Source organism: Bombus affinis, chromosome 2 (genome assembly GCF_024516045.1).
Source record: "Bombus affinis isolate iyBomAffi1 chromosome 2, iyBomAffi1.2, whole genome shotgun sequence".
In the NCBI taxonomy this organism is placed as follows: domain Eukaryota; kingdom Metazoa; phylum Arthropoda; class Insecta; order Hymenoptera; family Apidae; genus Bombus; species Bombus affinis.
In genome coordinates, this window is record NC_066345.1 from 3,028,345 (window position 1) to 3,316,702 (window position 288,358).

The window sequence follows — 288,358 nt, forward strand, 5'->3', positions numbered from 1 at the left end:
CCTCCTAATTCCACAGCTCTCTTTTAGGGTCTCCTTTGCCCCCATCAAGTCTTTGTAGACCTGGATCCACTCCTTGTCTTGCCCTACTTTGACGAGGATGGCTTCGGGTCTGTTACGTATCCTCTTCGGTCCCTCCGGCCTCTTTGGCTTGTCCAATGCCGCCCTTCCTGCGTTCGCCTTACTGACCACCGTCGGGGTGTCCGTTCTTTTTCCTCTCCTTCCGCGGACAGGGATCCAGTCATCCTTTACATCGCTGTCCGTGTAGTCAGTAGTCGCTTTTGCCGAGCTGTTGCCGGCACAGGCTCCTGCGTAGGAGGCCTCCATGGTCGTTGGTCTCTTTCTCTTGGTGTCGCCCTTCCCCTCGACGGGCGATCTCTCCTTCCTTTTTCCTTCCTTCTCCTCACTCCTCCCCGAAGGGGTGGTCATCCTGGTGGCCGTGACTGTCCTAGCGTTCCTCTTGAGCCTCATCTCGTTCAACATCGAGTGGAGCTTGGACGCTTTTTTACTGATAGCGTCCCTCCTTTTCTTGATGTCGGTATCCTTTTTGCTCATGAGGTAGAGTCTGCTACCTATGTATTGGATTTCGCGGAAGACTTCTGTGATGATTTCCGTCATCGCCTTCCATTCGCTCATTTTGATGACGATACTGTCCTCGTCATTGCTTTCGGTCTCGGCCGTTGCTCTGTTCGCCATGGCCTTCCTCCTGAGACATTCCCTTGGTGCCGCCGCTTCGCTGCCGCTGTCCGACATTTCCGCCGGTGTGTCTAGCTCCGAGGTGCTGGCCGCTTCGTCCTTCGTTGCCATCGGCTGGCTCCTGGCCAGGCTTCTCGTTGTCTTGCACGCGCTCCCCTCCACTGGGGACTTTCTCAAATATCTGGTGATCTTGTCACCTTTCGGGATTTTTTCCTTGGCGAATCGGGTCGCCTTTTCGGTGGGTGGTGTCTTATCCTTGAGTGCCTGCATTGGCATCTCGACATCCTCGATGAATCCCGCGATGTCTTCATCAAATTCGAGGTATCTTCTTGTGCTTTTTTTGCACATCTTTTCCTCTGTGACATCTGCGGGTGTTTCTTGGTCCCCGGTCGTGTTTACCGAACGAGGGGAGGCCCTGGGATCGACCTTCCCCTCGCCGTTCGTCCAGTCGTTGGGTGACCGTCGGGTCGAGCCTGGGACGCTACTCGAATCCCCGACGGGGCCTGGAAGCTCCGAAACCCCCTGAGCCGTAAGTTTACTTACCTTGTAGTACTTGTCCATATTGTGTTTATGACTTTAATATACATATATATATATGTATGTTTGAGGTGTATCCTTCCGCGTGTATGCGATTCGTGTCCTAAATAACTTGCCGATGTCGTCGTAAGGTCGCCAGTCGTCTGTCTGATGACCGGATACTTAAACTCGCAGTGTCCCTATCACTGTTCGACGCGGGGAGTTTAGACTGGCCCTCCACGGGGGCGCTCTCCCACTCCTTGGTTACCCAGGTAGCCCGCACGGTGGCGCTTCGGTCTCGCGACCCAAGATGGCCTTCGCTCTGCCCCTAACCTCACTTTCCACACACAGCACTTTCAATCGTTTCTCTCGCTTTTATACCAGCGAGCTCCCCTATTTCTTGTATTCCCACTCATTCCGGAGCACTAGAAACTTCACTTTCGTGCACTTTTCCGCCCGAGTTCTTTAATTTACCCAGATATTTCGGTTATGCCTACGGAGCGACGTGCACGTGTCCGTTCTGCTTGCCGCCATCATCGAGCATGCAACACGGGATAATTGTCCAACTTACGACCTTAACAAGCCCGCTTGATTCCCTATAAGCGCTTGAAATTGATGCTTGTATTCTTTCCAGATTAACAAGCTTTGCCCCCCCCCCCTTAGATCGTGTTTTCTCAAACAGAAAATATTGGAAGCGTACTCGTTGGCAAAACAGTTCACGGATAGTTCGTCCTCTGCTTGTTATTTGTTACAATACCGTTAACAAATAAATTCATGAAACATAGTGGTATCGCATAAATTGAAAATAAAAGCTTTGCGTATACTTGGGAGTTGAACTTTGGCTATTATACGTGTGTTATATATATATAATACACAATTATATGTACATATATAGAAGATTGCTTAGAATTTGGAGCTTAATAACATATCTCAAAATCATTGACATTAAAGAAGGTGAACCTCACTTACCAAATTTCCTTCCGCCAAATGATACATAAAAATTGAAAAAAATAATATACATAGTTTTGACTTTCTTCCGCATTATAATTTCAATCACTCGATTTATTCGGCTAAAGATAATCAAGCAATAACCTTACTTTACACGTATTCTCATCTCGTGAAATAGGTCACATCAGGGATTTTCAAAAGTCGATGGAATATTAATAGCGATTAATTATTTATGCATGTATTCTGCACGGTTAAAGCAATCACCTAGTGAATTATCGAGTTCCAGGAATATCAATTAGTCTTGGAAAAAAGTTTTCCATTATGTACTTTTGCCCACGGCGTCGTTCCAACAAATGAATCCGAGTTCTGAATCGCTTTCTCTCATATCACGAATTTGTAACGGTGTATCTTCAAACTTTAAACGATTGTAATGAATGCCTTTGCGTACAAAGACTGATACCTGGTTTGACTAGAAGCTTCAGTTAATTAGTGCCCCAGTTGATTTGGATGTTCATTACAACGCCACTCCCCCCCCCCCCCTCCCAAAAGTGGCTTGGTGTCCATGCGGATTTCCTCCACGTAAAAAAAAAGAAAAAGAGAAAGGAAAAAAAAGAAAAAGAAAAAAAAACAGTTAATTTGGATGTTCACTACAACGCCACTTAAGAAGTGGCTTCGTGTCCGAGCGAATTTTCCCCACGTAAAAAAAAAAAGAAAAAGAAAAAGGAAAGAAAAAGAAAAAGAGAAAGGATAAAAAAAGAAAAAGAAAATGGGAAAAAAAAGAAAAAGGAAAAAAAAGAAAGAAAAGGAAGAAAAGAAAAAGGAAGAAAAAGAAAATGAAAAAAAAGTTAATTTGGATGTTATAAAATGTTATATAACCAAGAACTTATCTTCTACTTGGTAGTCGAATAAGAGAAGACCGAGCCATTGAATCGCTCAAATAGATTAGCTGATTCGCTTAACGTATTTTTACTTCCCATGACGTAAACAAGAGCAGAAAGTACACAAGTAATAATACAGAAATGTCGAATGTACAGAGGAATAGATTTCGTTAAATCATTAGCACGTAACATTTCCTTATAATTCTATTTGTGTATAGCAAAATAGCTTGTGTGCTTTCATGAATTATATTTGATATTTAGAAGCTTTCATGTAGGTAGATATATAACTCGTGTTAATTAGTAATTTAACAATACATCATGACAACATATCATTTTCGTTTCTTCGTTTATCTCGTTATGCGCGTAAACGAATGTGTAAATAAAGACATATAATCAACGATAACATGTAGTGGCAAGCATATTGGTGAAATGATTGTGGATGATTTCACTCGGTGTATCGGTAAATAAACTTTGATAGACATTGCCGATGAATTCGCTGTCGGTGAAATCGTGTCGATGAAATAATTGTCAGTGATTTAAAGATAACCCAATTTATTGATCTCTCCTTCATAGAGTTGTACGTCTCTCTATAAAACATATTCTACCTGGAAGGGCTGAAACATTTAGCTTAGTCGCACTAAACTGGACTGGACTGCAAGTAAGAAGATTGAAATGCAAAATTCACGTGTGAGCGCAACGGTTTAGATGGAAAGTTCGATAAGGCGATTATGTATATTAACCCGAAAAAAAGCTCATGGCTTTGCAACGCGTTACACGCAACACGGAATTTCCCTCGCTGAAATAATCCTATTACAACGATACGATTTTCCTTAACTGATCTCGCAATGTAATTCTCCCTCTACAACTTTTTATTAGGTTTGAAACACGAGAGTTTCGAAGCTCTGCAAAGTCTCGCGAATCTAGAAGTCGAGTTTCAACGTATCTTCGCTTCTTATTTTATAGCTGTTAATAGTTATTATCTCTCTCTGCACGTACATCAAACGAGTACTTATGTAAATCCAAAGGAAACGGAAACAACCGAGAATAATTGAGGATAATTCGAATACGTACCGATTAGTAAAGTGTTTGGCAAAGAAAAAAAAAGGAAAATTGTATCGGAGAAATAGGGGAAAAACGGTGGCGTACATCAAGCAATCTTTATGGCTGTAATACATTTATTATTCATTTATGTTCATTTTCTATCGCGTAACAGACGTTGAAATAACTGGCAGAACGAGCATATAAATCTTGTATCGCTCGACATGACTTCTCCCGATGGAAAAATATTCACCAGCCTGGGATCGTGCATCGCTAATTACTCCGTTACTTTTACATTTAGAACGCGTTTCCATCCATACAAAAAAGCAAGAAGGCAAACCCTATCGCACAGTCATGAAGAGATGCAAAAGCAAGAAACCAACCAACGACATGCCGATCGACATGGTGGAAGCAGTCCTACAGAGGCTATTCACCATGGGACACGGACTCTCCCATTACGAGGGCCGCGAAGAGGCAGAGACCGAAGAAGAGGAAGACATCAGCTTCAGCGTCGTCATCGGCGAAGGCGATGTCGTCGATGCCGCCGGAAGAATGAACACCAAGAAGGCTGCAGGAGTCGATGGAAGACTCCTGGACTGCTGGAAGCAGGAGCTGGAAGCAAGCTGGAACCAGACTGCTGGAAGACGGTCAGAGTAATACTGCTAAGGAAGCCGGGAGAGGATCCCGGTCTCCCTAACGCGTACCGGCCGATAAGCATACTCCCAGCCATGAGCAAGATCTGGGAAAAATGCTTTAACAAGATCATCGAGAGATGCATCGGAACGGACCCGTTCCATCGGAGGCAGTATGGGTTCAGAAAGAAGAATTAGCTTAGCGAATACCGATAAGAACAGGAAGAAGCTGAAACGGACACAGCGAACGGCCCTGTGCATACCGTACCGTCTCCCACGCTGCACTTTGCGTGTTGACCGGGAATCTCCCGATCTACATAAAGATAAAGATGCTCGGAGAGACTTACGAGAGGAACAAGATCCATAAGACCAGGATCGGCGCGGATGACGGCAACGAGCTGAAGGAGGAACTGGAGGCGCAAGGAAATTAATACCGAGTGCGCTGCTATTTACCAAAAAGAAGATGGACATCGATCATCACACCGTGCAGCTGTTAACCGGGCATGGGAGTGTGACGGCACTCGACAAGCCAAATACCACCACTCGACACTAAATACTGTCGGACGACGGCAGCGACATCTGCAGCTCCCAGTGACAATTACAGCGGACCAGGCCCAACTACTACAACTATCACGCACGTCCAATAAATATATAACGCACACACGCTCACCTCTACAGGAGTTTTGGTTTCTATAGGAAGAGGATTGGCAAGAGCAGCGACAGCAACTGTCTCGACTGTGCACACCCTAACGACGATGCAGAGCACGCCCTCTTCACGTGCCCGAAGTGAACGGACAGAAGGATTGAGCTGGAGAACGCTCTTGGCGACGTGGACAATCTGATCGCCACGGTGACCGCCAAGAACGAGAGCTGGGATAAATTCAGGCAATTTCGCAAGACCGTCATGTCTCACAGGAGGGTGACAGCGAAGGCCTTGAAGGAGGTAAGGAGGAGAACGAGAGCAACAACAACTACGCGGAGCAGTGAAGGCAGAGATACAAGACAACAAAGAACCACAGAAGGAGATCAGCCCAGTATTCTGAACTAGCTGAGAAGATGACGAGAGCAATACTGAATATACAGTATACTGAATATACAGAATAACTGCCCGACGAAGAAGATACAACGGGGCATGAAAGGACAACCCTGATGACTGCCGACAGGTTTTACCGGGGTTGTCTGTCCTCAAAGCAAAGGAAAAAGGAGGAGGGGTTTTTAGTGGGTATGGCAACAACATCCGCCCGAGTCCCACATAACCCAGTGATGCGGATCACTGGGTATGCGTAACAGCATTTTCCCCTCCTCACGCAAAAAAAAAAAAAAAAAAAAAAAAAAAAAAAAAAAAAAAAAAAAAACTATACACTCTATCAATTTTAAGTTAATAATTTCGTTATTATATAATTTTTCTTAGTCTAAACTGAATCCAGGAGGAAGAACTTTCATCCAATTACATACTTCATTAATTCATGAATTATATTCGTTACCGTACGTACAAAAAGAAAGTTGACTGATATAAAAATTCAAAGGATAGAACTTCTAAGCTCGCGATTGGAAACAGATTCAGTTCAATGGTTTAATTTGCCATTTAATTGAATTCTCTGGCAATTTCAGCGAACTGTGGGCTTTAAAAGTGTCCCGCATTCAAACGCAAGACTTCTCCTCCACCTTTCCCTTTCTTTCAATTCCAACCTCAAGTAATTGACCTATTAATTCGACGATATATTTACATGCTTGCAAGGGATTCAAACAACTTCGTTGCGTTAAATTCGCAATTATAACCAACACGAATGTCTCAATCAATGTGCAGCTCGAAACAAATAAAAGATAATTAACTTTTCAATATAACGATTGATATGTTTGATGAAGAAAAATTTATGAATTTTTAAAAACGTCTCCTAGTACATTTAGCATTGTTATAATAAAAACTTAGAACACATACGCACACATATACTATTCCATGAAATGATTTACACAGCTATGAGTCTAATCCTATCATGTTATAAAGGGATGAACGAACTTTTCCTAATAAATATAACTTTATACAAAATCTTGTTTAAAAAAATTAGTTTTTTATTCTCATTAAATTAATTTAATATCAGAATATATAATTTTAGTCGTTATCAAAATTTTATGTCAAATGCGTTCATAGATACATATATAAATAAATGTATAATCCTATGTATTTATTTCAACTGAATTCTTAACTTAAATATTTATTAACAATATTCTGACGAATATGCAATGAAAGATAAAAACAACTTTATTTTTCTTATAGAATGTCTCATGCTTCTTACTCATTTTATGTTTCTCGTTGTCAGTGCGTAACTACTTATCAGCCGCATGAATGCTAAGTTTTACTACTGAGAAACGAAGAGACATATAGATGCAAATATACGCTACCTCGTGTGAAAAAACATCAGATACATTAACCAGAAGGAATATCCGATACATATAAAATTCATAGCGTAGTTATTTATACATACGGAATATTTCTTTCTGTATGAAATATTCTTTCTTCTGAATTCTTATTATAAATGTATGTCCATTTCCTACCTTAAAATGTCTCTCCTTTGAAAAACTCCATTTAAATATAACGATTAACAAAATATTACCAATAAAAATATTAAAACGAGATGCTGAAAGAACCTTTTAACGAAGTACAAATGATTATTTCAACTTTAATTCTGTTAAATTTGAATTGAATCATTTATAAACCGAACAGGTGTATAAAATTTTATTGCGTAAAAATCGTGAAGCTGAAAATTAGGAACGAATAACGAATGAGTAACCTAGTTTCATTAAAAGGTACGTGTACGCCGATCCGCGTAACAACTTCGACACTCCAATTATTATAAAGCATGTACCCTTCAGAGATTTTTTGCGCGAACGCAAGATACCTTTTACACGTGCAACTGAATAAGTGGAACGTGATTTTCAATATTTCTTCTTGTAGAACTTGTAACAACGTAACTGTTTCACGAATATTTTCCCTGACACTTTTACAACGATGCGTAGAAATCTCCTTTTCTAATTAATAATTTCAGCATTTCTCTGAACAGTTTCGTTGCGATTAAAAAATATACAAAGCTTACGACGTGCTTGTTTAAAAATATTTATATGGAACAAGATTTCGAATTTGTCGCATCAATCGCGATCTCAGCAGGTGTAAATTAATTCGTTCTAATGAACGAATAAATTAAACGGCTCGTGACAAAAATTATCCCTGTCCATGTTTGTTTTTCTAAAACTAATTCAAGGCGAGTTAAATGAATCGCTGTGTACCCTATTCGCGCAGCATGTGTTTTAACGACCAGCATGCAAGCGTTAACGGTGTACTTTAGTTTCTCATGGTTGTGTTAAGCTGGTTGCTCTTAGAATGAGCATATACTTACAAAAGGAGGTGAACAGAAGATAGCCTGGCACCATTTTGGCTCCGAATGGTAGCAGACGCAGAGGCTGCAAACCGAAGGTCCCGGCACATACATCAGTCCATGTGAGATAACTTCTCCTTCGAAATCAATACAGTTTTCTCCTAAAGCCACTGAAAACGATTACCAGCGTCAATATCTTTGCCACTCGACAATTTTTCGTACTTCGCCTCATATATTCTCCATGTTAGACATACCATAAAATATTTCGTGCAATCGCGTATTCCTGTCTAATGTCAGGAATTCTCTTTCCATAGATCTGCGTTTCCCATATTAAATATTTTGCTTATCAGTAAACATTCTTACAATTTGTGATTAATACTGTACGTACAAGAACGTTAAGTTTTTGACGTTGTAATATTTCACATGAAATAATAATGGCTGTATATCGACTAACTTATTAATTAATTAAATTCGTGTATATCAAGTTTCCTATCATTTAATACTTTCGTGTAACTACAGAGATTTGATACTATGAAATGAAATATAAAACTTGGTAAAAAGACGCGCTTCGTTAGGAAATGAGGGTAATGATGCAAATATTTTTTGTAGCCATTATATAGAATTTCGATGGTATAATTAATCAGTATCAACTTACCAGCCCCTGACGGGAAGAAAGTGACAAAAATAACCTGCAAGCAGATGAGCATTGCAAGTATTTTCGAGTACGAGTTCTTCATGGTTGTAAAAGATCAGGGGATGTTGTCGCTCTAGAATAGGGGAAAATCAGCTGTTTAAATAACTGTTGTGTGGGCACTGGAGTGCGTAGACCAGAAATATCTGCGACAAAAATCAGAATGCATTTGTTTTCACATGATTGGATCAATTTTGTGTAGGACTAAGCTGACTGAACCTAACACGGGATAATTGTCCAACTTACGACCTTAACAAGCCCGCTTGATTCCCTATAAGCGCTTGAAATTGATGCTTGTATTCTTTCGAGATTATCAAGCTTTGCCCCCCCCCTTAGATCGTGTTTTCTCAAACAGAAAATATTGGAAGCGTACTCGTTGGCAAAACAGTTCACGGATAGTTCGTCCTCTGCTTGGTATTTGTTTCAATACCGTTAACAAATAAATTCATGAAACATAGTGGTATCGCATAAATTGAAAATAAAAGCTTTGCGTATACTTGGGAGTTGAACTTTGGCTATTATACGTATGTTATATATGTCGGGTCGGCGTTAACATTTGAGTTAGGGTTGAGGGCGTGAAACGAATCCCTATTGGCGCTAGACGTGATCATTATGCAATAAAGGAGATATTTACTAGTGCAAATATGACTATGATGGAATTGGACAAGTAATCGGATAATTAGGTACTCGAGAAGCTAATGACAATGATCCTAGGCTCACTAACGAATCCGCGGTCAAGGGGATGACGGACTCTACTTTTCCTCAGCGTCTAAGTTGTACTCAATATTAATGCACGAGGCAATCACTACGTATCTGAGAGTTACTTGAATCGTCTTTGAGATCGTACCGGAGAGTGGTTCTCCATCACGGTAACGCTGTCGAGGAAAACTATGATGGGTGTGCCCAAGGGCACGAAATCATCGGATTCGTGGAGAAAAGCCTTCATTCGGAAAGTGAGGGAAATTGGCGTTACTGTTAATTGGTCAATTTCCATGTTGGTGGTTAGGGAAGGGTGCTAGCCGCCCTTAAGAGAAAGTTCGAGAAGAGGAAGCGTCGTTGGTGAGAAAAATAGATTTCTCCTATTTTCTCGTAGTTGGGACGAGGACTGTTTGTCGGTTTGAAGGACTTTAGTTAAACAGACCTTAAGATTTATAGCAGGTCCTCGGGCTAGCTGAACATGTACTGTGGAGACGCGTCGACATCTGGTAATCATCTTACTCAAAGAATAGAGTCTGCGTGTGGCGAGCCACGGGACAGAAATCGTTGAAATGCTTACCGTCGTGCCCCGTCCTAAGTATTTCTTTTAAGGAGAGCTATAGGGTTACTTCATGCCTTTGTTAGACAAAACGTTCATCCCTTGACCGCGACTACGTTCGGCGACTGGTTGTCGCCTCGAGCCCGAGCTCACTATCATAAATCTCAAATAAGTACAGTCGAATCGAATGACAACAGTTTCTTAATTCGGCTATGGTGAAAACCAAATTACAATACTAGGGGTCTTCCCAAAGTTCCGAAGGGAAGGTTCCAGTATTCTTTCATCTCCGACATATATATATAATACACAATTATATGTACATATATAGAAGATTGCTTAGAATTTGGAGCTTAATAACATATCTCAAAATCATTGACATTAAAGAAGGTGAACCTTACTTGAACGATGAAACGTTTGATCAGATAATGTTCTTCGTTCGATACTAAAGGAAATTGAGAAGAAACATCGAAAATTCGTTAATAAAACGAATTTCTTTGTTTCTGTGAGATAATAAACTTGATATACGTATTGGTTTTTAAAATCAATATATCTAACCAATGGGCACACTTTTAACAAGGGTGATGGAACATACCAAAAATCTTTCAAGATGGTCTTGGCAACGGAAGAGTCGAAAATATGACAATTATAAATGAAAAATTCTAATATTTTACAGCTGACAACGATAAAGAACTCCAGATATTCTCCTAATTAATTTACAACAAATTCGCGTATATGATCGATAGCTGACGTCATTGTGCCCCACAGCCCTTGTAAAACGATAAGAATTTCCTGGAAAAACTTGTAGCCACGAAATGAAAAATATGATAAAACTTCTAACAAGAGTACTGAGACGAGCAACTTTGTACTTACCCTTTCGGAGTAGGGAACGTGATTAAACGTCCGCGAGTTCGAAACTTTTGTAAGTCACTGGCACGGCCGCTGCTTATGGTGGGAATGTAATAGATATGTCGGAGATGAAAGAACACCGGAGCCTCCCCTTTGGAGCGGTGGGAGGACCCCCTTAGCGCTGTAATCCAGATTTCATCATAGCCGCACTAAGAAACTGTTGTAATTCGATCCGACTGTACTTATTCGAAATTTATGATAGTGAGCTCGGGCTCGAGGTGACAACCGGTCGCCGAACGTAGTCGCGGTCAAGGGATGAACGTTTTATCTAACAGAGGCATGAAGTAACTCTATAGCTTTCCTTAAAAGAAATACTTGGGACGGGGCACGACGGTAAACATTTCAACGATTTCTGTCCCGTGGCTCGCCACACGCAGACTTTGTCCTTCGGGTAAGACGATTGCCAGATGCCAACGCATCTTCACAGTATATGTTTAGCTGGGCGAGGACCCGCTACGAATATTAAATTTCAATTACACAAAGTCTCTCAAATAGACAAATGGCCTGTGCCCCGACTACGGGAAGATAAGAGAAATCTATCCTTCCACGAACGACGCTTCTCGCTAGCAACTTTCCCCAAGGACAGCTAATATCTTTCTCTAACCACCAACATGGAAATTGACCAATTAACAGCAACGTCAATTTCCCTCACCCTTCGAGCGAAGACTTTTCTCCGCGAATCCGATGATCTCGTGCCCTTAGGCACACCCATCATAGTTTTCTTCGACAGCGTCACCGCGACGGAGAGTCACTCTCTAGTGCGATCTCATCAGTAATCGACCTGTCTTTCGTATACGAAATAATTGCCCCCGTGCTCTAACATATAGTGTAACTTAGACGCAAACGAAGGGTAAAGTCCAGTATCCGTTGACCGCGGAAACGTTGCCGGAGCCGAGACCATTGTCATAGTGCCGCGAATATCGAAACCTTGCGATTATCTATCGACGCTGTAAATCTCCCTAATTTGTGTCAATAAACTCAACCATTGTTACACCGCACCTATGGCTAATTCCAACGAAGATTCACCGAACACCCCCACCCCCAATCCTGACGTGCGTCCGACAGATATAAGTACAGAGCGCGTGAGCGAACTAAAAACGCGATATAGGGCTAAAGAGAGAGACCGTTCCGTCCTTCTCTAATGCCCGCGTACTTGTACCGGAAATATGTAACAACGGTAAACGAGCGCCGTCAGTGTCCACTAGTGTGCATGCCTGATTAAACAAGGACAGGAAATGCCTATATACAGCCTTCTCTTTCTATTTCCATGTCGCATCCATCTTACTATACAGTAGACAGGACTCGACTATTCCATCATTATATTCGCACCCTGCTTATGCGTGAACCAACATCGCCATGACAACAAATCGTTCGTCTCCTGTTTGATGCTCAGTTTTCAACGGAGTTGAAGGGAAACTTTATAAGAGAAAGGAAGTGACGGATTGTCTCAAAGTAATAAACGAAAATTCTCGTAACTATCGAAAAACGATAGTCAATACAAGGATATCATTATCACATTTAAAACTATCACAATGAACGGTGATTTATCGCTGCAAGGTACCACAAATAAGATATCTTATAATTTGCGAAAAGAGGTAAGGAATATTCTAGATTTTAGACTTTGGAACTTCCATGACAGTCATGAGTGTGTTTTGTCATTGATTTGCCATATTGCGTTTTTCACAATTGTTGTTCATTTTTTGTGATATTTTACACTCGCACATAGTATCTATGATTTTTTCTTTCGATAATTCTTATAATTATTGTCAATAATTAATTATTTATAACCATTTACGCTGTATTATATATCATTAAGATTTATCTTTGCACGTATCAAGATGGTAGATAACAAAATTATGTGTAACAAATTGATTAAACTCGCAATGTAACAGAAAATTGCATGAAAATCTTTATATTATTAATAATTATTGTTAATAATAAAAAAAATAAATGTCGCATTAGGAGGAGAGTCGTACTTCGGAACGTAATCGGAACATATTGTACCTTATATGTGATTATTTGGGACGCAATGGGTGAGTACATTGCAATTTAGATATCTTCTTAGTTGCAATTTTTTCGAATAATATCGGTGACCAATCGAAATAGAAATTAGTGCGGAAAGAGGGGAAGGAACCAAAATTTGAAAATCGACATCGGTAACTCAGTAGTTATAGAATAACTCAATCGATAACGTAGATTAACTAGTTATAAATGAAAATATATATAAATTCAAACTTTAAAAATTGGAAATTAAAAAGCAGAAGGCAAAATATTATCGCCGAGGATTTATATAATAATAAATAGACAGTACATTCTTTTTGTCTGTCTTACCTAGAAATAAAACAGTTAATTGATGATTATCGTATAGTGTGTACTCATAGCATAAAATTTGTTCAATGAATTAAAAATTATATTTTTTAGATATGTAGACATTAGCGATGTATTAATCCGGGAAGCTCGTCTACCTCGGAAATATCGAGTCTGCGACAACGTCGATTTGGAAATTATTCTTACAGAATATGAAAATTATTACAAGATGAAATTCCAAAAATATCCTATATTGTGCAAGAAAATAACTGAAAAGGAAATAAAGACGAGGGAAATGACAAATGCGAACAAAGTGTAAGAATTTAAATTATTTAACACTATTCAACGTTCTCAACGTATTCAACGTATCGATTACAATATCATTCAATCTTCGAAGAAGTAGTAAAACGTGTCAAATCTGTTAGCAAAGAAACGAGAAGTGAGTCTGTGAAAGGGAGGAATGTACAACAGAAGATGACGGGTGACGCTACGGATGATATTAATCTCGCAATGACAGTGACACCAATTTTCGCCAATGAAAGCGATGGAGCTTCATCAGAAGAGCTATTTAACGTCTCAATGGAACAATCCACGCAATCAAAGATATCGCAACGGGCTCGGAAGCTTTATATAGACAATCCGGAATTGCGGAAGATTGCTGAAGACATTTCATGCGTAAGTTATTTTCGATTAATATACGTATTGTAAAGCTTTTTAAAAATAAAATACCTATCGATAAACAATCCACTGTATATCAATGACGCAGGGATTTCAGTAAAGCTTTAAATAACGAATTACATAACACTTACGGAAATTAATACGGAGATTATGCGCCATTTCATCTTTGTATTGTCGCAGGAAATCATACTGACAAAATTAAATGTATATTGGGACAACATTGTAGGCCTAGAGGAATGTAAATCTGCTATTAAGGAGGCCATTGTGTATCCCCTTAAGTACCCTATCTTTTTTAATGGCCCATTTTCTCCCTGGAAAGGTATTCTGCTATACGGACCACCTGGTACAGGTAAGATACTCGTATTTCTTTCATTCCCGTACATGTTTACAATCAATTACGAAATAGGGAAGACGATGTTGGCGAAGGCAGTCGCAACAGAATGCCAATGCACCTTTTTTAACATAACGGCCAGCTCATTGGTGAGCAAATGGAGAGGCGATTCCGAGAAGTATATCCGTGTAAGTTGATTTCCTTTGTCTATGAAGAAGAGATTCTAGGTTTAAAAAGATTTGTTTTTATTTGTCGTCATTCATATATAAATAGAATAGTTGTTTGGAAAACGAAATGATATTACGTTCGTGATGAAACAATGAATTTAAGGAATTTTGAATATAATATTTAATAAATAATAAATACATTTGTTAAACTGAACAGGTTTTATTTGAACTTGCCTATAATTATTCGCCTACAATTATTTTTATCGACGAGATTGACTGGATAGGCACAAATAAAGGAGTAAACTGTACATTGTCTGAACCTGCAAAGAGATTCAGATCAGAACTTCTTTCTAGATTGGATGGATTAGTATCTAACGAAAATTCTAATGTAGTTCTTTTGGCTGCAACTAATTGCCCTTGGTATGTATATCACGCTATTTCAATGTTTTCTAAGTAGAAAATATCTTAATATCATAATTATTCATTATCTTAATCTTAATTATTGTGTTGTTCGGAATATTCCTTCGTTATTATTAATATAACAGAACAATAATATTTATTGTAAATATATTATTAGGGACATTGATGCAGCTTTACACAGACGCCTCGAAAAGAAAATATACGTATCATTACCAAATGAAGTTACTCGACTCGATATGTTCAAATTATACCTTAGCAACCAGTTATTAGAGAATATGGATATTGTAACCCACATAATAAAATCTACTGAAAAATATTCTTGCGCGGATATAAAATTGCTTTGTAAGCAAGCATGGCTGCTAGAAATAAGTCCAATGTGGGAAAAACTTGAAAAAAAAGAAACATCTGTTACGACTTTGAAATATGAATTAAAGAATTATGAAATAATAGCAAAATTGTTAAAAACAATGTCACCTACAGTCACGGATGTGGATAGATATAAAGCGCGGAATAAATATGTATGCCATAAGAACATATTTTAAAAAATATAAATGGTTATCATAATATATATCATTAATATAATTATCGTTCGAAAAATTGTTCGTGTGCGTGCATGTATGTGTGCGCACGCGCTATAAACAAGTTTGAAATGTTCGTTCTACATATATGTATACGTGGTATACGTATTCCCTTATAATATATAATATGTGTAATCTGAGTGGTAATATATCCACGTATTACATATGTGTTAGTGTATTTTATCGATAATCTGTCTTTTATTTCCTCTTATCTTATTAACGCATGTATGGGCGCGTATATGCGCCGGGCGAAAGCTATGGGTGTAGACTCAGAACACATATATGCGTTTTTTGCAAGTATTCCGCATGGCCTAAGGACAGATATACGCGTTTGTCGATTTTTCCGATCAAGTAGAAGTAATACTATTACATTTATGTGAGATAAATATGAATGTATTCCTTAGTAACGGCAGTAAGCAAATGCCAATAATGTCTCGTTATAATTGTCTACCTGTTTCGAGGACAGTCGCATCTAATTATCGAGAAGAAAATGTGTTGTTTGTGAGAAAAATAAGAGAATGCAGAAAATGCGATGTCGGATTATGTATCGATAATTGTCTTGAAATTTTTCTCATACAACTGAATTATTAGCCAAATTCTGTTGTAAATTCTAAATGTTTATTGTAAATTTCAATGTTTAAAATAAATAATCAATACTAAAAAATAACGCTCTTGAATTATTTAATCTCGTGCAAAAGAATTACTATAACTTATTACGCTTTGCGCTTTCAATAGTCAATCAACAGAGTTCAGTCTAACGAAGAAGTTCCCTCCTACGCTAACGAACTGTCCTGTTTTTGCGTCCAGGCTTTCAGGACATAAATTAAAATATCGCACATAAGCACAGCGTAACAGCGGCTTAAATTTAAGTTACAATAATAATCTTAAAAAAAAAAAAGAAAAAAAATGTAATAATGCATGGCTATGTCGTACCGTCGCGTATCGGTACTTTTGCCTGTACCACCCTACAATCAGAATTCAGCGTTTATTCTGGAAGAAAATCATGTAAAAAAAAAATATGTAAAAAATCTGGAATTAATAAACAAAGATTTAAAAAAATCAACAATTAAACAAGGGATTGAGATGACCAATCCCGCTCACGCTGCGAACTTCGAACGCGGAAGAGTCGAGCCGTGGCCATGATGGGTGATTCCAGGAATCGGTCGCGTATGGCAGGATCTGCCATGCTTTACCGATCCCAGCCGCGCCGATTTCCGTCAACAGGCACAGTAACGGAGATATTTGGAACAGAAGCAGCCGCATATTCGTCTATCTGAAATTAAAGAGATGATTTCATGTAGAAGATACAAATTCGTTCCCTGATATTGAAATGCCGAACACGAGGAAAATGAGACATGCAAATGACAAAGTCGATGATCAATAGGAAGATAACATAAACAATTGTAGATTACAAGGAAAATTTTGAAAAATGATACGTGTTCTAATAATAGAATATAAATAATAAAAAGGAGAATGTAATTGCCATTCTTCTATGTATTTTAATTTATGAGACGTAACTTCTGAATGACCTGTAATGCCCGTTTCCGCGGCATTATGCGCCGAGTTCCGGACTACGCGTAGACCCGGTAGCGCGATTGTTCACTCGATTACATTTACCATAGCGAAATCGAACTAGAATTCGACTCGACACGCGTACGCGCGCAACCACTGAAAGTTCAACGCACCAGTACCGTCAGACGATTCGAAACTTGTGAATCATCTGCTAACGATACGTATCCACCGTCAAAATTTTTCATTGCAATAATTTTTCATAACGTTGCAACGATCGCTATATTTTCAATATACATGTATGATCGTAATAAAGAGTGTTTACTCTTCTTAGACTGTTATTTGTACAACATTATACGGAAATGTATGTTTTACGTGATATGGCTTCTCTCGACGCGTGGATCCATTGGGAAAACTGCTATATTTATGGTAACTTAATCGTTACAATAACATGAGAACACGTAAAACCGACTCAAAGTTGTAAAAACATGCTTGATACAACTCAAGTGTATTATATACGTTTGAAGCATCACCGCCCATTACTACACCATCAACATCAATCATGTTCCACACCACGGTCATTCTTCTGCAAAAAACGTTAATTAAAAGAGAAAGAGAAAGAAGAATTACTGCACAAACTTCGACAACCATGGGACTTCCGTATACATATACAACAATGAGATCACCGTGAAATTGTCTTATCTTGTTCTTTTAATCGCGAAAAATCTGTCCGTAAGTTCGTGGACCGTGTCGAACAGAACGCTATATACGAGGTAGAACGGGTTTTTGTCCGACTGTTGCACGGTTAAGAGCACGACGAGCAACATTGTTCGTGGCGATAAAATGAAAGTAAAAAAATGCAACGAGGAAACAAAGGATAGAACGTCTAGACATAGCGGAACAAATCTTCGGCAGGAAGATCTTCTCCGTTAACATCGACTCCGCACAGTTACGCTCGCTGTTTTACAGTTAGCCTCGCGGACCTGTCTTAATTTGTAACTACGTTTCGGGACATCCTCAACACGTTCCCCAACGCGTAGGTTTCATACGACAAATTCAATGTCATAGTGGTTTAAGTCGTAATTCCGAATGTTTGAATTCATTTTTACTCTAAAACATATCTTCCCTTTGGTTTCAGAACCGATTAAGTCGTAACTTTATTCTCTACCATTTCTGTTTCCACGGTTTGAACAGATGTAATCTATTTTTACGGTAATAAACACAGAAGATTATTTGATGAAAACTGGCAATGGCCTAACTTACACCACTATGATTCTCAACCCTGTTTTCCAAATTGTGTTATATAATATTTTATGAAATGTTGGTGCCATACAGGATGAAACGATCTTAGGCGAATCAAACATCTTATTTTCCCTTACGCCATTCAAATTATAAAATATGCAAACTTTTTAACATTTAACTCCGCTGTCTCATTATGTCGATTCCGTCAACTGTACGTATGCTGATGAACAGTAGTTAATTGTCGGTTTCACGATGGGATTTCGAAGAGGAAATTGGATAACGGATAGGTGAGGGGCTCTGAAGTAGGATAAGAACGTAATTGTAACTCGACTTTTGATGATTTATTGCCTAGCTAGCGGGATCGAGAGCGTGACTGGTGATGTAACATACTGAGGAAAGTTAATTAAACTTAGCTTCATTACGTAGAGTAAATAAGATGTTTGATTGCAGCAGAAATTGTCACATATTTGATAAATGTTAGATTTCTATATATAAGAAAAATGTATAAAAGATATGTAAGAGTATAAGACTATTTCTAAGAAAGGTAAATTATGGGTTTTTCATCAAATGTTTGAATCAACTTTGTTAAAGCATTCCCTAATTTAACCATTTAGATGTTAACTATCGAGAAACCAGTCCAGTGTGTCGTATATCTCATCATTTACATAGGAACAAAATCTCCACGTTCAGGCTGTACAGTTAATTGAAATTAAAGGCAAACACTGTAACTCTGGCACAACTGTCCTTATTTTCGCAACTAATTACCATTTGTCCCATTTCATTAAAACTTTTTAACAGCCGGTAAATAAATTAATGGAATTTCCTCGGTTCAATTTATGAGTGATGAAAATCAAAATTACTTAAAAGTACCATTCCTCGATATCTCCAAAAATATGTCATTTCTAACCGTATAATAATCTATAAGCAGAGAAATGTCAATGAAAATTTAAGACGAAAAAGAGGTAAATTTACCTGAATTCCAGAGCGCGGCCGGCTTTCAAATGTCGTTGACTGTTCAGAGTTACCACGCTTACTACGGTCCGTGAACTACGGCTTGCCGGTTTACCCCGGCTTCGTATCTGCATACCGTGTGCTGTTGTCGCCGCTAAAACACGCTCACCCCTCTACTCGCGGACTTAACTACCGTTCTCAATTGGTCGCTGTTTTTAACTGTAGTTCTTGTTCCGAAAGATAGGTAAATGGCTTCCTCTATGATCTACGAGCCAACACAATCAAAGATGATCGTTTAAAGTAGCTTATAGGAACAGGCAGACTACGGGCACATTTACGCTCCGATCGTGTGTAGAACGCTAAAAGGTAGAATTCTGAAAACTGTAGAACAAACGAGCGATAGTATTGCTAAAAAGACAAGTTAAGAGTACATAAATATGTAGTAAGAGGAAAGAAAAGATCTTCAACTGACAAACAAGTAATTGTGTCTATCATCATTTCGTCAATGCGGTTAAGGATAGTTATATACATTTATACATTACATTCTAAGAGTTACAGTTGCATGAAACAAAGGAGAAAGTGATGGGAGCAACTTACCTGCTCATTTATCCTCTGCACGTTCGGAGATGCGCATTAACATTATCATAATCGCTCAGTTGAATTATGCTTGTATTAGTATGTTTTATCTTCTTCGTTAATACATAAGAAGTACTTCAATATCGAATCCAAATCTGTGAAATCTAAGTTATATATAAATATATATACTTTCAATGTGATTATCAATAGTTTAGTTTATTTAATTCAACATATGTATATTTTCATGAAAACAAAAGTACGTCAAATTTTAACGAGCAATAGCTTTCGTTTTACATCACTATACGGTAATTTGCAGGATGCAAAAAGAAAAATAGAGAGTCTGATCTGAAAATAGAATGATCTTGAATAAATTGTAAAGGACATAATAGCGCTGTCATGCGCTATGGTGCATAAACTAGGGTAGAATTAAAAGCGTAGTAGAATGTAGATCGTTAACAAATAAAAATTAATCTAGGTGTTATTAAAGAAATTTGTTTCACCTTTTAAACTTTTTGATGATTGGTTTACTTTGAATATTTTGCATATTTTTGCATATCATGAGCATTTGGTACATTTCCATACATTCAAATTTTCTATGAATATAAAATGATCCGCACTCTACTTCATAGTATACTCTATACGTTTAAAATGCTCCATTAGAAGCTTAAATCTATCAAAATACAGCTCCTAAGGAAATGTGAACTTTCACATGAACACATAATATCGATTTTCTGATTGAAACGTATAGACAGATATATACTAGCATAAGCCACCTTCGGCATTTGACTGCATGGTGCAGCACTACTCTCTCTGGGATATCCTAGCCACTTTCGGCATTTGGCCGTATGGTGCAGCACTAGCTCTGTAACATAGAAAACCATAGGCGTCAGTTCTTCTTATTTCCTCTCTCATATATGTTTACTTTAATGTCACTTATTCAGGCGCTTGATATATTGTCGGAATGAAATTTTAGTAATGTGCAAGTAATTGTGAGTAGATTAATAAAGTATAATAAGATATTAGATTCATGTACATAGTTTCAAGTGACATCAATCTTTATGTCTAGTATATACATGTGTATTGATCTATAAGTCAGTGTTAAAATAACAAACAAACCAGCAGAAGAAGGAAAGAAGATTTCCTTCGGTTTTGCAAAATCTATTAAGAAATCTATTAAGAAAAAATGCTATTCCACAAGAAAAAAAGAAAGTTGATTACATTGAATGCCTTAATGAAAAAGGTATTAAAGTAATAGGGTGAGTTCAAAAAGTAAAATTTATAATCAAGAAACATATAACCTCAACCTAACCTATAAAAATCACCAATAGCGGAATATATATATTTGAAAACAATTTTTTATTTCAATGAGGAAGAAAGAAAAGATGAATCTCTAATTATTCCATTACTAGGTTCAAAAACCTGGCATGATAGAATTGTTAATAAAATAGATGCAGACATTTTCCTTCCGAAGGCAGATAAGGAAAAGGTAGGAGACGCTAGTGTTAACGAGGCAAAATCAAAGCTATCTAATGGAAAAACATCGCCAATAATATCAATAAAGAAAGAGCCAGTTGAAGATAGTGAAAATAAAGTTGTTACTTTAGAAGAGCAAGCGGCGGAAGAAATCATTGAGGAACTTAAGTCAAAGAATGAACATGAAACTAAAACAAATGATTTAACTTTACCTTTAGTAGAAGATGAATCATTAAGAGGCAAAGAACAGGTACGTTATCAACATATTGATGTGCAATGCACAGATGTATTACATTTGCATATTATAAATATTGTTTTTTATTCTTCAGTCTACGTTACAAGATTATGAAAAAATTCCTATTGATGCTTTTGGTGTAGCAATGTTACAGGGAATGGGATGGCAACCAGGAAAGGGAATTGGTTGAAATGAAAAGTATGAATTTTATTCTAGATTAAATTAATTATATGTGTTTAATACATCACTTATTGGAAAGTAAACAGAGAACATCATTTTTTATTTCACAATCGTTTATTCTAACTATTACAGATTAGTAGCAGCTGTCATACCAGAATTACGACCAAAAGGTATGGGTCTTGGAGCAGACAAAGTAGCATTGCAGAAGAAAAATACAGATTCCAAAAAAGAAGAGGAAGAAGTTAAAATCGAGAAAGGAACATTTGTGAAAATTATAGCTGGAAAACAAGGTAATAATTATGGTCAAATAGAAGGATTCGATGATGATACAGGAAGGCTCATAATAAACCTAGCTCTTGGTGGAAATATAATATCTGTAAATGAATTTATGGTACAGCCAGTGACTAAATCAGAATATTCTAAGAACTCAAAAGTTCTAAGTTAGTATGAAGTGTTAGTTTTTCATTAAGGGACTTTTAAGAAAATAAATTTGAATTGACATACACATATAAAGACATAATCAGACATGTAGAAAAACTAATTCAAGAGTACCTGTAAGTGTGTTGTTGCATGCAATTTTTTAAAGGTCCCTTCTAATTTTATATAAAATATGATAAATGTAGATCGGTCCGTCGTGTCCAGTAGTTGGGTGACTAGTGGGTTGTGGTGGTTGTTGACTCTTGTGTCATATCTGCTTCTGGACTTGTGTATTTCATCTTTGACTGTAGGTATCTTGAGGTCACGGTGGATTGTTTCGTTGGTAAGATACCAGGGTGCATTTGATAGGGATCTTAGCGTTTTCGATTGGAAGCGTTGGAGTATTTCAATGTTGGAATTACTTGCTGTTCCCCATAGTTGGATTCCGTAGGTCCAGACAGGTTTTATTACGGCCTTGTAGAGGGTTATTTTGTTCTGTATGTTTAGCTTGGAGCGTCGGCCCGTGAGCCAATAGAATTTTCTTAGTTTTTCCTTTAGTTGCTTTGTTTTTTCTGAGATATGTTTTTTCCAAGTTAGCCTCCTGTCCAGGGTCATGCCCAGGTATCTTACGGAGTCCTTGCTTGGGATTATTGTGTTGTTAATGGTGACCTGGGGGCAGGTTTGTTTTCGGAGCGTGAAGGTTACATGAGAGGATTTTTTTCGTTTATTTTGAAGCCTCATTTTTCGAACCACTTTTCCATGGAGTCGAGACTTCGCTGGAGAGTGGATGAGGCAATTGCCGGGTCTGCGTGGGTAGCTAATAGTGCTGTGTCGTCGGCAAATGTTGCTATTGTTACCTCGTTTGATATAGGTAAGTCGGCAGTGTAGATGGAGAACAGTAGGGGTCCGAGGACACTACCTTGGGGTATGTCGGATTCTATTGGGAATGTTGCGGAAGTGGCGCCTAGGCATTTAACTATGAATTGTCTGTTGGTTAGGTAGGATTTTAAGATGGTGTAGTATGGGTGGGGTAGGATCTTTTTAAGCTTGTAGAGTAGCCCTTCATGCCATACTTTGTCGAATGCCTGTTGGATGTCTAGGAATACCGCTGAGCAGTATTTTTTCTTTTCAAGGGTTTGGCTGATCATGTGGGTTATGTGGTGGATTTGCTCTACTGTTGAGTGTTGTTTTCGGAAGCCGAATTGGTGATCTGGGAGTGTTTTCAATTCTTCTAGGAGTGGAAGGAGACGATTCGTGAGCATCCTCTCGAATAGTTTAGACAGTGTAGGTAAAAGACTGATTGGGCGATAGGAGCTGGTTTCATATATTGGTTTACCGGGTTTAGGGATGAGGGTGATCAGTGAGATTTTCCACGCCTGAGGAAAGTATTCAAGGCGGAAGATAGCGTTAAAGATTGATGCGATGAGTGCAATCCCTTTTATGGGAAGTTCCTTGATTGCTTTATTGTCTATTAGGTCGTGACCTGCTGCTTTCTTGGGGTTTAGGCGACTGATTGCTTCTATGATCTCTGAAGAAGTGAAGGGTTCAATAGGAGGGGACATTTGGAAGGGAGTGTGCAGATATTCGGTAACGTCCGCTGCAGCTATGGAGGAATGGGGTTGGAATACTTCAGTCAAGTGTTTGGCAAATAGGTTGGCTTTTTCTATAGGGCTACGCGCCCATCCACCCTGCGGACGGCGGATTGGAGGTATTATTTGTGGGAGGCGCGTGAGTTTCCTGGAGGCCTTCCATAGTGAGTAGTTGGAGTCGGCTGTGGGGGACAAGCTGACGAGATATTTGTGAAAACGGTCATTATTGTAGATTTTTATAGTTTTGGATAATTTTCTAGTTGCGTTGTTTAGTTTGCGTTTGTCCTCCGGTGTTCTATGGGTCTGCCATATCCTTCTTAGTCTACGTTTTTCTGCTATTTTTTTAAATATGTACTGGGGGTATTCGTGATTGCCGATGGAGGTTTTTGCCGGTGTGGAGAAGCGGATAGCGTTTATTATGCTCGTGTTTAAGTATTCCGTGGCTGCTTCGATTTCTTCATTGGTTTTTAGTGAAGTTGAGGCTGAAGTTGTGTGTGTAAAGACTTCTCTAAAGAGCTGCCAGTTGGTGTGTTGGTTATGTATGGAGCCATTAGGTGTATTCTCGATGATAGTTGAACTGACTGTTACTATCACGGGGGAATGATCAGAGGAGAGATCAGCCGAGGAATTGATTTGGACGTGTCTTGACGAGATATTTTTAGTTATGAGGAAATCAAGGAGATCGGGTATTTTGTTTGTGTCGGTGGGCCAGTGTGTAGGTTCGTATGTGGTAAGGTAGTTGAGGTTGTTGGTTATTACGCTGTTGAGGAGGTTTTTGCCTCTTACTGTAACCAGTCTGCTGCCCCATTGGGTGTGTTTGGCGTTGTAGTCTCCTCCAGCTATGAATCTATTGCCCAGGGTGTCCAGGAAGTCGTCAAAGTCTTCTTTGGCGATGGAGTGTCTGGGAGGGCAGTATACAGCTGAAGTGGTGATTGTACCATGACAGTCTTCTATTGCTACGTTTGTTGCTTGGAGGTAGTCTTTCTGGAATGGTGGAAGTTCGTAGTGCTTAATGTTTGATTCGATTATGATTCCGGTGCCGCCGTGGGCCTTTCCGCTGGGGTGTTGGGTGTGGTAGAAGTTGTAGCCGTGTATTTTGAGGTAGTTCTTATCGGTGAAGTGGGTTTCGGATATGAGCATCACATCGATTTGCTGTTGTTTTAAGAATAGTTCTAGTTCAAATTTGTGCTGAGCTAGACCGTTGGCGTTCCGCAGAGCTATGCGTCTTGGTTTTATTTTGCTTCTGTGCGTATGAATTTGTCCATGAAGAGTGTGAGTAGTGACAGCAAGTTGTTAATTTGCTCAGTTTGCTTCTCGATAAGTTTTTCGAGTCTGGTGAAGTTGTTTGTGTTTTGTGGGGTGGGAATTCTATTTTCTGTGTGTACACTGTGGGTTTTCGAGTTGTTTACGTTTCCTTGTGTTGCCTGCGCGTGGGATACTGATGGTGAGGTGAGTTTTTGGGGTCTAGGTTCTTGTATGGTTATGTCCTTGGGTCTCAGTTTTGGATACTTAATATTATGTAGTGTTTTATATGCTGAGCATCCTTTGTAGTTCGCAGGATGCTCTCCTTGACAGTGGATGCACTTAGCGGGGGTTTCGGGGGATTTAGTGTATTGGTCAGTGGGGTGATTACTTGCACATTTTACGCACCGGAAGTTATGGTTGCAGTATTTCTGCGTGTGGCCGTACCTTTGACACCTTTTACATTGTACTATTTCTTTCTTTACAAGAGGTGGTTCGAACTTAACTATGGAGTTCATCAGCCGGTTGACGTTGTAAATTTCTTTGTTGTTCCCTTTTTGTTTTAAATCTATGAAGAATAGTGATAGTGGGTATCTTGAAATTCTATGTTTAATGTTGCTTATGTTTGTTACCTCATGGCCAAGATTTTGAAGTTTGTACTTTAGTTCATCTAGGTCGACTGAGTGGTGGATGTTGCGTAGCACCACACGAAAAGGTCTTTCTTCTTTGAGCTGATATGTGTGGAATTTAGCGTTTAACGTTTTTAGCAACTTAGTTAACTTTCTACAGGCGTCTGGGTGGGTCAGCAGAATTTTCACGTGGTTGTTGTTAATTTTTAACTTGTAGTCCTCTTTGCTGATGTCTTTTTCAATGGTCCTTATCATTGACTGTATGTCGATTACGTCGTCAATGAATATTGGTGGAGGAGGGGGAATTCTTTGAGTATGGAGATTATTTACCTTCTCGGTTGTATTCATGGAGTTTTCCGTAGACTCCAGTATTGAGAATCTATTGAAGGTGGTCACCTGGCTGGCTGGTGGTTTAGTTTGACTCTTATTCACATTTGTCTTGCTTGGTTCCAGCTTGCGTTTTTTCGAGTGATGGTCGTTTACCAGGATAGATGTGTTGCCCCCTTGCCACGGGGGAGGAAAAACGGCGGTGTTATAATTTAGCTCCGGAGAGCCTGTTTGGAATGATAGAGCCATCATCGAGCTAGTTAATTCAGTGTGAAAGAACTAGTCGAGAGGCTGTTAACCCTTAGCTAGGTTTGTTGGATTTGCTTTCGACAGATGAGCGTCACGTGGAGTTTTGTGAATTTCACAGGGCACTGGACACACGTCTCGGCACTCAGCAGCAACTGGATGGTCACGTGCTGTTTTGTGGACTTCGCAGGGCACTGGACACACGTTTGCACGCCTCGGCACTCACCAGCAAACTGTTCATGGTAACGCTGTCGAGGAAAACTATGATGGGTGTGCCTAAGGGCCCGAAATCATCGGATTCGTGGAAAAAAGCCTTCGTTCGGAAAGTGAGGGAAATTGGCGTTACTGTTAATTGGTCAATTTCCATGTTGGTGGTTAGGGAAGGGTGCTAGCCGCCCTAGAACTATCGAAACTCGGCCACGAAGTCATCAATGTCAGCAACATAAGGCATAGAGTCTCGAAAAAACCGTTATCCCTATTTTTTATCGATTTAAAACAGAAACCCAACAATAAGGAAATCTACAACATCAGTCGCCTAATAAACGCTATAGTAAAATTCGAACCACCGCAAATCAAAAAGGAGATAGTGCAATGCAAGAGGTGCCAAAGATACGGGCACACGCAGAAATACTGCAACCATATCTTCCGCTGCGTCAAATGTGCAGGTACACACCCCACCGACCAGTGCAGTAAATCACCAGAAATCCCAGCGAAGTGCATCCACTGTCAAGGTGACCATCCTGCCAACTACAAAGGCTGCTCAGCCTACAAAACACTGTACTCAAACAAGTACCCCAAACTTAGAACAAAAGAGGTAACCTACCAAATACCCAGCTCACCGAAATTCATCTTTACCCCAATCTCCCCAACCAATCAAACACCCAGCCCTACCAAATTCACCACTCCCTCAACCTCCTATGCCCAAGCGGTACAAGGCACTCAAAATATACCAAATAGCCACAGGGATCCTCCTCAAAATAGTGCCCCCAAATCACCTGATACAGACAACGTCTCTAGGCTTGAAAAGCTAATAGAGAAACAATCAGAGCAAATTAACAACTTGCTGTCACTACTCACACTCTTCATGGACAAATTCATACGCACAGAAGCAAAATAAAACCAATGCGAATAGCTCTGCGGAACGCCAACGGTCTAGCTCAGCACAAATTTGAACTAGAACTATTCTTAAAACAACAGCAAATCGATGTGATGCTCATATCCGAAACCCACTTCACCGATAAAAACTACCTCAAAATACACGGCTACAACTTCTACCACACCCAACACCCCAGCGGAAAGGCCCACGGCGGCACCGGAATCATAATCGAATCAAACATTAAGCACTACGAACTTCCACCATTCCAGAAAGACTACCTCCAAGCAACAAACGTAGCAATAGAAGACTGTCATGGTACAATCACCACTTCAGCTGTATACTGCCCTCCCAGACACTCCATCGCCAAAGAAGACTTTGACGACTTCCTGGACACCCTGGGCAATAGATTCATAGCTGGAGGAGACTACAACGCCAAACACACCCAATGGGGCAGCAGACTGGTTACAGTAAGAGGCAAAAACCTCCTCAACAGCGTAATAACCAACAACCTCAACTACCTTACCACATACGAACCTACACACTGGCCCACCGACACAAACAAAATACCCGATCTCCTTGATTTCCTCATAACTAAAAATATCTCGTCAAGACACGTCCAAATCAATTCCTCGGCTGATCTCTCCTCTGATCATTCCCCCGCGATAGTAACAGTCAGTTCAACTATCATCGAGAATACACCTAATGGCTCCATACATAACCAACACACCAACTGGCAGCTCTTTAGAGAAGTCTTTACACACACAACTTCAGCCTCAACTTCACTAAAAACCAATGAAGAAATCGAAGCAGCCACGGAATACCTAAACACGAGCATAATAAACGCTATCCGCTTCTCCACACCGGCAAAAACGTCCATCGGCAATCACGAATACCCCCAGTACATATTTAAAAAAATAGCAGAAAAACGTAGACTAAGAAGGATATGGCAGACCCATAGAACACCGGAGGACAAACGCAAACTAAACAACGCAACTAGAAAATTATCCAAAACTATAAAAATCTACAATAATGACCGTTTTCACAAATATCTCGTCAGCTTGTCCCCCACAGCCGACTCCAACTACTCACTATGGAAGGCCTCCAGGAAACTCACGCGCCTCCCACAAATAATACCTCCAATCCGCCGTCCGCAGGGTGGATGGGCGCGTAGCCCTATAGAAAAAGCCAACCTATTTGCCAAACACTTGACTGAAGTATTCCAACCCCATTCCTCCATAGCTGCAGCGGACGTTACCGAATATCTGCACACTCCCTTCCAAATGTCCCCTCCTATTGAACCCTTCACTTCTTCAGAGATCATAGAAGCAATCAGTCGCCTAAACCCCAAGAAAGCAGCAGGTCACGACCTAATAGACAATAAAGCAATCAAGGAACTTCCCATAAAAGGGATTGCACTCATCGCATCAATCTTTAACGCTATCTTCCGCCTTGAATACTTTCCTCAGGCGTGGAAAATCTCACTGATCACCCTCATCCCTAAACCCGGTAAACCAATATATGAAACCAGCTCCTATCGCCCAATCAGTCTTTTACCTACACTGTCTAAACTATTCGAGAGGATGCTCACGAATCGTCTCCTTCCACTCCTAGAAGAATTGAAAACACTCCCAGATCACCAATTCGGCTTCCGAAAACAACACTCAACAGTAGAGCAAATCCACCGCATAACCCACATGATCAGCCAAACCCTTGAAAAGAAAAAATACTGCTCAGCGGTATTCCTAGACATCCAACAGGCATTCGACAAAGTATGGCATGAAGGCCTACTCTACAAGCTTAAAAAGATCCTACCCCACCCATACTACACCATCTTAAAATCCTACCTAACCAACAGACAATTCATAGTTAAATGCCTAGGCGCCACTTCCGCAACATTCCCAATAGAATCCGACATACCCCAAGGTAGTGTCCTCGGACCCCTACTGTTCTCCATCCACACTGCCGACTTACCTATATCAAACGAGGTAACAATAGCAACATTTGCCGACGACACAGCACTATTAGCTACCCACGCAGACCCGGCAATTGCCTCATCCACTCTCCAGCGAAGTCTCGACTCCATGGAAAAGTGGTTCGAAAAATGAGGCTTCAAAATAAACGAAAAAAATCCTCTCATGTAACCTTCACGCTCCGAAAACAAACCTGCCCCCAGGTCACCATTAACAACACAATAATCCCAAGCAAGGACTCCGTAAGATACCTGGGCATGACCCTGGACAGGAGACTAACTTGGAAAAAACATATCTCAGAAAAAACAAAGCAACTAAAGGAAAAACTAAGAAAATTCTATTGGCTCACGGGCCGACGCTCCAAGCTAAACATACAGAACAAAATAGCCCTCTAGAAGGCCGTAATAAAACCTGTCTGGACCTACGGAATCCAACTATGGGGAACAGCAAGTAATTCCAACATTGAAATACTCCAACGCTTCCAATCGAAAACGCTAAGATCCCTATCAAATGCACCCTGGTATCTTACCAACGAAACAATCCACCGTGACCTCAAGATACCTACAGTCAAAGATGAAATACACAAGTCCAGAAGCAGATATAACACAAGAGTCAACAACCACCACAACCCACTAGTCACCCAACTACTGGACACGACGGACCAGATCCGCAGACTAAAAAGAAAATACCCTCTAGATTAAATCCTTAGTTTCTACTAGAACCAACAATATAAAACTATTGTGATCCATGTCATTGTATCACGCCAAATTAAATTAATTACTGAAAATTCTCAACGAGAATTGATCGTAAATATTCTAATAAAAAAAAAATCTCTAAAAAATTCGATGAAAATTCTCATGAAACATCAATTGAAACAATTAAACGCAACAGAGAATGGGTATAATCATATAATTCCTCCCCATTTCAAAATTCATTAATATACATCGATTTTTGTTTTCATATTTGTTTTGTATGTGAAGAATACGTATTTATTGGCATAAAAATATTTTCTGTTTCAATTCCTGGTCATTTTAGATCGAAACTTCCAAATATCGTTGATTAAAAATTTTTTAATTTTTGAAATGAAAGGCACTAATTATAGGACAAAAAGTTGTTTCAATTATTTGAACATTCTGCTTCATTCCTACAATAACATATTTTATTTTAAATTAAAACAAGAATCAATACTATTGTGTATAAGTTTAATGGAGTGACACAGGTGATTTGTAGCTAACACTGTAGCTAACATAGTTTCTGCAATATACCCTTTAATCGAGTAGAAATAAGGGGATTTTAGAAATTTCTATTAACCGACAGTATTGTCAACAAGTTTTAACAATGACTGAAGGTTGCAAAATTAAATATAAAATGATTTATTAATAGCATATGCAGTGTTAAATTTGTAAATAAGCAGTTTATCTTTTAAGAATAACAAAGACACCAGAAAATAAAGATAATATTCTAATTATATTGCAAACTAACGAATAATGTAAAGAATTTATTTTTGTTATCTATATCACAGATTTTAGGTAAAATATTAATTTACTTATTACTAGGAGATTGAATTTGAAATATAATTATAATTTATAAGGGACACCTTTAAACTAGCAGATATTTTGTAGCAGTTCTCTAGCCTTTGTACAATATAACACAGTTCGGTTTAATTGAATTTAATCCCTTTGACCAGCCAGTTTCCAATTTCATTTATGGCATAATCTCCTGACAATTTCATACCCTTCAAAAGAAACACGATTTTCTATTATTGTTTTACAATCGCGGAATATGATCAGTGTTTCAATTAAGCTCCACTGTTTTAATTTCCCGTCTACGCACGATGTGGGTACACCGTTTTTTTTGTTTTTAGATACAAGTGACGAGAAATTATGAAATGATATTTTAAATTTAAACTGATTTCATTCATTGATTTATTGTAGCGACAATGGTAACTTGTTTAAATAAAGATTTTATAAATAAAATATTTAAGGTCTAAAATAATAAATAAACACATGTGAAAACATTAAAGCTGTTATCCTTATTCATGGTCTTGTTGGAACGTGTTTAACGAGCGTAACGTAGGCGTGAAAACGAAAACGTTGAGACTCTTGTGGCGTAAAAAGACTGAATTCCTCATAAAAATACAAGAAACGAGAGAAAACGTGCACATAGTTTATTCTCGACCTGGGATACATAAAACCAAAAAAAAAAAAAAGAAAAAGAAAAAGGAACAAAAATTTTTATTGGTTATTTACCGAAACTCATTGTATCATTTTTATTACTCTATATAAAACGTAGAATCATATACTGACGAATGCTATTTCGAATTTCTAACTTCAGAACGATAATTACATATTTGAAATTACCAATAAGTGGTAGTAGCATTAAAAATATGGAATATTCAACGAGATGAAATATAGGTAAGGTATTTAAAAGAAAAAAGATTGAAACGTTCGATGTAAAACGATGAAATTAAATGATTGGATTTGAAAACTTGATTCGGTTTAATAATTCGATGAAAAAAGTATTCATCCTATGAAAAAAGAATTCATGTTCCTGTCGATATATCAACGACGTGCGCCGTTACTTCCGACTGCTCTGCAATTCAAATGCAATACTCGAATATACATGGCGAAAGAAATGGAAATTGAGCAATTTAAGGGAACGAATTACTCTCGCGTCCACGTAACTTCAAAATGTTTCACGTGTCCGTGTTTGCGAAACGAAATTCGTCGTTGTCCAACTAACACGCTTGCAGATGCTACGTTCACTTTGTTGCATATAGGGCTTAAATATATGAACAAATAGAACGGCGCAACTGTCACTAGCGTAATTTTTAAAGTGAATTAATGCATAATCTCGTCATCTACGTTTGACCATGATTATGGCAGTGATCATTGTTATATACGAATCTTCGTGCAATATATGTGAAAATTCGTGGTTGTCCAATTAACACGCTTGCTGATGCTACGTTCACTTTGTTGCATATAGGGCTTAAATATATGAACAAATAGTACTGCGCAAGTGTCACTAGCGTAATCTTAACGTGTTAAAGTGAATCAATACATAACTTCGTCATCTACGCTTGACCATGACTACGGCAGTGGTCATTGATATATGTGAAGCTTCGTGGAGTAGATGTGAAAATTCGTCGTTGTCCGGTTAACACGCTTGCAGATGCTCCGTTCACTTTGTTCCATATAGGGCTCAAATATGTGAACAGATAGAATGGAGCAACTGTCATTAGCGTAATTTTAACGCGTTAAAATAAATTAATGTATAATTTCGTCATTTACGTTTGATCTACGTTTTTTCATCTACGTCATCTACGGCACCTACGCGAATCTTATTGATTACGTCTTTGGCAGTGTTCGTTGCTATAAATGAAACTTAATAGTTGTTGAAACCGCTCGAAAGTCGTGTTCCTAAATCATTCCCTCGTCTCGTATCGTGTTCATCAAATGGAAAAGGAGATTGTGTTTTAATGAAATCGCTTGTTACTATCAATCTTGCTGTGTCACTCGCATAGGAGAAGAAAGTGAGGAAGGAGAAAAAAATTAAGGTAAGGTCATCAATGAGCAAAATGTTTAATGTACATTAAAATTGAGTCCGCTGCAACCCTCGTGACTTTTAAAATTCCATACGTATATTGTTATACGTAACATTGCCATATTAAATATATTCGATCAAATATTCAATCTCGTTCCCTGAAAGCTGTTCCTGGATATCTGGTTGGATACTTTACGCACGGAAATACAGAGTGTGAACAGTAACAAACCCTCTATGTAGAGTTTTTGCTTTGCTCTTTTGAACAGGTAGATGACATTTTGCTTCGAAAAACGGATATATGTTCCACGGATATGCACATACAGAGTATGTGTATCGATATACACATTGATATACACCTTTGTACAGAGTGTCAAAAAAGTATTTATCGCGGTTTTTTTTCAAGCCATTCTACACCTTCGATTTGATGAAAATTGGTTAAATAAGTGTAGCGCAAAATTGATCTTGACCACAATTTTCAGTGTCAAATTGTTTTTCTATTGCATCATATAGTGCTCATTAGAAAGGAAAGTTCCGTTCTTTTAGAAAAAATGTTTGCAATTTCATTAATACTTAGACTGATTTTATTCATATTTTAAGGTCAAATATGGAATACAATAACATCAATACTAATATCTACTTTTTTGTGCGAATTACTTTATATTTCAATCTTCCTTGATATGCAGTGACAAGCAAAAGTGTAAACACAGCCCGTTGATTTTATGTAGAAAGCGAATGTCGAAGGTATAATGAGAAAAGAGCATTATTTGACCATTCCACAAAATAATTTACCTAAATAGTAGTTAATTCTATTGGATATAATAAACGTGAAGTAGTACTAGTGGACGAAATACTATGTTGAAACCTTGATTCGACGAGTATAATTAATGTGTAAAACTGTAAACGTGGTTTGAGATGTCCATTTTTGTAAAATGTTTTGTACATTATTAATGTTAATGAAAATTAACTATTACATTTCGTTAATAATAACTTGTAGTTACTGTTACCTAATCTTTACCGATCACTTGAAAAATTAGTTTTTTATATTTATGTGTTTACTTTTTTCGCTCGTCGCAGTACATGTTTAAGTCAGATATGAAATATCTGGCGTATTCCAGCGGCTTTAATTAAATCTAAGATGTTGATATCCTTAATATTGAGAATGTTGTTAGTAAAGTAACTATTTCTATCCAAAAACAAGATATCTTTGAGACAACGTGAATTTTCGTTCCAATTTTCTTAACTTACAAGTATAAAATTTTCATCGCATGATACAATCTATCCTACAAAGTTCTTGCACACGACGAAGCTGAGAACATAGATCTTCTTCAAATATTATTTTTCTCACTGCTTCGTGTGGAATTTCTACTCGACGAGATGTTATTAAACGCTTAAAAGCTTATTATTAAACGATAACATACTTTTTCCTACATGAATGAACATGAAAGACGTCGAGTGAGGAATTAGAACAATTGTGGATGGTTGGAAACTATTATGCTGCGATCTACCATTCGTTATTGCCTATACATACCACGGAACAAAGGATAATTATCACCGAATTCATCCAGAGCACATTTTCTAAGTTTTACTGTATATGATTACGCCCATTATATTATATTATGTTATTACGATGTTATCTAATTAATTGTTGTCTATTTGTTTTGATACTTATATTAACCATTATTTATAACATAATATACTAAATACAATTAGTATACACAATTAGTATAGGGATTAGTATAAGAAATTTTAAACAGCTTTTTTCAAAAGAACGAATCATTTACGATCCAGGGGTTTTCTGAAACTTTCGTTTCTCGTGATGAGTACTTTATGATGCAATAAAAAATTTTATCTGAAAATTATACTCAAGATCAATTTCATGATCCATTTTCTCTAACAGATCTCCATCTTCCACAGCTATAACAAATAATTTTTTGACACTCTATACATTTAACATCGATTATAATTCTGATAATTGAAACACCGAACATCAATGTGTTTATTCACTACGCCAACACAGATAACAATTAACATTGATATATAATATATATTTGACGATATATATCTGAAAGAATAGAAATTTCATTTAATCGAATATATGACCATACTCGGTTAAGTACCAACAACGACTATCTATCAACCTTATCTTACTTCCTCGAAGATATAGAAAGACTTTAAAAATTTCAGCCATGTGATTTGGTCCTTTAAAATTTAGAAGTAATATAACGATAAAAAACATAGGGTAATCTGAAAGAATTTTTCGCAGAATTTCCTTCCCCTTTGAATTGGCTTTTATACAGAACGACTTTAACCTTTTCAAGGAAATACCTATAGATTGTGACGATCTATGATTTTAAATAGAGAGGTATATCTGAAAAGAGGTGGATGTAAAACGTAGCGTATAAAACGTAGATCAAATCTTTATTCAAGGTGTGGCGGCACTCGACAAGCCGAAAAATCAGCAGTACCCCGGCAGCGACATCTACAGCCCCCAGTGACACTTACAGCGGAACAGGCCTACTATCTACCACAACTATAACTCACAACACGGCCACCTCAAAGGATTTTTCTCTTCGCAGAGAATCAGGTTTTCAAGAACGATCGAATATGTATGCACTTGATTTACACGTGAAGTTGTCATTAAAAATATTGTTGCGTTTAAAAAGATAAATATTGATTTAAATTTAATGAAATTGTTAGTCCAATTGTTTTAAGCTTAAAGATATGTAGGTGTCACATTTATATATTGAAAACCTGGGAGCGGCATTAATTAACAAACCTAGTCACGCGCACACGTACTTCAAAACCATGCTTGAAAATCGATATTCCCTGAAACAATGCATCGTTCTCCGCTACCAATTTATTTTCGCACGAAGAATCAGTCCATTCATCGTTGCCGCCACCATCGCTACTGTAATCTATATTACTCGAATAAATTCTATATCTTGATTGGAAAATCGCATATTTTAACGAACTTTCTGTGTTTTTTTTTTTTTTATGATTTTAATTGGCAATTTCCGAAATTGAACTATAGCTTGAGAATAAACCGATAATATTTGAGGGTATATATACATACATCATGTTTTTGATGGGTTTTGTAGTAAAATAATTGTAGAAAAAGCAAACTTTTTAAGAAAAAATTACCATATTCGAGTAATAAATTATAGAAAATTACCAATGTAATTTAAAACTTAAAAAGAAGAATCTATTACACGTAATAAAGCGAAAATTCAATAAAGTGATTACTAACCGTATTACCAGCGACAATCGTGTAACGGCGATTCGTAAATAAGTTAGTCGTCTATTTGGAGAAACGTCGCTGGCAATATCGTCACATTTTAATTACGTCAGCGCTATCAATTGGTCTTGGAAGAAAGTTTTCCATTATGTACTTTTGCCCACGGCGTCGTTCCAACAAATGAGTCCGAGTTTTGAATCGCTTTCTCTTATATCACGAATTTGTAACGGTGCTTCTTCAAACTTTAAACGATTGTAATGAATGCCTTTGCGTACAAAGACTGATACCTGGTTTGACTAGAAGCTTCAGCTAATTAGTGCCCCAGTTAATTTGGATGTTCACTACCACGCCACTTATGAAGTGGCTTCGTGTCCGAGCGGATTTCCTCCACGTAAAAAAAAAAGAAAAAGAAAAAGGAAAAAAAAAGAAAAAGAGATAGGAAAAGAAGAAAAAGAAAAAGGAAGAAAAATAGAAAAAGAGAAAGGAAAAAAAGAAAAAGAAAAAAAACAGTTAATTTGGATGTTCACTACCACGCCACTTAAGAAGTGGCTTCGTGTCCGAGCGAATTTTCCCCACGTAAAAAAGAAAAAAGAAAAAGAAAAAGGAAAAAAAATAGAAAAAGAGAAAGGAAAAAAAAGAAAAAGAAAAAAAACAGTTAATTTGGATGTTCACTACCACGCCACTTAAGAAGTGGCTTCGTGTCCGAGCGAATTTTCCCCACGTAAAAAAGAAAAAAGAAAAAGAAAAAGAAAAAAAAGAAAAAGAGAAAGGAAAAAAAAGAAAAAGAAAAAGGGAGAAAAAAAGAAATGAGGGTAATGATGCAAATATTTTTTGTAGCCATTATATAGAATTTCGATGGTATAATTAATCAGTATCAACTTACCAGCCCCTGACGGGACGATTGTGACGAAAATAGCTTGCACACAGATGAGGATTGCAAGTATTTTCGAGTCCTTCATGGTTGTAAAAAATCAGGTAATGTTGTCGCTGTAGAATATGGGAAAATCAGGCGTTTCAATATCAGTTGTGCGGGCACTGGAGTGCGTAGACCAGAAATATCTGCGACAAAAATCAGAATACATTTGTTTTCACATGATTGGATCAATTTTGTGTAGGACTAAGCTGACTGAACCTAACACGGGATAATTTTTTTTTTTTTGCGTGGGGAGGGGAAAATGCTATTACGCATGCCCAGTGACCCGCATCACTGGGTTATGTGGGAGTCGGTCGGATGTCGTTGCCATACCCAGTAAAAACCCCTCCTCCTTCTTCCTCCGCTTGGGGGGCAGACAACCCCGGTAAAACCTGTCGGCAGTCATCAGGGTTGTCCTTTCGTGCCCCGTAGTATCTGCTTCTTCGGGCAGTTACTGCTCATGTCGTCCTCTCAGCCAGTTCAGAATACTGGGCTGGTCTCCTTCTGCGGTTTTTCGTTGTTTCATGTTCTTGCCCTCATTGCCCCGCGTAGTTGTTGTTTCGCTCGTTCTCCTCCTTGCTTCCTCCCAGGCCCTCGCTGTCACCCTCCTGTGACACATGACGGTCTTGCAGAATTGCCTGAATTTATTCGAGCTCTCGTCCTTGGCGGTCGCCGTGGCGATCAGATTGCCCACGTCTATCTTCCCGCCCAGAGCGTTCTCCAGCTCGATCCTTCTATCCGTCCACTTCGGGCACGCGAAGAGGGCGTGCTCCGCATCGTCGTTCGGGTCTCCACAGTCGAGACAGTTGCTGTCGCTGTCCCTGCCAATCCTTTTCCTATAGACACCGAAGCTCCCATGCCCGGTTAGCAGCTGCATGGTGTGGTGATCGATGTCCATCTTCTTTTTGGTAAATAGCAGCGCACTCGGTATTAGCTTCTTTGTGATATTTTCTTTTTTGTAGTTGTTCCACTCCTTCTGCCAGTCCTCTTGGGCCTTCTTGCGAATCGCCTCCAGTTCCTCCTTCAGCTTGCAGTCGTCATCCGTGCCACTCCTGGACCCATGGATCTTGTTCCTCTCGTAGGTCTCTCCGAGCATCTTTATCTTTATGTAAATCGGGAGATTCCCGGTCAACACGCAAAGTGCCGCGTGGGAGACGGTACGGTATGCCGTCGTTGTTATGCACAGGGCCGTTCGTTGTGCACGTTTCAGCTTTTTCCTGTTCTTATCGGTATTCGCTGCTCTAGCCCACACCGGTGCTCCGTAAGTTACGATGGACTCCCACACATTGTAGTAGAGCCTACGAGCCAAGCTGGGCGGCCCGTTGATGTTGGGTAGAATTCCCCTAAGTGCTCCTATTAACTTGTCGGCTCTGTTACACACCATCTCGATATGCGCACCGAACCTCCGACTGGAGTCAATGACGACTCCGAGATACCTGATGCGATCGACCGTTTCGATGTCCGAGGAGCCCAACCTGAGTTTCACAACTCTCGGCACTCGCAAGCTTGTGATGAACATGACCTCCGTCTTTTCTCTCGCCAGGGTGAGCCCGACACTCGTGCACCAGTCGTTGGCGATCCTTAGCATCGTGTTGACCTTAGCGGAGGCCTCTTCGTTCCTCCCGACGGAGCATGTGATGGCCAGATCATCCGCGAAGGCGGTTGCTCTGACCATTGGCATGTTGTCGAGTCTCTCGAGCAACCGGTCGTATACCAAGTTCTACAGGAATGGTCCGAGGATGGATCCCTGCGGGACTCCCGCCGCCACCTCGTGCTCCACCGTGCCGTGCTGGTTGCTCACGATGATCCTCCTTCCGGATAGGTAACTGCCGATTAGCCTTTTGACCTTCCATGGCAGCTTCCTCTTGTCAAATTCCTCGTATATGCTCTTCCAGCTGAGCGAATTGAAGGCATTGCTAATATCTAGGGTGATCATCACGCATACTACCTTCTTCTGTCTGCAGATGTTGGCAAACTTCATCACCTGCGTGATGGTGTCTACCGTACTCCTCTTCTTTCTGAAGCCATATTGCCTCCGATGGAACGGGTCCATTCCGATGCATCTCTCGATGATCTTCTTAAAGTATTTTTCCCAGATCTTGCTCATGGTTGGGAGTATGCTTATCGGCCGGTACGCGTTAGGGAGACTGGGATCCTTACCCGGTTTCCTTAGCAGTATTACTCTGGCCGTCTTCCAGCAGACTGGGATCCTTCCTGATTCAGTGATGCCGTTGAACGCCCTTGTCACGAGCTCGCTCCTGCGACTCGCTACCAGCTTCGCGATCTCGCCCGGCACGCCATCGACTCCTGCAGCCTTCTTGGTGTTCATTCTTCCGGCGGCATCGACGACATCGCCTTCGCCGATGGCGACGCTGAGGCTAATATCTCCTTCTTCTTCGGTCTCTGCCTCTTCGCGGCCCTCATAATGGGGGGGTCCGTGTCCCAAGTTGAATAGCCTCTGTAGGACTGCCTTCACCATGTCGATCGGCATGTCGTTGGTTGGTCCCTTGCTTTTACATATCTTCATGACCGTGCGATAGGGTTTGCCCCAAGGGTCGCTCTCCAGTATCTTGCAGTATTCTGCCCAGGCTGTTTTTTTGCTGCGGGCGATCTCCTTTTTTAATTGTCTTCGGATCTCCTTGTAGGCGTTGACGAGGGGCTCGGTGTTGCCGGCGTTCTTCTTCCTTTCTCTCGTCACCTTCCTGAGCGCTTTGTGCGCCTGCGCTCTCAGTTCCGCGATCATCGGGTTCCACCAGTAGTTCGCGTACTTGCGGGTCGCCGCACAGTTCGACTTCCTTAGCATCCCTTCGCACGTACCTTCGATGCTCTTTTGCAGGGGCTCGGCCCCATCCTCTCCGATAGCCGCGTTGAGGTCTTCCTTCTTCAGTGTGTCGTCGAATCTGCTCAGGAACTCCTCCGGCGATATGTCCTTCGTCACGTACCTGTAGAACTTCGATACGGTTCGGGTCTTCCTCGCCTTAAACCTGTGGAGCACGTACAGATGGTCCGAGGCCGAGTATTTGTCCAAGACCGCGCTTCCGGCGTGTATCTCGCTGACCTTATTGGATACGCTTATTTGTCGGGGAAGCTCGTCTTCCCGTTCATGAAGAAGGTATACTTTTCCTTGAGCCTCAGTGGAAACACCCGGTGGCTGCTTAGTGCCTCCATTAAGACTCTCCATCTCTTGTCTGTGGTCGATCCTCCCCAACAGGTTGACTTTGCGTTGAAGTCTCCGGCCACGACGACCTTGTCGTGTCTTCTAGCAGCGCTCTTCGTCATAGTCGACAGCGTGTCTATGTATTCGGAGTATGCTAGCATATTTATGTTGGGCGAACAGTATCCGCTGAAGCAGAAGACGTCGCCGACGCGGACGCCCACTATCCCGTCGCTCTTGACCTCTGTTGTTTCATCAGGCAGTTTGCCGTTGAGGAGTGTGACCCATATCGAGGCGTCTCCTTTGGTGTCATTAAACCAGTGCGGTAGCTGCCTGTTCGGCTCGGAAATTATTATTATATCCGGCCTAAGTTCGATCGCGCATTGGTGCATCATGTCCTGCGCCAGCTTGCATCTGTTGAGGTTTATCTGCAGTATCCTCATTTATTCGCTTTCAACCGCCTTCTATACTCTGGACAAGCCAGGGATCCGGTTACGTGGTCAAATTTCACACCTTTCTCCTTGCTGCAGATGGAGCAGCAGGGTGCGTTGGCGCAGGCAGCTATCGTGTGGTCTTTGGCTCCGCACTTCCTGCAAATCTCCTTTCCAGGGCTTATCGCCGTGCATTTGTTCGCGATATGACCGAACATGTGACATCTGTAGCACTTTACTACATTGGGTAGTGCCTTTATCGAGGCTATCGTCAAGCCGGTTCTGATCTTCCGGCTCGCCCCCTCTTTGGCCAGGTAGGCTTTCGGCATCGTCACTATTGCCGATTGGGTGCCCCACGGCGCCATTTTTAGGGTCTTTACTTCGACCTCAGTGATGTCGCTTATGCCCAGATGCATTCCTATCACCCTGGCTAGTTCTTCCTTGCCTACGAGCGGGTCTATATCCCTGATCTCTACGGAGGTCTTGTCGCGCATTGGTAGCGCTCTCACCTTGCCTCTTAGCGCCGTGTTCATATCCGCCGCGGTCTTTTTGGCGTTGCTACCTGCTTTCAGCTCGATCAGAATGTCACCTGTTCTGGTCCTCCTAATTCCACAGCTCTCTTTTAGGGTCTCCTTTGCCCCCATCAAGTCTTTGTAGACCTGGATCCACTCCTTGTCTTGCCCTACTTTGACGAGGATGGCTTCGGGTCTGTTACGTATCCTCTTCGGTCCCTCCGGCCTCTTTGGCTTGTCCAATGCCGCCCTTCCTGCGTTCGCCTTACTGACCACCGTCGGGGTGTCCGTTCTTTTTCCTCTCCTTCCGCGGACAGGGATCCAGTCATCCTTTACATCGCTGTCCGTGTAGTCAGTAGTCGCTTTTGCCGAGCTGTTGCCGGCACAGGCTCCTGCGTAGGAGGCCTCCATGGTCGTTGGTCTCTTTCTCTTGGTGTCGCCCTTCCCCTCGACGGGCGATCTCTCCTTCCTTTTTCCTTCCTTCTCCTCACTCCTCCCCGAAGGGGTGGTCATCCTGGTGGCCGTGACTGTCCTAGCGTTCCTCTTGAGCCTCATCTCGTTCAACATCGAGTGGAGCTTGGACGCTTTTTTACTGATAGCGTCCCTCCTTTTCTTGATGTCGGTATCCTTTTTGCTCATGAGGTAGAGTCTGCTACCTATGTATTGGATTTCGCGGAAGACTTCTGTGATGATTTCCGTCATCGCCTTCCATTCGCTCATTTTGATGACGATACTGTCCTCGTCATTGCTTTCGGTCTCGGCCGTTGCTCTGTTCGCCATGGCCTTCCTCCTGAGACATTCCCTTGGTGCCGCCGCTTCGCTGCCGCTGTCCGACATTTCCGCCGGTGTGTCTAGCTCCGAGGTGCTGGCCGCTTCGTCCTTCGTTGCCATCGGCTGGCTCCTGGCCAGGCTTCTCGTTGTCTTGCACGCGCTCCCCTCCACTGGGGACTTTCTCAAATATCTGGTGATCTTGTCACCTTTCGGGATTTTTTCCTTGGCGAATCGGGTCGCCTTTTCGGTGGGTGGTGTCTTATCCTTGAGTGCCTGCATTGGCATCTCGACATCCTCGATGAATCCCGCGATGTCTTCATCAAATTCGAGGTATCTTCTTGTGCTTTTTTTGCACATCTTTTCCTCTGTGACATCTGCGGGTGTTTCTTGGTCCCCGGTCGTGTTTACCGAACGAGGGGAGGCCCTGGGATCGACCTTCCCCTCGCCGTTCGTCCAGTCGTTGGGTGACCGTCGGGTCGAGCCTGGGACGCTACTCGAATCCCCGACGGGGCCTGGAAGCTCCGAAACCCCCTGAGCCGTAAGTTTACTTACCTTGTAGTACTTGTCCATATTGTGTTTATGACTTTAATATACATATATATATATGTATGTTTGAGGTGTATCCTTCCGCGTGTATGCGATTCGTGTCCTAAATAACTTGCCGATGTCGTCGTAAGGTCGCCAGTCGTCTGTCTGATAACCGGATACTTAAACTCGCAGTGTCCCTATCACTGTTCGACGCGGGGAGTTTAGACTGGCCATCCACGGGGGCGCTCTCCCACTCCTTGGTTACCCAGGTAGCCCGCACGGTGGCGCTTCGGTCTCGCGACCCAAGATGGCCTTCGCTCTGCCCCTAACCTCACTTTCCACACACAGCACTTTCAATCGTTTCTCTCGCTTTTATACCAGCGAGCTCCCCTATTTCTTGTATTCCCACTCATTCCGGAGCACTAGAAACTTCACTTTCGTGCACTTTTCCGCCCGAGTTCTTTAATTTACCCAGATATTTCGGTTATGCCTACGGAGCGACGTGCACGTGTCCGTTCTGCTTGCCGCCATCATCGAGCATGCAACACGGGATAATTGTCCAACTTACGACCTTAACAAGCCCGCTTGATTCCCTATAAGCGCTTGAAATTGATGCTTGTATTCTTTCCAGATTAACAAGCTTTGCCCCCCCCCCCCCTTAGATCGTGTTTTCTCAAACAGAAAATATTGGAAGCGTACTCGTTGGCAAAACAGTTCACGGATAGTTCGTCCTCTGCTTGTTATTTGTTACAATACCGTTAACAAATAAATTCATGAAACATAGTGGTATCGCATAAATTGAAAATAAAAGCTTTGCGTATACTTGGGAGTTGAACTTTGGCTATTATACGTGTGTTATATATATATAATACACAATTATATGTACATATATAGAAGATTGCTTAGAATTTGGAGCTTAATAACATATCTCAAAATCATTGACATTAAAGAAGGTGAACCTCACTTACCAAATTTCCTTCCGCCAAATGATACATAAAAATTGAAAAAAATAATATACATAGTTTTGACTTTCTTCCGCATTATAATTTCAATCACTCGATTTATTCGGCTAAAGATAATCAAGCAATAACCTTACTTTACACGTATTCTCATCTCGTGAAATAGGTCACATCAGGGATTTTCAAAAGTCGATGGAATATTAATAGCGATTAATTATTTATGCATGTATTCTGCACGGTTAAAGCAATCACCTAGTGAATTATCGTGTTCCAGGAATATCAATTGGTCTTGGAAAAAAGTTTTCCATTATGTACTTTTGCCCACGGCGTCGTTCCAACAAATGAATCCGAGTTCTGAATCGCTTTCTCTCATATCACGAATTTGTAACGGTGTATCTTCAAACTTTAAACGATTGTAATGAATGCCTTTGCGTACAAAGACTGATACCTGGTTTGACTAGAAGCTTCAGTTAATTAGTGCCCCAGTTGATTTGGATGTTCACTACAACGCCACTCCCCCCCCCCTCCCAAAAGTGGCTTGGTGTCCATGCGGATTTCCTCCACGTAAAAAAAAAGAAAAAGAGAAAGGAAAAAAAAAGAAAAAGAAAAAAAAACAGTTAATTTGGATGTTCACTACAACGCCACTTAAGAAGTGGCTTCGTGTCCGAGCGAATTTTCCCCACGTAAAAAAAAAAAGAAAAAGAAAAAGGAAAGAAAAAGAAAAAGAGAAAGGATAAAAAAAGAAAAAGAAAATGGGAAAAAAAAGAAAAAGGAAAAAAAAGAAAAAGAGAAAGGAAAAAAAAGAAAGAAAAGGAAGAAAAGAAAAAGGAAGAAAAAGAAAATGAAAAAAAAGTTAATTTGGATGTTATAAAATGTTATATAACCAAGAACTTATCTTCTACTTGGACTTATGTTCTACTAGAACCTATCTACTACTAGTCGAATAAGAGAAGACCGAGCCATTGAATCGCTCAAATAGATTAGCTGATTCGCTTAACGTATTTTTACTTCCCATGACGTAAACAAGAGCAGAAAGTACACAAGTAATAATACAGAAATGTCGAATGTACAGAGGAATAGATTTCGTTAAATCATTAGCACGTAACATTTCCTTATAATTCTATTTGTGTATAGCAAAATAGCTTGTGTGCTTTCATGAATTATATTTGATATTTAGAAGCTTTCATGTAGGTAGATATATAACTCGTGTTAATTAGTAATTTAACAATACATCATGACAACATATCATTTTCGTTTCTTCGTTTATCTCGTTATGCGCGTAAACGAATGTGTAAATAAAGACATATAATCAACGATAACATGTAGTGGCAAGCATATTGGTGAAATGATTGTGGATGATTTCACTCGGTGTATCGGTAAATAAACTTTGATAGACATTGCCGATGAATTCGCTGTCGGTGAAATCGTGTCGATGAAATAATTGTCAGTGATTTAAAGATAACCCAATTTATTGATCTCTCCTTCATAGAGTTGTACGTCTCTCTATAAAACATATTCTACCTGGAAGGGCTGAAACATTTAGCTTAGTCGCACTAAACTGGACTGGACTGCAAGTAAGAAGATTGAAATGCAAAATTCACGTGTGAGCGCAACGGTTTAGATGGAAAGTTCGATAAGGCGATTATGTATATTAACCCGAAAAAAAGCTCATGGCTTTGCAACGCGTTACACGCAACACGGAATTTCCCTCGCTGAAATAATCCTATTACAACGATACGATTTTCCTTAACTGATCTCGCAATGTAATTCTCCCTCTACAACTTTTTATTAGGTTTGAAACACGAGAGTTTCGAAGCTCTGCAAAGTCTCGCGAATCTAGAAGTCGAGTTTCAACGTATCTTCGCTTCTTATTTTATAGCTGTTAATAGTTATTATCTCTCTCTGCACGTACATCAAACGAGTACTTATGTAAATCCAAAGGAAACGGAAACAACCGAGAATAATTGAGGATAATTCGAATACGTACCGATTAGTAAAGTGTTTGGCAAAGAAAAAAAAAGGAAAATTGTATCGGAGAAATAGGGGAAAAACGGTGGCGTACATCAAGCAATCTTTATGGCTGTAATACATTTATTATTCATTTATGTTCATTTTCTATCGCGTAACAGACGTTGAAATAACTGGCAGAACGAGCATATAAATCTTGTATCGCTCGACATGACTTCTCCCGATGGAAAAATATTCACCAGCCTGGGATCGTGCATCGCTAATTACTCCGTTACTTTTACATTTAGAACGCGTTTCCATCCATACAAAAAAGCAAGAAGGCAAACCCTATCGCACAGTCATGAAGAGATGCAAAAGCAAGAAACCAACCAACGACATGCCGATCGACATGGTGGAAGCAGTCCTACAGAGGCTATTCACCATGGGACACGGACTCTCCCATTACGAGGGCCGCGAAGAGGCAGAGACCGAAGAAGAGGAAGACATCAGCTTCAGCGTCGTCATCGGCGAAGGCGATGTCGTCGATGCCGCCGGAAGAATGAACACCAAGAAGGCTGCAGGAGTCGATGGAAGACTCCTGGACTGCTGGAAGCAGGAGCTGGAAGCAAGCTGGAACCAGACTGCTGGAAGACGGTCAGAGTAATACTGCTAAGGAAGCCGGGAGAGGATCCCGGTCTCCCTAACGCGTACCGGCCGATAAGCATACTCCCAGCCATGAGCAAGATCTGGGAAAAATGCTTTAACAAGATCATCGAGAGATGCATCGGAACGGACCCGTTCCATCGGAGGCAGTATGGGTTCAGAAAGAAGAATTAGCTTAGCGAATACCGATAAGAACAGGAAGAAGCTGAAACGGACACAGCGAACGGCCCTGTGCATACCGTACCGTCTCCCACGCTGCACTTTGCGTGTTGACCGGGAATCTCCCGATCTACATAAAGATAAAGATGCTCGGAGAGACTTACGAGAGGAACAAGATCCATAAGACCAGGATCGGCGCGGATGACGGCAACGAGCTGAAGGAGGAACTGGAGGCGCAAGGAAATTAATACCGAGTGCGCTGCTATTTACCAAAAAGAAGATGGACATCGATCATCACACCGTGCAGCTGTTAACCGGGCATGGGAGTGTGACGGCACTCGACAAGCCAAATACCACCACTCGACACTAAATACTGTCGGACGACGGCAGCGACATCTGCAGCTCCCAGTGACAATTACAGCGGACCAGGCCCAACTACTACAACTATCACGCACGTCCAATAAATATATAACGCACACACGCTCACCTCTACAGGAGTTTTGGTTTCTATAGGAAGAGGATTGGCAAGAGCAGCGACAGCAACTGTCTCGACTGTGCACACCCTAACGACGATGCAGAGCACGCCCTCTTCACGTGCCCGAAGTGAACGGACAGAAGGATTGAGCTGGAGAACGCTCTTGGCGACGTGGACAATCTGATCGCCACGGTGACCGCCAAGAACGAGAGCTGGGATAAATTCAGGCAATTTCGCAAGACCGTCATGTCTCACAGGAGGGTGACAGCGAAGGCCTTGAAGGAGGTAAGGAGGAGAACGAGAGCAACAACAACTACGCGGAGCAGTGAAGGCAGAGATACAAGACAACAAAGAACCACAGAAGGAGATCAGCCCAGTATTCTGAACTAGCTGAGAAGATGACGAGAGCAATACTGAATATACAGTATACTGAATATACAGAATAACTGCCCGACGAAGAAGATACAACGGGGCATGAAAGGACAACCCTGATGACTGCCGACAGGTTTTACCGGGGTTGTCTGTCCTCAAAGCAAAGGAAAAAGGAGGAGGGGTTTTTAGTGGGTATGGCAACAACATCCGCCCGAGTCCCACATAACCCAGTGATGCGGATCACTGGGTATGCGTAACAGCATTTTCCCCTCCTCACGCAAAAAAAAAAAAAAAAAAAAAAAACTATACACTCTATCAATTTTAAATTAATAATTTCGTTATTATATAATTTTTCTTAGTCTAAACTGAATCCAGGAGGAAGAACTTTCATCCAATTACATACTTCATTAATTCATGAATTATATTCGTTACCGTACGTACAAAAAGAAAGTTGACTGATATAAAAATTCAAAGGATAGAACTTCTAAGCTCGCGATTGGAAACAGATTCAGTTCAATGGTTTAATTTGCCATTTAATTGAATTCTCTGGCAATTTCAGCGAACTGTGGGCTTTAAAAGTGTCCCGCATTCAAACGCAAGACTTCTCCTCCACCTTTCCCTTTCTTTCAATTCCAACCTCAAGTAATTGACCTATTAATTCGACGATATATTTACATGCTTGCAAGGGATTCAAACAACTTCGTTGCGTTAAATTCGCAATTATAACCAACACGAATGTCTCAATCAATGTGCAGCTCGAAACAAATAAAAGATAATTAACTTTTCAATATAACGATTGATATGTTTGATGAAGAAAAATTTATGAATTTTTAAAAACGTCTCCTAGTACATTTAGCATTGTTATAATAAAAACTTAGAACACATACGCACACATATACTATTCCATGAAATGATTTACACAGCTATGAGTCTAATCCTATCATGTTATAAAGGGATGAACGAACTTTTCCTAATAAATATAACTTTATACAAAATCTTGTTTAAAAAAATTAGTTTTTTATTCTCATTAAATTAATTTAATATCAGAATATATAATTTTAGTCGTTATCAAAATTTTATGTCAAATGCGTTCATAGATACATATATAAATAAATGTATAATCCTATGTATTTATTTCAACTGAATTCTTAACTTAAATATTTATTAACAATATTCTGACGAATATGCAATGAAAGATAAAAACAACTTTATTTTTCTTATAGAATGTCTCATGCTTCTTACTCATTTTATGTTTCTCGTTGTCAGTGCGTAACTACTTATCAGCCGCATGAATGCTAAGTTTTACTACTGAGAAACGAAGAGACATATAGATGCAAATATACGCTACCTCGTGTGAAAAAACATCAGATACATTAACCAGAAGGAATATCCGATACATATAAAATTCATAGCGTAGTTATTTATACATACGGAATATTTCTTTCTGTATGAAATATTCTTTCTTCTGAATTCTTATTATAAATGTATGTCCATTTCCTACCTTAAAATGTCTCTCCTTTGAAAAACTCCATTTAAATATAACGATTAACAAAATATTACCAATAAAAATATTAAAACGAGATGCTGAAAGAACCTTTTAACGAAGTACAAATGATTATTTCAACTTTAATTCTGTTAAATTTGAATTGAATCATTTATAAACCGAACAGGTGTATAAAATTTTATTGCGTAAAAATCGTGAAGCTGAAAATTAGGAACGAATAACGAATGAGTAACCTAGTTTCATTAAAAGGTACGTGTACGCCGATCCGCGTAACAACTTCGACACTCCAATTATTATAAAGCATGTACCCTTCAGAGATTTTTTGCGCGAACGCAAGATACCTTTTACACGTGCAACTGAATAAGTGGAACGTGATTTTCAATATTTCTTCTTGTAGAACTTGTAACAACGTAACTGTTTCACGAATATTTTCCCTGACACTTTTACAACGATGCGTAGAAATCTCCTTTTCTAATTAATAATTTCAGCATTTCTCTGAACAGTTTCGTTGCGATTAAAAAATATACAAAGCTTACGACGTGCTTGTTTAAAAATATTTATATGGAACAAGATTTCGAATTTGTCGCATCAATCGCGATCTCAGCAGGTGTAAATTAATTCGTTCTAATGAACGAATAAATTAAACGGCTCGTGACAAAAATTATCCCTGTCCATGTTTGTTTTTCTAAAACTAATTCAAGGCGAGTTAAATGAATCGCTGTGTACCCTATTCGCGCAGCATGTGTTTTAACGACCAGCATGCAAGCGTTAACGGTGTACTTTAGTTTCTCATGGTTGTGTTAAGCTGGTTGCTCTTAGAATGAGCATATACTTACAAAAGGAGGTGAACAGAAGATAGCCTGGCACCATTTTGGCTCCGAATGGTAGCAGACGCAGAGGCTGCAAACCGAAGGTCCCGGCACATACATCAGTCCATGTGAGATAACTTCTCCTTCGAAATCAATACAGTTTTCTCCTAAAGCCACTGAAAACGATTACCAGCGTCAATATCTTTGCCACTCGACAATTTTTCGTACTTCGCCTCATATATTCTCCATGTTAGACATACCATAAAATATTTCGTGCAATCGCGTATTCCTGTCTAATGTCAGGAATTCTCTTTCCATAGATCTGCGTTTCCCATATTAAATATTTTGCTTATCAGTAAACATTCTTACAATTTGTGATTAATACTGTACGTACAAGAACGTTAAGTTTTTGACGTTGTAATATTTCACATGAAATAATAATGGCTGTATATCGACTAACTTATTAATTAATTAAATTCGTGTATATCAAGTTTCCTATCATTTAATACTTTCGTGTAACTACAGAGATTTGATACTATGAAATGAAATATAAAACTTGGTAAAAAGACGCGCTTCGTTAGGAAATGAGGGTAATGATGCAAATATTTTTTGTAGCCATTATATAGAATTTCGATGGTATAATTAATCAGTATCAACTTACCAGCCCCTGACGGGAAGAAAGTGACAAAAATAACCTGCAAGCAGATGAGCATTGCAAGTATTTTCGAGTACGAGTTCTTCATGGTTGTAAAAGATCAGGGGATGTTGTCGCTCTAGAATAGGGGAAAATCAGCTGTTTAAATAACTGTTGTGTGGGCACTGGAGTGCGTAGACCAGAAATATCTGCGACAAAAATCAGAATGCATTTGTTTTCACATGATTGGATCAATTTTGTGTAGGACTAAGCTGACTGAACCTAACACGGGATAATTGTCCAACTTACGACCTTAACAAGCCCGCTTGATTCCCTATAAGCGCTTGAAATTGATGCTTGTATTCTTTCGAGATTATCAAGCTTTGCCCCCCCCCTTAGATCGTGTTTTCTCAAACAGAAAATATTGGAAGCGTACTCGTTGGCAAAACAGTTCACGGATAGTTCGTCCTCTGCTTGGTATTTGTTTCAATACCGTTAACAAATAAATTCATGAAACATAGTGGTATCGCATAAATTGAAAATAAAAGCTTTGCGTATACTTGGGAGTTGAACTTTGGCTATTATACGTATGTTATATATGTCGGGTCGGCGTTAACATTTGAGTTAGGGTTGAGGGCGTGAAACGAATCCCTATTGGCGCTAGACGTGATCATTATGCAATAAAGGAGATATTTACTAGTGCAAATATGACTATGATGGAATTGGACAAGTAATCGGATAATTAGGTACTCGAGAAGCTAATGACAATGATCCTAGGCTCACTAACGAATCCGCGGTCAAGGGGATGACGGACTCTACTTTTCCTCAGCGTCTAAGTTGTACTCAATATTAATGCACGAGGCAATCACTACGTATCTGAGAGTTACTTGAATCGTCTTTGAGATCGTACCGGAGAGTGGTTCTCCATCACGGTAACGCTGTCGAGGAAAACTATGATGGGTGTGCCCAAGGGCACGAAATCATCGGATTCGTGGAGAAAAGCCTTCATTCGGAAAGTGAGGGAAATTGGCGTTACTGTTAATTGGTCAATTTCCATGTTGGTGGTTAGGGAAGGGTGCTAGCCGCCCTTAAGAGAAAGTTCGAGAAGAGGAAGCGTCGTTGGTGAGAAAAATAGATTTCTCCTATTTTCTCGTAGTTGGGACGAGGACTGTTTGTCGGTTTGAAGGACTTTAGTTAAACAGACCTTAAGATTTATAGCAGGTCCTCGGGCTAGCTGAACATGTACTGTGGAGACGCGTCGACATCTGGTAATCATCTTACTCAAAGAATAGAGTCTGCGTGTGGCGAGCCACGGGACAGAAATCGTTGAAATGCTTACCGTCGTGCCCCGTCCTAAGTATTTCTTTTAAGGAGAGCTATAGGGTTACTTCATGCCTTTGTTAGACAAAACGTTCATCCCTTGACCGCGACTACGTTCGGCGACTGGTTGTCGCCTCGAGCCCGAGCTCACTATCATAAATCTCAAATAAGTACAGTCGAATCGAATGACAACAGTTTCTTAATTCGGCTATGGTGAAAACCAAATTACAATACTAGGGGTCTTCCCAAAGTTCCGAAGGGAAGGTTCCAGTATTCTTTCATCTCCGACATATATATATAATACACAATTATATGTACATATATAGAAGATTGCTTAGAATTTGGAGCTTAATAACATATCTCAAAATCATTGACATTAAAGAAGGTGAACCTTACTTGAACGATGAAACGTTTGATCAGATAATGTTCTTCGTTCGATACTAAAGGAAATTGAGAAGAAACATCGAAAATTCGTTAATAAAACGAATTTCTTTGTTTCTGTGAGATAATAAACTTGATATACGTATTGGTTTTTAAAATCAATATATCTAACCAATGGGCACACTTTTAACAAGGGTGATGGAACATACCAAAAATCTTTCAAGATGGTCTTGGCAACGGAAGAGTCGAAAATATGACAATTATAAATGAAAAATTCTAATATTTTACAGCTGACAACGATAAAGAACTCCAGATATTCTCCTAATTAATTTACAACAAATTCGCGTATATGATCGATAGCTGACGTCATTGTGCCCCACAGCCCTTGTAAAACGATAAGAATTTCCTGGAAAAACTTGTAGCCACGAAATGAAAAATATGATAAAACTTCTAACAAGAGTACTGAGACGAGCAACTTTGTACTTACCCTTTCGGAGTAGGGAACGTGATTAAACGTCCGCGAGTTCGAAACTTTTGTAAGTCACTGGCACGGCCGCTGCTTATGGTGGGAATGTAATAGATATGTCGGAGATGAAAGAACACCGGAGCCTCCCCTTTGGAGCGATGGGAGGACCCCCTTAGCGCTGTAATCCAGATTTCATCATAGCCGCACTAAGAAACTGTTGTAATTCGATCCGACTGTACTTATTCGAAATTTATGATAGTGAGCTCGGGCTCGAGGTGACAACCGGTCGCCGAACGTAGTCGCGGTCAAGGGATGAACGTTTTATCTAACAGAGGCATGAAGTAACTCTATAGCTTTCCTTAAAAGAAATACTTGGGACGGGGCACGACGGTAAACATTTCAACGATTTCTGTCCCGTGGCTCGCCACACGCAGACTTTGTCCTTCGGGTAAGACGATTGCCAGATGCCAACGCATCTTCACAGTATATGTTTAGCTGGGCGAGGACCCGCTACGAATATTAAATTTCAATTACACAAAGTCTCTCAAATAGACAAATGGCCTGTGCCCCGACTACGGGAAGATAAGAGAAATCTATCCTTCCACGAACGACGCTTCTCGCTAGCAACTTTCCCCAAGGACAGCTAATATCTTTCTCTAACCACCAACATGGAAATTGACCAATTAACAGCAACGTCAATTTCCCTCACCCTTCGAGCGAAGACTTTTCTCCGCGAATCCGATGATCTCGTGCCCTTAGGCACACCCATCATAGTTTTCTTCGACAGCGTCACCGCGACGGAGAGTCACTCTCTAGTGCGATCTCATCAGTAATCGACCTGTCTTTCGTATACGAAATAATTGCCCCCGTGCTCTAACATATAGTGTAACTTAGACGCAAACGAAGGGTAAAGTCCAGTATCCGTTGACCGCGGAAACGTTGCCGGAGCCGAGACCATTGTCATAGTGCCGCGAATATCGAAACCTTGCGATTATCTATCGACGCTGTAAATCTCCCTAATTTGTGTCAATAAACTCAACCATTGTTACACCGCACCTATGGCTAATTCCAACGAAGATTCACCGAACACCCCCACCCCCAATCCTGACGTGCGTCCGACAGATATAAGTACAGAGCGCGTGAGCGAACTAAAAACGCGATATAGGGCTAAAGAGAGAGACCGTTCCGTCCTTCTCTAATGCCCGCGTACTTGTACCGGAAATATGTAACAACGGTAAACGAGCGCCGTCAGTGTCCACTAGTGTGCATGCCTGATTAAACAAGGACAGGAAATGCCTATATACAGCCTTCTCTTTCTATTTCCATGTCGCATCCATCTTACTATACAGTAGACAGGACTCGACTATTCCATCATTATATTCGCACCCTGCTTATGCGTGAACCAACATCGCCATGACAACAAATCGTTCGTCTCCTGTTTGATGCTCAGTTTTCAACGGAGTTGAAGGGAAACTTTATAAGAGAAAGGAAGTGACGGATTGTCTCAAAGTAATAAACGAAAATTCTCGTAACTATCGAAAAACGATAGTCAATACAAGGATATCATTATCACATTTAAAACTATCACAATGAACGGTGATTTATCGCTGCAAGGTACCACAAATAAGATATCTTATAATTTGCGAAAAGAGGTAAGGAATATTCTAGATTTTAGACTTTGGAACTTCCATGACAGTCATGAGTGTGTTTTGTCATTGATTTGCCATATTGCGTTTTTCACAATTGTTGTTCATTTTTTGTGATATTTTACACTCGCACATAGTATCTATGATTTTTTCTTTCGATAATTCTTATAATTATTGTCAATAATTAATTATTTATAACCATTTACGCTGTATTATATATCATTAAGATTTATCTTTGCACGTATCAAGATGGTAGATAACAAAATTATGTGTAACAAATTGATTAAACTCGCAATGTAACAGAAAATTGCATGAAAATCTTTATATTATTAATAATTATTGTTAATAATAAAAAAAATAAATGTCGCATTAGGAGGAGAGTCGTACTTCGGAACGTAATCGGAACATATTGTACCTTATATGTGATTATTTGGGACGCAATGGGTGAGTACATTGCAATTTAGATATCTTCTTAGTTGCAATTTTTTCGAATAATATCGGTGACCAATCGAAATAGAAATTAGTGCGGAAAGAGGGGAAGGAACCAAAATTTGAAAATCGACATCGGTAACTCAGTAGTTATAGAATAACTCAATCGATAACGTAGATTAACTAGTTATAAATGAAAATATATATAAATTCAAACTTTAAAAATTGGAAATTAAAAAGCAGAAGGCAAAATATTATCGCCGAGGATTTATATAATAATAAATAGACAGTACATTCTTTTTGTCTGTCTTACCTAGAAATAAAACAGTTAATTGATGATTATCGTATAGTGTGTACTCATAGCATAAAATTTGTTCAATGAATTAAAAATTATATTTTTTAGATATGTAGACATTAGCGATGTATTAATCCGGGAAGCTCGTCTACCTCGGAAATATCGAGTCTGCGACAACGTCGATTTGGAAATTATTCTTACAGAATATGAAAATTATTACAAGATGAAATTCCAAAAATATCCTATATTGTGCAAGAAAATAACTGAAAAGGAAATAAAGACGAGGGAAATGACAAATGCGAACAAAGTGTAAGAATTTAAATTATTTAACACTATTCAACGTTCTCAACGTATTCAACGTATCGATTACAATATCATTCAATCTTCGAAGAAGTAGTAAAACGTGTCAAATCTGTTAGCAAAGAAACGAGAAGTGAGTCTGTGAAAGGGAGGAATGTACAACAGAAGATGACGGGTGACGCTACGGATGATATTAATCTCGCAATGACAGTGACACCAATTTTCGCCAATGAAAGCGATGGAGCTTCATCAGAAGAGCTATTTAACGTCTCAATGGAACAATCCACGCAATCAAAGATATCGCAACGGGCTCGGAAGCTTTATATAGACAATCCGGAATTGCGGAAGATTGCTGAAGACATTTCATGCGTAAGTTATTTTCGATTAATATACGTATTGTAAAGCTTTTTAAAAATAAAATACCTATCGATAAACAATCCACTGTATATCAATGACGCAGGGATTTCAGTAAAGCTTTAAATAACGAATTACATAACACTTACGGAAATTAATACGGAGATTATGCGCCATTTCATCTTTGTATTGTCGCAGGAAATCATACTGACAAAATTAAATGTATATTGGGACAACATTGTAGGCCTAGAGGAATGTAAATCTGCTATTAAGGAGGCCATTGTGTATCCCCTTAAGTACCCTATCTTTTTTAATGGCCCATTTTCTCCCTGGAAAGGTATTCTGCTATACGGACCACCTGGTACAGGTAAGATACTCGTATTTCTTTCATTCCCGTACATGTTTACAATCAATTACGAAATAGGGAAGACGATGTTGGCGAAGGCAGTCGCAACAGAATGCCAATGCACCTTTTTTAACATAACGGCCAGCTCATTGGTGAGCAAATGGAGAGGCGATTCCGAGAAGTATATCCGTGTAAGTTGATTTCCTTTGTCTATGAAGAAGAGATTCTAGGTTTAAAAAGATTTGTTTTTATTTGTCGTCATTCATATATAAATAGAATAGTTGTTTGGAAAACGAAATGATATTACGTTCGTGATGAAACAATGAATTTAAGGAATTTTGAATATAATATTTAATAAATAATAAATACATTTGTTAAACTGAACAGGTTTTATTTGAACTTGCCTATAATTATTCGCCTACAATTATTTTTATCGACGAGATTGACTGGATAGGCACAAATAAAGGAGTAAACTGTACATTGTCTGAACCTGCAAAGAGATTCAGATCAGAACTTCTTTCTAGATTGGATGGATTAGTATCTAACGAAAATTCTAATGTAGTTCTTTTGGCTGCAACTAATTGCCCTTGGTATGTATATCACGCTATTTCAATGTTTTCTAAGTAGAAAATATCTTAATATCATAATTATTCATTATCTTAATCTTAATTATTGTGTTGTTCGGAATATTCCTTCGTTATTATTAATATAACAGAACAATAATATTTATTGTAAATATATTATTAGGGACATTGATGCAGCTTTACACAGACGCCTCGAAAAGAAAATATACGTATCATTACCAAATGAAGTTACTCGACTCGATATGTTCAAATTATACCTTAGCAACCAGTTATTAGAGAATATGGATATTGTAAACCACATAATAAAATCTACTGAAAAATATTCTTGCGCGGATATAAAATTGCTTTGTAAGCAAGCATGGCTGCTAGAAATAAGTCCAATGTGGGAAAAACTTGAAAAAAAAGAAACATCTGTTACGACTTTGAAATATGAATTAAAGAATTATGAAATAATAGCAAAATTGTTAAAAACAATGTCACCTACAGTCACGGATGTGGATAGATATAAAGCGTGGAATAAATATGTATGCCATAAGAACATATTTTAAAAAATATAAATGGTTATCATAATATATATCATTAATATAATTATCGTTCGAAAAATTGTTCGTGTGCGTGCATGTATGTGTGCGCACGCGCTATAAACAAGTATGAAATGTTCGTTCTACATATATGTATACGTGGTATACGTATTCCCTTATAATATATAATATGTGTAATCTGAGTGGTAATATATCCACGTATTACATATGTGTTAGTGTATTTTATCGATAATCTGTCTTTTATTTCCTCTTATCTTATTAACGCATGTATGGGCGCGTATATGCGCCGGGCGAAAGCTATGGGTGTAGACTCAGAACACATATATGCGTTTTTTGCAAGTATTCCGCATGGCCTAAGGACAGATATACGCGTTTGTCGATTTTTCCGATCAAGTAGAAGTAATACTATTACATTTATGTGAGATAAATATGAATGTATTCCTTAGTAACGGCAGTAAGCAAATGCCAATAATGTCTCGTTATAATTGTCTACCTGTTTCGAGGACAGTCGCATCTAATTATCGAGAAGAAAATGTGTTGTTTGTGAGAAAAATAAGAGAATGCAGAAAATGCGATGTCGGATTATGTATCGATAATTGTCTTGAAATTTTTCTCATACAACTGAATTATTAGCCAAATTCTGTTGTAAATTCTAAATGTTTATTGTAAATTTCAATGTTTAAAATAAATAATCAATACTAAAAAATAACGCTCTTGAATTATTTAATCTCGTGCAAAAGAATTACTATAACTTATTACGCTTTGCGCTTTCAATAGTCAATCAACAGAGTTCAGTCTAACGAAGAAGTTCCCTCCTACGCTAACGAACTGTCCTGTTTTTGCGTCCAGGCTTTCAGGACATAAATTAAAATATCGCACATAAGCACAGCGTAACAGCGGCTTAAATTTAAGTTACAATAATAATCTTAAAAAAAAAAAAGAAAAAAATGTAATAATGCATGGCTATGTCGTACCGTCGCGTATCGGTACTTTTGCCTGTACCACCCTAGAATCAGAATTCAGCGTTTATTCTGGAAGAAAATCATGTAAAAAAAAAATATGTAAAAAATCTGGAATTAATAAACAAAGATTTAAAAAAATCAACAATTAAACAAGGGATTGAGATGACCAATCCCGCTCACGCTGCGAACTTCGAACGCGGAAGAGTCGAGCCGTGGCCATGATGGGTGATTCCAGGAATCGGTCGCGTATGGCAGGATCTGCCATGCTTTACCGATCCCAGCCGCGCCGATTTCCGTCAACAGGCACAGTAACGGAGATATTTGGAACAGAAGCAGCCGCATATTCGTCTATCTGAAATTAAAGAGATGATTTCATGTAGAAGATACAAATTCGTTCCCTGATATTGAAATGCCGAACACGAGGAAAATGAGACATGCAAATGACAAAGTCGATGATCAATAGGAAGATAACATAAACAATTGTAGATTACAAGGAAAATTTTGAAAAATGATACGTGTTCTAATAATAGAATATAAATAATAAAAAGGAGAATGTAATTGCCATTCTTCTATGTATTTTAATTTATGAGACGTAACTTCTGAATGACCTGTAATGCCCGTTTCCGCGGCATTATGCGCCGAGTTCCGGACTACGCGTAGACCCGGTAGCGCGATTGTTCACTCGATTACATTTACCATAGCGAAATCGAACTAGAATTCGACTCGACACGCGTACGCGCGCAACCACTGAAAGTTCAACGCACCAGTACCGTCAGACGATTCGAAACTTGTGAATCATCTGCTAACGATACGTATCCACCGTCAAAATTTTTCATTGCAATAATTTTTCATAACGTTGCAACGATCGCTATATTTTCAATATACATGTATGATCGTAATAAAGAGTGTTTACTCTTCTTAGACTGTTATTTGTACAACATTATACGGAAATGTATGTTTTACGTGATATGGCTTCTCTCGACGCGTGGATCCATTGGGAAAACTGCTATATTTATGGTAACTTAATCGTTACAATAACATGAGAACACGTAAAACCGACTCAAAGTTGTAAAAACATGCTTGATACAACTCAAGTGTATTATATACGTTTGAAGCATCACCGCCCATTACTACACCATCAACATCAATCATGTTCTACACCACGGTCATTCTTCTGCAAAAAACGATAATTAAAAGAGAAAGAGAAAGAAGAATTACTGCACAAACTTCGACAACCATGGGACTTCCGTATACATATACAACAATGAGATCACCGTGAAATTGTCTTATCTTGTTCTTTTAATCGCGAAAAATCTGTCCGTAAGTTCGTGGACCGTGTCGAACAGAACGCTATATACGAGGTAGAACGGGTTTTTGTCCGACTGTTGCACGGTTAAGAGCACGACGAGCAACATTGTTCGTGGCGATATAATGAAAGTAAAAAAATGCAACGAGGAAACAAAGGATAGAACGTCTAGACATAGCGGAACAAATCTTCGGCAGGAAGATCTTCTCCGTTAACATCGACTCCGCACAGTTACGCTCGCTCTTTTACAGTTAGCCTCGCGGACCTGTCTTAATTTGTAACTACGTTTCGGGACATCCTCAACACGTTCCCCAACGCGTAGGTTTCATACGACAAATTCAATGTCATAGTGGTTTAAGTCGTAATTCCGAATGTTTGAATTCATTTTTACTCTAAAACATATCTTCCCTTTGGTTTCAGAACCGATTAAGTCGTAACTTTATTCTCTACCATTTCTGTTTCCACGGTTTGAACAGATGTAATCTATTTTTACGGTAATAAACACAGAAGATTATTTGATGAAAACTGGCAATGGCCTAACTTACACCACTATGATTCTCAACCCTGTTTTCCAAATTGTGTTATATAATATTTTATGAAATGTTGGTGCCATACAGGATGAAACGATCTTAGGCGAATCAAACATCTTATTTTCCCTTACGCCATTCAAATTATAAAATATGCAAACTTTTTAACATTTAACTCCGCTGTCTCATTATGTCGATTCCGTCAACTGTACGTATGCTGATGAACAGTAGTTAATTGTCGGTTTCACGATGGGATTTCGAAGAGGAAATTGGATAACGGATAGGTGAGGGGCTCTGAAGTAGGATAAGAACGTAATTGTAACTCGACTTTTGATGATTTATTGCCTAGCTAGCGGGATCGAGAGCGTGACTGGTGATGTAAGATACTGAGGAAAGTTAATTAAACTTAGCTTCATTACGTAGAGTAAATAAGATGTTTGATTGCAGTAGAAATTGTCACATATTTGATAAATGTTAGATTTCTATATATAAGAAAAATGTATAAAAGATATGTAAGAGTATAAGACTATTTCTAAGAAAGGTAAATTATGGGTTTTTCATCAAATGTTTGAATCAACTTTGTTAAAGCATTCCCTAATTTAACCATTTAGATGTTAACTATCGAGAAACCAGTCCAGTGTGTCGTATATCTCATCATTTACATAGGAACAAAATCTCCACGTTCAGGCTGTACAGTTAATTGAAATTAAAGGCAAACACTGTAACTCTGGCACAACTGTCCTTATTTTCGCAACTAATTACCATTTGTCCCATTTCATTAAAACTTTTTAACAGCCGGTAAATAAATTGATGGAATTTCCTCGGTTCAATTTATGAGTGATGAAAATCAAAATTACTTAAAAGTACCATTCCTCGATATCTCCAAAAATATGTCATTTCTAACCGTATAATAATCTATAAGCAGAGAAATGTCAATGAAAATTTAAGACGAAAAAGAGGTAAATTTACCTGAATTCCAGAGCGCGGCCGGCTTTCAAATGTCGTTGACTGTTCAGAGTTACCACGCTTACTACGGTCCGTGAACTACGGCTTGCCGGTTTACCCCGGCTTCGTATCTGCATACCGTGTGCTGTTGTCGCCGTTAAAACACGCTCACCCCTCTACTCGCGGACTTAACTACCGTTCTCAATTGGTCGCTGTTTTTAACTGTAGTTCTTGTTCCGAAAGATAGGTAAATGGCTTCCTCTATGATCTACGAGCCAACACAATCAAAGATGATCGTTTAAAGTAGCTTATAGGAACAGGCAGACTACGGGCACATTTACGCTCCGATCGTGTGTAGAACGCTAAAAGGTAGAATTCTGAAAACTGTAGAACAAACGAGCGATAGTATTGCTAAAAAGACAAGTTAAGAGTACATAAATATGTAGTAAGAGGAAAGAAAAGATCTTCAACTGACAAACAAGTAATTGTGTCTATCATCATTTCGTCAATGCGGTTAAGGATAGTTATATACATTTATACATTACATTCTAAGAGTTACAGTTGCATGAAACAAAGGAGAAAGTGATGGGAGCAACTTACCTGCTCATTTATCCTCTGCACGTTCGGAGATGCGCATTAACATTATCATAATCGCTCAGTTGAATTATGCTTGTATTAGTATGTTTTATCTTCTTCGTTAATACATAAGAAGTACTTCAATATCGAATCCAAATCTGTGAAATCTAAGTTATATATAAATATATATACTTTCAATGTGATTATCAATAGTTTAGTTTATTTAATTCAACATATGTATATTTTCATGAAAACAAAAGTACGTCAAATTTTAACGAGCAATAGCTTTCGTTTTACATCACTATACGGTAATTTGCAGGATGCAAAAAGAAAAATAGAGAGTCTGATCTGAAAATAGAATGATCTTGAATAAATTGTAAAGGACATAATAGCGCTGTCATGCGCTATGGTGCATAAACTAGGGTAGAATTAAAAGCGTAGTAGAATGTAGATCGTTAACAAATAAAAATTAATCTAGGTGTTATTAAAGAAATTTGTTTCACCTTTTAAACTTTTTGATGATTGGTTTACTTTGAATATTTTGCATATTTTTGCATATCATGAGCATTTTGTACATTTCCATACATTCAAATTTTCTATGAATATAAAATGATCCGCACTCTACTTCATAGTATACTCTATACGTTTAAAATGCTCCATTAGAAGCTTAAATCTATCAAAATACAGCTCCTAAGGAAATGTGAACTTTCACATGAACACATAATATCGATTTTCTGATTGAAACGTATAGACAGATATATACTAGCATAAGCCACCTTCGGCATTTGACTGCATGGTGCAGCACTACTCTCTCTGGGATATCCTAGCCACTTTCGGCATTTGGCCGTATGGTGCAGCACTAGCTCTGTAACATAGAAAACCATAGGCGTCAGTTCTTCTTATTTCCTCTCTCATATATGTTTACTTTAATGTCACTTATTCAGGCGCTTGATATATTGTCGGAATGAAATTTTAGTAATGTGCAAGTAATTGTGAGTAGATTAATAAAGTATAATAAGATATTAGATTCATGTACATAGTTTCAAGTGACATCAATCTTTATGTCTAGTATATACATGTGTATTGATCTATAAGTCAGTGTTAAAATAACAAACAAACCAGCAGAAGAAGGAAAGAAGATTTCCTTCGGTTTTGCAAAATCTATTAAGAAATCTATTAAGAAAAAATGCTATTCCACAAGAAAAAAAGAAAGTTGATTACATTGAATGCCTTAATGAAAAAGGTATTAAAGTAATAGGGTGAGTTCAAAAAGTAAAATTTATAATCAAGAAACATATAACCTCAACCTAACCTATAAAAATCACCAATAGCGGAATATATATATTTGAAAACAATTTTTTATTTCAATGAGGAAGAAAGAAAAGATGAATCTCTAATTATTCCATTACTAGGTTCAAAAACCTGGCATGATAGAATTGTTAATAAAATAGATGCAGACATTTTCCTTCCGAAGGCAGATAAGGAAAAGGTAGGAGACGCTAGTGTTAACGAGGCAAAATCAAAGCTATCTAATGGAAAAACATCGCCAATAATATCAATAAAGAAAGAGCCAGTTGAAGATAGTGAAAATAAAGTTGTTACTTTAGAAGAGCAAGCGGCGGAAGAAATCATTGAGGAACTTAAGTCAAAGAATGAACATGAAACTAAAACAAATGATTTAACTTTACCTTTAGTAGAAGATGAATCATTAAGAGGCAAAGAACAGGTACGTTATCAACATATTGATGTGCAATGCACAGATGTATTACATTTGCATATTATAAATATTGTTTTTTATTCTTCAGTCTACGTTACAAGATTATGAAAAAATTCCTATTGATGCTTTTGGTGTAGCAATGTTACAGGGAATGGGATGGCAACCAGGAAAGGGAATTGGTTGAAATGAAAAGTATGAATTTTATTCTAGATTAAATTAATTATATGTGTTTAATACATCACTTATTGGAAAGTAAACAGAGAACATCATTTTTTATTTCACAATCGTTTATTCTAACTATTACAGATTAGTAGCAGCTGTCATACCAGAATTACGACCAAAAGGTATGGGTCTTGGAGCAGACAAAGTAGCATTGCAGAAGAAAAATACAGATTCCAAAAAAGAAGAGGAAGAAGTTAAAATCGAGAAAGGAACATTTGTGAAAATTATAGCTGGAAAACAAGGTAATAATTATGGTCAAATAGAAGGATTCGATGATGATACAGGAAGGCTCATAATAAACCTAGCTCTTGGTGGAAATATAATATCTGTAAATGAATTTATGGTACAGCCAGTGACTAAATCAGAATATTCTAAGAACTCAAAAGTTCTAAGTTAGTATGAAGTGTTAGTTTTTCATTAAGGGACTTTTAAGAAAATAAATTTGAATTGACATACACATATAAAGACATAATCAGACATGTAGAAAAACTAATTCAAGAGTACCTGTAAGTGTGTTGTTGCATGCAATTTTTTAAAGGTCCCTTCTAATTTTATATAAAATATGATAAATGTAGATCGGTCCGTCGTGTCCAGTAGTTGGGTGACTAGTGGGTTGTGGTGGTTGTTGACTCTTGTGTCATATCTGCTTCTGGACTTGTGTATTTCATCTTTGACTGTAGGTATCTTGAGGTCACGGTGGATTGTTTCGTTGGTAAGATACCAGGGTGCATTTGATAGGGATCTTAGCGTTTTCGATTGGAAGCGTTGGAGTATTTCAATGTTGGAATTACTTGCTGTTCCCCATAGTTGGATTCCGTAGGTCCAGACAGGTTTTATTACGGCCTTGTAGAGGGTTATTTTGTTCTGTATGTTTAGCTTGGAGCGTCGGCCCGTGAGCCAATAGAATTTTCTTAGTTTTTCCTTTAGTTGCTTTGTTTTTTCTGAGATATGTTTTTTCCAAGTTAGCCTCCTGTCCAGGGTCATGCCCAGGTATCTTACGGAGTCCTTGCTTGGGATTATTGTGTTGTTAATGGTGACCTGGGGGCAGGTTTGTTTTCGGAGCGTGAAGGTTACATGAGAGGATTTTTTTCGTTTATTTTGAAGCCTCATTTTTCGAACCACTTTTCCATGGAGTCGAGACTTTGCTGGAGAGTGGATGAGGCAATTGCCAGGTCTGCGTGGGTAGCTAATAGTGCTGCGTCGTCGGCAAATGTTGCTATTGTTACCTCGTTTGATATAGGTAAGTCGGCAGTGTGGATGGAGAACAGTAGGGGTCCGAGGACACTACCTTGGGGTATGCCGGATTCTATTGGGAATGTTGCGGAAGTGGCGCCTAGGCATTTAACTATGAATTGTCTGTTGGTTAGGTAGGATTTTAAGATGGAATAGTATGGGTGGGGTAGGATCTTTTTAAGCTTGTAGAGTAGCCCTCCATGCCATACTTTGTCGAATGCCTGTTGGATGTCTAGGAATACCGCTGAGCAGTATTTTTTCTTTTCAAGGGTTTGGCTGATCATGTGGGTTATGCGGTGGATTTGCTCTACTGTTGAGTGTTGTTTTCGGAAGCCGAATTGATGATCTGGGAGTGTTTTCAATTCTTCTAGGAGTGGAAGGAGACGATTCGTGAGCATCCTCTCGAATAGTTTAGACAGTGTAGGTAAAAGACTGATTGGGCGATAGGAGCTGGTTTCATATATTGGTTTACCGGGTTTAGGGATGAGGGTGATCAGTGAGATTTTCCACGCCTGTGGAAAGTGTTCAAGGCGGAAGATAGCGTTAAAGATTGATGCGATGAGTGCAATTCCTTTTTATGGGAAGTTCCTTGATTGCTTTATTGTCTATTAGGTCGTGACCTGCTGCTTTCTTGGGGTTTAGGCGACTGATTGCTTCTATGATCTCTGAAGAAGTGAAGGGTTCAATAGGAGGGGACATTTGGAAGGGAGTGTGCAGATATTCGGTAACGTCCGCTGCAGCTATGGAGGAATGGGGTTGGAATACTTCAGTCAAGTGTTTGGCAAATAGGTTGGCTTTTTCTATAGGGCTACGCGCCCATCCACCCTGCGGACGGCGGATTGGAGGTATTATTTGTGGGAGGCGCGTGAGTTTCCTGGAGGCCTTCCATAGTGAGTAGTTGGAGTCGGCTGTGGGGGACAAGCTGACGAGATATTTGTGAAAACGGTCATTATTGTAGTTTTTTATAGTTTTGGATAATTTTCTAGTTGCGTTGTTTAGTTTGCGTTTGTCCTCCGGTGTTCTATGGGTCTGCCATATCCTTCTTAGTCTACGTTTTTCTGCTATTTTTTTTAATATGTACTGGGGGTATTCGTGATTGCCGATGGACGTTTTTGCCGGTGTGGAGAAGCGGATAGCGTTTATTATGCTCGTGTTTAAGTATTCCGTGGCTGCTTCGATTTCTTCATTGGTTTTTAGTGAAGTTGAGGCTGAAGTTGTGTGTGTAAAGACTTCTCTAAAGAGCTGCCAGTTGGTGTGTTGGTTATGTATGGAGCCATTAGGTGTATTCTCAATGATAGTTGAACTGACTGTTACTATCACGGGGGAATGATCAGAGGAGAGATCAGCCGAGGAATTGATTTGGACGTGTCTTGACGAGATATTTTTAGTTATGAGGAAATCAAGGAGATCGGGTATTTTGTTTGTGTCGGTGGGCCAGTGTGTAGGTTCGTATGTGGTAAGGTAGTTGAGGTTGTTGGTTATTACGCTGTTGAGGAGGTTTTTGCCTCTTACTGTAACCAGTCTGCTGCCCCATTGGGTGTGTTTGGCGTTGTAGTCTCCTCCAGCTATGAATCTATTGCCCAGGGTGTCCAGGAAGTCGTCAAAGTCTTCTTTGGCGATGGAGTGTCTGGGAGGGCAGTATACAGCTGAAGTGGTGATTGTACCATGACAGTCTTCTATTGCTACGTTTGTTGCTTGGAGGTAGTCTTTCTGGAATGGTGGAAGTTCGTAGTGCTTAATGTTTGATTCGATTATGATTCCGGTGCCGCCGTGGGCCTTTCCGCTGGGGTGTTGGGTGTGGTAGAAGTTGTAGCCGTGTATTTTGAGGTAGTTTTTATCGGTGAAGTGGGTTTCGGATATGAGCATCACATCGATTTGCTGTTGTTTTAAGAATAGTTCTAGTTCAAATTTGTGCTGAGCTAGACCGTTGGCGTTCCGCAGAGCTATGCGTCTTGGTTTTATTTTGCTTCTGTGCGTATGAATTTGTCCATGAAGAGTGTGAGTAGTGACAGCAAGTTGTTAATTTGCTCAGTTTGCTTCTCGATAAGTTTTTCGAGTCTGGTGAAGTTGTTTGTGTTTTGTGGGGTGGGAATTCTATTTTCTGTGTGTACACTGTGGGTTTTCGAGTTGTTTACGTTTCCTTGTGTTGCCTGCGCGTGGGATACTGATGGTGAGGTGAGTTTTTGGGGTCTAGGTTCTTGTATGGTTATGTCCTTGGGTCTCAGTTTTGGATACTTAATATTATGTAGTGTTTTATATGCTGAGCATCCTTTGTAGTTCGCAGGATGCTCTCCTTGACAGTGGATGCACTTAGCGGGGGTTTCGGGGGATTTAGTGTATTGGTCAGTGGGGTGATTACTTGCACATTTTACGCACCGGAAGTTATGGTTGCAGTATTTCTGCGTGTGGCCGTACCTTTGGCACCTTTTACATTGTACTATTTCTTTCTTTACAAGAGGTGGTTCGAACTTAACTATGGAGTTCATCAGCCGGTTGACGTTGTAAATTTCTTTGTTGTTCCCTTTTTGTTTTAAATCTATGAAGAATAGTGATAGTGGGTATCTTGAGATTCTATGTTTAATGTTGCTTATGTTTGTTACCTCATGGCCAAGATTTTGAAGTTTGTACTTTAGTTCATCTAGGTCGACTGAGTGGTGGATGTTGCGTAGCACCACACGAAAAGGTCTTTCTTCTTTGAGCTGATATGTGTGGAATTTAGCGTTTAACGTTTTTAGCAACTTAGTTAACTTTCTACAGGCGTCTGGGTGGGTCAGCAGAATTTTCACGTGGTTGTTGTTAATTTTTAACTTGTAGTCCTCTTTGCTGATGTCTTTTTCAATGGTCCTTATCATTGACTGTATGTCGATTACGTCGTCAATGAATATTGGTGGAGGAGGGGGAATTCTTTGAGTATGGAGATTATTTACCTTCTCGGTTGTATTCATGGAGTTTTCCGTAGACTCCAGTATTGAGAATCTATTGAAGGTGGTCACCTGGCTGGCTGGTGGTTTAGTTTGACTCTTATTCACATTTGTCTTGCTTGGTTCCAGCTTGCGTTTTTTCGAGTGATGGTCGTTTACCAGGATAGATGTGTTGCCCCCTTGCCACGGGGGAGGAAAAACGGCGGTGTTATAATTTAGCTCCGGAGAGCCTGTTTGGAATGATAGAGCCATCATCGAGCTAGTTAATTCAGTGTGAAAGAACTAGTCGAGAGGCTGTTAACCCTTAGCTAGGTTTGTTGGATTTGCTTTCGACAGATGAGCGTCACGTGGAGTTTTGTGAATTTCACAGGGCACTGGACACACGTCTCGGCACTCAGCAGCAACTGGATGGTCACGTGCTGTTTTGTGGACTTCGCAGGGCACTGGACACACGTTTGCACGCCTCGGCACTCACCAGCAAACTGTTCATGGTAACGCTGTCGAGGAAAACTATGATGGGTGTGCCTAAGGGCCCGAAATCATCGGATTCGTGGAAAAAAGCGTTCGTTCGGAAAGTGAGGGAAATTGGCGTTACTGTTAATTGGTCAATTTCCATGTTGGTGGTTAGGGAAGGGTGCTAGCCGCCCTAGAACTATCGAAACTCGGCCACGAAGTCATCAATGTCAGCAACATAAGGCATAGAGTCTCGAAAAAACCGTTATCCCTATTTTTTATCGATTTAAAACAGAAACCCAACAATAAGGAAATCTACAACATCAGTCGCCTAATGAACGCTATAGTAAAATTCGAACCACCGCAAATCAAAAAGGAGATAGTGCAATGCAAGAGGTGCCAAAGATACGGGCACACGCAGAAATACTGCAACCATATCTTCCGCTGCGTCAAATGTGCAGGTACACACCCCACCGACCAGTGCAGTAAATCACCGGAAATCCCAGCGAAGTGCATCCACTGTCAAGGTGACCATCCTGCCAACTACAAAGGCTGCTCAGCCTACAAAACACTGTACTCAAACAAGTACCCCAAACTTAGAACAAAAGAGGTAACCTACCAAATACCCAGCTCACCGAAATTCATCTTTACCCCAATCTCCCCAACCAATCAAACACCCAGCCCTACCAAATTCACCACTCCCTCAACCTCCTATGCCCAAGCGGTACAAGGCACTCAAAATATACCAAATAGCCACAGGGATCCTCCTCAAAATAGTGCCCCCAAATCACCTGATACAGACAACGTCTCTAGGCTTGAAAAGCTAATAGAGAAACAATCAGAGCAAATTAACAACTTGCTGTCACTACTCACACTCTTCATGGACAAATTCATACGCACAGAAGCAAAATAAAACCAAGACGCATAGCTCTGCGGAACGCCAACGGTCTAGCTCAGCACAAATTTGAACTAGAACTATTCTTAAAACAACAGCAAATCGATGTGATGCTCATATCCGAAACCCACTTCACCGATAAAAACTACCTCAAAATACACGGCTACAACTTCTACCACACCCAACACCCCAGCGGAAAGGCCCAAGGCGGCACCGGAATCATAATCGAATCAAACATTAAGCACTACGAACTTCCACCATTCCAGAAAGACTACCTCCAAGCAACAAACGTAGCAATAGAAGACTGTCATGGTACAATCACCACTTCAGCTGTATACTGCCCTCCCAGACACTCCATCGCCAAAGAAGACTTTGACGACTTCCTGGACACCCTGGGCAATAGATTCATAGCTGGAGGAGACTACAACGCCAAACACACCCAATGGGGCAGCAGACTGGTTACAGTAAGAGGCAAAAACCTCCTCAACAGCGTAATAACCAACAACCTCAACTACCTTACCACATACGAACCTACATACTGGCCCACCGACACAAACAAAATACCCGATCTCCTTGATTTCCTCATAACTAAAAATATCTCGTCAAGACACGTCCAAATCAATTCCTCGGCTGATCTCTCCTCTGATCATTCCCCCGTGATAGTAACAGTCAGTTCAACTATCATCGAGAATACACCTAATGGCTCCATACATAACCAACACACCAACTGGCAGCTCTTTAGAGAAGTCTTTACACACACAACTTTAGCCTCAACTTCACTAAAAACCAATGAAGAAATCGAAGCAGCCACGGAATACTTAAACACGAGCATAATAAACGCTATCCGCTTCTCCACACCGGCAAAAACGTCCATCGGCAATCACGAATACCCCCAGTACATATTAAAAAAAATAGCAGAAAAACGTAGACTAAGAAGGATATGGCAGACCCATAGAACACCGGAGGACAAACGCAAACTAAACAACGCAACTAGAAAATTATCCAAAACTATAAAAAACTACAATAATGACCGTTTTCACAAATATCTCGTCAGCTTGTCCCCCACAGCCGACTCCAACTACTCACTATGGAAGGCCTCCAGGAAACTCACGCGCCTCCCACAAATAATACCTCCAATCCGCCGTCCGCAGGGTGGATGGGCGCGTAGCCCTATAGAAAAAGCCAACCTATTTGCCAAACACTTGACTGAAGTATTCCAACCCCATTCCTCCATAGCTGCAGCGGACGTTACCGAATATCTGCACACTCCCTTCCAAATGTCCCCTCCTATTGAACCCTTCACTTCTTCAGAGATCATAGAAGCAATCAGTCGCCTAAACCCCAAGAAAGCAGCAGGTCACGACCTAATAGGCAATAAAGCAATCAAGGAACTTCCCATAAAAAGGAATTGCACTCATCGCATCAATCTTTAACGCTATCTTCCGCCTTGAACACTTTCCTCAGGCGTGGAAAATCTCACTGATCACCCTCATCCCTAAACCCGGTAAACCAATATATGAAACCAGCTCCTATCGCCCAATAAGTCTTTTACCTACACTGTTTAAACTATTCGAGAGGATGCTCACGAATCGTCTCCTTCCACTCCTAGAAGAATTGAAAACACTCCCAGATCACCAATTCGGCTTCCGAAAACAACACTCAACAGTAGAGCAAATCCACCGCATAACCCACATGATCAGCCAAACCCTTGAAAAGAAAAAATACTGCTCAGCGGTATTCCTAGACATCCAACAGGCATTCGACAAAGTATGGCATGAAGGGCTACTCTACAAGCTTAAAAAGATCCTACCCCACCCATACTATTCCATCTTAAAATCCTACCTAACCAACAGACAATTCATAGTTAAATGCCTAGGCGCCACTTCCGCAACATTCCCAATAGAATCCGGCATACCCCAAGGTAGTGTCCTCGGACCCCTACTGTTCTCCATCCACACTGCCGACTTACCTATATCAAACGAGGTAACAATAGCAACATTTGCCGACGACACAGCACTATTAGCTACCCACGCAGACCCGGCAATTGCCTCATCCACTCTCCAGCGAAGTCTCGACTCCATGGAAAAGTGGTTCGAAAAATGAGGCTTCAAAATAAACGAAAAAAATCCTCTCATGTAACCTTCACGCTCCGAAAACAAACCTGCCCCCAGGTCACCATTAACAACACAATAATCCCAAGCAAGGACTCCGTAAGATACCTGGGCATGACCCTGGACAGGAGGCTAACTTGGAAAAAACATATCTCAGAAAAAACAATGCAACTAAAGGAAAAACTAAGAAAATTCTATTGGCTCACGGGCTGACGCTCCAAGCTAAACATACAGAACAAAATAACCCTCTACAAGGCCGTAATAAAACCTGTCTGGACCTACGGAATCCAACTATGGGGAACAGCAAGTAATTCCAACATTGAAATACTCCAACGCTTCCAATCGAAAACGCTAAGATCCCTATCAAATGCACCCTGGTATCTTATCAACGAAACAATCCACCGTGACCTCAAGATACCTACAGTCAAAGATGAAATACACAAGTCCAGAAGCAGATATAACACAAAAGTCAACAACCACCACAACCCACTAGTCACCCAACTACTGGACACGACGGACCAGATCCGCAGACTAAAAAGAAAATACCCTCTAGATTAAATCCTTAGTTTCTACTAGAACCAACAATATAAAACTATTATGATCCATGTCATTGTATCACGCCAAATTAAATTAATTACTGAAAATTCTCAACGAGAATTGATCGTAAATATTCTAATAAAAAAAAAATCTCTAAAAAATTCGATGAAAATTCTCATGAAACATCAATTGAAACAATTAAACGCAACAGAGAATGGGTATAATCATATAATTCCTCCCCATTTCAAAATTCATTAATATACATCGATTTTTGTTTTCATATTTGTTTTATGCGTGAAGAATACGTATTTATTGGCATAAAAATATTTTCTGTTTCAATTCCTGGTCATTTTAGATCGAAACTTCCAAATATCGTTGATTAAAAATTTTTTAATTTTTAAAATGAAAGGCACTAATTATAGGACAAAAAGTTGTTTCAATTATTTGAACATTCTGCTTCATTCCTACAATAACATATTTTATTTTAAATTAAAACAAGAATCAATACTATTGTGTATAAGTTTAATGGAGTGACACAGGTGATTTGTAGCTAACACTGTAGCTAACATAGTTTCTGCAATATACCCTTTAATCGAGTAGAAATAAGGGGATTTTAGAAATTTCTATTAACCGACAGTATTGTCAACAAGTTTTAACAATGACTGAAGGTTGCAAAATTAAATATAAAATGATTTATTAATAGCATATGCAGTGTTAAATTTGTAAATAAGCAGTATATCTTTTAAGAATAACAAAGACACCAGAAAATAAAGATAATATTCTAATTATATTGCAAACTAACGAATAATGTAAAGAATTTATTTTTGTTATCTATATCACAGATTTTAGGTAAAATATTAATTTACTTATTACTAGGAGATTGAATTTGAAATATAATTATAATTTATAAGGGACACCTTTAAACTAGCAGATATTTGGTAGCAGTTCTCTAGCCTTTGTACAATATAACACAGTTCGGTTTAATTGAATTTAATCCCTTTGACCAGCCAGTTTCCAATTTCATTTATGGCATAATCTCCTGACAATTTCATACCCTTCAAAAGAAACACGATTTTCTATTATTGTTTTACAATCGCGGAATATGATCAGTGTTTCAATTAAGCTCCACTGTTTTAATTTCCCGTCTACGCACGATGTGGGTACACCGTTTTTTTTGTTGTTTTTAGATACAAGTGACGAGAAATTATGAAATGATATTTTAAATTTAAACTGATTTCATTCATTGATTTATTGTAGCGACAATGGTAACTTGTTTAAATAAAGATTTTATAAATAAAATATTTAAGGTCTAAAATAATAAATAAACACATGTGAAAACATTAAAGCTGTTATCCTTATTCATGGTCTTGTTGGAACGTGTTTAACGAGCGTAACGTAGGCGTGAAAACGAAAACGTTGAGACTCTTGTGGCGTAAAAAGACTGAATTCCTCATAAAAATACAAGAAACGAGAGAAAACGTGCACATAGTTTATTCTCGACCTGGGATACATAAAACCAAAAAAAAAAAGAAAAAGAAAAAGGAACAAAAATTTTTATTGGTTATTTACCGAAACTCATTGTATCATTTTTATTACTCTATATAAAACGTAGAATCATATACTGACGAATGCTATTTCGAATTTCTAACTTCAGAACGATAATTACATATTTGAAATTACTAATAAGTGGTAGTAGCATTAAAAATATGGAATATTCAACGAGATGAAATATAGGTAAGGTATTTAAAAGAAAAAAGATTGAAACGTTCGATGTAAAACGATGAAATTAAATGATTGGATTTGAAAACTTGATTCGGTTTAATAATTCGATGAAAAAAGTATTCATCCTATGAAAAAAGAATTCATGTTCCTGTCGATATATCAACGACGTGCGCCGTTACTTCCGACTGCTCTGCAATTCGAATGCAATACTCGAATATACATGGCGAAAGAAATGGAAATTGAGCAATTTAAGGGAACGAATTACTCTCGCGTCCACGTAACTTCAAAATGTTTCACGTGTCCGTGTTTGCGAAACGAAATTCGTCGTTGTCCAACTAACACGCTTGCAGATGCTACGTTCACTTTGTTGCATATAGGGCTTAAATATATGAACAAATAGAACGGCGCAACTGTCACTAGCGTAATTTTTAAAGTGAATTAATGCATAATCTCGTCATCTACGTTTGACCATGATTATGGCAGTGATCATTGTTATATACGAATCTTCGTGCAATATATGTGAAAATTCGTGGTTGTCCAACTAACACGCTTGCTGATGCTACGTTCACTTTGTTGCATATAGGGCTTAAATATATGAACAAATAGAACGGCGCAACTGTCACTAGCGTAATTTTTAAAGTGAATTAATGCATAATCTCGTCATCTACGTTTGACCATGATTATGGCAGTGATCATTGTTATATACGAATCTTCGTGCAATATATGTGAAAATTCGTGGTTGTCCAACTAACACGCTTGCTGATGCTACGTTCACTTTGTTGCATATAGGGCTTAAATATATGAACAAATAGTACTGCGCAAGTCTCACTAGCGTAATCTTAACGTGTTAAAGTGAATCAATACATAACTTCGTCATCTACGCTTGACCATGACTACGGCAGTGGTCATTGATATATGTGAAGCTTCGTGGAGTAGATGTGAAAATTCGTCGTTGTCCGGTTAACACGCTTGCAGATGCTCCGTTCACTTTGTTCCATATAGGGCTCAAATATGTGAACAAATAGAATGGAGCAACTGTCATTAGCGTAATTTTAACGCGTTAAAATAAATTAATGTATAATTTCGTCATTTACGTTTGATCTACGTTTTTTCATCTACGTCATCTACGGCACCTACGCGAATCTTATTGATTACGTCTTTGGCAGTGTTCGTTGCTATAAATGAAACTTAATAGTTGTTGAAACCGCTCGAAAGTCGTGTTCCTAAATCATTCCCTCGTCTCGTATCGTGTTCATCAAATGGAAAAGGAGATTGTGTTTTAATGAAATCGCTTGTTACTATCAATCTTGCTGTGTCACTCGCATAGGAGAAGAAAGTGAGGAAGGAGAAAAAAATTAAGGTAAGGTCATCAATGAGCAAAATGTTTAATGTACATTAAAATTGAGTCCGCTGCAACCCTCGTGACTTTTAAAATTCCATACGTATATTGTTATACGTAACATTGCCATATTAAATATATTCGATCAAATATTCAATCTCGTTCCCTGAAAGCTGTTCCTGGATATCTGGTTGGATACTTTACGCACGGAAATACAGAGTGTGAACAGTAACAAACCCTCTATGTAGTGTTTTTGCTTTGCTCTTTTGAACAGGTAGATGACATTTTGCTTCGAAAAACGGATATATGTTCCACGGATATGCACATACAGAGTATGTGTATCGATATACACATTGATATACACCTTTGTACAAAGTGTCAAAAAAGTATTTATCGCGGTTTTTTTTTCAAGCCATTCTACACCTTCGATTTGATGAAAATTGGTTAAATAAGTGTAGCGCAAAATTGATCTTGACCACAATTTTCAGTGTCAAATTGTTTTTCTATTGCATCATATAGTGCTCATTAGAAAGGAAAGTTCCGTTCTTTTAGAAAAAATGTTTGCAATTTCATTAATACTTAGACTGATTTTATTCATATTTTAAGGTCAAATATGGAATACAATAACATCAATACTAATATCTACTTTTTTGTGCGAATTACTTTATATTTCAATCTTCCTTGATATGCAGTGACAAGCAAAAGTGTAAACACAGCCCGTTGATTTTATGTAGAAAGCGAATGTCGAAGGTATAATGAGAAAAGAGCATTATTTGACCATTCCACAAAATAATTTACCTAAATAGTAGTTAATTCTATTGGATATAATAAACGTGAAGTAGTACTAGTGGACGAAATACTATGTTGAAACCTTGATTCGACGAGTATAATTAATGTGTAAAACTGTAAACGTGGTTTGAGATGTCCATTTTTGTAAAATGTTTTGTACATTATTAATGTTAATGAAAATTAACTATTACATTTCGTTAATAATAACTTGTAGTTACTGTTACCTAATCTTTACCGATCACTTGAAAAATTAGTTTTTTATATTTACGTGTTTACTTTTTTCGCTCGTCGCAGTACATGTTTAAGTCAGATATGAAATATCTGGCGTATTCCAGCGGCTTTAATTAAATCTAAGATGTTGATATCCTTAATATTGAGAATGTTGTTAGTAAAGTAACTATTTCTATCCAAAAACAAGATATCTTTGAGACAACGTGAATTTTCGTTCCAATTTTCTTAACTTACAAGTATAAAATTTTCATCGCATGATACAATCTATCCTACAAAGTTCTTGCACACGACGAAGCTGAGAACATAGATCTTCTTCAAATATTATTTTTCTCACTGCTTCGTGTGGAATTTCTACTCGACGAGATGTTATTAAACGCTTAAAAGCTTATTATTAAACGATAACATACTTTTTCCTACATGAATGAACATGAAAGACGTCGAGTGAGGAATTAGAACAATTGTGGATGGTTGGAAACTATTATGCTGCGATCTACCATTCGTTATTGCCTATACATACCACGGAACAAAGGATAATTATCACCGAATTCATCCAGAGCACATTTTCTAAGTTTTACTGTATATGATTACGCCCATTATATTATATTATGTTATTACGATGTTATCTAATTAATTGTTGTCTATTTGTTTTGATACTTATATTAACCATTATTTATAACATAATATACTAAATACAATTAGTATACACAATTAGTATAGGGATTAGTATAAGAAATTTTAAACAGCTTTTTTCAAAAGAACGAATCATTTACGATCCAGGGGTTTTCTGAAACTTTCGTTTCTCGTGATGAGTACTTTATGATGCAATAAAAAATTTTATCTGAAAATTATACTCAAGATCAATTTCATGATCCATTTTCTCTAACAGATCTCCATCTTCCACAGCTATAACAAATAATTTTTTGACACTCTATACATTTAACATCGATTATAATTCTGATAATTGAAACACCGAACATCAATGTGTTTATTCACTACGCCAACACAGATAACAATTAACATTGATATATAATATATATTTGACGATATATATCTGAAAGAATAGAAATTTCATTTAATCGACTATATGACCATACTCGGTTAAGTACCAACAACGACTATCTATCAACCTTATCTTACTTCCTCGAAGATATAGAAAGACTTTAAAAATTTCAGCCATGTGATTTGGTCCTTTAAAATTTAGAAGTAATATAACGATAAAAAACATAGGGTAATCTGAAAGAATTTTTCGCAGAATTTCCTTCCCCTTTGAATTGGCTTTTATACAGAACGACTTTAACCTTTTCAAGGAAATACCTATAGATTGTGACGATCTATGATTTTAAATAGAGAGGTATATCTGAAAAGAGGTGGATGTAAAACGTAGCGTATAAAACGTAGATCAAATCTTTATTCAAGGTGTGGCGGCACTCGACAAGCTGAAAAATCAGCAGTACCCCGGCAGCGACATCTACAGCCCCCAGTGACACTTACAGCGGAACAGGCCTACTATCTACCACAACTATAACTCACAACACGGCCACCTCAAAGGTTTTTTCTCTTCGCAGAGAATCAGGTTTTCAAGAACGATCGAATATGTATGCACTTGATTTACACGTGAAGTTGTCATTAAAAATATTGTTGCGTTTAAAAAGATAAATATTGATTTAAATTTAATGAAATTGTTAGTCCAATTGTTTTAAGCTTAAAGATATGTAGGTGTCACATTTATATATTGAAAACCTGGGAGCGGCATTAATTAACAAACCTAGTCACGCGCACACGTACTTCAAAACCATGCTTGAAAATCGATATTCCCTGAAACAATGCATCGTTCTCCGCTACCAATTTATTTTCGCACGAAGAATCAGTCCATTCATCGTTGCCGCCACCATCGCTACTGTAATCTATATTACTCGAATAAATTCTATATCTTGATTGGAAAATCGCATATTTTAACGAACTTTCTGTGTTTTTTTTTTTTTTATGATTTTAATTGGCAATTTCCGAAATTGAACTATAGCTTGAGAATAAACCGATAATATTTGAGGGTATATATACATACATCATGTTTTTGATGGGTTTTGTAGTAAAATAATTGTAGAAAAAGCAAACTTTTTAAGAAAAAATTACCATATTCGAGTAATAAATTATAGAAAATTACCAATGTAATTTAAAACTTAAAAAGAAGAATCTATTACACGTAATAAAGAGAAGGACTTGTTCACGAACGGTAATTCAACAAATACAGTCGTTGCAGAAACATAGTTTTACAAGGGAGAAGAATCTCTCTAGGAACTCGACGTTGTCACGTCAAGCGAAAATTCAATAAAGTGATTACTAACCGTATTACCAGCGACAATCGTGTAACGGCGATTCGTAAATAAGTTAGTCGTCTATTTGGAGAAACGTCGCTGGCAATATCGTCACATTTTAATTACGTCAGCGCTATCAATTGGTCTTGGAAGAAAGTTTTCCATTATGTACTTTTGCCCACGGCGTCGTTCCAACAAATGAGTCCGAGTTTTGAATCGCTTTCTCTTATATCACGAATTTGTAACGGTGCTTCTTCAAACTTTAAACGATTGTAATGAATGCCTTTGCGTACAAAGACTGATACCTGGTTTGACTAGAAGCTTCAGCTAATTAGTGCCCCAGTTAATTTGGATGTTCACTACCACGCCACTTATGAAGTGGCTTCGTGTCCGAGCGGATTTCCTCCACGTAAAAAAAAAAGAAAAAGAAAAAGGGAAAAAAAAAGAAAAAGAGATAGGAAAAGAAGAAAAAGAAAAAGGAAAAAAAATAGAAAAAGAGAAAGGAAAAAAAGAAAAAGAAAAAAAAACAGTTAATTTGGATGTTCACTACCACGCCACTTAAGAAGTGGCTTCGTGTCCGAGCGGATTTCCCCCACGTAAAAAAAACAAGAAAAAGAAAAGGAAAAAAAAAGAAAAAGAGAAAGGAAAAAAAAAGAAAAAGAAAAAGGGAAAAAAAGAAATGAGGGTAATGATGCAAATATTTTTTGTAGCCATTATATAGAATTTCGATGCTATAATTAATCAGTATCAACTTATCAGCCCCTGACGGGACGAAAGTGACGAAAATAGTTTGCAAACAGATGAGGATTGCAAGTATTTTCGAGTCCTTCATGGTTGTAAAAAATCAGGTAATGTTGTCGCTGTAGAATATGGGAAAATCAGGCGTTTCAATATCAGTTGTGCGGGCACTGGAGTGCGTAGACCAGAAATATGTGCGACAAAAATCAGAATACATTTGTTTTCACATGATTGGATCAATTTTGTGTAGGACTAAGCTGACTGAACCTAACACGGGATAATTGTCCAACTTACGACCTTAACAAGCCCGCTTGATTCCCTATAAGCGCTTGAAATTGATGCTTGTATTCTTTCGAGATTATCAAGCTTTGCCCCCCCCCCTTAGATCGTGTTTTCTCAAACAGAAAATATTGGAAGCGTACTCGTTGGCAAAACAGTTCACGGATAGTTCGTCCTCTGCTTGTTATTTGTTACAATACCGTTAACAAATAAATTCATGAAACATAGTGGTATCGCATAAATTGAAAATAAAAGCTTTGCGTATACTTGGGAGTTGAACTTTGGCTATTATACGTGTGTTATATATATATAATACACAATTATATGTACATATATAGAAGATTGCTTAGAATTTGGAGCTTAATAACATATCTCAAAATCATTGACATTAAAGAAGGTGAACCTCACTTACCAAATTTCCTTCCGCCAAATGATACATAAAAATTGAAAAAAATAATATACATAGTTTTGACTTTCTTCCGCATTATAATTTCAATCACTCGATATATTCGGCTAAAGATAATCAAGCAATAACCTTACTTTACACGTATTCTCATCTCGTGAAATAGGTCACATCAGGGATTTTCAAAAGTCGATGGAATATTAATAGCGATTAATTATTTATGCATGTATTCTGCACGGTTAAAGCAATCACCTAGTGAATTATCGAGTTCCAGGAATATCAATTAGTCTTGGAAAAAAGTTTTCCATTATGTACTTTTGCCCACGGCGTCGTTCCAACAAATGAATCCGAGTTCTGAATCGCTTTCTCTCATATCACGAATTTGTAACGGTGTATCTTCAAACTTTAAACGATTGTAATGAATGCCTTTGCGTACAAAGACTGATACCTGGTTTGACTAGAAGCTTCAGTTAATTAGTGCCCCAGTTGATTTGGATGTTCATTACAACGCCACTCCCCCCCCCCCCCCTCCCAAAAGTGGCTTGGTGTCCATGCGGATTTCCTCCACGTAAAAAAAAAGAAAAAGAGAAAGGAAAAAAAAGAAAAAGAAAAAAAAACAGTTAATTTGGATGTTCACTACAACGCCACTTAAGGAGTGGCTTCGTGTCCGAGCGAATATTCCCCACGTAAAAAAAAAAAGAAAAAGAAAAAGGAAAGAAAAAGAAAAAGAGAAAGGATAAAAAAAGAAAAAGAAAATGGGAAAAAAAAGAAAAAGGAAAAAAAAGAAAGAAAAGGAAGAAAAGAAAAAGGAAGAAAAAGAAAATGAAAAAAAAGTTAATTTGGATGTTATAAAATGTTATATAACCAAGAACTTATCTTCTACTTGGTAGTCGAATAAGAGAAGACCGAGCCATTGAATCGCTCAAATAGATTAGCTGATTCGCTTAACGTATTTTTACTTCCCATGACGTAAACAAGAGCAGAAAGTACACAAGTAATAATACAGAAATGTCGAATGTACAGAGGAATAGATTTCGTTAAATCATTAGCACGTAACATTTCCTTATAATTCTATTTGTGTATAGCAAAATAGCTTGTGTGCTTTCATGAATTATATTTGATATTTAGAAGCTTTCATGTAGGTAGATATATAACTCGTGTTAATTAGTAATTTAACAATACATCATGACAACATATCATTTTCGTTTCTTCGTTTATCTCGTTATGCGCGTAAACGAATGTGTAAATAAAGACATATAATCAACGATAACATGTAGTGGCAAGCATATTGGTGAAATGATTGTGGATGATTTCACTCGGTGTATCGGTAAATAAACTTTGATAGACATTGCCGATGAATTCGCTGTCGGTGAAATCGTGTCGATGAAATAATTGTCAGTGATTTAAAGATAACCCAATTTATTGATCTCTCCTTCATAGAGTTGTACGTCTCTCTATAAAACATATTCTACCTGGAAGGGCTGAAACATTTAGCTTAGTCGCACTAAACTGGACTGGACTGCAAGTAAGAAGATTGAAATGCAAAATTCACGTGTGAGCGCAACGGTTTAGATGGAAAGTTCGATAAGGCGATTATGTATATTAACCCGAAAAAAAGCTCATGGCTTTGCAACGCGTTACACGCAACACGGAATTTCCCTCGCTGAAATAATCCTATTACAACGATACGATTTTCCTTAACTGATCTCGCAATGTAATTCTCCCTCTACAACTTTTTATTAGGTTTGAAACACGAGAGTTTCGAAGCTCTGCAAAGTCTCGCGAATCTAGAAGTCGAGTTTCAACGTATCTTCGCTTCTTATTTTATAGCTGTTAATAGTTATTATCTCTCTCTGCACGTACATCAAACGAGTACTTATGTAAATCCAAAGGAAACGGAAACAACCGAGAATAATTGAGGATAATTCGAATACGTACCGATTAGTAAAGTGTTTGGCAAAGAAAAAAAAAGGAAAATTGTATCGGAGAAATAGGGGAAAAACGGTGGCGTACATCAAGCAATCTTTATGGCTGTAATACATTTATTATTCATTTATGTTCATTTTCTATCGCGTAACAGACGTTGAAATAACTGGCAGAACGAGCATATAAATCTTGTATCGCTCGACATGACTTCTCCCGATGGAAAAATATTCACCAGCCTGGGATCGTGCATCGCTAATTACTCCGTTACTTTTACATTTAGAACGCGTTTCCATCCATACAAAAAAGCAAGAAGGCAAACCCTATCGCACAGTCATGAAGAGATGCAAAAGCAAGAAACCAACCAACGACATGCCGATCGACATGGTGGAAGCAGTCCTACAGAGGCTATTCACCATGGGACACGGACTCTCCCATTACGAGGGCCGCGAAGAGGCAGAGACCGAAGAAGAGGAAGACATCAGCTTCAGCGTCGTCATCGGCGAAGGCGATGTCGTCGATGCCGCCGGAAGAATGAACACCAAGAAGGCTGCAGGAGTCGATGGAAGACTCCTGGACTGCTGGAAGCAGGAGCTGGAAGCAAGCTGGAACCAGACTGCTGGAAGACGGTCAGAGTAATACTGCTAAGGAAGCCGGGAGAGGATCCCGGTCTCCCTAACGCGTACCGGCCGATAAGCATACTCCCAGCCATGAGCAAGATCTGGGAAAAATGCTTTAACAAGATCATCGAGAGATGCATCGGAACGGACCCGTTCCATCGGAGGCAGTATGGGTTCAGAAAGAAGAATTAGCTTAGCGAATACCGATAAGAACAGGAAGAAGCTGAAACGGACACAGCGAACGGCCCTGTGCATACCGTACCGTCTCCCACGCTGCACTTTGCGTGTTGACCGGGAATCTCCCGATCTACATAAAGATAAAGATGCTCGGAGAGACTTACGAGAGGAACAAGATCCATAAGACCAGGATCGGCGCGGATGACGGCAACGAGCTGAAGGAGGAACTGGAGGCGCAAGGAAATTAATACCGAGTGCGCTGCTATTTACCAAAAAGAAGATGGACATCGATCATCACACCGTGCAGCTGTTAACCGGGCATGGGAGTGTGACGGCACTCGACAAGCCAAATACCACCACTCGACACTAAATACTGTCGGACGACGGCAGCGACATCTACAGCTCCCAGTGACAATTACAGCGGACCAGGCCCAACTACTACAACTATCACGCACGTCCAATAAATATATAACGCACACACGCTCACCTCTACAGGAGTTTTGGTTTCTATAGGAAGAGGATTGGCAAGAGCAGCGACAGCAACTGTCTCGACTGTGCACACCCTAACGACGATGCAGAGCACGCCCTCTTCACGTGCCCGAAGTGAACGGACAGAAGGATTGAGCTGGAGAACGCTCTTGGCGACGTGGACAATCTGATCGCCACGGTGACCGCCAAGAACGAGAGCTGGGATAAATTCAGGCAATTTCGCAAGACCGTCATGTCTCACAGGAGGGTGACAGCGAAGGCCTTGAAGGAGGTAAGGAGGAGAACGAGAGCAACAACAACTACGCGGAGCAGTGAAGGCAGAGATACAAGACAACAAAGAACCACAGAAGGAGATCAGCCCAGTATTCTGAACTAGCTGAGAAGATGACGAGAGCAATACTGAATATACAGTATACTGAATATACAGAATAACTGCCCGACGAAGAAGATACAACGGGGCATGAAAGGACAACCCTGATGACTGCCGACAGGTTTTACCGGGGTTGTCTGTCCTCAAAGCAAAGGAAAAAGGAGGAGGGGTTTTTAGTGGGTATGGCAACAACATCCGCCCGAGTCCCACATAACCCAGTGATGCGGATCACTGGGTATGCGTAACAGCATTTTCCCCTCCTCACGCAAAAAAAAAAAAAAAAAAAAAAAAAAACTATACACTCTATCAATTTTAAGTTAATAATTTCGTTATTATATAATTTTTCTTAGTCTAAACTGAATCCAGGAGGAAGAACTTTCATCCAATTACATACTTCATTAATTCATGAATTATATTCGTTACCGTACGTACAAAAAGAAAGTTGACTGATATAAAAATTCAAAGGATAGAACTTCTAAGCTCGCGATTGGAAACAGATTCAGTTCAATGGTTTAATTTGCCATTTAATTGAATTCTCTGGCAATTTCAGCGAACTGTGGGCTTTAAAAGTGTCCCGCATTCAAACGCAAGACTTCTCCTCCACCTTTCCCTTTCTTTCAATTCCAACCTCAAGTAATTGACCTATTAATTCGACGATATATTTACATGCTTGCAAGGGATTCAAACAACTTCGTTGCGTTAAATTCGCAATTATAACCAACACGAATGTCTCAATCAATGTGCAGCTCGAAACAAATAAAAGATAATTAACTTTTCAATATAACGATTGATATGTTTGATGAAGAAAAATTTACGAATTTTTAAAAACGTCTCCTAGTACATTTAGCATTGTTATAATAAAAACTTAGAACACATACGCACACATATACTATTCCATGAAATGATTTACACAGCTATGAGTCTAATCCTATCATGTTATAAAGGGATGAACGAACTTTTCCTAATAAATATAACTTTATACAAAATCTTGTTTAAAAAAATTAGTTTTTTATTCTCATTAAATTAATTTAATATCAGAATATATAATTTTAGTCGTTATCAAAATTTTATGTCAAATGCGTTCATAGATACATATATAAATAAATGTATAATCCTATGTATTTATTTCAACTGAATTCTTAACTTAAATATTTATTAACAATATTCTGACGAATATGCAATGAAAGATAAAAACAACTTTATTTTTCTTATAGAATGTCTCATGCTTCTTACTCATTTTATGTTTCTCGTTGTCAGTGCGTAACTACTTATCAGCCGCATGAATGCTAAGTTTTACTACTGAGAAACGAAGAGACATATAGATGCAAATATACGCTACCTCGTGTGAAAAAACATCAGATACATTAACCAGAAGGAATATCCGATACATATAAAATTCATAGCGTAGTTATTTATACATACGGAATATTTCTTTCTGTATGAAATATTCTTTCTTCTGAATTCTTATTATAAATGTATGTCCATTTCCTACCTTAAAATGTCTCTCCTTTGAAAAACTCCATTTAAATATAACGATTAACAAAATATTACCAATAAAAATATTAAAACGAGATGCTGAAAGAACCTTTTAACGAAGTACAAATGATTATTTCAACTTTAATTCTGTTAAATTTGAATTGAATCATTTATAAACCGAACAGGTGTATAAAATTTTATTGCGTAAAAATCGTGAAGCTGAAAATTAGGAACGAATAACGAATGAGTAACCTAGTTTCATTAAAAGGTACGTGTACGCCGATCCGCGTAACAACTTCGACACTCCAATTATTATAAAGCATGTACCCTTCAGAGATTTTTTGCGCGAACGCAAGATACCTTTTACACGTGCAACTGAATAAGTGGAACGTGATTTTCAATATTTCTTCTTGTAGAACTTGTAACAACGTAACTGTTTCACGAATATTTTCCCTGACACTTTTACAACGATGCGTAGAAATCTCCTTTTCTAATTAATAATTTCAGCATTTCTCTGAACAGTTTCGTTGCGATTAAAAAATATACAAAGCTTACGACGTGCTTGTTTAAAAATATTTATATGGAACAAGATTTCGAATTTGTCGCATCAATCGCGATCTCAGCAGGTGTAAATTAATTCGTTCTAATGAACGAATAAATTAAACGGCTCGTGACAAAAATTATCCCTGTCCATGTTTGTTTTTCTAAAACTAATTCAAGGCGAGTTAAATGAATCGCTGTGTACCCTATTCGCGCAGCATGTGTTTTAACGACCAGCATGCAAGCGTTAACGGTGTACTTTAGTTTCTCATGGTTGTGTTAAGCTGGTTGCTCTTAGAATGAGCATATACTTACAAAAGGAGGTGAACAGAAGATAGCCTGGCACCATTTTGGCTCCGAATGGTAGCAGACGCAGAGGCTGCAAACCGAAGGTCCCGGCACATACATCAGTCCATGTGAGATAACTTCTCCTTCGAAATCAATACAGTTTTCTCCTAAAGCCACTGAAAACGATTACCAGCGTCAATATCTTTGCCACTCGACAATTTTTCGTACTTCGCCTCATATATTCTCCATGTTAGACATACCATAAAATATTTCGTGCAATCGCGTATTCCTGTCTAATGTCAGGAATTCTCTTTCCATAGATCTGCGTTTCCCATATTAAATATTTTGCTTATCAGTAAACATTCTTACAATTTGTGATTAATACTGTACGTACAAGAACGTTAAGTTTTTGACGTTGTAATATTTCACATGAAATAATAATGGCTGTATATCGACTAACTTATTAATTAATTAAATTCGTGTATATCAAGTTTCCTATCATTTAATACTTTCGTGTAACTACAGAGATTTGATACTATGAAATGAAATATAAAACTTGGTAAAAAGACGCGCTTCGTTAGGAAATGAGGGTAATGATGCAAATATTTTTTGTAGCCATTATATAGAATTTCGATGGTATAATTAATCAGTATCAACTTACCAGCCCCTGACGGGAAGAAAGTGACAAAAATAACCTGCAAGCAGATGAGCATTGCAAGTATTTTCGAGTACGAGTTCTTCATGGTTGTAAAAGATCAGGGGATGTTGTCGCTCTAGAATAGGGGAAAATCAGCTGTTTAAATAACTGTTGTGTGGGCACTGGAGTGCGTAGACCAGAAATATCTGCGACAAAAATCAGAATGCATTTGTTTTCACATGATTGGATCAATTTTGTGTAGGACTAAGCTGACTGAACCTAACACGGGATAATTGTCCAACTTACGACCTTAACAAGCCCGCTTGATTCCCTATAAGCGCTTGAAATTGATGCTTGTATTCTTTCGAGATTATCAAGCTTTGCCCCCCCCCTTAGATCGTGTTTTCTCAAACAGAAAATATTGGAAGCGTACTCGTTGGCAAAACAGTTCACGGATAGTTCGTCCTCTGCTTGGTATTTGTTTCAATACCGTTAACAAATAAATTCATGAAACATAGTGGTATCGCATAAATTGAAAATAAAAGCTTTGCGTATACTTGGGAGTTGAACTTTGGCTATTATACGTATGTTATATATATATATAATACACAATTATATGTACATATATAGAAGATTGCTTAGAATTTGGAGCTTAATAACATATCTCAAAATCATTGACATTAAAGAAGGTGAACCTTACTTGAACGATGAAACGTTTGATCAGATAATGTTCTTCGTTCGATACTAAAGGAAATTGAGAAGAAACATCGAAAATTCGTTAATAAAACGAATTTCTTTGTTTCTGTGAGATAATAAACTTGATATACGTATTGGTTTTTAAAATCAATATATCTAACCAATGGGCACACTTTTAACAAGGGTGATGGAACATACCAAAAATCTTTCAAGATGGTCTTGGCAACGGAAGAGTCGAAAATATGACAATTATAAATGAAAAATTCTAATATTTTACAGCTGACAACGATAAAGAACTCCAGATATTCTCCTAATTAATTTACAACAAATTCGCGTATATGATCGATAGCTGACGTCATTGTGCCCCACAGCCCTTGTAAAACGATAAGAATTTCCTGGAAAAACTTGTAGCCACGAAATGAAAAATATGATAAAACTTCTAACAAGAGTACTGAGACGAGCAACTTTGTACTTACCCTTTCGGAGTAGGGAACGTGATTAAACGTCCGCGAGTTCGAAACTTTTGTAAGTCACTGGCACGGCCGCTGCTTATGGTGGGAATGTAATAGATATGTCGGAGATGAAAGAACACCGGAGCCTCCCCTTTGGAGCGGTGGGAGGACCCCCTTAGCGCTGTAATCCAGATTTCATCATAGCCGCACTAAGAAACTGTTGTAATTCGATCCGACTGTACTTATTCGAAATTTATGATAGTGAGCTCGGGCTCGAGGTGACAACCGGTCGCCGAACGTAGTCGCGGTCAAGGGATGAACGTTTTATCTAACAGAGGCATGAAGTAACTCTATAGCTTTCCTTAAAAGAAATACTTGGGACGGGGCACGACGGTAAACATTTCAACGATTTCTGTCCCGTGGCTCGCCACACGCAGACTTTGTCCTTCGGGTAAGACGATTGCCAGATGCCAACGCATCTTCACAGTATATGTTTAGCTGGGCGAGGACCCGCTACGAATATTAAATTTCAATTACACAAAGTCTCTCAAATAGACAAATGGCCTGTGCCCCGACTACGGGAAGATAAGAGAAATCTATCCTTCCACGAACGACGCTTCTCGCTAGCAACTTTCCCCAAGGACAGCTAATATCTTTCTCTAACCACCAACATGGAAATTGACCAATTAACAGCAACGTCAATTTCCCTCACCCTTCGAGCGAAGACTTTTCTCCGCGAATCCGATGATCTCGTGCCCTTAGGCACACCCATCATAGTTTTCTTCGACAGCGTCACCGCGACGGAGAGTCACTCTCTAGTGCGATCTCATCAGTAATCGACCTGTCTTTCGTATACGAAATAATTGCCCCCGTGCTCTAACATATAGTGTAACTTAGACGCAAACGAAGGGTAAAGTCCAGTATCCGTTGACCGCGGAAACGTTGCCGGAGCCGAGACCATTGTCATAGTGCCGCGAATATCGAAACCTTGCGATTATCTATCGACGCTGTAAATCTCCCTAATTTGTGTCAATAAACTCAACCATTGTTACACCGCACCTATGGCTAATTCCAACGAAGATTCACCGAACACCCCCACCCCCAATCCTGACGTGCGTCCGACATCAGAAGTGGGATTCGAATCGGTTATGACGGTGAACGGAATGAGGGCCATTTTGCGTGGCCTAGTGGAGGAGCTGAATTTGAAGCCGAGTGCGGAACCTACCAAAACTGTGCTACCGGATTTTAACCCCGACATCCCGGGCGCCGATCCAGTCGCATGGTGTACCACTGCTGGTCTGATTATGAAGGACCACCCCCTACAAGACCGTTCGCTAGCCACCGCTTTGAGCAGTGCTCTGAAGGGTTCCGCAGCAAATTGGTTTACGCAGGGAGTGTTCGAAGAAGGCCTCACTTGGCCAGCGTTTACGGAACTTTTTACGACGCGTTTTGGTGGCAAGGATACAGCAACCTCGACACTAATAAAGATACTTAACGAACAACCACAGAAGGGCGAAAACACGGCGGCTTTCGCCGCTCGCGTCCGTTCCCTCATAAAGATGAAGTGGCAACATATAACCTTGCCGGAATTATTCAATGCTATCGCCTTTTATCGAGTGAAGTCAGTCGACCGGCGTATCGAACGAGTGGCACTCGAGAAGGATATCCGGACCGAGGACCAATTTTTAAGCGAAATAAGAGTCTTCGCTCACGAGAAGAGGCCGGCGACAAGCAATACACCAACTAGCCCCGAAACCAAACGACACAAGCTGTCCGACCCCCAGAACAAGTGCCTCTACTGCGGTGCCTTTGGACATAAAATGACGGAGTGCCGCAAGAAGATGCGGGCCGAGAAACGGAAGATACGACGTCCAGAAGGAGGCCGACAAGCTACATCGTCCAAGCCGGTTTGCTTCAAGTGTCAAGCGGAAGGACACATCGCCTCTGACTACCCGCTGCGGAAGGAGAGAGGAGACAGCAACGGCCAGGAACGTCGAGTCGAATCCTGCGTGGTGGAGGCCCCAACCGGTAAATTAAGCCTCCAGGGTGAGTCGTTCCCATTTTGCTTCGATTCTGGGGCCGAATGCTCGTTAATTAAGGAGTCCGTTGCCCCGAAATTTCCCGGCATACGAACGGCCGACGTAGTAGTAATGCGAGGGATAGGGAATGCATGCGTTAAGAGTACGTCGCAGATTTTGTCCACCGTATGCATCAACGGTTTTGCGCTCGAGATAACTTTTCACGTCCTCCCCGATAGCCACTTAAAATACGATATCATGATTGGTCGCGAAATTTTGAGCCAAGGCTTCGACGTACATATTACGCGCGACAGTCTCAATATTTGCAAAACGAAAATAGTTAACGCCTGTAATAGGACCGTCGAAAACGAGATCGATCTCGGTGAAGTAGACACCGAGGTACTTGGTAACGATAAGGGCCGGTTAATTTCCATTCTCGAAAGGTTTAAAAACTCATTCATCACGGGTTTCCCACGTACTCGTGTAACTACGGACCAGCTAGAGATACGACTAATCGACCCTAACGTCACCGTCCAAAGAAGTCCTTACAGACTTAGCGAGGAAGAGCGGAAAACCGTGCGGGAGAGAATTAGCGAACTAATTAAAGCAAACATTATAAGACCTAGTAAGTCACCGTTCGCAAGTCCTATGTTGCTCGTGAAGAAGAAGGACGGCTCGGATAGACTGTGCGTAGACTTCCGAGCGCTAAATAAAAATACGGTTGCGGATCGGTATCCCCTACCCCTTATCGCAGACCAAATTGCGAGATTGCAGAACGCGAAATACTTCATTAGCCTCCAGGCTAATATCCATATGGCCAGCGGGTTCCACCAAATCCCCATACATCCCAATTCAACGGAGTATACCGCGTTCGTTACACCCGACGGACAATATGAGTATGTAACAATGCCGTTCGGATTGAAAAATGCACCGTCCGTTTTTCAGAGGGCCATCTTTAACGCCTTAGGCGACCTTGCGTATTCTTACGTCGTCGTTTATTTAGATGACGTCTTAGTTATTGCCGACTCGATAGATCAAGCTCTAGAAAGGTTGAACACCGTACTAGATACTCTTGTGAAAGCCGGATTTTCGTTCAACTTCGCGAAATGTTCTTTTCTGAAAACAACGGTACTTTACTTGGGATATATAATCCATAACGGAGAAGTTCGCCCCAACCCGGGTAAAATACACGCCTTAAGTTCCTTACCCGCGCCAACGACCGTCACTCAGCTCAGACAATTCATCGGGTTAGCTTCGTATTTCCGTAGGTTCGTCCCTAAATTCTCGCAGATGATGAAACCCCTGTATGCGCTCACCTCAGGTAGCAAAAACATAACATGGTCAGATAGGCACGAGAAAATCAGACAACAGGTAGTTTCCGTCCTGACCGACGCGCCGGTACTAATGATATTCGACCCTAATTACCCAATTGAGCTACATACCGACGCCAGCTCGGAGGGCTACGGAGCGATCTTGATGCATAAAGTCGAAGGTAAAAATAGAGTAATCGAGTACTACAGCAAAAGAACTACCCCCGCGGAATCTAGATATCATTCCTACGAACTAGAAACGTTAGCAGTCGTAAACGCCATCAAGCATTTCCGTCACTACCTACACGGACGAGAATTTCTTGTTGTTACGGATTGCAATTCGCTGAAAGCGTCAAGTAACAAAGCGCATTTGAACGATAGAGTCCACAGGTGGTGGGCTTACTTGCAGACTTTCACCTTCGACATTATGTACCGAGAAGGGAAGAGGATGTCCCACGTAGATTTCTTCTCGCGAAATCCCGTAGACTTAGGCCACCGTAAAATTGATAAAATTGCGGAGAAAGAAATCAACTTGGCCGAAATATCGGAAGACTGGCTACTGGCCGAACAGCGTCGCGACCCGCAAATTATAGAAACTACCCGCAAACTACGAAACGACGAGCTCGCGGAAGATATCGCGAATACCTATGAGTTGCGCTCAGGTATGCTCTATCGCAAAGTGCAGCGGAGGGGTAGAACCCTCTGCTTGCCCATCGTCCCGAGAGGCTTTAGATGGTCCGTTATCAACCATGTGCATCAGTCGATTATGCACTTGGGTTGGGATAAGACGCTCGAGAAGCTGTACGAGTATTACTGGTTCGAAGGAATGGCGAAGTATGTTCGCAAATTCGTAGAGAACTGTCATGCCTGTAGAGTTCGAAGGCAAGCTCGGGTAAGATCCAGGCCGAGCTACATCCTATACCTAAGACCAGCATACCTTGGCATACGGTCCACATGGACATAACGGGCAAGCTAAGCGGTAAAAAGGATTCCAAGGAATATGTCATTGTTTTAGTCGATGCTTTCACGAAGTTTGTACACTTACATCATACCCGTAAGATAGACTCCTTTAACACCATCGAAGCTCTCAAGTCCGCTATATTTTTATTCGGCAGTCCCTGCCGGATAACAGCAGATCAGGGTAGATGTTTTACGGGCAGGGAATTTCAGGAGTTCTGTGAAAGCAAACAAATTAAAGTCCACTTGATAGCGACCGGTGCTAGTAGAGCCAATGGGCAGGTAGAGCGTGTTATGAGTACGTTGAAAAATATGTTCACGGTAGTAGAGACGACCGGTCGATCATGGCAAGACGCGATTGGGGAGATACAATTGGCCCTGAATTGCACCACCAACCGCGTGACTAAAGCGAGCCCACTGGAACTACTAATCGGTAGGACAGCAAGACCGTACGACTTGTTGCTACCTGATAGCGTTGAAGAAAGAGAAATAGATATCTCCGATGTAAGACAACAGGCGACAAAAAATATAGCAATTTTTGCCAAACACGACAAAGAAAGATTCGATAACACCAAAGCTAAAGTGGTTAGGTTTAATGTCGGTGATTTCGTATTGCGCAAAATCGAGGAAAGAAACTAAACCAAGTTAGATCCAAAGTTTAGCGGCCCATTGATAATAGCAGAGATTTTGGAAGGGGATAGATATACTTTAAAGACATTAGATGGCAAACGATCGTATAAATACAGTCATGATAGATTAAGAAAAATGCCGAATAGTTGCGTTCCTGCTGAGTTGGACGTCTGTAGTGATGACAATGGCAGTGACAATGATGATATGACTACACCGATCTCAGAGGATCATTAACACTATGACTATGACATTTAACACAATGTTTCCACACACAAGCCTAGTGCGACCACACACTAGCATTCGATATTTCCATACAAGCCTAGTGCGACCACACACTAGCATTCGATATTTCCACACAAGCCTAGTGCGAATACACACTAGCATTCGGCATTCCCACATAAGCCTAGTGCGACCACACACTAGCATTCGATATTTCCACACAAGCCTAGTGCGAATACACACTAGCATTCGGCATTCCCACATAAGCCTAGTGATACCATACACGCCTATTACATCAATGCACTCGTGTTCAGTGTCTCCATACACTGCACTCGCATTCAGTGTCTCCATACACGCCTATTACATCAATGCACCTGCACCCAGTGTCTCCACACACGCCCAGTGCGGTAATATGATCCAACAAACTGAGACTCATCCGTGTACGAAATCGAAAATGATCTGTCATGTTATTACGGTCTGACCGGTAACTCACAAGATGCAACTGGCGCTTTGAATACCAATCATAATGCTACTGACTTTTGTGTTTTTTCTTCCCTACTTTATCATTGAACATCCAATCGAAATTTTTGTTGTTAACCTGGGCCCTTGACCTATTTGGACAGTTAGTTAAGCCATAAAGAAACCAGTACAATATAATTTAGCTAAACTATAAAGGAACAAAATACCAGTTATATCAAGTTTAATATTAGGAAAACCCAATATTTTAGATCCACCCGAGGACGTGTGATAGTCAGAATGGCCGTGTCGGAGATGAAAGAACACCGGAGCCTCCCCTTTGGAGCGGTGGGAGGACCCCCTTAGCGCTGTAATCCAGATTTCATCATAGCCGCACTAAGAAACTGTTGTAATTCGATCCGACTGTACTTATTCGAAATTTATGATAGTGAGCTCGGGCTCGAGGTGACAACCGGTCGCCGAACGTAGTCGCGGTCAAGGGATGAACGTTTTATCTAACAGAGGCATGAAGTAACTCTATAGCTTTCCTTAAAAGAAATACTTGGGACGGGGCACGACGGTAAACATTTCAACGATTTCTGTCCCGTGGCTCGCCACACGCAGACTTTGTCCTTCGGGTAAGACGATTGCCAGATGCCAACGCATCTTCACAGTATATGTTTAGCTGGGCGAGGACCCGCTACGAATATTAAATTTCAATTACACAAAGTCTCTCAAATAGACAAATGGCCTGTGCCCCGACTACGGGAAGATAAGAGAAATCTATCCTTCCACGAACGACGCTTCTCGCTAGCAACTTTCCCCAAGGACAGCTAATATCTTTCTCTAACCACCAACATGGAAATTGACCAATTAACAGCAACGTCAATTTCCCTCACCCTTCGAGCGAAGACTTTTCTCCGCGAATCCGATGATCTCGTGCCCTTAGGCACACCCATCATAGTTTTCTTCGACAGCGTCACCGCGACGGAGAGTCACTCTCTAGTGCGATCTCATCAGTAATCGACCTGTCTTTCGTATACGAAATAATTGCCCCCGTGCTCTAACATATAGTGTAACTTAGACGCAAACGAAGGGTAAAGTCCAGTATCCGTTGACCGCGGAAACGTTGCCGGAGCCGAGACCATTGTCATAGTGCCGCGAATATCGAAACCTTGCGATTATCTATCGACGCTGTAAATCTCCCTAATTTGTGTCAATAAACTCAACCATTGTTACACCGCACCTATGGCTAATTCCAACGAAGATTCACCGAACACCCCCACCCCCAATCCTGACGTGCGTCCGACAGATATAAGTACAGAGCGCGTGAGCGAACTAAAAACGCGATATAGGGCTAAAGAGAGAGACCGTTCCGTCCTTCTCTAATGCCCGCGTACTTGTACCGGAAATATGTAACAACGGTAAACGAGCGCCGTCAGTGTCCACTAGTGTGCATGCCTGATTAAACAAGGACAGGAAATGCCTATATACAGCCTTCTCTTTCTATTTCCATGTCGCATCCATCTTACTATACAGTAGACAGGACTCGACTATTCCATCATTATATTCGCACCCTGCTTATGTGTGAACCAACATCGCCATGACAACAAATCGTTCGTCTCCTGTTTGATGCTCAGTTTTCAACGGAGTTGAAGGGAAACTTTATAAGAGAAAGGAAGTGACGGATTGTCTCAAAGTAATAAACGAAAATTCTCGTAACTATCGAAAAACGATAGTCAATACAAGGATATCATTATCACATTTAAAACTATCACAATGAACGGTGATTTATCGCTGCAAGGTACCACAAATAAGATATCTTATAATTTGCGAAAAGAGGTAAGGAATATTCTAGATTTTAGACTTTGGAACTTCCATGACAGTCATGAGTATGTTTTGTCATTGATTTGCCATATTGCGTTTTTCACAATTGTTGTTCATTTTTTGTGATATTTTACACTCGCACATAGTATCTATGATTTTTTCTTTCGATAATTCTTATAATTATTGTCAATAATTAATTATTTATAACCATTTACGCTGTATCATATATCATTAAGATTTATCTTTGCACGTATCAAGATGGTAGATAACAAAATTATGTGTAACAAATTGATTAAACTCGCAATGTAACAGAAAATTGCATGAAAATCTTTATATTATTAATAATTATTGTTAATAATAAAAAAAATAAATGTCGCATTAGGAGGAGAGTCGTACTTCGGAACGTAATCGGAACATATTGTACCTTATATGTGATTATTTGGGACGCAATGGGTGAGTACATTGCAATTTAGATATCTTCTTAGTTGCAATTTTTTCGAATAATATCGGTGACCAATCGAAATAGAAATTAGTGCGGAAAGAGGGGAAGGAACCAAAATTTGAAAATCGACATCGGTAACTCAGTAGTTATAGAATAACTCAATCGATAACGTAGATTAACTAGTTATAAATGAAAATATATATAAATTCAAACTTTAAAAATTGGAAATTAAAAAGCAGAAGGCAAAATATTATCGCCGAGGATTTATATAATAATAAATAGACAGTACATTCTTTTTGTCTGTCTTACCTAGAAATAAAACAGTTAATTGATGATTATCGTATAGTGTGTACTCATAGCATAAAATTTGTTCAATGAATTAAAAATTATATTTTTTAGATATGTAGACATTAGCGATGTATTAATCCGGGAAGCTCGTCTACCTCGGAAATATCGAGTCTGCGACAACGTCGATTTGGAAATTATTCTTACAGAATATGAAAATTATTACAAGATGAAATTCCAAAAATATCCTATATTGTGCAAGAAAATAACTGAAAAGGAAATAAAGACGAGGGAAATGACAAATGCGAACAAAGTGTAAGAATTTAAATTATTTAACACTATTCAACGTTCTCAACGTATTCAACGTATCGATTACAATATCATTCAATCTTCGAAGAAGTAGTAAAACGTGTCAAATCTGTTAGCAAAGAAACGAGAAGTGAGTCTGTGAAAGGGAGGAATGTACAACAGAAGATGACGGGTGACGCTACGGATGATATTAATCTCGCAATGACAGTGACACCAATTTTCGCCAATGAAAGCGATGGAGCTTCATCAGAAGAGCTATTTAACGTCTCAATGGAACAATCCACGCAATCAAAGATATCGCAACGGGCTCGGAAGCTTTATATAGACAATCCGGAATTGCGGAAGATTGCTGAAGACATTTCATGCGTAAGTTATTTTCGATTAATATACGTATTGTAAAGCTTTTTAAAAATAAAATACCTATCGATAAACAATCCACTGTATATCAATGACGCAGGGATTTCAGTAAAGCTTTAAATAACGAATTACATAACACTTACGGAAATTAATACGGAGATTATGCGCCATTTCATCTTTGTATTGTCGCAGGAAATCATACTGACAAAATTAAATGTATATTGGGACAACATTGTAGGCCTAGAGGAATGTAAATCTGCTATTAAGGAGGCCATTGTGTATCCCCTTAAGTACCCTATCTTTTTTAATGGCCCATTTTCTCCCTGGAAAGGTATTCTGCTATACGGACCACCTGGTACAGGTAAGATACTCGTATTTCTTTCATTCCCGTACATGTTTACAATCAATTACGAAATAGGGAAGACGATGTTGGCGAAGGCAGTCGCAACAGAATGCCAATGCACCTTTTTTAACATAACGGCCAGCTCATTGGTGAGCAAATGGAGAGGCGATTCCGAGAAGTATATCCGTGTAAGTTGATTTCCTTTGTCTATGAAGAAGAGATTCTAGGTTTAAAAAGATTTGTTTTTATTTGTCGTCATTCATATATAAATAGAATAGTTGTTTGGAAAACGAAATGATATTACGTTCGTGATGAAACAATGAATTTAAGGAATTTTGAATATAATATTTAATAAATAATAAATACATTTGTTAAACTGAACAGGTTTTATTTGAACTTGCCTATAATTATTCGCCTACAATTATTTTTATCGACGAGATTGACTGGATAGGCACAAATAGAGGAGTAAACTGTACATTGTCTGAACCTGCAAAGAGATTCAGATCAGAACTTCTTTCTAGATTGGATGGATTAGTATCTAACGAAAATTCTAATGTAGTTCTTTTGGCTGCAACTAATTGCCCTTGGTATGTATATCACGCTATTTCAATGTTTTCTAAGTAGAAAATATCTTAATATCATAATCATTCATTATCTTAATCTTAATTATTGTGTTGTTCGGAATATTCCTTCGTTATTATTAATATAACAGAACAATAATATTTATTGTAAATATATTATTAGGGACATTGATGCAGCTTTACACAGACGCCTCGAAAAGAAAATATACGTATCATTACCAAATGAAGTTACTCGACTCGATATGTTCAAATTATACCTTAGCAACCAGTTATTAGAGAATATGGATATTGTAACCCACATAATAAAATCTACTGAAAAATATTCTTGCGCGGATATAAAATTGCTTTGTAAGCAAGCATGGCTGCTAGAAATAAGTCCAATGTGGGAAAAACTTGAAAAAAAAGAAACATCTGTTACGACTTTGAAATATGAATTAAAGAATTATGAAATAATAGCAAAATTGTTAAAAACAATGTCACCTACAGTCACGGATGTGGATAGATATAAAGCGCGGAATAAATATGTATGCCATAAGAACATATTTTAAAAAATATAAATGGTTATCATAATATATATCATTAATATAATTATCGTTCGAAAAATTGTTCGTGTGCGTGCATGTATGTGTGCGCACGCGCTATAAACAAGTTTGAAATGTTCGTTCTACATATATGTATACGTGGTATACGTATTCCCTTATAATATATAATATGTGTAATCTGAGTGGTAATATATCCACGTATTACATATGTGTTAGTGTATTTTATCGATAATCTGTCTTTTATTTCCTCTTATCTTATTAACGCATGTATGGGCGCGTATATGCGCCGGGCGAAAGCTATGGGTGTAGACTCAGAACACATATATGCGTTTTTTGCAAGTATTCCGCATGGCCTAAGGACAGATATACGCGTTTGTCGATTTTTCCGATCAAGTAGAAGTAATACTATTACATTTATGTGAGATAAATATGAATGTATTCCTTAGTAACGGCAGTAAGCAAATGCCAATAATGTCTCGTTATAATTGTCTACCTGTTTCGAGGACAGTCGCATCTAATTATCGAGAAGAAAATGTGTTGTTTGTGAGAAAAATAAGAGAATGCAGAAAATGCGATGTCGGATTATGTATCGATAATTGTCTTGAAATTTTTCTCATACAACTGAATTATTAGCCAAATTCTGTTGTAAATTCTAAATGTTTATTGTAAATTTCAATGTTTAAAATAAATAATCAATACTAAAAAATAACGCTCTTGAATTATTTAATCTCGTGCAAAAGAATTACTATAACTTATTACGCTTTGCGCTTTCAATAGTCAATCAACAGAGTTCAGTCTAACGAAGAAGTTCCCTCCTACGCTAACGAACTGTCCTGTTTTTGCGTCCAGGCTTTCAGGACATAAATTAAAATATCGCACATAAGCACAGCGTAACAGCGGCTTAAATTTAAGTTACAATAATAATCTTAAAAAAAAAAAAAGAAAAAAAATGTAATAATGCATGGCTATGTCGTACCGTCGCGTATCGGTACTTTTGCCTGTACCACCCTACAATCAGAATTCAGCGTTTATTCTGGACGAAAATCATGTAAAAAAAAAATATGTAAAAAATCTGGAATTAATAAACAAAGATTTAAAAAAATCAACAATTAAACAAGGGATTGAGATGACCAATCCCGCTCACGCTGCGAACTTCGAACGCGGAAGAGTCGAGCCGTGGCCATGATGGGTGATTCCAGGAATCGGTCGCGTATGGCAGGATCTGCCATGCTTTACCGATCCCAGCCGCGCCGATTTCCGTCAACAGGCACAGTAACGGAGATATTTGGAACAGAAGCAGCCGCATATTCGTCTATCTGAAATTAAAGAGATGATTTCATGTAGAAGATACAAATTCGTTCCCTGATATTGAAATGCCGAACACGAGGAAAATGAGACATGCAAATGACAAAGTCGATGATCAATAGGAAGATAACATAAACAATTGTAGATTACAAGGAAAATTTTGAAAAATGATACGTGTTCTAATAATAGAATATAAATAATAAAAAGGAGAATGTAATTGCCATTCTTCTATGTATTTTAATTTATGAGACGTAACTTCTGAATGACCTGTAATGCCCGTTTCCGCGGCATTATGCGCCGAGTTCCGGACTACGCGTAGACCCGGTAGCGCGATTGTTCACTCGATTACATTTACCATAGCGAAATCGAACTAGAATTCGACTCGACACGCGTACGCGCGCAACCACTGAAAGTTCAACGCACCAGTACCGTCAGACGATTCGAAACTTGTGAATCATCTGCTAACGATACGTATCCACCGTCAAAATTTTTCATTGCAATAATTTTTCATAACGTTGCAACGATCGCTATATTTTCAATATACATGTATGATCGTAATAAAGAGTGTTTACTCTTCTTAGACTGTTATTTGTACAACATTATACGGAAATGTATGTTTTACGTGATATGGCTTCTCTCGACGCGTGGATCCATTGGGAAAACTGCTATATTTATGGTAACTTAATCGTTACAATAACATGAGAACACGTAAAACCGACTCAAAGTTGTAAAAACATGCTTGATACAACTCAAGTGTATTATATACGTTTGAAGCATCACCGCCCATTACTACACCATCAACATCAATCATGTTCCACACCACGGTCATTCTTCTGCAAAAAACGTTAATTAAAAGAGAAAGAGAAAGAAGAATTACTGCACAAACTTCGACAACCATGGGACTTCCGTATACATATACAACAATGAGATCACCGTGAAATTGTCTTATCTTGTTCTTTTAATCGCGAAAAATCTGTCCGTAAGTTCGTGGACCGTGTCGAACAGAACGCTATATACGAGGTAGAACGGGTTTTTGTCCGACTGTTGCACGGTTAAGAGCACGACGAGCAACATTGTTCGTGGCGATAAAATGAAAGTAAAAAAATGCAACGAGGAAACAAAGGATAGAACGTCTAGACATAGCGGAACAAATCTTCGGCAGGAAGATCTTCTCCGTTAACATCGACTCCGCACAGTTACGCTCGCTCTTTTACAGTTAGCCTCGCGGACCTGTCTTAATTTGTAACTACGTTTCGGGACATCCTCAACACGTTCCCCAACGCGTAGGTTTCATACGACAAATTCAATGTCATAGTGGTTTAAGTCGTAATTCCGAATGTTTGAATTCATTTTTACTCTAAAACATATCTTCCCTTTGGTTTCAGAACCGATTAAGTCGTAACTTTATTCTCTACCATTTCTGTTTCCACGGTTTGAACAGATGTAATCTATTTTTACGGTAATAAACACAGAAGATTATTTGATGAAAACTGGCAATGGCCTAACTTACACCACTATGATTCTCAACCCTGTTTTCCAAATTGTGTTATATAATATTTTATGAAATGTTGGTGCCATACAGGATGAAACGATCTTAGGCGAATCAAACATCTTATTTTCCCTTACGCCATTCAAATTATAAAATATGCAAACTTTTTAACATTTAACTCCGCTGTCTCATTATGTCGATTCCGTCAACTGTACGTATGCTGATGAACAGTAGTTAATTGTCGGTTTCACGATGGGATTTCGAAGAGGAAATTGGATAACGGATAGGTGAGGGGCTCTGAAGTAGGATAAGAACGTAATTGTAACTCGACTTTTGATGATTTATTGCCTAGCTAGCGGGATCGAGAGCGTGACTGGTGATGTAACATACTGAGGAAAGTTAATTAAACTTAGCTTCATTACGTAGAGTAAATAAGATGTTTGATTGCAGCAGAAATTGTCACATATTTGATAAATGTTAGATTTCTATATATAAGAAAAATGTATAAAAGATATGTAAGAGTATAAGACTATTTCTAAGAAAGGTAAATTATGGGTTTTTCATCAAATGTTTGAATCAACTTTGTTAAAGCATTCCCTAATTTAACCATTTAGATGTTAACTATCGAGAAACCAGTCCAGTGTGTCGTATATCTCATCATTTACATAGGAACAAAATCTCCACGTTCAGGCTGTACAGTTAATTGAAATTAAAGGCAAACACTGTAACTCTGGCACAACTGTCCTTATTTTCGCAACTAATTACCATTTGTCCCATTTCATTAAAACTTTTTAACAGCCGGTAAATAAATTAATGGAATTTCCTCGGTTCAATTTATGAGTGATGAAAATCAAAATTACTTAAAAGTACCATTCCTCGATATCTCCAAAAATATGTCATTTCTAACCGTATAATAATCTATAAGCAGAGAAATGTCAATGAAAATTTAAGACGAAAAAGAGGTAAATTTACCTGAATTCCAGAGCGCGGCCGGCTTTCAAATGTCGTTGACTGTTCAGAGTTACCACGCTTACTACGGTCCGTGAACTACGGCTTGCCGGTTTACCCCGGCTTCGTATCTGCATACCGTGTGCTGTTGTCGCCGCTAAAACACGCTCACCCCTCTACTCGCGGACTTAACTACCGTTCTCAATTGGTCGCTGTTTTTAACTGTAGTTCTTGTTCCGAAAGATAGGTAAATGGCTTCCTCTATGATCTACGAGCCAACACAATCAAAGATGATCGTTTAAAGTAGCTTATAGGAACAGGCAGACTACGGGCACATTTACGCTCCGATCGTGTGTAGAACGCTAAAAGGTAGAATTCTGAAAACTGTAGAACAAACGAGCGATAGTATTGCTAAAAAGACAAGTTAAGAGTACATAAATATGTAGTAAGAGGAAAGAAAAGATCTTCAACTGACAAACAAGTAATTGTGTCTATCATCATTTCGTCAATGCGGTTAAGGATAGTTATATACATTTATACATTACATTCTAAGAGTTACAGTTGCATGAAACAAAGGAGAAAGTGATGGGAGCAACTTACCTGCTCATTTATCCTCTGCACGTTCGGAGATGCGCATTAACATTATCATAATCGCTCAGTTGAATTATGCTTGTATTAGTATGTTTTATCTTCTTCGTTAATACATAAGAAGTACTTCAATATCGAATCCAAATCTGTGAAATCTAAGTTATATATAAATATATATACTTTCAATGTGATTATCAATAGTTTAGTTTATTTAATTCAACATATGTATATTTTCATGAAAACAAAAGTACGTCAAATTTTAACGAGCAATAGCTTTCGTTTTACATCACTATACGGTAATTTGCAGGATGCAAAAAGAAAAATAGAGAGTCTGATCTGAAAATAGAATGATCTTGAATAAATTGTAAAGGACATAATAGCGCTGTCATGCGCTATGGTGCATAAACTAGGGTAGAATTAAAAGCGTAGTAGAATGTAGATCGTTAACAAATAAAAATTAATCTAGGTGTTATTAAAGAAATTTGTTTCACCTTTTAAACTTTTTGATGATTGGTTTACTTTGAATATTTTGCATATTTTTGCATATCATGAGCATTTGGTACATTTCCATACATTCAAATTTTCTATGAATATAAAATGATCCGCACTCTACTTCATAGTATACTCTATACGTTTAAAATGCTCCATTAGAAGCTTAAATCTATCAAAATACAGCTCCTAAGGAAATGTGAACTTTCACATGAACACATAATATCGATTTTCTGATTGAAACGTATAGACAGATATATACTAGCATAAGCCACCTTCGGCATTTGACTGCATGGTGCAGCACTACTCTCTCTGGGATATCCTAGCCACTTTCGGCATTTGGCCGTATGGTGCAGCACTAGCTCTGTAACATAGAAAACCATAGGCGTCAGTTCTTCTTATTTCCTCTCTCATATATGTTTACTTTAATGTCACTTATTCAGGCGCTTGATATATTGTCGGAATGAAATTTTAGTAATGTGCAAGTAATTGTGAGTAGATTAATAAAGTATAATAAGATATTAGATTCATGTACATAGTTTCAAGTGACATCAATCTTTATGTCTAGTATATACATGTGTATTGATCTATAAGTCAGTGTTAAAATAACAAACAAACCAGCAGAAGAAGGAAAGAAGATTTCCTTCGGTTTTGCAAAATCTATTAAGAAATCTATTAAGAAAAAATGCTATTCCACAAGAAAAAAAGAAAGTTGATTACATTGAATGCCTTAATGAAAAAGGTATTAAAGTAATAGGGTGAGTTCAAAAAGTAAAATTTATAATCAAGAAACATATAACCTCAACCTAACCTATAAAAATCACCAATAGCGGAATATATATATTTGAAAACAATTTTTTATTTCAATGAGGAAGAAAGAAAAGATGAATCTCTAATTATTCCATTACTAGGTTCAAAAACCTGGCATGATAGAATTGTTAATAAAATAGATGCAGACATTTTCCTTCCGAAGGCAGATAAGGAAAAGGTAGGAGACGCTAGTGTTAACGAGGCAAAATCAAAGCTATCTAATGGAAAAACATCGCCAATAATATCAATAAAGAAAGAGCCAGTTGAAGATAGTGAAAATAAAGTTGTTACTTTAGAAGAGCAAGCGGCGGAAGAAATCATTGAGGAACTTAAGTCAAAGAATGAACATGAAACTAAAACAAATGATTTAACTTTACCTTTAGTAGAAGATGAATCATTAAGAGGCAAAGAACAGGTACGTTATCAACATATTGATGTGCAATGCACAGATGTATTACATTTGCATATTATAAATATTGTTTTTTATTCTTCAGTCTACGTTACAAGATTATGAAAAAATTCCTATTGATGCTTTTGGTGTAGCAATGTTACAGGGAATGGGATGGCAACCAGGAAAGGGAATTGGTTGAAATGAAAAGTATGAATTTTATTCTAGATTAAATTAATTATATGTGTTTAATACATCACTTATTGGAAAGTAAACAGAGAACATCATTTTTTATTTCACAATCGTTTATTCTAACTATTACAGATTAGTAGCAGCTGTCATACCAGAATTACGACCAAAAGGTATGGGTCTTGGAGCAGACAAAGTAGCATTGCAGAAGAAAAATACAGATTCCAAAAAAGAAGAGGAAGAAGTTAAAATCGAGAAAGGAACATTTGTGAAAATTATAGCTGGAAAACAAGGTAATAATTATGGTCAAATAGAAGGATTCGATGATGATACAGGAAGGCTCATAATAAACCTAGCTCTTGGTGGAAATATAATATCTGTAAATGAATTTATGGTACAGCCAGTGACTAAATCAGAATATTCTAAGAACTCAAAAGTTCTAAGTTAGTATGAAGTGTTAGTTTTTCATTAAGGGACTTTTAAGAAAATAAATTTGAATTGACATACACATATAAAGACATAATCAGACATGTAGAAAAACTAATTCAAGAGTACCTGTAAGTGTGTTGTTGCATGCAATTTTTTAAAGGTCCCTTCTAATTTTATATAAAATATGATAAATGTAGATCGGTCCGTCGTGTCCAGTAGTTGGGTGACTAGTGGGTTGTGGTGGTTGTTGACTCTTGTGTCATATCTGCTTCTGGACTTGTGTATTTCATCTTTGACTGTAGGTATCTTGAGGTCACGGTGGATTGTTTCGTTGGTAAGATACCAGGGTGCATTTGATAGGGATCTTAGCGTTTTCGATTGGAAGCGTTGGAGTATTTCAATGTTGGAATTACTTGCTGTTCCCCATAGTTGGATTCCGTAGGTCCAGACAGGTTTTATTACGGCCTTGTAGAGGGTTATTTTGTTCTGTATGTTTAGCTTGGAGCGTCGGCCCGTGAGCCAATAGAATTTTCTTAGTTTTTCCTTTAGTTGCTTTGTTTTTTCTGAGATATGTTTTTTCCAAGTTAGCCTCCTGTCCAGGGTCATGCCCAGGTATCTTACGGAGTCCTTGCTTGGGATTATTGTGTTGTTAATGGTGACCTGGGGGCAGGTTTGTTTTCGGAGCGTGAAGGTTACATGAGAGGATTTTTTTCGTTTATTTTGAAGCCTCATTTTTCGAACCACTTTTCCATGGAGTCGAGACTTCGCTGGAGAGTGGATGAGGCAATTGCCGGGTCTGCGTGGGTAGCTAATAGTGCTGTGTCGTCGGCAAATGTTGCTATTGTTACCTCGTTTGATATAGGTAAGTCGGCAGTGTAGATGGAGAACAGTAGGGGTCCGAGGACACTACCTTGGGGTATGTCGGATTCTATTGGGAATGTTGCGGAAGTGGCGCCTAGGCATTTAACTATGAATTGTCTGTTGGTTAGGTAGGATTTTAAGATGGTGTAGTATGGGTGGGGTAGGATCTTTTTAAGCTTGTAGAGTAGCCCTTCATGCCATACTTTGTCGAATGCCTGTTGGATGTCTAGGAATACCGCTGAGCAGTATTTTTTCTTTTCAAGGGTTTGGCTGATCATGTGGGTTATGCGGTGGATTTGCTCTACTGTTGAGTGTTGTTTTCGGAAGCCGAATTGGTGATCTGGGAGTGTTTTCAATTCTTCTAGGAGTGGAAGGAGACGATTCGTGAGCATCCTCTCGAATAGTTTAGACAGTGTAGGTAAAAGACTGATTGGGTGATAGGAGCTGGTTTCATATATTGGTTTACCGGGTTTAGGGATGAGGGTGATCAGTGAGATTTTCCACGCCTGAGGAAAGTATTCAAGGCGGAAGATAGCGTTAAAGATTGATGCGATGAGTGCAATCCCTTTTATGGGAAGTTCCTTGATTGCTTTATTGTCTATTAGGTCGTGACCTGCTGCTTTCTTGGGGTTTAGGCGACTGATTGCTTCTATGATCTCTGAAGAAGTGAAGGGTTCAATAGGAGGGGACATTTGGAAGGGAGTGTGCAGATATTCGGTAACGTCCGCTGCAGCTATGGAGGAATGGGGTTGGAATACTTCAGTCAAGTGTTTGGCAAATAGGTTGGCTTTTTCTATAGGGCTACGCGCCCATCCACCCTGCGGACGGCGGATTGGAGGTATTATTTGTGGGAGGCGCGTGAGTTTCCTGGAGGCCTTCCATAGTGAGTAGTTGGAGTCGGCTGTGGGGGACGAGCTGACGAGATATTTGTGAAAACGGTCATTATTGTAGATTTTTATAGTTTTGGATAATTTTCTAGTTGCGTTGTTTAGTTTGCGTTTGTCCTCCGGTGTTCTATGGGTCTGCCATATCCTTCTTAGTCTACGTTTTTCTGCTATTTTTTTAATATGTACTGGGGGTATTCGTGATTGCCGATGGACGTTTTTGCCGGTGTGGAGAAGCGGATAGCGTTTATTATGCTCGTGTTTAAGTATTCCGTGGCTGCTTCGATTTCTTCATTGGTTTTTAGTGAAGTTGAGGCTGAAGTTGTGTGTGTAAAGACTTCTCTAAAGAGCTGCCAGTTGGTGTGTTGGTTATGTATGGAGCCATTAGGTGTATTCTCAATGATAGTTGAACTGACTGTTACTATCACGGGGGAATGATCAGAGGAGAGATCAGCCGAGGAATTGATTTGGACGTGTCTTGACGAGATATTTTTAGTTATGAGGAAATCAAGGAGATCGGGTATTTTGTTTGTGTCGGTGGGCCAGTGTGTAGGTTCGTATGTGGTAAGGTAGTTGAGGTTGTTGGTTATTACGCTGTTGAGGAGGTTTTTGCCTCTTACTGTAACCAGTCTGCTGCCCCATTGGGTGTGTTTGGCGTTGTAGTCTCCTCCAGCTATGAATCTGTTGCCCAGGGTGTCCAGGAAGTCGTCAAAGTCTTCTTTGGCGATGGAGTGTCTGGGAGGGCAGTATACAGCTGAAGTGGTGATTGTACCATGACAGTCTTCTATTGCTACGTTTGTTGCTTGGAGGTAGTCTTTCTGGAATGGTGGAAGTTCGTAGTGCTTAATGTTTGATTCGATTATGATTCCGGTGCCGCCGTGGGCCTTTCCGCTGGGGTGTTGGGTGTGGTAGAAGTTGTAGCCGTGTATTTTGAGGTAGTTTTTATCGGTGAAGTGGGTTTCGGATATGAGCATCACATCGATTTGCTGTTGTTTTAAGAATAGTTCTAGTTCAAATTTGTGCTGAGCTAGACCGTTGGCGTTCCGCAGAGCTATGCGTCTTGGTTTTATTTTGCTTCTGTGCGTATGAATTTGTCCATGAAGAGTGTGAGTAGTGACAGCAAGTTGTTAATTTGCTCTGATTGTTTCTCTATTAGCTTTTCAAGCCTAGAGACGTTGTCTGTATCAGGTGATTTGGGGGCACTATTTTGAGGAGGATCCCTGTGGCTATTTGGTATATTTTGAGTGCCTTGTACCGCTTGGGCATAGGAGGTTGAGGGAGTGGTGAATTTGGTAGGGCTGGGTGTTTGATTGGTTGGGGAGATTGGGGTAAAGATGAATTTCGGTGAGCTGGGTATTTGGTAGGTTACCTCTTTTGTTCTAAGTTTGGGGTACTTGTTTGAGTACAGTGTTTTGTAGGCTGAGCAGCCTTTGTAGTTGGCAGGATGGTCACCTTGACAGTGGATGCACTTCGCTGGGATTTCTGGTGATTTACTGCACTGGTCGGTGGGGTGTGTACCTGCACATTTGACGCAGCGGAAGATATGGTTGCAGTATTTCTGCGTGTGCCCGTATCTTTGGCACCTCTTGCATTGCACTATCTCCTTTTTGATTTGCGGTGGTTCGAATTTTACTATAGCGTTTATAAGAAAGGCACTAATTATAGGACAAAAAGTTGTTTCAATTATTTGAACATTCTGCTTCATTCCTACAATAACATATTTTATTTTAAATTAAAACAAGAATCAATACTATTGTGTATAAATTTAATGGAGTGACACAGGTGATTTGTAGCTAACACTGTAGCTAACATAGTTTCTGCAATATACCCTTTAATCGAGTAGAAATAAGGGGATTTTAGAAATTTCTATTAACCGACAGTATTGTCAACAAGTTTCAACAATGACTGAAGGTTGCAAAATTAAATATAAAATGATTTATTAATAGCATATGCAGTGTTAAATTTGTAAATAAGCAGTTTATCTTTTAAGAATAACAAAGACACCAGAAAATAAAGATAATATTCTAATTATATTGCAAACTAACGAATAATGTAAAGAATTTATTTTTGTTATCTATATCACAGATTTTAGGTAAAATATTAATTTACTTATTACTAGGAGATTGAATTTGAAATATAATTATAATTTATAAGGGACACCTTTAAACTAGCAGATATTTGGTAGCAGTTCTCTAGCCTTTGTACAATATAACACAGTTCGGTTTAATTGAATTTAATCCCTTTGACCAGCCAGTTTCCAATTTCATTTATGGCATAATCTCCTGACAATTTCATACCCTTCAAAAGAAACACGATTTTCTATTATTGTTTTACAATCGCGGAATATGATCAGTGTTTCAATTAAGCTCCACTGTTTTAATTTCCCGTCTACGCACGATGTGGGTACAGCGTTTTTTTTGTTTTTAGATACAAGTGACGAGAAATTATGAAATGATATTTTAAATTTAAACTGATTTCATTCATTGATTTATTGTAGCGACAATGGTAACTTGTTTAAATAAAGATTTTATAAATAAAATATTTAAGGTCTAAAATAATAAATAAACACATGTGAAAACATTAAAGCTGTTATCCTTATTCATGGTCTTGTTGGAACGTGTTTAACGAGCGTAACGTAGGCGTGAAAACGAAAACGTTGAGACTCTTGTGGCGTAAAAAGACTGAATTCCTCATAAAAATACAAGAAACGAGAGAAAACGTGCACATAGTTTATTCTCGACCTGGGATACATAAAACCAAAAAAAAAAAAAAGAAAAAGAAAAAGGAACAAAAATTTTTATTGGTTATTTACCGAAACTCATTGTATCATTTTTATTACTCTATATAAAACGTAGAATCATATACTGACGAATGCTATTTCGAATTTCTAACTTCAGAACGATAATTACATATTTGAAATTACCAATAAGTGGTAGTAGCATTAAAAATATGGAATATTCAACGAGATGAAATATAGGTAAGGTATTTAAAAGAAAAAAGATTGAAACGTTCGATGTAAAACGATGAAATTAAATGATTGGATTTGAAAACTTGATTCGGTTTAATAATTCGATGAAAAAAGTATTCATCCTATGAAAAAAGAATTCATGTTCCTGTCGATATATCAACGACGTGCGCCGTTACTTCCGACTGCTCTGCAATTCACATGCAATACTCGAATATACATGGCGAAAGAAATGGAAATTGAGCAATTTAAGGGAACGAATTACTCTCGCGTCCACGTAACTTCAAAATGTTTCACGTGTCCGTGTTTGCGAAACGAAATTCGTCGTTGTCCAACTAACACGCTTGCAGATGCTACGTTCACTTTGTTGCATATAGGGCTTAAATATATGAACAAATAGAACGGCGCAACTGTCACTAGCGTAATTTTTAAAGTGAATTAATGCATAATCTCGTCATCTACGTTTGACCATGATTATGGCAGTGATCATTGTTATATACGAATCTTCGTGCAATATATGTGAAAATTCGTGGTTGTCCAACTAACACGCTTGCTGATGCTACGTTCACTTTGTTGCATATAGGGCTTAAATATATGAACAAATAGTACTGCGCAAGTGTCACTAGCGTAATCTTAACGTGTTAAAGTGAATCAATACATAACTTCGTCATCTACGCTTGACCATGACTACGGCAGTGGTCATTGATATATGTGAAGCTTCGTGGAGTAGATGTGAAAATTCGTCGTTGTCCGGTTAACACGCTTGCAGATGCTCCGTTCACTTTGTTCCATATAGGGCTCAAATATGTGAACAGATAGAATGGAGCAACTGTCATTAGCGTAATTTTAACGCGTTAAAATAAATTAATGTATAATTTCGTCATTTACGTTTGATCTACGTTTTTTCATCTACGTCATCTACGGCACCTACGCGAATCTTATTGATTACGTCTTTGGCAGTGTTCGTTGCTATAAATGAAACTTAATAGTTGTTGAAACCGCTCGAAAGTCGTGTTCCTAAATCATTCCCTCGTCTCGTATCGTGTTCATCAAATGGAAAAGGAGATTGTGTTTTAATGAAATCGCTTGTTACTATCAATCTTGCTGTGTCACTCGCATAGGAGAAGAAAGTGAGGAAGGAGAAAAAAATTAAGGTAAGGTCATCAATGAGCAAAATGTTTAATGTACATTAAAATTGAGTCCGCTGCAACCCTCGTGACTTTTAAAATTCCATACGTATATTGTTATACGTAACATTGCCATATTAAATATATTCGATCAAATATTCAATCTCGTTCCCTGAAAGCTGTTCCTGGATATCTGGTTGGATACTTTACGCACGGAAATACAGAGTGTGAACAGTAACAAACCCTCTATGTAGAGTTTTTGCTTTGCTCTTTTGAACAGGTAGATGACATTTTGCTTCGAAAAACGGATATATGTTCCACGGATATGCACATACAGAGTATGTGTATCGATATACACATTGATATACACCTTTGTACAGAGTGTCAAAAAAGTATTTATCGCGGTTTTTTTTTCAAGCCATTCTACACCTTCGATTTGATGAAAATTGGTTAAATAAGTGTAGCGCAAAATTGATCTTGACCACAATTTTCAGTGTCAAATTGTTTTTCTATTGCATCATATAGTGCTCATTAGAAAGGAAAGTTCCGTTCTTTTAGAAAAAATGTTTGCAATTTCATTAATACTTAGACTGATTTTATTCATATTTTAAGGTCAAATATGGAATACAATAACATCAATACTAATATCTACTTTTTTGTGCGAATTACTTTATATTTCAATCTTCCTTGATATGCAGTGACAAGCAAAAGTGTAAACACAGCCCGTTGATTTTATGTAGAAAGCGAATGTCGAAGGTATAATGAGAAAAGAGCATTATTTGACCATTCCACAAAATAATTTACCTAAATAGTAGTTAATTCTATTGGATATAATAAACGTGAAGTAGTACTAGTGGACGAAATACTATGTTGAAACCTTGATTCGACGAGTATAATTAATGTGTAAAACTGTAAACGTGATTTGAGATGTCCATTTTTGTAAAATGTTTTGTACATTATTAATGTTAATGAAAATTAACTATTACATTTCGTTAATAATAACTTGTAGTTACTGTTACCTAATCTTTACCGATCACTTGAAAAATTAGTTTTTTATATTTATGTGTTTACTTTTTTCGCTCGTCGCAGTACATGTTTAAGTCAGATATGAAATATCTGGCGTATTCCAGCGGCTTTAATTAAATCTAAGATGTTGATATCCTTAATATTGAGAATGTTGTTAGTAAAGTAACTATTTCTATCCAAAAACAAGATATCTTTGAGACAATGTGAATTTTCGTTCCAATTTTCTTAACTTACAAGTATAAAATTTTCATCGCATGATACAATCTATCCTACAAAGTTCTTGCACACGACGAAGCTGAGAACATAGATCTTCTTCAAATATTATTTTTCTCACTGCTTCGTGTGGAATTTCTACTCGACGAGATGTTATTAAACGCTTAAAAGCTTATTATTAAACGATAACATACTTTTTCCTACATGAATGAACATGAAAGACGTCGAGTGAGGAATTAGAACAATTGTGGATGGTTGGAAACTATTATGCTGCGATCTACCATTCGTTTTTGCCTATACATACCACGGAACAAAGGATAATTATCACCGAATTCATCCAGAGCACATTTTCTAAGTTTTACTGTATATGATTACGCCCATTATATTATATTATGTTATTACGATGTTATCTAATTAATTGTTGTCTATTTGTTTTGATACTTATATTAATCATTATTTATAACATAATATACTAAATACAATTAGTATACACAATTAGTATAGGGATTAGTATAAGAAATTTTAAACAGCTTTTTTCAAAAGAACGAATCATTTACGATCCAGGGGTTTTCTGAAACTTTCGTTTCTCGTGATGAGTACTTTATGATGCAATAAAAAATTTTATCTGAAAATTATACTCAAGATCAATTTCATGATCCATTTTCTCTAACAGATCTCCATCTTCCACAGCTATAACAAATAATTTTTTGACACTCTATACATTTAACATCGATTATAATTCTGATAATTGAAACACCGAACATCAATGTGTTTATTCACTACGCCAACACAGATAACAATTAACACTGATATATAATATATATTTGACGATATATATCTGAAAGAATAGAAATTTCATTTAATCGACTATATGACCATACTCGGTTAAGTACCAACAACGACTATCTATCAACCTTATCTTACTTCCTCAAAGATATAGAAAGACTTTAAAAATTTCAGCCATGTGATTTGGTCCTTTAAAATTTAGAAGTAATATAACGATAAAAAACATAGGGTAATCTGAAAGAATTTTTCGCAGAATTTCCTTCCCCTTTGAATTGGCTTTTATACAGAACGACTTTAACCTTTTCAAGGAAATACCTATAGATTGTGACGATCTATGATTTTAAATAGAGAGGTATATCTGAAAAGAGGTGGATGTAAAACGTAGCGTATAAAACGTAGATCAAATCTTTATTCAAGGTGTGGCGGCACTCGACAAGCCGAAAAATCAGCAGTACCCCGGCAGCGACATCTACAGCCCCCAGTGACACTTACAGCGGAACAGGCCTACTATCTACCACAACTATAACTCACAACACGGCCACCACAAAGGATTTTTCTCTTCGCAGAGAATCAGGTTTTCAAGAACGATCGAATATGTATGCACTTGATTTACACGTGAAGTTGTCATTAAAAATATTGTTGCGTTTAAAAAGATAAATATTGATTTAAATTTAATGAAATTGTTAGTCCAATTGTTTTAAGCTTAAAGATATGTAGGTGTCACATTTATATATTGAAAACCTGGGAGCGGCATTAATTAACAAACCTAGTCACGCGCACACGTACTTCAAAACCATGCTTGAAAATCGATATTCCCTGAAACAATGCATCGTTCTCCGCTACCAATTTATTTTCGCACGAAGAATCAGTCCATTCATCGTTGCCGCCACCATCGCTACTGTAATCTATATTACTCGAATAAATTCTATATCTTGATTGGAAAATCGCATATTTTAACGAACTTTCTGTGTTTTTTTTTTTTATGATTTTAATTGGCAATTTCCGAAATTGAACTATAGCTTGAGAATAAACCGATAATATTTGAGGGTATATATACATACATCATGTTTTTGATGGGTTTTGTAGTAAAATAATTGTAGAAAAAGCAAACTTTTTAAGAAAAAATTACCATATTCGAGTAATAAATTATAGAAAATTACCAATGTAATTTAAAACTTAAAAAGAAGAATCTATTACACGTAATAAAGAGAAGGACTTGTTCACGAACGGTAATTCAACAAATACAGTCGTTGCAGAAACATAGTTTTACAAGGGAGAAGAATCTCTCTAGGAACTCGACGTTGTCACGTCAAGCGAAAATTCAATAAAGTGATTACTAACCGTATTACCAGCGACAATCGTGTAACGGCGATTCGTAAATAAGTTAGTCGTCTATTTGGAGAAACGTCGCTGGCAATATCGTCACATTTTAATTACGTCAGCGCTATCAATTGGTCTTGGAAGAAAGTTTTCCATTATGTACTTTTGCCCACGGCGTCGTTCCAACAAATGAGTCCGAGTTTTGAATCGCTTTCTCTTATATCACGAATTTGTAACGGTGCTTCTTCAAACTTTAAACGATTGTAATGAATGCCTTTGCGTACAAAGACTGATACCTGGTTTGACTAGAAGCTTCAGCTAATTAGTGCCCCAGTTAATTTGGATGTTCACTACCACGCCACTTATGAAGTGGCTTCGTGTCCGAGCGGATTTCCTCCACGTAAAAAAAAAAGAAAAAGAAAAAGGAAAAAAAAAAGAAAAAGAGATAGGAAAAAAGAAAAAGAAAAAGAAAAAAAAGAAAAAGAGAAAGGATAAAAAAAGAAAAAGAAAAAAAATAATTAATTTGGATGTTCACTACCACGCCACTAATGAAGTGTCTTCGTGTCCGAGCGAATTTTCCCCACGCAAAAAAAAAAGAAAAAGAAAAAGGAAAAAAAAAGAAAAAGAGAAAGGAAAAAAAAGAAAAAGAAAAAGGGAAAAAAATAGAAAAAGAGAAAGGAAAAAAGAGAAAAAGAAAAAAGACAGTTAATTTGGATGTTCACTACCACGCCACTTAAGAAGTGGCTTCGTGTCCGAGCGAATTTTCCCCACGTAAAAAAGAAAAAAGAAAAAGAAAAAGAAAAAGAAAAAAAAGAAAAAGAGAAAGGATAAAAAAAGAAAAAGAAAAAAAATAATTAATTTGGATGTTCACTACCACGCCACTAATGAAGTGTCTTCGTGTCCGAGCGAATTTTCCCCACGTAAAAAAAAAAAGAAAAAGAAAAAGGAAAAAAAAAGAAAAAGAGAAAGGAAAAAAAAAGAAAATGAAAAAGGAAAAAAAATAGAAAAAGAGAAAGGAAAAAAAAGAAAAAGAAAAAAAACAGTTAATTTGGATGTTCACTACCACGCCACTTAAGAAGTGGCTTCGTGTCCGAGCGAATTTTCCCCACGTAAAAAAGAAAAAAGAAAAAGAAAAAGAAAAAAAAGAAAAAGAGAAAGGAAAAAAAAGAAAAAGAAAAAGGGAGAAAAAAAGAAATGAGGGTAATGATGCAAATATTTTTTGTAGCCATTATATAGAATTTCGATGGTATAATTAATCAGTATCAACTTACCAGCCCCTGACGGGACGATAGTGACGAAAATAGTTTGCAAACAGATGAGGATTGCAAGTATTTTCGAGTCCTTCATGGTTGTAAAAAATCAGGTAATGTTGTCGCTGTAGAATATGGGAAAATCAGGCGTTTCAATATCAGTTGTGCGGGCACTGGAGTGCGTAGACCAGAAATATGTGCGACAAAAATCAGAATACATTTGTTTTCACATGATTGGATCAATTTTGTGTAGGACTAAGCTGACTGAACCTAACACGGGATAATTTTTTTTTTTTTTTTTTTGCGTGGGGAGGGGAAAATGCTATTACGCATGCCCAGTGACCCGCATCACTGGATTATGTGGGAGTCGGTCGGATGTCGTTGCCATACCCAGTAAAAACCCCTCCTCCTTCTTCCTCCGCTTGGGGGGCAGACAACCCCGGTAAAACCTGTCGGCAGTCATCAGGGTTGTCCTTTCGTGCCCCGTAGTATCTGCTTCTTCGGGCAGTTACTGCTCATGTCGTCCTCTCAGCCAGTTCAGAATACTGGGCTGGTCTCCTTCTGCGGTTTTTCGTTGTTTCATGTTCTTGCCCTCATTGCCCCGCGTAGTTGTTGTTTCGCTCGTTCTCCTCCTTGCTTCCTCCCAGGCCCTCGCTGTCACCCTCCTGTGACACATGACGGTCTTGCAGAATTGCCTGAATTTATTCGAGCTCTCGTCCTTGGCGGTCGCCGTGGCGATCAGATTGCCCACGTCTATCTTCCCGCCCAGAGCGTTCTCCAGCTCGATCCTTCTATCCGTCCACTTCGGGCACGCGAAGAGGGCGTGCTCCGCATCGTCGTTCGGGTCTCCACAGTCGAGACAGTTGCTGTCGCTGTCCCTGCCAATCCTTTTCCTATAGACACCGAAGCTCCCATGCCCGGTTAGCAGCTGCATGGTGTGGTGATCGATGTCCATCTTCTTTTTGGTAAATAGCAGCGCACTCGGTATTAGCTTCTTTGTGATATTTTCTTTTTTGTAGTTGTTCCACTCCTTCTGCCAGTCCTCTTGGGCCTTCTTGCGAATCGCCTCCAGTTCCTCCTTCAGCTTGCAGTCGTCATCCGTGCCACTCCTGGACCCATGGATCTTGTTCCTCTCGTAGGTCTCTCCGAGCATCTTTATCTTTATGTAAATCGGGAGATTCCCGGTCAACACGCAAAGTGCCGCGTGGGAGACGGTACGGTATGCCGTCGTTGTTATGCACAGGGCCGTTCGTTGTGCACGTTTCAGCTTTTTCCTGTTCTTATCGGTATTCGCTGCTCTAGCCCACACCGGTGCTCCGTAAGTTACGATGGACTCCCACACATTGTAGTAGAGCCTACGAGCCAAGCTGGGCGGCCCGTTGATGTTGGGTAGAATTCCCCTAAGTGCTCCTATTAACTTGTCGGCTCTGTTACACACCATCTCGATATGCGCACCGAACCTCCGACTGGAGTCAATGACGACTCCGAGATACCTGATGCGATCGACCGTTTCGATGTCCGAGGAGCCCAACCTGAGTTTCACCACTCTCGGCACTCGCAAGCTTGTGATGAACATGACCTCCGTCTTTTCTCTCGCCAGGGTGAGCCCGACACTCGTGCACCAGTCGTTGGCGATCCTTAGCATCGTGTTGACCTTAGCGGAGGCCTCTTCGTTCCTCCCGACGGAGCATGTGATGGCCAGATCATCCGCGAAGGCGGTTGCTCTGACCATTGGCATGTTGTCGAGTCTCTCGAGCAACCGGTCGTATACCAAGTTCTACAGGAATGGTCCGAGGATGGATCCCTGCGGGACTCCCGCCGCCACCTCGTGCTCCACCGTGCCGTGCTGGTTGCTCACGATGATCCTCCTTCCGGATAGGTAACTGCCGATTAGCCTTTTGACCTTCCATGGCAGCTTCCTCTTGTCAAATTCCTCGTATATGCTCTTCCAGCTGAGCGAATTGAAGGCATTGCTAATATCTAGGGTGATCATCACGCATACTACCTTCTTCTGTCTGCAGATGTTGGCAAACTTCATCACCTGCGTGATGGCGTCTACCGTACTCCTCTTCTTTCTGAAGCCATATTGCCTCCGATGGAACGGGTCCATTCCGATGCATCTCTCGATGATCTTCTTAAAGTATTTTTCCCAGATCTTGCTCATGGTTGGGAGTATGCTTATCGGCCGGTACGCGTTAGGGAGACTGGGATCCTTACCCGGTTTCCTTAGCAGTATTACTCTGGCCGTCTTCCAGCAGACTGGGATCCTTCCTGATTCAGTGATGCCGTTGAACGCCCTTGTCACGAGCTCGCTCCTGCGACTCGCTACCAGCTTCGCGATCTCGCCCGGCACGCCATCGACTCCTGCAGCCTTCTTGGTGTTCATTCTTCCGGCGGCATCGACGACATCGCCTTCGCCGATGGCGACGCTGAGGCTAATATCTCCTTCTTCTTCGGTCTCTGCCTCTTCGCGGCCCTCATAATGGGGGGGTCCGTGTCCCAAGTTGAATAGCCTCTGTAGGACTGCCTTCACCATGTCGATCGGCATGTCGTTGGTTGGTCCCTTGCTTTTACACATCTTCATGACCGTGCAATAGGGTTTGCCCCAAGGGTCGCTCTCCAGTATCTTGCAGTATTCTGCCCAGGCTGTTTTTTTGCTGCGGGCGATCTCCTTTTTTAATTGCCTTCGGATCTCCTTGTAGGCGTTGACAAGGGGCTCGGTGTTGCCGGCGTTCTTCTTCCTTTCTCTCGTCACCTTCCTGAGCGCTTTGTGCGCCTGCGCTCTCAGTTCCGCGATCATCGGGTTCCACCAGTAGTTCGCGTACTTGCGGGTCGCCGCACAGTTCGACTTCCTTAGCATCCCTTCGCACGTACCTTCGATGCTCTTTTGCAGGGGCTCGGCCCCATCCTCTCCGATAGCCGCGTTGAGGTCTTCCTTCTTCAGTGTGTCGTCGAATCTGCTCAGGAACTCCTCCGGCGATATGTCCTTGGTCACGTACCTGTAGAACTTCGATACGGTTCGGGTCTTCCTCGCCTTAAACCTGTGGAGCACGTACAGATGGTCCGAGGCCGAGTATTTGTCCAAGACCGCGCTTCCGGCGTGTATCTCGCTGACCTTATTGGATACGCTTATTATGTCGGGGAAGCTCGTCTTCCCGTTCATGAAGAAGGTATACTTTTCCTTGAGCCTCAGTGGAAACACCCGGTGGCTGCTTAGTGCCTCCATTAAGACTCTCCATCTCTTGTCTGTGGTCGATCCTCCCCAACAGGTTGACTTTGCGTTGAAGTCTCCGGCCACGACGACCTTGTCGTGTCTTCTAGCAGCGCTCTTCGTCATAGTCGACAGCGTGTCTATGTATTCGGAGTATGCTAGCATATTTATGTTGGGCGAACAGTATCCGCTGAAGCAGAAGACGTCGCCGACGCGGACGCCCACTATCCCGTCGCTCTTGACCTCTGTTGTTTCATCAGGCAGTTTGCCGTTGAGGAGTGTGACCCATATCGAGGCGTCTCCTTTGGTGTCATTAAACCAGTGCGGTAGCTGCCTGTTCGGCTCGGAAATTATTATTATATCCGGCCTAAGTTCGATCGCGCATTGGTGCATCATGTCCTGCGCCAGCTTGCATCTGTTGAGGTTTATCTGCAGTATCCTCATTTATTCGCTTTCAACCGCCTTCTATACTCTGGACAAGCCAGGGATCCGGTTACGTGGTCAAATTTCACACCTTTCTCCTTGATGCAGATGGAGCAGCAGGGTGCGTTGGCGCAGGCAGCTATCGTGTGGTCTTTGGCTCCGCACTTCCTGCAAATCTCCTTTCCAAGGCTTATCGCCGTGCATTTGTTCGCGATATGACCGAACATGTGACATCTGTAGCACTTTACTACATTGGGTAGTGCCTTTATCGAGGCTATCGTCAAGCCGGTTCTGATCTTCCGGCTCGCCCCCTCTTTGGCCAGGTAGGCTTTCGGCATCGTCACTATTGCCGATTGGGTGCCCCACGGCGCCATTTTTAGGGTCTTTACTTCGACCTCAGTGATGTCGCTTATGCCCAGATGCATTCCTATCACCCTGGCTAGTTCTTCCTTACCTACGAGCGGGTCTATATCCCTGATCTCTGAGCGCATTGGTAGCGCTCTCACCTTGCCTCTTAGCGCCGTGTTCATATCCGCCGCGGTCTTTTTAGCGTTGCTACCTGCTTTCAGCTCGATCAGAATGTCACCTGTTCTGGTCCTCCTAATTCCACAGCTCTCTTTTAGGGTCTCCTTTGCCCCCATCAAGTCTTTGTAGACCTGGATCCACTCCTTGTCTTGCCCTACTTTGACGAGGATGGCTTCGGGTCTGTTACGTATCCTCTTCGGTCCCTCCGGCCTCTTTGGCTTGTCCAATGCCGCCCTTCCTGCGTTCGCCTTACTGACCACCGTCGGGGTGTCCGTTCTTTTTCCTCTCCTTCCGCGGACAGGGATCCAGTCATCCTTTACATCGCTGTCCGTGTAGTCAGTAGTCGCTTTTGCCGAGCTGTTGCCGGCACAGGCTCCTGCGTAGGAGGCCTCCATGGTCGTTGGTCTCTTTCTTTTGGTGTCGCCCTTCCCCTCGACGGGCGATCTCTCCTTCCTTTTTCCTTCCTTCTCCTCACTCCTCCCCGAAGGGGTGGTCATCCTGGTGGCCGTGACTGTCCTAGCGTTCCTCTTGAGCCTCATCTCGTTCAACATCGAGTGGAGCTTGGACGCTTTTTTACTGATAGCGTCCCTCCTTTTCTTGATGTCGGTATCCTTTTTGCTCATGAGGTAGAGTCTGCTACCTATGTATTGGATTTCGCGGAAGACTTCTGTGATGATTTCCGTCATCGCCTTCCATTCGCTCATTTTGATGACGATACTGTCCTCGTCATTGCTTTCGGTCTCGGCCGTTGCTCTGTTCGCCATGGCCTTCCTCCTGAGACATTCCCTTGGTGCCGCCGCTTCGCTGCCGCTGTCCGACATTTCCGCCGGTGTGTCTAGCTCCGAGGTGCTGGCCGCTTCGTCCTTCGTTGCCATCGGCTGGCTCCTGGCCAGGCTTCTCGTTGTCTTGCACGCGCTCCCCTCCACTGGGGACTTTCTCAAATATCTGGTGATCTTGTCACCTTTCGGGATTTTTTCCTTGGCGAATCGGGTCGCCTTTTCGGTGGGTGGTGTCTTATCCTTGAGTGCCTGCATTGGCATCTCGACATCCTCGATGAATCCCGCGATGTCTTCATCAAATTCGAGGTATCTTCTTGTGCTTTTTTTGCACATCTTTTCCTCTGTGACATCTGCGGGTGTTTCTTGGTCCCCGGTCGTGTTTACCGAACGAGGGGAGGCCCTGGGATCGACCTTCCCCTCGCCGTTCGTCCAGTCGTTGGGTGACCGTCGGGTCGAGCCTGGGACGCTACTCGAATCCCCGACGGGGCCTGGAAGCTCCGAAACCCCCTGAGCCGTAAGTTTACTTACCTTGTAGTACTTGTCCATATTGTGTTTATGACTTTAATATACATATATATATATGTATGTTTGAGGTGTATCCTTCCGCGTGTATGCGATTCGTGTCCTAAATAACTTGCCGATGTCGTCGTAAGGTCGCCAGTCGTCTGTCTGATGACCGGATACTTAAACTCGCAGTGTCCCTATCACTGTTCGACGCGGGGAGTTTAGACTGGCCCTCCACGGGGGCGCTCTCCCACTCCTTGGTTACCCAGGTAGCCCGCACGGTGGCGCTTCGGTCTCGCGACCCAAGATGGCCTTCGCTCTGCCCCTAACCTCACTTTCCACACACAGCACTTTCAATCGTTTCTCTCGCTTTTATACCAGCGAGCTCCCCTATTTCTTGTATTCCCACTCATTCCGGAGCACTAGAAACTTCACTTTCGTGCACTTTTCCGCCCGAGTTCTTTAATTTACCCAGATATTTCGGTTATGCCTACGGAGCGACGTGCACGTGTCCGTTCTGCTTGCCGCCATCATCGAGCATGCAACACGGGATAATTGTCCAACTTACGACCTTAACAAGCCCGCTTGATTCCCTATAAGCGCTTGAAATTGATGCTTGTATTCTTTCCAGATTAACAAGCTTTGCCCCCCCCCCTTAGATCGTGTTTTCTCAAACAGAAAATATTGGAAGCGTACTCGTTGGCAAAACAGTTCACGGATAGTTCGTCCTCTGCTTGTTATTTGTTACAATACCGTTAACAAATAAATTCATGAAACATAGTGGTATCGCATAAATTGAAAATAAAAGCTTTGCGTATACTTGGGAGTTGAACTTTGGCTATTATACGTGTGTTATATATATATAATACACAATTATATGTACATATATAGAAGATTGCTTAGAATTTGGAGCTTAATAACATATCTCAAAATCATTGACATTAAAGAAGGTGAACCTCACTTACCAAATTTCCTTCCGCCAAATGATACATAAAAATTGAAAAAAATAATATACATAGTTTTGACTTTCTTCCGCATTATAATTTCAATCACTCGATTTATTCGGCTAAAGATAATCAAGCAATAACCTTACTTTACACGTATTCTCATCTCGTGAAATAGGTCACATCAGGGATTTTCAAAAGTCGATGGAATATTAATAGCGATTAATTATTTATGCATGTATTCTGCACGGTTAAAGCAATCACCTAGTGAATTATCGAGTTCCAGGAATATCAATTAGTCTTGGAAAAAAGTTTTCCATTATGCACTTTTGCCCACGGCGTCGTTCCAACAAATGAATCCGAGTTCTGAATCGCTTTCTCTCATATCACGAATTTGTAACGGTGTATCTTCAAATTTTAAACGATTGTAATGAATGCCTTTGCGTACAAAGACTGATACCTGGTTTGACTAGAAGCTTCAGTTAATTAGTGCCCCAGTTGATTTGGATGTTCAATACAACGCCACTCCCCCCCCCCCCCTCCCAAAAGTGGCTTGGTGTCCATGCGGATTTCCTCCACGTAAAAAAAAAAGAAAAAGAGAAAGGAAAAAAAAGAAAAAGAAAAAAAAACAGTTAATTTGGATGTTCACTACAACGCCACTTAAGGAGTGGCTTCGTGTCCGAGCGAATATTCCCCACGTAAAAAAAAAAAGAAAAAGAAAAAGGAAAGAAAAAGAAAAAGAGAAAGGATAAAAAAAGAAAAAGAAAATGGGAAAAAAAAGAAAAAGGAAAAAAAAGAAAGAAAAGGAAGAAAAGAAAAAGGAAGAAAAAGAAAATGAAAAAAAAGTTAATTTGGATGTTATAAAATGTTATATAACCAAGAACTTATCTTCTACTTGGTAGTCGAATAAGAGAAGACCGAGCCATTGAATCGCTCAAATAGATTAGCTGATTCGCTTAACGTATTTTTACTTCCCATGACGTAAACAAGAGCAGAAAGTACACAAGTAATAATACAGAAATGTCGAATGTACAGAGGAATAGATTTCGTTAAATCATTAGCACGTAACATTTCCTTATAATTCTATTTGTGTATAGCAAAATAGCTTGTGTGCTTTCATGAATTATATTTGATATTTAGAAGCTTTCATGTAGGTAGATATATAACTCGTGTTAATTAGTAATTTAACAATACATCATGACAACATATCATTTTCGTTTCTTCGTTTATCTCGTTATGCGCGTAAACGAATGTGTAAATAAAGACATATAATCAACGATAACATGTAGTGGCAAGCATATTGGTGAAATGATTGTGGATGATTTCACTCGGTGTATCGGTAAATAAACTTTGATAGACATTGCCGATGAATTCGCTGTCGGTGAAATCGTGTCGATGAAATAATTGTCAGTGATTTAAAGATAACCCAATTTATTGATCTCTCCTTCATAGAGTTGTACGTCTCTCTATAAAACATATTCTACCTGGAAGGGCTGAAACATTTAGCTTAGTCGCACTAAACTGGACTGGACTGCAAGTAAGAAGATTGAAATGCAAAATTCACGTGTGAGCGCAACGGTTTAGATGGAAAGTTCGATAAGGCGATTATGTATATTAACCCGAAAAAAAGCTCATGGCTTTGCAACGCGTTACACGCAACACGGAATTTCCCTCGCTGAAATAATCCTATTACAACGATACGATTTTCCTTAACTGATCTCGCAATGTAATTCTCCCTCTACAACTTTTTATTAGGTTTGAAACACGAGAGTTTCGAAGCTCTGCAAAGTCTCGCGAATCTAGAAGTCGAGTTTCAACGTATCTTCGCTTCTTATTTTATAGCTGTTAATAGTTATTATCTCTCTCTGCACGTACATCAAACGAGTACTTATGTAAATCCAAAGGAAACGGAAACAACCGAGAATAATTGAGGATAATTCGAATACGTACCGATTAGTAAAGTGTTTGGCAAAGAAAAAAAAAGGAAAATTGTATCGGAGAAATAGGGGAAAAACGGTGGCGTACATCAAGCAATCTTTATGGCTGTAATACATTTATTATTCATTTATGTTCATTTTCTATCGCGTAACAGACGTTGAAATAACTGGCAGAACGAGCATATAAATCTTGTATCGCTCGACATGACTTCTCCCGATGGAAAAATATTCACCAGCCTGGGATCGTGCATCGCTAATTACTCCGTTACTTTTACATTTGGAACGCGTTTCCATCCATACAAAAAAGCAAGAAGGCAAACCCTATCGCACAGTGATGAAGAGATGCAAAAGCAAGAAACCAACCAACGACATGCCGATCGACATGGTGGAAGCAGTCCTACAGAGGCTATTCACCATGGGACACGGACTCTCCCATTACGAGGGCCGCGAAGAGGCAGAGACCGAAGAAGAGGAAGACATCAGCTTCAGCGTCGTCATCGGCGAAGGCGATGTCGTCGATGCCGCCGGAAGAATGAACACCAAGAAGGCTGCAGGAGTCGATGGAAGACTCCTGGACTGCTGGAAGCAGGAGCTGGAAGCAAGCTGGAACCAGACTGCTGGAAGACGGTCAGAGTAATACTGCTAAGGAAGCCGGGAGAGGATCCCGGTCTCCCTAACGCGTACCGGCCGATAAGCATACTCCCAGCCATGAGCAAGATCTGGGAAAAATGCTTTAACAAGATCATCGAGAGATGCATCGGAACGGACCCGTTCCATCGGAGGCAGTATGGGTTCAGAAAGAAGAATTAGCTTAGCGAATACCGATAAGAACAGGAAGAAGCTGAAACGGACACAGCGAACGGCCCTGTGCATACCGTACCGTCTCCCACGCTGCACTTTGCGTGTTGACCGGGAATCTCCCGATCTACATAAAGATAAAGATGCTCGGAGAGACTTACGAGAGGAACAAGATCCATAAGACCAGGATCGGCGCGGATGACGGCAACGAGCTGAAGGAGGAACTGGAGGCGCAAGGAAATTAATACCGAGTGCGCTGCTATTTACCAAAAAGAAGATGGACATCGATCATCACACCGTGCAGCTGTTAACCGGGCATGGGAGTGTGACGGCACTCGACAAGCCAAATACCACCACTCGACACTAAATACTGTCGGACGACGGCAGCGACATCTGCAGCTCCCAGTGACAATTACAGCGGACCAGGCCCAACTACTACAACTATCACGCACGTCCAATAAATATATAACGCACACACGCTCACCTCTACAGGAGTTTTGGTTTCTATAGGAAGAGGATTGGCAAGAGCAGCGACAGCAACTGTCTCGACTGTGCACACCCTAACGACGATGCAGAGCACGCCCTCTTCACGTGCCCGAAGTGAACGGACAGAAGGATTGAGCTGGAGAACGCTCTTGGCGACGTGGACAATCTGATCGCCACGGTGACCGCCAAGAACGAGAGCTGGGATAAATTCAGGCAATTTCGCAAGACCGTCATGTCTCACAGGAGGGTGACAGCGAAGGCCTTGAAGGAGGTAAGGAGGAGAACGAGAGCAACAACAACTACGCGGAGCAGTGAAGGCAGAGATACAAGACAACAAAGAACCACAGAAGGAGATCAGCCCAGTATTCTGAACTAGCTGAGAAGATGACGAGAGCAATACTGAATATACAGTATACTGAATATACAGAATAACTGCCCGACGAAGAAGATACAACGGGGCATGAAAGGACAACCCTGATGACTGCCGACAGGTTTTACCGGGGTTGTCTGTCCTCAAAGCAAAGGAAAAAGGAGGAGGGGTTTTTAGTGGGTATGGCAACAACATCCGCCCGAGTCCCACATAACCCAGTGATGCGGATCACTGGGTATGCGTAACAGCATTTTCCCCTCCTCACGCAAAAAAAAAAAAAAAAAAAAAAACTATACACTCTATCAATTTTAAATTAATAATTTCGTTATTATATAATTTTTCTTAGTCTAAACTGAATCCAGGAGGAAGAACTTTCATCCAATTACATACTTCATTAATTCATGAATTATATTCGTTACCGTACGTACAAAAAGAAAGTTGACTGATATAAAAATTCAAAGGATAGAACTTCTAAGCTCGCGATTGGAAACAGATTCAGTTCAATGGTTTAATTTGCCATTTAATTGAATTCTCTGGCAATTTCAGCGAACTGTGGGCTTTAAAAGTGTCCCGCATTCAAACGCAAGACTTCTCCTCCACCTTTCCCTTTCTTTCAATTCCAACCTCAAGTAATTGACCTATTAATTCGACGATATATTTACATGCTTGCAAGGGATTCAAACAACTTCGTTGCGTTAAATTCGCAATTATAACCAACACGAATGTCTCAATCAATGTGCAGCTCGAAACAAATAAAAGATAATTAACTTTTCAATATAACGATTGATATGTTTGATGAAGAAAAATTTATGAATTTTTAAAAACGTCTCCTAGTACATTTAGCATTGTTATAATAAAAACTTAGAACACATACGCACACATATACTATTCCATGAAATGATTTACACAGCTATGAGTCTAATCCTATCATGTTATAAAGGGATGAACGAACTTTTCCTAATAAATATAACTTTATACAAAATCTTGTTTAAAAAAATTAGTTTTTTATTCTCATTAAATTAATTTAATATCAGAATATATAATTTTAGTCGTTATCAAAATTTTATGTCAAATGCGTTCATAGATACATATATAAATAAATGTATAATCCTATGTATTTATTTCAACTGAATTCTTAACTTAAATATTTATTAACAATATTCTGACGAATATGCAATGAAAGATAAAAACAACTTTATTTTTCTTATAGAATGTCTCATGCTTCTTACTCATTTTATGTTTCTCGTTGTCAGTGCGTAACTACTTATCAGCCGCATGAATGCTAAGTTTTACTACTGAGAAACGAAGAGACATATAGATGCAAATATACGCTACCTCGTGTGAAAAAACATCAGATACATTAACCAGAAGGAATATCCGATACATATAAAATTCATAGCGTAGTTATTTATACATACGGAATATTTCTTTCTGTATGAAATATTCTTTCTTCTGAATTCTTATTATAAATGTATGTCCATTTCCTACCTTAAAATGTCTCTCCTTTGAAAAACTCCATTTAAATATAACGATTAACAAAATATTACCAATAAAAATATTAAAACGAGATGCTGAAAGAACCTTTTAACGAAGTACAAATGATTATTTCAACTTTAATTCTGTTAAATTTGAATTGAATCATTTATAAACCGAACAGGTGTATAAAATTTTATTGCGTAAAAATCGTGAAGCTGAAAATTAGGAACGAATAACGAATGAGTAACCTAGTTTCATTAAAAGGTACGTGTACGCCGATCCGCGTAACAACTTCGACACTCCAATTATTATAAAGCATGTACCCTTCAGAGATTTTTTGCGCGAACGCAAGATACCTTTTACACGTGCAACTGAATAAGTGGAACGTGATTTTCAATATTTCTTCTTGTAGAACTTGTAACAACGTAACTGTTTCACGAATATTTTCCCTGACACTTTTACAACGATGCGTAGAAATCTCCTTTTCTAATTAATAATTTCAGCATTTCTCTGAACAGTTTCGTTGCGATTAAAAAATATACAAAGCTTACGACGTGCTTGTTTAAAAATATTTATATGGAACAAGATTTCGAATTTGTCGCATCAATCGCGATCTCAGCAGGTGTAAATTAATTCGTTCTAATGAACGAATAAATTAAACGGCTCGTGACAAAAATTATCCCTGTCCATGTTTGTTTTTCTAAAACTAATTCAAGGCGAGTTAAATGAATCGCTGTGTACCCTATTCGCGCAGCATGTGTTTTAACGACCAGCATGCAAGCGTTAACGGTGTACTTTAGTTTCTCATGGTTGTGTTAAGCTGGTTGCTCTTAGAATGAGCATATACTTACAAAAGGAGGTGAACAGAAGATAGCCTGGCACCATTTTGGCTCCGAATGGTAGCAGACGCAGAGGCTGCAAACCGAAGGTCCCGGCACATACATCAGTCCATGTGAGATAACTTCTCCTTCGAAATCAATACAGTTTTCTCCTAAAGCCACTGAAAACGATTACCAGCGTCAATATCTTTGCCACTCGACAATTTTTCGTACTTCGCCTCATATATTCTCCATGTTAGACATACCATAAAATATTTCGTGCAATCGCGTATTCCTGTCTAATGTCAGGAATTCTCTTTCCATAGATCTGCGTTTCCCATATTAAATATTTTGCTTATCAGTAAACATTCTTACAATTTGTGATTAATACTGTACGTACAAGAACGTTAAGTTTTTGACGTTGTAATATTTCACATGAAATAATAATGGCTGTATATCGACTAACTTATTAATTAATTAAATTCGTGTATATCAAGTTTCCTATCATTTAATACTTTCGTGTAACTACAGAGATTTGATACTATGAAATGAAATATAAAACTTGGTAAAAAGACGCGCTTCGTTAGGAAATGAGGGTAATGATGCAAATATTTTTTGTAGCCATTATATAGAATTTCGATGGTATAATTAATCAGTATCAACTTACCAGCCCCTGACGGGAAGAAAGTGACAAAAATAACCTGCAAGCAGATGAGCATTGCAAGTATTTTCGAGTACGAGTTCTTCATGGTTGTAAAAGATCAGGGGATGTTGTCGCTCTAGAATAGGGGAAAATCAGCTGTTTAAATAACTGTTGTGTGGGCACTGGAGTGCGTAGACCAGAAATATCTGCGACAAAAATCAGAATGCATTTGTTTTCACATGATTGGATCAATTTTGTGTAGGACTAAGCTGACTGAACCTAACACGGGATAATTGTCCAACTTACGACCTTAACAAGCCCGCTTGATTCCCTATAAGCGCTTGAAATTGATGCTTGTATTCTTTCGAGATTATCAAGCTTTGCCCCCCCCCTTAGATCGTGTTTTCTCAAACAGAAAATATTGGAAGCGTACTCGTTGGCAAAACAGTTCACGGATAGTTCGTCCTCTGCTTGGTATTTGTTTCAATACCGTTAACAAATAAATTCATGAAACATAGTGGTATCGCATAAATTGAAAATAAAAGCTTTGCGTATACTTGGGAGTTGAACTTTGGCTATTATACGTATGTTATATATGTCGGGTCGGCGTTAACATTTGAGTTAGGGTTGAGGGCGTGAAACGAATCCCTATTGGCGCTAGACGTGATCATTATGCAATAAAGGAGATATTTACTAGTGCAAATATGACTATGATGGAATTGGACAAGTAATCGGATAATTAGGTACTCGAGAAGCTAATGACAATGATCCTAGGCTCACTAACGAATCCGCGGTCAAGGGGATGACGGACTCTACTTTTCCTCAGCGTCTAAGTTGTACTCAATATTAATGCACGAGGCAATCACTACGTATCTGAGAGTTACTTGAATCGTCTTTGAGATCGTACCGGAGAGTGGTTCTCCATCACGGTAACGCTGTCGAGGAAAACTATGATGGGTGTGCCCAAGGGCACGAAATCATCGGATTCGTGGAGAAAAGCCTTCATTCGGAAAGTGAGGGAAATTGGCGTTACTGTTAATTGGTCAATTTCCATGTTGGTGGTTAGGGAAGGGTGCTAGCCGCCCTTAAGAGAAAGTTCGAGAAGAGGAAGCGTCGTTGGTGAGAAAAATAGATTTCTCCTATTTTCTCGTAGTTGGGACGAGGACTGTTTGTCGGTTTGAAGGACTTTAGTTAAACAGACCTTAAGATTTATAGCAGGTCCTCGGGCTAGCTGAACATGTACTGTGGAGACGCGTCGACATCTGGTAATCATCTTACTCAAAGAATAGAGTCTGCGTGTGGCGAGCCACGGGACAGAAATCGTTGAAATGCTTACCGTCGTGCCCCGTCCTAAGTATTTCTTTTAAGGAGAGCTATAGGGTTACTTCATGCCTTTGTTAGACAAAACGTTCATCCCTTGACCGCGACTACGTTCGGCGACTGGTTGTCGCCTCGAGCCCGAGCTCACTATCATAAATCTCAAATAAGTACAGTCGAATCGAATGACAACAGTTTCTTAATTCGGCTATGGTGAAAACCAAATTACAATACTAGGGGTCTTCCCAAAGTTCCGAAGGGAAGGTTCCAGTATTCTTTCATCTCCGACATATATATATAATACACAATTATATGTACATATATAGAAGATTGCTTAGAATTTGGAGCTTAATAACATATCTCAAAATCATTGACATTAAAGAAGGTGAACCTTACTTGAACGATGAAACGTTTGATCAGATAATGTTCTTCGTTCGATACTAAAGGAAATTGAGAAGAAACATCGAAAATTCGTTAATAAAACGAATTTCTTTGTTTCTGTGAGATAATAAACTTGATATACGTATTGGTTTTTAAAATCAATATATCTAACCAATGGGCACACTTTTAACAAGGGTGATGGAACATACCAAAAATCTTTCAAGATGGTCTTGGCAACGGAAGAGTCGAAAATATGACAATTATAAATGAAAAATTCTAATATTTTACAGCTGACAACGATAAAGAACTCCAGATATTCTCCTAATTAATTTACAACAAATTCGCGTATATGATCGATAGCTGACGTCATTGTGCCCCACAGCCCTTGTAAAACGATAAGAATTTCCTGGAAAAACTTGTAGCCACGAAATGAAAAATATGATAAAACTTCTAACAAGAGTACTGAGACGAGCAACTTTGTACTTACCCTTTCGGAGTAGGGAACGTGATTAAACGTCCGCGAGTTCGAAACTTTTGTAAGTCACTGGCACGGCCGCTGCTTATGGTGGGAATGTAATAGATATGTCGGAGATGAAAGAACACCGGAGCCTCCCCTTTGGAGCGATGGGAGGACCCCCTTAGCGCTGTAATCCAGATTTCATCATAGCCGCACTAAGAAACTGTTGTAATTCGATCCGACTGTACTTATTCGAAATTTATGATAGTGAGCTCGGGCTCGAGGTGACAACCGGTCGCCGAACGTAGTCGCGGTCAAGGGATGAACGTTTTATCTAACAGAGGCATGAAGTAACTCTATAGCTTTCCTTAAAAGAAATACTTGGGACGGGGCACGACGGTAAACATTTCAACGATTTCTGTCCCGTGGCTCGCCACACGCAGACTTTGTCCTTCGGGTAAGACGATTGCCAGATGCCAACGCATCTTCACAGTATATGTTTAGCTGGGCGAGGACCCGCTACGAATATTAAATTTCAATTACACAAAGTCTCTCAAATAGACAAATGGCCTGTGCCCCGACTACGGGAAGATAAGAGAAATCTATCCTTCCACGAACGACGCTTCTCGCTAGCAACTTTCCCCAAGGACAGCTAATATCTTTCTCTAACCACCAACATGGAAATTGACCAATTAACAGCAACGTCAATTTCCCTCACCCTTCGAGCGAAGACTTTTCTCCGCGAATCCGATGATCTCGTGCCCTTAGGCACACCCATCATAGTTTTCTTCGACAGCGTCACCGCGACGGAGAGTCACTCTCTAGTGCGATCTCATCAGTAATCGACCTGTCTTTCGTATACGAAATAATTGCCCCCGTGCTCTAACATATAGTGTAACTTAGACGCAAACGAAGGGTAAAGTCCAGTATCCGTTGACCGCGGAAACGTTGCCGGAGCCGAGACCATTGTCATAGTGCCGCGAATATCGAAACCTTGCGATTATCTATCGACGCTGTAAATCTCCCTAATTTGTGTCAATAAACTCAACCATTGTTACACCGCACCTATGGCTAATTCCAACGAAGATTCACCGAACACCCCCACCCCCAATCCTGACGTGCGTCCGACAGATATAAGTACAGAGCGCGTGAGCGAACTAAAAACGCGATATAGGGCTAAAGAGAGAGACCGTTCCGTCCTTCTCTAATGCCCGCGTACTTGTACCGGAAATATGTAACAACGGTAAACGAGCGCCGTCAGTGTCCACTAGTGTGCATGCCTGATTAAACAAGGACAGGAAATGCCTATATACAGCCTTCTCTTTCTATTTCCATGTCGCATCCATCTTACTATACAGTAGACAGGACTCGACTATTCCATCATTATATTCGCACCCTGCTTATGCGTGAACCAACATCGCCATGACAACAAATCGTTCGTCTCCTGTTTGATGCTCAGTTTTCAACGGAGTTGAAGGGAAACTTTATAAGAGAAAGGAAGTGACGGATTGTCTCAAAGTAATAAACGAAAATTCTCGTAACTATCGAAAAACGATAGTCAATACAAGGATATCATTATCACATTTAAAACTATCACAATGAACGGTGATTTATCGCTGCAAGGTACCACAAATAAGATATCTTATAATTTGCGAAAAGAGGTAAGGAATATTCTAGATTTTAGACTTTGGAACTTCCATGACAGTCATGAGTGTGTTTTGTCATTGATTTGCCATATTGCGTTTTTCACAATTGTTGTTCATTTTTTGTGATATTTTACACTCGCACATAGTATCTATGATTTTTTCTTTCGATAATTCTTATAATTATTGTCAATAATTAATTATTTATAACCATTTACGCTGTATTATATATCATTAAGATTTATCTTTGCACGTATCAAGATGGTAGATAACAAAATTATGTGTAACAAATTGATTAAACTCGCAATGTAACAGAAAATTGCATGAAAATCTTTATATTATTAATAATTATTGTTAATAATAAAAAAAATAAATGTCGCATTAGGAGGAGAGTCGTACTTCGGAACGTAATCGGAACATATTGTACCTTATATGTGATTATTTGGGACGCAATGGGTGAGTACATTGCAATTTAGATATCTTCTTAGTTGCAATTTTTTCGAATAATATCGGTGACCAATCGAAATAGAAATTAGTGCGGAAAGAGGGGAAGGAACCAAAATTTGAAAATCGACATCGGTAACTCAGTAGTTATAGAATAACTCAATCGATAACGTAGATTAACTAGTTATAAATGAAAATATATATAAATTCAAACTTTAAAAATTGGAAATTAAAAAGCAGAAGGCAAAATATTATCGCCGAGGATTTATATAATAATAAATAGACAGTACATTCTTTTTGTCTGTCTTACCTAGAAATAAAACAGTTAATTGATGATTATCGTATAGTGTGTACTCATAGCATAAAATTTGTTCAATGAATTAAAAATTATATTTTTTAGATATGTAGACATTAGCGATGTATTAATCCGGGAAGCTCGTCTACCTCGGAAATATCGAGTCTGCGACAACGTCGATTTGGAAATTATTCTTACAGAATATGAAAATTATTACAAGATGAAATTCCAAAAATATCCTATATTGTGCAAGAAAATAACTGAAAAGGAAATAAAGACGAGGGAAATGACAAATGCGAACAAAGTGTAAGAATTTAAATTATTTAACACTATTCAACGTTCTCAACGTATTCAACGTATCGATTACAATATCATTCAATCTTCGAAGAAGTAGTAAAACGTGTCAAATCTGTTAGCAAAGAAACGAGAAGTGAGTCTGTGAAAGGGAGGAATGTACAACAGAAGATGACGGGTGACGCTACGGATGATATTAATCTCGCAATGACAGTGACACCAATTTTCGCCAATGAAAGCGATGGAGCTTCATCAGAAGAGCTATTTAACGTCTCAATGGAACAATCCACGCAATCAAAGATATCGCAACGGGCTCGGAAGCTTTATATAGACAATCCGGAATTGCGGAAGATTGCTGAAGACATTTCATGCGTAAGTTATTTTCGATTAATATACGTATTGTAAAGCTTTTTAAAAATAAAATACCTATCGATAAACAATCCACTGTATATCAATGACGCAGGGATTTCAGTAAAGCTTTAAATAACGAATTACATAACACTTACGGAAATTAATACGGAGATTATGCGCCATTTCATCTTTGTATTGTCGCAGGAAATCATACTGACAAAATTAAATGTATATTGGGACAACATTGTAGGCCTAGAGGAATGTAAATCTGCTATTAAGGAGGCCATTGTGTATCCCCTTAAGTACCCTATCTTTTTTAATGGCCCATTTTCTCCCTGGAAAGGTATTCTGCTATACGGACCACCTGGTACAGGTAAGATACTCGTATTTCTTTCATTCCCGTACATGTTTACAATCAATTACGAAATAGGGAAGACGATGTTGGCGAAGGCAGTCGCAACAGAATGCCAATGCACCTTTTTTAACATAACGGCCAGCTCATTGGTGAGCAAATGGAGAGGCGATTCCGAGAAGTATATCCGTGTAAGTTGATTTCCTTTGTCTATGAAGAAGAGATTCTAGGTTTAAAAAGATTTGTTTTTATTTGTCGTCATTCATATATAAATAGAATAGTTGTTTGGAAAACGAAATGATATTACGTTCGTGATGAAACAATGAATTTAAGGAATTTTGAATATAATATTTAATAAATAATAAATACATTTGTTAAACTGAACAGGTTTTATTTGAACTTGCCTATAATTATTCGCCTACAATTATTTTTATCGACGAGATTGACTGGATAGGCACAAATAAAGGAGTAAACTGTACATTGTCTGAACCTGCAAAGAGATTCAGATCAGAACTTCTTTCTAGATTGGATGGATTAGTATCTAACGAAAATTCTAATGTAGTTCTTTTGGCTGCAACTAATTGCCCTTGGTATGTATATCACGCTATTTCAATGTTTTCTAAGTAGAAAATATCTTAATATCATAATTATTCATTATCTTAATCTTAATTATTGTGTTGTTCGGAATATTCCTTCGTTATTATTAATATAACAGAACAATAATATTTATTGTAAATATATTATTAGGGACATTGATGCAGCTTTACACAGACGCCTCGAAAAGAAAATATACGTATCATTACCAAATGAAGTTACTCGACTCGATATGTTCAAATTATACCTTAGCAACCAGTTATTAGAGAATATGGATATTGTAACCCACATAATAAAATCTACTGAAAAATATTCTTGCGCGGATATAAAATTGCTTTGTAAGCAAGCATGGCTGCTAGAAATAAGTCCAATGTGGGAAAAACTTGAAAAAAAAGAAACATCTGTTACGACTTTGAAATATGAATTAAAGAATTATGAAATAATAGCAAAATTGTTAAAAACAATGTCACCTACAGTCACGGATGTGGATAGATATAAAGCGCGGAATAAATATGTATGCCATAAGAACATATTTTAAAAAATATAAATGGTTATCATAATATATATCATTAATATAATTATCGTTCGAAAAATTGTTCGTGTGCGTGCATGTATGTGTGCGCACGCGCTATAAACAAGTTTGAAATGTTCGTTCTACATATATGTATACGTGGTATACGTATTCCCTTATAATATATAATATGTGTAATCTGAGTGGTAATATATCCACGTATTACATATGTGTTAGTGTATTTTATCGATAATCTGTCTTTTATTTCCTCTTATCTTATTAACGCATGTATGGGCGCGTATATGCGCCGGGCGAAAGCTATGGGTGTAGACTCAGAACACATATATGCGTTTTTTGCAAGTATTCCGCATGGCCTAAGGACAGATATACGCGTTTGTCGATTTTTCCGATCAAGTAGAAGTAATACTATTACATTTATGTGAGATAAATATGAATGTATTCCTTAGTAACGGCAGTAAGCAAATGCCAATAATGTCTCGTTATAATTGTCTACCTGTTTCGAGGACAGTCGCATCTAATTATCGAGAAGAAAATGTGTTGTTTGTGAGAAAAATAAGAGAATGCAGAAAATGCGATGTCGGATTATGTATCGATAATTGTCTTGAAATTTTTCTCATACAACTGAATTATTAGCCAAATTCTGTTGTAAATTCTAAATGTTTATTGTAAATTTCAATGTTTAAAATAAATAATCAATACTAAAAAATAACGCTCTTGAATTATTTAATCTCGTGCAAAAGAATTACTATAACTTATTACGCTTTGCGCTTTCAATAGTCAATCAACAGAGTTCAGTCTAACGAAGAAGTTCCCTCCTACGCTAACGAACTGTCCTGTTTTTGCGTCCAGGCTTTCAGGACATAAATTAAAATATCGCACATAAGCACAGCGTAACAGCGGCTTAAATTTAAGTTACAATAATAATCTTAAAAAAAAAAAAGAAAAAAAATGTAATAATGCATGGCTATGTCGTACCGTCGCGTATCGGTACTTTTGCCTGTACCACCCTACAATCAGAATTCAGCGTTTATTCTGGAAGAAAATCATGTAAAAAAAAAATATGTAAAAAATCTGGAATTAATAAACAAAGATTTAAAAAAATCAACAATTAAACAAGGGATTGAGATGACCAATCCCGCTCACGCTGCGAACTTCGAACGCGGAAGAGTCGAGCCGTGGCCATGATGGGTGATTCCAGGAATCGGTCGCGTATGGCAGGATCTGCCATGCTTTACCGATCCCAGCCGCGCCGATTTCCGTCAACAGGCACAGTAACGGAGATATTTGGAACAGAAGCAGCCGCATATTCGTCTATCTGAAATTAAAGAGATGATTTCATGTAGAAGATACAAATTCGTTCCCTGATATTGAAATGCCGAACACGAGGAAAATGAGACATGCAAATGACAAAGTCGATGATCAATAGGAAGATAACATAAACAATTGTAGATTACAAGGAAAATTTTGAAAAATGATACGTGTTCTAATAATAGAATATAAATAATAAAAAGGAGAATGTAATTGCCATTCTTCTATGTATTTTAATTTATGAGACGTAACTTCTGAATGACCTGTAATGCCCGTTTCCGCGGCATTATGCGCCGAGTTCCGGACTACGCGTAGACCCGGTAGCGCGATTGTTCACTCGATTACATTTACCATAGCGAAATCGAACTAGAATTCGACTCGACACGCGTACGCGCGCAACCACTGAAAGTTCAACGCACCAGTACCGTCAGACGATTCGAAACTTGTGAATCATCTGCTAACGATACGTATCCACCGTCAAAATTTTTCATTGCAATAATTTTTCATAACGTTGCAACGATCGCTATATTTTCAATATACATGTATGATCGTAATAAAGAGTGTTTACTCTTCTTAGACTGTTATTTGTACAACATTATACGGAAATGTATGTTTTACGTGATATGGCTTCTCTCGACGCGTGGATCCATTGGGAAAACTGCTATATTTATGGTAACTTAATCGTTACAATAACATGAGAACACGTAAAACCGACTCAAAGTTGTAAAAACATGCTTGATACAACTCAAGTGTATTATATACGTTTGAAGCATCACCGCCCATTACTACACCATCAACATCAATCATGTTCCACACCACGGTCATTCTTCTGCAAAAAACGTTAATTAAAAGAGAAAGAGAAAGAAGAATTACTGCACAAACTTCGACAACCATGGGACTTCCGTATACATATACAACAATGAGATCACCGTGAAATTGTCTTATCTTGTTCTTTTAATCGCGAAAAATCTGTCCGTAAGTTCGTGGACCGTGTCGAACAGAACGCTATATACGAGGTAGAACGGGTTTTTGTCCGACTGTTGCACGGTTAAGAGCACGACGAGCAACATTGTTCGTGGCGATAAAATGAAAGTAAAAAAATGCAACGAGGAAACAAAGGATAGAACGTCTAGACATAGCGGAACAAATCTTCGGCAGGAAGATCTTCTCCGTTAACATCGACTCCGCACAGTTACGCTCGCTCTTTTACAGTTAGCCTCGCGGACCTGTCTTAATTTGTAACTACGTTTCGGGACATCCTCAACACGTTCCCCAACGCGTAGGTTTCATACGACAAATTCAATGTCATAGTGGTTTAAGTCGTAATTCCGAATGTTTGAATTCATTTTTACTCTAAAACATATCTTCCCTTTGGTTTCAGAACCGATTAAGTCGTAACTTTATTCTCTACCATTTCTGTTTCCACGGTTTGAACAGATGTAATCTATTTTTACGGTAATAAACACAGAAGATTATTTGATGAAAACTGGCAATGGCCTAACTTACACCACTATGATTCTCAACCCTGTTTTCCAAATTGTGTTATATAATATTTTATGAAATGTTGGTGCCATACAGGATGAAACGATCTTAGGCGAATCAAACATCTTATTTTCCCTTACGCCATTCAAATTATAAACAATGCAAACTTTTTAACATTTAACTCCGCTGTCTCATTATGTCGATTCCGTCAACTGTACGTATGCTGATGAACAGTAGTTAATTGTCGGTTTCACGATGGGATTTCGAAGAGGAAATTGGATAACGGATAGGTGAGGGGCTCTGAAGTAGGATAAGAACGTAATTGTAACTCGACTTTTGATGATTTATTGCCTAGCTAGCGGGATCGAGAGCGTGACTGGTGATGTAAGATACTGAGGAAAGTTAATTAAACTTAGCTTCATTACGTAGAGTAAATAAGATGTTTGATTGCAGTAGAAATTGTCACATATTTGATAAATGTTAGATTTCTATATATAAGAAAAATGTATAAAAGATATGTAAGAGTATAAGACTATTTCTAAGAAAGGTAAATTATGGGTTTTTCATCAAATGTTTGAATCAACTTTGTTAAAGCATTCCCTAATTTAACCATTTAGATGTTAACTATCGAGAAACCAGTCCAGTGTGTCGTATATCTCATCATTTACATAGGAACAAAATCTCCACGTTCAGGCTGTACAGTTAATTGAAATTAAAGGCAAACACTGTAACTCTGGCACAACTGTCCTTATTTTCGCAACTAATTACCATTTGTCCCATTTCATTAAAACTTTTTAACAGCCGGTAAATAAATTGATGGAATTTCCTCGGTTCAATTTATGAGTGATGAAAATCAAAATTACTTAAAAGTACCATTCCTCGATATCTCCAAAAATATGTCATTTCTAACCGTATAATAATCTATAAGCAGAGAAATGTCAATGAAAATTTAAGACGAAAAAGAGGTAAATTTACCTGAATTCCAGAGCGCGGCCGGCTTTCAAATGTCGTTGACTGTTCAGAGTTACCACGCTTACTACGGTCCGTGAACTACGGCTTGCCGGTTTACCCCGGCTTCGTATCTGCATACCGTGTGCTGTTGTCGCCGCTAAAACACGCTCACCCCTCTACTCGCGGACTTAACTACCGTTCTCAATTGGTCGCTGTTTTTAACTGTAGTTCTTGTTCCGAAAGATAGGTAAATGGCTTCCTCTATGATCTACGAGCCAACACAATCAAAGATGATCGTTTAAAGTAGCTTATAGGAACAGGCAGACTACGGGCACATTTACGCTCCGATCGTGTGTAGAACGCTAAAAGGTAGAATTCTGAAAACTGTAGAACAAACGAGCGATAGTATTGCTAAAAAGACAAGTTAAGAGTACATAAATATGTAGTAAGAGGAAAGAAAAGATCTTCAACTGACAAACAAGTAATTGTGTCTATCATCATTTCGTCAATGCGGTTAAGGATAGTTATATACATTTATACATTACATTCTAAGAGTTACAGTTGCATGAAACAAAGGAGAAAGTGATGGGAGCAACTTACCTGCTCATTTATCCTCTGCACGTTCGGAGATGCGCATTAACATTATCATAATCGCTCAGTTGAATTATGCTTGTATTAGTATGTTTTATCTTCTTCGTTAATACATAAGAAGTACTTCAATATCGAATCCAAATCTGTGAAATCTAAGTTATATATAAATATATATACTTTCAATGTGATTATCAATAGTTTAGTTTATTTAATTCAACATATGTATATTTTCATGAAAACAAAAGTACGTCAAATTTTAACGAGCAATAGCTTTCGTTTTACATCACTATACGGTAATTTGCAGGATGCAAAAAGAAAAATAGAGAGTCTGATCTGAAAATAGAATGATCTTGAATAAATTGTAAAGGACATAATAGCGCTGTCATGCGCTATGGTGCATAAACTAGGGTAGAATTAAAAGCGTAGTAGAATGTAGATCGTTAACAAATAAAAATTAATCTAGGTGTTATTAAAGAAATTTGTTTCACCTTTTAAACTTTTTGATGATTGGTTTACTTTGAATATTTTGCATATTTTTGCATATCATGAGCATTTGGTACATTTCCATACATTCAAATTTTCTATGAATATAAAATGATCCGCACTCTACTTCATAGTATACTCTATACGTTTAAAATGCTCCATTAGAAGCTTAAATCTATCAAAATACAGCTCCTAAGGAAATGTGAACTTTCACATGAACACATAATATCGATTTTCTGATTGAAACGTATAGACAGATATATACTAGCATAAGCCACCTTCGGCATTTGACTGCATGGTGCAGCACTACTCTCTCTGGGATATCCTAGCCACTTTCGGCATTTGGCCGTATGGTGCAGCACTAGCTCTGTAACATAGAAAACCATAGGCGTCAGTTCTTCTTATTTCCTCTCTCATATATGTTTACTTTAATGTCACTTATTCAGGCGCTTGATATATTGTCGGAATGAAATTTTAGTAATGTGCAAGTAATTGTGAGTAGATTAATAAAGTATAATAAGATATTAGATTCATGTACATAGTTTCAAGTGACATCAATCTTTATGTCTAGTATATACATGTGTATTGATCTATAAGTCAGTGTTAAAATAACAAACAAACCAGCAGAAGAAGGAAAGAAGATTTCCTTCGGTTTTGCAAAATCTATTAAGAAATCTATTAAGAAAAAATGCTATTCCACAAAAAAAAAGAAAGTTGATTACATTGAATGCCTTAATGAAAAAGGTATTAAAGTAATAGGGTGAGTTCAAAAAGTAAAATTTATAATCAAGAAACATATAACCTCAACCTAACCTATAAAAATCACCAATAGCGGAATATATATATTTGAAAACAATTTTTTATTTCAATGAGGAAGAAAGAAAAGATGAATCTCTAATTATTCCATTACTAGGTTCAAAAACCTGGCATGATAGAATTGTTAATAAAATAGATGCAGACATTTTCCTTCCGAAGGCAGATAAGGAAAAGGTAGGAGACGCTAGTGTTAACGAGGCAAAATCAAAGCTATCTAATGGAAAAACATCGCCAATAATATCAATAAAGAAAGAGCCAGTTGAAGATAGTGAAAATAAAGTTGTTACTTTAGAAGAGCAAGCGGCGGAAGAAATCATTGAGGAACTTAAGTCAAAGAATGAACATGAAACTAAAACAAATGATTTAACTTTACCTTTAGTAGAAGATGAATCATTAAGAGGCAAAGAACAGGTACGTTATCAACATATTGATGTGCAATGCACAGATGTATTACATTTGCATATTATAAATATTGTTTTTTATTCTTCAGTCTACGTTAGAAGATTATGAAAAAATTCCTATTGATGCTTTTGGTGTAGCACTGTTACGGGGAATGGGATGGCAACCAGGAAAGGGAATTGGTTGAAATGAAAAGTATGAATTTTATTCTAGATTAAATTAATTATATGTGTTTAATACATCACTTATTGGAAAGTAAACAGAGAACATCATTTTTTATTTCACAATCGTTTATTCTAACTATTACAGATTAGTAGCAGCTGTCATACCAGAATTACGACCAAAAGGTATGGGTCTTGGAGCAGACAAAGTAGCATTGCAGAAGAAAAATACAGATTCCAAAAAAGAAGAGGAAGAAGTTAAAATCGAGAAAGGAACATTTGTGAAAATTATAGCTGGAAAACAAGGTAATAATTATGGTCAAATAGAAGGATTCGATGATGATGCAGGAAGGCTCATAATAAACCTAGCTCTTGGTGGAAATATAATATCTGTAAATGAATTTATGGTACAGCCAGTGACTAAATCAGAATATTCTAAGAACTCAAAAGTTCTAAGTTAGTATGAAGTGTTAGTTTTTCATTAAGGGACTTTTAAGAAAATAAATTTGAATTGACATACACATATAAAGACATAATCAGACATGTAGAAAAACTAATTCAAGAGTACCTGTAAGTGTGTTGTTGCATGCAATTTTTTAAAGGTCCCTTCTAATTTTATATAAAATATGATAAATGTAGATCGGTCCGTCGTGTCCAGTAGTTGGGTGACTAGTGGGTTGTGGTGGTTGTTGACTCTTGTGTTATATCTGCTTCTGGACTTGTGTATTTCATCTTTGACTGTAGGTATCTTGAGGTCACGGTGGATTGTTTCGTTGGTAAGATACCAGGGTGCATTTGATAGGGATCTTAGCGTTTTCGATTGGAAGCGTTGGAGTATTTCAATGTTGGAATTACTTGCTGTTCCCCATAGTTGGATTCCGTAGGTCCAGACAGGTTTTATTACGGCCTTGTAGAGGGTTATTTTGTTCTGTATGTTTAGCTTGGAGCGTCGGCCCGTGAGCCAATAGAATTTTCTTAGTTTTTCCTTTAGTTGTTTTGTTTTTTCTGAGATATGTTTTTTCCAAGTTAGCCTCCTGTCCAGGGTCATGCCCAGGTATCTTACGGAGTCCTTGCTTGGGATTATTGTGTTGTTAATGGTGACCTGGGGGCAGGTTTGTTTTCGGAGCGTGAAGGTTACATGAGAGGATTTTTTTCGTTTATTTTGAAGCCTCATTTCTCGAACCACTTTTCCATGGAGTCGAGACTTCGCTGGAGAGTGGATGAGGCAATTGCCGGGTCTGCGTGGGTAGCTAATAGTGCTGTGTCGTCGGCAAATGTTGCTATTGTTACCTCGTTTGATATAGGTAAGTCGGCAGTGTGGATGGAGAACAGTAGGGGTCCGAGGACACTACCTTGGGGTATGCCGGATTCTATTGGGAATGTTGCGGAAGTGGCGCCTAGGCATTTAACTATGAATTGTCTGTTGGTTAGGTAGGATTTTAAGATGGAATAGTATGGGTGGGGTAGGATCTTTTTAAGCTTGTAGAGTAGCCCTTCATGCCATATTTTGTCGAATGCCTGTTGGATGTCTAGGAATACCGCTGAGCAGTATTTTTTCTTTTCAAGGGTTTGGCTGATCATGTGGGTTATGCGGTGGATTTGCTCTACTGTTGAGTGTTGTTTTCGGAAGCCGAATTGGTGATCTGGGAGTGTTTTCAATTCTTCTAGGAGTGGAAGGAGACGATTCGTGAGCATCCTCTCGAATAGTTTAGACAGTGTAGGTAAAAGACTGATTGGGCGATAGGAGCTGGTTTCATATATTGGTTTACCGGGTTTAGGGATGAGGGTGATCAGTGAGATTTTCCACGCCTGAGGAAAGTATTCAAGGCGGAAGATAGCGTTAAAGATTGATGCGATGAGTGCAATCCCTTTTATGGGAAGTTCCTTGATTGCTTTATTGTCTATTATGTCGTGACCTGCTGCTTTCTTGGGGTTTAGGCGACTGATTGCTTCTATGATCTCTGAAGAAGTGAAGGGTTCAATAGGAGGGGACATTTGGAAGGGAGTGTGCAGATATTCGGTAACGTCCGCTGCAGCTATGGAGGAATGGGGTTGGAATACTTCAGTCAAGTGTTTGGCAAATAGGTTGGCTTTTTCTATAGGGCTACGCGCCCATCCACCCTGCGGACGGCGGATTGGAGGTATTATTTGTGGGAGGCGCGTGAGTTTCCTGGAGGCCTTCCATAGTGAGTAGTTGGAGTCGGCTGTGGGGGTCAAGCTGACGAGATATTTGTGAAAACGGTCATTATTGTAGTTTTTTATAGTTTTGGATAATTTTCTAGTTGCGTTGTTTAGTTTGCGTTTGTCCTCCGGTGTTCTATGGGTCTGCCATATCCTTCTTAGTCTACGTTTTTCTGCTATTTTTTTTAATATGTACTGGGGGTATTCGTGATTGCCGATGGACGTTTTTGCCGGTGTGGAGAAGCGGATAGCGTTTATTATGCTCGTGTTTAAGTATTCCGTGGCTGCTTCGATTTCTTCATTGGTTTTTAGTGAAGTTGAGGCTGAAGTTGTGTGTGTAAAGACTTCTCTAAAGAGCTGCCAGTTGGTGTGTTGGTTATGTATGGAGCCATTAGGTGTATTCTCGATGATAGTTGAACTGACTGTTACTATCACGGGGGAATGATCAGAGGAGAGATCAGCCGAGGAATTGATTTGGACGTGTCTTGACGAGATATTTTTAGTTATGAGGAAATCAAGGAGATCGGGTATTTTGTTTGTGTCGGTGGGCCAGTGTGTAGGTTCGTATGTGGTAAGGTAGTTGAGGTTGTTGGTTATTACGCTGTTGAGGAGGTTTTTGCCTCTTACTGTAACCAGTCTGCTGCCCCATTGGGTGTGTTTGGCGTTGTAGTCTCCTCCAGCTATGAATCTATTGCCCAGGGTGTCCAGGAAGTCGTCAAAGTCTTCTTTGGCGATGGAGTGTCTGGGAGGGCAGTATACAGCTGAAGTGGTGATTGTACCATGACAGTCTTCTATTGCTGCGTTTGTTGCTTGGAGGTAGTCTTTCTGGAATGGTGGAAGTTCGTAGTGCTTAATGTTTGATTCGATTATGATTCCGGTGCCGCCGTGGGCCTTTCCGCTGGGGTGTTGGGTGTGGTAGAAGTTGTAGCCGTGTATTTTGAGGTAGTTTTTATCGGTGAAGTGGGTTTCGGATATGAGCATCACATCGATTTGCTATTGTTTTAAGAATAGTTCTAGTTCAAATTTGTGCTGAGCTAGACCGTTGGCGTTCCGCAGAGCAATGCGTCTTGGTTTTATTTTGCTTCTGTGCGTATGAATTTGTCCATGAAGAGTGTGAGTAGTGACAGCAAGTTGTTAATTTGCTCAGTTTGCTTCTCGATAAGTTTTTCGAGTCTGGTGAAGTTGTTTGTGTTTTGTGGGGTGGGAATTCTATTTTCTGTGTGTACACTGTGGGTTTTCGAGTTGTTTACGTTTCCTTGTGTTGCCTGCGCGTGGGATACTGATGGTGAGGTGAGTTTTTGGGGTCTAGGTTCTTGTATGGTTATGTCCTTGGGTCTCAGTTTTGGATACTTAATATTATGTAGTGTTTTATATGCTGAGCATCCTTTGTAGTTCGCAGGATGCTCTCCTTGACAGTGGATGCACTTAGCGGGGGTTTCGGGGGATTTAGTGTATTGGTCAGTGGGGTGATTACTTGCACATTTTACGCACCGGAAGTTATGGTTGCAGTATTTCTGCGTGTGGCCGTACCTTTGGCACCTTTTACATTGTACTATTTCTTTCTTTACAAGAGGTGGTTCGAACTTAACTATGGAGTTCATCAGCCGGTTGACGTTGTAAATTTCTTTGTTGTTCCCTTTTTGTTTTAAATCTATGAAGAATAGTGATGGTGGGTTTCTTGAGATTCTATGTTTAATGTTGCTTATGTTTGTTACCTCATGGCCAAGATTTTGAAGTTTGTACTTTAGTTCATCTAGGTCGACTGAGTGGTGGATGTTGCGTAGCACCACACGAAAAGGTCTTTCTTCTTTGAGCTGATATGTGTGGAATTTAGCGTTTAACGTTTTTAGCAACTTAGCTAACTTTCTACAGGCGTCTGGGTGGGTCAGCAGAATTTTCACGTGGTTGTTGTTAATTTTTAACTTGTAGTCCTCTTTGCTGATGTCTTTTTCAATGGTCCTTATCATTGACTGTATGTCGATTACGTCGTCAATGAATATTGGTGGAGGAGGGGGAATTCTTTGAGTATGGATATTATTTACCTTCTCGGTTGTATTCATGGAGTTTTCCGTAGACTCCAGTATTGAGAATCTATTGAAGGTGGTCACCTGGCTGGCTGGTGGTTTAGTTTGACTCTTATTCACATTTGTCTTGCTTGGTTCCAGCTTGCGTTTTTTCGAGTGATGGTCGTTTACCAGGATAGATGTGTTGCCCCCTTGCCACGGGGGAGGAAAAACGGCGGTGTTATAATTTAGCTCCGGAGAGCCTGTTTGGAATGATAGAGCCATCATCGAGCTAGTTAATTCAGTGTGAAAGAACTAGTTGAGAGGCTGTTAACCCTTAGCTAGGTTTGTTGGATTTGCTTTCGACAGATGAGCGTCACGTGGAGTTTTGTGAATTTCACAGGGCACTGGACACACGTCTCGGCACTCAGCAGCAACTGGATGGTCACGTGCTGTTTTGTGGACTTCGCAGGGCACTGGACACACGTTTGCACGCCTCGGCACTCACCAGCAAACTGTTCATGGTAACGCTGTCGAGGAAAACTATGATGGGTGTGCCTAAGGGCCCGAAATCATCGGATTCGTGGAAAAAAGCCTTCGTTCGGAAAGTGAGGGAAATTGGCGTTACTGTTAATTGGTCAATTTCCATGTTGGTGGTTAGGGAAGGGTGCTAGCCGCCCTAGAACTATCGAAACTCGGCCACGAAGTCATCAATGTCAGCAACATAAGGCATAGAGTCTCGAAAAAACCGTTATCCCTATTTTTTATCGATTTAAAACAGAAACCCAACAATAAGGAAATCTACAACATCAGTCGCCTAATGAACGCTATAGTAAAATTCGAACCACCGCAAATCAAAAAGGAGATAGTGCAATGCAAAAGGTGCCAAAGATACGGGCACACGCAGAAATACTGCAACCATATCTTCCGCTGCGTCAAATGTGCAGGTACACACCCCACCGACCAGTGCAGTAAATCACCGGAAATCCCAGCGAAGTGCATCCACTGTCAAGGTGACCATCCTGCCAACTACAAAGGCTGCTCAGCCTACAAAACACTGTACTCAAACAAGTACCCCAAACTTAGAACAAAAGATGTAACCTACCAAATACCCAGCTCACCGAAATTCATCTTTACCCCAATCTCCCCAACCAATCAAACACCCAGCCCTACCAAATTCACCACTCCCTCAACCTCCTATGCCCAAGCGGTACAAGGCACTCAAAATATACCAAATAGCCACAGGGATCCTCCTCAAAATAGTGCCCCCAAATCACCTGATACAGACAACGTCTCTAGGCTTGAAAAGCTAATAGAGAAACAATCAGAGCAAATTAACAACTTGCTGTCACTACTCACACTCTTCATGGACAAATTCATACGCACAGAAGCAAAATAAAACCAAGACGCATAGCTCTGCGGAACGCCAACGGTCTAGCTCAGCACAAATTTGAACTAGAACTATTCTTAAAACAACAGCAAATCGATGTGATGCTCATATCCGAAACCCACTTCACCGATAAAAACTACCTCAAAATACACGGCTACAACTTCTACCACACCCAACACCCCAGCGGAAAGGCCCACGGCGGCACCGGAATCATAATCGAATCAAACATTAAGCACTACGAACTTCCACCATTCCAGAAAGACTACCTCCAAGCAACAAACGTAGCAATAGAAGACTGTCATGGTACAATCACCACTTCAGCTGTATACTACCCTCCCAGACACTCCATCGCCAAAGAAGACTTTGACGACTTCCTGGACACCCTGGGCAATAGATTCATAGCTGGAGGAGACTACAACGCCAAACACATCCAATGGGGCAGCAGACTGGTTACAGTAAGAGGCAAAAACCTCCTCAACAGCGTAATAACCAACAACCTCAACTACCTTACCACATACGAACCTACACACTGGTCCACCGACACAAACAAAATACCCGATCTCCTTGATTTCCTCATAACTGAAAATATCTCGTCAAGACACGTCCAAATCAATTCCTCGGCTGATCTCTCCTCTGATCATTCCCCCGTGATAGTAACAGTCAGTTCAACTATCATCGAGAATACACCTAATGGCTCCATACATAACCAACACACCAACTGGCAGCTCTTTAGAGAAGTCTTTACACACACAACTTCAGCCTCAACTTCACTAAAAACCAATGAAGAAATCGAAGCAGCCACGGAATACTTAAACACGAGCATAATAAACGCTATCCGCTTCTCCACACCGGCAAAAACGTCCATCGGCAATCACGAATACCCCCACAGTACATATTAAAAAAAATAGCAGAAAAACGTAGACTAAGAAGGATATGGCAGACCCATAGAACACCGGAGGACAAACGCAAACTAAACAACGCAACTAGAAAATTATCCAAAACTATAAAAAACTACAATAATGACCGTTTTCACAAATATCTCGTCAGCTTGTCCCCCACAGCCGACTCCAACTACTCACTATGGAAGGCCTCCAGGAAACTCACGCGCCTCCCACAAATAATACCTCCAATCCGCCGTCCGCAGGGTGGATGGGCGCGTAGCCCTATAGAAAAAGCCAACCTATTTGCCAAACACTTGACTGAAGTATTCCAACCCCATTCCTCCATAGCTGCAGCGGACGTTACCGAATATCTGCACATTCCCTTCCAAATGTCCCCTCCTATTGAACCCTTCACTTCTTCAGAGATCATAGAAGCAATCAGTCGCCTAAACCCCAAGAAAGCAGCAGGTCACGACCTAATAGGCAATAAAGCAATCAAGGAACTTCCCATAAAAAGGAATTGCACTCATCGCATCAATCTTTAACGCTATCTTCCGCCTTGAACACTTTCCTCAGGCGTGGAAAATCTCACTGATCACCCTCATCCCTAAACCCGGTAAACCAATATATGAAACCAGCTCCTATCGCCCAATCAGTCTTTTACCTACACTGTCTAAACTATTCGAGAGGATGCTCACGAATCGTCTCCTTCCACTCCTAGAAGAATTGAAAACACTCCCAGATCACCAATTCGGCTTCCGAAAACAACACTCAACAGTAGAGCAAATCCACCGCATAACCCACATGATCAGCCAAACCCTTGAAAAGAAAAAATACTGCTCAGCGGTATTCCTAGACATCCAACAGGCATTCGACAAAGTATGGCATGAAGGGCTACTCTACAAGCTTAAAAAGATCCTACCCCACCCATACTATTCCATCTTAAAATCCTACCTAACCAACAGACAATTCATAGTTAAATGCCTAGGCGCCACTTCCGCAACATTCCCAATAGAATCCGGCATACCCCAAGGTAGTGTCCTCGGACCCCTACTGTTCTCCATCCACACTGCCGACTTACCTATATCAAACGAGGTAACAATAGCAACATTTGCCGACGACACAGCACTATTAGCTACCCACGCAGACCCGGCAATTGCCTCATCCACTCTCCAGCGAAGTCTCGACTCCATGGAAAAGTGGTTCGAGAAATGAGGCTTCAAAATAAACGAAAAAAATCCTCTCATGTAACCTTCACGCTCCGAAAACAAACCTGCCCCCAGGTCACCATTAACAACACAATAATCCCAAGCAAGGACTCCGTAAGATACCTGGGCATGACCCTGGACAGGAGGCTAACTTGGAAAAAACATATCTCAGAAAAAACAAAGCAACTAAAGGAAAAACTAAGAAAATTCTATTGGCTCACGGGCCGACGCTCCAAGCTAAACATACAGAACAAAATAACCCTCTACAAGGCCGTAATAAAACCTGTCTGGACCTACGGAATCCAACTATGGGGAACAGCAAGTAATTCCAACATTGAAATACTCCAACGCTTCCAATCGAAAACGCTAAGATCCCTATCAAATGCACCCTGGTATCTTACCAACGAAACAATCCACCGTGACCTCAAGATACCTACAGTCAAAGATGAAATACACAAGTCCAGAAGCAGATATAACACAAAAGTCAACAACCACCACAACCCACTAGTCACCCAACTACTGGACACGACGGACCAGATCCGCAGACTAAAAAGAAAATACCCTCTAGATTAAATCCTTAGTTTCTACTAGAACCAACAATATAAAACTATTATGATCCATGTCATTGTATCACGCCAAATTAAATTAATTACTGAAAATTCTCAACGAGAATTGATTGTAAATATTCTAATAAAAAAAAAGTCTCTAAAAAATTCGATGAAAATTCTCATGAAACATCAATTGAAACAATTAAACGCAACAGAGAATGGGTATAATCATATAATTCCTCCCCATTTCAAAATTCATTCATATACATCGATTTTTGTTTTCATATTTGTTTTATGTGTGAAGAATACGTATTTATTGGCATAAAAATATTTTCTGTTTCAATTCCTGGTCATTTTAGATCGAAACTTCCAAATATCGTTGATTAAAAATTTTTTAATTTTTAAAATGAAAGGCACTAATTATAGGACAAAAAGTTGTTTCAATTATTTGAACATTCTGCTTCATTCCTACAATAACATATTTTATTTTAAATTAAAACAAGAATCAATACTGTTGTGTATAAGTTTAATGGAGTGACACAGGTGATTTGTAGCTAACACTGTAGCTAACATAGTTTCTGCAATATACCCTTTAATCGAGTAGAAATAAGGGGATTTTAGAAATTTCTATTAACCGACAGTATTGTCAACAAGTTTTAACAATGACTGAAGGTTGCAAAATTAAATATAAAATGATTTATTAATAGCATATGCAGTGTTAAATTTGTAAATAAGCAGTTTATCTTTTAAGAATAACAAAGACACCAGAAAATAAAGATAATATTCTAATTATATTGCAAACTAACGAATAATGTAAAGAATTTATTTTTGTTATCTATATCACAGATTTTAGGTAAAATATTAATTTACTTATTACTAGGAGATTGAATTTGAAATATAATTATAATTTATAAGGGACACCTTTAAACTAGCAGATATTTGGTAGCAGTTCTCTAGCCTTTGTACAATATAACACAGTTCGGTTTAATTGAATTTAATCCCTTTGACCAGCCAGTTTCCAATTTCATTTATGGCATAATCTCCTGACAATTTCATACCCTTCAAAAGAAACACGATTTTCTATTATTGTTTTACAATCGCGGAATATGATCAGTGTTTCAATTAAGCTCCACTGTTTTAATTTCCCGTCTACGCACGATGTGGGTACACCGTTTTTTTTGTTGTTTTTAGATACAAGTGACGAGAAATTATGAAATGATATTTTAAATTTAAACTGATTTCATTCATTGATTTATTGTAGCGACAATGGTAACTTGTTTAAATAAAGATTTTATAAATAAAATATTTAAGGTCTAAAATAATAAATAAACACATGTGAAAACATTAAAGCTGTTATCCTTATTCATGGTCTTGTTGGAACGTGTTTAACGAGCGTAACGTAGGCGTGAAAACGAAAACGTTGAGACTCTTGTGGCGTAAAAAGACTGAATTCCTCATAAAAATGCAAGAAACGAGAGGAAACGTGCACATAGTTTATTCTCGACCTTGGATACATAAAACCAAAAAAAAAAAAAAAAAAAAAAAAGAAAAAGAAAAGGGAACAAAAATTTTTATTGGTTATTTACCGAAACTCATTGTATCATTTTTATTACTCTATATAAAACGTAGAATCATATACTGACAAATGCTATTTCGAATTTCTAACTTCAGAACGATAATTACATATTTGAAATTACCAATAAGTGGTAGTAGCATTAAAAATATGGAATATTCAACGAGATGAAATATAGGTAAGGTATTTAAAAGAAAAAAGATTGAAACGTTCGATGTAAAACGATGAAATTAAATGATTGGATTTGAAAACTTGATTCGGTTTAATAATTCGATGAAAAAAGTATTCATCCTATGAAAAAAGAATTCATGTTCCTGTCGATATATCAACGACGTGCGCCGTTACTTCCGACTGCTCTGCAATTCACATGCAATACTCGAATATACATGGCGAAAGAAATGGAAATTGAGCAATTTAAGGGAACGAATTACTCTCGCGTCCACGTAACTTCAAAATGTTTCACGTGTCCGTGTTTGCGAAACGAAATTCGTCGTTGTCCAACTAACACGCTTGCAGATGCTACGTTCACTTTGTTGCATATAGGGCTTAAATATATGAACAAATAGAACGGCGCAACTGTCACTAGCGTAATTTTTAAAGTGAATTAATGCATAATCTCGTCATCTACGTTTGACCATGATTATGGCAGTGATCATTGTTATATACGAATCTTCGTGCAATATATGTGAAAATTCGTGGTTGTCCAACTAACACGCTTGCTGATGCTACGTTCACTTTGTTGCATATAGGGCTTAAATATATGAACAAATAGTACTGCGCAAGTGTCACTAGCGTAATCTTAACGTGTTAAAGTGAATCAATACATAACTTCGTCATCTACGCTTGACCATGACTACGGCAGTGGTCATTGATATATGTGAAGCTTCGTGGAGTAGATGTGAAAATTCGTCGTTGTCCGGTTAACACGCTTGCAGATGCTCCGTTCACTTTGTTCCATATAGGGCTCAAATATGTGAACAGATAGAATGGAGCAACTGTCATTAGCGTAATTTTAACGCGTTAAAATAAATTAATGTATAATTTCGTCATTTACGTTTGATCTACGTTTTTTCATCTACGTCATCTACGGCACCTACGCGAATCTTATTGATTACGTCTTTGGCAGTGTTCGTTGCTATAAATGAAACTTAATAGTTGTTGAAACCGCTCGAAAGTCGTGTTCCTAAATCATTCCCTCGTCTCGTATCGTGTTCATCAAATGGAAAAGGAGATTGTGTTTTAATGAAATCGCTTGTTACTATCAATCTTGCTGTGTCACTCGCATAGGAGAAGAAAGTGAGGAAGGAGAAAAAAATTAAGGTAAGGTCATCAATGAGCAAAATGTTTAATGTACATTAAAATTGAGTCCGCTGCAACCCTCGTGACTTTTAAAATTCCATACGTATATTGTTATACGTAACATTGCCATATTAAATATATTCGATCAAATATTCAATCTCGTTCCCTGAAAGCTGTTCCTGGATATCTGGTTGGATACTTTACGCACGGAAATACAGAGTGTGAACAGTAACAAACCCTCTATGTAGAGTTTTTGCTTTGCTCTTTTGAACAGGTAGATGACATTTTGCTTCGAAAAACGGATATATGTTCCACGGATATGCACATACAGAGTATGTGTATCGATATACACATTGATATACACCTTTGTACAGAGTGTCAAAAAAGTATTTATCGCGGTTTTTTTTTCAAGCCATTCTACACCTTCGATTTGATGAAAATTGGTTAAATAAGTGTAGCGCAAAATTGATCTTGACCACAATTTTCAGTGTCAAATTGTTTTTCTATTGCATCATATAGTGCTCATTAGAAAGGAAAGTTCCGTTCTTTTAGAAAAAATGTTTGCAATTTCATTAATACTTAGACTGATTTTATTCATATTTTAAGGTCAAATATGGAATACAATAACATCAATACTAATATCTACTTTTTTGTGCGAATTACTTTATATTTCAATCTTCCTTGATATGCAGTGACAAGCAAAAGTGTAAACACAGCCCGTTGATTTTATGTAGAAAGCGAATGTCGAAGGTATAATGAGAAAAGAGCATTATTTGACCATTCCACAAAATAATTTACCTAAATAGTAGTTAATTCTATTGGATATAATAAACGTGAAGTAGTACTAGTGGACGAAATACTATGTTGAAACCTTGATTCGACGAGTATAATTAATGTGTAAAACTGTAAACGTGATTTGAGATGTCCATTTTTGTAAAATGTTTTGTACATTATTAATGTTAATGAAAATTAACTATTACATTTCGTTAATAATAACTTGTAGTTACTGTTACCTAATCTTTACCGATCACTTGAAAAATTAGTTTTTTATATTTATGTGTTTACTTTTTTCGCTCGTCGCAGTACATGTTTAAGTCAGATATGAAATATCTGGCGTATTCCAGCGGCTTTAATTAAATCTAAGATGTTGATATCCTTAATATTGAGAATGTTGTTAGTAAAGTAACTATTTCTATCCAAAAACAAGATATCTTTGAGACAATGTGAATTTTCGTTCCAATTTTCTTAACTTACAAGTATAAAATTTTCATCGCATGATACAATCTATCCTACAAAGTTCTTGCACACGACGAAGCTGAGAACATAGATCTTCTTCAAATATTATTTTTCTCACTGCTTCGTGTGGAATTTCTACTCGACGAGATGTTATTAAACGCTTAAAAGCTTATTATTAAACGATAACATACTTTTTCCTACATGAATGAACATGAAAGACGTCGAGTGAGGAATTAGAACAATTGTGGATGGTTGGAAACTATTATGCTGCGATCTACCATTCGTTTTTGCCTATACATACCACGGAACAAAGGATAATTATCACCGAATTCATCCAGAGCACATTTTCTAAGTTTTACTGTATATGATTACGCCCATTATATTATATTATGTTATTACGATGTTATCTAATTAATTGTTGTCTATTTGTTTTGATACTTATATTAATCATTATTTATAACATAATATACTAAATACAATTAGTATACACAATTAGTATAGGGATTAGTATAAGAAATTTTAAACAGCTTTTTTCAAAAGAACGAATCATTTACGATCCAGGGGTTTTCTGAAACTTTCGTTTCTCGTGATGAGTACTTTATGATGCAATAAAAAATTTTATCTGAAAATTATACTCAAGATCAATTTCATGATCCATTTTCTCTAACAGATCTCCATCTTCCACAGCTATAACAAATAATTTTTTGACACTCTATACATTTAACATCGATTATAATTCTGATAATTGAAACACCGAACATCAATGTGTTTATTCACTACGCCAACACAGATAACAATTAACATTGATATATAATATATATTTGACGATATATATCTGAAAGAATAGAAATTTCATTTAATCGACTATATGACCATACTCGGTTAAGTACCAACAACGACTATCTATCAACCTTATCTTACTTCCTCAAAGATATAGAAAGACTTTAAAAATTTCAGCCATGTGATTTGGTCCTTTAAAATTTAGAAGTAATATAACGATAAAAAACATAGGGTAATCTGAAAGAATTTTTCGCAGAATTTCCTTCCCCTTTGAATTGGCTTTTATACAGAACGACTTTAACCTTTTCAAGGAAATACCTATAGATTGTGACGATCTATGATTTTAAATAGAGAGGTATATCTGAAAAGAGGTGGATGTAAAACGTAGCGTATAAAACGTAGATCAAATCTTTATTCAAGGTGTGGCGGCACTCGACAAGCCGAAAAATCAGCAGTACCCCGGCAGCGACATCTACAGCCCCCAGTGACACTTACAGCGGAACAGGCCTACTATCTACCACAACTATAACTCACAACACGGCCACCACAAAGGATTTTTCTCTTCGCAGAGAATCAGGTTTTCAAGAACGATCGAATATGTATGCACTTGATTTACACGTGAAGTTGTCATTAAAAATATTGTTGCGTTTAAAAAGATAAATATTGATTTAAATTTAATGAAATTGTTAGTCCAATTGTTTTAAGCTTAAAGATATGTAGGTGTCACATTTATATATTGAAAACCTGGGAGCGGCATTAATTAACAAACCTAGTCACGCGCACACGTACTTCAAAACCATGCTTGAAAATCGATATTCCCTGAAACAATGCATCGTTCTCCGCTACCAATTTATTTTCGCACGAAGAATCAGTCCATTCATCGTTGCCGCCACCATCGCTACTGTAATCTATATTACTCGAATAAATTCTATATCTTGATTGGAAAATCGCATATTTTAACGAACTTTCTGTGTTTTTTTTAATGATTTTAATTGGCAATTTCCGAAATTGAACTATAGCTTGAGAATAAACCGATAATATTTGAGGGTATATATACATACATCATGTTTTTGATGGGTTTTGTAGTAAAATAATTGTAGAAAAAGCAAACTTTTTAAGAAAAAATTACCATATTCGAGTAATAAATTATAGAAAATTACCAATGTAATTTAAAACTTAAAAAGAAGAATCTATTACACGTAATAAAGAGAAGGACTTGTTCACGAACGGTAATTCAACAAATACAGTCGTTGCAGAAACATAGTTTTACAAGGGAGAAGAATCTCTCTAGAAACTCGACGATGTCACGTCAAGCGAAAATTCAATAAAGTGATTACTAACCGTATTACCAGCGAAAATCGTGTAACGGCGATTCGTAAATAAGTTAGTCGTCTATTTGGAGAAACGTCGCTGGCAATATCGTCACATTTTAATTACGTCAGCGCTATCAATTGGTCTTGGAAGAAAGTTTTCCATTATGTACTTTTGCCCACGGCGTCGTTCCAACAAATGAGTCCGAGTTTTGAATCGCTTTCTCTTATATCACGAATTTGTAACGGTGCTTCTTCAAACTTTAAACGATTGTAATGAATGCCTTTGCGTACAAAGACTGATACCTGGTTTGACTAGAAACTTCAGCTAATTAGTGCCCCAGTTAATTTGGATGTTCACTACCACGCCACTTATGAAGTGGCTTCGTGTCCGATCGGATTTCCTCCACGTAAAAAAAAATGAAAAAGAAAAAGGAAAAAAAAAGAAAGAGAGATAGGAAAAAAAGAAAAAGAAAAAGGAAAAAAAAAATAGAAAAAGAGAAAGGAAAAAAAAGAAAAAGAAAAAAAACAGTTAATTTGGATGTTCACTACCACGCCACTTAAGAAGTGGCTTCGTGTCCGAGCGGATTTCCACCACGTAAAAAAAACAAGAAAAAGAAAAGGAAAAAAAAAGAAAAAGAGAAAGGAAAAAAAAGAAAAAGAAAAAGGGAAAAAAAAGAAATGAGGGTAATGATGCAAATATTTTTTGTAGCCATTATATAGAATTTCGATGGTATAATTAATCAGTATCAACTTACCAGCCCCTGACGGGAAGAAAGTGATAGCAGATAATCTGCAAGCAGATGAGCATTGCAAGTATTCTCGCATACAAGTCCTTCATGGTTGTAAAGGATCAGGGGATGTTGTCGCTGTAGAATATGGGAAAATCAGGTGTTTCAATATCAGTTGTGCGGGCACTGGAGTGCGTAGACCAGAAATATCTGCGACAAAAATCAGAATACATTTGTTTTCACATGATTGGATCAATTTTGTGTAGGACTAAGCTGACTGAACCTAACACGGGATAATTGTCCAACTTACGACTTTAACAAGCCCGCTTGATTCCCTATAAGCGCTTGAAATTGATGCTTGTATTCTTTCCAGATTAACAAGCTTTGCCCCCCCCCCTTAGATCGTGTTTTCTCAAACAGAAAATATTGGAAGCGTACTCGTTGGCAAAACAGTTCACGGATAGTTCGTCCTCTGCTTGTTATTTGTTTCAATACCGTTAACAAATAAATTCATGAAACATAGTGGTATCGCATAAATTTGAAAATAAAAGCTTTGCGTATACTTGGGAGTTGAACTTTGGCTATTATACGTGTGTTATATATATGTAATACACAATTATATGTACATATATAGAAGATTGCTTAGAATTTGGAGCTTAATAACATATCTCAAAATCATTGACATTAAAGAAGGTGAACCTTACTTGAACGATGAAACGTTTGATCAAATAATGTTCTTCGTTCGATACTAAAGGAAATTGAGAAGAAACATCGAAAATTCGTTAATAAAACGAATTTCTTTGTTTCTGTGAGATAATAAACTTGATATACGTATTGGTTTTTAAAATCAATATATCTAACCAATGGGCACACTTTTAACAAGGGTGATGGAACATACCAAAAATCTTTCAAGATGGTCTTGGCAACAGAAGAGTCGAAAATATGACAATTATAAATGAAAAATTCTAATATTTTACAGCTGACAACGATAAAGAACTCCAGATATTCTCCTAATTAATTTACAACAAATTCGCGTATATGATCGATAGCTGACGTCATTGTGCCCCACAGCCCTTGTAAAACGATAAGAATTTCCTGGAAAAACTTGTAGCCACGAAATGAAAAATATGATAAAACTTCTAACAAGAGTACTGAGACGAGCAACTTTGTACTTACCCCATCGGAGTAGGGAACGTGGTTAAACGTCCGCGAGTTCGAAACTTTTGTAAGTCACTGGCACGGCCGCTGCTTATGGTGGAAATGTAATAGATATAAGTACAGAGCGCGTGAGCGAACTAAAAACGCGATATAGGGGTAAAGAGAGAGACCGTTCCGTCCTTCTCTAATGCCCGCGTACTTGTACCGGAAATATGTAACAACGGTAAACGAGCGCCGTCAGTGTCCACTAGTGTGCATGCCTGATTAAACAAGGACAGGAAATGCCTATATACAGCCTTCTCTTTCTATTTCCATGTCGCATCCATCTTACTATACAGTAGACAGGACTCGACTATTCCATCATTATATTCGCACCCTGCTTATGTGTGAACCAACATCGCCATGACAACAAATCGTTCGTCTCCTGTTTGATGCTCAGTTTTCAACGGAGTTGAAGGGAAACTTTATAAGAGAAAGGAAGTGACGGATTGTCTCAAAGTAATAAACGAAAATTCTCGTAACTATCGAAAAACGATAGTCAATACAAGGATATCATTATCACATTTAAAACTATCACAATGAACGGTGATTTATCGCTGCAAGGTACCACAAATAAGATATCTTATAATTTGCGAAAAGAGGTAAGGAATATTCTAGATTTTAGACTTTGGAACTTCCATGACAGTCATGAGTGTGTTTTGTCATTGATTTGCCATATTGCGTTTTTCACAATTGTTGTTCATTTTTTGTGATATTTTACACTCGCACATAGTATCTATGATTTTTTCTTTCGATAATTCTTATAATTATTGTCAATAATTAATTATTTATAACCATTTACGCTGTATTATATATCATTAAGATTTATCTTTGCACGTATCAAGATGGTAGATAACAAAATTATGTGTAACAAATTGATTAAACTCGCAATGTAACAGAAAATTGCATGAAAATCTTTATATTATTAATAATTATTGTTAATAATAAAAAAAATAAATGTCGCATTAGGAGGAGAGTCGTACTTCGGAACGTAATCGGAACATATTGTACCTTATATGTGATTATTTGGGACGCAATGGGTGAGTACATTGCAATTTAGATATCTTCTTAGTTGCAATTTTTTCGAATAATATCGGTGACCAATCGAAATAGAAATTAGTGCGGAAAGAGGGGAAGGAACCAAAATTTGAAAATCGACATCGGTAACTCAGTAGTTATAGAATAACTCAATCGATAACGTAGATTAACTAGTTATAAATGAAAATATATATAAATTCAAACTTTAAAAATTGGAAATTAAAAAGCAGAAGGCAAAATATTATCGCCGAGGATTTATATAATAATAAATAGACAGTACATTCTTTTTGTCTGTCTTACCTAGAAATAAAACAGTTAATTGATGATTATCGTATAGTGTGTACTCATAGCATAAAATTTGTTCAATGAATTAAAAATTATATTTTTTAGATATGTAGACATTAGCGATGTATTAATCCGGGAAGCTCGTCTATCTCGGAAATATCGAGTCTGCGACAACGTCGATTTGGAAATTATTCTTACAGAATATGAAAATTATTACAAGATGAAATTCCAAAAATATCCTATATTGTGCAAGAAAATAACTGAAAAGGAAATAAAGACGAGGGAAATGACAAATGCGAACAAAGTGTAAGAATTTAAATTATTTAACACTATTCAACGTTCTCAACGTATTCAACGTATCGATTACAATATCATTCAATCTTCGAAGAAGTAGTAAAACGTGTCAAATCTGTTAGCAAAGAAACGAGAAGTGAGTCTGTGAAAGGGAGGAATGTACAACAGAAGATGACGGGTGACGCTACGGATGATATTAATCTCGCAATGACAGTGACACCAATTTTCGCCAATGAAAGCGATGGAGCTTCATCAGAAGAGCTATTTAACGTCTCAATGGAACAATCCACGCAATCAAAGATATCGCAACGGGCTCGGAAGCTTTATATAGACAATCCGGAATTGCGGAAGATTGCTGAAGACATTTCATGCGTAAGTTATTTTCGATTAATATACGTATTGTAAAGCTTTTTAAAAATAAAATACCTATCGATAAACAATCCACTGTATATCAATGACGCAGGGATTTCAGTAAAGCTTTAAATAACGAATTACATAACACTTACGGAAATTAATACGGAGATTATGCGCCATTTCATCTTTGTATTGTCGCAGGAAATCATACTGACAAAATTAAATGTATATTGGGACAACATTGTAGGCCTAGAGGAATGTAAATCTGCTATTAAGGAGGCCATTGTGTATCCCCTTAAGTACCCTATCTTTTTTAATGGCCCATTTTCTCCCTGGAAAGGTATTCTGCTATACGGACCACCTGGTACAGGTAAGATACTCGTATTTCTTTCATTCCCGTACATGTTTACAATCAATTACGAAATAGGGAAGACGATGTTGGCGAAGGCAGTCGCAACAGAATGCCAATGCACCTTTTTTAACATAACGGCCAGCTCATTGGTGAGCAAATGGAGAGGCGATTCCGAGAAGTATATCCGTGTAAGTTGATTTCCTTTGTCTATGAAGAAGAGATTCTAGGTTTAAAAAGATTTGTTTTTATTTGTCGTCATTCATATATAAATAGAATAGTTGTTTGGAAAACGAAATGATATTACGTTCGTGATGAAACAATGAATTTAAGGAATTTTGAATATAATATTTAATAAATAATAAATACATTTGTTAAACTGAACAGGTTTTATTTGAACTTGCCTATAATTATTCGCCTACAATTATTTTTATCGACGAGATTGACTGGATAGGCACAAATAAAGGAGTAAACTGTACATTGTCTGAACCTGCAAAGAGATTCAGATCAGAACTTCTTTCTAGATTGGATGGATTAGTATCTAACGAAAATTCTAATGTAGTTCTTTTGGCTGCAACTAATTGCCCTTGGTATGTATATCACGCTATTTCAATGTTTTCTAAGTAGAAAATATCTTAATATCATAATCATTCATTATCTTAATCTTAATTATTGTGTTGTTCGGAATATTCCTTCGTTATTATTAATATAACAGAACAATAATATTTATTGTAAATATATTATTAGGGACATTGATGCAGCTTTACACAGACGCCTCGAAAAGAAAATATACGTATCATTACCAAATGAAGTTACTCGACTCGATATGTTCAAATTATACCTTAGCAACCAGTTATTAGAGAATATGGATATTGTAAACCACATAATAAAATCTACTGAAAAATATTCTTGCGCGGATATAAAATTGCTTTGTAAGCAAGCGTGGCTGCTAGAAATAAGTCCAATGTGGGAAAAACTTGAAAAAAAAGAAACATCTGTTACGACTTTGAAATATGAATTAAAGAATTATGAAATAATAGCAAAATTGTTAAAAACAATGTCACCTACAGTCACGGATGTGGATAGATATAAAGCGCGGAATAAATATGTATGCCATAAGAACATATTTTAAAAAATATAAATGGTTAGCATAATATATATCATTAATATAATTATCGTTCGAAAAATTGTTCGTGTGCGTGCATGTATGTGTGCGCACGCGCTATAAACAAGTTTGAAATGTTCGTTCTACATATATGTATACGTGGTATACGTATTCCCTTATAATATATAATATGTGTAATCTGAGTGGTAATATATCCACGTATTACATATGTGTTAGTGTATTTTATCGATAATCTGTCTTTTATTTCCTCTTATCTTATTAACGCATGTATGGGCGCGTATATGCGCCGGGCGAAAGCTATGGTTATATATGGGATTGTTAACAAATAAAAATTAATCTAGGTGTTATTAAAGAAATTTGTTTCACCTTCTAAACTCTTTGATGATTGGTTTACTTTGAATATTTTGCATATTTTTGCATATCATGAGCATTTTGTACATTTCCATACATTCAAATTTTCTATGAATATAAAATGATCCGCACTCTACTTCATAGTATACCCTATACGTTTAAAATGCTCCATTAGAAGCTTAAATCTATCAAAATACAGCTCCTAGGGAAATGTGAATTTTCACATGAACACATAAAATCGATTTTCTCATTGAAACGTATAGGCAGGTATATACTAGCATAAGCCACCTTCGGCATTTGGTCGTATGGTGCAGCACTAGCTCTGTAACATAGAAAACCATAGGCGTCAGTTCTTCTTATTTCCTCTTTGATATATGTTTACTTTAATGTCACTTATTCAGGCGCTTGATACATTGTCGGAATGAAATTTTAGTAATGTGCAAGTAATTGTGAGTAGATTAATAAAGTATAATAAGATATTAGATTCATGTACATAGATTCAAGTGTCATCAATCTTTATGTCTAGTATATACATGTGTATTGATCTATAAGTCAGTGTTAAAATAACAAATAACTGGCAGAAGAAGGAAAGAAGATTTCCTTCGGTTTTGCGAAATCTATTAAGAAACCTGTGTTAAAAAATGCTATTCCACAAGAAAAAAAGAAAGTTGATTACATTGAATGCCTTGATGAGAAAGATATTAAAGTAATAGGGTGAGTTCAAAAAGTAAAATTTACAATCAACAAACATATAACCTCAACCTAACTTATAAAAATCACCAATAGCGGAATATATATATTTGAAAACAATTTTTTTATTTCAGTGAGGAAGAAAAAAAAGATGAACCTCTAATTATTCCATTACTAGGTTCAAAAACCTGGCATGATAGAATTGTTAATAAAATAGATGCAGACATTTTCCTTCCAAAGGCAGATAAGGAAAAGGTAGGAGACGCTAGTGTTAACGAGGCAAAATCAAAGCTATCTAATGGAAAAACATCGCCAATAATATCAATAAAGAAAGAGCCGGTTGAAGATAGTGAAAATAAAGTTGTTACTTTAGAAGAGCAAGCGGCGGAAGAAATCATTGAGGAACTTAAGTCAAAGAATGAACATGAAACTAAAACAAATGATTTAACTTTACCTTTAGTAGAAGATGAATCATTAAGAGGCAAAGAACAGGTACGTTATCAACATATTGATGTGCAATGCACAGATGTATTACATTTGCATATTATAAATATTGTTTTTTATTCTTCAGTCTACGTTAGAAGATTATGAAAAAATTCCTATTGATGCTTTTGGTGTAGCAATGTTACGGGGAATGGGATGGCAACCAGGAAAGGGAATTGGTTGAAATGAAAAGTATGAATTTTATTCTAGATTAAATTAATTATATGTGTTTAATACATCACTTATTGGAAAGTAAACAGAGAACATCATTTTTTATTTCACAATCGTTTATTCTAACTATTACAGATTAGTAGCAGCTGTCATACCAGAATTACGACCAAAAGGTATGGGTCTTGGAGCAGACAAAGTAGCATTGCAGAAGAAAAATACAGATTCCAAAAAAGAAGAGGAAGAAGTTAAAATCGAGAAAGGAACATTTGTGAAAATTATAGCTGGAAAACAAGGTAATAATTATGGTCAAATAGAAGGATTCGATGATGATGCAGGAAGGCTCATAATAAACCTAGCTCTTGGTGGAAATATAATATCTGTAAATGAATTTATGGTACAGCCAGTGACTAAATCAGAATATTCTAAGAACTCAAAAGTTCTAAGTTAGTATGAAGTGTTAGTTTTTCATTAAGGGACTTTTAAGAAAATAAATTTGAATTGACATACACATATAAAGACATAATCAGACATGTAGAAAAACTAATTCAAGAGTACCTGTAAGTGTGTTGTTGCATGCAATTTTTTAAAGGTCCCTTCTATCTTTATATAAAATTTGATAAATGTAGAGGTTTTAGCTTTCAGTATTTTATGGGGTTAATTTCAGATACAAAAAAGTATGAGGAATATAAGGACAAGGAATCCAAGGGACTCAAGCAAAAGATGGATAGAAAAAGATCAATGTCCCCTGACCCCGAAGACGGTGAAAATGGTGACAAAAGTAGTAATAAAAGAAAGAAAATCGGAAGTACGATGCACAATAAGAACAAGTATGATAAAGTGGGGGATAAAAAATCAGAAAGACGAAAAAGGCGCTCCGAATCTAATGATGACAGCGATAGTGATTCTGAAAAGAAGAGACGGAGAGAAAGAAGTAACTCTAATAGTAATGATTCTTATAAATTAAAAAGATTGAAGAAGTCAAAGAAACGTAAGAAGTACGATTGCTCGTCTGAAAGATCAAGTAAAAAACGAGACGACGAGAAAGATCAAGATCTCGATCATTTAGTAGGCAGTAATATTTTCCAGGAACGTATTCGGTCATTTTACTTTCAAGATAAATTGTACAATTTTATTTATACAGATTTTATAATAAAGTGTATTTTTACAAAAGTATATTTCTTTTCTTACCCTTAACTGAAAATTACATTTAATTATAATATGTAATAATGTTTACAATTACATCAAAGTTAATGTCCTAAACTTTATCAATAATTATTAAAAATCCCCGCGTATTGCTTACGTAATATTGATATCGAGTAATACCATACATAACCTCAAAAAACATTATGATACTTACGAACATCGTTAAACAAGTAGTGCGAATGATGTCGAGTAAGTATTCACTATGTATAAAGTATTTATAGATAAAAAGTATGGGAAATATATAACCGAATGTATTTAACTTTTCCAACATTTTAGCATTTCGCTTGGCGTTGGTACAACTTCAAGTAAATGAAGTAAAAAGCAAAAATGTAGAGCGGGCAGTTTCCTACATTTCAAGCGCGAAAGAGCATAATGCTGATATTATCGCTCTTCCTGAATGCTTTAATTCACCATATGGAATACGTAATAATTTGTTTCTTTTTCTAATAATTTATTATATGTATAACAACTATATAGAAAAAAGTAAAAGTAGACAAATTACCTTAACGTTCATACTTCCATAAAGATTGTGAATTGACTCGAGAATATAGAATTTCCCCACTTTTATGATTATCGTGATTTTTGTATAAATATATTTTTTAAGATACTAATAATTAGGTATTTATAAACTAGTATTATCAATTATTTTGTATTTATAATTCCACCTATAATAGTTAAAAATTAAAGTTAGTTAAAATCTAACTTTATGTTTCAAAAAGTACTAGCAAAGTCGTTAAGTAACAAGTCACTGGTACTGACCCAAATAGCATGATTGTAATTAAACATTTCTAAATATTCATTTTTCATCTTGAACCTGTAGAAACAATTTATTATATGTACTATTATTTAAGTAATTATATATTTAAGTAAATCGAAATATAAAATTTAGTTATTTTAATAATTTAAAAAATAAAAAATTGACAAACATTTCAACCTAATTTATGGTTGGAACAAAGGTCAGTTATTTTTCATTAATTGAAATATTGCAATGCAGAATACTTTCCAAAATATGCCGAGAGTATTCCTGATGGTGAAACGAGCGTTGCTTTATCGAAGGCAGCTAAGGAAAACAGCATTTATGTAGTTGGTGGTACGATACCTGAAATAGAGGGCGATAAATTGTACAATACCTGTACTATTTGGGGTCCCGATGGAACTTTGATAGCAAAACACCGGAAGGTAAATAATATACCTCCATGTGGCTTTGAAATTGAAAATATTGGGGTGGAGAAAGTGACTCTATCTAGGAATAATTTAGGAATATACATATGTACATACGTGTACTATAACCAATTCTATAATTTAAAAAATATGTTATAGGTTTATAAAATACGTTTTGATACGAGAAACATACATTTTTGTCGTAATATAATATATAAATTTTTGTACAATATATTTGTTTTGTAATATAAATTTTTCACATAGGAAAAAACTTATTTTTCTTAAAAAATATTCCTTCTCAAATATTATTAAATGATAAAACTTTTTAATAAAAGAAAGTGATAAAAACGCTGTCAGTTATTAAATAAAAAACAATTAAAGTTTAGAAGTTCGTAACATTGATGTTAAATTACAAAAGTTATAGCAATAGAGTTAGCAACTATATTTTTATGTTATTAGGTACATCTATTCGACATCGACATTCCCAACAAGATTACTTTCCGAGAGAGTGATTCACTCAGTCCTGGTAATTCCCTAACAATGTTTGATGTGAAGGGCTGCAAAATAGGTATTGGCATTTGCTATGATATCAGATTCGAGGAAATGGCACGCATTTATCGGAATAAAGGTACAGTAGCTTAATCGAACAATACTTAACTAGCATGAAAGTAACTATCTTTCTTAAATATATTCTATATAAAATATAATCAATATAATCTGTAACTCTGTATAAAAAGGAGCTTAATTTAAAAAACCAGTATATTCGCTGAAAATGAAATAAATAAAAGAATTAGAAGCACGACAAGAGGACTGTTCTCGCATATTCATAAATTATGGAATATGGACTGTGCAGCTACAAAGTTAACTAAAATTCAGTGGTCTCATATTTCCCGTTTCTCTGTGTTAGGTTGCCAAATGCTGATATATCCGGCGGCATTCAATATGACCACTGGACCACTGCACTGGTCATTACTTCAGCGTTCCAGAGCGAATGACAATCAATTATACGTCGCCTGTATATCACCGGCTCGTGTTCCTTCAGCAAGTTATGTCGCATGGGGACATACACAGTTGACAAATCCCTGGGGGAAAATCCTTTATGATTTGGAAACTCAGGAAAATATGGTGGTCACCGATATCGGTAATTTCCAGCTTAACATTAAAAGCGAGAAATCCATGATATAATTAACTTTTAGTCTCGTTGGTTCATCGATTTTGCCGGCTCCCTCTGTATTTGCTGAATTTATTAGCAAGCATTACTTATTACTTCGTATGTTTTTCTTTTCTCTCAGATTTGAAAGTTGTTGAGGAAGTAAGGGCTCAGATACCTACATTTTCTCAAAGACGTACGGATTTGTACGACACTGTCTATAAAAAGGAGTAACTCTACACTGAAACAGAAAATGTTTTCTTATAATATTTCTACTACAATACCGTTTTTTTTTATGACTTATTACTAATTACTTATTATTTGTACTAAATGAATAACTCAATTAAGAAAACCAAAATGTTATAAATAATAATCTGTATATCTTGTGTATCAATATGTAATTGGATATTGTAATAATATTGGAATGTCTTTGATCAGGGATATGATAAAGAACACGCGAAGACTACATTCTTTTGATCATCTTTAATATCCATCATTTATAACATTAAACATCTTTTTAAATATTTAGATAGATTAATACGTAACTCTTTATATATATAAACATTAATTTGAAGTTACAAGCTTAGAGAAATTGGTCGATTAATATTTATAGATCGGCTGTCTTGATGAAAGGCTTAAAGAAAGCAAAAACATAATAATGTCGCAAATATAATTTATAGTTTAACTTCTTTCTTGTATCTGTCTGCCTTTCACGATGTTTTACCAATTACAATAAGTAATTTCGACTTCTTTGCGCTCCGTTTTAACGCATTCGAGACCGAAAGAAATTCATATCAATCAGTAGGCATAATATATATAACTGTACATAATATATTATAGTATAACATAGTATATAATTTTATATTTTAAAAACATGAGGCATAAAATTTAAGATTGTCATCGACTTAAAATTAAAATATGAAAAGAATATTCCAGAGAGAGAAAAGCACAGTATCATTCTAACAAAACATTCAGATCGTACTGACACCCAGGAATCGTATTACAATAAAATCTCGGTCTCGAATGAATTAACACGAACGATTAACATGAAACACACTTGCGGCTTAAACACCTTTGATATCGAGGAAATTCAAACTTTACAAATAAAAGCAGCCTGTTCCTCTTTCCACCACAGACTCTCATACCATATCCGCTCCTATCCAGGCTTTTACTTGAAATCTCTGTCTATTTACAATTTAAATTTACCCGGACCACTCGTTGAATCGGCAGCCCTTTATAAATATATAATGAACCCAGAACATATACCTGTGCCCCTAGCTGGTATCAGCTCTAGTAACGTTCATACCTGAATTTTCATACGACGCCAATTTGTCACGCGTGAACATCGATTCTTTCAGGGGTCACGGCTTTATGGGATTATATCCTTTAAAGTAATTAAAGTAATACTAATGATACAGAATTTTTTACAAATATTTAATATGTCCATAAAATAGGAAGTTTCGTGCTCTCTTACTTTATATTAATTATAAATTAGTAAGTTTTACATTTGTTATCTATAGATTTAATAAATTATTAAAATTCCATGAAGACATATTCTGGAACACATTAGAAGATTTTGCTGTAATTTGCAACGGATGCTCCGAGTACGAACAGGCAGTAAACGAACAAATAGAAATTCAGGCTATTGTGGTAGTATAGCTCACGTGGGATTTTAAGCTCGAATTGGACTTAAACGTTACGATCGTCGTGAATAATTACGATATATACCCTGTACGACGAGCAGAGAATCATAAATTATTAACGGCAATTCCTTTGTGCAAAGTGCAATTTTATTAACGGCCTGTAACGAATGAACGGCTCGTTTTGAATAAAGTTTACATTTAGAAAGTAAACACAGAAACACATTTTAAGAAACTAAGATATCGAGTTCTACTTGTAAACATCAAGTGCTCTTCGTTTGAGAAGATTACGAGTCTCTTCTTCGATAACGACATTAATTAAGAAGTTTCGATACCGTTTATGACATTAAGATCTCATTAGTAAAGTTATATCATTAAAATCTTACTGTTCCTAGAGAATATATATAGTTAAAACTTCCAGAGGATCAACAGGTAAAGAAATTGTTGATAAAAGCATTGTTAGTGACAACTGACTGTAATCGATATCTGCTGGGTGAAGTTGTGTGTTCTGAGAATCTGTGTTAATGCAAGGATACGCACTTTAATTAGCGTAAAAATTACGTCCTACGCTAAGTCTGTAAGGACTTCTTTGGACGGTGACGTTAGGGTCGATTAGTCGTATCTCTAGCTGGCCCGTAGTTACACGAGTACGTGGGAAACCCGTAATGAATGAGTTTTTAAACCTTTCGAGAATGGAAATTAACCGGCCCTTATCGTTACCAAGTACCTCGGTGTCTACTTCACCGAGATCGATCTCGTTTTCGACGGTCCTATTACAGGCGTTAACTATTTTCGTTTTGCAAATATTGAGACTGTCGCGCGTAATATGTACGTCGAAGCCTTGGCTCAAAATTTCGCGACCAATCATGATATCGTATTTTAAGTGGCTATCGGGGAGGACGTGAAAAGTTATCTCGAGCGCAAAACCGTTGATGCATACGGTGGACAAAATCTGCGACGTACTCTTAACGCATGCATTCCCTATCCCTCGCATTACTACTACGTCGGCCGTTCGTATGCCGGGAAATTTCGGGGCAACGGACTCCTTAATTAACGAGCATTCGGCCCCAGAATCGAAGCAAAATGGGACCGACTCACCCTGGAGGCTTAATTTACCGGTTGGGGCCTCCACCACGCAGGATTCGACTCGACGTTCCTGGCCGTTGCTGTCTCCTCTCTCCTTCCGCAGCGGGTAGTCAGAGGCGATGTGTCCTTCCGCTTGACACTTGAAGCAAACCGGCTTGGACGATGTAGCTTGTCGGCCTCCTTCTGGACGTCGTATCTTCCGTTTCTCGGCCCGCATCTTCTTGCGGCACTCCGTCATTTTATGTCCAAAGGCACCGCAGTAGAGGCACTTGTTCTGGGGGTCGGACAGCTTGTGTCGTTTGGTTTCGGGGCTAGTTGGTGTATTGCTTGTCGCCGGCCTCTTCTCGTGAGCGAAGACTCTTATTTCGCTTAAAAATTGGTCCTCGGTCCGGATATCCTTCTCGAGTGCCACTCGTTTGATACGCCGGTCGACTGACTTCACTCGATAAAAGGCGATAGCATTGAATAATTCCGGCAAGGTTATATGTTGCCACTTCATCTTTATGAGGGAACGGACGCGAGCGGCGAAAGCCGCCGTGTTTTCGCCCTTCTGTGGTTGTTCGTTAAGTATCTTTATTAGTGTCGAGGTTGCTGTATCCTTGCCACCAAAACGCGTCGTAAAAAGTTCCGTAAACGCTGGCCAAGTGAGGCCTTCTTCGAACACTCCCTGCGAAAACCAATTTGCTGCGGAACCCTTCAGAGCACTGCTCAAAGCGGTGGCTAGCGAACGGTCTTGTAGGGGGTGGTCCTTCATAATCAGACCAGCAGTGGTACACCATGCGACTGGATCGGCGCCCGGGATGTCGGGGTTAAAGTCCGGCGTTACGTCGCGTGAAAAGGTCCGCGCGACGTACTTTAATGTCTGACCGTCCAGACCCAAACGTCATTAGAGAACCCTCAATAAAACTAAGGCCCACCATAAACCGATTCTCATTAGCTTGCAGAAACCTTGAATCCTGCAAGCATTTTCGGTTTATAGCGGGTACTTAAAAGGTCCTTAGGTTTATTGAACGTTCTTAAATATTACGGAGTAAGCTGGTAGTTATGACGGGAAAAATTGTTAATTATATGACAGGGAAAATCAGGCATTTAGAGATTAGAAACATCTGGGTTTTCCCACGAGTCATGCCGTTAGGATACTTCCATATCCCAACTTCAACCGTTAACGTCTTAGCTAATGGTAACGGGGATCTGTGTCCTCACATTCATAACGGAAAGTACGAACAACGAATCAGCTTACTTCGTTAAAAACCTCCATCGTCATTGAAACAGTCTGTCGTTCGTAGTCGTTCGAGTCAGTCATTTCGTAGTAGTACGAGTTAGTCGTTCGAGTAGTACGAATCAGTCAGTCGTTCGAGTCAGTCGTCAGTGCAAGCCACCCAAGTCAACCACGAGCCTTCCTCTCTCAGATTGGTAGTCAGAATCTGAGCAAGATCCAGGCAATCTTCAGACTCAACGACGTTACTATTGTGTGTGATTAAACGAAGCTGTTGGAGAAAAATATAATCATAACCCTACCAATCACGGAGTTATATTAATTCAACCACCCCTATTATCTTAACGGAAATCAGGGGATCGATCTACTCGCGGCGTCGATCATTAGGATCGTAACGGGAATTTACGACTCCCGTTGACGTGTTTCCTCGCGATTACGTCTCCCCGCGATAGCTCGAAAATACATGGTCCTTCGAGCCGGATCACGTGCCAGTGTCAAGTAAGTGTCCACACACAGTGCCACGTGTTCCCTTTGAATCCAACAGCGGAAGTGTATCACTCCATTAAGGTCAGCGACGTCAGGAGCAACACCTTCAAAAAGATATACACACTGGTCGAGGCACGCAACCAGGCAGCGTCCCGACGTAACTGAGTAATCAATTTAAGAAGATTTCAAGTCGATCCACATCCCGAATCATGCCGACCCCAGCTAAGATCAACAACTTGAGGAAACGACGTGATAAATTGTTCGAAGGAACGTTAACGACTATAAGGGACCGCATCGATAGATACGAACAGTCAGGCATGCAAGATCCTGCCTATTTGAGATCATCTTAAGCCCTACTCCAAACCGGGTGGAAACGATTCCTATCACTCCAGGACGAGTTGGACGACATCGAGGACGAGGATATCGTTCAGGAACGCGTAGCGTCGGAACAGTACAGTTCCCTGGACGAGAGAATACAGCATCTCCGGGAAGGAAAGCCATCTTCAATCCCGCCGCCATCCAAGGGCACCGATTTTCCCGAAGCGAAAATGCATTTACCAGAAATGCGGCTACCAGCATTCGACGGGAAATTCGAAAATTGGAACGCATTTTTTAACACATTCAACTCGACTATCGACATGAACTCTCACCTAACCACCTTACAAAAATTTCATTATCTGCGGGCTTCCTTAGTAGGGGAAGCCGCGAATTGTGTGAATTCTCTAGTTTTCCATGAGGAGAACTATCCGAAGGCGCTGAGCCTTCTCAGGCAGAGGTACGATTGTCCCCGACGCATCGTGTCATGCCATGGATTTGCAATCATTGATTACCCAAAGCTGACGCATTGTTCTCCAAGGGCCCTAAGAGACTTGGCCAATGTCGTAAGACAGAACCTCGACGCACTAAGCAGTTTGGGACAAACCGTACATCCGAATAGCCTCATTCTTGATCTCATCAGCTCCAAACTACCCGATTACGTCAGGCAACAATGGGAGCTAACCTTGACCAACAAGGAGGTGCCTCAATACACCGATTTGCTAGATTACCTCGAGAATCTAGCGCTCACAGGCATATCACCTTCCGATATCAAACAAATTAAAACACCGGACCAATCCAAAAGAATCCGACAGCGTAAGACACGAGGACAGACATTCACCGCATCCCGGGTCAAGAATTCCTGCCATTCTTGCAAGGGCCAACACTCCATTTGGCATTGCGACGCCTTCAGAGCCAAAAGCGTCAGTGAACGCTTGAAGGAGGTCAAAAGTGCACTCCTGTGTCTGAACTGCCTGAGTGCGGGACACACAACTCGGGATTGTCATGCCGGGTCTTGTAGGGTGTGTGGAGGTCGCCATCATACAATGCTACATCGGGACAGGCAAAAGGTAAGGTCGACTTCCTCCAATTCAGATCAAGGTTCCTCCCCTTCCAGCAGGAGATCATCGACATCCCCGTCAAAGACTCGGAAGGCCGCAAGGAAGCACAACCCAAGGACTTCACGGACTTCAAGTCCATCAACCAGTCCGAGACAGACACACAATTGACGCCAGGCACGCCGAACCCCAACAAGGACCGATCAAACCCGACCATCAGATCCCGAATTATTGTGCAATGACCTAGTAATTACAGCACAAGTTAACATGCTGACCGACAAACGGCAACCTATTCGTTGCCGTGCGTTGCTCGATACTGGATCCAGCATGAACTTCATTACTAGAAGACTAGCCAATTCCCTTGGAATAAGACAAAAGAAGTGTTCGGTCCCAATTGGGGTTCTCGATACTTTAACGACGACGGCAAGGCGATACATAACGGCTACGATCACGTCAACCGACTGCAGCTATGAACGTACAATAACGTTCCTCGTCATTCCGGCTATCTCAACCCTGATCCCAAGTCAACACATCGATCGCTCGACATTGGAAATACCAAAGAATATCAATCTGGCCGATCCACGATTTCATGTGCCAGGTCCGATCGATGTCTTACTGAGTTCAGGTACGACACTTGCTTCGATGTGCGTCGGACAGATTAATCTGACGCGACCAGACGAGCCGGAACTGCGTTTACAGAAAACCCGATTCGGCTGGGTAATCGGGGGGAGTCCAACTTACCAAATCGCGACAAATGCATTCCACTCCTCCACAACGGCTCTGCAAGCTGATCTCGCGCGGTTTTGGGAAATCGACGAAGGACCCCCGATTCAACATCTCTCAGAGGCAGAGCGACGATGCGAAGAACACTTCCGAGATCACGTCCGACGCACCAGCGAAGGACGATACATCGTCGCCCTTCCATTTAACAGCCAGCTCCCATCCCTTGGATCAACCAAGGCACTAGCGATGAGACGACTCGCATCACTCCACCGCCGATTCCAACGCGATAACTCATACGAAATCGCGTACAGTAATGTGATCCAAGAGTACATAGACTTGGGTCACGCGACGAAGATCGACCCTGGTCACCTCGCTAATCACGAGTATTATGTGCCACATCACGGCGTGATCAAGGAATCAAGCGACACCACTAAACTCCGGGTTGTGTTCGATGGATCAGCGGCAAGCAACACTGGAGTATCGCTAAACGATACTTTGCTCACCGGACCAAAGTTGCAGGAGGATCTATTCGACATCCTACTTAGATTCCGGTCTCACCAGTATGTTCTAACTGGCGATATTGAAAAAATGTATCGCCAGATATTGATACGCCCAGAAGATAGGAAATATCAACAAGTTCTGTGGCGCAATTCCGACGGTGAGATCGACTCCTATCAACTTAACACCGTAACGTTTGGGTTGTCAGCCGCTCCATACTTGGCCATACGGTGTCTCAAACAATTGGCAGACGACGAGGGACACCAATTCCCGCGAGCATCACTGGTATTAAAGCGAGACTTCTACGTAGACGACGCCCTCACCGGAGCTGATACGAAGGAAGAGTTACTGTCGATTCGGAAGGAGCTCACCGACCTTCTGCAATCAGGCGGCTTCAATATTAGAGGATGGGCGTCCAACGATTCGGACGTACTGAAGGGGCTATCCGAACAAGACAAATGCCGGAAGCTACAATTAGGTGAGTCTCAGACCCTAAAAACCCTCGGGGTTTTTTGGGAGTCCCAAGTTGATTCAATCCTGTATTCAGTCGATACCCTTGCTGATCTCCCACGCGTTACAAAGCGATCAATAAGTTCGGTGATCGCCAGAATTTATGATCCATTAGGATTGCTAGCTCCAGTGATAATTCGAGCAAAGATTATTTTGCAACATATCTGGTCATTAAAAATCAACTGGGATGAATCACTCCCCGCGGATTTGCATACGGAATGGAGCCGGTACTACACCCAATTAGCGTTGATAAACAACATCCGGTTTCCACGAAAAGCGTAATACCAGCAGCGATTAGGATGGAACTCCACGGGTTTTGCGATGCCAGCGAGAAGGCTTACGGAGCCTGCGTCTATCTCCGCACCATTAGTTCCGACGGCTCCATCCAATCCCATCTACTCACCGCGAAGTCAAAGGTCGCTCCGCTCAAAACACAGACGATCCCACGACTCGAACTGAGCGGAGCACTCCGTCTGGCTACCCTGATCGCATCAATCCAGAAGGCCCTGACGATCGAGATCTCTCGGATCGTATACTGGACTGATTCCACCATCGTGCTCCAGTGGATCAAATCCTCGCCGCATATGTTAAAAACATTTGTGGCGAACCGAGTAGCCGAGATCCAACTTAAGACTAACCTCTCCGATTGGCGCCATGTACCCACCGCCGACAACCCAGCGGACCTCATCTCACGAGGTCAGACGCCCAAGGAGTTCCTGCGCCCGTCCATTTGGAAAAATGGACCAGAATGGCTCCAGCAAAATGAAGAGCATTGGCCAACATGGAACCCAACTACGTCGGGCGAAATCCCTGAGCAAAAGAGGTCACCCTGCCTGGCAGCGAACCCAGTCGACCATACGATATTAGAAAAATACTCGTCATGGTCAAAACTAACCAGAGTCGTCGCTCGCTGCTTTCGATGGAGACACAAACAAAGCCGGGCAGTATCTCTAACAGTAGATGAGCTCATTTCGGCAGAAAATAGATTGCTTAGACTCCTACAAAACATCCATTTTTCGAAGGAGATTCGCTCACTACAAAAAGATCGGACCACGTCCGTGGAAGGGAAACTCCAACGCCTAAATCCTTTCCTCGACAATGAAGGGATAATACGAGTCGGAGGACGACTCACTAACTCACAGATGCCCTTCCACCAAAGGCATCCGATCATTCTACCAAAATCATCAGTGACTGAGCTCATCATCGACCAGGAGCATCGACGCAACCATCATTCCGGAACCCAGGCCACACTATACGCTATTAGACAACGTTATTGGCCTGTCGACGGCCGAAGCCAAGTATGGCGCACCATCAAGAAGTGCGTCCGTTGTTGCCGAGCCAATCCACCATCAGTAGAATATCTGATGGGAGACCTGCCGGAGTCACGGATTACCGAGTCGCGGCCCTTTACGAACATCGGGGTTGATTATTGCGGCCCATTCTATGTCAAGGAGAGAAGGGATCGTAATCGCCGAAGGGTAAAGGTGTACGTCGCCATATTCATATGCCTGGCTACCAAAGCCGTTCATATCGAATTAGTGAGCGATATGACAACCGACGCATTCCTTGCCGCGCTCCGCCGGTTTATCTCTCGGAGAGGACATTGTGCGACCATCCTTTCGGACAACGGAACTAACTTCGTCGGAGCAAACAGGGAGTTGAAAGAACTTCACCTCCTATTACAATCCGACGACCATCAAGAAAGGGTGCAGACCTTCCTCACCGATCGGCAGATACAGTGGTTATTCAACCCTCCGAATTCACCACATTTTGGCGGTTTATGGGAAACCGCGGTGAAATCATTTAAACGGCATCTTCTTCGCGCCGTTGGCACGGAACTCTTGACCTTCGAGCATCTCAATACTCTGGTTATTGAGATCGAAGCGATGTTGAATTCCCGACCACTTACTCCCATCTCAACAGATCCTAACGATCTCCCAGTCCTCACTCCCGGACATTTTTTGATAGGCGACACATTTACCAACATTCGGGAACGAGATCTTAGGACAATCCAACCAAGCCACTTATCTAACTGGCAACGTATCCATCAGCTTAAGCAGGAATTTTGGAGTCGATGGCACCGAGAATATCTCAACGAATTAACCAGCCGTAGCAAATGGTACAAGGGCAAACATGGCATTCGTGAGGGCACAATCGTAATTCTCCGAGAAGACAACGTTCCACCTATGCATTGGCCCTTGGGCCGCGTCATTAAGGTCCACCCAGGAGCCGACGGAATTATACGGACAGCCACGGTGAAGACAGCGACGAGCATCCTGGATCGCGGCGTCAAACGATTGATTCCACTACCCTGTCAACCCGAATCGAGGGAACCCGGACAACCACGAACAGCGGAGAACGCAGACGAAAGTTCCCCCTGATACCATCCATGGACTTTTGATCGGAATCCTCTCAACGGGGGGAGGATGTTACGTCGCGTGAAAAGGTCCGCGATGTCTGACCGTCCAGACCCAAACGTCATTAGAGAACCCTCAATAAAACTAAGGCCCACCATAAACCGATTCTCATTAGCTTGCAGAAACCTTGAATCCTGCAAGCATTTTCGGTTTATAGCGGGTACTTAAAAGGTCCTTAGGTTTATTGAACGTTCTTAAATATTACGGAGTAAGCTGGTAGTTATGACGGGAAAAATTGTTAATTATATGACAGGGAAAATCAGGCATTTAGAGATTAGAAACATCTGGGTTTTCCCACGAGTCATGCCGTTAGGATACTTCCATATCCCAACTTCAACCGTTAACGTCTTAGCTAATGGTAACGGGGATCTGTGTCCTCACATTCATAACGGAAAGTACGAACAACGAATCAGCTTACTTCGTTAAAAACCTCCATCGTCATTGAAACAGTCTGTCGTTCGTAGTCGTTCGAGTCAGTCATTTCGTAGTAGTACGAGTTAGTCGTTCGAGTAGTACGAATCAGTCAGTCGTTCGAGTCAGTCGTCAGTGCAAGCCACCCAAGTCAACCACGAGCCTTCCTCTCTCAGATTGGCAGTCAGAATCTGAGCAAGATCCAGGCAATCTTCAGACTCAACGACGTTACTATTGTGTGTGATTAAACGAAGCTGTTGGAGAAAAATATAATCATAACCCTACCAATCACGGAGTTATATTAATTCAACCACCCCTATTATCTTAACGGAAATCAGGGGATCGATCTACTCGCGGCGTCGATCATTAGGATCGTAACGGGAATTTACGACTCCCGTTGACGTGTTTCCTCGCGATTACGTCTCCCCGCGATAGCCCGAAAATACATCCGGTAGCACAGTTTTGGTAGGTTCCGCACTCGGCTTCAAATTCAGCTCCTCCACTAGGCCACGCAAAATGGCCCTCATTCCGTTCACCGCCATAACCGATTCGAATCCCACTTCTGATGTCGGACGCACGTCAGGATTGGGGGTGGGGGTGTTCGGTGAATCTTCGTTGGAATTACCCATAGGTGCGGTGTAACAATGGTTGAGTTTATTGATACAAATTAGGGAGATTGCAGTGTCGATAGATAATCACAAGGTTTCGATATTCGCGGCACTATGACAATGGTCTCGGCTCCGGCAACGTTTCCGCGGTCAACGGATACTGAACTTTACCCTTCGTTTGCGTCTAAGTTACACTATATGTTAGAGCAAGGGGGCAATTATTTCGTGTACGAAACACAGGTCGATTATTGATGAGATCGCACTAGAGAGTGACTCTCCGTCGCGGTGACGCTGTCGAAGAAAACTATGATGGGTGTGTCTAAGGGCACCAGGTCATCGGATTGGCGGAGAAAAGTCTTCGTTCGGAAAGTGAGGGAAATTGACGTTACTGTTAATTGGTCAATTTCCATGTTGGTGGTTAGGGAAGGGTGCCAGCCGCCCTTGAGAGAAAGTTGCTATCGGGTAACGTCGTACGTGAGAAAAACAGATTTCTCCAAGTTCCCGTAGTTGGAACAAAGACTATTTGTCGGTTTGAAGGACTTTCGTTAAATAAATCTTAAGATTTATAGCGAGTCTTCGAGCTAGCTGAACATGTGGTGTAAAGATGCGTCAACATCTGGTGATTGTCTTACTCGAAGAATAGAGTCTGCGTGTGGCGGGTCACGGGACGGAAATCGTTGAAGCGCTTACCGTCGTGCCCTGTCCCAAGTATTTCTTTTAAGGAGAGTTATAGAGTTGCCTCGTGTCTTTGTTAGACAAAGCGTTCATCCCTTGACCGCGACTACGTTCGGCGACCGGTTGTCGCCTCGAGCCCGAGCTCACTATCATAAATTTCGAATAAGTACAGTCGGATCGAATTACAACAGTTTCTTAGTGCGGCTATGATGAAATCTGGATTACAGCACTAAGGGGGTCCTCCCACCGCTCCAAAGGGGAGGCTCCGGTGTTCTTTCATCTCCGACATATATATATATATATATGTCGGATTGAAGTCAGAATTATGGAGATGGGCGTTTAATGAATTTTCATTAGAATTAGCCATTGTCGTGATACAACGGAGAGTTTATTAGCACAGGCTTATTAACAAGATTAAGCACTCGTAGCACTAGTGATAATGACCTTAGGTTCAAACGAATCCGCGGTCACGGGATGATAAACGTATGTTATCGCACAGTTCAAGTCTAACTCTTTGTTAACTAGACGTGAGGTATTCACTGGTTGTAAGATAGTACTGTCACTCTTTAATGAGACCACACGAAAGAAAGACTCTCCGTCTCGACGATGTCGTCGAGAAAAACTATATTGGGTGGGTCTAAGGATATGAGATCCTCGGATTCGTCAAAGAAAGCTTTCGTTCCAAAGGCGAGGGAAATTAGCGCTGTTGCTAATTGGTCGATCTCCATATCGGCGTTTTGAAAGAGATGCTGGCCGCCCTTGAGGGGAGGTTGTTGACGGGGGGCATCGTTCGTGGAAGATAGGTTTCTCCTATCTTCCCATAGTTGCAACAAAGTCTATTTGAAGGACTTCGCAACAAAGTCTATTTGAAGGACTTCGCTTGACTAAATCTTAAGATCTATAGCGGGTCCTCACGTTAGCTAAACATACACTACAAAGGCATGCCGACACCCGGCGATCATCTTACCCGGAGGACAAAATCTGCGTGTGGCGGGCCGCGGGATAGAAACTATTGAAGTATTTACTGCTACACAGTTCGCTGTTGAGTGCCGAAGCGTGCAGACGTGTCTCGTTCGAAAGCAACACGTGTCACCCAACCGTCGAAAGTGAACACAACGTGCTCCTATCCTCCCAAGTGTTTCCTATCCGCCAGAGAGAAGAAAAGCCTACGCACCTAACCCCTACCCGAACCTTGCCTCATAGCCTCACGACTAGTTATTTATATTGAAATAGCTAGCTCGATGATGGCCCAGCAATCACCACCAGGCTCGCCCACGCAAACTTACAACTACCCCGCACTACTCCCCCCGTGGCAGAAGTGCAGCAGATCCCCACGCGCCAACGACGCCAATAAGGCGAAAAAACGTAAAATTGAATCACCAAATACAAACTCAAACCAACAGCAAACAACACAATTCAACACCCACAACAGGTTCGCAATACTAGAATCCTCAAACGATGCCATCGAAATCGCAGGCCCGCCACCAAACCAACAAGCACAGAGAATCCCTCCTCCCCCACCAATATTTGTTAATGATGTCATCGACATCCAGACAATGATCAAGTCCTTAGAGAGAGATATCTCCAAGGAGGACTACAACCTGAAGATTACCAACAGCCAAGTCAAAATCCTGCCGACAAATCCAGAAGCCTACAGGAAACTCACCAAAACACTTAGGGCCCTGAACGCCAACTTCCACACATACCAACTCAAAGAAGAAAGACCTTTTCGGGTGGTGCTACGAAACATCCACCACTCCGCAGACATCGATGACCTAAAATTCGAATTATCTAAACTCGGCCATGAAGTCATAAATGTCAGCAACATAAGGCATAGAGTCACGAAAGACCCGTTATCCCTCTTCTTTATTGACCTAAAACAGAAACCCAACAACAAGGAAATATACAACACCAGCCGCCTAATGAACGCCATCGTAAAATTCGAACCACCGCAAATCAAAAAGGAGATAGTGCAATGCAAAAGGTGCCAAAGATACGGGCACACGCAGAAATACTGCAACCATACCTTCCGCTGCGTCAAATGTGCAGGAACATACCCCACCGACCAATGCAGGAAATCACCGGAAACCCCAGCGAAGTGCATCCACTGTCAAGGTGACCATCCTGCCAACTACAAAGGCTGCTCAGCCTACAAAACCCTGTACTCAAACAAGTATCCCAAACTTAGAACAAAAGAGGTAAATTACCAAACACCCAGCTCGCCGAAATTCACCTTTACCCCAATCCCCCCAACCAACCAAACACCCAGCCCTATCAAACTCACCACTCCCTCAAACTCCTATGCCCAAGCGGTACAAGGCACTCAAAATACACCAAATAGCCACAGGGATCCTCCCCAAAATAGTGCCCCCACCTCACCTAATACAGACAACGTCTCTAGACTTGAAAAGCTAATAGAGAAACAATCAGAGCAAATAAACAATTTGCTATCGCTATTAACACTCATCATGGATAAATTAATACGCCCCGACACAAAATAAAACCAAGACGCATAGCTCTGTAGAATGTCAACGGTCTAGCGCAACGCAAACTTGAGCTAGAACTCTTCCTAAAACACCAGCTAATCGACATAATGCTCATATCTGAAACCCACTTTACCGACAAAAACTACCTCAAAATACACGGCTACAACTTCGACCACACCCAACACCCCAGCGGAAAGGCCCACGGCGGCACCGGAATCACAATCAAATCAAACATCAAGCACTACAAACTTCCACCATTCCAGAAAGACTACCTCCAAGCAACAAACGTAGCAATAGAAGACTGTCATGGTACGATCACCACTTCAGCTGTATACTGCCCTCCCAGACACTCCGTCGCCAAAGAAGACATTGACAGATTCCTGAACACCCTGGGCAATAGATTCATAGCTGGAGGACACTACAACGCCAAACACCCAATGGGGTAGCAGACTGGTTACAGTAAGAGGGAAAAACCTCCTCAACAGCATAATAACCAACAATCTCAACTACCTTACCACATACGAACCCACACACTGGCCCACCGACACACACAAAATACCCGATCTCCTTGATTTCCTCATAACTAAAAATATCTCGTCAAGACACGTCCAAATCAATTCCTCGGCTGATCTCTCCTCTGACCATTCCCCCGTGATAGTAACAGTCAGTTCAACTATCATCGAGAATACACCTAATGGCTCCATTCATAACCAACATACCAACTGGCAGCTCTTTAGAGAAATCTTCACACACACAACTTCAGCCTCAACTTCACTAAAAACCAATGAAGAAATCGAAGCAGCCACGGAATACCTAAACACGAGCATGATAAACGCTATCCGCTTCTCCACACCGGCAAAAACGTCCATCAGCAAACACGAATATCCCCAGTACATATTAAAAAAAATAGCAGAAAAACGTAGACTAACAAGAGTATGGCAGACCCATAGAACACTGGAGGACAAACGCAAACTAAACAATGCAACTAGAAAACTATCCAAAATCATAAAAAACTACAATAATGACTGTTTTCACAAATATTTCGCTAGCTTGTCCCCCACAGCCGACTCCAACTACTCACTATGGAAGGCCTCCAGGAAACTCACGCGCCCCCCACAAATAATACCTCCAATCCGCCGCCCGCAAGGTGGGTGGGCGCGTAGCCCTATAGAAAAAGCCAACCTATTTGCCAAACACTTGTCTGAAGTATTCAAACCCCATTCCTCCGTAGCTGCTGCAGACGTTACCGAATACCTGCACACTCCCTCCCAAATGTCCCCTCCTATTGAACCCTTCACTTCTGCAGAGATTATAGAAGCAATCAGTCGCCTAAACCCCAAGAAAGCAGCAGGTCACGACATAATAGGAAATAAAGCAATCAAGGAACTTCCCATAAAAGGGATTGCACTCATCGCATCAATCTTTAACGCTATCCTCCGCCTTCAACACTTTCCCAAGGCTTGGAAAATCTCACTGATCACCCTCATCCCTAAACCCGGTAAACCAATATATGAAACCACCTCCAATCGCCCAATCAGTCTTTTACCTACCCTGTCTAAAGTATTCGAGAGGATGCTCACGAATCGTCTCCTTCCACTCCTAGAAGAATTGAAAACACTCCCAGATCACCAATTCGGCTTCCGAAAACAACACTCAACAGTAGAGCAAATCCACCGCATAACGCACATGATCAGCCAAACCCTTGAAAAGAAAAAATACTGCTCAGCGGTATTCCTAGACATCCAACAGGCATTCGATAAAGTATGGCATGAAGGGCTACTCTACAAGCTTAGAAAAATCCTACCCCACCCATACTACTCCATCCTAAAATCCTACCTAACCAACAGACAATTCATAGTTAAATGCCTAGGCGCCACTTCCGCAACATTCCCAATAGAATCCGGCATACCCCAAGGTAGTGTCCTCGGACCCCTACTGTTCTCCATCTACACTGCCGACTTACCTATATCAAACGAGGTAACAATAGCAACATTTGCCGACGACACAGCACTATTAGCTACCCACGCAGACCCGGCAATTGCCTCATCCACTCTCCAGCGAAGTATCGACGCCATGGAAAAGTGGTTCCAAAAATGGGGTTTTAAAATAAACGAAAAAAATCCTCCTATGTAACCTTCACGCTTCGAAAGCAAACCTGCCCCCAGGTCACCATTAACAACACAATAATCCCAAGCAAGGACTCCGTAAGATACCTGGGCATGACCCTGGACAGGAGGCTAACTTGGAAAAAACATATCTCAGAAAAAACAAAGCAACTAAAGGAAAAACTAAGAAAATTCTATTGGCTCACGGGCCGACGCTCCAAGCTAAACATACAGAACAAAATAACCCTCTACAAGGCCGTAATAAAACCTGTCTGGACCTACGGAATCCAACTATGGGGAACAGCAAGTAACTCCAACATTGAAATACTCCAACGCTTCCAATCGAAAACGCTAAGATCCCTATTAAATGCACCCTGGTATGTTACCAACGAAACAATCCACCGCGACCTCAAGATACCTACAGTCGAAGATGAAATACACAAGTCCAAAAGCAGATATAACACAAGAGTCAACAACCACCACAACCCATTAGTCACCCAACTACTGGACACGACGGACCAGATCCGCAAGACTAAAAAAAAATACCCACTAGATTAAATCCTTAGTTCTACTAGAACCAACAATATAAAGCTATTATAATCCATGTCATTGTATCACGCCAAACTAAGTTACTGTAAATATTCTAATAAATAAAAAAAAAAAAATTAAGTTACTGAAAATTCTCAACGAGAATTGATTGCAAATATTCTAATAGATAAAAAAAAAAATTTACTGCCACGTGTCGCTACGACTATTTCTTTTAAGGAGAGGTATAGAGTTACTCTGTGCCTTTGTTAGATAAAACTTTCATCCCTTTGACCGCGGCTACGTTCGGCGACTGATTGTCGCCTCGAGCCCAAGCTCATGATCGTAAATCTCGAATAATCGAAGCGACATTTGTTTATGCTAAGTTACAGAGTTACGGTATTCCCGCGAATCCAAGGAGGAGTTCCGGTGTTCTTTCATCTCCGACATATATATATATATATGTCGGGTTGGCGTTAAGATTAGAGTTAGGGTTAAAGGCGTGAAACGAATCCCTATTGGCGCTAGACGTGATCATTATGCAATAGAGGAGATATTTACTAGTGCAAATATGACTATGATGGAATTGGACAAGTAATCGCGATAATTAGATACTCGAGAAGCTAATGACAATGATCCTAGGCTCAATAACGAATCCGCGGTCAACGGGATGACGAACTTTACCCTTCGTTAGCGTCTAAGTTACACTGTACGTTAGAGAAAGGGGCAATTATTACGTATACGAAAGACCGTTCGATTGCGGATGAGATCGCACTAGAGAGAGTGACTCTCCGTCGCGGTGACGCTGTCGAAGAAAACTATGATGGGTGTGCCTAAGGGCACGAGATCATCGGATTCGCGGAGAAAAGTCTTCGTTCGAAGGGTGAGGGAAATTGACGTTGCTGTTAATTGGTCAATTTCCATGTTGGTTGTTAGAGAAAGATATTAGCTGTCCTTGGGAAAAGTTGCTAGCGGGAAGCGTCGTTCGTGGAAGGATAGATTTGTCTTATCTTCCCGTAGTTGGGGCACAGGCTATTTGTCTATTTGAAAGACTTTGTATAATTGAAACTTAATATTCGTAGCGGGTCCTCGCCCAGCTAAACATATACTGTGAAGATGCGTTGGCATCTGGCAATCATCTTACCCGAAGGACAAAGTCTGCGTGTGGCGAGCCACGGGGCAGAAACCATTGAAACGTTTACCGTCGTGCCCTGTCTCAAGTATTTCTTTTAAGGAGAGCTATAGAATTACTTCATGCCTTTGTTAGACAAAACGTTCATCCCTTTGACCGCAGCTACGTTCGGTGACTGATTGTCGCCTCGAGCCCGAGCTCACTATCATAAATCTCAAATAAATACAGTCGGATCGAATGACAACAGTTTCTTAATACGGCTATGGTGAAATCTAAATTACAATACTAGGGGTCTTCCCAAAGTTCCAAAGGGAAGGTTCCGGTGTTCTTTCATCTCCGACATATATATTAGGTCATCCCATAAGTTCGTGCCGTTTTTCAAGCGGTTATATATGTTAAGATTGTTTACATACCTTTCACTTTCATGAAAAAATGTAATCCCTCTCTCATTGTATAACTTCTTCCCATTTTTCATTATTCCGTCTCGATAAAAGTTCTCTTGTTTTTCTTTAAAATATGAAATGTATACACTAAGATCGGCACGAAGTTATGGGATGACGTAATATATATATATATATATATATATATATATATATATATATATATATATATATATATATATCATAATATATATTATATATATTACACACACACACACACACACACACACACACACACACACACACACACACACACACACACACACACACACACACACACACACACACACACACACACACACACACACACACACACACACACACACACACACACACACACACACACACACACACACACACACACACACACACACACACACACACACACACACACACACACACACACACACACACACACACACACACACACACACACACACACACACACACACACACACACACACACACACACACACACACACACACACACACACACACACACACACACACACACACACACACACACACACACACACACACACACACACACACACACACACACACACACACACACACACACACACACACACACACACACACACACACACACACACACACACACACACACACACACACACACACACACACACACACACACACACACACACACACACACACACACACACACACACACACACACACACACACACACACACACACACACACACACACACACACACACACACACACACACACACACACACACACACACACACACACACACACACACACACACACACACACACACACACACACACACACACACACACACACACACACACACACACACACACACACACACACACACACACACACACACACACACACACACACACACACACACACACACACACACACACACACACACACACACACACACACACACACACACACACACACACACACACACACACACACACACACACACACACACACACACACACACACACACACACACACACACACACACACACACACACACACACACACACACACACACACACACACACACACACACATACTGCGTATTATTTTAATGTAATAGCATGTGGATTGTATTGCTGTTGAAATTTATAATTTATTAATAGCACTGTTTTACTGCTTTGTTTTGAGTGGTTTATTTTTATAGTATTTGCTTAATTGATTTAATTTTAATATCTGCATAGTGTGTCACCACCAGTCACTACTGCGTAACATAACCTCATTTCTTTACATCAAACTTTATATTATAATGGTTTGGTACAGTATAACAATCTCTTATTTTAATTATGTCTGTCGTCAATATTTGGTTGACTTATCCTAATTAATTTCTAACCTATTTCTACATTATTGGCTATTTCTGTTTCTTTCTTATGAAGTTATCGTTACCTTGTGCTTGTGATTTGCCGGTTTTACATATAATTTTGAAGCTAATCCATATATATTATTAGTTAAAAATCATTGTTGTTTATAGTTTCTACAATTCTATTCCATCAATGCTGCGTTGCTTGCTTGGAACATTTTCAAGGTGTGTGTTTGGTATTATCTTGTTCTTTGTTACATTGTCAACAGTTATTATGACTTCCTTTGCTTTTCCTAGAAATTTAAGTATATATATGTCGGAGATGGAAAAACACCGGAACCTCTCCTCGGATTCTCGGGAATACCGTAATGTCGTAATTTAGATTAAACAAATGTCGCTCCGATTGTTCGAGGTTTATGATAGTGAGCTTGGGCTCGAGGCGACAACCAGTCGCCGAACGTAGCCGCGGTCAAGGGATGAACGTTTTGTCTAACAAAGGCATGAAGTAACCCTATAGCTCTCCTTAAAAGAAATACTTAGGACGGGGCACGACGGTAAGCATTTCAACGATTTCTGCCCCGTGGCTCGCCACAAGCAGACTCTATTCTTTGAGTAAGATGATTGCCAGATGTCGACGCGTCTCCACAGTACATGTTCGGCTAGCCCGAGGACCCGCTATAAATCTTAAGGTCTGTTTAACTAAAGTCCTTCAAACCGACAAACAGTCCTCGTCCCGACTACGAGAAAATAGGAGAAATCAATTTTTCTCACCAACGACGCTTCCTCTTCTCGAACTTTCTCTTAAGGGCGGCTAGCACCCTTCCCTAACCACCAACATGGAAATTGACCAATTAACAGTAACGCCAATTTCCCTCACTTTCCGAATGGAGGCTTTTCTCCACGAATCCGATGATTTCGTGCCCTTGGGCACACCCATCATGGTTTTCCTCGACAGCGTTACCGTGATGGAGAACCACTCTCCGGTATGATCTCGACGACGATTCAAGTAACTCTCGGATACGTAGTGATTGCCCCATGCATTAACATTGAGTACAACTTAGACGCTAAAGAAGAGTAGAGTTCGTCATCCCGTTGACCGTGGATTCGTTATTGAGCCTAAGATCATTGTCATTAGCTTCTCGAGTATCAAATTATCGCGATTACTTGTCCAATTCCAACATGGTCATGTTTGCACTAGTAAATATCCCCTCTATTGCGTAGTGATCACGTCTAGTGTCAATAGGGATTCGTTTACGCCCTTAACCCTAACTCTAATCGTAACGCCAACCCGACATATATATATACATATATAAAAACGCCATATTTCATAAGTTTGTCTTTTTTCTTGTTTGCTAAGACTGCTTTGTCAACGTTTAATTATTTTGTTATAATGTCGCTAATTTTTCCTTGGTTCTCCAGTTTTCTGTTGCCATCTTGACAGATTCAGTAGTATCTGCTTCAGTACTCCGTAATTATTCACTTAGATTTGGTAGTGATTTTCTTATAACTGTGTCGGCTTTTGTGTATACCTTTTTATGTGAGTAACGAACTTCTTACTATTATCAATTTCTACTCCAAGGTGGTTTACAGCGTTTTTCCTCCTTTTAAGTTATGATTGTTTACCTCAATATTTATTATCTTTAGTATTCTTGTACCTGTGAGTAGAATGGTCTCAAATTTTCCAAATGGTCAACCGTAAGTCTTGTTATCTTGTAAATGTTGTTGTCGGAGATCAATTATTGACCGTTATCCTTGTTTCTTTTAATTTAACTTTAATATTGTTATAAATATTTAATATTAAGGCAATTGAGGTTAACTTATCCATTTGTTTCAGCTGACCGTCGTATACTATGTTCTACAAAAATGGATCCGTAACCAATTTCTGTGGATTTCCTGCATGTACATTTCCTTCCACGATAATTAATTGCGTACAAGCCTGCAAGCGTACAAGTCCTGTATATTGATCACAGAATTTTCCTTTGCTAGGTTCCTTTAATAGATATACCAGGTCTCCTATTTTGAAGTGTTGCGGGTTGATACGTCTGTCGTAATATTATTTTGACTTTAGCTTGGATTTCATCAAATTTTCTCTTGCTATTTGCTGCACGGTGTTGATTTTATCGAACAGGTCTCTGAGACATTCTGCATATGTTGGTTTCATGTCTTCAATTATCACTTCACCGGTGGGTTCTCTTGCCATCTGCCCAAAGACTAATTCGCGGGGGGGAAAATTTTCTTCTTTCATGTACAGAGGCATTATAGGAAAACATGGCCAATTCCACCCATTCGTCCCAGTTTCTGGAATTTTCAATGTACAATTTGAGATATTCAATCAACACGTGGTGAGATCTTTCGATCGAACCGTTGTTTTGTGGATGATATGCTGTCGTGGTGTATCGTTTTATGCGAAATCTCTTTGCTACGTTTTTTATCAAGGAAAATGTAAGGTTGGCTCCCTGATCGGTCAAGATTGGTGAGCCAAATCGACAAATGAATTGTTTTATGAAAACGTCAGCTATTTCGGCTGAAGAAATTCCTTTGATCAGAATTCCGAGCGAGTACTTGGTTAATAAATCTTGAATCGTCATTATATATTCGTTTCCCTTTTGTGTTGTTGACAATGGACCGACTATATCCGTACTAATTTTGTCGAAGGCTTTACCCGGTGTATCTGTGAACACCGTTGGTTGTTTTGTTTTTATTTTAGTAAGCTTCTTCATTTGACATTCTTTACATGTTCTTACATAATCTTGGATCTCTTTCTTCATGTTTTCCCAGTTGTGTCCTGCTACAGATGATTCGTGTTTTTCTCGTATTATATTGCTTCGTGTTTCCACTGGTCGGGTGATTATTTCCCCGGTACAGATGGTGATAGTTGTAGTTTTTTCCATAAATACTTCCTTCAATTTCCTGATTTTGTGTTGCTAGGGTATTTCTTCCAAATTTCCTTTGCTAATGCTAAAGGACGTTAATTGTTTTTCGTTTACTACGTCCAGCAAAGATCTTAGCGAATTAATAAATTCTCCGATGTTATTGGGACGTTTCGGTTTTCCTTTACAGGCAGGGGTATTATTTGTTTTTCCAAGTCCCGATGCAGTCTTGCTCTTTACAACATTAGGTCTTCGTAATGCAGTAATTTCCCCGTTTCCTTTATTTTTAAGGCTCGCCTGTCCACAGGATTTTCTTTTGTACCAATAAAAATCACTTTATGATCGTTTATTTTTGCTATTGAATCTCTTGTTTCGGAGATCTTCAATACTGCAATTATTGTAGGTGTCGCCTTTTCTTCTTGTTGTTGTGGCAACTCGGAGCGCGATGAGGAAGACTTGAGGAAGACTTCATCTCTTGCTGTTTCAACATCACCTGCTTCTTGAACAAATACTTCGTCGCCGGTGTTTTCATCGGTATCTTCAGCTGCCTGATTAAAATATTTTACGGGGGTTTCTTCTATGGCAAGGTGTTTTCGAGTAAAAGCTTTTCCTTGTTTTCTTGGATTACGGAACGGAGGCAAGCCGCGTGGTTTAGGTTCGAATATGGGAGAGTCCTCGGTTGACGTATCTAGTTCAAATCTTTTTGGATCAGGATAACGAATCGGTGAATCTTCTTTTCTCTTCCTGATTGGTAGGCAAACCTTCGGGGGGTTTCTAGACAATGCGTCCGCATTCGCGTTCGCCCTGCCTTCTTTGTATATAACATCGAATTCAAAGTCCGACAATTTTAATTTCCACTTCCAGATTCTTGAGGTAGGATCTTTGATAGAATGTATCCACACTAAAGGTTTATGGTCGGTTATGATAGTAAACTTTCTTCCGTATAGATACGGTTGGAAGTGTATTGCGCTATAGACGATTGCCAAACATTCCTTTTCTAAAGTGGAGTAGTTTTGTTCGGCGGGGTTTAGTAGTCTTGAGGCGTATGCAATCGGTAGGTTTTTTCCGGTTGGTCCTTGACTCAGTACGCCGCTTATTGCATATCCTGCGCTTATTGCGTCTGTCGTAAGGTTGAAAGATTTAGAAAAATCCGGATATTGTAGAATAGGTTTTGTCATTAGTGCTATTTTTAAATTGTTGAATGCATTTTCTTGATTCTCCAACCACTTAAAGGAGATATCTTTCTTCAATAATAACGTTAATGGTTTTGCGATTTTGGAAAAATTAGGTATAAATCTTCTATAGTATCCTGTTAGTCCCAGAAATTGCTTAATATTCTTTGCTTTTTTGGATCGTGGAAATTTTGATACTGCTTCGATTTTCTTTGGGTCTGGTTTTACCCCATCTTCACAGATTATATTGCCTAAGTAATTTACTTCATGTCGTAAGAATCCACATTTACCGGGTCGCAATCGCAATTTGGCTTTCCTTAGTCTTTCCATTAACTTGTCAAATTTAATTTCGTGTTCGTGAAGAGATCTTGTATAAATCACTATATCATCCAGATAGACGAATAGTTCTACTCCTTAAAACCCTGATAACACTGAATTCATCAAGCGTTGAAATGTTGCTGGAGTATTTTTTAATTCAAAGGGCATTCTTTTGAATTGAAAGTGTCCGTACGGTGTTGAGGATGCAGTATTGCGGGCATCCTCCTGTGCCATTCGGATCTGGTGGGAGCCTGATGCCAAGTCAAACGTGAAAAAATATTTTGCACTTTCCAATTGATCCAATATTTCTGTGATGTTGAGAAGCGGATAAGCATCGCCGATCGTTTTATCATTAAGTTTTCTATAATCAATAACTAATCTCCAACGTTTGTTTCCTTACGAGTCTGGTTTCTTCGGCACAATCCATAACGGAAAATTGTATGGAGATATCGATGGTTCCACGACGTCCGCATCCAGTAATTCTTGAATTTGTCAATTTATCTCTTCTCGGTGTGCAGATGGGTAACGATACTGTTTAATATTGATTGGTAATATCATCCGTTATAATCATTCGATGCTCTAGAATTTCAGTTCCTTCCAGAGTGTCTCCTGGAATATGAAATCTATCTTGATTCTTCCGAATTAATTCTTCGACGTTTTTTCTCTCCTCTTTATTCAAGTGTAGATGTTTATGTGAAGAGGACGTTGGTACGTGAGGTTTAATGACGAGATTACTCGTTGTTGTAACCGTCGAATATATTTAAAATAATAAATTAATATACAGCCGTATATGTGAGTCGTTAGTACGAAGTATAAATGGTGAAATAAGATAGCGGAATAAATACTCGTAAAATGCTCGTCGCATAACTTGATAGACGCTCGGAGATACTCTAGATACTGTTTGATACTCGATATGTACTGTCACTCGCGATCGCGTCCGTGTATTTATACTGGTCGGAGGATAGTCGGAAAATTCAAATTCATCTTCATTCGACGGTTGCTTGTAGCAGCAACATTGTTTTGCCCGAAGTCTATTTGTTCTTACATTACTTGTAACCTAACGGTCTTGATACTCCAAGGCGAAACAACATGATTTGTGCATGATTTGTGATCATGTGCCGCTACACAAGTGTTCAAGTCGTAATAATTCAATTATTTTGTCGAACCTAGTTTCTTTTGATTTTGAAATTGCATTGCACATCATGCTAGAGAGCAAGGTGAGGTTTTCAAATTCTTTAGTTACCATTGTAGGTGTGGTAAATTCGTAATCTCTCGATGTGGTATTTATTATTCTCATATAACCTCGTCCCTTATGGTTCCTTACAACTGCATTACCAAAATAGACTCCTTTGATTGGCTCGATTTTGAGAATAAATCTCTTTTTTATCTCCGGATTTGCAATGTTAATTGAACACGGTACCGAACTTCGTTTCGGCACGATTATCTTTTCCCTTGTATCGAAGAGGATATAAATATTTCGCCACTTGATATGCTTCTATACTTTCGCTCGTAATCCAAACGAGCCTTGCATCGTGCAAAAAATTCGGATCCTAAGATTCCGTCTTGATCGATCAGCAATGAGTCATCAACTACGTGAAAAATAACTGGATGGCCCGCAACCTGTATTACTGTCTGCCCTAGGAAGACCAGACTCGTTGCCGTAGTTTCCCGAACTTCAGTTGATTCTTGCTCGTTAATAACTGCTAAATTCGGTAAAGCAGGTTTCTTAATAATATTGATTTCTGATCCGGAGTCTAATAATAAACTTGTCTTGGTTTTTAGGTCTGGGAAAACTATTCGTGCAATTGGAGTATTTGGAGAATCGTTTAGTTTTATTGAAATAATCCGGAGAGGTATCGTCGTCCGAATCTGAGTCCGACTCTTGTCGATTCTTGTTTGTTTTTTCCTGGATTTCCTTCTCCTTTGGTTGTTGACTCTTCATGCTTTCCGAGTGTTCCTCTGTATGACTGCGCGACAGCTTTACTGTAGTGGTTGTAGGTTGCGGATTCGGTTTTGCGGGGATCACTGCTCATGTTCGTTTTACTAGAGTAGGCGCCGAGATCCTTGTTGCTGCCTGTACTCTTGGGCGATTCACAGCATTGCTCTTTCAAGGTTCGCCCCGTTCTCCCGAAGGACGTACTCGGTTTTCCAATTGTCCCGATGCATAGATTATCCCAACGTCTACTCGGGCTTTGAATTTGTAACAATCTTTTACTAGATGTCCAGGTGTGTGCGGTTTGTCTCGGAGCGTTTGGATGATTCTGCAATGGAGGTACAAATCTTCGATCCTGGCGGTTATTTCGAACGTTGTTATTAGTGTTCAGGTGACGAGCGTTGTTACGGTTGTAATTGTTCGGAGGTGTCGATCGTTGATGTCACGTTCTATTGTTTGCTCGTTTTAATTCCTGTGTTGCTTTAACGGTTTGACGATACGCGTCTTCTAAGGAATGGTATCCTGTTCTACTTTTACTCGCAAATACACCTCGTTTGAGGGTTCCTTAACGAAGGCCTCCCTTGTGTCCCAATCTATTGTATCTTGGATATTCTGGGATATGATGCCGTAGTCACATCTTTCTCCGTCCATTATTGCCAACCTAAGATTTCTGACGTGATCCATATAGTCTAGTATGTCTTCCCCTGGTCGTTGGAATATTGTTCCTAATTCTCTCTTATATTCGTTAAGGGATTTCCTTGGGCCGAACATATCTTTTAATTTGTTCCCAAAGTCGTTCAAACTTATTACCTGACTGTCCTCTACGGCGAGCAACGCGTGTCCGTGAAGCTTATTCATTAGTAATTTTATCAATTGAAGCTCTTGATGCCGTGGAACCATATTTCGTGTGCGCTCACATGCTCCTAAAAATTCAAATACTGAGGGTCGGTGTCCATCGAACACTGGTATCAATTCGATCGCGTCTTTTAATTTAATCGGTTGAGAGTTACCACCTGTCGGTATTATCTTTTGCTAGGTTATCGGTGGTGGTACAGGTGTCCCGATTTCTTTCTTTGCCTTGAGTGAACGCACGTCGTCTTCTAATTCACGGAGTTTTGCATTTATGTCGGTCAATACGTGAAAATTTGCATCCCATGCTTTCAGTTTTTCTGATAACGTGAAGAGCGTGTCCTCGTTCAATGAATCTCACGCGGTCACTATATTTTCTATTTATATTTTGTCAATAATCGTTAGAAATTTAATCCTCTGTGGAGCATATCCCACTGCTGCCACCATTGATACCCATTGTAACGCACTCACCAAATGAATCGATTAAGAAACCGCATAATAGAACGAGACACATTGATAATATTATAAAAATATTTTTTTTTTTTTTGCTTTGTTTGTACAGAATGAGTGTTGAATCTAACAATCAGGGAAACCAATTGTTATATCTTCCGGATGGAGTCTTACCCATGGACTATCCGGAAGTTTATGAAGAATTGTTATCCTGTTGTTGCGTCCAGCTAATCCATTCTGCCTACCAGTTCCATAATTTTTTCATTTGCCAAGGTTGTTGTGACACTTCCGATCCGGACAACCGAGACTTTGTCACAGACGAAATCCGACTAAAAAAAGCGATAAGATAGCGAAATTCCAAGCGCCTTAACATGAGTGACCATCGGAATAATATCCGGTCACTCTATCATATCTCCGAGATATATGATCGAAGCCTTTTCCCACTCCCACGAATAAAAGAATTTAAATACTCCCCCTAAAATCATCCAAGTCAGTCTTGTACAGTCACGCCTGAAGCTCAGAAGTATATTGTAAACAAAAAAGAAATAAAGTTTCTTTTTTTTCTTAAATTCCTTTTTATTTTACGTGACAACTTGTACGAGGATCCGTCAACCCACTTCCTGTGTAGAATACCGAGGTGAATTAAAGCAATGCACTGCCGATTATGCGATATCAGTTTGCTGGTGAGTGCCGAAGCGTGCAGATGTGTGTCCAGTGCACTGTGAAGTTCACAAAACTACACGTGACGCCCATCTGTCGAAACCGAATCCAATAAACCTAGCTAAGTGTTCACACAGCCTCTCGACTAGTTCTTTCATATTGAATTAACTAGCTCGATGATGGCCCTAACATTCCAAACAGGCTCTCCGGAGCTAAGTTATAACACCGCCGTTCTTCCTCCCCCGTGGCAAAGGGGCAACACATCTCTCTTTGCAAACGACCAGCACACGAAAAAACGCAAGCTGGAAGTAATCAAGACAAATGTGAACAAGAGTCAAACTAAACCACCAGCTAGCCAAGTGACCACCTACAACAGGTTCTCAATACTGGAAACTACAGAAGACTCCATGAACACAACCGAAATGGTAAATAATCTACATACCCAAAGAATTCCCCCTCCCCCGCCAATATTCATTGACGACGTTATCGACATCCAAACAATGATAAAGTCCATTGAAAAAGATATCAGCAAAAAGGACTACAAGTTAAAAATTAATAACAACCACGTGAAAATTCTGCCGAGCAACCCAGACGCCTATAGAAAATTAATTAAGTTGCTAAAAACCTTGAATGCAAAGTTCAACACATACCAGCTCAAGCAAGAAAGACCTTTTCGTGTGGTGCTACGCAATACCCATCACTCAGTCGACCTAGACGAACTAAAGTTCGAACTTCAAACACTAGGCCACGAGGTAACCAATATTAGCAACATTAGACATAGAGTCACAAAAAATCCACTATCGCTATTTTTCGTAGATATAAAACAAAAAGAAAATAACAAAGAAATCTACAACGTCAACTCCATATGATGAACTCCATAGTTAAGTTCGAACCACCTCTTGTAAAGAAAGAGATAGTACAATGCAAAAGGTGCCAAAGGTATGGCCACACGCAGAAATACTGCAATCATAACTTTCGGTGCGTAAAATGTGCAGGTGGTCACTCCACTGACCAATGCACTAAATCCCCAGAAACCCCCGCGAAGTCCATCCACTGTCAAGGAGAACACCCTGAGAACTACAAAGGATGCTCAGTCTATAAAATACTACATAATACTAAGTATCCAAAGCTGAGACCCAAGGAGATGACCATACAAGAACCAAGACCCCAAAAATTCTCCACACAATCAATCTCCTATGCCCAGGCAGCACAAGGAAATATAAACAATACGAAAACCCACAGTGGACACTCAGAAAATAGTGTTCCCGCCTCACAAAACACAGACAACTTCACCAGACTCGAAAAACTAATAAAGAAGCAAACAAAGCAAATTAACAACTTACTGTCACTACTTATACTCTTCATGGATAAATTAATACGCACAGAAGCAAAATAAAACCAATGCGTATAGCTCTGTGGAACGCCAACAGTCTAGCTCAGCACAAACTTGAACTAGAACTCTTTTTAAAACAGCAGGAAATCGACGTAATGCTCATATCTGAAATCCACTTCACCGACAAAAACTACCTCAAAATGCACGGCTACAACTTCTACCACACCCAACACCCCAGTGGAAAGGCTCACGGCGGTACTGGAATCATAATCAAATCCAGCATTAAGCACTACGAGCTTCTATCATTCCAGAAAGACTATCTTCAAGCCACAAGCGTAGCAATAGAAGACCGCCATGGTACAATCACCACCTCAGCAGTATACTGCCCTCCCAGACACTCGATTACTAAAGAGAACTTCGACGGCCTCTTTGACGCCTTAGGCAATAGATTCTTAGCTGGGGGAGACTATAACGCCAAACATACCCAATGGGGCAACAGACTTGTCACAGCAAGAGGCAAAAACCTCCTGCAAAGCATAACCACCAACAATCTCAACTACCTCACCACATATGAACCCACATACTGGCCCACTGACACTAACAAAATGCCTGACTTACTCGACTTCTTCATAACCAAAAATATCTCGCCCAGACATGTCCAAATCAACTCCTCGACTGAACTCTCTTCCGACCACTCCCCCGTAATAGCAACAGTCGGTTCAGCAATAATCGAGAACCCACCTAATGGCCTTATTCACAATCAACTCACCAACTGGCAGCTCTTTAGAGAAATCTTTAACCGCTCAACCTCTGCCTCAATTTCACTAAAAACAAAGGAAGATATCGAAACAGCCACAGAATACTTAAACACGAGCATAATAAACGCCATCCGCTCCTCAGCACTTACTAAGACTTCTATCAGCAAACACGAATATCCCCATTACATATTAAACAAAATCATAGAAAGACGAAGACTAAGAAGAGTATGGCAGACCCATAGAACACGGGACGACCAACGCAAACTAAACAACGCAACCAGGAAGTTAACCAAAATCATTAAAAAATACAAAAATGACTGTTTCCTAAAGCATCTCGTCAATTTGTCCCCCTCTGCCGACTCCAACTACTCGCTATGGAAGGCTTCCAGGAAACTCACGCGTCCCCCCCAAATAATCACTCCAATTCGCTGTCCGCAAGGCGGATCGGCACGAAGCCCTATAGAAAAAGCCAAGCTGTTCGCTAACTACCTATCCACATTTTTAAACCTCATTCCTCCAATACCACTCCGGAAATAACAGAATACCTGCATTCTCCCTTCCAAATGTCTCCCCCCATTAAACCTTTCACTTCTCTAGAGGTTACTGAATTAATCCATCGTCTGAACCCCAAGAAAGCACCGGGACATGATCAAATAAGTAACAAAGCAATTAAGGAACTACCTGTAAAAGGGATTGCACTCATTTCTTCAATCTTCAACGCAATTCTTCGCCTTGAATACTACCCCAAAACCTGGAAAACGTCACAAATTACACTCACCCCTAAACCCGGGGAAAACCAATACACGAAACTAGCTCCTACCGCCCAATTAGTCTTCTACCCACTTTGTCAAAACTATTCGAAAAGTTGCTAACGAATCGACTCCTTCCACTCCTAGAGGATCTGAAAACCCTGCCAGATCATCAATTCGGCTTTCGGAAGCAGCATTCCACAATAGAGCAAATCCACCGAATAACACACAATATCAGCCAAACCCTCGAAAAGAAGAAATACTGCTCAGCAGTATTCCTTGATATTCAACAGGCATTCGACAAAGTATGGCACGAAGTGCTTCTTTACAAACTTAAAAAAGTCCTACCACACCCTTACTACTCCATCCTAAAGTTCTACCTAACCAATAGGCAATTCATGATTACAAATACGCAGACGCCAAATACAAATACGCCAGGGCAGTGTCCTCGGACCCCTTCTATTCTCCATCTACACTACCGATTTACCACTATCAACAGAAATAACCATAGCAACATTTGCCGACGACACAGCGCTATTAGCGTCCCATACCAACCCGATAATAGCCTCATCTACTCTCCAGCGAGGTCTCTACTCAATGGAAAAGTGGTTCCATAAATGGGGCTTCAAAATTAATGAGAAAAAAATCCACACATGTAATCTTCACGCTGCGAAAACAAACCTGCCCACAGGTCTCCATTAACAATATAACAGTTCCCACCAAAGAGACAGTCAGATATCTGGGCATGACTCTGGGCAGGAGATTAACCTGGAAGCAACATATCTTAGACAAATCTAAACAACTCAGGATAAACTTAAAAAATTTTATTGGCTCATTGGCCGTCGCTCCAACCTAAGCACGCAGAACAAAATTACGCTCTATAGGACGGTAATAAAACCTGTCTGGACCTACGAAATCCAACTATGGGGAACAGCAAGTAATTCCAACATTGAAATACTCCAACGCTTCCAATCGAAAACGCTAAGATCCCTATTAAATGCACCCTGGTATCTTACCAACGAAACAATCCACCGTGACCTCAAGATACCTACAGTCAATGATGGAATACACAAGTCCAGAAGCAGATATAACACAAGAGTCAACAACCACCACAGCCCATTAGTCACCCAACTACTGGACACGACGGACCAGATCCGCAGTCTAAAAAGAAAATACCCTTTAGATTAAATCCTTAGTTTCTACTAGAACCAACAATTTAAACTATTATAACCCATGTCATTGTATCACGCCAAATTAAGTTACTGAGAATTGATTGTAAATATTCTAATAAATAAAAAAAAAAATTATACGATACATATATATGACAGCTACAACCTGCAGTATCCTCTGCCGAATGCATAAACACCTGTCTGGATCTAACCCAGACAGGAAATTTCCTGGCCCTTGGGATGATAACATACATATGTCGGAGATGGAGAGACACCGGAGCCTTCCGTCGAAAACCGGGGAAAAATCCCTAATATTGTACTTTGGACTCCGTCATAGCCGTAGCTAAACAATCACCGCCCTTCAGCCGAATTGTAATTGCCTGCAATCTATGAGAATGAGTTTGGGTTCGAGGTGACAACCAGTCACCGAACGTAGCCGCGGTCAAGGGACGAACATTTTCTAACAAAGTCATGGAAAAGTCTATAGCCCTCCATAAAAAGAAATAGTTGTAACGGCACTCGACAGTAAGCACACTAATGGTTTCTGTCTCATGGCTCGCCATAAGCAGACCCTATTTTATGGGTAGGTCAATTGCCGGTTGTCGAGACATATTCGCAAAACATCTGCAGCCAGCCTAATGACCCGTCATAAACTCTAAACCTTGATTAACGAAAATAGGCAAACAGTCTTCTCCGTGAAGGACACTTCCAAAGACTGATCAATTAACAACAACGGCAATTTCCCTCACTCTCCGAACGACGACTTGTCTCCACGAATATAAAAGACCTGGTGCCGCTAGAGATGGGTTCTCAGTTTTTCCCTAAACCGCGTCACCGAGAGAGCTTCGAGTACGATTTCATCATTTTCGATAGAGTGCTTACTTCGCGTGCTAGCTGAGATTACCACATAGGCGTTGCCGACGAGTTAAGAATAAAAGAGTCCCGTTGACCGCGTATTCGTTATCGGACCTCAGACTATTGTCATTCGCATCGCGAGTACCTAACCGCCGCGGTTTATTTGTCAAGTCTCACATCTCCATCCCTGTGTTAATAAACTCTGGATCACACCTTGACAATGGCTACTACTGGTGAAGATTCGTTGCCTGCCCACACCTCCAATCCTACTGACTCCCCGACACATATAATAACAGGGTATATACATATATACACGTAGTAAAACAAATATATACCGTCATTGACGACTTACACATGTAGTAACTTAATGGGTCTTAGAGTAAGGACAATTAATGGTGTTTTGGTTCAACAAGTAATATTCAATACAACGAACTGATTACAATATTGTCGTACGAGTTATTATCATACTCGATTCTCAACCTCCCGATTCATACCCTCCGGCTCCTCCACTCACACTCTCCGGCTTCTGTACTCACTCTCTCTGATTTCTCAACTCACACTGTACGATTTCTAATTAACTAATACCCCCTAAGCTAGCATCCCTTTGTCTTTTCTTAGCCCCACCAAGCATGTATTCCGCGAAGGCCCGTGGCCAAGGTCATGTAGGCTTTTCTACGAAACTATTCACTTCAAGGACCGACGACACATTGATGGACCCGACTACGTCTCGGCTCTCGCGACATTGTTTATGGTTAACTACAAATTTTTCTAGACCCTTTACCACGATACTACACATATATACATATATGTCGGAGATGAAAGAACACCGGAACCTTCCCCTTGTAACTTTGGGAAGACCCCTAGTACAGTAATTTAGATTTCACCATAGCCGTATAAAGAAACTGTTGTCATTCGATCCGACTGTAATTATTTGAGATTTATTATAGTGAGCTCGGGCTCGAGGCGACAACCAGTCGCCGAACGTAGTCGCGGTCAAGGGATGAACGTTTTGTCTAACAAAGGCATGAAGTAACTCTATATTTCTCCTTAAAGAAATACTTGTGACGGAGCACGACGGTAAGCATTTCAACAATTTCTGTCCCGTGGCTCGCCACACGCAGACTCTATTCTTTGAGTAAGATGATTACCAGATGTCGACGCATCTTCACAGTACATGTTTAGCTGGGCGAGGACCTGCTACGAATATTAAGTTTCAGTTATACAAAGTCTTTCAAATAGACAAATAGCCTGTGCCCCAACTACGGGAAGATAAGAGAAATCTATCCTTCCACGAACGTTTCCCACTGGCAACTTTTCCCAAGGACAGCTCACATCCTTCTCTAACCACCAACATGGAAATTGACCAATTAACAGCAACGTCAATTTCCCTCACCCTTCGAACGAAGACTTTCCTCTGCGAATCCGATGATCTCGTGCCCTTAGCACACCCATCATAGCTTTCTTCGACAGCGTCACCGTGATGGAGAGCGTGACCCTGGCCGCGGGCGTTTCGGGACACGTGTCCGATAGGACGGGAAGAGACAAGGAGACGCTAAAGGCAGTGTTAGTTGAGAAGCCGGAGAGAACGGATGCATAAGGCGTGGAGTGTGAGTAGAGAAGCGAGAGCGAGCGAGTGTAGAAGCCAGAGAGTGTGAATCGGGAAGTCGAAAGCCGCGTATAATAAGACGTACGACAGCATTGTAATCATTTCTTTGCTTCGAATATTACTTATTAAATCAAAACATCATTAATTGTCCTTTCCTCTAAGACCCATTTAGATACTACATATATGATACCAAACACCCCTCAGGAAAAGCGCACGGAGGGACCGCAGTGATAATCAGAAACGATATGAAACATTATCTACACAGCCAAGTTAATAAGGAATATTTACAAGCAACCGCAGTTATAGTTCAAACTAGCAGCAACTACTTCCAGTTGTCAGCAGTATATGTGCCTCCGTGACACAAAATTACAACACAAATGTGGAAAGAATACTTCCAGCACCTAGGGGCAAGTACATCGCAGCGAGAGACTACAACTCAAAGCACACGCTATGGGGATCAAGAAACACTACACCTCGAGGCGGAACTCTGGAAAAATACATTAGAAATAATAACCTCAATATATTATCCACAGGAACACCGACATACTGGCCGACTGATCTGAACAAACAACCAGATCTACTGGACTTTGCAGTTACAAGGGGGCTAAACACAAATAAACTAAAAATAACACCCAACCTCGACCTCAGCTCCGATCATCCACCCATAATAATTGAATACAGAAACAAACCAATACTTTATAGCAAACCAGAAACACTATGCAATAAAATCACCAAATGGCAAATTTTAAAGAAATAATAGAAAGCGAAATAAACTGCAACATCCCGTTGAAAACTCCTGAACACACAGAAGAGGCAGTAGCAACATTGACAGCAACTATTAAAGAAGCAGCAAGGACAACCACTACACCGGGATCAACCAGCAGACAAACAATAACAATTCCGCAAGAAATACTCGACAAAATTAGAGAAAAAAGAGAAGCGAAAGCAAAATGGTAAAAACACAGAACTCGGGAAAACAAAAAACACCTAAACAAACTTGCAAAGGAAATAGAAAACAAAATAAAAGAGCACAACAATAACGAATTCGCAAAGTTCATAGGGACACTCTCTACACGAGAACACCAACTACTCCCTATGGAAAGAAACGAAAAAAATAAAGAAGCCAATAATATCCGTCTCAGCAATCAGAAAAGCAGATAACACATGGGCAAGAAGCAACGAAGAACAAGCTGAAGAATTCTCCAACCACCTGTGCAACATATTTACCACACACATTATCAACAACAGCAACCTCAAAAGTCATACGGAGGAGGATGCGCAAACCACTATTGTCACAACCGACAAGGAATACACCATACCTAAAACAACAGCATAAGAAATTAGAAACATAATCGATAAAACAAAAAACAACAAAGCACCAGGAATCGACCTAATCAATGGCAAAATTTTGAAAAACCTTCCGCCAAAAGCGATAAGGCTAATGACAATAATATTCAACGCAATACTAAGAATTCAATACTTCCCCAAACCATGGAAATTAGCACAGATCAAAATGTTACCTAAACCAGGCATACACCAAACTGCATCTTACAGACCAATATTACTGCTTCCAGTATTTTCCAAGATACTGGAAAAAATAATATATTACCGGATAAAAACAATAATACAGATAAGCAAACTAATACCGGAACACCAATTTGGATTCAAAAACAAACACTCAGCGATAGAGAAAATGCACAGGATTATCAACAAAATAATAATAGCACTAGAAAACAAGCAATACTGCACAGCCCTCTTTATGGACATAGAGAAAGCATTTGACAAAATAAACCATGAAAGTCTACTTCAAACAATTAGGAAACAATTCCCGGAGCAAATACACCAATTAATAAAATCCTACCTAAGCAGCAGAACCTTCGTAATAAAAATCAAGGACACACATTCTCAAGTTAAAGACATCAAGGCCGGGGTACCACAAGGAAGCGTCCTAGGCCCAATACTATACACATTATACACGGCGAACATTCCAACAACTACCAACAGCACAGTATTGACATTCGCGGACGACACGAGACTAGTATATCTAGTCAGGCATACTAACCCAGAAGCGGCAGTCAAAATACTACAAGAACATATCGTAAAAATAGAAAATTGGCTACAAGAAAAACAAATAAAAGCAAACCCCAATAAATGCAACCATATTACATTTACGCTACGGAAAAAGATACCACCAAATATCCTATTGAACGGCACGCATATAACGCAAACAAAGCATGTCAAATACCTAGGACTCCACTTAGATCAAAAACTCACCTGGAAACTACACATCAAATCAATAGTAGAAAAAATACAGAAAACAATGAGACAAATGCATTGGCTAACAAGCCGAAAATCCAAACTAAGCACAGAAAACAAATTAAAAATATATAAAACGATCATAAAACCAATCTGGACGTACGGAATACCACTATGGGGGACGGCAGCAATGAGTCATATAAACAAAATAGAGGTAATACAGGCTAAAATCCTCAGAACAATAGTAAACGGAACTTGGTACGTCAGAAACGAAGATATAAGGAGGAACCTGGGAATGCCAACGGTCAAGGAAGAAATTAGCAGATACTCCGAGAAATACAAATCAAGAATAGCAACACACCCAAACCGGCTAGCTGCGGAAACATACAAAACCATAAACATGGACAGAAGACTAAAAAGGAAGCACCCAGCAGACCTTATAAAGGACATAACCTAACAAACACGAGGATGGTACCCCGCTGGGGGTAGCCACCAACATGCTAATTTAACTGTTAAAAAATTCCACCAAATGTCCAAATTGTGAATTTCAATAAATAAATAAAAAAAACGATACTAAATAAGACGAGAATTTACGACTCTTGTTGATGAGTCACACCGCAGACGCGTCTCCCCACGAACACAGTCGAGTACTGCTCCACGAAGCTTCTGCTGTTGCATAAGCTGTAATGCGAACCAACAAATTTTTTTGGAAATGTGTTGTTCATAGACGAAAGTAGCTTTTCAATTGCTAACATCTTGAATGAAAATTATACGGGGATTTGGATTTCTAAAAATCCTCGTCCAACAATTGGAAGATCTAATCAGAGACATTTCAATCAATGTATGGGCTGGGATTATTACATACTATATTATTAGACTAACTTATTTGCATGATTAATAAGTGTAATATATCTGCAATTTCTCCGAACTCGACTCTTGAGTGAACTACGTGAAATTGTAGTACGTTACAGATGTCATTCCACTTACTCTATGCACGATAAATACTTTATAATAAAATAACATATTTATCACATATTTCTATGTCACATATACTATGCCACATATACTAATATATATAATATTAAAATTCTCGGGAATCGCGATAACCTTAAACTATGAGATATTTTCGAAAATCCGACCCGATCTCGAGAAAGATTATCGATTGTATTCGACTCGATCCTATCCCATATTTTCAGATTCTCATATACCTCTAATGATGGCGTTTCTCGACAGTATGACTGACTAGTTCGTCGATTTGAGGTTGAAATGTTTGGCACGCAATGGATAGGAGTCAGAGTTGCTCTACACCTTGCTGATCTCCTCGTTTTACAGATTTGACATCACTGGACCATATTTTTGGGAAGCAATAAAAGAAATTTTATGAGAAATTTTATGAATTTTTATTCTTATTTGTACTAGATCTCTACTACTATTAAGTAATACATAACAGAAGTAGAAATCTGGTATAAATAAGAATAAAAATAATATAGTATATTACAGTACACTATAACTATGTTTTACTGCGGCAGCATATCAAAATCTGAAGAATACAGAAGGAACTTGGAATCAGCTACCGAAAGAATGCTTTCCGGTGATGATGCACTTTCGCTTTTACTAGAGAGAGAACAAGAAGTAATAGCGCAGAGAAGAGTACAGCATTGTGCAAGACCTTTTGGTCTCAATGGACAAAGTACAAAGTATTAGAAGGGTAATAATAAAGGAAGGATTCTTTCTCACCTCTGTTGGGCTGCGCGAGTCTAACGCCAATCGTTCGAGTTCACATTAAGTGTTTGACGTTGCCAAGGCCATCCCAGAAGCTGATTACTTGTACTACGATCGCGTGGAAGTCAACTGTTTACCAAAAACTGTGGTGCTGAGCGTGCAGCGTCTATTCAGAACGCACGTTGGAAGGATCGTACGGCACAATCACCTGTATTTGCGGTTTTTAAGGGCAGAGGGAAGAACATGTAGATCTGAAACATTCCTATTCCACCTCTTCAAGCGGCGTTGAGCAAACCTCATGATTGTCAAAGATAGCGAGGAGATCGTCATAGATGTACAGCTGATGCCCATGCAAGGCGCGTTGCACTCTGCCCATGATTGGTAGATAAGAAGAGAATGGGAACATTCCTGATCTCCGTGTGTGGTCAATCGTATGGGCCACCCTACGGGAGTAACAACGGAAAGTTTTTCCCTTACCGTCACAACTGTCTACCTGAGACCTCTGAAGCTACCAGAGTGAACACGAGCTCCGTCATCTAGACCTGCTATCATGTCTGAAGCGAACTCTGATGACTTGTGTACTGTGAGGCTTATGGATAAACTAGAGACGATTCAATTCTATTATAAGAGGGATTTACAAGCAAGACCAAATGATATGTTCTTATCCATCTCTACGAAAAAAATTAAATTTGTACAAAAAGCTGGGTATCCACATTTCTCAATTTGTAGACAATTTTTACTATCTATAGCGGTCACAGCACGCAGAATGCGAACAAGTGCCAGGCCGAAAGACGAGGTATAGGATACAACGGACCTGTGAATTTTAATACGAATTGAGGGAAATTGTTTACAACATTAACTAGTTACGGATATGGATATTCCAATCGATGAATCGTAAACCTTATCATCGTCACCTTATCAAGGTCCGAGCCTTCAAGTAAGCACTGAAGATCCGGAGTGCATATACTTCCCTAAACATCTATCTTCCATATTCAACCGACTACGGAAGACGTAGGTTTTCGGAAAGAGAACATCCGATTAAAGAGGGAAAGGAGGGTAACGCATACATTTCCATCAACTTAAATAGCAAGCGTGTCGAGGTTCGAGAGAGATTGTATTGCCAATATCATACTGAATATCTATAGAACCATGCTTTTGTTTATATTATGCCACACATAACAATTACTTTTCTTATTTTGTTCTGGTTTGTTTTTAATAGTTACAAAGTAAATTTCATATTATTTTGCTACATTGATTACTTGTAAATCAAAGTACTCAAATTCTCAAGTGATAGGGGCCCATGGTGGAGACCTTATTATATTCAAGGTAATCCGAAAAGTCCAAACAGACGGCCTCCACGTAAACAAGGTACAAAAAATTGTTGACGAACTCTTCCAAACTAGGCCAACTGATCGAACAAATAGAGCAAATGAGGGTTGTAATGGCGACGACGGCGAAGGATTTAATAATTACGGAGGATGATCTGCTAGCAGCTAGTAAAAAGATAAATTCTAACAAAGCTGCGGGAGTGAACGGTATACCAGAGACAGTAGTAAAACTAATAGTGGAAAGAAGAACGGAGAAACTGGTAAGAACACTAAACGAGGTTAATAGAAGTGGAAAGTTACCAGCGATATGGAAAGTGACAAAGGTGATTCTCACTTTGAAACCGGGAAAAGATCCTTCAATCCCATCATCATTTCGGCCGATCAGTGTGCTATCCAGCACTCAGTAAAGTCTGGTAACACACGTTTAAGACCTTGATCGAGAGGAGTCTAGGTTTCGACCTCTTCCATATGAATCAATATGGATTTAGGAAAAAGAAGAGTATTGTCGATGCTTTGTGCCGGGTCGACATATGATATGAATACTCGCAGTGATCGACATCAAAAACGTGTTTAATACTCTTAGTTGGAATAAGATCTCTAAAAGGCAGAAGAAAGATGAATGTCCCGAAGACTCCCGGATGCTTCTTAGAACTGCTCCCGGATGCTGCTGTAGGACAGGTAAATAATTACATAGAATAGAAATGGAACAGTAAAAAGAAATGTTTTTGTTGAAGTCCCTCGAGGATCTATCCTCGGATCACTCTTGTGGAATATCGCCTATGACGGCTTGTTGAAAGAGCTACAGACTATTCCAAGCCTAAACGCGGTTGCCTCTACCGACGACCTGACAATAATAATTGCAACGCAGAAGCAGGAGGAGATAGGGAACAGACTCTATGTAGCAATGAGAACGGTCACACAGTGGTGTTCCGAAACTGGATTAAAATTGGCAAAAGATAAGACGGAAGTGATCCTACTTACCGGAAAGCGTATCTCCAAGATAATGGACATGGATATGGGAACCTAACTGTTGAAAACTAAGCAGGTTAGGTACCTAGGAGTGCAACTGAACAATAACAGAAAATTCTCACTATATCTAGAAGAGGTCTGTGGCAAGGCTGACGTCCTAATGAGAGCGATTAGGACATTATTATTGAACGTCAATAGGTCCATGGACTCAGTTAGGAAACTCTATTACGGAGTGTAGGAGTCGGTGGTGCTTTATGCTACAGCGGTATCAGCCAAAGCACTGGCAATAAAGATAGGCAAGATGACTCTGAAGAGACTTATACATTTGAGGAAAAGATGGAGGGAAGAGTGGCTCTATTACAGAGAGGATAATTGGACCAGGAAGCTGATTGACGATGCCTGCATTTTTAGGAATGATAAAAGGAACATTGAGGGGACATGAAATGAACACTGAGACATACTCGAGATACTGGGATTATGATGTCAAAGGTTATGAAGCAGAGCATGCGTCGTTCAATTACCCCAGATAGATCAATGAAAGAACCCTACTAGAAAACTACGTAGGCGAGATTACTGACAATAACCAACGATAACCTGACGATAACCAACAATATAATAGACATGGTTGTAAGTAACGAGGAGTACTGGTAGAGGTTGCAGAGGCTATGCAAAAGATGATGTTAATCAGACAAGCGCAGGAGAAGAACATCGCGAGACAGAGAAGATTAGGAATAGGAAGGTGAAAAGATGAGAGGTACATCCATAGAGAAGATAAACCCTGAAGTAAACCGAGAAGTGGTTCCAGGTTTGGTTCTTGTACCGCTAGAGTGCCCCTGGGTATTGCATTTTCCGCATATTTTGAACGCATATTTTGTACACAATTATATTCATTTCTTATTAATATTATATTCATTTTCTTATTACAGATTATCAAACTGTAGGAAAAGCACGATTGTGGCCTAAAGATGTTGCCGTCAAGAAAGTATTTGGTTTGTTTGTAGAATAAAATTCTGCATTATATGTTGACATCATAATTGCATTAAAAAGTTGAAGAAACTTCAATGTGCAAACCTGACACATGTGCCACAACAAAAAATTTTGTAATTTACTATGAAATGCTGATGGGGTACTTTTTTTGACGTGGAGGAAATCCGCACGGACACCAGGCCGCTTCTGGGGGGAAGCGGCGTGGTAGTGCCGAACTCCAACCGACTAAAACTTCCACGATGACCATCCCGGCTGCGATCGAGAGAGGCTCGAGAACCGGTGCGAGCGACACACCGGGCCCCTCCCGCGCACAGAATGCATCGTCTCCGGAGCCGCTGTGCAAGGCAGACTGGTTCCTCTACCGAACTGCTTGGCGGTTCCGAGGCGCTGATCTATCAGCGCCTAACTTTGACCCCCACCGGGGGGAGCGGCGGCCCTAGCGCGCCTCGTCCAAGCGCGTCCGCGGCGTCTGCCGCGCCCCCGCCGGACAGTACTCCAACGTGTACTGCGCCGAATCCACGCTCGCATCGCAGTGGTGCCAACGCGCGGTCGTCTCTTTTCTGATTCGGTGCAAGTATTCACCAAAGCACCCGTACCCGGTGAGCACCTGCGTCACCCTGTAAGTCGGGGGGGGGGCAGCCCCGTCCAACCAAACGTCTCAGTTAGGAAGGACGGCCCCAAGGATCCTTAGCCGCGGCGCGCCCGCTCTCATGTCGAGGCTGGCGCGCCATCTATCGAGCAGGGCCCGCCCAGCCAAGGCAGCAAACGTCCTAATGCGTCCTCCGTCCCTCGACAGACGGTGCCAGGCGCTCGAAGTGAGCGCCGAAGGTCCAGTGACTGTCGAGGGTCAGGCTCAGATATTTCATGCTGGTTCCGACTCCGATCTCAGCCCCCTCCAACCTCAGGTGATAACCCGCTGGAGGCGTCCCGTGATCGGTCCTGCGGCAGAATCACATTACCTCGGACTTTTCAGGGGACACCCTCAGCTCCAATCCCTTGATTGCGGTGACCACGCGGGCCATAGCCAGCTCCGCCAGACGGACGGTTCCGTCCCACGCCGCACTCCAGATCAGCACCAACGTGTCGTCGGTGTAGCAAGCCAGCGCCGAGTACGGAGGCATCGGCGCCCGAAGTACCGCGTCGTACGCGATGTTCCACAGCAGCGGACCCAGCACGGAACCCTGCGGGATCCCGCGGTACACCACCCTCTCAGTCATCCCCCCGCCGCGGATGGTGTAGACGATGCTTCGATCCCAGAGAAACGCCCGGACCACAACCCGCAGATGCGGGTGGGGATGCTGTTGAAGGCGTTGACCACGTCCAGCGACACAGCCAACGCCACGCAACCGCGCCGCTCGGCCCCCTCAACCAGGGAGCGGATACGGGCTACAGCGTCGGCCGTAGACTGTCCCCTCCGGAAGCCAAACTGACTGTCGTGCAGTACGGGAACAGTCCGGGACAGGTGCGACTCGAGACGGGCCGCCACCACTCTCTCCAGTAGCTTGCCAGCCCCGTCCAAAAGGCACAGCGGCCGATAGGCGGAAGGCGAGTCCGGAGAGCGTCCTGACTTCGGTAGCAAGACCATCCGTGCCTCTTTCCACAAAATGGGGAATTCGCCCCGAGACAGTCATCTGTCAAATAGACGCATTAATCTCGGGGCCAAGACCCCGGCGACATCCTTCCACAGGCGGGTCGGGACTCCGTTGGGACCCAGAGCTTTCCGTGCACCGATCCTCCCGAGCTGATGGCGTACTGCTGCTTTTCTTCTGATTTTTGTGTCGAGGAAGAAAAATCGGACCACGGTCGCCGGGATTTAAGAACCCGCGTCCCGAACGTTCGTAACCTAAGGCGATAACCACTACGCTGCCGTCGCTTGACAGTATTTGCTGTCGAGTGCCGCTACATATACTTACAGTACAAATATTTCTACGCATATTTATATTAACAATACCCTTATCTCCAAACAAATGAGGAATGGATTTATTAAAGCTTATATGTTAAACGAAACATATGAAAATTTCAAATCACATAGCAGAGATTTTAAACATGCAATAAAAGCTGTATATATAACAAAACAAAATCTATAATAAAATCTTTGTAACGTGGGCTACAAGTAAATTTTCATATTCCGAAGAATATACAATAGAAACTCACGAATCGCTACTTATTGCCAGAATAAAATGGAAGAAACGTCCAATAGGAGAGGGAGCTCCAGATAGCTATGTAATTAATGATGGAATTCAAAATTATCGAATTAATGTGAATAACACAATATTTGATATCATGTGCGAAGGAATTTATCATTTTCTAACGGGTAAAATATTATATACTGACTTTGTCTACCTTGACCCCAAAACCTTTTCCTATAATAAAAAGGTAGATGCTTTTAAACAATTGAGCAAGAAATTATTACGTGCCAATAGTTATGCGAGTTTTGACATTTTTAAAGCTGAGTACGATAATTTCAATATTCACAGTGGAATAGCTTAAAAAGAACAACAAAAGAAATATATAGTATAAGGGTAGCGGAAGAAAGTGACGTATACGAACGTGAAAATGAAGGAGTTAATAAAATCCTTAAAACAATGTCAGTTATGCAACGATTGTGCCTTTTACTTTTACAAAATGCTTGATAAATGTAATTTACTAGCAAATGTTTTCTCCTTATCGAAATTCACAAATCTACTTACATTATCAGTAACTGAAACAGCCTGTGAACAAAGCTTTTCTACATTTCAATTTATAAAAAATAAATTGCGAAATAACTTGGTATAAGAAAATTTAAATTCTTTGATGCTTATGTGTATCGGAAATTAGTAAGCTTGCCGAAAGTAGTGATTTTTTCAATTCTTTATTAATTCCGTAAATGTAAAAATTATAGCAACATATACCAAAGCACTTAATAGATAAATCTATATGTATCAAAAAGATAATGTTTAAAGAGAATGCTTGTTTAAAAGTGTATGTGAATTATAATATATCAAAATTAGCATATCATTTATATATTGCTTCTTTGTATCACTTGAAGCCATAAAATCCACGTGACGTTTTTCTTATTAATTAAACATATTTGCTACAAGAGGCACGACCTTATTGGCGATTATTCGGTAAAAATTTACGTCACAGAACAAAAATTTGTAACATAAATTGTTAAACAGTGCATATAGCACTAAATATAAATTAGTTTGATAATTAATTAAATGATACTTAAAGTCGAACGACAGTTTTATGTATACAATAGAATCATAACAGTAATATTTGTACGTTTGTCGATGCATTTTATGAGAAATATGAGCATATTACAAGATGTTTTGAAATTTTATTAGCGCTATAGTAACATTTAATTATCACAGTTATACTGCAAAAATTTATTTTATTATTTATAAACTAATTTTTATACCACTTTTCGTTTCCTCGGTGAACATTATCTCATAATTTCTCAATGTGATTTCAAATATGGCACATTCCATATTACATACATACAAAAAAAATACAAAATACATTGACATACAAAAATATATAATACAACATACAAACATTGAAATATGTTTCATGATTTTGAAGTTATAAGACTTGGTATATTATTTATATCATGCACAACCCTAATGGCTTACAATAAAATCCAACTAGTCCTCATAAATACTGACATAAGTGTACATAAAATTAAACAAAAATGGAATTTATCCTTCTCATTCATAATTTTTGGATAATAAGTAGAATAGATAACAAATAAACAGAATTTTTTCACTTTTCTTTTACATGAAATACTGCATTTCACAATTACAATAAGTATGTCGGGTTGGCGTTAAGATTTGAGTTAGGGTTGAGGGCGTGAAACGAATCCCTATTGGCGCTAGACGTGATCATTATGCAATAGAGGAGATATTTACTAGTGCAAATATGACTATGATGGAATTGGACAAGTAATCGCGATAATTAGATACTCGAGAAGCTAATGACAATGATCCTAGGCTCACTAACGAATCCGCGGTCAAGGGGATGACGAACTCTACTTTTCTTCAGCGTCTAAGTTGTACTCAATGTTAATGCACGAGGCAATCACTACGTATCTGAGAGTTACTTGACTCGTCTTTGAGATCGTACCGGAGAGTGGTTCTCCATCACGGTAACGCTGTCGAGGAAAATTATGATGGGTGTGCCTAAGGGCACGAAATCATCGGATTCGTGGAGAAAAGCCTTCACTCGGAAAGTGAGGGAAATTGGCGTTACTGTTAATTGGTCAATTTCCATGTTGGTGGTTAGGGAAGGGTGCTAGCCGCCCTTAAGAGAAAGTTCGAGAAGAGGAAGCGTCGTTGGTGAGAAAAATAGATTTCTCCTATTTTCTCGTAGTTTGTCGGTTTGAAGGACTTTAGTTAAACAGATCTTAAGATTTATAGCGGGTCCTCGGGCTAGCTGAACATGTACTGTGGAGACGCGTCGACATCTGGTAATCATCTTACTCAAAGAATAGAGTCTGCGTGTGGCGAGCCACGGGACAGAAATCGTTGAAATGCTTACCGTCGTGCCCCGACCTAAGTATTTCTTTTAAGGAGAGCTATAGAGTTACTTCATGCCTTGTTAGACAAAACGTTCATCCCTTGACCGCGACTACGTTCGGCGACTGGTTGTCGCCTCGAGCCCGAGCTCACTATTATAAATCTCAAATAAGTACAGTCGAATCGAATGACAACAGTTTCTTAATTCGGCTATGGTGAAATCTAAATTACAATACTAGGGGTCTTCCCAAAGTTCCGAAGGGAAGGTTCCAGTATTCTTTCATCTCCGACAAGTAATATATGGCAATTAACCCCTTCCCGTGCCATTTAGTTCGACGAAACTCGGGCCCAAGCGGTAGACATCAACGCGCGCTAAACAGATAACGAGCAAAAAAACAGTCCGCGAGCTCTGCTTGTTATGTTTATGTTTGGCCCAAGTATGTGGTCGCGAATCAGACTCGCGATATTTATGTTTGGGCCAAAATCTTCATCGCGAATCTGACTCGTGATATCCATGTTTGGGCCAAAATCTTCATCGCGAGTCTGACTCCATAAAATACGGGAAGGGGTTAATAGTACATAATTACAAAAAAGGACTTACCAGAATAGCATAGAAAAGAATTTATGCAGATTTGCTTTACCCAATAATAAGTTCTATTCAAAATCACAAAATCCATTTTGAAAAAGTTTCCTAAAAGATCATAGTCAATCAGATAAATGTAAAAAAGATTCAAAAAGTAATTAATATTAACAGAAACGTGATTATTTTATAAGAACAGAGAATTTAAGTATAAAACTATTGGACATGCAATATATTTTCACTATATGTATCACTGATGCGATAAAGAACATTTTCCTTCGTTCTTTCCTAAACTAAATAATAGATTGAGAAAGTAATTGATATTACAAGGAAACATGATAATGCTATAATATTAAACAATATTAGTTTTAAGCATTCTGGCTATGACTAACTGTTATAAATGATTTTGCTGAGTAGTTAGTAAACATTATCAATAATACAATTTGTTTTTGGATACAAATATCCTTTCAACGATGAAAACATTACTACGCAGAAAAAAATAATTTCATGGGAAGAACAATATAACTTTTATACATGAAAGGCTATATAAGTATAATATAATCAATACATTCAATTAAAACTAATTAATTGGATTTAGAACGTAAATAGAACTCTCTCCATCTCTCTTACATGAACATCAATAAGCAAAGAAAATATTATTAAGAAAAATAACTGCAGAATTGTTTATTCTATTTAAATATAATCAAGACCAAAAACGTAATAAAAATAACAAAGCTAAATAAGAAAACTCATTTTGCTTTTATGATTTACTTTTACATGTAAAATGACCTGTCTGGTTGCTGTATGATCCATCATACACAGAGAACGAAGCTTTTCGATTACAATAATTGACACAAAGTTTTTAATTCATGAACGTATAAAATATTTACAAAAACTTTATAAGTTAAGTTTTTAATATTTAGATTTTATTCTTCACTTACCATTTATAACTAATAATAATTAATTCTTGATCGACAACCTCGGTACCATGTGTATTCTACCGTGTTTCGAATACGAATACGAAAGACATTTAACTCTGCGACGATGGACTAGTACTGTTCTTTCATTGGCCACGCTTCAGACCTATCAACGGATCCTGCTCATAACTACTGCGTAAAAGTCTGCGACCAAAGTATTTCAATTTTAAGACAAATTAAATACATATCTAATAACGATTTTAATGTCGTGAGAATTATCATTCTTATACTTCGAATTTTTATATAGATATCATGTGTCAAAATATATAAAATATGGTAAGAAGCTAAATTGAACTAACGTAGTCTTTTATTCTTTTTTTATTGAAAATGATAATTTATTTACATATCGCGATAGGGAATCAAAGAAGCTTAATTTACATATATTCATTTACATTTATTTTACTGTAATTGACATGTACAAATTTTATTGTATTCGATTTAGTTTGCTAGTTATATAGATATGCGCGCGCAAAAAAGGGTGCGAAATAATAACTTTAAACGAACTTAATATTATATAGTGTATACTATATTTTGTAGATAAGCCCTTTGCACTTAAAACGATTATAATCCGTCTTGGCACACTTTCAACCAAAGTTTCTTTCACTATCAGCCACAGGTTTTCAATCAAATTCAGGCATAGACTTTGGTCTGATCAGTCCAAAGCTTGATATTCTTGCAATTATAACCATTTATGCTAGGTACACAATTTTATTCTTTTCTCCAATTGCCATATTCTCTACAATTTATCATAATTTTACATTTTAAATTTCTCAGTATGTATATATTGGTTTATCCTGCCATTAATGTGGCTCAACGATCCTAGGCTATGCAATGTGAAACAAACTCATCGCATAATGTATTAGAAACGTAAAATAAGTAGAGGTGATATAGCATGAGTAAATTGGGTTAGCAACAACGAAAATTTGCTCGACCTTTTCTCTGTAAATATTTTAGCCTCGACATAGTCCATAAAAATATTCGGAAAGAAAATCTGTCTCAAAAAAGTAGTTATGCTATGTACTTACACACTTTTTGTACTATACGTGAACACTAAACCAGTGACTTGTAAAAAATATGCCCCGGGATAAAATTAAGTACGTCGCCGCGAAAGAGCAAGATTCTTTTTCTCTTTTTCTTTTCCTTTAGTCGCATTGTTATTAATTTTAATATTTGTACAGGAAATACGTCAAAATACCAAAAAGTACGCCGTAAATAGCATGAGAACCACTAAGCACTAAACGGTTGAGGAACCTACTATATAATGTTGGTTGTCGATGTAAACTATCCTTACTTCTTGCCAATTTTATCAAATTTGTTGTGTTTTATAGGAGAAAAATTGATTAAAGAGTGAGTATACAGTAACGAAAGAAAATATTGACCACAGATCAAATTTTCCTATAAAGTCTTACATAAATTTAGAAAGCTTACAATTCTTACACAATTTCTTTTGTAAACTATTGTAGATATGTAGAACAACTTTATGTAAGATATATAACGTTATGTAAGAGATCTTCTGGTATAAACTTTAAATGTGTCATAAGGGGTTAAAGATAGTTATAACGTCGATTTTTTAAATCAATTATATATCTTTATTCGAACTGTTATATGTATTTACTTCTCAGTTTTACGCATTCATAAAAATATGATATTTTAATGCAAAAGTGTATAATGTTGACAAAAACATAAGACATTCGTAATAGACTTTTTATGATATTTAATAAATGAAATAAGTATTTGTGAGTAATTAATTATTCAATTCATTTATAATAAACATAATTTATTAATTTAATATATATTTTTATTTATTCATAATTTTTTCAGAATTATTTTATTTCTTAAATAATTGATATTTATTCACCATACTTTCACTTGTGCAATAGATCGATTATTTTTGAATGATATTTATGTTTGCTTTATATATATCATATATTCTACATATAAAATGTTTTATGTATATATACCCCATATTTTTGACATACTGTAATCATGTATCGTATATTCTTAGCTGACAAGTTAATCACATTCACAATGAGATCATAAAATATTTGAAGAATATCTTATTAATTTTTCTTCTTACATCATATATATATGTCGGGTTTCGTTAGAAATCTTAGGCGTGAAATAATTAATAAGTTTAACAAAAGCTATTGACAATGTTCCTGGGCTCAATAACGAATCCACGGTCAACGGGTAAACTCTTTGTACAATGGAATACATTTTGTAGCACGCAGACACGTTAACTCAGACGCTGGGTTACTTTCAGACTCTCTCCAAATCGATGACAGAAAACTCTCCAAGGAGATTGCAAAATAAAAGACAGATACAGTCACATATGTCAAATACATATCGATCGGGAATGTCAACAAATTCCCAAGCGCCGTAGCTAGGCAGTTCCACGTAAACCAGCATTGCCCCTGATCAAGACTTGATTATTTATACAGCGTATCCCTCAACACTGGTACCTCCTCTGTAAGACATTTCGTTCATCCCGTGACCGTTTTTTTTATTTATTTATTAAAATTCACAATTTGTCCAATTTGAACATTTGGTGGAATTTTTTAACGGTTAAATTAGCATGTTGGTGGCTACCCCCAGCGGGGTACCATCCTCGTGTTTGCTAGGTTATGTCTTTCATAAGGTCTGCTGGGTGCTTCCTTTTTAGTCTTCTGTCCATGTTTATGGTTTTCGAAGTTCGCTGTTGAGTGCCGAAGCGTACAGACGTGTCTCTAGTGCCCAGTGAAGTTCGAAAGCAACACGTGTCACCCAACCGTCGAAAGTGAACATAACGTGCTCCTATCCTTCCAAGTGTTTCCTATCCGCCAGAGAGAAGAAAAGCCTACGCAGCTAACCCCTACCCGAACCTTGCCTCATAGCCTCACGACTAGTTATTTATATTGAAATAGCTAGCTCGATAATGGCCCAGCATTCACCACCAGGCTCGCCCACGCAAACTTACAACTACCCCGCACTACTCCCCCCGTGGCAGAAGTGCAGCAGATCTCCACGCGCCAACGATGCCAATAAGGCGAAAAAACGTAAAATTGAACCACCAAATACAAACTCAAACCAACAGCAAACAACACAATTCAACACCCACAATAGGTTCGCAATACTTGAATCCACAAACGACGCCATGGAAATCGCAGGCCCGCCACCAAACCAACAAGCATAGAGAAGCCCTCCTCCCCCACCAATATTTGTTAATGATGTCATCGACATCCAGACAATGACCAAGTTCTTAGAGAGAGATATCTCCAAGGAGGACTATAACCTGAAGATAACCAACAATCAAGTAAAAATCCTGCCGACAAATCCAGAAGCTTACAGGAAGCTCACCAAGACACTCAGGGCCCTGAACGCCAACTTCCACACCTACCAACTCAAAGAAGAAAGACCTTTTCGGGTGGTGCTACGAAACATCCACCACTCCGCAGACATCGACGAACTAAAAATAGAACTATCGAAACTCGGCCACGAAGTCACCAATGTCAGCAATATAAGGCATAGAGTCACAAAAGACCCGCTATCCCTATTTTTCATTGATTTAAAACAGAAACCAAACAACAAGGAAATCTACAATATCAGTCGCCTAATGAACGCCATCGCTAAATTCGAACCACCGCAAACCAAAAAGGAGATAGTCCAATGCAAAAGGTGCCAAAGATATGGGCACACACAGAAATACTGCAACCACACCTTCCGCTGCGTCAAATGTGCAGGTACACACCCCACCGACCAGTGCAGGAAATCACCGGAAACCCCAGCGAAGTGCATCCACTGTCAAGGTGATCATCCTGCCAACTACAAAGGCTGCTCAGCCTACAAAACCCTGTACTCAAGCAAATACCCCAAACATAGAACAAAAGAGGAAAATGACCAAACACCCAGCTCGCCGAAATCCACCGTAATCCCAATCCCCCCAACCAATCAAACACCCAGCCCTATCAAACTCACCACCCCCCCCCCAAACTCCTATGCCCAAGCGGTACAAGGTACTCAAAATACACCAAATAGCCACAGGGATCCTCCCCAAAATAGTGCCCCAACCTCACCTAACACAGACAACGTCTCTAGACTGGAAAAGCTAATAGAGAAACAATCAGAGCAAATAAACAATTTGCTATCGCTATTAACACACATAATGGAAAAATTAATACGCCCAGACACAAAATAAAACCAAGACGCATAGCTCTGTGGAACGCCAATGGTCTAGCGCAACGCAAACTTGAGCTAGAACTCTTCCTAAAACACCAGCTAATCGACATAATGCTCATATCTGAAACCCACTTCACCGACAAAAACTACCTGAACATAAACGGATACAAGTTCTACCATACCCAACACCCCAGCGGAAAAGCCCACGGCGGCACCGGAATCATAATCAAAGCAAACATCAAGCACTACGAACTTCCACCATTCCAGAAAGACTACCTCCAAGCAACAAACGTAGCAATAGAAGACTGTCATGGTACCATCACCACCTCAGCTGTATACTGCCCTCCCAGACACTCCATCGCCAAAGAAGACTTCGACCACTTCCTGGACACCCTGGGCAACAGATACATAGCCGGAGGAGACTATAACGCTAAACACACCCAATGGGGTAGTACACTGGTTACAGTAAGAGGCAAAAACCTCCTCAACAGCATAATAACCAACAACCTCAACTACCTTACCACATACGAACCCACACACTGGCCCACCGACACAAACAAAATACCCGATCTCCTTGATTTCTTCATAACCAAAAATATCTCGCCAAGACACGTCCAAATCAATTCCTCGGCCGATCTCTCCTCTGATCATTCCCCCGTGATAGTAACAGTCAGTTCAACTATCATCGAGAATACACCTAATGGCTCCATTCATAACCAACACACCAACTGGCAGCTCTTTAGAGAAGTCTTTACCCACACAACTTCAGCCTCAACCTCACTAAAAACCAATGACGAAATCGAAGCAGCCACGGAATACCTAAATGCGAGCATAATAAACGCTATCCGCGTCTCCACACCGGCAAAAACGTCCACCAGCAACCACGAATACCCCCAGTACATATTAAAAAAAATATCAGAAAAACGTAGACTAAGAAGGATATGGCAGACCCATAGAACACCGGAGGACAAACGCAAACTAAACAACGCAACTAGAAAACTATCCAAAACCATAAAGAACTACAATAACGACCGTTTTCACAAATATCTCGCCAGCCTGTCCCCCACAGCCGACTCAAACTACTCACTATGGAAAGCCTCCAGGAAACTCACGCGCCCCCCACAAATAATACCTCCAATCCGCCGCCCGCAGGGTGGATGGGCGCGTAGCCCTATAGAAAAAGCCAACCTATTTGCTAAACACTTGACTGAAGTATTCCAACCCCATTCCTCCATAGCTGCAGCGGACGTCACCGAATACCTGCACACTCCCTTCCAAATGTCCCCTCCTATTGAACCCTTCACTTCTTCAGAGATCATAGAAGCAATCAGTCGCCTAAACCCCAAGAAAGCAGCAGGTCACGACCTAATAGGAAATAAAGCAATCAAGGAACTCCCCATAAAAGGGATCGCACTCATCGCATCAATCTTTAACGCCATCCTCCGCCTTGAACACTTTCCTAAGGCGTGGAAAATCTCACTAATCACCCTCATCCCCAAACCCGGTAAACCAATATATGAAGCCAGCTCCTATCGCCCAATCAGTCTCTTACCTACCCTGTCTAAACTATTCGAGAGGATGCTCACGAATCGTCTCCTTCCACTCCTAGAAGAATTGAAAACTCTCCCAGATCACCAATTCGGCTTCCGAAAACAACACTCAACAGTAGAGCAAATCCACCGCATAACCCACATGATCAGCCAAACCCTTGAAAAGAAAAATACTGCTCACCCGTATTCCTAGACATCCAACAGGCATTCGATAAAGTATGGCATGAAGGGCTACTCTACAAGCTTAAAAAAATCCTACTCCACCCGTACTACTCCATCTTAAAATCCTACCTAACCAACAGACAATTCATAGTTAAATGTCTAGATGCCACTTCCGCAACATTCCCAATAGAATCCGGCATACCGCAAGGTAGTGTCCTCGGACCCCTACTATTCTCCATCTACACTGCCGACTTACCCATATTAAACGAGGTAACAATAGCAACATTTGCCGACGACACAGCACTATTAGCTACCCACGCAGACCCGGCAATTGCCTCATCCACTCTCCAGCGAAGTCTCGACTCCATTGAAAAGTGGACCCAAAAATGGGGTTTTAAAATAAACGAAAAAAAATCCTCCCATGTAACCTTCAGGCTCCGAAAACAAACCTGCCCCCAGGTCACCATTAACAACACAATAATCCCAAGCAAGGACTCCGTAAGATACCTGGGCATGACCCTGGACAGGAGGCTAACTTGGAAAAAATATATCTCGGAAAAAACAAAGCAACTAAAGGAAAAACTAAGAAAATTCTATTGGCTCACGGGCCGATGCTCCAAACTAAACATACAGAACAAAATAACCCTCTACAAGGCCGTAATAAAACCTGTCTGGACCTACGGAATCCAACTATGGGGAACAGCAAGTAACTCCAACATTGAAATACTCCAACGCTTCCAATCGAAAACGCTAAGATCCCTATTAAATGCACCCTGGTATGTTACCAACGAAACAATCCACCGAGACCTCAAGATACCTACAGTCAAAGATGAAATACACAAGTCCAGAAGCAGATATAGCACAAGAGTCTACAACCACCACAACCCACAAGTCACCCAGCTACTGGACACGACGGACCAGATCCGCAGACTAAAAAGAAAGTACCCACTAGATTAAACCCCTAGTCCTACTAGAATCAACAATATAAAGCTATTATAATCCATGTCATTGTATCACGCCAAATAAAGTTACTGAAAATTCTCAACGAGAATTGATTGTAAATATTCTAAAAAAAAAAAAAAAAAAAAAATGTTTATGGTTTTGTATGTTTCCGTAGCTAGCCGGTTTGGGTGTGTTGCTATTCTTGATTTGTATTTCTCGGAGTATCTGCTAATTTCTTCCTTGACCGTACGTCCAGATTGGTTTTATGATCGTTTTATATATTTTTAATTTATTTCCTATGCTTAGTTTGGATTTTCTGCTTGTTAGCCAATGCATTTGTCTCCTTGTTTTCTGTATTTTTTCTACTATTGATTTGATGTGTAGTTTCCAGGTGAGTTGTTGATCTAAGTGAAGTCCTAGGTATTTGACATGCTTTGTTTGCGTTATATGCGTGCCGTTCAATAGGATGTTTGGTGGTATCTTTTTTCGTAGCGTGAATGTAATATGGTTGCATTTATTGGGGTTTGCTTTTATTTGTTTTTCTTGTAGCCAATTTTCTATTTTTAGGATATGTTCTTGTAGTATTTTGACTGCCGTTTCTGGGTTAGTATGCCTGACTAGTATAGCTGTGTCGTCCGCGAATGTCAATACTGTGCTGTTGGTAGTTGTTGGAATGTTCGCCGTGTATAATGTGTATAGTATTGGGCCTAGGACGCTTCCTTGTGGTACCCCGGCCTTGATGTCTTTAACTTGAGAATGTGTGTCCTTGATTTTTATTACGAAGGTTCTGCTGCTTAGGTAGGATTTTATTAATTGGTGTATTTGCTCCGGGAATTGTTTCCTAATTGTTTGAAGTAGACTTTCATGGTTAATTTTATCGACTGCTTTCTCTATGTCTATAAAGAGGGCTGTGCAGTATTCCTTGTTTTCTAGTGCTACTATTATTTCGTTTATAAGCCTGTGCATTTGCTCTATCGTGGAGTGTTTGTTTCTGAAACCAAATTGGTGATCCGGTATTAGTTTTTTTGTCACTATTATTCGTTTTATGCGGTCGTATATTATCTTTTCCAGTATTTTGGAAAATACTGGAAGCAGTGATATTGGTCTGTAAGATGCAGTTTGGTGCGGGTCTTTGCCTGGTTTATGTAACATTTTGATCTGTGCTAATTTCCATGGTTTGGGGAAGTATTGAATTCTTAGAATTGCATTGAATATTACTGTCATTAGACTTATTGCTTTTGGCGGAAGGTTTTTCAAGATTTTACCATTGATTAGGTCGATTCCTGGCGCTTTGTTGTTTTTTGTTTTATCAATTATGTTTCTAATTTCTTGTGCCGATGTTTTAGGTATGGTGTATTCCTTGTCGGCTGTGGTAGTAGTGGTTTGTGGATCCTCCTCCATATGACTTTTGAGGTTGCTGTAGTTGATAATGTGTGGTGTGAATGTGTTGCAGAGGTGGTTGGAGAATTCTTCGGCTTGTTCTTCGTTGCTTCTTGCCCATGTGTTATCTGCTTTTCTGATTGCCGGGACGGGTATTATTGGCTTCCTTATTTTTTTCGTGGCTTTCCATAGTGAATAGTTGGTGTTCTCGTGTGTGGAGAGTGTCCCTATGAACTTTGCGAATTCGTTATCGTTGTGCTCCTTTATTTTGTTTTTTATTTCCTTTGCAAGTTTGTTTAAGTGTTTTTTGTTTTCTCGGGTTCTGTATTTTTGCCATTTTGCTTTTGCTTTTCTTTTTTCTTTGATTTTGTCGAGTATTTCTTGCGGGATTGTTATTGTTTGTCTGCTGGTTGGTTCGGGAGTAGTGGTTGTCCTTGCTGCTTCCTGAATAGTTGCTGTCAATGTTGCTACTGCCTGTTCTATGTGTTCAGGAGTTTTTAACGGGATGTTGCAGTTTATTTTGCTTTCTATTATTTCTTTGAAAGTTTGCCATTTGGTGGTTTTGTTGCATAGTGTTTCTGGTTTGCTATAGTGTATTGGTTTGTTTCTGTATTCAATTATTATGGGTGTATGATCGGAGCTGAGCTCGAGGTTGGGTGTTATTTTTAGTTTATTTGTGTTTAGTCCCCTTGTAACTGCAAAGTCCAGAAGATCTGGTTTTTTGTTCTGGTCAGTCGGCCAATGTGTCGGTGTTCCTGTGGATAATATATTGAGGTTATTATTTCTAATGTATTTTTCCAGTGTTCTGCCTCGAGGTGTAATGTTTCTTGACCCCCAAAGCGTGTGCTTTGAGTTGTAGTCTCCCGCTGCGATATACTTGTCCCCTAGGACCTGGAAGTATTCTTCCCACATTTGTGATGTTATTTTGTGTCGCGGAGGCACATATACTGCTGACAACTGGAAGTAGTTGCTGCTAGTTTGAACTGTAACAGTGGTTGCTTGTAAATATTCTTTGTTAACTTGGCTGTGTAGATAATGTTTGATATCGTTTCTGACTATCACTGCTGTCCCTCCGTGAGCTTTTCCTGAGGGGTGTTTGGTATCATATATGGTGTAGTATGGTATTTTCATGTAGCTTTTTGTAGTGAAGTGTGTTTCTGAGGCAAGTAGTATGTCTATATTATTATTTTATATGAATGTTTTAGTTTCGAGGGCCCGTTGTTGTAGGCCGTTTGAGTTCCAGGCTGCTATTTTTAGAGTGTCCGTTTTTATTTTTTGCTTAGCACGTTTGTAATTAGTTGTAGCATGACTGTGATTTGTTGAGTTTGCTGTTTGAGTACTGCGTTTTGTTCGCTTATCATTCTGGTTAGCATTTCGGTGTTCTTTATGGATTGTTTGAGCAGTTCTTTGATTTCTGCAGTGTCATTGTTACTATTGCTATGGTATTGGTTGAGTGTATGTGTTGGTTGGCTGGTTACTTGAGCATAGCTTAGACCACCAATGGTGTTGGTGCCGATAGGTTTGGTGTTTATTGCTTGCTCTGTATTTGGTAATATTTCAGGTTTTGTGCTGTCCTGATGGGCTTGTGTGTTAGTGCTTGTCCTGCTTCGTAGAGGCGGGAACAGTTTACGTTGTAGTTGTTTTCTTACTTCACATCCTTTATAGCTGGCTGGGTGGTTTCCGTTACAGTTGAAGCATTTAACTTTTTCTATTTTTCCAGAATATGGGCAGTGTACAGTTAAGTGATTTTTTGCGCACTTGACGCAAGCTGGGCTTCTGTTGCAATAGTTTTTAGTGTGTCCGTATTGTTTACACCGCATGCATTGAGGTATATCTTTTTTGTGTCGTGGTGGTTCGACTGTTACTATTGTGTTTAGTATTTGTTTGATATCATATATTTCCTTGTTATTGATTCTGGGTTCAAGTTCTATTAAGAATAGTGGTAGTGGTTGCTTTGTGTCGAATCTTGTTATATTGTTTATTGTTCTTGTTTGATGTCCAATTTTAGCTAACTCATCGCTTAGTTTATGTATGTTGGTTTTAGGATGCAATCCTCTTATGACAATTTTATAGCTCCTTTCAGTTTTAAGCTGATACGTGTGGTAGATAGCATTTTTTTCTTTTAATGCTTTTATAACTTTCCTAAATGTTTCTGGTGTGTTTGTTTGTATTTTTACTTGATCCAATTTTGCTTGCTTTATTGTGTAGTTGTTTTTCTCATCTAGATTATTTAGTAGATCGATGAGCGGGTCTATTATTTGGGCCTCAACAAAGATTGGTGGTGGTTTTGTAATATGATTTGTTTGGATAGTGGTTTTATTTACGGGGTCAGCGTCTATTTCTTCCGTTAGTGAGTTGAAGGAGTTACGTAATGGTAATTCTTGCAGCCATCGCTGCTTTTCTGTAACTGGGTTTCCTATGGCACTTATGTCTGTGGTTGTTTTGCGTTTTTTGCTAGCCTTCGCTGGCTTCCAGCTTTCGTCCTGGTAGTATCTTTCATGTTCTGAATTGCTATCTTCCTGTCCCCGACGCTCTTTTGTTTCTTCAGTCTCAATGTTAATTTGTTTGGTTTTTATATAATATGTTTCACCTTTTGTTGCTATGTTTATAGTTGGTATCTGCATTGTTATTTTATTTCCTCCTCACTATCACTTTGCAGCACTATTACTTTGAAGCACTTTTTCACTATTCACTTATACCTGGAGAGGACGACCGTCTAGACACGTCCGTCCTCCTCGGCTGTCCGAGCAGGAGTGTGTGACCCATGGAAAAGTGGTTCCAAAAAAGGGGCTTCAAAATAAACGAAAAAAAATCCTCTCATGTAACCTTTACGCTCCGAAAACAAACCTGCCCCCAGGTCACCATTAACAACACAATAATCCCAAGCAGGTACTCCCTAAGATACCTGGGCATGACCCTGTACAGGAGGCTAACATGGAAAAAACATATCTCAGAAAAATCAAAGCAATTAAAAGAAAAACTAAGAAAATTCTATTGGCTCACGGGCCGACGCTCCAAACTAAACATACAGAACAAAATAATCCTCTACAAGGCCGTAATAAAACCTGTCTGGACGTACGGAATCCAACTATAGGGAACAGCAAGTAATTCCAACATTGAAATACTCCAACGCTTCCAATCGAAAACGCTAAGATCCCTATTAAATGCACCCTGGTATGTTACCAACGAAGCAATCCACCGCAACCTCAAGATACCTACAGCCGAAAGATGAAATATACAAGTCCAGAAGCAGATATAACACAAGAGTCAACAACCACCACAACCCACTAGTCACCCAACTACTGGACACGATGGACCAGATCCGCAGACTAAAAAGAAAATACCCTTTAGATTAAATCCTTAGATCCTACTAGAATCAACAATATAAACTATTATAAACCATGTCATTGTATAACGTCAAATGAAGTTATTGAAAATTCACAACGAGAATTGATTGTAAATATTCTAACAAATAAAAAAGAAAGAAAAACCGACAGGACGCATATGCGTTTTATTGTCTTACCAGTCTCGCGAAGAAGAAAAAGAGAAGGTACAAGCTCCTTCAATAACGTGTCTAAGTGCCCGTTGCGTATTTGTCCAGATCAGTGCACGGACACAAAGTTTTTAGTATTTAGCGTAATTTGTCATGTATTTGAAATATTCTCGGTGTCACGTCCCGCGCGCCGCGCGATCCGTAGCGCGAAAGTAAAGTTGATAATTTCTTTCAAATCAGGGTAATTTAAAACGTTTATTTGAAACCGTTTTTACAGTATTTGGAGTGGAAGGCTGTTAAAGCTGCTAAAAGCTATATTTTGCGATAAATTTATCAAACTATGTTTTTATAACGATATTAAGATGGTTTAAAACTGCAAACAAAGTCGACAATTTGAACAAAAGTTGGGGATCTTCCCAAACATTTTCAAAAGAAAGACCCCAACATTTTCTCATCTCCGACGGATGTAAATAAATGTAGCGCCTTAGAGAAGTCAGTTATAATAATTACCGTTCGTCTATCGAGTAATAATAATTACCGTCCGTCTATGGAAGAGTTAGTTATCATTTTGTCAACCGCATAATTTTATATCCGTCAGTCTGTCAGTCAATTGTCAATATCGAAATCGTGTAAGATTTGAATAAATCATTACATATTGTTAATTTACTTTCGAACAACTTTAAGCTTCTCCCGTGCCAGTATTACCGCACATAGCAGGTTAGCCGAAAGTGGAACTTATTGCCAGTTGCATTAAACATCAGTTAACGCTACCGAACGCGGCGACTAAATAGAACGTAACACTCGGAAATTTTCAATTCATTTCTCTTCTACTTATGGTCCAATAGATCATCAAACAATAAATCGGCATATGTTACGTCGCCTAACACATCTGCATTCCAGCCCTCGAGACCGGACAGCCAGCGGCCTGCGTAACGTCACTCCGACCCTCAATAAACCTAAGGACCCAATATAGTCTTTCACTGTCACTGTATTGTATCAACAGGCGTCTTCAGTCAATCCCTTTATCCTGAAGAATTTCTTAAGCCTAAAAATATTTTCGAAGCACATTTGGTTCTTAGAGAGGTCCTTGGGTTTATTAGGCGCGCTTAAAAAATATTTTATCCTAATTCCCATTAGGAAAAATCGAATAGCTAGCTAATAAAACAATCAGGTTTTTCCCATGAACAAGGTCACCTATCAACTACGATGGTAGGAGGCCTCCTACCCATCCCTTTAAGCATCAGCGTAGGGCATAACCAATCGACATCGCGGATCGTTACCTTCACTTTTCTTAACGAGAAGTGTGAACAACGAATCCGCGTTCGTCATGCAAAAGGGCACACCCACACCTAACTTTCTTCCGTCTAAACGCAAGAGCGACCAGTTAGTCAAAATTCTAACGCCTAACGTCTAACTCTGAACAGAACGCCAACGGAGCGTAATTCAAGTCGGTCCGCGACATTGCCAAACATTCGCTTATTCTATTAAGTATCATACCGTGCTACGTCCACTAAGAGACTAAATTCAATTGTAAGAGCCTTGCTCTATATTGTACACATCTATATTATTTGCGTGCGATAAAATTGTTAATTGTTTATATCTATTTAATCGTGTAGAGTAACTGTTGGAAATATATATTATTATAACTCTGTGACTCCCAGTGTTATATCGCATCAACTACCCCGATTATCCTAACCGAAATACGGGGATCGAACTATTCGTGGTGTCGATTATTCTAATCGTAACGGGAATTTACGACTCCCGTTGACGCGTATTCTAACGACCGCATCTCCCCGCGATAGCTCGAAAATACAGCATATTTTTTTTAGCTACTTGCCACAATATCGTAAAAGTATATAACGTAAAATATTACAATTAAAGATCTGTTAATGTAAAATACTGTTTCTTAACAACAATTACAAGATAAACCAAAGGAAATGCACTTTTAATTTGCAAGAATATTGAGAAATCACAAATTTAAGTTATGAAACTAAGATACCGAAAACAGTGTTTTTACAGAAGTACAACCTTCCCTATGGAATGAACTAGATCGTGGAATTGCTAAAAAGCAAAAGCAAGACTTACGAAAAATTATGCATTCGTCTCAATAGAGAAATAAAATACAGCACCGATTACTAACAAAAATAATCTTTAACATATTCAACTTTTAAGAACATGTTATTGAACAAAAAGGTTATGAAATAAAATATTAAATTGTTACAAAAATATTGCCATTTTAGTTTTGTTAACGTCAATTTAGAAAGTATTAATACTTTGGAGTACTCAGAATTCACTTTTCTGCAACATTTCTTTTAATATTTAAACAACGTTTTGTTTTAAATGAAATTCCATGAACCTCTTTGCCATTTATCTCTTAATAAAATCTCTGATGAAATGTACATGTTAGTTGAATTTTTTGTATTTCTTAAAATGTTGTACAGGCAAACATGAGCATTACATACGTAGTGAAAATACCCACTTTCACTATTCATAGGAGATTCAAAAAGAACGTATTTGTCGTAGGGGCATCCAAATAGTGAGGGGAGTTTCATAATTCGTCATGTCTATTTGCTAACAATTCTTGCGTTTTCGGTATCTGCGAAATGAGGAGTAATTTTAGTTTTCTATGAATAGTTCCGCAGTAGAAATTTGAAATTATTATTTCAAAATTTTTTTCATTATATAATATCTAATTGTAACAACAATATTTCGGATTTTAGTCGAAAATTAATCGAAAAATAATCGAAAACTTTTAGATTTCATGCTAATTGAAATTAATATCTTTCACATTCAAATTAGGGGTACAACTAAAAACGATACAGAATTTAGAAAAAAGCGGTGGCTATACTTCAAGAGGAAGTTTCGCTTGCAATATCTCAAGCGTAACAAAATATCCTCAAAAACAAGAACTCAGTACGTTCGTGAGTGCCGAGGCGTGCAGACGTGCCCGGCAAAGTCCACAAAGCAGCAAGTGACCATCCAGTTGCTGCTGAGTGCCGAGACGTGCAGACGTGTGTCCAGTGCCCTGTGAAGTTCACAAAACTCCACGTGACGCCCATCTGTCGAAAGCGAATCCAACTAACCTAGCCAGGGGTTAACAGCCTCTCGACTAGTTCTTTCACACTGAATTAACTAGCTCGATGATGGCTCTATCATTTCCAACAGGCTCCCCGGAGCAAAATTATAACACCGCCATTTTTCCTCCCCCGTGGCAACAGGGCAACACAACTATCCTGGTAAATGACCATCACACGAAAAAACGAAAGCTCGAACCGACCAAGACAAATGTAAACAAGATTCAAACCAAACCATCAGCCAGCCAAGTGACCACCTACAATAGATTCTCAATTCTGGAGTCCACGGAAGACTCCATGATCACAACCGAAAAGGTAAATAATCTCCATACTCAAAGAATTCCCCCTCCCCCACCGATATTCATTAACGACGTAATCGACATACAGTCAAAGATTAAAACTATCGAAAAAGACATCAGCAAAGAAGACTACAAGTTAAAGATTAACAACCACGTGAAAATACTGCCGTCCCACCCAGACGCCTATAGAAAGTTAACCAAGCTATTAAAAACGTTAAACGCCAAATTCCACACATACCAGCTCAAACAAGAAAGACCATTTCGAGTGGTGCTACGCAACATCCATCACTCAGTCGATCTAGACGAACTAAAATGCGAACAGTCAAATCACGGCCACGAAGTAATTAACATCAGTAACATTAGGCATAGAATCACAAAAAACCCACTATCCTTATTTTTTATAGACCTAAAACAAAAAACAAACAACAAAGAAATCTACAATATCAATCGGCTGATGAACTCCATAGTTAAGTTCGAGCCACCTCTTGTAAAGAAAGAAATAATACAATTCAAGAGGTGCCAAAGGTACGGCCACACGCAGAAATACTGCAATCACAACTTCCGGTGCGTAAAATGTGCAGGTAATCACCCCACTGACCAATGCACTAAATCCCCGGAAACCCCCGCCAAGTGTATCCACTGTCAAGGAGAGCATCCTGCGAACTACAAAGGATGCTCAGCCTACAAATCGCTACATAATATAAAGTATCCAAAACTGAGACCCAAGGACATAAACATACAAGAACCTAAACCCCAAAAACTCACCACACCAACAGTATCCTATGCGCAGGCAACGCAAGGAAACGTATACAACTCGAAAACACACAGTGTACACACAGAAAATAGAATTCCCACCCCACAAAGCACAGACAACTTTACCAGACTCGAAAAACTTATCGAGAAGCAAACTGAGCAAATTAACAACTTGCTATCACTACTCACACGCTTCATGGACAAATTCATAAGCACAGAAGCAAAATAAAACCAATGCGAATAGCTCTGTGGAACGCCAACGGTCTAGCTCAGCACAAAGCCGAACTAGAACTATTCTTAAAACAACAGCAAATCGATGTGATGCTCATATCCGAAACCCACTTCACCGATAAAAACTACCTCAAAATACACGGCTACAACTTCTACCACACCCAACACCCCAGCGGAAAGGCTCACGGCGGCACCGGAATCATAATCAAGTCGAACATCAAGCACTACGAACTTCAACCATTCCAGAAAGACTACCTCCAAGCAACAAACGTAGCAATAGAAGACTGTCATGGTACCATCACCACCTCAGCTGTATACTGCCCTCCCAGACACTCCATCGCCAAAGAAGACTTTGACCACTTCCTGGACACCCTGCGCAGCAAATTCATAGCCGGAGGAGACTACAACGCTAAACACACCCAATGGGGCAGCAGACTGGTTACAGTAAGAGGCAAAAACCTCCTCAACAGCATATTAACCAACAACCTCAACTACCTTACCACATACGAACCCACACACTGGCCCACCGACACAAACAAAATACCCGATCTCCTTGATTTCTTCATAACTAAAAATATCTCGTCAAGACACGTCCAAATCAATTCCTCGGCTGATCTCTCCTCTGATCATTCCCCCGTGATAGTAACAGTCAGTTCAACTATCATCGAGAATACACCTAATGGCTCCATTCATAACCAACACACCAACTGGCAGCTCTTTAGAGAAATCTTTACCCACACAACTTCTGCCTCAACCTCACTAAAAACCAATGATGAAATCGAAGCAGCCACGGAATACCTAAATGCGAGCATAATAAACGCTATCCGCGTCTCCACACCGGCAAAAACGACCACCAGCAACCACGAATACCCCCAGTACATACTAAAAAAAATAGCAGAGAAACGTAGACTAAGAAGGATATGGCAGACCCATAGAACACCGGAGGACAAACGCAAACTAAACAACGCAACTAGAAAACTATCCAAAACCATAAAGAACTACAATAATGACCGTTTTCACAAATACCTCGCCAGCCTGTCCCCCACAGCCGACTCAAATTACTCACTATGGAAAGCCTCCAGGAAACTCACGCGCCCCCCACAAATAATATCTCCAATCCGCCGCCCGCAGGGTGGATGGGCGCGTAGCCCTATAGAAAAAGCCAACCTATTTGCCAAACATTTGACTGAAGTATTCCAATCCCATTCCTCCATAGCTGCAGCGGACGTCACCGAATACCTGCACACTCCCTTCCAAATGTCCCCCCCTATACAACCCTTCACTTCTGCAGAGATCATAGAAGCAATCAGTCGCCTAAACCCCAAGAAAGCAGCAGGTCACGACCAAATAGGAAATAAAGCAATCAAGGAACTCCCCATAAAAGGGATCGCACTCATCGCATCAATCTTTAACGCCATCCTCCGCCTTGAACACTTTCCTAAGGCGTGGAAAATCTCACTAATCACCCTCATCCCCAAACCCGGTAAACCAATATATGAAGCCAGCTCCTATCGCCCAATCAGTCTCTTACCTACCCTGTCTAAACTATTCGAGAGGATGCTCACGAATCGTCTCCTTCCACTCCTAGAAGAATTGAAAACTCTCCCAGATCACCAATTCGGCTTCCGAAAACAACACTCAACAGTAGAGCAAATCCACCGCATAACCCACATGATCAGCCAAACCCTTGAAAAGAAAAATACTGCTCACCCGTATTCCTAGACATCCAACAGGCATTCGATAAAGTATGGCATGAAGGGCTACTCTACAAGCTTAAAAAAATCCTACTCCACCCGTACTACTCCATCTTAAAATCCTACCTAACCAACAGACAATTCATAGTTAAATGTCTAGGCGCCACTTCCGCAACATTCCCAATAGAATCCGGCATACCGCAAGGTAGTGTCCTCGGACCCCTACTATTCTCCCTCTACACTGCCGACTTACCCATATCAAACGAGGTAACAATAGCAACATTTGCCGACGACACAGCACTATTAGCTACCCACGCAGACCCGGCAATTGCCTCATCCACTCTCCAGCGAAGTCTCGACTCCATGGAAAAGTGGTTCCAAAAATGGGGTTTTAAAATAAACGAAAAAAAATCCTCCCATGTAACCTTCACGCTCCGAAAACAAACCTGCCCCCAGGTCACCATTAACAACACAATAATCCCAAGCAAGGACTCCGTAAGATACCTGGGCATGACCCTGGACAGGAGGCTAACTTGGAAAAAACATATCTCAGAAAAAACAAAGCAACTAAAGGAAAAACTAAGAAAATTCTATTGGCTCACGGGCCGACGCTCCAAGCTAAACATACAGAACAAAATAACCCTCTACAAGGCCGTAATAAAACCTGTCTGGACCTACGGAATCCAACTATGAGGAACAGCAAGTAATTCCAACATTGAAATACTCCAACGCTTCCAATCGAAAACGCTAAGATCCCTATCAAATGCACCCTGGTATCTTACCAACGAAACAATCCTCCGAGACCTCAAGATACCTACAGTCAAAGATGAAATACACAAGTCCAGAAGCAGATATAGCACAAGAGTCAACAACCACCACAACCCACTAGTCACCCAACTACTGGACACGACGGACCAGACCCGCAGACTAAAAAGAAAATACCCACTACATTAAACCCTTAGTCCTACTAGAATCAACAATATAAAGCTATTATAATCCATGTCATTGTATCACGCCAAATTAAGTTACTGAAAATTCTCAACGAGAATTGATTGTAAATATTCTAATAAATAAAAAAAAAAAAGAAAAAATAAAAACAAGAACTTATTCAGTGTACAATACAAAACGTAATTATGAGTATATTCTTCAATGCGGGTAGAGGTTTCTATAATCAGATACCCTTTCTTTCTTCTATACAGACAAAAACTCAACCCTATGCAGTCTTCATCTATCGAACAAAAATCTGCACAACCTTCACCTGCTTTTTCTCCTACTTTCACTTTTAAAATGATTTCTGTTAAGACGGGAGATGACTTAAATCATAGAAAATTTAACATAAATAAAAGATAATTGTTGATATGCGTTCAGTTAATTATAAAACTTAAATTTTTTTCTTTTTTTGCACGTGGAGAAATCCTTATGGACACTCCACTGCTGCTAATAATCGATAAGAGTAAAGCAGTGTCGGACTGTTACAGACTACAACTCCACGATAACCATCCTATTCGTATGACAGGAGTGCTCTAGGAACCTCTTATGAATTATCTTCTGTTGCACCCCTTCCCGCGTCATCTTGTTCGAGCCAGTCCTAACAATTTTCTGACTGTTGAATTTGGCGTTAGGGGGGGGGCATTGCCCCTAGCACTATCCCCCACCCCCTTCTAGTCGTGGTCCGTTGAGACAGTGATGACGCGGCTCTAGGTCGCCTGACCGCCATCCCCCTCCATCGCGTTATCCTACAAGGGTGAAAGTTTCTCTTTCTCTCCCTTTCTGCTCGCTCCTTTGCGAGCATAACTCACTCGCAGAAGAGGCGGACAGCCTCATATTTCTGTGGCCCGCTCAACATCGCTCCTACGATCGCCGAGGTGGTCAATCTTTCGCCTATGACGTACCGCAGGGTGTAGCGGGACAAAACTCCAGCGTGTGCTGCGCCGTGTCCCTACCCTCCCCGCAGTGGTGACAGATGTCTGTCATCTCCCGTCCGATTTTCCTCAGATACTCGCCGAACACGCCGAGTCCCCTGAGCACCTAGGTCATCCTGTAGGTGAGCGGGAGGTCGCGGCGGCTTCTCCATGTTTCCCAGTTTGGGAGGATCGCCTCCGCCCCTTGATGTTCGCCTCCCTCGTTGATCAACTGGGATCGCCACTGATCCCACGCGTCTTCCTCAGCAGTTCCTAGGTCGTTTGGGGCCGCCTGCTCGGTCGAGTCCTCTCCCGGGTCCCATACTCTCGTTTAGATGTATTTTTTCTTGAGCTCCATCGCCGGAGCTCCAACGGGGTGGCGCGGCTAGAACAGTCGCCGAAGCGTGGGACACCGTTCGGTATCCTCTGATGATTCAGATGGCGTTTACCATGTGTAACCTGAGGAGCAGGATGCTGCGACGACTTTCCATCAGATCGTCCCCCCATACCTGGGCCCCGTACATCACTCGGGACCGAACGACGCCCTTGTATAGTAGGCGCACCGCGACTCCCGCCCCGCTGATGTTCGGCAGCAGGCCGCACAAGGCATTGGCAGCTGCCGACACCCTCGGGATCAGGGAGTCGTAATGAGGCTCGAACGTCCACTGGATGTCGATGATGAGACCCAGGTATTTCATCCGCAATCCCACCTCGGCGGTTTTACCTGCCATGTTTATGCCCAGATCGGACGGAGGAATCCCTCGCCTTTTCTTGTCGTACAACCAGATGGCCTCCGAGTTCACAGGGGAGACCCTCAGGCCCAGTCCTCGCACAGCGTGTATCGCGCAGGCCGATGCGACTTCGCCGATGCGCAACGTCTCGCGCCACCCGCGACCTCCGACCAAGACCAGAGTGTAGGCAACGGGCAGCGCAGTACCTCGTCGCACGCGATAATCCACAGGATCGATCTCAATACCGAACACCGCGAGACGCCGCGCTCGACGGGCCGCCTTTCCTCTCCTTCGCTGCTGGCGTAGCATACCTACCGCCGCGTAGTATATAAGCCCGCCATTATCTTGCCCCACGACATGGTGTTGAACGCGTTGCTGATGTCCAGAGACACTGCCAACGCCACGCTGTTCCGAGAAACCATGTGTTCCGTGAGAGCCCGGCGCCTGACCGCGTCGATCGTCGAACGTCCCTTCCGGAAGCCGTACTGGTTGTCGTGCCAACCCAGCACCCGTCCTGACATGTATCGTTCCAGACGAGCGGCGACGACTCCCTCCATGAGCTTGCCGACCTCATCCAGCAGACATAACGGCCGGTATGCCGGGGGGGAGTTCACCGGTCGGCTTTCCTTGCGAAGCAAGACCAACCTTGCCGTCCTCCACGCCCGTAGTTAGACTCCCTCCCTCAGGCTTTTCATGTAGAGGCGCCGAAGTCTAGGGAGCCATAACCCTCATTGCTTCTGTATGGGCCTATAGAGCCCTTCTGTATGGGCCTTTCCAGTATGGCCTTCCCCATGTGTCAGATTCGACTGCTTCGACTAGTTCGGACCAGGCGCTATTCTTCGCGATCTTGATCTCCTTTTGTAATGAGCGCCGTAGCACTCGATACGATCGGTAGCGCAGGGAGACTTTTTTCTCGTCGCGTCGACACCAGCGGCGCGCCCTCAGGTACCGTCTTTGGGCCCGAACGCATCTCGCTCTCAGATCCGCGATATCGGGATTTCGCCAGTAGATTGCTCTGCTTCACACCGTGCCCGGTGTGACTCGCGGCATGGATGCGGCGCAAATTGCTGTCATGGCTCGGCAAAGGTGCTCGGCCTCCTCTTCCACGCCCGTTTCGGTTGTCGTCGTCGCGGCCTCCCAGCTCCAAGCCGTCGCTATAGCGGCCGCCCGGAATAGATCTTCGTTCCTCTCCTTTACCTTCCATCTTGGCGGTAGGCGTGCGCGTCCTCTTCTCGGCAGGCCGCGACCGCCCGCGGTCACCATTCCAGATCCAAGTGCACCTTCCACCTCCATGAATATGTAGAGGTAGAATATGTAGAGAGAGACCCCTTCAGCCCCTCACCAGCCTGAAATCCGCCTGAATGCATCGGGGGAGGCCCATGTAATATTAACGACGGAGCTCCCTCTCCACGCCACGCAGGTGCTGGCTGAGCCCCTGTTCACTAACAGAAGTCCAAGTCCCGCGGCCCAGTCTGACAGCGCGCAGCCGCGCGTGTTAGTCCTAGGGTTTTCCCATTCCGTGGAGTGTGCGTTGAAGCCTCCCAGGACGAGCACCTGCCGGGGAAGGCACCGTCTGGCGCAGTCGTCAACTCCGTCCAGGAACTCCTCGAACACTGCCCGTCCGCTGTTGGGTGACACGTACAACCCACCACCACCATCCCTGTCCACCCGACCGCGACGTATCCACTGCCGTGCTCTAGCGGGGCTCCATGGGCGAACGCCTCCGGCGTTGATGTCCAGGTGACAGCAACCATTTCGTCCGTATCTCCGGTCCAATCTGGAGCATTCAGAACTCTGTATAGTTCGGCCACCACCGCTAAAGCGACCGTGTTCTTCCGAATGGTTTGGTAGAGCAGGTATTCCGTTCGTCTTGACCGTTCTAAGTTAATCTGTAAGATGCGCATTTTTCAATCACATAGGGTCATTGCTTCTATGGCTTCCTTCCTGCCAGCTTCCATGCTCGCGGGTTTAGAGTCGGGGGTTCCCTGCGGCGGCAAGCCTTTTCCGTTGCCACTTGCGGCCGTGGATCCACGAGTTGTTCTTCTTGTTTCTTTCTTCAGAGGGGGGGGGGCGTGCAGGCCGGTCCCCCCATCCTGTGTAAAGATGCTGCTCCAAGCGCCTCACAAAGCAGGCATTTCGGGGTCGCGGCAGTGCATGCTTTAGCTTGGTGACCCGATTTGCCGCATCTGTAGCACAGGTGCCCCCTGTCCTCCTAGGAGGTGCAGGTCTTGCTTATGTGCCCACTCTAGGCACCTGTAGCGTTCGATGCCTTCAACCTTCGCTATCGACCAACCTATGGCGACCTTGCCAGCCTGGGCCAGTTTCCCCACTGCACCGGCAGAGCCTCGTATCCACACGGATCCAAGGCCGTTGCGAACGAGGCGGATCTCTGCCAGTCGGAAGTCCTCTGCCTTGCAACCGCTCTCCTTCGTCAGGGTGTTCCTGATTTCCTCTTTAATAGCCGAAATATCTATCCGGGTCACTCTTGATTCCATAGCTTGGAAGGGTATCGCCATGCGGACCTTGATCGGATCCAAAGTCCGGATTAGCCGTGCTGCGAGCACAGCAGCCTTCTCCCTCTTCTGGTCCTCGGAAACCTCCAGAACGCCTCTGGTCATGGTTTTGCGCATTTTCACCGCGTTAATGCCGACTTCGACCAGAAAGACGCTATCCTTGGCCGCGGCCAACACCTTCGCGTAGGATTGGCCCGATCTGTCCTTCAGGATGATCGTTACCGCCGATGCGGGGGGAGGGGTAGCTTGTCTCCCACTCTTCACGCGTTCTCAGATCCTCCCTCTGGGACTTTCCTCGGGCTCTTCGCCCCTGTCCCGGGAATTAGCTTCACTGGTTGATTCTTCGCTGGCTCCTTTTTCCTCTTATTTCTTCTTTCGACGGTCTGCCATTCCATGGCATCCACTTGTCCTCCCTTGGTCGCCGGAGTGTTTGGAACTCCAGGCTCCACCTTTCTCGTAGTCTCGTCGGGGACGACCTCTTTTTCTCCTTTTCTTTCTGAGTTTTGGAGGCGTTCTTCCATTAGTCAGATCAGGGAGGGTTCTAGCTCTTCCATCTTGCGTTCAATCGCGGCGAGACGTCCTGTCTCGCTGCTGTTCTGTGCAGTGGAGCGCAAGGCCAGCTCTTTTCGGAGCGCCTCGTTCTCCGCCTTTAATGCCGCTTTGCGTCCTTCCATTATTTGCTCTCTACCTATCTAGAGATCTAGAATCACGCTATGATGGTTTTTATACTTACTTTTTATATATCCTGTATATACATAAACATGATGTACATTGATACATGTACTAGATGTAAATATGTACTTAACTTAGACTCTAAGTGACATACAGTCAGTCGTGAAAATCTACGTGTAGCTATTTAACTTTGTGTATCCCTCTTATCAAAGAAAGTAGAAACGCGCTTTGCAAAATTATTTATGCATCTTTACATACCAATACAATTATCTGTAAATATTGTTGCGAGCATGTGACAACCACACTGTGGAATTCGAGCATTTGGCAGCCACAGTGAGCAATGCTAGAGCCAATGCGAAACGTGACGGAATAGGAGGAGGACGATCGGTCATCGGTGACATCCATTAAATATACGAGGATAGTGAGACATCTCTGATCCATGATAGTGAGCGGTCGTGCTTACCAAATAGTTTTACTAGTCCAAATAGTTTTAATAGTCTTACAAATAATTTAGCTTGTTTTATCAAATAGTTGCGTAAACGATGAGTAATTACACGTACAAGTTTTCGAATCCTTTATACTCCGACTTTTAATTGTGAATATCGACCGGCAACTCCAACTTATTCTCATCATACTTCGACTTGCAAGTTTTTAAGTTTCAGATTTTAAATGCTACAATGACATGTAAATAATAATATTAAAGTCATACAAAACAATTTTGATTCATTTCAGAAGTAATATAATTTTGATTACAATATTTGTATTAATTATAATTGAGTAATGTGTGGAATTTTTTAAAATTCATTGGGATGCAAATCGAGTTTGCGTTCATATCTCACAGAAGAAAAGTGTTTTTTGTTTTACTACATTACTTCCTTTTGATGAACGAATAAAACACTTTTTCTTTTTGCCTTTCGGCAACTGATTTATTATATGGAGTTTCGCACCAAAATGTTGTTCCTTATCTGTTCCGGAAGACCTGCCATACACATTGTTATTCCGAAAGTTACTTACGAGCTGATTTACTAATAATTTGACAAACTTATAATATGACAAAGCGCTTTCTTCTCTCCTTTCCTAAAAAATCTTGTAAAGTATATAAGCATTTATTACGCTTGTTTCTAGTCCCAAAAAGAACAATTTCCGCCATCATTTCAACGATTTTTTCAGGAAACAATATATTAATGCATATTGATCAGCTTTATCTACAGTGCTTGAGAGACACACATGGAGTAGAACGCCACACATAGATGGTACTTGAGAGATACACTTTAAGCGTTAAGGACTAAATGTAAATTCAATTATAAATAAACCACTTATGCCACAAGCCGCATAACAGTATAATGAAACAGTAGAAGGGCGGCATCCGTTTGTTGAATAAAAGAAATAACAGTTCATGAACTATAGAGTCCAAGAAACTAATTTTAAAAATTTGTGTGTCTCTGTTTGTACTGACCTCTCGCAAGGGAGACCGTTGGAAGTGCAGAACCTTGTAGAAGTGCGCTTGCGTGAGTTCCTTGGGTAAGGCGAACCCACGGGACCGAGCCACAAGTGGGATCATCGGGATAAGACTCAGGACCAAAACCATCGGCATCGATCGAAGCCTGTACCTGTCGAACACCACTTATGTGAGTGTCATCTGGTCCTGTCAGTAACGACGGCTACAGGGACCCCGACTGACAGTGACGTGGCCGTCGAGCCACTCCGATAGCCCCACCAATGACTTAGATTGGCACCACAGGGGCTGAGATCAGTCAGTACCTCGTGGCCTCCACCGGTAACAACGTGGCAGATAACATCGTGCGGCGTCGGCTAAACGAACTGCCACCCGAAAGAGTAGGTTCAACTTGTCCGATGATCCACAAAGCGAGGGCAGCTCTTTTGCAAGCCTCGCACCCTCTACTTACGCGCAACATCCCACGACAGGGGTCGTTAGAAAATCGGAAATGCGAAAAACGAACACCTTAAATGCGAAGCCAATATGAGTTCCACTCCGAGGTATGGCGCAGTCGACCACAGGAACGAACTCTTACTTATAAGCACAAAATATCTGTTTGTACACGCATTACGTAAAAGCTACTGAACGGATTTTGATAGGATCATCTGTGTTATATAATTTAGCGTCCAAGAAAAAAAACAGGCTAGGTTGCATCTCGATTCATTTTGTATTTCATCTATAAAAACTCATCTACTTAAAGTTAAAGTTCCATATATTAGTAGTTCACGTGAACGAAGTCGCGGACAAAAGCTAGTATTTAATAAGTGAAACAGATTAAGCACTGTTTATGAAAATATGAACTCGCATAAGTATTTGCAGTTTAAAAATTACATTAAATAAACTGAAATGTAACTAATACTCGCGTGGTCAACTCAATGATCCTTTTCATTTGTTTGTTTAATCCTGGATACTGTTTTGTCAATAATCTTCATGTCCACCACTGTTCAAACTGCAGTAGTCGAGTAGGCCAAATTCAATTGTATACCTTCATAATATCAATAATAGTAGTAGTTTTATTATCATTTTAATATAAATTAATTGCACTGGCTTTCGCAGAAAATTTTCGATTTGATTAATTTGTACGGAAAATGAAATCGTTTTGTATCGGATAATAAAGGCGGTAATGATATTCCTTTTTCTCTTATTCTATCCATGCTATTGCCAATATGAGAAAGATTTTAAAAACAGCTTATTGTAATTTAATTTCACATAGTACTGGGATGTCAAAGAAAATAATTTATTAGGTTGTCCGAAAAACTTCTTTCGTTTCATAAGGTTATAATAGATGAACAATAATTTCTGTTTTATATTATTTTATTGAATTAGGTATGATCTATTTCGTTATATTTCTATTATTATGTTCGTGCATAATTCAATAAACTGAAATAAAACAAAAAACACTGTGCATCTATTTTTTCCTTATAAAACGAAAGAAACTTTTCAGACAACCTAATATATGCGATGAATAGGTAAGTCGGTCTGGTAGGTAAGTGCTTCATTATATGACACGATTTGTATTTCAGCAGCAATCAATCAATTTGTATTCGTTGCTTTCTGTGTTTAGTCAGAATGCTTTTACAGAAAAACCGTAAACTTTGCTATGATATTTCATTGCAAATAATGACGGATTTCAGTTTTAAATTCAATTCAAACACCAATGATGTGCTAAGTTTTGTATTAGTGCGGTTCTCAACTGTAAGGGTTAAAAATTTGTTTTAAGTGTAGTTTAGTGATCCCCATAAATTGTCGTACTTGGTAAGGAATTTATATGTACGACATTTACATAAATATTATTGTACATATAAAACATTGCACCATTATTCAAAATTATTCATTAGCACTTTTCAAATCGCAGATAATATTCTGTTTGAAACTGATGTGAGGTGATTAAAATTTGAGAACTTAAACTCAAACGCGGTACAAATTTCCGTCGTTTAGACATTCTGAAATTTCATATCATTTCCTCACCAAGTGTTATACTGTACGGGTGTAAAATAAAAAGAACTCGGTGGTTGAAAAGCAGAAAACATCCTGATTAAATGCGTATCTCATCCGTAAAACTTTATTCATTCTGGAATTTGATTCCATCGCCTTTGTCGGATATGTTACATACTTCACGTGTTTTTTAGTACGGTGAAATATGAAAAAGATGTTTTCAGAATCTGAAAAATACGATGTCGTGTACATTGATTTAATGGTATTAACAAAATCCATAATCACTTAGTTACCAACTCAATAATTGTGGATTAAAGTAGAGATGCTTGCCTCTGAGAAGTTTTTCAAATTAAAGACTAGCAGTCCTCCAGCTGATAGATTAGGAGCACTTGAGCAACTTCTTAGTACTAATACAAGCAACAGTTTCGTTCTCGTATTAGTATTATACCAGAACGTGTTATATCTGCGAACAAAGTTAATTCAGTAAAAAAGTCGTTTATTTAGGATAATGATAATGAAGGATTTAATTCAGTTCATAATTTTAGTATCAACAACACAATAAAAATAAAGGAATCCTGCAGGTTTGATAGATCGACGTGTTATTCGTATGACACTGTAACAAAAAATGATTTCCAGACAATGTTATATATATATAACATTATGTATATGTATATGTATATACATATTATGTTATGTATATGTTATGTTATTGATATTCTCATAACCTCGCGAATTAGAAGAAAAATGTACAGATACGTGTAATGGGTTTTAAAACTAAAGTACTTAGAACAACGTATATTCTATTCATATTTACAGATTACTTACATCGATTCGGCAAATTCATCGTTTGCATTCAGTACGAATTGTCCTTGTAATAAAAAAAAAAATATATGTATCAGTTGAGCCAAGAGAAATACAATATCCTTAATAAATTGTCCAGAGACATTCGCTTGCGATGCAACCTGTTTTGAAGAACAGTAATTACGAATAATTACGAATTGATGTCGAACAGTGTGATTTTTTAAATTGAGAAACTCACCTTTACTAATGTGACGCTAAGAGTTGTCATTCCCAAAGCAACGGTGATGAAAAGAAAAGCGGAATGACTGCTTTGAATAGTTCTGAGGTAACTGCTTTGAGGTCATTAAAACCGGACCAGTAGATCGTCGTCGATAAAAAATTCAATAATATACATGTAAGACACATGCAAGTACACAAATTAAATTCTCTCAAAAGTATTGAGATTATTCTGGATATTATTTGAGAATTTTCAAGAATACGTGTTAGGCAATTGTTGTGTTATAGCACGGAAAATGTTCAATTAATGAAATAAAATCATTGACACTTTTATCAGCAATTAAACGAATACGTCGCATTATGGTGTTTGAATTATATATTTTAATAAAACAAATAAATCTGTTTATTCGTAAGAATATTACTTTTAAGCGATGGTGCAACCCGCTTTTTAAGAAATAAGATTATTGGGAATATGTTTGAAGGTAGTAAGAAATAAGCTAAAAATGGTTAGCTAAGAAATATTTTGGCAATTGTAGTACTGACTTTGTAGCATATTGATGTCCTCGAATCGAATGAACCACTCTTTCGTAAATCTTATCCTGCACGACACTCGTTTCACTGACAATAGAAAAATCTAAAATCGCATTCTCGAAACGATGTCTGAGAAAAAATGTATGTTTCTTGCAATTCCAAACTAAAATTATTTGATCGAAGTGATATTTCTTTTTTTACCTAGCCACTGCTAATTGACCACAAGCGTGTTGCACAATGTACATGTAACTCGTATCGCAGCCAATATACACGAGACATGTTGAAATAATCGTACACATCATATGGAAGCTTATAAACGTACGATAAATTTGGTCATTGACATAATAATAAGCTGGAAAAATGTACATTAAATCTCGCGTTTCGTTCATTGGTGAAATTATATCCAAAACAATTGGGGTTAAAGATAATTGAAGAAAACTTATAGCACAGCAAATGCAAACTCCTGTAAATTGATTACAGCGATGTGTAAAATGAATTATAATTCTAATGAATAAAAGGACGAATTTTCAATATGATTTATCCTACCGAAATACAACCAGGAGAAGAATGCTCCCTTTTTGGCATACTCGATCATAATATCCAATTCATCACTTAGTCTATCGGTTGACCAATCCTTCCAAACAGCGTTAAATAACATCTTGTACTGCAATGTAATCAATCTCGTGCAATCAAAAGATATATATATATATATATATATATATATATATATATATATACATATATATAAAGATATGAAAAACTCAATAGGTCGTACTTCTCGTTTTTTTCTAGACAGCAATATTTTTGCTAGCGCACATTAAATGGATATGCAGACTAATATTAATCGTATTCAAATAGTGTTATTTCTTAAAGAACATTTTGGATTTATCGCCATCATTTTCATAACGCTTATAACTTCGAATCTATCAGGTTATACACTTCGTCAAATGTTTCATACCAAAATCCTACTTTATAATCTCTAAGTGATGTGAAAGTAGGAAACTCAACAAGAATCAACTTACTATATTTCTCCATATGGTTTTTACATAAAACGTAATATGATAGAGTAGTAATAGAAAATGGAAAATGAAACAAGCAGCTCCTTTACCTCTGCAGCGTTGATAATGTAATTCCCTTGTTTTATCAGTGCCCCGACTACTGCATTAAAAAAACACACTTGCTCTATTAAGGTATTTAGGCTAAAGAAACATATTACGTTTGCCATCTGCAAATCAATGATCGATTAATTTAACAAAAAGGAAATTCTCACACTAATAGACATTGTCAATGCAAAAAATATTCAAGTACTAACGCATATTTGATTTTCACGTTTCATATCATTCTTAATTTTGGTGAGAGTAAATTCGAAATTGTTTTCATTGGTAGATCATATATTTTACTTTGAAATAGAAGTGAATAGAAAGAATTAAATGAATTTTTAATAACCAATGTTCATAGTTCTAATATTTAGTAACATAGCCTTTTTATTTTATTACACATTTTAATCGTTCCATAATCTAATTATACTAATAATCTTAACGACCTTTTAATAACCTTCTAATACCCTTCTAATAATCAATAATAATAATTTTAATCATAATACTAAATGTGATTTTTTTTAAGATATTCTGCATTTATTTGTTCTCATTTGTTTTGCGATCTTTTCTCAGTTCTTTTATGCTTGTTATTGACGTTTCATTCAACGATTTAAATTATAAATTTTGTATTGAATTAAAATCTGGAGGCTAAGGAGTGTACGACTTAAGAATAATTATAAAGTAATTGTAATAGTTATATGTAGTAATTATAGTAATTAAATAATAATTATAAAGCAATATGTTAGGCATTATTGTCCTGATAAAATTAGCATGTACTTTGAATTCCTATTTTAATGGCACACTGCAATAAACATTTTTTAAAAAATACTAATGTTTAATTTTGCCCATGATACCTTCAATAAAAACGAGATTCTCTGCACCCCGCTCGAAATACAGTACCAGACCATAACATCCACCAATAAATTTAAAAGTGGATTGTAAATTTTTTTGGATTCAATGCCGTATCCCCAGTTTACTGGTGAGTGCCGAAGCGTGCAGACGTGTGTCCAGTGCCCTGAGTAGTTCACAAAATAACACGTGACACCCATCTGTCGAAAGCGAATCTAACAAACCTAGCCAAGTGTCCGCAAACGTGCTAGTGGAAAATCCAACGCTACTAACCTCCGACCCGAATCACAGCCTCTCGACTAGTTATTTCAAATTGAATTAACTAGCTCGATGATGGCCCAAACATCTTCCTCCCCCGTGGCAAAGGGGCAAAACATTCCTCCTTGCAAACGACCCGCACACAAAGAAACGCAAGCTGGAAGCATTCAAGACCAATATGAGCAAGAGTCAAACTAACCCATCAGCTAGCCAAGTGACCACCCACAACAGGTTGGCAATACAGGATACAACAGAAGACCCTATGGACATAACCGAAGCGGTAAATAGACAACATACCGAAAGAACTCCCCCTCCCTCGCCAATCTTCATTGACGATGTCATTGACATTCAAACAATGACAAAGATTATCGAAAAAGATATCAGCAAGGAGGACTATAAATTGAAAATTAGTGCCGACCAACCCAGACGCCTAAAGAAAATTAACAAAGTTGTTAAAAACCCTGAATGCCAACTTCCACACTTACCAGCTCAAGCAAGAAAAACCACTTCGTGTAATGCTACGCAACATCCACCACTCAATCGATCTAGACGAACTAAAGTTCGAACTCTTAAAGCATGGCCACGAAGTAACTAACATCAGCAACATTAGGCATAGAATCACAAAAATATATTTTTATATATATTGTTATATATATTTTATATTTATTGTTTATTTATTCGTGACTGAACACTTTACGGAATTGAGCTAAATCTATCTTTTCTTTTTCAACCTTCTGACAATATCTGCTACGGTCCTCTTTTTTAAATTAAGCACATTAACAATTTCCTCGCGATGAGATACAACAGGTTCAGTCCGGAAATCAAACGATATATTCTTGCCTTGACTCAAAGTCGGTATACCAATTGACTACACAGTAACGAACTTGATGAAATCCGTTTATAAATAAACGCTATGTTTCGAGTTAAACGTTTTCAATAAAATTGCGAAAGAAAATTGCGATATGTCCGAACATTTTTGTCACACTTAAATTGAATACGATCTCTCTGAATTTTTAATATTGTTTAATTATGTTATGTTAATTGAAAAACTTCATCCAGATTTCAAAGTATTAGGTTGTCCCAAAAGTTTTTTTCGTTTTATAAAAAAATAATAGATGCACAACATTTTTTGTTTTATATTATTTTATTGAATCATGTTTGTATTGTTTCAATAGAACAAAATGATCGTGCATAATTCAATAATATAATATAAAACAAAAAGCATCTGTTATTTCCTTATAAAACGAAAGAAACTTCTAGGACAACCTAGTACAATAAATGATCTATCAATAAGAACATTTTCGAATTTATTAACAGAGATATAACACGTCAGATTTAAATGTGCGTTAGTATGCGAATATTTTGGGGATTCACTGTATATAACGCATTAAAAATATTTAGAATCTGCGAAAAATTCGGAGAACATCACAATGCTTGTGTGTGTGATTACTAATGCAGTGCGTTTATTAGTATAGTAGGTACATAAATATGCATCAATAAACCAAAGTTTCTATAGAGTACAGTTGATTATAAATTAATATTTACGTACCTGTGTAATAAGAGATAACACACTAATGATATATATAATTATTCGTGTGAACAGTTTCGAAAATTTACTCTGATCAGGCCAAATTCCAGCGATCATACTGCATGTCTTCACTACTTTCAGATACTTTTTTTCTATCGCCGTTTTGTTCATAGTAAAATGAAAAATGGCATCGATATTACACAGCTGTATGTACGACTGACAAGTGAAGAATGGCAATGAAGTTTGTTAAATGATTGAAATTGACGTGTATACTTCTACTTCTTTTCGGTCATAAAAATTTATCGGAACGACGCTCGTAAATAATGCGTACTTGCTGCTATCGTGACCCTCGTAAAACGGAATGACGATTTAATTATTCATTCCTCCCTGTTAAGTCTGTGCCTCTAATGTATACCTTTAACAATGGTAAGTAGTTGGTCGAAGCATTAGCTGTTGATCGATGTGTATTCTTATCGTTTTTCACAAAAAAAAGAAAAAAAACATTTCGAAGCATTATTCTCGAAGCTATTTTGTCTGAAAGGTCAATTACGATTGATAAAAATTAACTTAAAAAGAATAGATACTGTAGTATGGATATACCGTGAACCAATTTGAATAATTAAAAGTATGGGAAAGCTTTTTGGCCATGAGAGGTAAAAAGATAAAGTATAGCTGAATATCAAAGTGAACTATGCAGATTTTGAACTCGTTATCTTCATCATCGAGCCACGAATAGCCAAAATACGTTTTGTCTTCCATCTGTCATCTCTCCGCAAAAAAGTACCGCAACCTTCGTACTTAAAGCTATTCTACTCCAACGGCCCGCATTCCAGATTAATACTTTGCAACGAGATTAATGTGTGTGTGAAGATTCAAACTCTTATCATGATTAATACCAATATTTTTCTTAGTGTTACTAGTGCTACCGTATTACTTTAAAAAATGCCAAAACTAATTGGTCACATAAGCTAAATCATCCATAATTTCTGCATGTATTATACGTATTATGCGAAACATTTTGGAATTTCATTAGCTTTGTAACGGCATATTGGTAACATCTGAAACTAATTTAAAAAAATATATGTATGGAGTTACAAAGAGTTTACTGTAAACAAATATTTAATATGACATTAATATGCAGCCTGAGATATATATATCTTTATATAGGCTTAAAATTTTAGGAATGTAATCGTAATTGTTAAGATTCGTAACAGCGTGAATGAAATTTCAAAATGTTGCGTATGGTATACATAATATATTCACAAAAAGTTTCCTTAAGTGTCCAGATATTTTTATATGTTTCTGTACATAGAAACAAAATTATTATTTTTTACTTGATTATTTCAATAATACTCGTATGTATATCGTGTATCGAGATTATATAAGAACAATTCTATTAAGTTATTTTACAACATTAATCGTAGTGATATTGATAAAACGATCGCTCTCAATAATGCGTCTACTATGAATCACTGGATATCGGTCCGTTTTTCATGTCGATCTCAACACTGTATAATATGAAACGCATAGTTTTATCACCTGAAATTTACCAATATTGTTACAGGTAATGTAATTATTGAAGATAACATTATTGATACATTACTTCTGAAAAGCTTTGCATGTTCAATTGTATTAAACCGCCAGCAGTTAAATAGCATGGAGTTAGACTTCGCCGCAACGCTAATATATATAATGCTTGCGTTTTTGTACTCATCTTGTACCATGATGCCTCGTATCTACGAATTTCATTATAATCTATAAATTATTATTATATTAATAAATGTTAAATATGAACATTTCAGTTGTACAAACAACCACTAGAATGAAGCGAAAATAAAATAGAAGTTTCTTGTTTACATGACTCAATAGCAAGCATGATTATTTTATATTTATTTTAATTGCAAAAGGAAAATTATAGAGGACAATTTGAAAAATCATAAATAAATAAAAGAACTAGCAAATTACTTAACATGCTTTGCACTGTATAGAAATACATGTATAGTCATAATTTGTTACTCTTTTACGTTATTAATTAGCCAAACAAGTTGTTGATAAGATTACAAGTAATGAGAATGTTGTTATAATATATGTTATACTTACATTGCATCGTAAATCTCATCGGATGAATTTATGACAAACTGACCCTGCATCGTTAGGTAGAACAAATGCAAGAATTGAATAATCAGAAAGCTGGTAAACTTGTAAAAATCCATACATATTTCCATCGTAGCGATCTAATTTCAAACAATAATAGTCCATTGACGAATCATATTCAACGATACAAAGTCGATTAAAAAAAGCTCACCTGTACCATCGTAATACTAACGCATAAGACTATTATGCCCATACACATAAAAAGATATGTAACGTGTGCGCTCTCAATTTTTTCCAGAAACCTGTTTTACAAGTAAAATCAAGGAAAATATTTCTTGATTACAACAGAAGTACTTCAGAAAAATACATAATTAGAAATGAAAATGTAATACCGAAATAGGGCCAAAAAATATCAGTCGCTTAAAAAGTTGTGAGAAGATTAATTTTTGTTTAAATGGGAGATAATTATTACCAAACATTCAAATGATTTATTAAAAACTGAAATTATAAATGATATCTATCTAATTCAATGTTGACGATGGTTGAAAGTAATTGAATATCAAAAGTAACCAAAAACAATTTCCGTCGCCGATAATGGTTAACATTAACCGAAAATAATCATAATCATTTATCATGGTTATTCGCACCCAAAGTCATTAAAATTAAAATATGAATTCTAATATCATATTTTTTTCAATTTACGTTATAAGTCCAGAGACCAAAAATGTATCCTTAGGATTCGTGAAAAAAAGGTCATTGACAAAAAATAAATAAAATCGTTTAAATAACAGGTAACGATCACTAAATCTTGAATAGATTTTTCAAAAAAATAAACGATAAAAAAAATAATTTTTAAGCATTACGAATAACCGTTATAAATAATCAATGTTTTTGTTTTGTTTTAGAGACAACCATTATTTATGAGAGGATTCTTTTTTGGTTACTGATGATCATTATGGATAAAAGAATTTCATTTTGATACCCGATGACCATCATATTACTAAAAGTGGTCGAAAGCTGTCTTACATGAACTACACACATTTTCCACATAAAATACTGATCACTACATATTACTCGTTCTGCCTGAGCAGCCGAGCTAAATGGACGTGCGAAACAGTGCTTCAGTGAAAGTGCAGCAAGAGGGAAGAGAAAGCGGTAACGTAAACGCCCATCGCCAAATGGTGGAATATGCAGATTCCACCAATAAAAATAACAACTAAAGGTGATACATACTTTATAAATAGAGCCACAGGTTCTACCAACAATAGACAACCAATAAACGAAGAACACGGAAATACAGATACAAACGAAACAAACATGGAAGTAACACAAGACAATGACGAGAACAATGAACTAATGACACACGAGAACACCATGACGAAAGCTGGAAGGTGGCAACTTCCGGCAAAAAACGAAAAGTAACACCGTGCACAAGCGGCAGGAACGTTATAGTAGCAGATAAACAACAATGGATACAAGAAATCACGCTCCGTAACTCATTTAGCGCACTGCCAGAAGAGACAGTAACAGCCCCAACTGAAAAACCAACAACCCGCATCGCTAAACCACCACCAACCTACATAGATGCTAAAATAATAAACCCCCTCATTGAACTTCTAAACAACACGGCAGGGAAAGAAAACTATACTACAAAACAGATAAAAGTAGAACAAGTCAAAGTTCAAACCAATACCCCAGAAACATTTAGAAAAGTGACAAAATCACTAAAGGAGAAAAACGCAGGGTATCACACCTACCAGCTCAAAGCCGACAAAAGTTACAAAACAGTAATCAGGGGATTACACACAAAAAAAATAGCGACAACATATGCGAGGAACTAGCAAAAATCGGACACCAGGTAAGATCAATAAACAACATAACCAGATACGATACTAAGCAGCCATTACCGCTATTTCTAATAGAGTTATAACCTAAAAACAACAACAAAGATATACACGAAATTAAAAAAGTTCTAAACACAATAGTAACAGCGGAGCCACCTAGACATAGAAAAGATATACCGCAATGCATACGATGTCAGCAATACGGACACACAAAAAATTACTACAATAGAAACCCGGCGTGTGTCAAACGCGCAGAAAAGCATGTAACAGTAAATTGTCCAAACATAGGAAAACAAAGTAAAATGCTTCAACTGCAATGGAAACCACCCAACTAGTTACAAAGGCTATGTAGTCAGAAAACAACTTCGACGTAAACTGTTTCTGCCGCTGCGAAACAGGACATACAATAACTTACAAGCGCAACAGAACAGCACAAAAACTGAGACAACACCAAATTCACAGCACGCAATGAACACTAACCATAGTAACACCAACACCTTTGGTGGCCGAAGCTAACCGCAAGTAATCAGCCAATCGCCACCCTCTGACAACCAAAATCACAACAACATCAGCAACACTACAGAAATCAAGGAACTGCTCAAACAATCCATCAAAAACACCGAAATGCTAACAAAAATGATAAGCCAACAAAACGCAGTTCTCAGACAGCAAATAATCACAGCAACAAATCACAGTCCTGCTACAACTGCTTACAAACGTGCTAAGTAAAAAATAAAAACGGACACGTTGAAAATAGCAGCCTGGAGCTCAAACGGCCTACAACAACGGGCCCTTGAAACTAAAACATTCCTGTATAACAACAATATTGATATACTACTTGTTACAGAAACACACTTCACTCCAAAAAGCTACATGAAAATATCATACTACATCGTATATGATACCAAACACCTCTCAGGAAAAGCGCACGGAGGAACCGCGGTGATAATAAGAAATGATATCAAACACCATTTGCACAGCCAAGTTAGCAAGGAATATACACAAGCAACCACCGTTACAGTTCAAGCTAGCAGCAATTACTTCCAGTTGTCAGCACTATATGTACCTCCGCGACACAAAGTAACATCACAAATGTGGGAAGAGTATTTCCAACACTTAGAGGGACAAGTACATCGCAGCGGGAGACTACAACTCAAAGCACACGCCACGGGGATCAAGAATTACCACAGCTCCAGATAGAACAATGGAAAAATACATTAGAAACAATAACCTCAATATATTATCCACTGGAACACCGACATACTGGCCGACTGACCTGAACAAAAAACCAGATCTACTGGACTTTGCAGTTACAAGGGAACTAAACACAAACAAACTAAAAATAACACGCAACCTCGAGCTTAACTCCGATCATACACCCATAATAATTGAATACAGAAACAAACCAGAACCTTTATAGCAAACCAGAAGTACTATGCAATAAATCCCCCAAATGGCAAACTTTCAAAGAAATAATAGAAAGCAAAATAAACTGCAACATCCCGTTAAAAACTCCTGAACACATAGAACAGGCAGTAGCAACATTGACAGCAACTATTCAAGAAGCAGCAAGGACAACCATTACACCCGAACCAACCAGCAGACAAACAATAACAATCCCGCAAGAAATACTCGACAAAATCAAAGAAAAAAGAAAAGCAAAAGCAAAATGGCAAAAATACAGAACCCGAGAAAACAAAAAAACACTTAAACAAACTTGCAAAGGAAATAGAAAACAAAATAAAAGAGCACAACAATAACGAATTCGCAAAGTTCATAGGGACACTCTCTACACGAGAACACCAACTACTCCCTATGGAAAGAAACGAAAAAAATAAAGAAGCCAATAATACCCGTCTCAGCAATCAGAAAAGCGGATAACACATGGGCAAGAAGCAACGAAGAACAAGCTGAAGAATTCTCCAACCACCCGTGCAACACATTTACACCACATAATATTAACAACAGCAACCTCAAATGTTATACGGATAAGGATGCGCAAACCATTAGTGCCTCAACTGACAAGTAATACACCGTACCTAAAACAAGAGCACAAGAAATTAGAAACATAATCGATAAAACAAAAAACAACAAAGCACCAGGAATCGACCTAATCAATGGCAAAATCTTGAAAAACCTTCCGCCAATAGCGATAAGACTAATGACAATAATAATCAATGCAATACTAAGAATCCAATATTTTCCCAAACCATGGAAACTAGCACAGATCAAAATGTTACCTAAACCAGGCAAAGGACCACACCAAACTGCATCTTACAGACCAATATCACTGCTGCAGTATTTTCCAAAATACTGAAAAAAATAATATATGACCGGATAATAACAATAATAGAGATAAAAAAATCAATACCGGAACACCAATTTGGATTCAGAAACAAACATTTCACGATAGAGCAAATGCACAGGCTTATCAACGAAATAATAATAGCACTAGAAAACAAGCAATACTGCACAGCCCTCTTTATGGACATGGAGCAAGCATTTGACAAAATAAACCATGAAAGTCTACTACAAACAATTAGGAAACAATTCCCGGAGCAAATACACCTATTAATAAAATCTTACCTAAGCAGCAGAACCGTCGTAATAAAAATCAAGGACACATACTCTGAAGTTAAAGACATCAAGGCAGGGGTAACGCAAGGAAGCGTCCTAGGCCCAATACTATATACATTATACACGGCTAACAGCTATACTAGTTAGGCATACTAACCCAAAAACGGCAGACAAATTACTACAAGAACATATCACAAAAATAGAAAAGTGGCTACAAAGAAAACAAATAAAAGCAAACCCCAATAAATGCAACCATATTACATTCACGCTGCGAAAACAGATACCACCAAACATCCTTCTGAACGGCACGCACAAACAAAGCAAGTCAAATACCTAGGACTCCACCTAGATACACAACTCACAGGGAAACAACATACTAAATCAATAATAGACAAAATACAGACAACAAGGAGACAAATGCATTGGCAACAAGTCGAAAATCCAAATTAAGCATAGAAAATAAATTAAAAATATGCAAAGCGATCATAAAACCAATCTGGACGTACGGAATACCACTATGGGGGACAGCAGCAATGAGCCATATAAACAAAATAGAGACAATGCAAACCAAAAGTCTTAGAACGATAGTAAACGCCCTATGATACGTTACAAATGAAGACATACGGAGGGACTTGGGAATCCCAACGGTCAAGGAAGCAATCAGCAGCTTCGCGGAAAGATAAAAGGCAAGAATAGCAACACACCCAAACAGGCTAGCAGCGGAAACGATCAACACTTTAAATATGGAAAGAAGGCTAAAAGGGAAACACCCAGCAGACCTCGCAAAGGATATAACCTAGCAAACGGGAGGATGGTACCCCGCTGGGGGTAGTCACCCACGTGATAATAATACCGCTAAAAAATTCTTCCAAATATCCAAATGGACAAATTGAGAATGTAAAGAAATAAATAAATAAAAAAAACTATATTAATTTATGTTTACTATAATATAAAACTTTTGCTATTTTCGTTACGATTTTTCTGTTAACAGGCAACACATTCGCAGTGGGTGTGTGATTCTTCTCTGGATACCCGCGAACGGGATGATCGCGATGTGTGTGTTAAATTTTTATAAATATTAATTATTTATGAAGGGAAAGGATTAGAAGAAACTACTCGAAAATTTCATGTGATGGATTTCAATATGCTGTTATAGATATTAATGAGTAGGCAGGTATTGCGAAACATCATGAAGATTGGTTTAAGTTTCAAATGACATAATCTTATTCTTCACGACTTGTATGAGGTAAGCTGCCGCCCATGTATCGTTCGATTTGAGGATCCCTGCGCAACCTGCTACCAAGGTTGACCTACTTTCGTTCATGTAAGAAGGTTTGCCCGTGCACAGGGAGATTTCGGCTAATTTTTAATTGTCAATAACTAAAAAACAAAGCCCAAAAGGCAATTCTGTTGTGGCAGCACTCGACAGTAAACTTTCCAACAGTTTCTGTCCTGTGGCGCGCGACACAAAGACCCTATTCTGCGGACAAGAAGATTGCCAGATGCTGATACATTCGAACTGAATATTTTCAGCTAGCCTAAGGACCCGCTATAAATCTTAGGATTTATTTTAGCTAAGGTCCTCCAAAGAGATAAATAGTCTTTATTTATCAGTCTCTAAGTCTACCACTTACTACGGGAACACACGAGAAATCTGTTTTCTCTCACGTATGACGCTTCTCACTAGCAACTTCTTCTCAAAGACAGTTAGCATCCTTTTCCAACGACCAATACAAAATTAGCCAATAAACAGTGACGTACATTTCCCTCACTTTCCGAACCAAAGCTTTATTCAACGAATCCGATGATCTCACATCCTTAGACACACCTCATCACAGTTTTCCTTCACAGCATCATCGTGACGGAAAGTCAGTCTGTTACATAGAGTCGATATACAACGGTTGTTACACGGTCCGAGTCAAATCTTCGGCATCTCGCGCAATCATCGCCGAACTCCCGTCGCATCAAAGCACATTGACCAATAGTCGATCTGCTAACCGCGAATCGCGCACCATTAATAGTAACCGCGAGTTCCGCGCATCAGTGTACATTCAGAATATATTGTGAAATAAATATTTATTGTTGAATATATCTGAGTATTCCTTCTGCACCTATCACGACATACCACCTTACGGTATTCATCATTTTCATCTTACTTTAGTTGCAAAAATCACCTCTTAAATTTTTTTATATCTGTAGTTGAACATTGTATATGAGAGAATACAGATGTTTTTTTTTTTTTTTTTGTCACCAGTAACCATTATTCATGGCGGAATTTTTTGTTGGTCATGAATAATCATTATGGATTATAGAATTTCTTTTACCAATAATTCTTATCGAATCGTTATCTACGAAATTCATTTTTGGCTACTTTCAGCCATCGTTCATTTCCATTAACATTACTGATACCCCACAAGTGATAGAGAATTATATTTAATCCCTTAGGTACGGCTGAATTTTGCGTGAAGCTGTTTCTTTGTACGACAGAATTTGACGTGAATTACACGTAAATGATACAACACTGCAATGTGTGACGAATAATGCTGTTCCCTAGCATATCGGAACGAAGTTTTTAATAACTAAATTGTAATTCTTCTTACAGATATGATGCATATACTTTAACTTTAATAATTTACTTTAATAATTAATAATAAATTGAATTTGATATATTTTAAAGCACGGTACCACATAGACCCACGTCACAATTTTCACACTCATAGTGCGATAGTGTTTTTCAAATCGCTCTTCGTTTTCAACTTTAAAGCGACATTTTGAGGTTGAAGATTCTAAAAAATTATAAGGGTACGTATCGGTATGTTAATAAGAGCATCTAATAATGGTATATTTATATTAACGAGAAGCAACAATTGATACCTGAGACTGACATAAAGATTATATATTTTGTCTGCATATTGTTAACGCTGTTATAAAACGTTGTGAGGGCAAGAGAAGTGTGAGGCAAGACAAATGAAAGAGATCATTTAGTTCAAACGATGAGAGAATGAGTCGGTAGGGTGAGCTAATATAGTGGCGCATCGTAATATAAAACAACATCCGCGAAAGCCATTATAGTGGCGCATCGTACCTAAAAGGTTAAAGCTCTTCTATTCAAATGTTAATAAAAATTAACGATAGTCGCAAGTAATCAAAAAGAAAATTTCGTCACCGATAATGGATATCAATACAAAAAAAAAGAATTCTCTCATCTATAATGGTTGTCAGTAAGAAAAATTTCGTTAGTCGATAATGTTTATCGGTAACCAAAAAAGAATTCTTCCACGTATAATAGTTATCGGCAACTATATTCATGTTGATCATATATTGCGGGTATTCGTAAACAAAACCAGATAAACTTATCTACTAATTCTTATACTGCAACCTTTAGTCGTTTTGTTTATAACTGTCCCTGGTTATAACAGTTAGAGACGCTGGCTAATACTGACATTATTGCCCGTTGGTGCCCCTGTATAGAGAAGCGTACTCTGTCATATGTCTCCTTCACCTTCTTTTCAGAAATCTTCGTATTGAAAGAAAATTCGTTGATAGCATTCTTGAAGCGATATCTAGAAACAGTACAATTTATTCGATAACATTTGAAATATGGAGGAAATTTTCGATTTGCTTACCCAGCCACAGTCAACAGTCCGCAAGCATGCTGCACGAGGACCATGTAACAGGTGTCACAACTGATGAACACGATTAACACCACATATATAGCGAGGCCCAGATATATTTGAATGTAGTAATAATATTTGAGGTCATCCTCGACAAAATAGTATGCTGGTACAGTGTATAACATGGGTGGCGATGTATTGTGTGGTTTTATCAAGTGTACCAGACGCATTGTCCATGGCAGTTGTAAGAAAAGGAATGCGCATATACACGCGTTTACTGAAAACAAATGGTTACTATCTTAATTCACTATGGATATTTATACAAATACATACCTATAGTTGCAAACGTATGTAGAAGGATAGGACATAAAAAAAGATCTATGTCACTCATGAAATTACAAAGCATTGAGTGCTATTCTTTGGACATTTTCTATTTTCCTACATATCACGTGCATTTCGTACATTTTAGCAGCTCTGATTTTCCCATTAATATTTAATATTTATTAATTAATATTTATTTATTGAATAATCGCGGCATTTTACTTATCTATATGAGTGTTAGCCAGATCAATCTGTTGTATACTAATGAGATTGTCGACTAAAATTGCGATTGATCTTTGCAAGTACATATTTTAACTTACCAAAGTAGAACATCGCAAGAATGCTTCCTCTATTAGCGTATGTTGTCATAATGGAAAATTCTTGTTTCAATCGATCGATTGCCCAGTCCTCAGACATGTCATTCAAAAGGGACTTGAGCTATAATATTTATAAGATTGGTATGCAAACTGAAAGAATCTTGTCATGACTGACAAGAACTTTCTTACCTTTTCAGCGTTCAGAATATAGTTACCATGCTTTATGATCATAAGAATTGTCGCACCTATTAAGGACGACTGCTCTATCACGACTTCCAAAGTACCTATATGTACGACTCTTGCTACCTTGGATTAAAGTTAATGGTATACTCTTAATTATTTATAAGTTTTACCTCTATCTTTAGCCCTTAAGGGTTATTATCAAGGTAATCGCTATTTACATCTTTTTATTTTAGAAATCAATCGTTTAAACTTCAAACAAATGCAACTTTTTTATTATCCTTTATTATTTTATTAAAAGTAACAACGTCCTTTCCTAAGTGATATCAAAAAGAAAAGTTCGCTAGGTGTGAAATTTTAATAATGATAGCACCTAATTAGTGGGTTAATCATGTCTTCTTAAAATTATCTACGGTATCCGAGAATTTTTTTACACAACCCTACAGGATTCCTTCTCTTTTGTTTGCGTACAACTCTTTTAAAATCGAGAGTTACATTTCGAAATGAAAATCATTAGGACTATGTATGGATTTTATTTGTATTTTATACCGGCTATAACAGAGGAGTAATGGAAAATGATTTGCGTTACTATCATGGAACGTTTTGTTACCAATATCGTGTTGTAATATAGGTGAATTGTTATATAAATTGATAGATACGTACCTGTACAACGACAAACGATCCCATGGTAATATGCACCATAGCCCACAAAATGAATTTTATTTTATTTTGATCTGGCCAAATCCCGCCCAGTTTCGCAAATATTTTCGTTATTTTCAAGAATCGCGTCTCTAATGTGGCTCTGTTCATGATAAAAGCTTGATCTCAACCAACTCAACGCTCGACAACTCTGTAGATCATTACTAACACACTGTAAATGAAACCTTATAATGTATATGAAAAATGTATATACGATAAAGTGCTACCATTCTTAAATTACAGTTAATCATACGTCACTAATGCAACGTATATGTTCCATGCACTTTATAAATATTTAATCACTACATTTGGAGAAAGAAACCGCAGCTGTTCTCATCAGCTGTCTCATCATTCTTATATTATGTATGTATGTCACAGATGTTGGGAACGAGCGATATTTAGATATACAATTGTATATCGACAACATAGAGTTTTAGGTATATCGTGAAAGGTAACATAATGTAATGTAGTAGGTTGCAACAGACCTACAAAGACAGTGAAATTCTGAGTGTCTAGTTGTTTTCACAAACTTCGTAATCGTAATTTTATTCCGTGTTGAAACTTCATTAAGTAATGAGTAAATTCGATAATAAGTGCACGAATAACAATTATTGTATACATTTCATTAGTGCAATGCATAATAAATTGATGTTTAATAATAAATAATCAATATATCACCATGATTTACAACCAATTTCATATAACATATATTTCAATTAACTAACACGCAGATTAACATTATAATAACGTGCTTTATATTAATACGAGTCTCATACTAACTTGTTTTATTTCATTCTAATTTCGTGGAAATATGTCGTTTTCATTCCCATGTAATAAGAAATTACTTTGATGATTCGAAAATAAAAACTCCGCTCATATAAACATACATTTGAAGTGTTTAAAATCAGTTTGATAATAGATTGTTCTGTCACTTCTCGGAAAAATTGGAAATTCAATATTATAAGGTGTGTTAATAGAATGGCATTTAGACAACTTCTCAAAACTAATTTAATGTTCGAATTTTAGCTGATGAAGTGTGCTATGGCGATTTGTTTCTGCAAAGAACAATCTATATTAAATAAGAAGAATTGAAGATGAAAATTGGAAACTGATTCAGACAGTCGAATATTTTCAATGTGCTGGAGGAATTCACAGCTGCCATACGAAGATATTAATTCTTTGAGAGGTAATGAGTTCGTAATGTATCCAAAAATTTCATTATGTTCAACATATTCAAGACAGGTGTATTTGGATGATTATTTTCAATGATTAAGTAGTTTCTGCGTTTATAATTAGTACACGGGTGTATATGCATTTATAAAATATTTACAGGTGCAAAAGTTGTGCACACGTAATAAGAAAAAATGTCTAAAACATCCAAGCTATTTGTTTAATTTATATTAGTGATATTTGTGATATCTGAACTTATTGAAAATAAATCTCTATTTTTATGTATGTTTCACATTTTTAGTCGTTTTGATAAAAATACGAATTTGCAATAAACATCGGAGGTCTATTTATAATTTCTCTGTATCAATAAATTGACAGTCAATATCATGAAAGATCCAATTTTTTTTTTGATTTCAGGATCAAATACTATTTTATATTTTAGGGTCAAATGATTTATATAGTAATCAAGTAATTTATATAGTATGAGAATAGTTCTTATTAATAATCATTGTTTATTTGCATGGAGTCATAAATGCCTTCTATTTCAATTCTTACAAACTGGCCTCGGCCAGTAAGATTCCTGAAGAAAAAGGTAAGAGTTAGATCTGTTAATCTCTTTCGAAATTCTCTTTCTTTTATAACGACACCTCATAAAGCTTGCGTTAGCAGCATTCTATTATACAATAGTATATCTGTACGTAGATGTACGTAAACACAAATCACTAATAACAGACATACTTTTTACGTTTAAGTAAAGATTTATTGAAATTGGCATATTCGTGGTTCTTTAGATTTCGATCATATTTTTAATCCTCTCCGCACTTAACAGCTGAGATGTCGACTCAGGCGAGTATTGACATAAATATCTTGAGTTGATATTCCTACTTTTCATATGTAATACAATTTTAACACGTGTAATGACACTTTATTTTCATGATATTTAAAAATAAAATTTAAATATATATTTCCGAAGAGTGATATAAACAGTATAAATATAGTAAGGTATAAGTATAGATACAGTAAGAGGACTGATATAAACATGTTTAACATTTTTCCAAAAAAAAAGAATTATCTTCCAAAAATTAAAGCTTATAGGAAATGATTAAATAACTCTTTTATGTAAAACGAGGTACGCTTTACGATGAAATAGAAGAAAAATGTAAAGACATCTTTATTTTTAAAAGAATGTATTAATTTTAATAAATGTTTTTAAAATGTATATTCTCTAAAATATTTCTAGATGGTACATAAAAAAATTACAAAATACTACAAGGGTTAATAGAGTCAGATGGAGAAATGAACTTTTTTCTTTTTTTTTTTATACAGGAGGAAATCTTCATGGACAGCCCGACATTTACCGACTAAAACCCCACGGTGGTCCGTCTGACGCTCAACAGGGATGTCCCGGGACCTTTTTCGAATTACTGCCGGAGCACTGCTGCGTCTTCTCCTATCTAAGGGAGTCGTTCCTAGGTTAGTTCGGGTGTTGAGAGGGAGCATCCCTCTCACCGCTATCCCCTGGGTTGTTATTATATATAGGTTGGGGTTGATATTCAAGCTGATTCACACGGATTGATTATCACACCTTTTATTTCTGTTTCTTATACAAAACGTCTAATCACACAGGATGCGTCTAAGCAATTAACGCGTGGTCGACTCCTAAGACAAAGGAGCGTCGTTAGGAATCGTACCAACTTAGCTTTTAGTAACTAGCGGTTATACCAACTTAACATTTCTTTGATCGCTAGTTTCTACAAGCCCCATAGCTTTGGTAAAATATTGAGTCTTAACTCTATTTAACCCTTTGGTGAGAATGTCGGCAACATTCTCAGAACTAGATATATAGATATAATCCAATATCCCTTTTGATACGCAGTTCTTAACATAAAAGTAACGCACTTGGACATGCTTAGAACTCTCGGCAACTACTTCATCCTTGGACCATGAAATAGCTCCAATGTTGTCACAGAAAATTTTGCATGGACGAGGACAATATGACGATTGACCTAACTCCCTTAACAATAAGGACATCCACACAATCTCTCTAGTTGCTTCTTGCATCGCTACGAACTCCGCTTCGCATGTCGATTAAGATATAATTGGCTGTTTCTTCGACAACCAAGACACTGCTCCACCAACAAGTATGAAGACATACCCGCTTCTAGATTTCCTATCTATTGCACAGCCTGCAAAATCGGAATCACAAAACACCTTCAAAGGTTGTCCTGTCCTTTGGTATACTAGCCTTAAGTCTTTGGTTTTCAACAGGTACCTAAAAATACGTCTCATTGCCTTCCAATCAGACACCGTCGAATTCGCACATCTTCGGCTTAATTTTCCTATTGCACACGCGACATCAGGACGGCTTACCGTGGCGACGTACATTATATGCCTCACAGCCTGTTCGTACAACTTATTGTCCACCGGTTCGTTATCCACAATGTCTAGACCCGCCTCGCACTCCTTGGCTATCGGTGTTGACACTCCAACTTCTTGAGTAACGTCAAACAAATCCAACATTTGACTTATCTGCACGAATTGGTCGAACACAACCGTGGTGCTGTTTGGCTTACTCAAGTGGACGGATAGGAATTGAGTATCGGTTCCTAACATCCTCACATCTAATTTTTCTTTAATCCTAATTTTAAACGCGTGAATCATAGCCTCTGTTCCAAACACAAGAATGTCATCCACATACACTGCCACAATGAGATCTTTGGATGCATTCACATACATACACGGATCACTCACGCATGAGTTCAGACTCATACCTTTCAAATTCTAATTTATGTACTTAAACCACATTCTCCCCGCTTGCTTCAATCCATACAAACTCTTTTTGAATTTACACACATACTGAGTCCTGTCCTTCCCTGGAGCCTTGTGGAACTCAGGTTGCTCCATATATATGTCCTCATCCAAAGGACTGTTGAGATACGCACACTCCACATCAATGTGTTCGTAACACCATTCATTCTCCGCACACAGAACAAGCAAAATCCTTAGTGTCCTACGCTTTACTATTGGAATAAAGGTCTCTGAATAATCTACTCCGGGCCTTTGCCAGAATCCTCGAGCTACAAGCCTAGCTTTAAGCCTATCAGGGTCTCTTTTCATAACTAATACCCACTTACAGTCTATTACGTTTCTGTCCAAAGGTCTTTTCACTATGTCCCACACATCCTTGTTCGCTAAGTTTTCTAACTCCTTCGCAATTGCATCGGTCCACTTTTGAGCATCTGGCCCCTTCAGGGCATCGTGCACATTCACAGACTCACATGAACCTTGCTTTCTACAAACTGTCGCAACACGAGCACAACTATCACACGTCTTTGGCTTGTGCAACCTCGCTGATCTCCTAGGTACGGTTGGTACACTCACAACCTCTTGCTGATTGTTCTCATTTGTTAGGTTGTCCAGAAAGTAATCGCTGTGTCCCTCATCGTTTTCACCGTCAGTTTGAGTCTCTATATCACTTGTATTACCTCCTCCTTGAAGTTCGAAGTCTTCAACGTCCCATATCCATTCGGAGAATCTCTTTTTGATGTTCCTTGCGTCCACTTTCATGCTCTTATAGGGGAATACATTTTCCTCGAACCTAACATGACAAGAGATTATTACTTTTTTGGTCTTCGGTAGATTCTATATCCCTTGACTTGTCTGTCGTAACCTACAAATATCCCTTCATCCGAGCTGCTGTTGAATTTACCTTCACCTGGGCTTTTCAGGTACCAGACCCTGCATCCGAATACTCTCAGCCTGTTGATCTCCCCTTGGATGTCGCATTCCTTACCTTTCCACAATTCTAGTGGGATCTTATCTCCGATAGCGGTGGGTGGGCGTAGGTTCCTGATGTGGCATGCAGTGTTCACAGCTTCTCCCCACAGATAGTCAGGAAGTCCTGATTGGATTAGTAGACATCTAGACATCTCAACCAGTGTCCTGTTTGCCCGTTCTGAAACTCCATTTTGCCCAGGGTTCCTTGGAACAGTCTTTCTGTGTAGAATACCTCTCTCTTTCAGATAGCTCTCAAAGTCAACTCCTGTATATTCACCTCCATTATCGGTTTGGAGGGCACAAATTCTCAACTGATGTAAGGCTTCCACTTCCATCTGGTATTCCTTAAAACACTTGAATACCTCGTTCTCCCTACTGATGATCCTAATGTAATTGTACCTGGAGAAATCATCTGTGAATGTTAGGAAATAGTTACCTCCGCCTAACGACCTGCACTGAGCTCTGCCACTAACGTCGCTGTGTACAATTTCCAGAGGACGTTGGCACATATGGTGGCCTATCTTCGGAAATGGCACCCTTGTCCAAACAGGACACTGGTCATCTTTCCTTTCACACAAGCTCCGCATAGCTCGTTTTGTTTCTTGGATTCCTCCTTCACGCTCCCTATAGGAATCTTCCTCATTGCATTTCCATGCAAATGACCCAGTCTCTCGTGCCACGATGTGGTACCCTTGTACGCCCTCGCCTCAATGACCTTAACGTCTCCGTCATCTTGGCTAGGTTTCTCTCCTGATCATACTCCACAGAGAAGCCTGCTATGTGCTCCTCAGCAGGTACCGTCTCAAGATAGTATACGTTGTCTCCAACCTTTGAGTTGAATATGACGTCTCCGTCGTCATGTGTCCCAACGTACAATCCCTAGTACACACTGTGGTAACACCCTTCTTCGCCAATTGTCTGATCGAAATTAGATTCACATCTAACTCGGGCACCCACAGAGCGTTTGATAGGGATAGCGTCCAGCCACCACAGGACTCAGCCATTTTTACGACGATTGTTCCTCTTCCCTTGACCTCCAGGTATCCCTTGCCGATCCTGATCTGTCCCGTCGCAGGTGTGAATTCCACGAATCGATGCCTGTCCGGGGTCATGTGATTTGAGGCACCTGAGTCAAGGTAGCTTATCCTCTCCCTGCTCATGTGACTGATCGAAGACAAAGTCAAAGTCGATATAAGTCCCTTGGACCTCGGCTTTTCTTCCAATCCTCTATCTCTCCTGTTATCCTCCTGTCTCTTCTTCTCCATTTGATTCCTCTCCTCTTTATCTCCCTTTTGGTCTTGGCATTGATATGATATGTGGCCCATCTTACCACGTTTGTAGCACTTTTGATCATGTGCGTCCCTGGTCTTCGGCCTAGCGCCATCTTTGTGTTGCTTGGACTTCCCTCGTCTCCGGCTTACCATTGCGCTGCCCCTCTCGGATGATCCCTCCGCCGCGTCGAGCCTTCTTTCCTCGAGTAATAGATCGGATTTCACGACCTTCGCGCTCAGATCCTTGTCGGTTCTCGTTGTTCTGAGATAAGTTGCGTAGTCTGGGTCCGCCACGAGGCCGGCTAAAAGTAAACACGCCATAACGTGGTCTTCGATCTTTATGCCTACGCTGGATAGTTTGTCGCATAGGTCTTGTATCCTTCCGCAGTACTCGGACACATCCGGACACATGCTAGGGGTCTTCTCAATTGTGCCTAGTTCTCGCATGCATAATACGATGTCCATCGACGTGGATCTCCCGTGGATATCTTCCAATGTCTTCCAGCACTCCCTTGCTGTTTTCAGGGTTCTAATATCCCCAAGGTACTCGCGGCGTACATGCCGGAAAATGTACGCACGTGCTTTATTGTCCATCTTTATGCATTCTGCCTTCATCCTTTCCGCTGGCGTAAATCCTGGCTGTACGGCATCCCAGCAGTCCAGGAAAACCAACGAAGCTTCCGTCATCGTTCTCCAGTATTTGTAGTTTCCTTTCTTCAAGATCGGATTCATCTCCTTGTCCACATCAGCCATGCTTTCCTGGTCGGACATAGTGTGCTTTCTCCTCGGATAATTTCACAAAAACTGAAAACTCGAAAAATATATATATATATCTCCTGTCGCAGTTTACTGCCCTGGGCCCATAATCTGTTATTATATATAGGTTGGGGTTGATATTCAAGCTGATTCACACGGATTGATTATCACACCTTTTATTTCTGTTTCTTATACAAAACGTCTAATCACACAGGATGCGTCTAAGCAATTAACGCGTAGTCGATTCCTAAGACAAAGGAGCGTCGTTAGGAGTCGTACCAACTTAGCTTTTAGTAACTAGCGGTCATACCAACTTAACATTTCTTAACATGTGTCGTCGTGTAAGTCTGAGGAGATCCCAGATCCTCCTCGGCGTGTCGGCGGCGCAGGGCCGCCCTTCGGCGCGGAACCCTACAAGAGTGAGATGTTCTCACCGTTCTGTTCGCTCCTTTACGAGCATTACTCATTCGCAATAGGAGCGGACTCCGAGGAACTCTTGTTGCCTCCTCAGCATCGATTTCACAACTGGCGAGCGTGGAAAAATGAACTAGAGTGTTCGCAAAACATCGAAACGAGTCGTATTATATATTGAACTCCGAAGGACTACAAATGTGTCATCTACTAATCATCGTGAAGGTTTAAAATCTATAATATATTGAAATTATTGTACTACAATGATTGTGACTGTTTGAAATTACCATTTTGTAAATAATCACTTTCAACCTTTAAATAAAAAATTTTCATGTAAGCTACACTTATAAATATATCGTATCGATGTTAAGCCGCTTATAATATAAAATTGGATTTTCAAATTGAAGGTTCAAAAGATCTTATCATAAAAAACTTAAATACATGGAATAGAATAGAATTTCATTTAACGTTAACAAAATCGATAAAAATGTACAAAAATTAGAAAAAGGTATATGCTGAAAGAAATATTACAATTATAGAAATACTTATTTGCATAGAAAAATTAATTTAGGTGTGTGGTAAAGTATTTTGATAGTGAACATAGCAGAATCTTTATTCTATACTGGAATAAATAAGCCGTTAGATCTACGAATTTTTTTTTCTTTTTTTTTTTTTGACACATTAAGACACATATTGTTAAAATGTAGCATAATTTATTCATTATCACCTTTATTAGGAAAAAGGAAATAAAAGAATAGAAAACACAATCTTACAAAAATTACATACACCTGTTGTATATACATTGGCGCATAAAAGTATCCAGATACTTGCACATTTGACAAGATGCGCTTTACTTACGAAATTATGAATATACCAAACTGCAATGGTATTATTGTTTATAATTATTAGATTACAGATTTTTATGCATTTGTGACAGACTTAAGAATGCAAAATGCATAGAAGCATCGAATAATATAAAATACCACAGTACCACTCACAGTAGAACATGTATTATCATTTTCAATAGATGATACAAATCTCTATTTAAGTTCTATATTTTTACTAAGGTCCAGTAAGTAAGATCAAAATATAATTCGCTCTAATAACGACAATTGAGTTATGGAAAACAATATACAGCAATACAACTGGCATTTGCAAGTGTCAAACTTTAGAGAACAGTTTTGTTACTTGACACTCTTTTTATCTTTCAGATTCTTTACATACGAACGCTATGTGAAAGCGTTTAGACGCAGACGTCTGATCTTTACGGAACTTCCTCTACTATGCATCTGATGATGTGTGACAGAACATTCGCAGTTTATTCATTAACCACAGTTACTATAAATCGACCAAAGTACCGGAATATGAGCACTAGTGCAGTCATTTTTATGATTTCACGATCATACAAATTTAATATTACATTAATATCCTATAGGTCCTATGTAAGGATCAATAATGTTCTGCCCTCTCCTTGATATTGTAAAAAAATTAAATGTTTTGTACTTTCTGGTGTAAATTGTACCCCAAAATTTTTATAAATTAAATATCTTAATTCTTTTCAGAAATTTTCAGAAAAGAACCGAGTACTAATTGTATTGTTATGTAAGTACAAATAATTTTTATGGCAAAGTACAATCTTAGTTTCTTTTGTAAGTCAGATACACATATGACACATACACATAATCAGATATGTATAAGTAGACTTCCGTAAATGACTGTATATGTGCATGCAATACCACATACATTTGCGGTGTTTGCCAATCCATCGAATGCAGCGCAAGAATCAATTTAAAAATGAAATAATATATCTAATAATTCAACCGTGTATTATTACTCGTGCGTTGCGTTATGAAATAGGAATGTACAAGTAAACAATTTCAATATAAATTTTAATACAAGTTTTAATATAAAATACTGATTACACACTTACACAATACTCCCTTTCATAAGTATTAGGAGACTAAAATTCTCTTGCATAATAATTTACTAATTAATAACATCAATGAATTTACAAGTTGTAGACTTTTCTTCTATAATATTATGATTTCACGTCAAATAAAATATAATCAGGTGATGTACAATTTGCACAATTCTTTTTGTTATTACATAGAAAATTTGTTACTACATACAGTACAGAAATTCATTAGTACCTAACGGTAATTTATGTCCTATGACCTAGATAGGATTGGTGTATTAGGTAGGGAACTCTTTAAATTTTCTTTTTCCTACTTTTTCTTTACAACTAGTCTTATTCGATATTTGGTAAACTTTTTTTATTATTTGTGATTTGATATCGCGCTATTGTCAATCCCCCATAGGATGATATTATGATTACGGTTTATGATTGGGGTTAGATGTAGAGGCTTGATGTAATTAAATCCATGAAGTTGCCACGACCGGCACACTTCAAATCCTATGGACTGATGATGGAAATAAAGATGTGGCGACACTCGGCATCAATGTATATCGCCGAAGTGCCTAATGAGCCATCGATATCCCAACGGTCCTTCCGCCGAATGTTCTAGAAGAAGGCGTGCGTGGCAACGGTTGCGGACGCCTAACAAACGCGTGGATAGTGGGGATATTGAGGGGATTTTTTCTTTTTTTTTTTATTTACAAGTAGTTTACAATCAATTCTCGCATTGAGAATTTTGAGTAAGTTTCTCTGGCGTGGCGCAGTAACATGACTAATTATTTATAATAAGTTTATTTCTAGCTGAATCAAGTGCTTAGGTCTAAAGGGTAGTGTTTTCTTAGTTTGCGAATCTGGTCCGACGTATTAAGTAATTTAGTAATTAGGAGGTTTCGATGGTTGTTAATTCTTATGATATATCTATTACTACATTTTGTTATTTCTTCTTTAACTGGGGATATCTTAAGGTCGCGATGTATTGCTTCGTTGGTAACATACCAGGGTGCATTTATTAGGGATCTTAGCGTTTTCGATTGGAAGCGTTGAAGTATTTCAATGTTGAAATTACTTGCTATTCCCCATAGTTGGATTCCGTAGGTCCAGACAAGTTTTATTATGATCTTACAGAGCGGAATTTTTTAACGGACCTCTCTCGTTTGTGGGAAATCGACGAAATCGCCCATTTCACACACTTCAGAGGCGGATCGATAATGCGAGCAACACTTCCGAAATTATATCCGCAGCTCATCGCCTATACACATGTAGAGATGGTATATGTTGTCAGTGATAGCAGTAGTTACCGACTATAGATGTCGCTGCTGGGGTACTGCTAATTATTCTTCTATTTTGATGCTGGAAGATAAATAGGATCACGGGCGCCGGAAATCGAACCCGAGTCCCGAACGTTCGAAACCTAGAGCTCTAACCACTTCGCTACCCTGTCCGTTGCTTAGTTAGTGTCGTGTAGTGGTATTTGTTGTCGAGTGCCGCTACACACGACTTAAGGACAACCTCTCACGATCCTCTAGACCGGAAGAAACTGAACCCCGTCCAGGACAACAGAGTTAATTTCGAATCGAAACCTGTAGGTAGGAGAGGTAGGAGAGGTAGGCGCTGTAGCAGAGGTTTCGAAATCCATGATGATCGGATTATCTAGGAGCATTTCCTCCTCAATCAACATTTCAACGTTCAATCTGTCCCGTACTACGCCGCCTGTATCACCTGAGAGCAGGAGTATCATATCGGAGAGTCACTTTCCTGGACATAACGCGAAGGCACCACTTTCGCCAACCACCCGAATCGGAATAATCTTCTCGTTACCAGCACCGTGACGAACTCCTCAAACGATATCGATAGTTGTCAAAACACCCCATTGGCTCTCAACACTTATCCACACAGATCGCTGCATCGGACAAGTCTCGGACCAAAAACATCTTACTGGAGTCACTCTTGGCTCCAACAACGCCGGCATACTCTCCAATACCCAAGCAAGTCACAGTCACGACGCCCAACGCTCATTCTTCACCAAGGATCATCACCAAGAAAAAGCGTTTCGGGCGGACCGTCGGAGGGAGCCTAGCCTTCCAATCAACTATAAAACTCCGCGTCGTGTTGGACAAATCTGCACCAAGCACCACCGGAGTTCCGTTTAACGATACCTCCTGAACAGAGCTGGTCCACTACATTTCTAAGATCGTGACGGTCCACGATCTTCCAAGGACTGAGACATTCAACGACACTTTCTGGGACAAGATGTTCCATGACACTTCATGGGATGAGATGTTTGCTGGTACTTCCTGGACCGAAATGCTTCACGACACCTCCAGGATCGAGGCATTCAACGACACTTCTTGAGCCGAAATTTACAACTGCAAATTTCTAAACAACGACGAGGACCACGGCGATCGAAACTACAAGGACTTTCCGAACAAGACATAAACAACAAACTTGTCAAATTATTATAACTCTGTTATTTTTCAGATGAAATTCATACTTTCCGAATGGAATCTCGCCCGTTTATCAACTTCGGAATCAACTATTGCGGACCATTTTAAGTCAAAGAGCGAAAGGATCGCAGCCGCCACAAAATCAAGGTATTCGTATCTATCTTGTATGTCTTGCAGTTAAAGCAGTCCACATCGAACTGGTCAGCGATCTCATAAGCGAGGTATTCATTGCGGCTCTGCGAAGATTCATCGCTTGTCGAAGATTCGGTCTTTTCAGCCGACCGACGGATCGAATGGCGGCGCGTCATAACTCCCAAACTCGCCTCACTTCAGCGGGTTGTAGGAGGCTGTAGTAAAATCCTACAAACGACATCTCAGACGTGTCGTGGGTAACGAACTTCATATAGCTAATAACCTAAATAAACTCATTATCGAAATCGAATCGATCATCAATTTCCGTTCGCTGACTCCAATATTTACAGATCCAAACGTTTCAATTTTTGCCTATCTTTTGTGAGGTGATGGGCGTGATAGGTATAGAAGAATCGCTCGGTATTGTTTAACAATATCTATTTATTTGCTTGCGTTCGTGGTATACACTGGCGCGCCGAAAGCACGGTATAATTATCGGTTCGAGATTGCAAGTTCAAACTCGGCGCGATACTTTACGCGGTGGTTCGAGACGAGACGGTTGCACAGATGTCGAGAGATTCAGATTCGCTATTATGTACGACCGCGGACGAACAATTCAAATAGGCGTCTTCCAACTTGCTTCGCGGCTCGCGATAGATCAGAACGAATTTGTGTCGCGATGATGCTCCTTAGGAAAACTGTGTTTGGGTGTGTCTAAGGATACGGGATCATCGGATTCGTTAAGAAAAGTGTTAGTTCAGAGAGTGAGGGAAATGGACGTCGCTGTTAATTGGCTAAATTGTGAGTTGGTGATTGGAAAGGGATGGTAACTGCCCTTGAGAGAGAGTTGTTAGCGAGGAGCGTCGTACGTGAGAAAAAACAGATTTCCCGTAGTGGGTGGTATGTGTAGGGACTATTGAGACAAAGACTATTTGTCCCTTTAGAGAATCTTAGCTGCATGAATCCTAAGATTTATAGCGGGTCCTTAGGCTCGCTGTAAATATTCGGTGAGAATGTATCGACATCTGGCAATCATCTCGTTCGAAGGGTAGAGTCTTTGTGTAGCGAGGCACGAGACAGAAACCGTTGGGAAGTTTGCTGTCGAATCAGTTCGTTCGTGAGTGCCGAGGCGTGCAGACGTGTGTCCAGTGCCCTGCAAAGTCCACAAAGCAGCACGTGACCATCCAGTTGCTGCTGAGTGCCGAGACGTGAAGACGTGTGTCCAGTGCCCTGTGAAGTTCACAAAACTCCACGTGACGCCCATCTGTCGAAAGCGAATCCAACTAACCTAATCAGGGGTTAACAGCCTCTCGACTAGTTCTTTCACACTGAATTAACTAGCTCGATGATGGCTCTATCATTCCCAACAGGCTCCCCGGAGCTAAATTATAACACCGCCATTTTTCCTCTCCCGTGGCAAGAGGGCAACACATCTATCCTGGTAAACGACCATCACACGAAAAAACGAAAGCTCGAACCAACCAAGACAAATGTAAACAAGAGTCAAACTAAACCACCAGCCAGCCAGGTGACCACCTACAATAGATTCTCAATACTGAAGTCCACGGAAGACTCCATGATTACAACCGAAAAGGTAAATAATCTCCATACTCAAAGAATTCCCCCTCCCCCACCGATATTCATTGACGACGTAATAGACATACAGTCAATGATTAGGACTATCGAAAAAGACATCAGCAAAGAGGATTACAAGTTAAAGATTAACAACAACCACGTGAAAATACTGCCGACCTACCCAGACGCCTATAGAAAGTTAACCAAGCTATTAAAAACGTTAAACGCTAAATTCCACACATATCAGCTCAAACAAGAAAGACCATTTCGAGTGGTGCTACGCAACATCCACCACTCAGTCGATCTAGACGAACTAAAGTGCGAACTGTTTAATCACGGCCACGAAGTAACTAACATCAGCAACATTAAGCATAGAATCACAAAAAACCCACTATCCTTATTTTTTATAGACTTAAAACAAAAAACAAACAACAAAGAAATCTACAACATCAATAGGCTGATGAACTCCATAGTTAAGATCGAGCCACCTCTTGTAAAGAAAGAAATAATACAATGCAAAAGGTACCAAAGGTACGGCCACACGCAGAAATACTGCAATCATAACTTCCGGTGCGTAAAATGTGCAGGTAATCACCCCACTGACTAATGCACTAAATCCCCGGAAACCCCCGCCAAGTGTATCCACTGTCAAGGAGAGCATCCTGCGAACTACAAAGGATGCTCAGCCTACAAAACACTACATAATATAAAGTATCCAAAACTGAGACCCAAGGACATAACCATACAAGAACCTAAACCCCAAAAACTCACCTCACCAACAGTATCCTATGCGCAGGCAACGCAAGGAAACGTAAACAACTCGAAAACACACAGTGTACACACAGAAAATAGAATTCCCACCCCACAAAACACAGACAACTTCACCAGACTCGAAAAACTTATCGAGAAGCAAACTGAGCAAATTAACAACTTGCTGTCACTACTCACACTCTTCGTGGACAAATTCATACGCACAGAAGCAAAATAAAACCAATGCGAATAGCTCTGTGGAACGCCAACGGTCTAACTCAGCACAAATTTGAACTAGAACTATTCTTAAAACAACAGCAAATCGATGTGATGCTCATATCCGAAACCCACTTCACCGACAAAAACTACCTCAAAATACACGGCTACAACTTCTACCACACCCAACACCCCAGCGGAAAGGCCCACGGCGGCACCGGAATCATAATCAAATCAAACATCAAGCACTACGAACTTCCACCATTCCAGAAAGACTACCTCCAAGCAACAAACGTAGCAATAGAAGACTGTCATGGTACGATCACCACTTCAGCTGTATACTGCCCTCCCAGACACTCCATCGCCAAAGAAGACTTTGACAACTTCCTGGACATCCTGGGCAATAGATTCATAGCCGGAGGAGACTACAACGCCAAACACACCCAATGGGGCAGCAGACTGGTTACAGTAAGAGGCAAAAACCTCCTCAACAGCATAATAACCAACAACCTCAACTACCTTACCACATACGAACCCACACACTGGCCCACCGACACAAACAGAATACCCGATCTCCTTGATTTCCTCATAACTAAAAATATCTCGTCAAGACACGTCCAAATCAATTCCTCGGCTGATCGTGATAGTAACAATCAGTTCAACTATCATCGAGAATACACCTAATGGCTCCATTCATAACCAACACACCAACTGGCAGCTCTTTAGAGAAATCTTCACACACACAACTTCAGCCTCAACTTCACTAAAAACCAATGAAGAAATCGAAGCAGCCACGGAATACCTAAACACGAGCATGATAAACGCTATCCGCTTCTCCACACCGGCAATAACGTCCATCAGCAAACACGAATATCCCCAGTACATATTAAAAAAATAGCAGAAAAACGTAGACTAAGAAGAGTATGGTAGACCCATAGAACACCGGAGGACAAACGCAAACTAAACAACGCAACTAGAAAACAATCCAAAACCATAAAAAACTACAATAATGACTGTTTTCACAAATATCTCGCCAGCTTGTCCCCCACAGCCGACTCCAACTACTCACTATGGAAGGCCTCCAGGAAACTCACGCGCCCCCAACAAATAATACCTCCAATCCGCCGCCCGCAAGGCGGATGGGCGCGTAGCCCTATAGAAAAAGCCAACCTATTTGCCAAACATTTGTCTGAAGTATTCAAACCCCATTCCTCCGTAGCTGCTGCAGACGTTACCGAATACCTGCATACTCCCTTCCAAATATCCCCTCCTATTGAACCCTTCACTTCTGCAGAGATTATAGAAGCAATCAGTCGCCTAAACCCCAAGAAAGCAGCAGGTCACGACCTAATAGGAAATAAAGCAACCAAGGAACTTCCCATAAAAGGGATTGCACTCATCGCATCAATCTTTAACGCTATCCTCCGCCTTCAACACTTTCCCAAGGCTTGGAAAATCTCACTAATCACCCTCATCCCTAAACCCGGTAAACCAATATATGAAACCACCTCCTATCGCCCAATCAGTCTTTTACCTACCCTGTCTAAACTATTAGAGAGGATGCTCACGAATCGTCTCCTCCCACTCCTAGAAGAATTGAAAACCCTCCCAGACCACCAATTCGGCTTCCGAAAACAACACTCAACAGTAGAGCAAATCCATCGCATAACCCACATGATCAGCCAAACCCTTGAAAAGAAAAAATACTGCTCAGCGGTATTCCTAGACATCCAAAAGGCATTCGACAAAGTATGGCATGAAGGGCTACTCTACAAGCTTAAAAAGATCCTACCCCACCCATACTACTCCATCTTAAAATCCTACCTAACCAACAGACAATTCATAGTTAAATGCCTAGGCGCCACTTCCGCAACATTCCCAATAGAATCCGGCATACCGCAAGGTAGTGTCCTCGGACCCCTACTGTTCTCCATCTACACTGCCGACTTACCTATATCAAACGAGGTAACAATAGCAACATTTGCCGACGACACAGCACTATTAGCTACCCACGCAGACCCGGCAATTGCCTCATCCACTCTCCAGCGAAGTCTCGACACCATGGAAAAGTGGTTCCAAAAATGGGGCTTCAAAATAAACGAAAAAAATCCTCTCATGTAACCTTCACGCTCCGAAAACAAACCTGCCCTCAGGTCACCATTAACAACACAATAATCCCAAGCAAGGACTCCGTAAAATACCTGGGCATGACCCTGGACAGGAGGCTAACTTGGAAAAAACATATCTCAGAGAAATCAAAGCAATTAAAGGAAATTCTAAGAAAATTCTATTGGCTCACGGGCCGACGCTCCAAACTAAACATACAGAACAAAATAACCCTCTACAAGGCCGTAATAAAACCTGTCTGGACCTACGGAATCCAACTATGGGGAACAGGAAGTAATTCCAACATTGAAATACTCCAACGCTTCCAATCGAAAACGCTAAGATCCCTATTAAATGCACCCTGGTATGTTACCAACGAAACAATCCACCGTAACCTCAAGATACCTACAGTCAAAGATGAAATACACAAGTTCAGAAGCAGATATAACACAAGAGTCAACAACCACCACAACCCACTAGTCACCCAACTACTGGACACGACGGACCAGATCCGCAGACTAAAAAGAAAATACCCTCTAGATTAAATCCTTAGTTTCTACTAGAACCAACAATATAAAACTATTATAATCCATGTCATTGTATCACGCCAAACTAAGTTACTGAAAATTCTCAACGAGAATTGATTGTAAATATTCTAATAAAAAAAAAAAAAAAAAGTTTGCTGTCGAGTGCCGCTACATTTGCAATTCTCGTTTATTTTCATTGTTCCAACACTTGTAATTTTTTGCAAGTAGCTTTGTGGCTAGTGATGCACTCGTAAAAAATTATTTGTCGTTACGTTCCTTCCACATCCTGTGAATGGTTCCATCAGTTTCAGAACAACGAATTCTCCAAGTGGAATTGAATTTTCTCTTTTCTCATCCTTTTCCAAATAAGGAAATCCATTTATTATGCCGAATTTGTCTGGTTTGTCCGGCATATACTGGGTAGAACTGCATTTAGTCTTTGACGGAAACAATTGCTCATGAACAGTAATGTACGCACCAGGTTTATAACAATTTTGTGAATTCCTTATAAATCGGTCCATACTTTAGATATCATTGCAAATTTATTAGTTCGTAAACGTTAGCTTCTTTCGCTGTTCCTATCAAAGCGTATAAACCTCATAATTTCAACAAAGTCATTCCTGCTCATTGTTCTTGAAAAAAATGCAGGTCCCTAAATTTTATTTCACAAATATGACACATCTAAATTCTTTGCTTGATATGCATCGCGAGCATATAGCAGAACAATAAATGCATCTAGTTTTATTGTATCTAGCTCCCACTTAGTCCCCAATACTCAAAATGCTTCTTCTTCCGTACATTTTATTATATGATCCCTTACACGATGATCAATGATAAGATAAAATGCTGTCGTTACTTGTTCTTTCATTATATGCCGTTTAGCATATCCTGTCAGACCTGACATATCCCTAAAAATATTCTGAACTGATAGATGACTTGCATCTATTTCTTTGCAAACTGTTCCATCAGTCCCAATTTCGATACGTTGATTCTCTACATCAAATTCGCCCTCTGCAGTAAACAATAATTTCTTTCTTTTTTACTCTGGTCGTGAATGCTTATTTATTATATTCTCCTCTTCACTATTGCTGTCTAACTCTGATTAGGTCTTTGCCTGGTTTAGGTAACATTTCGATCTGTGCTAATTTCCGTGGTTTGGGGAAGTATTGGATTCTTAGTATTGCGTTGAATATTATTGTCATTAGTTTTATCGCTTCTGGCGGAAGGTTTTTCAAGATTTTGCCATTGATTAGGTCGATTCCTGATGCTTTGTTGTTTTTTGTTTTGTCGATTATGTTTCTAATTTCTTATGCTGTTGTTTTCGGTATGGTGTATTCCTTGTCGGTTGCGATAATAGTGGTTTGCGCATCCTCCTCCGTATGACTTTTGAGGTTGCTGTTGTTAATAATGTGTGGTGTGAATGTGTTGCAGAGGTGGTTGGAGAATTCTTCAGCTTGATCTTCGTTGCTTCTTGCCCATGTGTTATCTGCTTTTCTGATTGATGGGACGGGTATTATTGGCTTCTTTACTTTTTTCGCTTCTTTCCATAGGGAGTAGTTGGTGTTCTCGTGTGTAGAGAGTGTCCCTATGAACTTTGCGAATTCGTTATTGTTGTGCTCTTTTATTTTGTTTTCTATTTCCTTTGCAAGTTTGTTCAGGTGTTTTTTGTTGTCTCGAGTTCTATGTTCTTGCCATTTTGCTTTCACTTTTCTTTTTTCTCTAATTTTTTCGAGTACATCTTGCGAAATTGTTTTTGTTTGTCTGCTGGTTAGTTCAGGTGTAGTGGTTGTCCTTGCTGCTTCTTGGATAGTTGCTGTCAATGTTGCTACTGCCTGTTCTATGTGTTCAGGAGTTTTCAAAGGGATGTTGCAGTTTATTTTGCTTTCAATTCTTTTTTTAAAAGTTTGCCATTTGGTGGTTTTATTGCATAGTGCTTCTGGTTTGCAATAAAGTATTGGTTTGTTTCTGTATTCAATTATTATGGGTGTATCATCGGAGCTAAGCTCGAGGTTGGGTGTTACTTTTAGTTTGTTTGTGTTTAGTCCCCTTGTAATTGCAAAGTCAAGTAGGTCTGGTTTTTTGTTCAAGCCAGTCGGTCAGTATGTCGGTCTACCTGTGGTTAATATATTGAGGTCATTATTTCTAATGTATTTTTCCAGAGTTCTGCCTCGAGGTGTAGTGTTTCTTGATCCCCATAGCGTGTGCTTTGAGTTGTAGTTTCCCGTTGTGATGTACTTGTTTCCTAGGTGCTGGAAGTTATCAACTTAGCTGTGTAAATAATGTTTGATATCGTTTCTGACTATCACAGCGGTCCCTCCGTGCGCTTTTCCTGAGGGGTGTTTGGTATCATATATGGTGTAGTATGGTATTTTCATGTAGCTTTTTGGAGTGAAGTGTGTTTCTGAGACAAGTAGTATGTCTATATTGTTGTTGTATATGAATGTTTTAATTTCAAGGGCTCGTTGTTGTAGGCCGTTTGAGTTTCAAGCTGCTATTTTTAGCGTGTCCGTTTTTATTTTTTGCTTAGCACGTTTGTAAGCAGTTGTAACATGACTGTGATTTGTTGCGTTTGCTGTCTGAGAACTGCGTTTTGTTCGCTTATCATTCTGGTTAGCATTTCGGTGTTCTTGATGGATTGTTTGAGAAGTTCCTTGATTTCTGCAGTGTCGTTGCTGCTGTTGTTGTGATATTGGTTGTTAGAGGGTGGCGATTGGCTGATTATTTGCGCGTAGCTTCGACTACCAAGGGTGTTGGTGCTGATGTCGTTAGTGTTTATTACGTGCTGTGTATTTGGTATTGTCTCGGTTTTTGTGCTGTCCTGTTGCACTTGTATGTTAGTGTATGTCCTGTTTCGTAGCGGCGGAAACAGTTTGCGTTGTAATTGTTTGACTTTACACCTTTTATAGCTGGCTGGGTAGTTTCCGTTACAGTTATAGCATCTAACTTCCTCTATTTTTGCCGTGGATGGGCAGTGTATTGTTAAATGGTTTTTTGCGCATTTCACACATGCCGGGCTTCTATCGCGATAATTTTTTGCGCGTCCGTATTGCTGACACCTTACGCATTGCCGGATATCTTTTTTATATCTAGGTGGCTCCACTTTTACTATTGTATTTAATAACTTTGTTATATCATATATGTCTTTGTTGTTGGTTTTGGGTTCTAGCTCAACTAGAAATAGCGGTAATAGCTTGGTATCATACTTGTTTATGTTGCTTATTGACCTTACCTGGTGTCCGATTTTTGCTACTTCCTCGCTTATGTTGTCGGTGTTTGTTTTTGGGTGTAATCCCCTGATTGTAGCTTTGTAGCTTTTGTCGAGTTTGAGCTGATAGGTGTGATAGGCATTTTTTCCTTTAGTGATTTTGTCACTTTTCTGAATGTGTCTGGGGTGTTGGTTTGCACTTTCACTTGGTCTATTTTTATCTGTTTGATAACATAGTTATCTTTCCCTGCAGTGTTGTTTAGCAGTTCAATGAGGGGGTCTATTATTTTCGCATCTATGTATATTGGTGGTGGTTTAGCAATGCGGGTTGTCGGACTTTCCGTTGGGTCCGTTGCTGTCTCTTCTGGTAGTGCGCTAAATGAATTATGCAGTTTGATATCCTACAGCCATTGTTTTTTTTCTAGTATTTCGGTTTTCCTCCCGCTTGCGAACGGGGTTACTTTGCGTTTTTTTGCTGGAAGTTTCCACCGTCCAGCTTTTTTCGTGGTGTGTTGGTTCATTGTTCATATTATTGGCTTGTGATATTTCCATGTTAACTTCTTTTTTTTCTGCCTCTGTAGAGCCTATAGCTCTATTTATAATGTATGTTTCTCCTTTGTTAGTTATTCTTATTGGTGGAATCTGCATGTTTCCACATTTTGGCGATGGGCGTTTACTTTGCCGCTTTCTCTTCCCTCTTGCCGCACTTTCACTGGAGTACTGTCTCGCACATTCGTTTAGGTCGCCTGCACAGGCTGAACTGTCCGCAAGGTGGATGGGCACGTAGCCCTATACAAAAAGCCAATTTGTTTGCAAGTCACCTAACTAATGTCTTCAAACCGTATTCCTCCACTATTGCGGAAGAAATAACTGAATACTTACACTCTCCCTTCTAGATGCCTCCTCCTATTGAGCCTTTCTCATCTCTGGAAATTATAAAATTAATCCGTCGTCTAAATCCCAGGAAAGCATCGAGACATGATTTAATAAGTAACAAAGCTATTAAGGAGCTTCTATAAAAGGGATTGTACTCATCACTTCTATTTTTAATTAAATGTCATTAATTACTCTTGTCCCTAAACCTATAAAACCACTACACGGAACTAGCTCTTATCGCCCAATTAGTCTTCTACCGACTTTGTCCAAACTATTTGAGAAGATGCTAACGAAACGACGCCTTCCATTCTTAGAGGATTTGGAAACAATGCCAGATCATCAATTCGGTTTTCGGAAGCGACATTCTATGATAGAGAGACATTCAAATTCATCGTCTAACTCATAAAATCAGCCAAGATTTAGAAAAGAAAAAATATTGCTCTGCGGTATTCCTGGACATTCAGCAGGCGTTCGACAAAGTGTGGTATGAAGGATTTTTGTTCAAACTAAAGAAAATCACCACACACTTACTACTCCATCTTAAAATCATATCTAACCAATAGGCCGTTTATGATTAAATACTTAGATGCTATAACCGCAACATTTCCAATAGAAGCTGGCATACCCCAAAGCAGTGTCCTCGGACCTCTACTGTTCACCATCTACACTGCCGATTTACCAATTTTAACAGATATAACCACAGCGATATTTGCTGGTGATACAGCCTTATTAACATCCTACTCAGACCTAATTGCCTCCTCAACTCTTCAGCGAGGTCTCGACTCTATGGAAAAGTGATTCCACAAATGGCGCTTCAAAATAAATGAAAATAAATCCAGTTATATAACTTTCATAAACAATCCTGAAAACAATCCTGCCCACAAGTGACCATAAATAATATTCCAATTACAAACAAAGATACAATCACATATCTGGGCATGATTCTGGACAGAAGAATGACATGGAAACGACACATCGTAGATAAATCCAAAGAATTGAAAACAAAACTAAAAAAATTCTACTGGCTCATGGGCAGACGCTCCAACTTAAACATGCAGAGTAAAATAATGCTATATAAAGCCATATTAAAACCTGTTTGGACTTATGAGATCCAAATATGGGGAACAGCGAGTAATTCCAACATAGAAATTCTCCAACGATTCCAATCAAAAACTCTAAGATCCTTAATAGATGCACCTTGTATGTTACCAACGAAACAAACATCACGGCCTTAAGATGCCTACAGTTAAAGAAGAAATATCCAAATTACTTTTTTTTTTTTATTAGAATATTTACAATCAATTCTCGTTGAGAATTTTCAGTAACTTAGTTTGGCGTGATACAATGACATGGATTATAATAGTTTTATATTGTTGGTTCTAGTAGAAACTAAGGATTTAATCTAGAGGGTATTTTCTTTTTAATCTGCGGATCTGGTCCGTCGTGTCCAGTAGTTGGGAGACTAGTGGGTTGTGGTGGTTGTTGACTCTTGTGTTATATCTGCTTCTGGACTTGTGTATTTCATCTTTGACTGTAGGTATCTTGAGGTCACGGTGGATTGTTTCGTTGGTAACATACCAGGGTGCATTTAATAGGGATCTTAGCGTTTTCGATTGGAAGCGTTGGAGTATTTTAATGTTGGAATTACTTACTGTTCCCCATAGTTGGATTCCGTAGGTCCAGACAGGTTTTATTACGGCCTTGTAGAGGGTTATTTTGTTCTGTATGTTTAGTTTGGAGCGTCGGCCCGTGAGCCAATAGAATTTTCTTAGTTTTTCCTTTAATTTCTTTGTTTTTTCTGAGATATGTCTTTTCCAAGTTAGCCTCCTGTCCTTGCTTGGGACAGGTATTTTACGGAGTCCTTGCTTGGGATTATTGTGTTGTTAATGGTGACCTGGGGGCAGGTTTGTTTTCGGAGCGTAAAGGTTACATGAGAGGATTTTTTTTCGTTTATTTTGAAGCCCCATTTTTGGAACCACTTTTCCATGGTGTCGAGACTTCGCTGGAGAGTGGATGAGGCAATTGCCGGATCTGCGTGGGTAGCTAATAGTGCTGTGTCATCGGCAAATGTTGCTATTGTTACCTCGTTTGATATAGGTAAGTCGGCAGTGTAGATGGAGAACAGTAGGGGTCCGAGGACACTACCTTGCGGTGTGCCGGATTCTATTGGGAATGTTGCGGAAGTGGCGCCTAGGCATTTAACTATGAATTGTCTGTTGGTTAGGTAGGATTTTAAGATGGAGTAGTATGGATGGGGTAGGATCTTTTTGATCTTGTAGAGTAGCCCTTCATGCCATACTTTGTCGAATGCCTGTTGGATGTCTAGGAATACCGCTGAACAGTATTTTTTCTTTTCAAGGCTTTGGCTGATCATGTGGGTTATGCGGTGGATTTGCTCTACTGTTGAGTGTTGTTTTCGGAAGCCGAATTGGTGGTCTGGGAGTGTTTTCAATTCTTCTAGGAGTGGAAGGAGACGATTCGTGAGCATCCTCTCGAATAGTTTGGACAGGGTAGGTAAAAGACTGATTGGGCGATAGGAGGTGGTTTCATATATTGGTTTACCGGGTTTAGGGATGAGGGTGATCAGTGACCAAATTACTTGACACGACGGATCAGATCCACAGATTAAAGACACTACCCTTTACATTTAAGCATTAGATTTAACTAGAATCAAACATACGATAAACACTTATTATTCAAATTATAATACCACGCCAGAATAATTTACTTATAATTGTCAATGAGAATTGATTGTAAAATTCTTCCAAATTATTTCCAAATTATGATAATTGATTGTAAAACTCTCCCAAATAAAAAAAAAATTGTGTAGAAGTTTGAAAACGGTCAATTTGATCGACACTGATGAGTTTAGTGTTAATATTAAATAAAATAAAATAAATCGTTAGTTTTTTAGAATTCTTTGAAGTGAGTTTCCTCTTAGGAAAACTGTAAATCTTCTGTAGTATTTAGTTTTCTTAGTCCTACGAAAGCTATAACTAACGACGAACATGTAACCCCAAACTCTTTTACCCTGACGTCACCTTAGGCGACCACTTCTAAATATTCTCCAGACAGTTGATACCTCTACTCTAAATATTCTCAGGACAGATGATACCTCTAAATATCCTCCGGACGGTTGACACTTCTAAATATCATCCGGTCAATTAACACCTCGTCACTCTGATAAGAAAACTTCCAGGAACAATATCCCCTCCATCATTTTCATTGTTCCTGCTTAGTATTTAGACTCCGAATAATGACGGCCGCGAAAGTCTGAACTGTGAGCCGATACTTGAATATTGTAAGTAGTAGCCAAGGGTCTTGGACTCTTGAGAAATAGTTTTTTTGTATCATCAAGAGAGTTTCCTTCTTTTACGTGACAAACACGACGCGTTTGCGTCATAACGATTCTCTTTCCAGCGGCTTCTTTGGTATCTGTTGTAGTACTGCGGAAAAATTGCCGACATACACACAATGTTGGTGATAAAGCGCAAGTGCCGACAAGCCGAAAGGATCGGAAAACTTCAATAGGCCTAACGGCCATCGATATATTTTCGGCATCACAGTCGTTAGTCGTCAGTTAGCTACCGGAGAGTCAAGAGTCAAGAGTGGTTAATCGAAAGTCGAGAGTTGTCATAGTCATATCACATTACTGCAGTAAGTTCACGTTAAATAATTGTCACGTAAAATAAAAAAGGGGGTAGCTCGAACGAAAAGAAAAAAATTAAGGTAACAAAAAAAAACAAGAAAATTTATTTCTTGTATTCTGAATTTACACTGACTGCGATTTGGTTCTGAGCTCCAGCCGTGACTTTCCAAGACTGAAGCTCTTACAATTTGGCTTTCGATGGGATCTGTTTCTTCTTTGTTTGTCATCCCTCAATATCCCCACTACCCTGCAGGTGTACGTGACCGTTGCCACGCTTCTAGAACATTCGGTGGAAGGACCGTTAGGATATAGATGACTCATTAGGCACTTCGGCGATATACATTGTCGCCGAGTGCCGCCACATCTTTATCTCCATCATCGGTCCATCGGTTTTGAAGTATGCCAGTCGTGACATAATCATCGTTTTCTGTTTAATCCACTGTAATAATTCCATCTGTCAATAAATGATCGTATAGTATAGAAATCACTAGAATCCTAATTTCTAATATTTCTGATAAAGAAATCCTATAATACATTCATCCACTCATTTTCTCTCTCTATTCTGAGATAAAACCTCAACAGAATTGATAGCGTAATTCATTTAAATTAGTAGTAGAACTATTATTTAATTTATTAATTAGCATTACAGTATTAATATTAATTTATTAATAAATAGCAAAATTATTTTAAATTAATGGTATATTGTTATCTATTAGTGCTATAATTGTTATAAGCTAATGGAATTATTGTTATAAATGAATAGTTTCAGTGTTATAAATTAATGGCTTAGATGATACAAATTAATAGCTAAATTAATAGCTTATAAACTAATGTTTTAAATGTCATAAATTAACAATTAACACTGTTACAGGAGTTGAAGCAAAGACGAACTCACGTATGAGCGAGTGTTCTTTACACATACTATGTATACCTGGTGATAAAACTCTTACAAGATTGCGGAAAGTTCGTCATAAGGTAAAGATCTTCACCGATGTCATGAAAAGTGATTTTTCCATTATAATACAATCATATACCATAATTTTTAAATTTTTATTGTAAATTATCTCCTTCAATAATTTATTATAATAATTACTTCTGTAACTTTTATATTTTTTCAAGTCAGAACTAAATTTACACTTTTGTAACACTAATATTTTATTGTATTACAACTGTATTAATTTATATTAAGTACCAATCTATTAGGTCATCCCATAAGTTCGTGCCGACATTTGTGTATACATTCCATATTTTAAAGAAAAACAAGAGAACTTTTATCGAGACGGAATAATGAAAAATGGGAAGAAGTTGTACAACGAGAGGGGGATTACATTTTTTCATGAAACTGAAAGGTATGTAAACAATCTTAACATATATAATCGCTCGGCATGAACTTATAGGATGATCTAATATGACAAAAATAATTGTACTATAACACTCAAATATAAAATTGACCAGTAATCACCCATTCCAAAAGGAGAAGAATTTAAATAATATTTCAACTTATAATAATAACATACTTTTTAGAATTCTTTTTTACAAAATTTTTTATTTTTGCAACCCATAATTTATAACTATTCTTAACTTAATTCCAAGTAGAGTTGTTCGACAATCAATTATTAAACATATAAATCAAATATATTTTAACACACACAACTATATTTTACTTTCTTGTAAAGATATAGGAGGGATTCGGAAAATACAAAAAAATTTCCTTTATTTAGCACACAACAGTTATACATATATCTTATACTCTAAAGACCTTAATATCCTACTCGCGCGCTTGTTTGTTGTCAAACGACTCTTCTAGATACTTTTAACGACTGACTATTGTCTTTTGTTCCAACTAAGGCCTGGACGTCCTCTGACGCTTATCAGGTCTGTAAGTATGAAACCGGAATTTGCCTATAGATGGCCCTAGCTGATAATGTAGTTATCACTAAACTGCGTCATTGATGCCAAAAGTCTTTGTTGACATCTCACAAACATTTTCGACTCAGAACAATACAAGTTTCATACAACAGCATAGTTTGTAATAGCGCTGAACATGTCAAATTTTGTGCCTGGAAACTACGATTTGCGGACAGCATTGATTTTCTGTTACCATTTGAAGAAAACTGCTGCAGAATCGCATCGAATGCTTGTCGAAGCTTACGGTGAGCATGCTCTTGGTAAATCACAGTGCTTTGGGTGGTTTAAAAAATTCAGAAGTGGCAATTTTGACGTGAGGAACGAAGAACGTGGATCAGAAGGGTGTGATCTATTATGAGCTATTAAAACCTGGCAAAACCGTTAATACTGAGCGCTACCAACAACAAATGATCGATTTGAATCAAGCTTTGCGTGAAAAACGACCAAAATATCAAAAAAGGCAACACAAAGTAATTTTGCTTCATGATAATGCACCATCATATACAGCAAAGCCGGTCAAGGAAACGATTGAAGCGTTCAGTTGGGAAATACTTTCGCACGCGGCTTACTCATCAGACTTGGCTCCGTCCGATTACTATTTATTTGCATCGATGGGACATGCATTTTCTGACCAGCACTTCACTTCTTACGAAAATGTACGAAAATGGCTCGATGATTGGTTTGCCTCAAAAGAGCGACAGTTTTTTTGGCGTCGCATCCACCAATTGCCAGACAGGTGGGAAAAATGTATAGCTAGCGATGGGCAATACTTCGAATAAAATATTTTTAATCATTTTCATACAATAAACGTGTATTTTCTATACAAAAATTCCGGTTTCATATTTATATACCTGGTACACACACATTCACATGTACAGTGTAAATGTATCATGTTCCCATCATTTCTAATATAAGATTATGTTGAAATATTGTTTCAGTTCAATTATGAATTTTATTACTTACGTTACTTTATTTAATAACGCCTGTAATTTGTATGTAGTATGTGTGGAATATGTAGAATTGCGTTTATTTGAACCTATTGTGCAATAAATATTTATTGTCTTTACTATGTATTTATTATTTCTCATTCACATAATAGTATTTCACGTTCATATAAATGAATACAATGAACTTTCTTTAGTCAAGCACTAACTAAAATTTTGCCGACATTAACGGAGTGCGTTCGAACAGTCGACATAATTTTAAGAGTATCTCCATTTTTTGGCATAATTACCATCCCATTATAAACCTATAAAAACTCGTCTGGACTGGTTGCGTTTAAGTTATGTTCGGATTTTCCAACTTCCACGTATTTTTACCAGGGTTATGACTGCAATTTGTGCGTCTACACATCCTAAAAATCATGTCTTACCCTCCATATTCTGTTAAATCATTTAAAAACCCAAAAATCGATATCAAACGCAGAAAACTTCTTTTGGACTGGTTGCGTTAAGGTTACATTTAGCTTCGATATTTCGATTTTATTACGCCATTGCCAATAGTTTCAGCCAAGTAATGGGTCAATCCAGGCTAAAGGAGCAGCTCGAATGATCGCCGCGAACCAATCACTAGCCCTTTTTCCAAATTGAAACTCTGTGCAAAGATTCGGGTTCGCAACTCTCATCAGAATAATGCCAATCGCCATCGGAATGTCGCAAACTGTCGTTGGAATTGGGCAAATTGTCATCCAAGAATCATTATCACCGCGGAAAAAGAAAACACGCACGTTACACCTAAGTGATCATTTCGGTCTCACTTATCGCACACGGATAAAAAGAAGACAGATGTACTGGTTAACTAGTCGAAATTCTAAACTTAGCATAAAAAACAAATTAAAATTTTACAAAACGATAATAAAACTAATTTGGACGTACAGAATACCACTACGGGGGACAGCAGCAATGAGACATATAAATAAACTAGAGTCGCAGAACAATAGTTAACGCCCCATGGTATGTCAGAAACGAAGATATACGCAATGATCTAAAAATACCAACTGTCAAAGAAGAAATCGGCAAATACGCAAAAAGATACAAGGAAAGATTGGCAACACATCGAAACTAACTAGCTGCTGAAACGAGCAAAACCCATATAAAAAGAAGACTAAGAAGGAAACATCCCACTGACCTCGTTAAAGAAATAAAATAGACAAACTGGAAGATGGTATCTCGTTGGGGCTAGCCATCCACATGTTATTTAGTAATAAAGTTAGAAAAATTTACCAAATGTCCAGCTGGACAAATTGTAAAGCACAAATTAAAAATAAAAAACAAATTTGTCACACACGCATGACATCAGAGTTAAGATAAGTCTTAACTTAACTATCAAATTGTATTCTCGTCTCTTGCCCCAAGTGAAGTTTGTATGGTCATTGTCTGTAAATATACTTTTAAATTATGGTTGTGTCGTATCATTCTCATAGGATATTCGACAACTCTCAGAGCTATCATAGCCAGCGTGGTAGCGATTTGTCCCCGCGTATACAAGAATATTAGAACTTCCACAAATAATAATTCTATATATAAATCAATATTTTATTTATTATTTTACACACAATTGTTATATCTGCAAATGTGGTTACAATAACAATACAATCTTTTTCATTTACAATATTATCTTTGACAATAAAAAAATAGAAAAAAATAGCTTTGTATTTGGTAATTGCTGTGGAAGTTTGTTTTCCTCTAAAACTGAATAATTTTGACTTGGCTGAATAAAATATACATAATATTTAACAAATAAAAAGTTCGATTCTTCTGAAATATATTTCATAATTAATTTTTTATTTTGACAAAAATGAAAAAACAAGTGATCAAGAACGAAAGAATAAAAAATAAAGAACAGATAAATAATTAGAAATCACATTGCTCAGGATTTTGGATTCTTCAGTGTGCAGTACGGATGGCACATCTACTATTTTTTGGGAAGTTGGAATTTCCCACACTACATAAGGATTACAATTTGGACCGTGTCGAGAGGTTAATTAGCATCCTAAGCACTCGACTGGTCCTCTCAACAGTAAACCACGTGGTATAAACCTTGATATGACCATCACGCTTTCCTTGGATTTTGTTGCGCCATGCTGATGCCACTTTTCCCCAATCATTAGTTGATAGAGATATTCTTTATCCCATATACTCCACCAGTGTTGTCTCGGTGGTTGTATTTTTTGCCACGCGGACAATCGTCCTGTTTTGAATGTTGTAAGATTGCACTCTAGAGTACTTGTTAATGAGTCACATTTTAGGAAATGACTTGTCAACGGACTGTGGTCATTGGGATCCGAGGATAATGGGATCAATGGTCTGAACTTCAAACTCGCCTCAATTTCTATCACGTTAGTGGATAATTCTTGGTATGCGAATAATGTGTTTCCTACCATGAGAATCACGATGTGTTTGGGTGACTTAGCGGTGGCTTCCTATAGTCCACCTAAGAGTGGTGCGCGAGGTAGGATGAGGTGCCAATTTATGCGATTGTTTAACAAATAGTTTCGTAATTGTACACTTGCCTTCCAGTTGAATCGCATGTGGAATGTATTGTGTAGAGTGTTCCGTGTTCTTCTGGATAAAGAATTCTCGTTGAAGAGCGTTCCTCTATGTTCCTAAAGGTTTTAATATGGTCAGGTAGTGCCATTTTCTATCGTTTCGCTCGTGAGGATCCAGCCTACTTCTGTGTTATGTAATTGAATTTCCTGGTACGTTAGGCTAATTTTTCCTACGCGAACAAAGTCCCAAAACGGATGAGCTCCAAGGAGACCATCGATATCAGACAGACATCGATCAAATGTTGGATCACGTGATATTTTTAAATTGTCGCGATTAACATTTTCTAGCGAAACTAGTAACGACACTTCATTAATAATTAGAAATGTCAATTCTGTAGTATAATTACTGATGTGTGACTAGATTTTCGCACGTAACAGTACGGCAACTCTGTGCGTGTTTAAACTGTGACGCTTTCATATTTTTTCGGTCGGAAAATGTGTCTCGGAATAGGAATGTCGTAAGTCTATACATGGTTATGCGTCTCCGTTCCGATCGGTGATGTTTATGATAGAAGTCGACAAGATAACATTTGAAGATATATGGGACGAATGACATATTAGATGTGTTTGAGCTGGCTGCGATGAATTAAACGTATTCAAATGCGGAAGAGAATGGTGCCGTTTATGGTGTGACATCAATCACATATCAACCCGCATCAAAGATAGGATATCAATCGCCGAGCTTCGGACTCCTTTGGACACATCACCACCTTATCATCATAGCCTACACAGAAGCTATGACACACCTTAGTCCACATCATAGATAAGACATCGACCCCGACCTTCGGACACTTTTCCATATCATAACCTACACCGAGCCCCCCCCCCTCAACATCATAAACCAAGAAGTATATAAGCCGAGACTTCAACCCGCTCAGGCGGTTCTTGTTCTTGTTTGATGGGTTTCGCGTATTAATTTCGGTTTGCTCTCTTATCCGCGTTTTTGCATTTTCAATTATATCTAGAGCCCTAATTTATGGTAAAATATTCATCCATTGACTGACCATCGTCTGTATCATCCAATCTGCTTTGAACTTTTTTAAATGCAGTAAATTCTGTTTTTAATACTTCCAAATAAATCCGAATGATTGTTGCTGACGCTTATTCATTATAGGTGTCAAGTACCGTTTGAAACGATTCTAATTCTATCTTGAACGCTACGGGTTGCAGTTTTAAAATTTTGATGCGTTCTTCTTAATTAGGAGCCATGGTAGACTCGTGTGAATTATAGCTCCGATAATTTAAGCAAAAATGTGAGGGAGATTTATAGAGGTGACTCAAAAAACAAGTGTGCGACTTACGTTTCGGTGTGAGATCAGTTTGTTTCTTAGTAAGTAAGCTTGTTTTTAATAAGTTTGTTTGAACTATTTAGTATAAACGGGAGAATATGAACTGTAAGTAACGGATTTTAAACGTAGGCGAGTGTGTGATGAATCTGTTGTCTCTTGAAGCGCCTGGTGCTTATATTCTAACCCTTAACGCTCCGACTTCTAATTGTGAATATCGACCGACAACTCCAGCTTATTCACATCATACTTTCTCCTTTCCTTTCCTGAGAAATCTTGTAAAGTATATAAGCATTTATTAAGCTTGTTTCTAATCCCCAAAAAAACAATTTCTGCCACCATTTCAACGATTTTCTCAGGAAACAACATTTTGACGTTATTGATTGGTTTTATTTACAGTGCTTGAGAGGCACACTTGGAATAGAACGCAGCACATCGGTGGTGTTTCAGAGGCATATTTGAAGCTGTCAGTCTAGGGGGGGGGGGATGTTTTAGTCAAGATTTCCTATGAAGTAGGAAACTGTTTCTGCCCAATCCTGTAACTGTCGAATTGTTGTGAGCATAGCGTAACGTCCAGTTAATGCCATAGTCCTTAGTCTATTGTCGAGTTTCATCTGGTATCGAGGTTTATGTCACGTGATTTACTGTTGAGAGGATCCGCCGAGTGCTTAAGATGCCAATTATTTTTTCGACGCGGTCCGAATTGTAAACCTTACAATACATAGCGTGGAAAATTCCAACTTTCCAAAAAATAGCAAATGTACCGTCCGTACTGTAAACTGAGGACCATCCAAAATCCTGAACATATATTGAGTATCTCTGAAACAATATTAAAATCATCCTTTGTTTGAAATTTAAAAATTCATCGA

The 288,358-nt window shown here is 39.2% G+C and overlaps 12 protein-coding genes and 9 long non-coding RNA genes across 37 annotated transcripts in view; 13 read left to right on the forward strand and 8 right to left on the reverse strand.

The window, feature by feature from the left end:
• The first annotated feature begins 12,287 nt into the window (after positions 1 to 12,287).
• On the forward strand, positions 12,288 to 15,575 carry LOC126929028 (katanin p60 ATPase-containing subunit A-like 2). 2 transcript variants are annotated; one of them, XM_050745024.1, is made up of 7 exons: positions 12,288 to 12,961; positions 13,350 to 13,550; positions 13,661 to 13,910; positions 14,094 to 14,262; positions 14,320 to 14,432; positions 14,629 to 14,831; positions 14,989 to 15,575. In XM_050745024.1, exons 2-7 carry the CDS (start codon positions 13,465 to 13,467, stop codon positions 15,371 to 15,373), a joined length of 1,206 nt encoding a protein of 401 aa, XP_050600981.1. In that variant the 5' UTR covers positions 12,288 to 12,961; positions 13,350 to 13,464; the 3' UTR covers positions 15,374 to 15,575. The 2 variants fall into 2 exon arrangements, with proteins under 2 accessions (XP_050600981.1, XP_050600982.1); XM_050745025.1 differs by lacking the exon at positions 12,288 to 12,961 and having other exon boundaries at positions 13,392 to 13,550; positions 13,666 to 13,910.
• Positions 15,017 to 20,324, reverse strand: LOC126913812 (uncharacterized). Its single transcript, XR_007709399.1, has 5 exons — positions 20,188 to 20,324; positions 19,709 to 20,032; positions 19,133 to 19,492; positions 18,926 to 19,078; positions 15,017 to 16,682 (listed from the first exon to the last, which is right to left on the reverse strand). It is a non-coding gene; the product is annotated as an uncharacterized LOC126913812 (long non-coding RNA).
• A 197-nt stretch (positions 20,325 to 20,521) lies between these two features.
• On the forward strand, positions 20,522 to 22,133 carry LOC126913816 (uncharacterized). The gene is made up of 3 exons (XR_007709403.1): positions 20,522 to 20,956; positions 21,065 to 21,593; positions 21,708 to 22,133. It is a non-coding gene; the product is annotated as an uncharacterized LOC126913816 (long non-coding RNA).
• Positions 22,134 to 36,812: 14,679 nt separating this feature from the next.
• LOC126913821 (uncharacterized) lies at positions 36,813 to 50,299 on the reverse strand. Its single transcript, XR_007709408.1, has 2 exons — positions 49,983 to 50,299; positions 36,813 to 37,001 (listed from the first exon to the last, which is right to left on the reverse strand). It is a non-coding gene; the product is annotated as an uncharacterized LOC126913821 (long non-coding RNA).
• A 2,991-nt stretch (positions 50,300 to 53,290) lies between these two features.
• On the forward strand, positions 53,291 to 56,409 carry LOC126929025 (katanin p60 ATPase-containing subunit A-like 2). 2 transcript variants are annotated; one of them, XM_050745017.1, is made up of 7 exons: positions 53,291 to 53,957; positions 54,346 to 54,546; positions 54,657 to 54,906; positions 55,090 to 55,258; positions 55,316 to 55,428; positions 55,625 to 55,827; positions 55,985 to 56,409. In XM_050745017.1, the coding sequence occupies exons 2-7, from the start codon at positions 54,461 to 54,463 to the stop codon at positions 56,367 to 56,369; spliced, it is 1,206 nt and encodes a 401-aa protein (XP_050600974.1). In that variant the 5' UTR covers positions 53,291 to 53,957; positions 54,346 to 54,460; the 3' UTR covers positions 56,370 to 56,409. The 2 variants fall into 2 exon arrangements, with proteins under 2 accessions (XP_050600974.1, XP_050600976.1); XM_050745019.1 differs by lacking the exon at positions 53,291 to 53,957 and having other exon boundaries at positions 54,390 to 54,546; positions 54,662 to 54,906.
• Positions 56,410 to 59,132: 2,723 nt separating this feature from the next.
• On the reverse strand, positions 59,133 to 61,331 carry LOC126913810 (uncharacterized). Its single transcript, XR_007709397.1, has 4 exons — positions 61,183 to 61,331; positions 60,704 to 61,027; positions 60,128 to 60,487; positions 59,133 to 60,073 (listed from the first exon to the last, which is right to left on the reverse strand). It is a non-coding gene; the product is annotated as an uncharacterized LOC126913810 (long non-coding RNA).
• Positions 61,332 to 61,518: 187 nt separating this feature from the next.
• LOC126913817 (uncharacterized) lies at positions 61,519 to 63,128 on the forward strand. The gene is made up of 3 exons (XR_007709404.1): positions 61,519 to 61,951; positions 62,060 to 62,588; positions 62,703 to 63,128. It is a non-coding gene; the product is annotated as an uncharacterized LOC126913817 (long non-coding RNA).
• Positions 63,129 to 73,298: 10,170 nt separating this feature from the next.
• LOC126913837 (uncharacterized) lies at positions 73,299 to 77,459 on the forward strand. Its single transcript, XR_007709452.1, has 2 exons — positions 73,299 to 73,850; positions 76,266 to 77,459. It is a non-coding gene; the product is annotated as an uncharacterized LOC126913837 (long non-coding RNA).
• Positions 77,460 to 77,610: 151 nt separating this feature from the next.
• LOC126913824 (uncharacterized) lies at positions 77,611 to 79,656 on the forward strand. The gene is made up of 2 exons (XR_007709417.1): positions 77,611 to 77,846; positions 79,168 to 79,656. It is a non-coding gene; the product is annotated as an uncharacterized LOC126913824 (long non-coding RNA).
• Positions 79,657 to 93,767: 14,111 nt separating this feature from the next.
• On the forward strand, positions 93,768 to 96,733 carry LOC126929031 (katanin p60 ATPase-containing subunit A-like 2). Of its 2 annotated transcripts, XM_050745028.1 has the most exons (7): positions 93,768 to 94,119; positions 94,508 to 94,708; positions 94,819 to 95,068; positions 95,252 to 95,420; positions 95,478 to 95,590; positions 95,787 to 95,989; positions 96,147 to 96,733. In XM_050745028.1, the coding sequence occupies exons 2-7, from the start codon at positions 94,623 to 94,625 to the stop codon at positions 96,529 to 96,531; spliced, it is 1,206 nt and encodes a 401-aa protein (XP_050600985.1). In that variant the 5' UTR covers positions 93,768 to 94,119; positions 94,508 to 94,622; the 3' UTR covers positions 96,532 to 96,733. The 2 variants fall into 2 exon arrangements, with proteins under 2 accessions (XP_050600985.1, XP_050600986.1); XM_050745029.1 differs by lacking the exon at positions 93,768 to 94,119 and having other exon boundaries at positions 94,549 to 94,708; positions 94,824 to 95,068.
• Positions 96,734 to 97,163: 430 nt separating this feature from the next.
• LOC126913814 (uncharacterized) lies at positions 97,164 to 101,480 on the reverse strand. Its single transcript, XR_007709401.1, has 5 exons — positions 101,347 to 101,480; positions 100,868 to 101,191; positions 100,292 to 100,651; positions 100,085 to 100,237; positions 97,164 to 97,841 (listed from the first exon to the last, which is right to left on the reverse strand). It is a non-coding gene; the product is annotated as an uncharacterized LOC126913814 (long non-coding RNA).
• Positions 101,481 to 101,699: 219 nt separating this feature from the next.
• On the forward strand, positions 101,700 to 162,062 carry LOC126913793 (G-patch domain and KOW motifs-containing protein homolog 1-like). Of its 8 annotated transcripts, none has more exons than XM_050717060.1 (6): positions 101,700 to 101,835; positions 160,018 to 160,205; positions 160,316 to 160,673; positions 160,753 to 160,856; positions 160,971 to 161,278; positions 161,500 to 162,054. In XM_050717060.1, the coding sequence occupies exons 5-6, from the start codon at positions 161,011 to 161,013 to the stop codon at positions 162,027 to 162,029; spliced, it is 798 nt and encodes a 265-aa protein (XP_050573017.1). In that variant the 5' UTR covers positions 101,700 to 101,835; positions 160,018 to 160,205; positions 160,316 to 160,673; positions 160,753 to 160,856; positions 160,971 to 161,010; the 3' UTR covers positions 162,030 to 162,054. The 8 variants fall into 8 exon arrangements, with proteins under 8 accessions (XP_050573017.1, XP_050573015.1, XP_050573020.1 ...); XM_050717062.1 differs by lacking the exon at positions 101,700 to 101,835 and adding an exon at positions 138,340 to 138,475; XM_050717061.1 differs by lacking the exon at positions 101,700 to 101,835 and adding an exon at positions 159,800 to 159,940.
• On the forward strand, positions 130,087 to 133,875 carry LOC126929029 (katanin p60 ATPase-containing subunit A-like 2). Of its 2 annotated transcripts, XM_050745026.1 has the most exons (7): positions 130,087 to 130,760; positions 131,149 to 131,349; positions 131,460 to 131,709; positions 131,893 to 132,061; positions 132,119 to 132,231; positions 132,428 to 132,630; positions 132,788 to 133,875. In XM_050745026.1, the coding sequence occupies exons 2-7, from the start codon at positions 131,264 to 131,266 to the stop codon at positions 133,170 to 133,172; spliced, it is 1,206 nt and encodes a 401-aa protein (XP_050600983.1). In that variant the 5' UTR covers positions 130,087 to 130,760; positions 131,149 to 131,263; the 3' UTR covers positions 133,173 to 133,875. The 2 variants fall into 2 exon arrangements, with proteins under 2 accessions (XP_050600983.1, XP_050600984.1); XM_050745027.1 differs by lacking the exon at positions 130,087 to 130,760 and having other exon boundaries at positions 131,191 to 131,349; positions 131,465 to 131,709.
• Positions 135,836 to 138,120, reverse strand: LOC126913811 (uncharacterized). Its single transcript, XR_007709398.1, has 4 exons — positions 137,987 to 138,120; positions 137,508 to 137,831; positions 136,932 to 137,291; positions 135,836 to 136,877 (listed from the first exon to the last, which is right to left on the reverse strand). It is a non-coding gene; the product is annotated as an uncharacterized LOC126913811 (long non-coding RNA).
• LOC126929032 (katanin p60 ATPase-containing subunit A-like 2) lies at positions 155,714 to 159,496 on the forward strand. Of its 2 annotated transcripts, none has more exons than XM_050745032.1 (7): positions 155,714 to 156,734; positions 157,123 to 157,323; positions 157,439 to 157,683; positions 157,867 to 158,035; positions 158,093 to 158,205; positions 158,402 to 158,604; positions 158,762 to 159,496. In XM_050745032.1, exons 3-7 carry the CDS (start codon positions 157,483 to 157,485, stop codon positions 159,144 to 159,146), a joined length of 1,071 nt encoding a protein of 356 aa, XP_050600989.1. In that variant the 5' UTR covers positions 155,714 to 156,734; positions 157,123 to 157,323; positions 157,439 to 157,482; the 3' UTR covers positions 159,147 to 159,496. The 2 variants fall into 2 exon arrangements, with proteins under 2 accessions (XP_050600989.1, XP_050600987.1); XM_050745030.1 differs by having other exon boundaries at positions 155,715 to 156,734; positions 157,434 to 157,683.
• Positions 162,063 to 162,147: 85 nt separating the features above from the next.
• Positions 162,148 to 166,202, forward strand: LOC126913792 (omega-amidase NIT2-like). Of its 3 annotated transcripts, none has more exons than XM_050717057.1 (6): positions 162,148 to 162,227; positions 162,315 to 162,461; positions 163,033 to 163,217; positions 163,659 to 163,827; positions 164,107 to 164,340; positions 165,708 to 166,202. In XM_050717057.1, the coding sequence occupies exons 1-6, from the start codon at positions 162,182 to 162,184 to the stop codon at positions 165,737 to 165,739; spliced, it is 813 nt and encodes a 270-aa protein (XP_050573014.1). In that variant the 5' UTR covers positions 162,148 to 162,181; the 3' UTR covers positions 165,740 to 166,202. The 3 variants fall into 3 exon arrangements, with proteins under 3 accessions (XP_050573014.1, XP_050573013.1, XP_050573012.1); XM_050717056.1 differs by lacking the exon at positions 165,708 to 166,202 and adding an exon at positions 164,492 to 164,815 and having other exon boundaries at positions 164,107 to 164,380; XM_050717055.1 differs by lacking the exon at positions 165,708 to 166,202 and adding an exon at positions 164,492 to 164,815.
• Positions 166,203 to 170,417: 4,215 nt separating this feature from the next.
• On the forward strand, positions 170,418 to 172,072 carry LOC126927837 (uncharacterized). Its single transcript, XM_050743838.1, has 2 exons — positions 170,418 to 171,910; positions 171,997 to 172,072. The coding sequence occupies exons 1-2, from the start codon at positions 170,418 to 170,420 to the stop codon at positions 172,070 to 172,072; spliced, it is 1,569 nt and encodes a 522-aa protein (XP_050599795.1).
• A 27-nt stretch (positions 172,073 to 172,099) lies between these two features.
• On the forward strand, positions 172,100 to 174,262 carry LOC126927851 (uncharacterized). The gene has a single exon (XM_050743839.1). The coding sequence runs from the start codon at positions 172,100 to 172,102 to the stop codon at positions 174,260 to 174,262; it is 2,163 nt and encodes a 720-aa protein (XP_050599796.1).
• Positions 174,263 to 236,405: 62,143 nt separating this feature from the next.
• On the reverse strand, positions 236,406 to 244,863 carry LOC126929035 (uncharacterized). 2 transcript variants are annotated; one of them, XM_050745042.1, is made up of 9 exons: positions 244,344 to 244,863; positions 241,699 to 241,815; positions 241,137 to 241,254; positions 240,792 to 241,053; positions 240,603 to 240,719; positions 240,082 to 240,175; positions 239,868 to 240,004; positions 239,336 to 239,505; positions 236,406 to 239,269 (listed from the first exon to the last, which is right to left on the reverse strand). In XM_050745042.1, exons 1-8 carry the CDS (start codon positions 244,491 to 244,493, stop codon positions 239,340 to 239,342), a joined length of 1,161 nt encoding a protein of 386 aa, XP_050600999.1. In that variant the 5' UTR covers positions 244,494 to 244,863; the 3' UTR covers positions 236,406 to 239,269; positions 239,336 to 239,339. The 2 variants fall into 2 exon arrangements, with proteins under 2 accessions (XP_050600999.1, XP_050601000.1); XM_050745043.1 differs by having other exon boundaries at positions 240,082 to 240,172; positions 244,344 to 244,855.
• An 805-nt stretch (positions 244,864 to 245,668) lies between these two features.
• LOC126929034 (odorant receptor 4-like) lies at positions 245,669 to 256,125 on the reverse strand. Its single transcript, XM_050745041.1, has 9 exons — positions 255,933 to 256,125; positions 255,279 to 255,395; positions 255,093 to 255,210; positions 254,464 to 254,728; positions 254,281 to 254,400; positions 246,628 to 246,718; positions 246,423 to 246,556; positions 245,926 to 246,058; positions 245,669 to 245,861 (listed from the first exon to the last, which is right to left on the reverse strand). Exons 1-9 carry the CDS (start codon positions 256,077 to 256,079, stop codon positions 245,814 to 245,816), a joined length of 1,173 nt encoding a protein of 390 aa, XP_050600998.1. The 5' UTR covers positions 256,080 to 256,125; the 3' UTR covers positions 245,669 to 245,813.
• Positions 256,126 to 285,166: 29,041 nt separating this feature from the next.
• The window catches only part of LOC126929016 (phospholipase B1, membrane-associated-like), a 10,532-nt gene continuing 7,340 nt past the window's right edge, over positions 285,167 to 288,358 (reverse strand). For both annotated transcript variants that reach the window (XM_050745004.1, XM_050745003.1), the window contains one exon: positions 285,167 to 288,358. This exon is cut by the window's right edge and continues 472 nt beyond it. The gene's annotated coding sequence lies outside the window, so the exon portion shown is untranslated.

Bases quoted from the DNA above. Each gene is read 5' to 3' on its own strand.
- LOC126913792 (XM_050717055.1), top strand. From the start codon at position 162,182: ATGATACTTACGAACATCGTTAAACAAGTAGTGCGAATGATGTCGA. The intron at 162,462-163,032 runs GTAATAATTTGT...ATTGCAATGCAG, and splicing joins TAATTCACCATATGGAATAC to AATACTTTCCAAAATATGCC. The intron at 164,341-164,491 runs GTAATTTCCAGC...CTTTTCTCTCAG, and splicing joins TATGGTGGTCACCGATATCG to ATTTGAAAGTTGTTGAGGAA.
- LOC126929025 (XM_050745017.1), top strand. From the start codon at position 54,461: ATGAAATTCCAAAAATATCCTATATTGTGCAAGAAAATAACTGAAAAG. The intron at 54,907-55,089 runs GTAAGTTATTTT...GTATTGTCGCAG, and splicing joins TTGCTGAAGACATTTCATGC to GAAATCATACTGACAAAATT. The intron at 55,259-55,315 runs GTAAGATACTCG...ATTACGAAATAG, and splicing joins ATACGGACCACCTGGTACAG to GGAAGACGATGTTGGCGAAG.
- LOC126929029 (XM_050745026.1), top strand. From the start codon at position 131,264: ATGAAATTCCAAAAATATCCTATATTGTGCAAGAAAATAACTGAAAAG. The intron at 131,350-131,459 runs GTAAGAATTTAA...CAAATCTGTTAG, and splicing joins ATGACAAATGCGAACAAAGT to CAAAGAAACGAGAAGTGAGT. The intron at 131,710-131,892 runs GTAAGTTATTTT...GTATTGTCGCAG, and splicing joins TTGCTGAAGACATTTCATGC to GAAATCATACTGACAAAATT.
- LOC126929028 (XM_050745024.1), top strand. From the start codon at position 13,465: ATGAAATTCCAAAAATATCCTATATTGTGCAAGAAAATAACTGAAAAG. The intron at 13,911-14,093 runs GTAAGTTATTTT...GTATTGTCGCAG, and splicing joins TTGCTGAAGACATTTCATGC to GAAATCATACTGACAAAATT. The intron at 14,433-14,628 runs GTAAGTTGATTT...TAAACTGAACAG, and splicing joins ATTCCGAGAAGTATATCCGT to GTTTTATTTGAACTTGCCTA.
- LOC126929032 (XM_050745030.1), top strand. From the start codon at position 157,238: ATGAAATTCCAAAAATATCCTATATTGTGCAAGAAAATAACTGAAAAG. The intron at 157,324-157,433 runs GTAAGAATTTAA...CAAATCTGTTAG, and splicing joins ATGACAAATGCGAACAAAGT to CAAAGAAACGAGAAGTGAGT. The intron at 158,605-158,761 runs GTATGTATATCA...ATATATTATTAG, and splicing joins GCTGCAACTAATTGCCCTTG to GGACATTGATGCAGCTTTAC.
- LOC126929031 (XM_050745028.1), top strand. From the start codon at position 94,623: ATGAAATTCCAAAAATATCCTATATTGTGCAAGAAAATAACTGAAAAG. The intron at 94,709-94,818 runs GTAAGAATTTAA...CAAATCTGTTAG, and splicing joins ATGACAAATGCGAACAAAGT to CAAAGAAACGAGAAGTGAGT. The intron at 95,069-95,251 runs GTAAGTTATTTT...GTATTGTCGCAG, and splicing joins TTGCTGAAGACATTTCATGC to GAAATCATACTGACAAAATT.
- LOC126929035 (XM_050745042.1), bottom strand. From the start codon at position 244,493: ATGAACAAAACGGCGATAGAAAAAAAGTATCTGAAAGTAGTGAAGACA. The intron at 240,176-240,602 runs GTCAGTACTACA...ATGACCTCAAAG, and splicing joins GGACATCAATATGCTACAAA to CAGTTACCTCAGAACTATTC. The intron at 239,506-239,867 runs GTAAGTAATCTG...CTTTGTTCGCAG, and splicing joins GATGAATTTGCCGAATCGAT to ATATAACACGTTCTGGTATA.
- LOC126927837 (XM_050743838.1), top strand. From the start codon at position 170,418: ATGCTGACCGACAAACGGCAACCTATTCGTTGCCGTGCGTTGCTCGAT. The intron at 171,911-171,996 runs GTATTCAGTCGA...ATGATCCATTAG, and splicing joins TCCCAAGTTGATTCAATCCT to GATTGCTAGCTCCAGTGATA.
- LOC126927851 (XM_050743839.1), top strand. From the start codon at position 172,100: ATGGAGCCGGTACTACACCCAATTAGCGTTGATAAACAACATCCGGTT.
- LOC126929034 (XM_050745041.1), bottom strand. From the start codon at position 256,079: ATGAACAGAGCCACATTAGAGACGCGATTCTTGAAAATAACGAAAATA. The intron at 246,059-246,422 runs GTAAGTATAACA...TGAAATTCGTAG, and splicing joins GATGAGATTTACGATGCAAT to ATACGAGGCATCATGGTACA. The intron at 245,862-245,925 runs GTAATGTATCAA...GGTAAATTTCAG, and splicing joins ACATGCAAAGCTTTTCAGAA to GTGATAAAACTATGCGTTTC.
- LOC126913793 (XM_050717060.1), top strand. From the start codon at position 161,011: ATGGGTCTTGGAGCAGACAAAGTAGCATTGCAGAAGAAAAATACAGAT. The intron at 161,279-161,499 runs GTTAGTATGAAG...GGTTAATTTCAG, and splicing joins TAAGAACTCAAAAGTTCTAA to ATACAAAAAAGTATGAGGAA.